The 215,849-nt window shown below is 52.3% G+C and overlaps 3 protein-coding genes across 6 annotated transcripts; all 3 read left to right on the top strand.

Annotated features, from left to right (window-relative positions):
- The first annotated feature begins 46,384 nt into the window (after positions 1 to 46,384).
- Positions 46,385 to 184,236, top strand: KIAA1671 (KIAA1671 ortholog). Of its 4 annotated transcripts, XM_006055582.4 has the most exons (12): positions 46,385 to 46,999; positions 48,774 to 50,372; positions 52,282 to 52,369; positions 55,199 to 57,946; positions 65,634 to 65,768; positions 165,207 to 165,325; positions 169,894 to 170,149; positions 171,568 to 171,742; positions 172,491 to 172,615; positions 173,497 to 173,633; positions 178,157 to 178,239; positions 179,198 to 184,236. In XM_006055582.4, the coding sequence occupies exons 2-11, from the start codon at positions 48,829 to 48,831 to the stop codon at positions 178,233 to 178,235; spliced, it is 5,406 nt and encodes a 1,801-aa protein (XP_006055644.3). In that variant the 5' UTR covers positions 46,385 to 46,999; positions 48,774 to 48,828; the 3' UTR covers positions 178,236 to 178,239; positions 179,198 to 184,236. The 4 variants fall into 4 exon arrangements, with proteins under 4 accessions (XP_006055644.3, XP_025123220.3, XP_045019137.1 ...); XM_025267435.3 differs by lacking the exon at positions 65,634 to 65,768 and having other exon boundaries at positions 46,819 to 46,999; XM_045163202.1 differs by lacking the exons at positions 46,385 to 46,999; positions 48,774 to 50,372; positions 52,282 to 52,369; positions 55,199 to 57,946; positions 65,634 to 65,768 and adding an exon at positions 84,215 to 84,527.
- A 150-nt stretch (positions 184,237 to 184,386) lies between these two features.
- On the top strand, positions 184,387 to 193,977 carry CRYBB3 (crystallin beta B3). The gene is made up of 5 exons (XM_006055581.4): positions 184,387 to 187,980; positions 189,323 to 189,441; positions 190,611 to 190,743; positions 191,512 to 191,654; positions 192,822 to 193,977. The coding sequence occupies exons 1-5, from the start codon at positions 187,906 to 187,908 to the stop codon at positions 192,985 to 192,987; spliced, it is 636 nt and encodes a 211-aa protein (XP_006055643.1). The 5' UTR covers positions 184,387 to 187,905; the 3' UTR covers positions 192,988 to 193,977.
- Positions 193,978 to 199,917: 5,940 nt separating this feature from the next.
- Positions 199,918 to 214,175, top strand: CRYBB2 (crystallin beta B2). The gene is made up of 6 exons (XM_006055579.4): positions 199,918 to 200,962; positions 205,041 to 205,120; positions 207,903 to 208,021; positions 210,533 to 210,665; positions 211,932 to 212,074; positions 213,921 to 214,175. Exons 2-6 carry the CDS (start codon positions 205,067 to 205,069, stop codon positions 214,087 to 214,089), a joined length of 618 nt encoding a protein of 205 aa, XP_006055641.1. The 5' UTR covers positions 199,918 to 200,962; positions 205,041 to 205,066; the 3' UTR covers positions 214,090 to 214,175.
- Positions 214,176 to 215,849: the final 1,674 nt, after the last annotated feature.

Raw genomic sequence — 215,849 nt, 5'->3', positions numbered from 1 at the left:
AGTGGGGCACTGTGGAAGTTTCTCTGGGGGAGAAGGATGGCATCAGATGTGTGTTTTGGGACGCTTGCCCATCTCTTGGGGAGGTTGGATGAGAGTGTGCCAGGAGGCTGGAGACTGCTCAGAAAATCCAGGTGAGGGGTGACGATGGTACTGAACTTGGATAGAGACAGTGGTCAGTGTCGTGTTTAGAGAGCTGCTCAGTTGAAGACCCTTTCTGGAGGCCAGGCAGTCAGTCTAGAGAAGGAAACCCCCAGGGGAAGTGGCCTAAATATTTTGAATGTCTGTGTTTCATCCCATTCAGCACACCTTCCTGTGTATCAGTTGTCCACCTGCCCTTGGGAGGGTCATGAAACTTCCAGGTCCTCCCGGGACTTCACCCTGGAAAGCTCACCACCTTCCTATGGAAGGACGTAGGGCTTGTTTTTCCCGATTTACAGATTCAGGACTCAGTGGTGTGGCAGCAAGGCCTTTGCCAGCCCCCAGTGGCAGAACAGGGATTTGAACCCACTGCCCACCTGCAACTTGTGCGTGTTTGGAGTCAGGGAGGTTGAGCAGAGAAACCATGAAGGTTGGTGAGGTTGGGTCAGGATGCAGCAGGGGTAAACCCAGAGAGGCTTCTAGGAAAAGGCAGGGACAGAAAGGAGGAAGCTGGCCAGGAAGAACTGGGGAGAGAACTTAGAGATAGCACATAACATATCAGAACAACCACTTTTTACCAGACCCTTTACAAGTGCTGGGCGCTGGCGAAGCTCTTTTGTTCTTTTCTAAACGCTTCACGACAGACCCAGGCGATGCTACTTCTGGGACCCTTGATTCTGCAGTTTATCAAACCGAGTCTTCAGGGAGTCCTTCTGCCCAAGCCCACTACAACTCCTGTCACTTACAAGGAAGCTCTAAACTTTGAATTGAGGGATAGACACACACACATTTTTTTCCCCTTCAATGTGATGGATATTTTATTGAGCATTTTCTGTGGGCAATTCAAAAGAGCCCCTGCCCTTAGGAATTCACTCTGCAGAAATCTGGTCCACCCAATGGGAGGAAGGGAGGGGGAAGTCAAAGTGCCACAAATATGGAAATGATTCTGGATTGACTTCTGGGAAGTAGTTATCACTACTGCATTTGCTGATTGCTCAGTTGAGTGACCTTTGAATCTTATCTCCACTGAGAATATACAATATGTCCCCAAAGCCTGCTCTTTGGATGTTTACATCACCGAGTCAGAAGAGATACACACACACACACACACACACACACACACACAGAGTATAATAATATATATAATGTTATATGTGATGACATATATCATGTTATTCCTATAATAATATATATAAAGACTTCCCTGGTTAAGACTCACTCCATAGAGTCCAGTGGTTCTACTGCAGGCGGCAAGGGTTGGATCCCTGGTCCAAGAACTAAGATCCTGTGTTCTGTGCAACACAACCAAAATAATAATAATAATAATATATGTGTATTATTGTGAAAATAACATGCAACACACCAAACACTTCAAAGATGGCAAAATGATTTTATGTAAAGTAAAATAAAATCCCACCCAAGACCCCCAGTCCCACTCCTCAGAGATAACGAAGTCAGCAGTTTCCCTTGACTGTCCAGAAACTTTCCACGTCCATATGCTCTGTTTACTTCCTTCCAAGCCCTTATCACACTCTTAACTATTTTAATTTTTTTTTTTTTTTTGGTCTATTCTGGAGCCAAATGGAAAGAGTTGCATCTTGGTTCTGCCGCTTATCAGCTCTGTGACCTTGGGCAGGTGACTTAATCTCTCTGAGCTGCAGTTTCCTCTTTGGTTTTGCTGTTATTTGGTCACCAAGCCATGTCCTGCTCTTTGCAACCCCATGGACTGTAGCTCGCTAGGTTCCTCCTTCCATGGGATGCTCCAGGCAAGGATACTGGAGCGTGTGCCATTTCCTTCTCCAGGGGATCTTCCTGACCCAGGGATTGAACCTGTGTCTCCTGCATTGGTGGGTGGGGTTTTTTTTAACCGCCAAGCCACCAGGGAAGCCCCTTGCTCATCGGTCAGTGGGATGACAGCGGGTCTCACCTCGGGGGGTTGCTGTGAGGAGGGAAGGAGAAGGCACATGGTCAGTGCTCAGTGTGTGTTGGTTGGTATCATTATTATTCCTTGCGGTGGTTGCAGTGGAGTTGGTATTGCTTCTTGTCCCTCTAGACAGCCCTCCAAGAAGGTGGAAAACCCTGTCTGTCTTCACTGCTATTTCCTTGGTGAATAGTTGTGGAATAAACAGATGAGCAACAGCAATCATAAGTCAAAGAATTTCACACAGAAGTTAAACGTATATCTGAACCCATATTAGACTGAGCTGACTTACTGTACTCTTTTGAAAACCTGAACAATACGCCAGGGCAGGAAGGTGCTGTTGGTTACTGAGCAGATGCCCTGCTGCTGGGCATTCTGAGTGGTCTGTTATCTTGCTGTGACACCCAGTGTCACAGCTAACATCCCTGGTCGTGTGTCTTTGCATACCTGTTGCACTCGATAAGAGGACAGATTCCAGGATGGGGAACAGTTGCAATAAAAGGTATTTAGGATGTCGGTCTTTCCTGTTTGTAAAATGGACACAAGGTGCTTGTGACCATTAGCAGTAAGGTCTGTGAAACACTTGGCAACAAGCAGATGACAAATAAATGATCCTGTGAGTGTGCAGCTGGGGTGGGGGTTCCCAACCGGGTTAGAGTGAGGAGTTCTGCAACACTTAAAGTTGGTTACAGAATTAGATATGAACTCCGGGAGTTGGTGATGGACAGGGAGGCCTGGCGTGCTACGATTCATGGGGTCACAAAGAGTCAGACACGACTGAGCGACTGATCTGATCTGATCTGATCTGAACATCTCTTCGGAGAAGGCAATGGCACCCCACTCCAGTACTCTTGCCTGGAAAATCCCATGGACGGAGGAGCCTGGTGGGCTGCAGTCCATGGGGTCGCTAGGAGTCGGACACGATTGAGCGACTTCACTTTCACTTTTCGCTTTCATGCATTGGAGAAGGAAATGGCAACCCACTCCAGTATTCTTGCCTGGAGAATTGCAGGGATGGGGGAGCCTGGTGGTCTGCCGTCTATGGGGTCGCACAGAGTCGGACACGACTGAAGCGACTTAGCAGCTGCAGCAGCAGCAACATCTCTTGGGAACATTGCAGAGAATCAAGATCCAGACTGCTTGCGTTCAGACCACAGCTTCGTTATTCTCCTGCTGTGTGACTTTGAGCAAAGTAGTTAACCTCCTGGTGCCTCAGTCTCCTCATCTGTAAAATGGGAGTAACAGTGGTGCCTGCCTCCTGAGATGGATGAGCATTAGATGAGTTAATACATAATGCCCTACCTAAAAAAAAGATAAAATGAACTTATGTATAAAACAGAAATACACCCGCAAACATAGAAAACAAATGTATGGTTACCAATGAGAAAAGAGATGGGGGAGGGATCAATTAGGAGTTTGAGATTCACAGATATACATGACTATATGTAAAATAGATAACTAATAAGGACCTACTGTACAGCACAGGGAACTATACTCAATATTTTGTAATAACCTATAAGGGAAAAGAATCTGAAATACAACTAAATCTATAAACTATATGTATATATAACTAAATCACTGTGCTGTACACTTGAAACCAAGCACATTATAAATCAACTATACATCAGTTTAAAAAAATATATGCAAAGTACATAGTGCCCTGTAATGAATGTTCGTGTGTTAGCTAATGTTGTCATTATTATTAGGATCATTATTATTTATGATATTGGTCTGGTTGAGGTTGCTTCTGATTCTTGGAGCTCCAGGGCCTTGGGGAAAGGAGTGACTCAAGACCCCCGCTTCAGTGTGTTTCCCCTTCTGCTCTAGCTGGAGGGTTGTCTGTTAATAGATCACTGTTTACAGGACTCTGTGTCCCCAGGGCGAGCCTTGACCAGCCCACTCTGGCCGTGGGGGGTCTCGAATGCTCTGTGCTTAAGCTGTATTCACACTGCTCCATTGGGAAGGCTATTAGCGGGTTTCAGGGAGCCCATGGTTACGAGGATCGGCCAGAGGCCACCGGAGCTAGATGCAGGGTTAGAAGTCACGTGTTCATTCAGTGAACATTTATCTCGTACCTGTCACTTGGCAAACCCTGTGCTGGCCGTGGGGAAAATGGGATCTGCTGGATGTTGGAGCTGGATTTCCAGAGGGAAAGTCTGGAGTGGGAGTGCTGTGTGGCCCTGCGTAGGTCGCTTCACCTCTCTGAGCATTTCCGCATCTGTGCAGTGAGTCTCAGATGGGCCACGGTGTCACTGAAGATGAGAGAGGACAGTCTTTGCCCAGTGTGTACCTGGCGGCCTCTGCCCTGGCCCCTGGACCCCTAGAGGTTTGGGGGAGATGCCTGAGCCTGCCGTTCCTCTGTCTGCGGAGACCTGGCTTTTGAGAACATTAAGTGTCACTTAGAGTAGAAGAAGGACAGGTAGAGACTGTTCATTCCGTCCCAGGCATGGTGCTCATGACTGTTTTATTTGATTCTCATGTCCCCACATTACAGGTGGGACCACTGAGGCTCGGAGAGGGAGTCCCATGCCCAAGGCCATTGCTGGGAAGAGGCGGTGCTGGTCCTTGGCAGCCTATCTCAGCCCCTGTGCCCTGGGTCCCTCCCCTGTGGCCGCCCTGGGGATCAAGCGGGCGATCCCAGTGTTCCGTCCCACCTCTGCTATGCCATTTCTGTGTGACTTTGGGCAAATGACTTTTCCTCTCTGATCCTCAGTCCTCTTCTACAGAAAGAAGATGCTAAGATTTCCCCCGTGGGGTGGTTGTGGGGTGAGGTGAGGTAACTGTACACATCAGATCAGATCAGATCAGTCGCTCAGTCATGTCCGACTCTTTGTGACCCATGAATCGCAGCACGCCAGGCCTCCCTGTCCATCACCAACTCCCGGAGTTCACTCAGACTCATGTCCATCGAGTCAGTGATGCCATCCAGCCATCTCATCCTCTGTCGTCCCCTTCTCCTCTTGCCCCCAATCCCTCCCAGCATCAGAGTCTTTTCCAATGAGTCAACTCTTCGCATGAGGTGGCCAAAGTACTGGAGTTTCAGCTTTAGCATCATTCCTTCCAAAGAAATCCCAGGGCTGATCTCCTTCAGAATGGACTGGTTGGATCTCCTTGCAGTCCCAACACCACAGTTCAAAAGCATCAATTCTTCAGCGCTCAACCTTCTTCACAGTCCAACTCTCACATCCATATGTGACCACTGGAAAAACCATAGCCTTGACTAGACGAACCTTTGTTGGCAAAGTAACGTCACTGCTTTTGAGTATGCTATCTAGGTTGGTCATAACTTTCCTTCCAAGGAGTAAGCATCTTTTAATTTCATGGCTGCAGTCACCATCTGTAGTGATTTTGGAGTCCAGAAAAATAAAGTCTGACACTGTTTCCACTGTTTCCCCATCTATTTCCCATGAAGTGATGGGACCGGATGCCATGATCTTCGTTTTCTGAATGTTGAGCTTTAAGCCAGCTTTTTCACTCTCCACTTTCACCTTCATCAAGAGGCTTTTTAGTTCCTCTTCACTTTCTGCTATAAGGGTGGTGTCATCTGCATATCTGAGGTTATTGATATTTCTCCCGGCAATCTTGATTCCAGCTTGTGCTTCTTCCAGCCCAGCGTTTCTCATGATGTACTCTGCATATAAGTTAAATAAACAGGGTGACAATATATAGCCTTGACGTACTCCTTTTCCTATTTGGAACCAGTCTGTTGTTCCATGTCCAGTTCTAACTGTTGCTTCCTGACCTGCATACAAATTTCTCAAGAGGCAGATCAGGTAGTCTGGTATTCCCATCTCTTTCAGAATTTTCCACAGTTTATTGTGATCCACACAGTCAAAGGCTTTGGCATAGTCAATAAAGCAGAAATAGATGTTTTTCTGGAACTCTCTTGCTTTTTCCATGATCCAGCGGATGTTGGCAATTTGATCTCTGGTTCCTCTGCCTTTTCTAAAACCAGCTTGAACATCCAGAAGTTCACAGTTCACATATTGCTGAAGCCTGGCTTGGAGAATTTTAAGCATTACTTTACTAGCATGTGAGATGAGTGCAATTGTGCGGTAGTTTGAGCATTCTTTGGCATTGCCTTTCTTTGGAATTGGAATGAAAACTGACCTTTTCCAGTCCTATGGCCACTGCTGAGTTTTCCAAATTTGCTGGCATATTGAGTGCAGCACTTTCATAGCATCATCTTTCAGGATTTGGAATAGCTCAACTGGAATTCCATCACCTCCACTAGCTTTGTTCGTAGTGATGCTTTCTAAGGCCCACTTGACTTCACATTCCAGGATGTCTGGCTCTAGGAGCCCCGCCCCATAAAAAGGTAAGAGTTTGTAAAAACTGTGTATAAGTTATGTCAAGGAATGAGTTTTTGAATCGCTATATAAATCTTCCCTGTTTGTAGTAGCAGAAATAGCAGTAGTAGCAGTAAGTCAACATAATTAGCACTGATGGATGGCTTCTTATACTCTAGTCCCTCGTGTGTTGTTTTATCTGGTCCGTTCTTGGTGCTGGTGTTCCTGTTTTACAGATGAGGAAACTGAGTCCCGGCAAGGTGAACCTCCTCACCCAGAGCTCCCGGCTAGTGAGAGCCCCTTCGCGTGTGTATCTCCTTGGCACTGCCACAGCCGTACTTTCAAAGGCTCCAGGTCAGGGCTGCAGCTCCCAGCCGGCTCTGTGTTGATGTTTCTTTTCTTTTTATTTTGCTTCCTTAGTGACCAGCCCTTTCTGGGGGCCGTCCTGTTTACCCACGGCGTGGTGAGGCACCGCTGGGGGAAGGAAACGCGGGGTGTGCAGGGCCCCCGGGGGTGGAGAGGCCAGTCGGTGCGTTGGGTACACCGAAGCCACTCCAGGAACTCTGCTGCCCCCCTGTCCGGACATGGAGCCTGGCCCTGGTGGGCGCAGTGCCCTGGACTGGGCCAGGGAGTGACTGGGTTGAGGAACTCCTAGGGCCCTTTGACCTGGGATGCTGCCCCAATTTGCCCTCTCCCTTTCGTTGTGGACCCCAGCCCTAGAAAGCTCCGGTCTTGTTTCTAGAATGGATTACCTGCTGGCCACGGGCCGCGTCTGGCACGAGAAGGGGTCCGGGGCTCTGGGAGAGAGCACAGAATATATTAGAGTGAGCTCTACGTCCTAGTCAGGCCCCCGGAGTGCTAGCACCCGCTTCCCTCCTGTATGTCCTTGGGTAAGCCCCTTCCCATCTCTGGGTCTTTTTCACAGGAGGAGGGAAGAACTGGATGAATAAATCCCAGAGCCTCTTATTCCTGCTGCACCTTGTGGGAAGAATCAAAACCAGACCTTTACCTGAAGCACACCAGGCTTTCCCGACCTTCACTATCTCCCTGAGTTTGCTCGGACTCATGTCCATTCAGTCAGTGATGCCATCCAACCATCTCATCCCCTGTTGCCCCCTTCTCCTCCTGCCCTCAATCGTTCCCAGCATCAGGGTCTTTTTCCAGTGAGTTGGCTGTTTGCATCAGGTGGCCAAAGTACTGGAGCTTCAACTGCAGCATCAGTCCTTCTAAAGAATACTCAGGGTTGATTTCCTTTCAGATTGACTGGTTTGACCTCCATGCTGTTCAAGGGACTCTCAAGAGTCTTCTCCAGCACCACAGTTTGAGAGCGTCAATTCTTCGGCACTCAGCCTTCTTTATGGGAAAAACCATAGCTTTGACAGACTTTTGTTGGCAAAGTGATGTCTTTGCTTTTTAATACACTGTCTAAGTTTGCCATAGCTGTTCTTCCAAGGAGCAAGCATCTTTTAATTTCATGGCTGCAGTCACTGTTCACATTGATTTTGGAGTCCAAGGAAATGAAATCTGACACTGTTCCCACATTTTCCCCTTCTATTTGCCGTGAAGTGATGGGACCAGTAGGACCCAGGAAAAAGCACCGTTGGTTGGAGAGTTACCATGTGCTATAACCTTTGCTAGGGAAGTGTTACATGTCTGTCTGCCTGTCAGTCCTCAGAATGACTTGCAGGTGGTATTACTAAACCCCTTGTACAGATAAGAAAACTGAGCCCCAGAGACCCAAAGCCTTCCTCAAGGTCATGTAGCTTGAGGCAAGAGGTGGCGGAGGCTGAATCTGAACTCAGGTCTGCCTCCTGGAAAGCCACCACCCCTTACTCAACACAGGGTCTTCCCACCTCCCCCCAAACTGTGTTGGAAACAGCATCTCTCCTTTCAGAACTTCCAGGCCAGAAGATCCCTGTCCTCCCTTGAGATAGCTGGTCATTTTCATCTTTGTTATTAAGCACCTACTGTGTACCAGGGCCTGGGCTGGTTCCTGGGCGTCAGAGCAGCCTGGGACACGGCTTCTGCCCTCCCGGAGGAGAGAGATTGCCAGGGGTTGGTGGGGAGCCTTGTGCCCAGGGCTGCGATGGGAGGCATGGGGCCCATGAGGACACCAGGGTGGGGATCTTGTTCTCCCGGCCCCACCTTCTGGCAGCCTTGAAGCAAAACCGTTTCCCTCGACACGCTCAGACTTGGATGAGACGGGAACTTTGGCAACCAGCAGACCACCTCCTTCCTGGAGAGGTGCCGCGTGCCTGGTCATTGTCAGATTTCACTGCAGGGAGGAGGCGATAAGACGTCCAAGCGTCGCCTCTCTCCGGATGCCTTCATCACAGTCCCTCTGCCTTCCTTCATTAAAAGGAGGGGATGGGGTGGGGGAAGGGGGGACAGCCAAAAGCTCTGGAGGAATCGTTGGAATGCCCAGAATGCTGGCTGACCCGGCAGAGCCAGTGTGAGCCATCTGCCCTGGCTTTAGTCGGTGCAGCTGGGCAACCTCGGGGGCTTTCAGGGTGTCGCCCAGTTCCCGTGCCGAGGCATCAGCCCACCAGGATGACACTGCTTGGTTGGGAGCCACGCTGCCCCAGGGTCACCTCCTGCCTCTGTTTTGTCCCATGGCATCCCCTCTCTGCCTTGGTGTCCACACCCATGGAGTGGGGTGCCAATGCCTGCCCTTCAGCCTGGCCAGGAGCTCCCAGCGAGGTCCTGTGGGTGACTTTTGGGGTGAACGGCCAGTTGGTGTTGGCGCCAGTCTGTTGGAGTGGGTGGTAATATTAGGTAAAGCCCCCACTGTGTGCATACATCTCTCTGGGGTTCTTTACCTTTACTATTTACCCTTGGCCGGCCCTTCTGCCTTAACATAAGCGCATGCCTGTGCAGTCGTGTCCGACTCTCTGCGACCCCATGGACTGTAGCCTATCAGGACAGGCCCCTCTGTTCATGGAATTGTCCAGGCAGAAATACTGGAGTGGGTTGCCATTTCCTCCTCCTGGGGACCTTCCCGACACAGGGATCAAACCTGAGCCTCTTGTACCTCCTGCGTTGGCAGGCAGATTCTTTACCAACTGTGCCGCCTTGAGGTGGTGGCAAGGTAACTGTTCAGTGCTCCACTGGGTAACTCTCAGTTCATTTTCCAAATTCATCATTTTTATTCTCTTTATCTTTACTACAATACATTTAGTAGTACTTATTGTAGTAGTGCTCAGCTGGGCTTAGTAGTACTCAGCAATAACACGTGCTCATCGTCAAATATTTGGAAATACAGATAAAAAAGAGGAGGTAAGCACTCATATAATCCCACATTCGAAAGATAACCAGGGCTTATCTTTTTCAGTGTGAGTTTTAGACTCTCGCATTTGAATGTGTGATGGAGAGACGTCAGCACCGCATGGTAGACTGCAGAATGTGGGCTTCCTTCTCCGGTGGCTTGGATTCAGATCTTGGCTCTGGAACCTCCTAGCTGTGTGACCTTGGGCAAGTCACTTTCCCTCTCTGAGCCCCAGTTTCTTTGTGAAATAAGATGGCTGTGAGGATCAAATGAGCCGCTGTCTGTGAACTGCTTAGAGACATGCCTGGGATACAGCAAATGTTTACGAGCTACTACTGTTTTATATGAATGGGTATTTATTCTCGTTTTGAGGGCTGAGGCCTTTTCTAACAATGCTGTCATCTGCAACTGGTGGGTTTGGACCTTAGGCTTGGGGGGACACCCTGATGACCTCCTCCAGGCAGGGCCTGTGGTGGGGGCTGGAGAGAAGGGGGGTTGGGCCAGCTGGTTTGGCCGACACAAAGCACCCGGGCAGGCTCACAAGCCGGTCCTGATCTTTATCGCTCAGGGATGCTTCCTGTCCCCACTGAGGCCTGGGCGTTTGTCCCGATTAAAGCCGCTGTCCGTTCCCATCAGGCTGGAGGCGGCCCCTGTAAATGAGCTCAGCGAGAACCCTTCTTCCTCTTCCCTTGGCAGCAGCAGGGATTTCAGAAGGATGGGCTCACCCACACCTGGGAAGAGGGACAGGGTCGGCCGGCCCCCTCTAAGCAGGCCTGAAACCACTGGGGACCCCCGGGAGAGGAAGGGGCTTGGAGAGCTGTCAGGCAGGACAGTTAACGGAGCCTGGCTTTCAGAGGTGAGTTGGGGTTGGTGATGGCCATGGGGGCAGCTCAGTGACCACAGGGGAGTTAAACAGCCTCATCTGCCTGCAGTCTCCTCTGTGCGTGTGTGCGTGCGCGCGCGCATGCGTGTGCGCATGCGTGCGCGCTCGGTCGTGTCGGACTCGGCGATCCCCTGGACCGTAGCCCGCCAGGCTTCTCTGTCCATGGGGTTCTCTAGGCAAGAATACTGGAGTGGGTTGCCATTTCCTCCTCCAGGGAATCTTCCTGACCCAGGAATCGAACCCGCTTCTACCTACTTGCCCAGCGGATTCTTTACCACTGAGCCACCTGGGAAGCCCCTCCTGCTCTGTAAACTGGGGCTGACAGTAGTCTCACCTGGTAGGCTGGTGGTTCTGTGATGAGTGGAGGTCCGAGCACAGCTGGGCCCGCAGCCAGTGCCGCCGCCGCCTCCTCTTTACCGTCATCTAGTATATTTAAGACGACAGTGAGCCAGACGCTATGCTGAGTATACTCGCCAGGATATGGACGCGATCTAAGTGTCTACTGATGAATGAATGCATAAAGATGTGTTGTGTGTGTGTGTGTGTGTGTGTATACATGCATTACTTCCCAGTCATGAATTGTCATTGCCGTGATCATCATCATTTTTTAAATTGTATGGATTTTGGTTGGGCTGTGCCGGGTCTTGGTTGCTGTGCGTGGGCTTTCTCTAGTTGGGGCGAGCGAGGGTTACTCTAGTTGTGTGCGGGCTTCTCGCTGCAGCGGCTTCTCTTGTTCTGGAACGTGGGATCTAGAGTGCTTGGGCTCAGTAGTTTGTGGCGCATGGGTTTAGTTGCCCCATGGCACTTGGGATCCTAATTCCTGGTCCAGGGACAGAACCCATGTTGCCCGCACTGGCAGGCAGATTCTTAACCATTGGGCCACCAGGGAAGTCCTTGTTATTGCTATTATTAATGCTGTCGTCTTGCTGTCTGATTCCACGCCGCTTGACAGTATGTTTAACATGGCTTCACACGTCTGAGCCTGTGATGAAACAGGCTCACTGAGTCAGTGATCAGTAATAGGCAGCCTCAGTGATTATTAGGATTAGTCTTGCTGGCACTACACGCAGCCATTGGACAAGAGGCCGCTCCCTCGCCAAGGTCTGTAATATGGAGCTTCTGCCCCGTTGAGTGTTCTTCTGGGGCTGATCTTGAAAACCAGGTTTTCCTCATCCGTTGTCCACTTCAGTGCCATGCCAAGTTGCCACGCCTGGTCCCCCTTCGGCGGTCCTCCAGGCTCTGTTTATCCACTTCAGCTGCTCTGAAGAGTGGCCTCCATGTCTTGGGGGTTCTGCTGGGATCCTCCGGACTGAATGTTGTACCCACAGTACGGTACATCCCAAATATCTCTCCCAAATTTGGAGGTAATCAATCTGGCTGTTGTTGTTGGGGGATGGTACGAATTTTGCCCCCAGAAACTGTATTTTTAGAGAGTGGATCATGGAGGCAAGGTGTCGGGAGGATCACTGGTCCTCTGGGCTGCTGGCTTGGGCTGTGGCTGGAATCTTCCTCCACAGCTGGTTTGGTTTGGGGATGGGGGTTTCCTGTAACAGTGATTGCAGAGGCAGAGCGGCCCTGGGGACTCTGCAGTTCTAATGTGTCTAGTGTGAGTGGAGGGGGTAGGGTGGGCGGCTGGAACAGGCCGGGACCCCAGCTGGGTTTCCCTTCTATCTGAAATCCAAGATCATACTACAGAAAGATGCTGCGTACTAAATATAATTCTTTGGGTGGTTCTCTCAGTACCAAAGCAAGACAGAATCATTGTAGAACACAAGCAAAAAATAAAAACCATCCAAAATATTACCACCCAGGCAGATAGCACAATGATTTAACAACCGTGAAAATAACAATGTTTATTGAGGACTTGCTAAATGCTTTACATGTTTTATCTCACTTCACCTACTCAGAAAATGGTACTCATGAGAGATCTGAATTTGGGACCCAGTGCTCATGATACTATGGTCAGAACCACCCAAAAGATCTGGTCCCTCATTGATTCTTCCATCAACCCGCTAGGATGTGCCAGACCCTGTGCTGACCCGTTGTATTCTCATGATGACTCAGAGAGGCAGGAATTCTTGTTTCCATTTTCCAGATGAGAAAACTGAGGTCTGGAGAGGTCAAGTCCCTCGCTGCTGGTCACTCAGGAGGTGGAATTTGAGCCCACATAGAGCCTCTGTTTTGACGATTTAATGCATCAGTTCTGTTCCCCAAACTCCAGTCATTCTTATATACCTTGAAAATTTTTCATATTTATGTACTACCTGGGACTGTTTCTCAGTTAATGTTTTTCTTAAACTTGACTCACTTTTTTAAAATAAGAGCTTTATTGAGATACAATCCACATACCATATGATTCATCCATTTAAAGTGTACAGTTCAAATTACAATTAAAAATGGATCCAGCAACTCCAGTTCTGAGTATTTATCCGAAGAAAATGAAAACACTATCTTGAAAAGGTATCTGCCCGTCATATTCATCACAGCATTATTCCTAATTCCAGTCATGGAAGCAGTCTAAGTGTCTACTGACGAATGAATGGATAAAGAAGTGGTATATATATATGTATATGCACACACATACATACAGTGGAATATTGTGTATGTGTGCGTGCTAAGTCGCTTCAGTCATTTCTGACTCTTTGCAACCCCATGGACTGCAGCCCACTAGGCTCCTCTGTCCATGTGATTCTTCAGGCAAGAATACTGGAGTGGGTTGCCATGCCCTCCTCCAGGGGATCTTCCCTTCCCGACCCTGGGATCAAACCTGTGTCTCTTTCATCTCCTGCACTGGCAGCTGGGTTCTTTCCCACTAGAGCCACCTGGGAAGCATACAATGGAATATTGCTCAGTCATAAAAAAGAGTGAAATCTTGCCATTTGTGACAACATGGATGGATCAAGGGCATTATGCTAGCTGCAGTTAGTCAGAGAAAGACAAATACCATATGCTCTCATTTATATGTATCATCTAAAACAACAACAATAAAAAAAGCCAAAACATAAACAACACCTCCAGTTCATAGATGCAAAGAGCAGGTTGGTGGTTGTCAACATGGGGTGGAGGCTGGGGTTGAAATGGCTATTTAAAAGGTACAAATTTCCATGTAAGAAATAAGTCCTGGGGATACAACGTACACCGTGGTGACCATAGTTAATGATAATACTGTATTGCATATTTGAAAGTTGCTGAGAGTCGATCTTAAAAAGTTCTCATCATAAGAAAAAGAAAACTTTATGTATGGTGACAGATGTTAATTCGATTTATCGTGGTGATCATTTTGCAATATATACGCTTAAAACTAATTATGTCAATTATACTTTAATAAAAACATTAAGTGAAATAAATTAAGAAAGTATACAGTCCAGTGGCTTTTAGTGTATTCACAGAGTTCTGCAACCTTCACCACGATCAATTTTAGTACATTTGTATGATCACTAAAAAGGAATTTTGTACCCATTATCAGTCATTCTCCATTTCCTTCCAATTACCCCAGTCCCTGGTAACCATTAATCTACTTTATGTTTCTGTGGATTTGCCTATTTTGAACATTTCATATAAATGGAATCATGCCGTATGTGGTGTTTGTGCTGACTTCCTTCGCTCAGTATTTTCAGGGTTCACTCATGTTGTCATGTATATCAGGACTCCATTCCTTTTTAGGGTCAAATAATATTCTATTGTATGGCCAGACCACATTTTGACTCATTATTTTTTTAAACTGAAAAATATTTTTAAAAAGTGTTCATCCTACTGGTTATATCTGATCTAAAGCACAGAAAAATACATCCCCTAAAGAATTTTTTTTTAAACTATAGCCAGAGATTTATTACATTCTAATGCAGAACATTTGTAAATGCAATCTCTTAATTAAAAAGCTTCCTCTCTTTTTCTTTGTATGATTTTGTTGTTTTTTTTTTTTGTCTCTTTTGTTTGTGTGTGATTTGCAAAACTGTTCTGAAACTGGAATATATGTGCACAAGTCTGCAAAGACTGCAAATTTAGGTTATGGTAAATGCTTTACAAATTTCAGAAAACTGCCTGCCACAATGGGCCTTTACAGTGCTTTTTTTTTCTTTTTTAATCAAAATATTTTGATGTCAGCCTTCCCTCCACTGCGTTATCACCATGGTACGTACACTCTGTGCTCTGATGTACTTGGGACTTTCCCTCATAAACTCTTAACAGGCCATCCCCACCCCAACCCCCCCACCCCGAGTGTGCTGTTTTGTCGTATTGTTGTTATACTGGGGGAGAGCGGGTGTGATGAGATATTTTCCATTATGTCCCATGAATGAGAAAAACACGTTCTTCTGCTGCAACTGAGGAGAGACTTAAATTTCAACATTAGTTGCTCCTGTGCTGAATACTGCTCTCATCCACATACTGGATGGAAACATATGAAAGTGTCATTTTTGTTGGCCAACTAGCGGTGCAATGTTGTGATTTCACACGGCACAACCTGAAGATGACCCCGCCAGGGCACAACCTGAAGATGACCCCGCCAGGTCAGCAATAATTTCGTCCCTTTTTTTTGCAGATGAGAAAACTGAGCCCTAAGAGGGAGGTGACTCTGCAGACACAGCCAGGACGGGCAGAACTGGGAGCCAAAGTCCCTACTCAGTTCTTCTGGCCTCCCTTGGCTCTTGGCTCCACCGCTGACTCACCCGCGGTGGATGGGGGCTTTGGCTTATTTTTTCAGCGGCAGGGGTGGGTTTCCGTCCTCACCAGCCTTGCTCCCCTCCGTTCGGAATGGGCCGGCCGTGTGACTAGCCTCGTGGCTATGGGCATGCCCTGCCGGAGGCCGCTGGCTGGAGCTCGAACAAGTTTATCCATCTCTGGTCTCCAGGGCCCCGCACCACCTGGTCCTTCGTGTCCTCATCCTGAGTCAGTGACTCAGGGCTCTCGGCCCCCGCTGCAGCCCGGAACGCTGAGCTGGGTGCATCTCTCCTGGGAGGATTGGTCCATATTCAGCAGCTCCCTGTCTGTGGAGGGGGATGGCAGCATCCCCAGAGGCAGGCATTGGATCTGGGCTCCAACTAGTCTGTCTGGGGTTTTGTGCCTTCCCGTTGGAAGCTTTTCTTTCCAGGGGAGGGAACAAAAGGCCTTGAGAGGATGCTGTTTTGCTCAAGGTCACGCAGCCAGCCAGGAGCTGCTGCTCTCGGGAGGAAATGTCAGGATTCCTGCTGCCTAATCCCTACTTCTTTCCGCCTAGTACCCTCCCCCAGCCCTGAACCCTTCTGTGGTTGGAGGCAACCGTCCTTGCTGCCTTCCCCGAAACCCAAGCCCACAGCAGATTCGTGAGCTGGCTTGGGGTACCACGGCTCCTGAGTGGTCTGGGTGGAGCTTCAGGACCCACTGGCCGCCGCCAGGTGACGTGCAGAGCCCACCGGGCAGGCCACGGCTTGAGGATGCTCCAGCACCCAGCACCCCAGCAGGTGGACGAACTGGTTTGGGCCCTTTCCCCACCCATCTCCCCACAGGCCTGGCCCCGACTCAGCCCACAGGCCACCTGGCTCTGGCTGGGCCCGAGTGTGCCGGGCTTTGCAGGAGAAACACTGCCTGTCTTCCCTGCCCTAGGAGGACAGAGCTTCCTGGGGACCCTGCCAGTGGGGAGGGGAAGGGGGACACATAGGCAGGATAAGTGGACCCCCAGAGTCACAGCCTAGTGAGGACGACCACAGTCCCACAAAGAGACAGACCCCAGTTCCAATCTTGCCCCTGGACAAGTCACATCAACGGAAGCCTCTGCTTCCATTTCCTCATCGGCAAAATGGGTGTGATAGTGAGGCCAACTTCAGAGGACTGGTAAGGCTGGGGTCTGTAGTAGCAGCTCAGAAAAATGGTCTTGGAATCAGAGACGGGCGGATGGAGCTGAGCAGGCAGGCTCTTGTGTCCAGAAAGCCTGGGCTCATTCTTTGGCTTTACCACTTGCTGCTTGTTGTTACTCCGGGCAAGTTCAGTCCTCAGCCTCAGTTTCGCTGTCTGTACAATGGGGATGAGAGGAGAGCCGATTTGCATGTGCTGTTAGGAGGATCGACTGAGATGCTGCCTGTGAAGTTCTTAGGAGCTGGGCATGTCTTTGGCAGCTGTTGTTACGATTATCATCAATATAATGGTAATAATAGTATTTCCACAGTATCAGATGCATCCCAGTGTGTTTATTGGATGAGCTTGGATGTGTTTCTTTGAAAAGGGGGAGACTAAAGGGTGATGGAGGCAGGGTGATGGATGAGGTGACTCCTCGGGGCACTTCCTTTCCAGATATTCTGGGTAAAATGTTTGTCCAAGGCCAGGGACTCTGTGTTCTGCCCGACTGGGCTCTTGACAAATGGGGTCGTTGGCCTTGGTGAGGCCGATGTGTGGATGGTAGGCGGGTTCCACCCCCCAACTTCCTGCTGCGATGAGTCAGAAGCAGAAAGGCCCGAGTGTGTCTGAGCCCCTCTGACCCTGTGGTCACTTGGGGGCATCTGGCTTTCCCTCCTCGTTTGGGGTTCCGGTGGGGCCCAGGTTGGTCCATGGGCTGGTTTCTCACCCTTGGATTCACAGCAGGGGTGGGCTGGGGGAGCTGGGGTTGCTGAAGCCCAGAGAAGGCAGGGCCTTGGCCTGTGTCACCCAGCAAGCCGAGGGCAGAGGGCTGTTGACCCCAGGCTCCAGGCAGGGACATGTTATTTATTGCCAGATTGGCCTCTGTCCTCAGTGAGTTTAATTTCTCCACTTTCTCACCTGCGGTATGTCTTTATTCCTCACTCATAAATGGCACCTGGCATTAACCAAACCACAAAGCCAAAAATAGACCCCCCTGGACGTACATATTTTTTGCGTGGGTGCTCAGAGCTCCCTCCGTCCAGCAGGGTGTGGACAGGGGATGGTGATAATAGCCACCACCGTCATACAACTGTTAACACACTGAAGACACACTGTGAACCAAGTGCTCTGCTCAGCACTTAGTTAACTCATCTCATGCTCCCAGTGGCGCCCCCTGAGGCAGGGATTCTTACTTTTATACCCATTTTTACAGATGAAGCAGCAACACAGAGACAAAGGAACTTGCCGAAGACCGGCAGGGTAGAATTGGGGTTTGAGCCCAGGCCCCAGCATCTGGCACCAGATTAAAAAATAAAAATTATTTTAAAATTGTGGTGACATGCACAAAATGTAAATTTAGCATCTTAGCCATTTTTAAGTATACAGTTTGGTGGCATTAAATACACTACCATCTCTACCATCCATCTCTAGAATTCTTTCCATCTTGCAAAACTGAAACTCTGCACCCATTAAACCTTAGCTCCCCATTCCCAGCTCCCTGCAGCCCCTGGTAACTATTATTCTACTTTCTGTCTCTATGAATTTCACTCCTCTGGGGACTTTAAATGGACTTGTGCAATATTTGCCCTTCGGTGGCTTATTTCACTGAGCATAGCATTCTCAAGGTTTATTTATGTTGTAGCATGTGTCAGAATTTCCTTCCTTTTTAAGGCTGTATAATAGTCCATTGTACATAAACACCATACTTTATTTATCCAGTCATCTGTCGCTGGACACTTGGGTTACTTCTACATTTTAGCTATTGTGAATAATGCTGCTATGAACACAGGTATACGGATATCTCTTTGAAATCCTGCTTTCAATTCTTTTAGGTAGATCCCCGGAAGCTAGAATTACTGGATGATATGATAATTGTATTTGTAATCATTTGGGCAGCCGCCACACTTTTTCACAGCCGCTGCACTGAATTACATCCCCACCAGCTATGCGCAGCCACATCCCACCAACACCCCTTGTTTTCTGGGTTTGTTTTTAAAACCAATCATCGTAATGGGTGTGGCTGGTACCTAATTTTTGTGGGAGACTCTTAGGATCTGTATTTGTGGGGACTGAGTTCCTGTGAAAATATCTGTTACATCATGGGATGTGTTTTCTGGAAATATCTCGACCCCCCCCCCCCCCCCAACTGTGAGCTTCCTCGGGACGCCGGCCTGGGTTAGATGCTCCCACAGGGAATTTCCCAGGCAAGAATACTGGAGAGGTTGCCATTTCCTTCTCCAGGGGATCTTCCCCACCCAGAGGTGGGGTGGGGTCCAGTGGTTAAGACCACGCTTCCAGTACAGCGGGCATGGGTTGGATCCCTGGGTGGGGGGAGGGGACTAAGATAAAAAAAGAATGCCCACCCCCATCCCGGGCAGCTCTAAGAAAATACAGGTGCTGGGACCACCATTTGGGTGATCTGGGGTCTAGTGTGGGGCCTGAACATCCGTATTAAAAAAGAAATCTCCCCTAAGTGATTGTTATGGGCACCTGGCCCAAGAGACACAGCCACGTAACATATCACTCTATTCTGGATAGAGCTGAGGAATTTATTACAAAACTGCTGGAAGTGTTATATTATATGTGTGTCTGCTAAAGTGAAAGAATGAGTGAACAGATGATGAATGGATGAGGGCAGAGGTCCCCAAGCCCTGTCATCCACACAACCATCTTCAGAATTTTTCCCTCAAAGACATTGCAAGTTTGGTTCTAGATCACCGCAATAAAGCCAATATGACAATAAAGCGGGTCACATGAATTTTTGGATTCCCAATGCACATATAAGTTATAAACATAAGTACTATACTGTAGTCTGTTGAGGGTGCAATAGCATGATGGCTAAAAAAAAAGAGAAAGTGTACACACTTTAATTTTAAAAGTACTTTAATGCTCAAAAACACCGCTCATCATCTGAACCTTCAGCGAATCATCACCTTTTTGCTGGTGGAGGGTTTGAAGTGTTGCAGGAGATACCAATATGTAACACCGAGATTGGAAGTCAGCGACAGCTGTTGGAAAATGGCCCTGGTAGACTTGGTCCACACAGGGTAGCCACAGTGAAAAACACAGTATCTTTGAAGGGCAATAAAATGAAGTAGGCCTGTACACCCTCTATGTTATTAGTCACTCGGTGCTTTAAAGTCACCCCGCCTAGTTCTGCTCAAATGAATTTGTGTATGCTTATTGTAAATTGGAAAAGCCAGTACCTCTGGCCATAAACAGATGTTTACTTTCAAGATACAAAGGTAACTGGGACTTCCTTGGCGGTCCAGTGGTTAAGACTCCATGCTTCAGCTGCAGGGGACGCAGGTTCCATCCCTGGTTGGGGAAATAGGATTCCACAAGCCTCAGCGGCCAATAAAATATGATACATGTGTATATAATAATATGTAATATGTGTATATATGTGTATATATATCGAGAGGATGGGAAGGAAAACAGACCATGTCAGCAAGTACAATCATCCCTTGGTATCTGTGGGGAATGGGTTCTGGGACCCACTCAGGGTGGGTACCCAAATCTACAGATGCTGTAAGTCCCATCTAGGATAGTCGGCCTTCCGTATACCGGGGTTTCCTTATTCTCCGACGCAACCACCTGCGAGTGCTAGACACAGTACTCGATGCACGGTTGGTGGAAGCCGTGCATGCAGCGGTGGAAGCTGCGGATGCAGACAGAGCAGATGCGGAACCACGGTGCAGAAGGCAGACGGGAAAGGCCGCATGCCGCCAGGGGATTTGAGCCCGCGGTCTTGCTGTCTCTGTTAAAAAGGGTGACGAACAAGTGATACATAAATGTTAAGGGCAGGCTAGCACCCAGTGGGCACGTTCTCCCGCCTGGAACTACTTTTCCTCCATGAGTCAGTGCCGTTTGCTGTGCGGCCCTTGGAGAGCTGCAGAGTCAGGCATTGAGGGTTTGAGGGAGAAGCCGGGGTGACTGGGAGGGTGATTCCCATGGGCGAGGCCCACCTTCTTGAGTGACCACCACGGGACTGCCCCCTGGGCATGGGAGTAACCCAACCCCAGGGTGACCCTTGCCCCCACGGGGTTCCTCTCGGAGGATTACAGAGGCTTTTATCTCTGTAATTGAGATAAAAGGTTCATTGAGTTGAGACGAATCCCTGCCAAGGAGGTCAGGCAGGCCCCTAATCGGGCGCAGAGCCCAGAGGGCACGGGCCTGGCAGCTGACAATCAAGAGGGAGAAGAGACCTGTCCTCCTGGGCTGGAGTCGGTGGGGGGCGGGCGGCAGCATCGCGCGGGGCTCATCTGATCCCAGGTATAGAGAGGCCAGCGGTCTGCCTCTCCCTGGAGTGTGGCCCTGGGTGAGTCCCTTGACTTTTCTGAGCTCCCCTTGATGCAAATGTCAAATTAATTCATTTGGAAACCACCTGTGGATGCCTGCTGGCGCAGGGCTCTGAGTTGATTGCTATAGGGAACCCCGGCAGTCAAGACCCCCCTCTCCCTGGGAGTTTATGGGCAGGTGTGGAGGCAGGACATCACAGGAGAGGGGAAGAGGAACAGGGGGCTTTGAAGATAGTCTGGGGAAGGTACTTTAGCTGAGGGGTGGGCTCAGGCTTTCCTGAGGCTGGTGTAACAAGTAAGCACCATCTGTGTTATTGAGAACAACAGAAATGTACTCTCATTGTCTGGAATCCAAAATCAAGGTGTCTGCAGGGCTGCACCCCCTCAGCAGCTCTAAGGGCAGCGTTGGTAGGGGGGGCTTCTTCCAGCTTCTGGTGGCCTCCAGCAACCCTTAGTTTTTCTTTAATTTTTTTTTATTTTTGGCAGCACGGCATGGCTTCTGGGATGTTAGCTCCCGGACCAGGGATTAAACTTCCGGCCCTCAGCAGTGAAAGCACAGAGTCTCAACCACTGGACCGCCAGGGAGTTCCCCCTTTAGTGTCTCTTGGCTTATGTCTGTGTATCTGCGTTTTCTTTTCTGATGAGCATGGCAGTCATCAGATCAGGGCCCACCGTAATCCAGGATGACTTCGTCACGGCATTATGATGTCTACCAAGACCAAATAAGGTCACATCCTGAGATTCCAGGTGGACTTGAATTTGTGGGGGGACACTGTTCAACCCACTGTGCTGAGGAAGGGCCATTAAAGCTGTGCGTGGTCAGGGTGGGGTGGGGGTGGAGGGGAGGTGGGTAGTGGGGTCCTTCCAGGCAGAGGGAACAGCATATGCGAAGGCTTTGCGGTCGGAGGGCAGCTGGAGCCGGTGTGACTGGGGTGGGGTAGGCAAGGGCATCAGTGAAAGCTGAGGGCGGAGAGATGGGGGCTGCAACACAGAGCCCCCAGAAGGGGATGAAGTTCATCCCAAGCGCCTCCGAGGAGTTTACATGGCACGTAACATGGCTAGATTCCCTTTTTGGGAAAAGGTCATTCTAGCTGATATACAGTATTGTGTTAATTTCTGTTGTATGGCAAAGGGACTCAGTTATATATACACATACATTTTTTAAAATATTCTTTTCCATTTACAGTTTATCACAGGATGTTGAATATGTGTTCAGTTGTGTGACTCTTGGCGACTCCATGGACTGTAGCCCACCAGGCTCCTCTGTCCATGGAATTTTCCAGGCAAGAATACTGGAATGGGTTGCGGTTTCTTACTCTAGGGGATCTCCCCAATACAGGGATCGAACCCACATCTCTTTCGTCTCCTGCGTTGGCAGGCGGATTCTTTACCACTGCACCACCTGGGAAGCCCACTGAACATAGTCCCCTGTAAGGAAAAAAAAAAAGGTCGTTCTAACTGTAGCCTGGGAAGTGACATGGTAGTGACAACAGTGTGTGTACTTTTTTTTTAAGGTTTCTTGATGTGGACCATTTGTAAAGTCCTTCCTGGGATTTGTCACAGCATTGCTTCTGCTGTATGTTTTGTGGTTTTGGCCCTGAGGCGTGTGGGATCTTAGTACCCCCACCAGGGGTCGAACCTGCACCCTCTGCATTGGAAGGCGGAGTCCTAATCTCTGGACCACCGGGGGCGTCCCTAGCGCGTGTGCTTTAAGGGTCACCCCAAGCACGTTTACTCCTGACAGGTGCGTTACTCCTCAGAGCCCGGGAAGGGAGGGCGGGCCGTGCTGCTCTACCTTGAGGAAATGAAGGCCAGAGAGGTCGAGCAGTTTTCCCAGGATCACACAGCTAGGATGAAGAGCACTCAGGACAATCACCAATGTCTTCTGGCCTGCGAATGCTCAATGCCCTTGGAGGTAAAGGTCCTTGGACCTTGAAGGTCCACTTTCAAAGACAGCTGGGATTCTGGGGCCGGGATCATGCCCTGTTTTTATACTCATTTCTGCCTGTGCCGCGTCCCTTGCCCAGCCCGGGGAAGCTTTAACTACACAGTGGGGATAAGGTAGCCTCAGCAACTTAGTGTGGAGTTAATTCCCTTATATCTGTGAGCTGCTCAGATCCTCAGATCCTGGAGCAGAGCTCCAGAGGAGGAAAAAGCAGGCCAAGGGCAGTACGTACTGCCCTGCTCACCAAAGAGCGTTTGGGAGGGCTGCGATAAAATCTTGGGCCGAAGCCCAAAGGAAACGGCCAGCTAGTTAAGACTGTTTCAGAACCTTTGGGCTGATGTTTCTGTGACATTTGGGGCATCTTTTCACATGGAAAAAGACCTCTCTTCTTGAGAAGTAAAAAAATAATGTTTATCTATTCAAATGAAACATTCCAAAGTGTGAACATACTCATTCACCCCCCCCCCCCACCCCCCCACCGGGGATTGAAAACATAAATTAAGTGCTGTCTCCCAGGTGCAGAGGACCTAATATCCTCCTAAGAGACAGGCTTATTTGCTGGATCTGAGATTCCCAGTGTGGCGCAAGGTCATTATTTCCTGCTCCGTGGGTCTCTTGTTTCTTTAGTTCTCTCTTTGTCTCGATGCTGAGAAAGAAAGAGAGAGAGAGAGGGATGGTAAGGGAGAGGGAGCGGGAGGGGTTACTCTGGAATGCCCTCCCCGCTTCTTGCTTTTATTTTTTAAAATTATTATTTTTTGGCCACATTGGCAGGATCTTAGTTCTCTGACCTGGGATGGAACCTGTGCCCCCTGCAGTGGAAGCCCTGGAGTCCTAACCACTGGACCACCAGGGCAGTCCCTGGAATGCCCCCCCCCCCCCCCCCCCCCACACACTGATGAGGATTTGTCTCCAACTGTGTTTTGAGGGAGCTGTGGGGTACACCTTGGGGAGAAAGCTGAGCTAGACTCTGCTGACTCCCGCCCCCAGCGTGGCTCCTGGGGTGGACTCCTGACCCAGCAAGGCTGAGAGATGCTGCGTGCATGCATGTGCGTGTGTGTGTGTGTACACGTGTTTTATGTGTGTGCGCGGGGGGTGGTGTGTGGCGGAGAGGAGTTAAATTTGGTTTGGGATCTGAGGGCTGGTTTCCTTCCTCTCCTGGTGAAAGGCCTGTAGAATGAATCACATCCTCTCTTTAGAGTTTAGAGGCCCACAGAATGTCAAGGCCAGCCTGGTGGTGTCGGAGGGACGCCCACCCCGAGGATGTCAGACTCTGGTTTAGGACTCCGTGGAGGGACTTTGGGCCACCCCAAGGGATGACCCCTCTAGCTTCTCTCTGGGGTGTTTTATTTCATCCATCCATCCATCGTCACCCACTCATTGCAAACCTGGGTGATGCTCGACCCCTTGCTGGAGACGGGTCCTCTCTGCTGAGATTGTCACGTGGCCTTTTCTCTTCTCCAGGCAAATCTCCCTCTGCCTCTCTTTAAAAATTAAAAAAAAAATTTATTTCATGGTTCTTTAAAAAAATATTTATTGGGCTGTGTCGTTGCAGCATGTGGGTTTAGCTGCTCCATGGCATGTGGGTCTTAGTTGCCTGACCAGGGTTTGAACCTTGTCTCCTGCAGTGGAGGGTGAAGTCTTAACCCCTGGACTGCCTCGCTCTTATGAGGACACAGGTGATTGCATTTAGGGCCCACTCAGGTCATCCAGGCTGATGTTCCCCTCTCAAGACCTTGAACTAAGGTACATCTACAGAGACCCTTTTTCCATGTATGGGAACAGGCATCCTGCTTCCAAGACTCAGGACCTGGATATTTTTTGAAGCCCTTCCCTCAGCATCATGCTCTTGGTCCTGAGAATGAATCTCCTGAGCCTCCAGCCCCGGCAGGTGCCTCCCCCGACAGCTAATCCTCTGGAGTCCTGCAAAGTTGGGCTCCTTATTTCTGCTGAACAACAAAGTGACCCCGTTTCACATGTGTGTGTATATGTGTGTACATGAACATGCATGCAAGAATATTTCATATTCTTTTCTATTATGATTTATCACAGGATATTGAATACAGTTCCCTGTGCCCTGCAGTAGGAACTTGTTTTTTATCCATCCTTAATATACTAGTTTGCCTCTGCTAGTCCCAAACTCCCAATCCTCCCCTCTCCACCCCTGTGGCAGCCCCGAGTCTCTTCTCTATGTCTGTGAGTCTGTTCCTGTTTCACAGATCTGTTTATTTGTGTCCTGCTTTAGAGTCCACATATATGTGCCATCATACGGCATTTGTCTTTCTCTTTCTGACTGTGCTCTGCTTACTCTGATAATCTCTGGGTCCATCCATGTTGCCACAACTGGTATTATTTCATTCTTTTTATGGCCAAGTAGTATTCCAGTGTATATATGGACCACATCTTGTTTATCCATTCATCGGCCACGGGCATTTAGGTTGCTTCCATGTTTTGGCTATTGTGAATAGAGTTGCTGTGAACGCTGGGGTGCATATAGCTTTTCCAGTTAAGGTTTTGTCAGGATATATGCCTAGGGGTGGGATTGCCGGATCAAATGGCAACTCTAGTTTTTTGAGGAACCTGCATACTGTTCTCCACAGTGGGCTGCACCAATCTGCATTCATGGTGGGAGTTCTGAAATTGCACTTTTTCTGCCTGGAGGGCAGTTCGCGCTTTCTCTCAGCCTCACGTTCAGTCCTTCAGCCAATCCTGTCATCTGTGTTTAAAGCCACACTGCCTCCTCTCTCCGACTCCACCATCACTGAACCGGCCCGTGCCGCCCCCTCTTCCACCTGGGAGGCGGCAGGGGCCTCTGACCTTGTCCTCGGCGATTTATCCTCCTCTGGGCACCTGGAGTGAGCTTCCAGGCGGCTCAGAGCCCTGGTTAAGCCCGCATAGGGGTGGGTCCCCCTGCCTTCCTGCAGAGGCTCCACCTGACAGGGGCTGGCCGCCTGCCCCTCCAGACAACCCTGTCCTCCCCCTTCACACCTGCCTGCCTCCGTCTTCCCTTTGAAAGGCTCTTTCCCAGGCTGTTTGCACGGCAGGCTCCTCCCCTTCCCATGGGTCTCAGCTCGGATGTCACCTCCTTGGAGAGTCCTCCCCATCCCCCCAGGGTTGAGTTGCTCCCCGCAACCCCGACTCTTATCACATAACCCTGGTCGGCTCTGAACCAACCTCATCGTTGCCTTTCGTTTACTGAGATTGACTCGGTTTGCTCTGAGGCTGCACCCCTGGTGCCCACAGTCAGTGCTTGATTGATGTATATTTGTTGAGTGAATGTCCGGGTGACGCCCCGGCTTCCTGGATGTCTTTGGGCAACTTTCTTCCCCGCCTCGGGGTCTCCTCGCCAGTGTAACCCGGGAGCTTGGGCTGCACGGTCTCCAAGATGGAAGGTTCTGGGCCTCCAGGCCCCAGGAATTCAGGGCTGGTCAGGGCTCTGGGGGGACGCGCTGGCCCGAGGGAAGATGTGGGAGGAAGGATGACCTTGAGCCTCAGGAAAGGGAGGGTCCCTGGGTGGGGAAGAAACTATTTGGGAGGAGTTGTCGGTTTAACCAGAGCTTACAGGCCCCCTCCCCAGGGGTCTCCCCCCCAGAAGACACTGGTTGTTGTCTTAGCTGCCGAGTTGGGGCTGGGAGGGTGTGCAGGGCAAGCGTCCACCCCACCAGGGACTTCTGCCAAGCAGGCTCTTGTTTATTTGAGATTTGAACAAAAAAGAAGGCTATCCTCTTGAAAACACAGCTTCAGAAACCTTGCCGGAGTTGGGGGATCTGGGTAGACAGCAGGGAGCTTTTCTCCCTCTTTGTTAAATTGAAAAAAAAAAAAATTAATGTAATATCACACACGCCAAACATCAGGAAGAAGAAATTTCATCCAGAAGCCCACTGCTGTTAGACAATCACCGTGAACTTTTGGCAGGGGGATTTGTGTATTTTTAAGGGTGCTTTTGTTTTTCCTGTAGATTATGTTGATTACGGGACTTCCCCAGTGGCCCAGTGGTCAATTAATCTGCCTGCAGTGCAGGAGCTTCAGGAAACTTGGGTTCTATCCCTGGGTCCAGAAGATCTCCTGGAGAAGGAAATGCTAACCCACTCCAGTATTCTTGCCTGGAGAATCCCATGGACAGAGGAGCCTGACAGGCTATCGTCCATGGGGTCACAGAAAGTCAGACTCAACTGAAGTGAGTGACTTAACAGGCACACATGTTGATTGCAGGGCTGAATACAGCTTCAAAGCTTTTTCCCCCCCCCCTTAAATCGTGCCATTAACTAGTTTCTCCCATCTCCCATGTTGATAAACTTCATCTGGGACAAGTACGTAAAATTGCCAAATACCGGGGTCTGGTTAACCAGGCCCCAGTTGAGATTGTTTACACATTCAGGTTGTTGCTCATTTCTTGGACCGTGTCTCGCCTACAGTACCTGGGTTCTCTCCGGCCCCGGGGTGCCTGCACTTTGAGCTCCCTGGAAGGGTCTCCCGCCTCGGGGCCTTCGCACACGCTATGCTGCTTCCTCTCCCTCGGTTATACTTTGTTGATGTGTTGCCTTGACTTCCATCACAGTTTGTATGGAGACCTATCTTGGATTTCTCTCTGAGTTCTGCCTGGCTCCCCTGACCCGTGACTGTGAGCCTCCTGAGGACAGGGGTGTTGCTATCTCTGGAGGAGTCGGGAGATTGTTAGTTCCATGCCCCCAAGATGTCCATTCTTTTTTTTTTTTAAGTCTGTTTATTTTTGGCTACACTGGGTCTTTGTTGGTGCACGCAGGTGTTCTCTAATTGTGCAGAGTGGAGGCTACTGTCGAGTTGCAGTGCTCAAGCTTGGCGCTGCAGCGGCTCCTCCTGCTGCAGAGCGCAGGCTCCAGAGCGCGGGCTCAGTAGTTGGGGCACGCGGGCTTTGTTGCCCCGAGGCATGTGGGGTCTTCCCGGACCAGGGATCGAACCCACATCCCCTGCACGGGCAGGCAGATTCTTAACCCCTGGGCCATCAGGGAAGTCCCTGATGTTCATTCTTGAGTTATAAAAATGGGGCCTCGGCTTCTTTTGTGTCTTAAGTAGTTGAGTAGGGGCGGTGGTGAATAAGTTTTATGGTGAGGGTGTATGTGTTAGTTGCTCAGCTGTGTCCAACTCTTTGCAACCCCATGGACTGTAGCCCGCCAGGTTCCTCTGTCCATGGGATCCTCCAGGTAAAAATACTGGAGTGGGCGGCCATTCCCTTTTTCAGGGATTTGTCCCGACTCAAGGATTGAACCCTGGTCTCCTGCATTGCAGACAGATTCTTTACCATCTGAGCCACCAGGGAAGCCTGTGGTGAGGGAACGGGATCCGTTTTTATTTTAGCCCCCCAAAGCATGAAGCAAAGATGAAAATGAGCCCCACAGATGTATGACACGCCATTGAGTTCCTCCATTGACATCCTCTATGTATGTGAACCCATATGACCATGGTGGTTACCATGGAGATCCACAGATGTCCTTGTCACCACGCTGAAAGTAGGAGCTGCTCTTTCTTGAACACATAATTTGTTTTATTCATTTACTTCTTACAGCCAGCCCCTGGGAGAGGCTCTCAACATCCCCATATTACAGAGGAGGAAACTGAGGCTTGGGGAGGTGGTGTAATTTTCCCGGATCCACACAGACTAGAAGCGGCTAAATTAGGCTATAAACCAAGGCAGGATGGTTCCAGGGTCAGAGCTCTTGATGACAGCCCTGCCCCACTGTGCGCGCGTGTGCGCCAGGTGTGAGCACACAACAGCAGCTGCCCTGGGCGCCAGGCCCCAGTGTGAACCGGTCGCCCCTGCGTGTCAACAGGCTGGCCCAGCAGGCACTGGCTCATGCCTTGGTCTTGCCCGTCCTTGAGGGGTAGAGTCACGGTGGCCCCGTGGTGACCTGGCCTTGCAGGTGGGCAGCCTCAAGAATGCTGGCCTTGGACTCCTGCCAGAGCCCACTGTGGGAAGGACCCAGGGTTTGATGGGTGTGCCTGGCCCTTTTTCCAAGCTGGGAAAACTGAGGCCTAGGACACACAGCCAAAGTCACAAGCCCCGACCATAGGCCTCCCCTTGATGACTCAACCCCTCCGTCCTGATGGGGGCCTGGCCCAGGCAGCGCCTGTCACTCGGGCCAGCTTTGGGGATCCTCCCTTCCATATTTGTAAGGTCGTCTCCTCTCTTGATTCCTGCCAACGCAGCAGAGGGGTTCAGCCTTTTGGGTCTGAAGTTTGACAAGATAAGTGGCCTTGCCCTAGGCTTTTAATTTCCTTAAGCTTCTGTTTCCTCCTTTAAGTGGGAGAAACGCTGACACCTGTAGTCACCGGGTATTTGTGAGGAAGCGAGGGGATCATCTGTATCCAGAGTGTATCTTAGGGCTGGGGACCCGCACAGCAAGCATGCAGAGAATGCCTGCTCCGTGGTCGGGGTTGTTTCCACTCGTGCGGGGAGGTCAGGCCCTGGGTTTGCCTCACAGTCCCCTCCTTCCTCGGTGGGGGCACACCGCCCGGACGTTTGCAGGCGTGGGTCTGGGGACCCCTCCCCCTCCTCTCCATGGCGGGCAGGACGTGATTCACGGCTGCACCGGCGGACACCGCCCTTGGCTTAACTGACCACGCCTGGCATAACTGACCACGCCCGGAACCATCCTCCTGAGAAGTTGTCTCTGGGGCTTAGGGATCTTGCCGGCGGGGACAGGGGTAGGGCCCAGGGCTTGGACCTTGCAGCAACTGAGACTGGCCCCGAAAGAGCTGGAGTCTTGAAGGATGCCCGTGCCTGGGTCTCTGCCAGGAGACGAGAGTCTTAAATTGCAGTGTTCATGTCGTGGCTGTAGGCTCTTGGCTTTCAGTAGAGGACAGGGTCTCAGATGGAGGGGACACATCAGTGGTGTGCTTGTAAAATCTTGTCTTTGTAATTACCAACTTGTGTGAACACTGTATAGCTCCCCTGTCTTCCCCGCCCCGGCCCCACCCAAGCTGGCCCTGTCTTGTTCACAGCTGCATCTTGGCTCCTGGTGCAGTGCCTGGCACATAGACTAGTATAAATGGCTTCAATAAATTAGCACCGCCAAGCACTTTTACATCCTTAGCAAGCCTTTCAGCTACTTTTGGAACTGGAAGGGGTTCTAAACCCATTCAACAGGTGAGGAAGCTGAGGCTAAGGAAGATAAGAAGGGTGCCCCAGCGCACAGAGGCAGGATGCGGGTTGGAATCTGAGTGCTGTGAGGCTGCAACCCGAACCTCTCTTCTGACTCGAAGCCCGCCTGCCAGGTGCCGATCTCCGAGCGGCCCTCTCGGCTTCTCCCTCTCCCTGCCTTGAAGCCAGCAGTTCTCACCTGGGCACACAGGATGGAGGATGTTGACACGTGAGACACCCTCCCCCGGGAGTGCGGGACCCAGTGAGGCTCCTGGCAGGCAGGCGGTAACTCCACCCTCTCCCACTCAGGAAAGCAGATCAGAATGCAGGGGACGGGGCAGGGAGCGAGGCAGGAGATGGTTCTGGGAGAGCCCCACTTGCACTCCCATAGGTATCCTCAGATGTGCCTCCTGTCCAGATTCAGCTCTTGCCACTTTTTGCCACTCCACCCCAGCCAGGTTATCAGAGATCTCTGTTTCGTCAATGACCTTAGGAGGTCTTCTCTAACCCTAGACCTCATGTTCCTTCCTTGGCTGGCTCCCTCTGATCCCTTTAGTCATGCAGCTGAAATGTCACCTCTTACAGGAAGCCTTCCTTGATCACCCAAATTCATGGGATTCAACCGTGATTCACACAGCAGACCTCACTCCCTTTACCTCCCTTGTCACATGCTGCTATCTTTGTCCTGGCGTATTGGCTTAATCCACTCCCCATCTTTCCCACTCCCAGCTCTAAGCTGAATATAAACAGGGACCTTGAGTTTCGAGTTCATCGGTATCTCCCCATCCCCAAACACAGGGTCTGGCACATAGTAGGGCAATAAATCTTTTGAATAAATTGGTAAAGGGGCAACTCCAAATTCAGCCAGCGCATACGTTGGCACCTCCCACCATCTCGGTCGTCAGAGGGTAGCAGACCGTTTCACAACGGGGTATGTCTCACCATCCTGTCACGATGCCCTTGGGGAGAATGGGTATTCCGAACAAGTCCATCTCTTGTGAGTCAGGGATTCTAGGAAAAAGGGGTGTCTTAGGCTGGGCTCCCTCAGGGGCACAGCCTGAGGCGAGTGTGCCAGGACAAGTGATGTTCTTGGGTGGTGGGACACTGTTAGGGTTTGCTGGCCATCAGTATACTTCTGGGGACAGCTGGGGTTGTAAAATGTGCCGGGAACCTTGAGGAGACTCCTTAACACGCCTTTAAACTGTCCCAGCACCAGTAGAAATCTGTCCACCCGTGCCAGGAGGATTTGGGTGGGGGTTCTGACAGTGTCTACTGCAGTGGGCAGGCTCTTCCCCCCGGTGGCTGGCATGCTCAGCGTGGTGAGCTCTGTCGGGGATCTGCCAGCTCCAGCAGACAGACAAAGATGGGGGCTCCAGTGAACCAGAGTAAGCCCAGAGGCTGTGACTAGGAAGAAGTTGGCTACTTGTCTTTGTTTCTGCCGGAAACCTGGGGCCGTTTGCAAAATAGTTGCCACTTTGGACATAAAAGGATCTCCAAGCCCAGAGAGGTCATTTCCTTGGGTTCACCTTCTGAGGAGGAATTTTATGATAAGCAGATTTCCTGCATACCGAGCGCCTGCTGTATACATTTCCTAAGCCTCTTTGGTTCCTTGTGTGGTTTGAGATGCTGGACAAAGCCCGTGCCTCCCCCAGCTCCCCACATCTATCCTGCCCTTGGTCTAACTGCACAGGCTCCTCCCCATCCCTCATTCTCTTAGTTCAGTCACTCAGTCGTGTCCATCCCATGGACTGCAGCACGCCAGGCTTCCCTGTCCATCACCAACTCCCGGAGCTTACTCAAACTCATGTCCATTAAGTTGGTGATTAATAATAATATTGTTGATAAGGACTGTAACTGATGCATATGGCAGCCACAGGCGGTGCCCTAACCATTTTGCATGTGTAATCTCTTTTAATCCTCACAAAAGCACGTGAAATACCTACTCATGATTCCATTTTATACTTGAGAAAGCCAAGGCTCAGAGAGGTGGAGTGACTTGCCCGAGGTCACACAGCTGGTGAGGTCAAGATGGGATTGGACACCAGCTGGTTGACTCTGGAGGCCCTCTTTCTGCATGGTCTTACAGAGGGACACAGACAGGGCACAGAGGACCGGGACTTCTGGTTGCCAGTCCTGCATATTGTCTCCCAAGCACATCATCCTCTGAGCTCTTAATAACTGCTGATTACATTGGGCAAAATTAGGGTCTGGAAGAACTGAGAGCAGGTAGTTTTTAATCTGAATTTAGGAAATCGTAGTGTTTTCTGTCACCAGATGGGGGGTAGCCTGCCTTCAGGGGAGGGGTCTGAAATGATTCTTCAGGGAACAGACCCCTGTCTGCCAAGGTGATTCTTCTCAGAGCTGGTGGCTGAGTGGGATGGCTCAGGGGAGGGCCCTCACTGCCCTCAGAGGGACTTTTCAGAGCTTTGTTGCTGGTGACCGAAAGCAAGAAGGTTTGAATGGGTCCTTCTCCATATCTTTTAGAGATGAAAGGATTTGGGAGCATAGGGTAGACCCTCTCCCAACACACGCGCACACACACGCACACCCGCTCTGTGGACGCTGCCTCTCCTTATAGCTGCACTCCTGGTCCATCCTGGGTCTGACCTTGTTGTTCACTTTAGACTTGCATGTGAGAGGCAGTAGGTCTGCCTGGAGTCCAGGTGCGTAGAGAGCCTGGAGTCTGTCTGGAAACAGGCCTACTGCGGAAGGGAGTGACCAGATAGGGGAGACAGTGCCCTCAGGAAGCACCATCAGGCGAGTGTGGAGGTGAGACAGGGAAGTTAAGGAGCTAACATAGACTGTGTCACCCTGACAGCACCTCGGGGATTACCCCAGAGAAGCAGGGAGCTGGCGCATTGATACACCAGTTGCCATCCGTCTAAGGTGGGAGGCTGCCCGTGGGGCACTTCTAGCCTGTGCTCCAGTGGCCAGAAAACAAGCCAGAGAATCACGGGCATCTACAGTAGGCAGCCTTCTGCATCTCAGAGCTGAGGGTGTAGAGCAGGGCACTCTAGGAATCAGCTACACCCTTCTGGAGAAAGGTCTGGGGTCTCTGACATGCATCTTATATTCAGAAATTTATTCTGTTTCACTTCATGCTTTCACACATTTAGCATTAAAAACACAATAATTGCAATTCCATTTTTTTTTTCTTGTCCTCATTCTTTTTATTTATTTATGTTTGGCCACACCACAGGGCATGCAGGACCTTAGTTCCCCGACCGGGGATAGAACCCATGCCCCCTGCAACCTCTGGACCACCAGGAATTCCCACATATCTAGCATTTTTAAAACGCTTCTTTTTTTCTTGTCACAAGCACATTCATTTGATCAGAAGTCAATGCAGCAAAGGAACCCAGGTGGTGGTCTTTGTGGTCTTTGGTGTCTCTGAGCCTCAGTTTCTATAAAATGGGAGTAAAGTACTACAAAATGAGTTTTTGCCTGTGAATTGTTTCTCCTGGAAACTGGCTACACTTTCAATAAATGGTTGTTATTAGTAGGATATAAAATTTAGATATTATAGGTAAGCAAAAAAAAAAAAAAAAGGGAATAAAATCTCCTGTGGTCTAGTTTCCCTCCACTTAGAGTCAGCCCCTCTGAACATTTCTTCGTTTGTTTGTTTATTTATCGGCTGCACTGGGGCTTTGCCGCTGCATGCGGGCTTCCTCGAGTTGTGGGGCTACTTTCGGTTGCAGTGTGCAGTCTTCTCATTGCGGTGGCTTGTCTTGTCGTGGAGCACAGGCTTCTGTGGGCACACGGGCTTCAGTAGTCACGGCCAGAGGGCTCTAGAGCCCAGGTTCGGTAGTTGTGGTGCATGGGCTTAGTTGCTCCGTGGCATGTGGGATCTCCCCAGACCACGTGGTATTTCTTATATATTCTTCTAACACTGTCTCTCAGTATCCACATGTTCATACTTGTATGCCCATCCATGTGCATCTATATAAAACGAGAATCTTCATGGTCCATATCATACCTAAATGTTTTAAAATTTAACTGTTACATATTCATTTGGCCAGGTTAATATACATTCATAAGGCTCAAAATGCAAAGTTACCAAAGTGAGAAATCTCCCTCTCTGGCCCTCAGTTCACCCCTTTCCCTGCCCACCACCCCAGGGAATGAATTTAAAGCTTATCTTTAATTGTATTTTTGCTCCCCCTTCCCCCGACCCCGAAACTCTTTGTAACTGCCTCTACCTGAAAGGGTAAAAGATTGAATGTGCTCATGATAACTCGTGTATCACGCAGAGAGGCATCTATATACTTGTAGGTGGCAAAGGTTACCTTGGAAAGTGAACCGTGTTGGCCTCCTGTGTCGATGGTATCATTCTGGCCCTGTAGACAGCGGCTTTCTTAGTACCGCCTGATAAAGACGATGGATGTGGGAGTCACAAGGCCCCTGGCTGACCCCTCGAACACGTGGCACCCTTCACTTTAAACCACAAGTGCTCTGTAATGAGCGGCTGCGTCCTCTGTTAACCAGAACCTTTCATTAACCGAGGCCTCTCCTCTGCCTCCCTCGCCTCTCACCCTGCGTTTAAGGCAGAGAGAGAAAGAGGTCAAAATAAACTATTCTCAGCCATGCTAAAGGTCATGACTCCTTACCGTGGGTGAATAAATTTGTGGTTCAGTTAAACAAGGTTGGGCCTGGGATCAGGGCAGTCAGCCTGGTGGCCCATTCCTTCAGCATGCTGAGGGGGCTAAAGGTGAAGTTAGACCATCCAGGGACTGAATGCCAGCTTGTCCCTTCCTGCCCCTGTGACTCGCTCTCTCTGACCCTCAGTTTACACATCTGTATTCGGGTATGTACAACCCAGTCCGATAGAATTTCCTGTTCTGTTCAGTAAGGTACCCAGCCTCCTGTGCTGGTTGAGTCCTTAAAATGGGACTGGTGTGACTGAGGCACTGAATTAAAAATTGCATTTAATTTAAATCAGTTGACATTTAAAGTTTAGTACTTATGTGGGAAAGTGCAGTGCAGGACCAACTTGTAGGATTTGAAACTCAGCCAATCACTTTGCTTTTTGTTCTTGTTTGTTTGTTTGTTTTTAATATTTATTTGGCCGCATCAGGTCTTAGTTGAGGCACGTGGGATCTTTGGTTGCAGCATGTGAACTCTTGGTTGCAGCATGTGGGATCTAGCTTTCTGACCAGGGATCGAATCCTGGCCCCCTGCAGTGGGTGCACAGAGTCTTAGCCACTGGACCACCAGGGAAGCCCCTCACTTTGCTTTTTGAAACCTCAGTTTACCTATCTGTAGAATGGGGAGAAAAATAGCATCAGCTCCAGAAGGTCACTGGAGAGATTAACAGCACCCAGCACTGCCAGGGGTGGGAGGGGTCCAGGGTGGGGGCAGGGAATGGCATCATTTAAGCCAACAGCTGTTGGCTGCTGTGAGGATGAACTTGGTGGGATTGGGAGTGAGGCTGTCAGAGTTCGAATCCCGACTGCATCTCTTAGGCAAACTGCTAAACTTTCCTTGAGGCCTCCACTGTCCTCATCCATCATGTGGGCCTAATCACTCAGCCCAGCTCAGAAGATGGATTAAGTGGGGAAATTCATTTAGTGTGTCATCTGGCGCAAAGTCAGTGCTCCATTCGTGTTAGTGATCTGACGATGATAATTATTAACACAGAGCTTGCCCAGGGCCCAACTTCATAGGTCTGAGGACAAAGCAACTGAAGAAACTCAGGACGGTTCATGGGGTTCTCTCACTGGTGGCTGGGCCAGGGGTATTTCTTCAGCTCCACGGAGGCCTCAGTTTCTGTGCCAGGAGCAGGGCCTGACTGTCGTGCCCCAAGGCTGGCAGAGCCGGGCCCTGACAGGTCCACAGGGGTGCTGGGAAGTTGGTCCCAGAGGAGGAGGAGGAGGAGTCGGCTGCCTGAAGGGCATGGGAGGTGCGGTTATCATCCTGGGAAAGTCAGGAGAGGGCGTGTCAGCTGGCACCGCAGGTTCATGGCCATGGGCAGTGCCCTGATGGTTATGGCTGGGGATGGGTGGGACGGGGTGGGTGCAACAGCCGGGGATGGACCTGGGGCTGTTTACATCCCTGGGTTCAGTCTTGATTCTTTCAGGATTTTCCTGTGCCTGGCTTCTCTTTGGGATCTACGTTCCTTGGCCCTGCCCTCTGATTTTAATCAAGGCTTGTGTAAATGACAGGCTCGTATTGGATCTTAGGCCAGCATTGCAAACAGTATCCACTTAGTCAGTCACTCTTCCTTCCCCTCTCCCCAGCTGGGCAACTGGGGTACAGTTTGAGAGTCCGGGTCGAGTTCCCTGAATCACTGTCTCTCTCAAATTCCTTCATCAGAGAGCTATCCCTTTAAGTCTAGGTTAAAAAAAAAAAAAAAAAAATCCACCAACCTACCAGTCCCTCCAACAGGCTTCATGTTCCGTTTGTTTATTTGCTCATTATTTACCATGCATTTGCAGAAACCTACTGTGTATGTGCCAAGTATACTGATGGTATTTTACATGCACCGTCTCCTTTAATCCTCAGAATCCTTTGAGGTAAGTATCACTGAACTTAATTCACCAGTGAAGAAACCGAGCTTTCAGGGGTGAAGTGGCTTGTCAAAAGCACAACTGCATTCACTACGTTTACTTAGAAGACATTTGTCTACTTAGCCGATTTGTACCAAATTCTCTGTGTCCGTTAGGAACGCTTTTGCCTTCGTGTAACAGAGACTTTAATGAACAATGGCTTAAACACTACATCATTACTTTTCACATAACAGTAACAACAACAAAAATCCAGAGGAGAATAGTTCAGTTAGTGCAGTGGCTCAGCTATGTCATCAAGGTCTTTTTCATGTCACTTAAAGTATCGCTTATGCACCCATGGTCCCAAAATGGTTGCCTTGGCTCCAGGCATCACATCTTTGTTCCAGGCAGGAAGATGGAGAGGAAGCACCAGAAGCTGCATTTGCCTGTTTTTGAATCCAATGCCATGTTCTTTCCACTTTCCCAGTGAATTCTAGCCTCAGGGGCCTTTTGCCATTTCCACATAACCCCTGTACCGTCATTTTGTGTTCAAACTTTTTACTTTTCTGAAAGTTAACATTTTAAAAGAAATGTTATGAAAATCTGTATTATAAATAGCAAACCAGTGTCCTGTCTTAAATTGATAAAAATAAATAGTTTAAAATAAAACAATTGTTTTAAATTGAAAACAACAGTAAAATTAAATATAGTGAAAATAAAATTATATTTCAAAGTCCACTGCTGCAGCTGATGGTCTAAGCTTGGGGCTGTTTTGTCTTTCTTAAACTGGGACATATACAGTCTGTCAGTATACTAACAGGATAGCAGGTAGAGTAGGTGTTAAAGTCATGGTGGCACCAAGCAGAGACAGCCTCAGGACTTCATGGGAAGGCACCCTTGAGAATCAGAAAGGAAACAGTTTTCACAGGATGTCACTCACAAAAGCTTCGTGCTATACCTGGATATCAAGGCATCGTGTGTGTGTGTGTGTGTGTGTGTGTGTGTGTAAGCACGTGCATGCTTGCTCGCGCGCTCAGCATGTCCAGCTCTTTGCCACCCCATGGACTATAGCCCGCCAGGCTCCTGTGCATGGGCATCGGCAGGCAGATTACCACCAAGCCTCCTGGAAAGCCCTTCAGAGCACCCTAAGTGTTACCAAAGATCACCATGTGTCCCTCATGGACTGCCTTCCACCTCTGGGGAGCCCCATGCTCGCCTATTCTGCCTTGCGTCTGCCAGGCATCAGGTAGGTTCTGGGAAGGGGAACCCAGAGCCAGAAGGGTCTATGTCCTGTGCCAGCTGGGGAGGGATCCTTAAATTTTGCCAGGGGAGACCCTCAGGCTTTGTCTCTGATGCAAGGCTTGATGATCAGGCAGATTGCCTAAGAAGGTCGGAAGACACTTTGGCTTAGGAAATCAGCATCGGCTTCCTGGAAGAGGTGTCCCTCCATCTGCCCTGAAATCAAGGGTGGGATTTGGGCAAATGGAAATTTTGCTGTGGGGTAAAGGGTTCTCCACGGAGAATAAATAAGTGAAAAAGATACTCAGGTCATGGGAGCTTTTTGGGAATCTGGAAGTGTAGGCAGGGCCTATAATATAGATAAAGTTGCTTAGTTTTGGCCTGTGTGGGTGGGTGGGTGCAGATGGTCTAGAATACCTTCCCCAAGGCAATGGACAGTGGGAACCATTTATTTTGGAGCTAGGGGGTGGGGGGCGGTGGGGGCTGATGCGCGAGATGATCAGACCTTCCCAGGGTTTGGGTCTGAACTTAAGGCAGCTCTTGGGCCAAAATAGGCTAAGTCCTCCAGGAATCTATCTGTGCTCGGAGAGAATTACTTATTTATTTTTCTGAAGGGCGATATGAACCTCTTAGACCCCCTAAAGAGAGCGCGCTTTATGCTCATATTCTTGCGCTGTGCATGTGTAGAGTTGAGCTCCGAGGTTCAATTGCCTTCGCTGTGAACGTCATTTCCGGGGTGGGGCTTCCTTCTCCCCACCTCTCCTAAGTACGTTCAGGCCTCACAGAGCTTTCCTGCCGGGCCTAGATTCATCTCTCCCTGTGACCCACCGGTTCTAATTGCGCTCGCAAATTTTACAGTCAAGTGTGTGATGGTCCGGCCGTAAATGAGAACCAGTAAAGATCCCAGTGATGGCACAGCCAGCGCCCCCAGGGCCCTGGTTTATTGCTCATTAGACATCTTCATTGGGTCTGCCCCAGGGCAGAGGTTAAGAACCCTGGCCTCCTAAGCTTTGAAGTGAGTCATCATGGAATGTTTTTTCCTTTGGTGTAAAGGTCCATTCTGCATATATCCAAAGCTCGGGAAAAAAAAAACAACGGTGTACACCCTTGGAACCAGCCAGCCCACTTCTGGGCAACATTTATCTTGGGAAAGTCATTGCATGTGAGTGTTCATTGCAGTGTTGGTTTCCAGCGATTGGAAACAGCCTAGGGATACAATAGTGGGGGATGGTTTCCATGTAATGATGAGATAGCCATGTAATGGAATACTACAAAGCATGAAAAACGGCTGTAGAGGTTACGCCGCTATTTGATGTGAAAGATGTTTATTACGTAATTTTGAAATTAAATGAAACAAGGCAAGCTCCTGACCAAATAGCACGGCATGCCCTGATTCCATTTTAGTTTTGAGAGTAAGTCCCCACTTCTATTGGAAATGGCCAGACTGATGGACATCAGATTGCTAATAATGGCTGTTGGCTCTGGGTGGTGGGATTTAGGATTATTAAAAACATTTTGCTCATCCATATTTTTGAGTTTTTCTGTAATTGTCACGTAGAGAGCCTGAAAAGATTTAATGAAGGCTTGGGTGTCTGCCAGAAGTGTGAGAGCTTTAGGTAATTTAAAGAGGGGGACATCATATCCTTGGGGAGTGCAATCGGTCTCTCAGAGGACTGAGTCCTCCACAGTCTAGAGCATTGATCACAAACTCTTTCTGTAAAGGGCCAGAGAGTAAATATTTAAGGCCTTGTGGACCGTATGGCCTCTGTGGCAACCACTCAGGTCCCTCCTAATACCTTGGAAGAAGCCATCGATTACATGTAAAAGAGTGGATGTGTCTGTATTCTAATAAAACTTTATTTACAAGAACAAGCAGTGGGCCCGGATGTGGCCTGCAGACTGTAGTTTGCCCATCCTGGACCCAGAGAAAAACAAACAAAGCAAAAAAAGCTGCTTGATTAATGGTTTGGGGTGAGTGCATAGCCAGTCCCAAAATAGCACAAATAGTAGGAAGGAACAGGCCAATGAAAGTTGAAAAGACGGATGTTTACATAGAGGCGTAAAGGTCACTTGTAACATTCTTTCTCCAAATCAGCAGTTGCACCTGGAGGAGGGGCACTGGGGTGAAGCTGCTTAGATTATGCTGTGGGGTGTATAGGACGCCAATTAGCTCACACCAAAGGCTCCGAAAAGTCTTGCTGGAAGGACGTGAGTTTACACACATCAGCATTTCCCAAGCGCTTTCTATAAACCACAGGATCCTCTGTGTGGGTCTGAATGTGTGCCACCCACATCTGGTGGTCTGGGGCCAGTTGGGGGATAACCCTTACCTCAACCTGTTCCTGTGGATTGGAGTCTCAGATGCCCCAGCTCTTAACTCATTACAACTTGAAATTGACACAGAAGCCAAGGCCTTACTGATGCAGGCAGTTCTTAACAAAAATCACACACATTCCAGTAAGACACTTAGCTCTCTACTTCTGTCAACACGGAATAAGAATTTTATTGAGTCCCCCAACAGTCCTTTATTCAGCACCACTTCAGAAGGAATCGTGGGGGACCAGGGGGTGGAACAGGCAGCTCAGAATCCAGAGAGCTGGGCTCCAGTGTTGGGGGGTAGAGGTGGGGCTGACGTGATGAACCATGGACAGAGAAAAGTTGCATAACGCAGACCTGATAAGTCCTGGCGTGGAGCCAAATGAGAATCGCAGAATCTGGCGGAGACTTGTCCAAGCCCTCATTGCGAGTTGGTGGAGGAACTGAGGCCAAAACTAGAGTGAGAGACATGTTGGATGATTCCATTTCTTTGAAATATCCAGAAATGGCAACTCTGTGGAGACAGAGAGCAGAGTAGTGCTTGCCAGAGAATGGGGGCGGCGGGAGTGGGGGCGGTGACGAGGAAGGGGGGGTGATGCTTAGCTTTTGGGTATGGGGTTTCCTTCGCAGTGATGAAAGCGTTTTGGAACTAGCCAGTGGCAGTGGTTGCACAATGCCGTGGATTTACTAAATGTCACTGCTTGCACACTTTGAAATGATGAATTTTATGTTATTATGTGGTTTCCACCATGGTATTCTTTAAAAAGTAGGATGACAGAATAATTCACTGTCCCAACATGGGCACTTTTGAGAATGATAATAGCTGCCCTTACGGGTGTTAAGTGTCCTTTACATTGTAACATCATAAAAAGCACCTATTCTGGTTAAGCCCAGTGGATTTTGGAAGAAACCCTCCAGGCAGGCAGCCTGGATCAGGGTAACTCCCACCTCCCACGGCAGATCCTTTTGGTATACCAGCTTCAGTTTGCTCACTGGTAACATGGGCTTCTGTTAGGGCCGCCTTTTTTTTTTTTTTTTTTTTTTTTTGGCTGCTCTGCAGGCAGGATCTTAGTTCCATCCCAGCCAGGGATGGAACCTGCTCTCCTTGCGGTAGAAGCGAAGTGCCTGAACTGCTGGACCACCAGGGAAGTCCCAGGACCTGCTTCTTTGTGTTGTTAAGGAGATGCATGAGGTCATCTTCCTAAAGCACTTAGCACAGTTCCTGGCACACAGTATGGTGCTTAATAAATAATATTTGTCTTTATCCTTGGCTTTTGAAAGCTCTGAAAGTGGGCAGGAAGGGAGCCTTGGTGCCTCTCCATCTTGAATCGATGGGGAGAACACAGCTCTGAGGGGGACTTCCGGTATTGAAGCCTAAAAAGAAATCTGCACAAACAACATGAATGAAAATAAGGAATCTCAAAATGAAAGGCAGTTTATAAATATAGCAATTCCTCTGCAGGTCCCTGACACATTTTTATTTTTCATCTGTGCCTTTTCTCTTCCAGACCTTGACTATTTGTTCAAACAATCTTTGCCATTGTCACAGCCTTGTATACAAAAAAATACCCCATCTGAGGACTTCCTGGAGTCCAGTGGCTAAGACTCTACATTCCCATTGCAGGGGGCCGGATTCGATCCCTGGTCAGGGAACCAGGTCCCGCATGCTGCAGCTAAGAGTTCATATGCCGCAACCAAGACCTGGCGTGGCCAAAATAAATAAATATTTTTAAAATGTTCCATCTGTCACCCTCTCTTCAATGGCATTCTCATAAGCTCTTCCCACTTTCCTACGCAGACTCCACCACCCCACCGCTCCAGCTCTCACTTTCAAGAGATGCAGAATAGCCCCTTACATGTGGCTGAGAGGCGTTCACCTTTTGGGGAGAATGTGGATTATTTCTGAGTTTTTGCCATGACTGCCATGGCAACCATCTTTTCTGATCATAAACTCAGGCCATGTAGTATGAAAGGATTTTTGTGCCATTGTGGGCAGGCTGGAAACCGGTGATCTGGTCTACCCGCTGACTTTGCAACTCTTTAGAGATTTCAAATGACTTTTGAGTCCTACTGCTGCTGCTGCTAAGTCGCTTCAGTCGTGTCCGACTCTGTGCGACCCCATGGACGGCAGCCCACCAGGCTCCCCTGTCCCTGGGATTCTCCAGGCAAGAACACTGGAGTGGGTTGCCATTTCCTTCTCCAATGCATGAAAGTGAAAAGTGAAGTTGCTCAGTCCTGTCTGACTCTTAGTGACCCCATGGACTGCAGCCTACCAGGCTCCTCCGCCCATGGGGTTTTCCAGGCAAGAGTACTGGAGTGGGGTGCCGTTGCCTTCTCCTTTGAGTCCTGAGTGTTTTCAAATAAGGTCTATCACCCTAAATCTGGGATGTGTTCTTACTGCATATTGCAGCGGGATGGATAACACTGCAGAGGGCATCTTTGTGTATGTGATTTTGTCTTTCTTTAGATTCCTTCCGGAGAGTGCTTCTCCTATGGCTCAGTGGTAAAGAATCCGCCCACAATGCAGGAGCCACAGAAGACGCAGGTTCGATCTCTGGATTGGAAAGATCCCTTGGGGGAGGAAATGGCAAATCACTCCAGTTTCTCGCCTGGGAAATCCCCTGGACAGAGACGCCTGGTGGGCTACAGCTCCCGGGGTCCCAGAGTTGGATACGATTGAGCGACTAAGCATGAGCGTGAGAGTCCTTCCGCAGCACACATTTTTAGATGCGGGACGACCAAGTTAAAAATAAATGAATGTTTTTGGGGTGAGGTATATGTGGGGAAAACACTTGATTCATAGTCAGAAGATTTCAGCCGTAACATTCCCCCTCACTAGCTTGAGATCTGACTCATTTTCCGCATCTGTAGAATGATGGTGATCCAGGGGAGAAGGCAGAAGGTGCAGAGTCACTGAGTCCTTGACTCTTGATGGGATCTCCAAAAATAATAGCGGGAAGTGAATATTGCCACACTGCTTCTGTCACTTGCATTGTCCCCAGGAGCAGGTGAGCACGTCAGCTTCTCACACCCACACCTGCCCTGGATACTATTATTTCCTTCTCTCAGGCATGCTCTCCCTGGAGGTATTTTTTGCACACTGACCTCATGTCTGGTGCGGTGCCAGACTCTGGGGATACAGCTGTGAACTGGACTCAGGACCCTCCTGGCCAGGAGCTCCCAGTCTGGAGGCGGTTGGCACATGCAGGATCAGCACTGGGCTAGGGAGGAGCTAGGAGAGTTGGATAGCAGAGCAGGGAGGCGGTACCTGAACCCACCCTGGGACATCAGGGAAGGCTTCCTGGAGGAGGTGGCTGGTGCTGAGGTTAGCCAGGCAGGAAATGGCAGTGTAGAAGCCTGAACGAAAGGAAAAGCATAGTGGGTCTCGTGACCCACCCAGGGTTCATATGCTGAAGAATGTGAGTGAGTGTGAGGGACAGACAAAGGAGGAGCCGTCCATCATGAGACTGAAGCTGGGAAGGGTCCAGACCCTGCCTTGGGCCCCAGGGGAGTTTGATCTTCCTTCAGAGGGCAGTAGGGAGACCCACCCATGTGGGCTTTGAGCAGGGGAGTGGCATGATGACCCCTGTGTACTAGAGAATCCCTCTGGTTGCTGCCAGAATAACAGATTGGAGGAGGTGCCAGCAGAGAAAGTCACTTACCTGATTGTCCATGTGTCTTGCTTGTCTATGTCATTTATGGTCTGTCCCCACCTTCATCATTCAGCTCCATGGGAACAGGACTTTCTATATGTTTTGTTCACTGCTGTATCCACAGAGCCTGACACATGGTGTGTGTGCATGCTAAGTCGCTTCAGCCACATATGACTCTTTGCGACCCTATGGACTGTAAACTGCCAGGGTCTTCTGTCCATGGGATTCTCTAGGCAAGAATAATGGAGTGGGTTGCCATTTCCTTCTCCAGGGGATGGAATTAAACTCGTGTCTTTTACACCTGCTGCGTTGGCAGGTGAGCTCTTTATACCGGCTGAGTAGGTGCTCAGTAATTGTGTATTGGAATGAATGAATGAATGAACTAGGGCCGCAGCCATGGGAGGGAGAGGAGGGTATGCATGCACTCCATTGACATTGCATGTTGGTCCCTCTCCTACTGGGGTCTGTGGGTGGACCAAGTACCGCGTTTATCATAGTCCTGCTCTCCTGGGGGCAACCCTTGCACGGGGTGCCACGCCGGATGGATTTGCTGATTTGGGAGGCCAGGTCACATTCCGGAAGATGCTGGGAGATGTCAGGACTGGCTCCCGGCCCTCAGCAGATGGTGGCATTCCCAGGAAAACGGCACCCAGAGCTGGCTGAGTGAATGACTGTGAGCTCTCGGATCAGATTTAGGGGTGTAATTATGAGAGATCGACAACAGCTGTTAGAATGAATCAACGCCTCCAAATCTGAGAGCGAAGCTGCCACACAGTCCGGTTCTGAATGGAAGGGCTTCTCCTGCTCTGTCCCTTCGAGCTTCTGTCGGATCCCCTGGGAGCCTATGCGCTCCACGGCCGCGCCCCCGGCGTCCGACGCAGAGCCCGACTTCTAGAAGGAAGGTCAGAAGGGTGGAGGGATGAATGCTCTTGACCGGGGGCGCCTGTCTCATTTCAGCCGCTGTTGGTGTCGGTGACTCAGCTCCCAGGAACATGGTTTTTCCCTGCGTAAAACTGCAGGAAATGGGAATCTCAAACCTTGCAGATCAATTCAGGGAGATCGAGCCTGTGGACTTGGCAGGTTCAGGGACGGCAGAGGTCCACCCTCCGCCCACAGATCCAACGTGTCCTGGTCCACCCTGGCTTCCTGACCTCCCAGAGCTGCCCGTCTGTCCCTCTCCGAGCCGACCTCCACATTGATTCGTAGAGAAAACCAGACACAGCTCATACCTCGTGTCCCTGCTTTCTCCAGGCTCTTGTTTACCTGACTCTGGCCACCGTGCTAATATATTTGAAAAGAGCGAGCCAGGCCACCCCAGGAAAAAAAAAATAGCATCTGTCTTCTGTGTGAGTGGGCTTCTGAAATGTTTTGGAAGAGACTAACATCTCTTAAATTAAGCATAACATATGTGATGCATTTAAAGCAAGATTTTAAAGCGTGCATTTCAGTCGGTCTCCTTGTATTTTACAACAGGTTAAAGGAAAACCTGAGACTCATGGGTTTCTAGGTTTGGGAAAGACATCAAAATATTATTTAGCCATCCACTACGGTGGTTTAAAAGCTCTTTCCCCACCCCACCCCCACTGTGTTCAGTGATTGATTCATTCATTGATTCGTTCCCGCAACCATATTTATAGATCAGGCATCTGCCTGGCATTTTAAATGGAAACTTGAGAGGGAGCCCAAGATAGAAAGGAAATTACGGATAACAGAGACACCCTTCTGGTTAAGAAGGAAGTGGACCAAGAATCTTTTATCTTGTTTTCCCCTGTTCCCTCCCCTGCAGTCTGGCCCCTGAAATGGGTTCAGGGATCCCAAAGTTTCAGGCGACATTTATGAGCCACGGACCCTGCTTCAGCAACGATGCTCTCGGTGGTCCTTCCCAGCAAAAGCCATACAGAGAAGCATCCGTTCATGCCACCTTCGGGCAGATGAGCGCGTGTGACAGTGTGGGGTTAATGCCATCACATCAGCAGTCTGATGGTGGCCAGTCCCCGTCAGTGGGACCTGTCGGTGGGGGCGGGCCGGGCTGCCCAGCGGAGCTCTTCACAGCTCTTTGGTTCTGTTACTCAGTAGCATTTGACCCACAGCCACACCAGAGCTTGCCAGAGGAACTTGCCTACCTTATGTTCTAGACTGCTCAGTGCCATGAAACTCAGGACTCCTGCCCTTACTCAGAATCTTAGCAGCACCTGGGCAGCAGGGCCAGGACGATAGCTCTTCATTTATTTATTCACTCAATAATGATGCGTTCAGTGCTCTTATCTGCCAGGCCACTGTGCTAGCTGCTGGGGTGTCCTCTGGGGACCTCCGTTGATATGAAGCGAGGGATCCTGCATTATGAAATATAACTGTGTATTTATGAGTCCTGCTGTGTGTCTGTGGGTCTCTGGACATGTAAGAGTACTGGATTGGGGGCGGGCAGTGGTGTCTGAACTGTGACCTTAGGGTTGGGCCAGTGTCTGTGTGTAGCAACAGGAGCGTCTCAGAGAGCAGAGACAGCATGTGCAAAGGCCCTAAGGAGGCGTGTGAGGACCTCCAAGTGCTGCTGAGCAGGACAACCAGGGGTACCGGCTCCCGAGTTGGCCAGCTCCCGAGTGCTCATGAGTTACCTCCTCTAGGCCTGGGGAGTCTCCTGGGACCAGCACTCCCAACTCTAGGCAATTAATCTTCCTTTTTCTGTGCTCCCATGTCCCCCTTCATTTGCATGCGTGCTCAGTCGCTCAGTATCTCAGTCATGTCTGACTCTTTGTGACCCCATGGACCATAGCCCGCCAGGCTCCACTGTCCTTGGGATTCTCCAGGCAAGAATACTGGAGTGGGTTGCCATTTCCTCCTCCAGGGTATCTTCCCCATCCAAGGATCGATCCCATGTATCTTGCAGCTCCTGCATTGGCTGGTGAATTCTTTACCATTGAGCCTCTTAGGAAGCCCTCTTTATTTATTTTAATTTTTTGGTTTATTTATTTTTGGCCACACTTTGCAGCACGCGGGATCTTAGTTCCCTGTCCAGGGATCAAACCTGTGTTCCCTTCTTTGGGAGCGTAGGATCTTAACCCCTGGACCACCAGGGAAGCACTCCCCCCATGTCCCTCTTTATAAGCCACGTTTATTGCCCAGCATAGTTGCTTGTGTGTGTGTGTTTCTCACACAAGACTCTTAATTCCCTGAACAAAGGAGATATTTCTTATTCATCCTTCTGCACACAGTAGGTGCTCAATAAAACACGTTTCAGAGGAACAGGGGCGGTTTTTATTGAGCGCCGACTGCGGACTCCGCACCCTTGATGCCCACATGTATCCACAAGGCAACAATACTGAAAAGCTGACAGGAGCGCTGAGTTTTACAAGCTGGCACAGATGCCAGCGGGATGCGATTGGAGCTCGAAAGCTTTCATGCTGTCTGTGCCCATATTTTTGCCAGAACCCCAGAACCGAGCCTGTCGCCCTGTGTCTCCCCAGAACTGCCCGAAACTCAGCCTGCCGGGACCAGCCTACCCCTGTTGCCCCCCGCCCCCCACCCCACCCCTTGCCGGCTTCTGCCAGGGGAGTGTGCAGACAGCCCCGTTCATCCGCGATGAGACACGATACTGCTCGCTTTCTCCGGCAGTCACACGTCCGCAGCCAGGACCTTCCAGCTCGGGTAAGTGGGGCTCTTGTGGGTTCTGCCAGGGAATCTTCTCTCTGTCCCCTGAATATCCTGTTCCTGTCCCATGTCTCACATCTGTGTCCCGGAGGTCACGGGAGCTGGCTCTAATGACGAGCAGTCCCGGTTTGGGGCAGGACTCTGCATGCCTGTGCACTCCGCCCCGGGTCACTGCCGACGGATTCCTCCCAGGTTGCTCTTGATTTTCTGGTTCTCTGTTTCCATCCCTCTCTTCCGCCTCTGACCCCATCTAGACGGTGTTCTCTGCATTGGGAAGAAGGAATCAGTTTAGCACCATCAAGCGTGTAGGGAAGAGAAAAGATAAAAATCTGTCCGCCTTTCTTTCCTGCAGGCTGTTGTGTGAGTCAGAGCCGGGGGCAGCAGTGTGGGGCCCCCAGAAGGGAAGCGGGAGGCTTGCGTTGAACTAAAACACCTTCTACTTTTAGCCCATCTAGACGAGGGGGCAGAATGGGGGCAGTTTTGTAGGGAAACAGCACTGGCATGAAGGTGGGGTTTTTAGGGTAGGGGACGCATCGAGAACAGCAAATCGTCCGGCAGTTTTTACAACCAGAAAGGAACAGGACGTTACTGTTAAAAGGGGAGAGTTGAACGGATCCAGGACTTGAGATCCAGTTTCAGCTGTGTGATGGTTGGCAAGTCGGACCACCTCTCTGGGCCCCACCCTTACAAAGGGAGATAAGGACAAGCCCTGCCTCTCAGGGTCGTTGGAGGATGGACGAGAGAGGTCTCCTGTCCTGAGAGAGCAGAGCTTATGGCTGGAGGAGCGAGGGGCTTGTGCCTGAGCCGTTGCAAAACAGGGGCCGATGATCACACACCCGTCTCGTAGGGTTGTAGGGAGGAGGATGTGATTCTTGAGACAGAGGGAGCCCTTGGCTTCCCTGAGGCCTGACTTGTGGTAACTCTCGTCCTTAGCTGATGATACTCTTCTTACTGAGACTCTGAAGGCAGTCAGCTTAAAATAGGTGTTCAGCTGAAAAGAACCCAAAGGCAAAAAAAAAAAAAAAAAGTAATAATAACAGCAGGTGGAGTGGAAAATGAAGATGGCTTTTTTCTTTTTTTTTAAGACTTCTGGAAAGACTGGGAAGGGGAAAGATAAGGGACGGTCTGGGGAGCTGGAGTTCTGAGGCCTTTTGCCAACTCTGTGACCTTGGGAACACCGGCTTTGGGTGTCTGTATGAGCTGGCGCTGGTCACCTGCCCTCTCTGTGCTTGGTCCTGAAGAGATTGAGGATCAGCCTGACGTGCGCAGGCTCTGAAATGGGAAACTACTGCGGGGGGCAGGGACAGGAATCTCACCAGGGCTTACCCTGGGAGCCTGCGGTGTGCGTCTGGAGTCCGACCCAGGTTCGAAACCCAACTTTGCCTCTTGTTCTCTGAGTGACTTCAGGTCAGTTACTCGGCCTCTCTCTACTGGTTTCCATATCTGTACAACTGAGAGCGTCGTTTGTTACCCTGAAAGCTGGCCTTGAGATTAAACGAGTTGGGAAAGTCCAAGTGAACACTGGCACGGTTCGGGCACCCTTTGAGCTGGAATGAACTTCAGAGTCAGGCCTTTTAGTCCACTGCCCTTGCCCAGAGCTGAGAGGTGGAGGCCACTGGCCCAGGCTTGCCTGGTGGTCAGTGGAGAGCTCTAGTCCAGACCAGGGGCTCTGGTCTCTTGATCTTCATCCATCTCCATCTCCCCCTCAAATCTCTCTGTTTCAACCCAGAAACTGACTGAATCTTAAATTTACTTTAAAAATTTTTTTTAGTGGTTGCCTCTCCGTTTCTGACGTGCTTCTTCCCCATGGATCCACAACCGTAACCATGGCGACGCGGGTGGAGGTCGGCTCCATAAGTTCCCTGACGGGGGTGCCAGGCCTGGGCGAGCTCTCCAAGGAGGAGGCCCTGACGCGGACCTACTTCCGCCAGGCTGGCGATGCCCCTGGGCCCCCCTCGGCACTGCTTTTGGAAGGAAAAAGCCCCCTCAGGAGCCCGGTCCGCCTGCTTCCTCTGCCAAGACTCGCCCCCAAACCCTTCTCCAAGGAGAAGGCCGCGGATGTGACACCCTTGTGGCCCAGCCCAGCCAGGCCGTCTCCCACCGGGGGGCTCTCCCAGGACGTGGCCTCAGGGCGTCTGAACGAGAAGATGCCGGGCCTGGCCGGGCAGGAGGCGGGGAGTGGGGACCGCCCGAGAAGCGTGTCTCTGTTTTCCAAGGCCGCCATATCACAGCCCACGCCAAACCCCGTGATCTTCTTCGAAAGCACCAAAGCTGGCCCCGCTCTGGGGAAGGGGGCTTGCGAGGCCAACGCAGGCATGTCTCAGGGACCCGCTTCCGCCCTCCGTCCTGAGGTGGCCGCTAAGCCTGCCCCGCCAGCCCGAAAGCCCGTGGGGAGCCTCCCCCGGCCAGCCTCCCTGCCTCAGGACTCCAGGCCGGTGGCTACCCCAGAGGATACCGGCCCAAAGGAGCCTCTGTCAAAGGCCAGCAGCGTGGAGGATGCAGCAGGCACTGCCCCGGAGCCACCCAGGCCTCGCCCAAAGAGAAGGCCTGTGTCGGCCATCTTCACCGAGTCCATTCAGACCCCGAAGCCAGGCCCTGGCGGGGCGGCCGCGGTGGGGAAGCTGCCCCCAACCCCTCCCGAGAAGACGTGGGTGAGGAGGCCCAGGCCTCTGTCTGTGGACCTCACGGCCCGGTTCGAGAGCAGAGAGGCCTTGGCGAGGAAGGTGGCAGATGAGGCCACAGCAGGGCCCGCCCAGCAGCGGGGACCCGAGAGGCCGGACCCAGAACCCAGGGTGGACAGGGAGTGTCTGGTCAAAGCAGAGGCACCTCCACATGACCCAGATTCCGATTTCCTGCAGGTGGCCCAGAAGATCCAGGAACGGAAAGAGAGGCTGCTGTTCAAGCAGGGGGAGATGGGCAGCCTCAGAACCACGGGGGGCCCGGCCAGGGTCACCCCTATCAGTGCCCAGGGTCTCGGGGAGGAGAAAGCCAAGCTGGACAGGGAGCCAGAGAAGGCAGCCAAGGACCCCCAGTCCCCTCTGCCCAGGCCTGGAAAAGGCCAAGACACGGCTGAGGTCAGGAGCAGAGAGGCTGATGGAGAGACCCGGGTCGGGGGAGAGCAGACCCCCCGGGGCGGCGTGAAGAATCGCATTGGCCTCTTTGGGGAGGAGGGCGCCTCGGCCTTGGCAGCGGGGTTTGAGTCCCCACCAGCCACCCCCGAGTCTCCAGCCGTCCCGCCGGAGCCAGAGAAAGCGGGCGTGAGCGTCCAGGAGCGGATCAAAGGCTGGGCCACCGAGAGCTCGGAAGCAAAGCTGGAGCTCAGGAGGAGGGCGGTCCAGACACGGCCACTGTCAGCGGACCTGACCAAACTGTAAGTGGGAACACCCCACGGGTTTCCCCCAGGCTCCGAGAGCCCCAGCCCCTCACCAGAGACCCCCCTCCACGAGGTGGAAGGAGACTGCAGGGCACCAGGCTCTGTACTGGGCACACTTGGTACCCCAGCCCTGAGAGGAAGTGGCAGTAGCCCCCATTTCTCAGATCAGGAGGCTGAAGTGTGGAGGATAGCACCGCTTCACTGTGCGTGCCAGCGGCAAGGCCAGTGACTTGAGCGGTTCACTTTCCCCACCTTGAGCCTCGGTTTCTTCATCTCGTAAAGGGAAATGATGTTAAGGCCTGCATTAAAGGATTAAGGCCAAGACTCAGATACCGCTGGAGATCGCTCAGCCCAAGGGAGCCCTTGACACATTGTATTTATTAATAGTCCCAAATGATAGGATGAATCCTGTTGGTTAATGATAATTTTCTAAGCAGGGCCTGGCCCCTGACATCTCTTCCTTCTTTGTTTTTCCGCAAGTGGCTTCTCGGCTAAGATAGGGAGATGCCACCGGGGTGTGTCGCCAGCTCATTAATGGCACGCACGCCACCAACTTAGTTTGTCAGCAATTGAGCTTCCAGGGGGCGGGAGCTCTGGGCAGACTGCCCTCCCGGCCCTGGGAACCAGGGCGACCAGCTCGGCCAAAGCTGAGACCACTGGCTGTCGGCATTTAGAATGACCTGGAAAAAAAAAAAAATTATCAATGCCTGACCCCCACCCCCAGAGACTCTGATTCAGCAGATCTGGGGAGGGCTTCTCATCTTGGTTTTTCAGAATCTCCAAAGTAATTTTCATGTGCAGCCAGGCTTGAGAACCCCTGAATTCAGGCAACAGAGAAAGAGGGGAGCTCCCTGGCCATTCAGTGGTTAGGACTCAGCGCTTTTGCCAGGTTCAGTCCCTAGTCAGGAAGCTAAAATCACGCAAACTACATGGTGTGACAAAATAATAAAACCAGGGAACAGGAAGGGGCACCATGTCAGGGCCTCATACACCTCCCGTCCCTGAGTCTCCCGCCCCCCAGTCCCTCAGGTTATTCCCATCTGACAGGTAGGGAAACCGAGGCTCTGGGTTTAGCAACAACTGCACAGCCTCACGCATCCCCGGAGCCAGCCCTTGGACTGCTGCCCATGGGTCAAGTTCAAGACGTTTGATTTGTCTCACCTCCCTCTTCTCTGCAGGCCCCCAACCCTGAGCTAATCTTTTAGCTTCCGCTCCAGAGAACTCGGCAGAGATGGGGAAAAGTCTAGCTCCAACTCCCCTTTCTCTCGTTTCCCCTTTACAGCTGGGAAACAGGCCCAGAGAGTGATCAAGACTGGACCAAGGTCACCCAGAGAGGCAGAGGCAAGCCTGTTCCCCGACGCATTCCCAAACCGCCCACTGCCCCCGAGTCCCGTGGTCGGTCTGCAGTGGGGCTGCTGGCTGTTGTGGGGTTGCAGCCATTAATTATCGCTCCTGGGGCATCTTCGCTCCTCTCTCTACACCCTCATGTAGCTATTAGGGCCTTGGGTAGCCTCTTATCTGACCCACAAAAGACAATAGGGAGGCGTTAATTATCCCCGTTTTATAGATGAAGAGACAGAGGCTCAGGTGAGGTCACGAGCCTGAGCCAAGCTCCCTCAGTGGGGAGGCAGGAAGGAGAGCTGGCACGAACACCCAGGCCCCTTCCCCCGAGCCCGGGGCTGCCGCCACCCCAGTGATGCTGTGCTTAAGGTAGGCTCTCTCCCTCCTGGGCCCGAGAGGTTTGGCGACTGGAAAGGACACGACCCATCTTGGAGGAAATGGGGCAGGGTTGCTCTGATGATCTCAGTGCTCTTCACCCCTGAGTTCCTGAACTAGTTACGGGGTGTGGGCTGGAGGGAGTCCCAGCTTCTGGCCACGCACAAGTAACTTGGGTCTCTTGCGCCAGGTTTTCCAGTGCAGCTTCAAGCAATGAAGTCAGATATGAAAAGTGTTTGGAGCTGAGCGGTGAGCTTCCCAGAGAACCAAGAGAAAAGGTAAGAAGCCACTTAGCACATCCTTTTTTTCCCCCAGTGGGTAGCGATACTTATTGGAAAAAGGGCTTTTACAATCTCGAAGATCCAGGAAAGACTCAGAAACCTCTCATGGACTATAAGACATTTTTTTTTTCCTTTCATGTTGGGACTTTTAAAGTCCCTTCCGGTATGATAGACTGTGATACTTTGCTGCGTGTTTGTGTGTGTCAGTCACTTAGTCGTGTCCAACTCTTTGTGACACCATGGACTGCAGTCTCACCAGGCTCCTCTGCCCATGGGATTCTCCAGGCAAGAATACTGGAGTGGGTTGCCATTTCCTTCTCCAGGGGATCTTCTTGACCCAGGGATCGAACTTGAGTCTGCTGCATTGAAGGCAGGTTCTTTACCATCTGAGCCATGAGGGATGCCCATGATTCGCTGTTCCTTGGTGTTGCATACTGTTTGCAAACATAATCGTCAGGCATTAATTTTTGTCTGTGCAAACAGGAGGAGGATATGGCTTTCCTGTGTAAGAATGTCTGCTTTTTTGAGAAATTAATGAAGATTTTGAAATGTTGGGACTTCCCTGGTGGTCCAATGGCTAAGACTCCCAGCTCCCAATGCAGAGGGCCCAAGTTTGATCCCTGGTCAGGGAACTAGATCCAACATGCTGCAGCTAAGACCTGGTGCAGGCAAATGAAATTTTTTTAAATGCTAATATAGGATTTCACTGGAGAAGGCAATGGCATCCCACTCCAGTACTCTTGCCTGGAGAATCCCGTGGACGGAGGAGCCTGGTAGGCTACAGTCCATGGGGTTGCTAAGACTCCGACACGACTGGGCGACTTCACTTTCACTTTTTACTTTCCTGCATTGGAGAGGGAAATAGCAACACACTCCAGTGTTCTTGCCTGGAGAATCCCAGGGACAGAGGAGCCTATTGGGCTGCTATCTATGGGGTTGCACAAAGTCGGACACGACTGACGTGACTTAGCAGCAGCAGCAGTAGCAGAGGCTTTCACTGGTGGCTCAGTGGTAAAGAATCCACCTGCCGATGCAGGAGACATTCGATCCGTGATCCAGGGAAATCCCACATGCCTTGGAGCAACTGGGACCATGCGCTGTGAGTATTAAGTCTGTGCTGTAAAGCTCATACTCCGAGACAAGAGAAGCCACCCCAGTGAGAAGCCCATGCACCACAGAGAGCAGCCCCCGCTCACCAAAACTAGAGAAAAGCCTGCATAGCAACGAAGACCCAGCGCAGCCAAAAATAAATAAATAAAAATCAAAAAGTGTTAATAGAAACCCCCTCAACTCCCCCCCCCCCATTATGGCCCCAGCTCCTTTCCTCACCCCCTCATTTGTCAGCTAGGAAAAGGAGAAAAAAATCACCAGCAATTAAATTGCTTAGAAAGTATTTTCTGTTAGTCTATTTAATTTTTTTAAAAAAAGCTCACAAAATAACTGCTGGGTTTCATGGGTTTGTGATTGATGCTTTCTGAAATTTCAAGTTTTTCTTTTATTTATTTACTTATTTTTAATTGGAGGATAATTGCTTTACAAGGTTGTGTTGGTTTCTGCCATACATCAGTATGAATCAGCCTTAAGTATATCCACAGGTCCCCTCCCTCTTGACCCTCCCTCCCGCCCGTCCTGCCCCTCTAGGTTGTCACAGAGCCCTGGTTTGAGCTCAGTTTTTTCTTGAACAGCTTTATTGAGGTATAACAGACATAGAGTGAACTGGACGTATTTAAAGTGTAAAAGCAGGTGAACTGTGACTTCTGTGTACATCTGTCGAGCCGTCATTACCATAAAGACAGAGGACATTTCCAGCACCTGCAAGTTTCTTTGTAATTCCCCCCCACCTGCCCCTTCCTCCCCCAAAGCAACTACCGATCTGCTTTTAGTCACTATAGATTCATTTGCATTTTCTAGATTTTTATATAAATGGAACCAATGCTCTTTTTTTTTGGTCAGATTGATTGATATCTCTTCTCCACTGTTTATCTACATGTATGTATGTATATACATGCACACACCCCTACAGTTTTTTTAATGGTATTTTATTATAAATACATAGTTCCTCCTTCTGCTTTTCTTTCATCAACACAACAGTGTTTTAAGTGTCCTTAGATATTAGGACATTGGGAGCCACCCCCTCTCTGTGGGTCCAAGTGCCTCTGTGGTAGTCAGCTGTTTGCATATATCAAAATGTATTTAGCCCTTCAGATGGGCATCTAGGCTCTTCTGTTTCACTGACAGTTCTGTATGACCTTTCTTGTTCAGGTAGGCTTGTGCACGTGGGCAAAGCAGGGATTCTGGGAGGAAACTGGCCGGATGAAAGGAAATGAGTATCTTAAAGTGACGTCAGACGCACTGAATGGCTCTAGAGCCGTGCCCGTTTGTCTGCTCGCCAGCAGGGCCGAGAGTGCCTGTTTTCCCTCACTGGCTGTGTTCAGTCTGTAAGACTGGATGGCTTCTCACTGCTGTGATTTCAGTCACCTCACCTCTTCCTTTCCATTTCAAATCCTTTGACCTATATTGGATTGTTTCGGTACTTCCCTGGCAGCCCAATGGGCAAGATTTCACCTCCCAGTGTAAGGGATGCTGGTTTGATCCCTGGCTGGGAGGGCTGAGATCCATACTCCAAATAACCTAAACCATAAAACAGAAGCAGCATAGTAACAAATTCAATAAAGACTTAAAAAATGGTCCACATCAAAAAAAAAAAAAACTTCATTGAATTTGTTATAATGTTGTAGCAAACCTTTACAAATAAATATAAAAAAATTTTTTTAATCTTTAAATAAATAAATTGGATCGTTTCTTTTTGTTTGTTTGTTTTCCCAGCCAAAGGACAGGCATGGTGTGGAGGGAACATCTGTCACAAGAAGCCCCTGGAAGCCTGGCCCCCCCAGGGAGAAACCCAGACAGACAGAGCGTAAAGACAGTTCTGACCGCGTCCCTGGCGGCGCTCGGGGTGAAAGCGTGGTGGGGGCCCGGAGCCCTTCCGAGGGCACCCCAGATGATGATGGAAGCTTCCAGACCGTATGGGCCACGGTGTTCGAGAATCACGTGGAGAAGCACACCGTGGCCGCCCCCTTGGGACGCAGTCCCTGGGCCACGACCCCCGGGGACCTGGCCGACGTCTCGGAGCCCAGATCCAGGCTCCTTGGACCCAGAAGCTCTTTCCCGCAAACCACAGCCCTGAAGCGAGAGTGGCTGGAAGATCCCGACCTGGAGCGAGGCGGAGGGACCGCCTTCTCCAGCGGTGAGCCCAGACAGCATCGCGCGTTCTCCCTGCTGGGAAGGCACCCTGGGGGCGAAAAGGGCAGCCATCACCCCTTCCTCAAGCTCCCGGAGAGCGCCCCCGCGCCCGAGAGGGTTGAGCCCAGGTACGACGTCGTGCACGCTGTCGGGGAGCGTGCGCACAGCGAGGCCGTCCCCACGGCGCCCGAGGAGAAGGCCCTGACTCTCCGCAGCGGCCGGTCTCGGCCCCCGCCATCCCAGGAGGTCACTCATGCCGTAACTCCCACCGACCCCAAGTGCAGGCCGGAGGGCCAGGTGGGGTCCGTCCAAAGGGCCAGTTTGATCTGGGAAGCCCGAGGGACCCGTGAGGTCAGCGGGCCAAAGCCCGAGTTCCACCGAGAGCCTAAGGACACGCATGGAGGCAGTTGCCCGTCACCCAGATGGACAGGCTCGGTGGCCGTGAGCTGGCACAAAGCCGCCGTGGGGCTCAGCGAAGGGAGAAGCTCAGAGCCGAGTCCCGAGGCTGCCTCTGCAAGGACTACCCTGGAGGCCCAGCACCCGGGGACCGAAGGGGCCGGAATCCAGCCGGGGGAGAGGGCTCCACCCCGGGGGGCACCTCCAGAGCCTCGTCCCAGGGCCAAGGATGAAGCCGATGACTCTCGGGTGCAGCTTCAGGCGGACATGCCGGGGCAGACGGGGCCCCTGGCCATGGCTGGCAGCCAAGAGCCCGAAGCCAGGAGGCGGAGGGCGAGCCCTGGCGACCAGAGGCTGGACAGATGGAGGCGGCGGACCCTACCCCATGACGTGAAGTTCGATGAGTTCAGCCTCCTGCCCCCAGAGCACTCGTTCAGGGCGGAGCCGAGAAGGGACCACCTGAGCCCCACGGCCCCGGGTGCCTTAGGAAAGCCCCAGCTACTACTCCCGGGTCGGGAGGGGACCCGGCAGGGGAGCCCAGGTACGTCACTGGACCGGGTTCTTCCCATATCAAAGCAGGGGTCGCCTGGGGAACCCAAGGCGACTTTTTTTGCTGTGACCTATCAGATCCCAGACACTCAGAAAGCCAAGAGCGTGGTTAGGCCGGGGCCTGAAAACTGGACAGAAGCTTCTAGAAAAGCAGCCCCACCCCTATCCTCTCTTTCTTACACCCCTACCTCGGTTCCTCTGAACCATGAAGAGCTGCTGGAGACCATGGGCGGTAAAAACCGGGCCCCGGGCAGAGAACGCGAGCACACAAGCTTTCCAAAGCCGACAGAGCATCCGGCGTCTCTCGGGGACAGGATTCTGGGTCCCCCCGGTGAGAGGATCTCCGACGCTGATGCCGTGTGGGTTCGTCGGGGCCCGGAAGGCGGCGGTGGTTTTCAGAACGGCTGGAAGGACAGCGGGAACAAGACGTCCCCTGGCGGTGCTCCCCAAACACCCCCGGCTTTCAGAAGTCCCCCGAAAGCCAGCGAGCTCCTGGTCCGAAGGACGACGGAAGCGGTCAGTGAGATGTTCCCAGGTAAAGCCAAGGCCGGCTACAGGTCCAGCGTCCTCGATATCGATGCGCTGATGGCCGAGTATCAGAGGCCGCCAGCCGGAAGCCCGCGGGAGGCTCAGGAGTGGATGCCGGGATCGCCTGCAGAGCTCAGGGGCTCGGACCCCGAGAGGCCCGGGCTGCAGGGTGAGGCGGATCAGAGACGGAGGAGCCTAAAGGAGCGCCCCGAAGCCGAGGCTCCCCAGAGACAGGCCAGTTTTGCTGAAACCAGCCCTGTTTCCACTCCTGGCTCCGGCAAGTACCTGGCAGAGACGCCGGGGGCAGCCACGCACAAGGTCAGCTCTCCCCTCTGGGGCCCGCCCCACTGGGCTCCTCCTGAAAAGAATACAGGGGCCTCCTCGGGTCCTGCCGCCGGCCCCCGGAAAAAAGGCCCGGGGATCCCTGAGGATGAGAAGAAGACCTTTGTTAGTAAACATCATAGCGCGAAGTGCCAGCATCCCCCGGCTGAATCAAAGCCTGCCACTGCCTGGGCGGATCCAGGCAGCGGGGCCAGCGTGCAGCCCAGGTTGTCCCCCACCGACCAGAGGAAAGGGACCCCGAGGAAACCCCCGGGGAGGGGCGAGGAGAGCAGTGTGGCCCCGTGGGCCGACCACCTGCGCGACTTGGGAAGGTCACCGCTGGATGTCAAGAGGGCCTATTCGGAGAAAGGCCCACCTCTCAAAATCCGAGAGGGCCTGTCCATCATGCAGGAAGCCAGAGAGAGGAGGCAGGAGCAGCCCAAAGGGAGGCCCAGTCTCCCCAGGGAGAGTGCGGAGGCTAGAGACACCAAGACGGGGCTCTGTCGGCAGGAGTCGGGGAATCGAGACAGTCAAAAGGTGAGTACGAAGGCTGTTGCAGTTTTCTCAAATGCCAGTGAAACACGCAGGCCAGAGGCCTCAAACCAGGACCTGCGCGGGCCTGGTGGGCCTGGGGATGAGTGGAGTCAGGCGGGGCGTGAGGCGCTAGGGAGTGGTAGGGCTTGTGGCAAATGGAGCACTCAAGCCGTCTCTGAAGGGGGCAACCTTGGCACAGTCCCAGCTGGCTCTCAACAAGTGGGGAGAGGGGTCCTGAGATGGCAGATCTGATTTATCAAGAGAATTTGAAAGATCCACATTTTGGCCAGTAGTCCCCTCCCCCGTCATGAAATGGGGACAACGTATTAAAAAAAAGAAATGCTGTTTTGTTCAAACAAAACTCGTCTGCCAGCTCTGTGTACAGCCCGTGGGGTTATCAGTTTGAAACCCCTGTCCTAGAATGACGACACTAGGTATCCTTGATTGAGCGCCTGTTGTTTTCCAGTATGCGGCACCAGCTCCATCACTGTATCCCCAGACTCCAGTACCACTCCTGACGTTTCGTGATCATTCACGGAGAAGTTGTTGAGTGACAATCTTACATGAGCCTCAGGACAATCCACGAAAGAGGGATTGTCGTGGTTTGGGTTTCTCCAGAAGCAGCCGCCTGCGGGATGTTTCAGGAGGTGATCCCAGAGGAACTGGGCGGGGGGACAGGGGGAGAAGTGAGGCAGGGAAGGGAAGGCAGGTGATAAAGCTGTGGGCACCTGAGGCTCGTTCTTGCTGGAGACCCGTGGGGACCGCACAGGTCGCCTCTGAGCGATCCTCTCCAGGGGTCAGGGGACCTGGGGCATTTGTTTCAACATTTCCCTCTGTCCTCGCCTGAGGCTGCGTCTGGGGCTGTTAACATTCAGATTCCTGGTGCCATGCCCAGAGGCGGAGAGGAAAATCCTCACGCGACATTGGTGCGTATTTGAGTGTTGGGCAGGGCACCCATAGCGTCTGCTGCAGGTGTGATCATCTTGTTCAGAAGAGGAAAAACAAACACAGGCTCAGAGAGGTTCAGTAACTCAGCCCGTATCACACAGCACCAGCGCAGCGCAGCTGGTGTTTGCACCCAGGTCTGACCTGATACTCGAGCCCTTGGGATCACGGAGGTGGGGAAGAAATCTGAGGCATGGAGTCTGCCCTCAGGAAGCTTTCGATCTCTGTGCAGAGGTCGGACATACATGGGAAGTGAGAGCATCCTCTATAGGAGCACAGTGTGGGCAGAGGTCCAGAGGTGAGAAAAAAAAGTCTGCTCTGCGGCCAGTGTGGAAACTGACTTAGGGCCCCTCCAGGTCACCCCCCCCATTCCAACCTAGAAAAGGGAGGTTGTGGAAATTAAGTGATAGGAGAATTCACCTGAGGTTCAGAGTGGCTTTGAACCCACGTATCTTCCAGGGACCACATTCGGGCTTGTGTTGGAATCTCCGCTCTGCCACTCACGGGCTCTGCTGCGTGCAGAGCAGGCGCTGGCTTCCCCCAGCCTCAGTTTCCCCCTCCGGAGTTAGGAGTCAACGGGGATTCCTTCCTTGAGGCACCGCAGCTAGGCGGGGAGGAGATAAGGCCCCCAGCATGGGCGGGTGGGCCGAGGGCCCCCCAGACGCGCTGAGGGTTTCACGCCCCGCCCCCTCCAGGCTGTTGTGGGAGCCGCAAGAGGGAGGAGGCCGTGGAGACGCGACACTTCATCTGTGTGCCAGCCCCGGCTCAGGGGCCTCACGGAGCGGCCCCCAGCCCAGCCTTGGACGCCCGCCCCGGGTGCCAGGGCCTCAGGAGCGCTTGTTGTCAGGGGATCCGTTTTCTCACCACGGGGACTGGGAAGCCTTGGAACGGCTCCCCGTTTCTCTTCTCTCCTGGGTTCTTGGGTTCTTGACATTTAAAACATAAATAAGGGTAATACTGAAGGGCAAAATATTGGCTGTTGAAGATTCAAACCCAAGTGGCTCAGTGGTAGAGAATCTGCCTGCAATGCAGGGGGCCCAGGTTTGATCCCTGGGTCAGGAAGATCCCTTAGAGAAGGCAATGGCAACCCACTCCGGTGTTCTTGCCTGGGAAATTCCACAGACAGAGAGGAGCCTGGCGGACTACAGCCCATGGGGTCACAAAGAGTCGGACACGACTGAGCACACACAAGCACACCAGCGTATAATGTGTGTAAAAGCATGTCCCCCCTCCAACCCCCCTTTCCTTTCCCGTTCCCCCAGATGCAGACATGGCTAGGATTCTTGATCTCCTTGGAGACTTTACGACGCTCCAGAGTGGCTTATAAATCAATATATGCATTGATTTTATAATTGTAGTTTTCTTCTTGCAAGGATAGTGAATGCTTGGGAAAGATTTTAAACGTCATGGAAACATAAGGTTTGGGATGGAAAGCTCCCCCAAGTGAGGAGTTTGGTGCTCTGGGACCCACCCCTCCAGCCCTGTTGGTAGTTCTCAGCCGTTTGGACAGCTTGGCTCCCAGGGCATGTTTGGCAAAGTTTCAGGCATTTTTTGTTGTCAAAACCAGAGGAGAGTTTGCTCCGGGCATCTCAGTGGGTAGAAACCAGGGAAGCTCCACCACCTCCTACAATGCACAGGATGGCTCCCAGCTCAGAGAATCCTGCCGCCCCGAGCGTTCGACGTAGTTTCCAGGCTGAGGGACCCTGGTCCCAGCACAGATTGGTCAGAGCAGCCTGTCGTACGGAAACAAGGCAGCATTCTACAGAAAGTCTCACAACTTGCTTTGTTCTTTCCCCGCGCATTTAAAACTTTTTAAAATGCTTTGTACAATTTTTTAAAGATAACTGTTGGCTTGCAGTTATAACAAAATATTGGCTGTGTTTCCCGTGTTGTCCAATACCCAGTTGAGTCTGTCCTATGCCCAACAGCTTGTGCCTCCCCTTCCCTACCCTCATGGCGCCCGCCCCCCCTGCCACTCCACCGGTAACCACCACTTTTCTCTGGATCTGTGAGTTTCCCTCTTTGGGGTTATACTCACTGGTTTGTTGTATTTCTTAGATTCCACATAGAAGTGACATTATAGGGTATGTGTCTTCTCTGTCGGACTTACTTCGCTAAGCATGATATCCTTCAGGTCCATCCTTGCTGCTATAAATGGCAAAATTCCATTCTTTTTAATGGCCGAGTAATAGTCCCTGTGTGTGTGTATGTGTGTGTGTGTGTGTGTGTGTGTATACACACATATATGTACCACATCTTCTTTACCCATCCATCTGTTGATGGGCACTTAGGTTGCTTCCATACCTTGTCAGTTATAAATGGTGCTGCTAGAAATATTGGGGTGCAGGTATCTTTTCGAGTTAGTGTTTTTTCATATATACTCAGGTAGCATGCTTTTAAAAATCCAACAGTGAGAAACAGTGCGTCCATCATCACCTTAATATTTTTAATGGCTGCAAAGCAGTTTGTTACATGACTGAGCCCAAGCTTTTTTTATCAAGGCTCTCGCAGATGTACATTTGGGTTGATTTGAGTTCTAGGGCCCCACCGAGCATCTTGAGGCACATGTTTGCTTCCTGGGATGAGGATTTCTTGATTGACAGCCAGTTCTGCTCATGGGCCCCTCCATGGGGTGTGATTGCGATTAAGGTGATTCTTCCTTTCCTCTCTTTCCCTCGCTCCCTCTTTCTTTCTTTTTTCACTTAACATTTATCAAAACTTTGTCCCAGGCCCAGTTATAGTATCTCCTTTCATCAAATGGTTTATTTTCGTTTCAAGAAAGACTAGTTTCAGGTATGTGTGTGCTGAGTCGCCTCTGGCTGTTCTGGGCACCAGGGAAGCCAGGAGGACCCAGTCCACTGATACAGCCTGTGCTGTCCGTCGGCAGGCACTAGCCGCGTGGGGTTCTCTCAGCGTAAGTCAGTTAAAACCAAGACCCAGACGCAGTTTCTCAGTCACACTGAGAAACGGTCATCACCCTGGGCAGCCCAGATGGAGAACGTCATCGCGGTCACAGAACGTTCCAGTGGACAGCGCCGGTCCAGACGGGCAAGCCGAGCGAGGGGGTGGGATCACTCAGAGAGTGGTAAGTCCTGGGGAGATGAAGTAACCTCCCCGGCACCCCTTTTCTAAGGGAGTGACCCGACAGGTGCTGTGGGAGTGATGGCGGAGCCCCAGGCAGGCCAGGGTCTGCAGCAAGGAGGCAGACGCGGCAAGTGGAGACACCCCAGCATGGGGATGAGGGGTCCTGTGGATGCTGGGGGCACCCCAGGGGGCCCCGGGGTGCTGGCCAGAGCAGAGCTGGAGAGGCGAGGAGGGGCCAGAGTGCAGGGGAGCCACCAAAGGGTTCTGAGTGCTGCCGCCACCGTCTGTGTCTCAGAGAGACCCCCGACTGCTCTCTGGGTGAGGCTGGAGGCAGGGAGGCCCGTGAGGAGGCTGCCACGGGCCTCAGACAGGTGACGGGGCTTGTACCAGGTGGTGGCCGTGGAGGGGTCAGCAGCTTCTTTTTGAGGGGATGGTAACAGCTTTGTTATTGTTGTCTAGTGGCTAAGTCCTGTCCGACTCTTTGTAACCCCGTGGACTGTAGCCTGCCAGGCTCCTCTGTCCATGGGGTTTCCCAGGCAGGAATACTGGAGTGGGTTGCCATTTCCTTCTCCTGGGTATCTTCCCATCCCAAGGATTGAGCCCAGGTCTCCTGCATTGACAGGTGGATTTTTTTTTTTTTTAACCATTGAGCCACCAAGGAAGCTGGGTAGCAGCTTTGAAAGTGAAAGTTTAGTCACTCAGTCCTGCCCGACTCTTTGCGACCCCCATGGACTGTAGCCTACCAGGCTCCTCTGTCCATGGGGTTTCCCAGGCAAGAGTACGGGAGTGGGTTGCCATTTCCTTCTCCAAGGTAGCTGCTTTACTGATGTAGAATTTTCATGGCCCATGCAAGAACTCATTTATTTATTTAACATTTATTATTTGCTTATCTGACTGTGCTGGATCTTAGTTTTGGCATGTGGGATCTAGTTCCCTGACCAGGGATCAGACCTAGGTCCCCTGCTTTAGGAGCTCAGTCTTAGCCACTGGACCACCAGGGCAGTCCCTGTTCACCCTTGTAAAGTGTACAGTTAATTTAATGGCTTTTAGTATATTCACAGAGCTCTGCAACCATCATCACATTCAGTTTTAAATGTCTTCATTACCCCTTAGAAAGCCCTGTACCCACTGACCAGTCACTGCCTGCTCTCCTAACACTCTCCAGTCCCGATAAGCCATTCACCTACCTTCTGTCTATAGATTTGCCTATTCTGGACAAATGACACAGAGTGGTCATTTATTACTCACCTCTTTCACTTGGCATAGAGTTTTCAAGGGCCATCCGTTTTGTGGCATATATCGGTACTTTTCATGGCTGAATAATATTCTGCAGTATAGATGCACCCCATTTTATCAATCCATTTATCATCATTAGGCATATCTGGGTTGTTCCAGCTCTTTGACTGTCATGGAGAAAGCTGCTATGAACGTTTATGGACGAGTTTTTGTGTGGACATATGCTTTCATATCTTTGGCTGTCTCCCTGGGAGAGGCATTGCTGGGTCACATGGTAATACCTCCAGTTTTTTCCTTTGAGGGGCTGCCAGACTGTTTTCCAAAGCTGCCGCACCGTTTTACATTCACACCAGCAGTGTGTGAGGGTTCTAATTTTTCTCCATCCCAACTGACATCTGTTATCATCCATCTTTTTGATTCTAGCCATCTTGGTGGGTATGAAGCGGTATCTCACGGTGGTTTTTTTCTTTTTTTTTAATTGAGATGTAATTGACTTGTAACATTATAGTAGTTTCAGGGGTACAATATAGTGATTCAGTATTTGTATATATTGCACAGTGATCATTGTGGGTTTGATTTGCATTTCCTGTTGGAGCATCCTTTAACGTACTTATTGGCCACTTGTGTACCTTGTCCAAGTCATGTCCATTCAGACCCCTTGTCTATTTTTAAGATCATTTGTCATTTTATTATCGAGTTGTAATTAATCTTTGTACTTTCTGGATACAGGTGCCTTATCAGACATAACGGTTTACAGGAATGTTCTCCCATTTTGTGGGTTGTCTTTTCACTTTAGTTCATTTTTTTCACTTTCTTAACAGTGCACTTTGAGGCACCAAAGAGCTTTTCATTTTGATGTAGTCCAATTTATTTTGCTTTCGGTGCTTGAGCTTCTGGTGTTCTATCTAAGAAACCCTTGCTTAATCCACGAAGGTGAAGAAGATACAAGTGTGTATTTTCTTCTAAGAGTTTCCTCTTTCTGGCTCTGACATTTAGGTCTTTGATCTATTTTAAGTCAACTTCGATGGTATGTGATGTGGGGCTGGCAGCATGTTTTGAAGGCAGAGTCAATCGGATGGAGGTGGGGGGGGAGATAGAGAACGGCCCGAGGGTCTTGGCCTGCCCAGCCGGTGACCGGCAAAGCGAAGACGCGCGATTGGAGGGGGGAATCTAGGGGCCTGTTTTGGACACATGAGGTCTCAGACCAGCGTGGGCAGTGAGTAGACATGGTCAGCGGGCTGTGGGATTTGCAAGCCCGGAGTCCCAGCACGGAGAGACAGAGTCCAGATGGGATTTATTGAAGCCACGGGTCGTGACGAGAAGTGGGTGAGCGGGCTGTGTGGCTGGCCTGGGTCATGTCTTGACACGTCCCTCTGAGATGCACGGAGGCGGGGAAGGAACAGCCCTTGAGGTCAGAGGAGAACCAGAGGGTCTCATAAGACATCACAAAAGAGGCTGTGAGGCAAGGGGTCAGCCTTGCCCTTCACTCATGCTGTGTGTTCTTAAGCAGATGCCTCCCCTGGGTCGGGAAGATCCCCTGGAGAAGGAAATGGCAACCCACTCCAGTACCCTTGCCTGGAAAATCTCATGGACGGAGGAGCCTGGTAGGCTACAGTCCGTGGGGTCGCAAAGAGTCGGACACGACAGAGCAACTTCACTTTCTTTTCACTTTCCCCTCTCTGGGCCTTTCTTTTCTTGTCGGTGCAGGGACGGTGTGAGGCCCGTAAGATGCACCCTCCAGGGTCCCATGTTTTCTGGCCTGTGACTGTATCCCCCTGTATATAAAAATAACAAGATTCACACCAGCGCACGCCCTCCATCCTATTCGTGTACTGGTTCTCTCTGTATCTGCGCACATGTGCACGCGCATTCGGGTACATGGAATGATGTCTGTAACGAGGCCACCAGAAGTTACCAATGGCTGACATTCACAGAAGGCTCCTCACACGCGGGGCGGGGGGATGGCAGGGACCGGGGAGGCTCCCAGGGGACCGGGGAGGCTCCCAGGTCTCACGCACGTCCGCCCCCTGGTGGCAGCTCCGAGTTCACACCCTTTCCCTGCGCTGGTCCTCTGTTGGTTCAGCCCTGAACCCAGAAGCTGAGGACTAGTGTTACGGATCTTTCCTCACATGGTCAAGGCTCAGAGGTGTTAAGGCACTCACCCGAGGTCACACAGTTATGAAGTGGCTGAGGCTGGGCTGAACCTAGACATGCTGATCCTATATGTGACCCCCCCCCCCACCGCCATCATTTGAGGTGGACCTCCCACCATGGATGTGGGGCAGGGGTGAGCAGAGGTGGGCATCGGGCACCCTTGCCCTTTGCCCTTTGAGGTGCAGCATGGCCCCTCTCAGTGTGACATATTCTTCCTGCCAAAGGGGAAGCCCCAGTCAAGTTTCCTCTTCTTGTGTCTCCTGCATCTCAGGTGTCACCAAGGGACCTGGGGAGGGAGCGTGCCCTCCCTGATAATGAGCCTCCGCTCCGGCAGGTGAGCCCCGCAACCGCGGGCCCCCAGAGGAGCCACAGCTTCTGCAAGGACAGGAGGAGCGGGCCCTTCATGGTGAGTGATTCCGGCGTGGCCGGAGCGGACGCTGCTGGGGATGTCCCAGGCTGGTCCCAGGGCCTGAGGGGGGCGAGGGCGGGCCGGTGACCGTCCGGGAGCCTGCTGTGGCCTGGCTGGGCTGTGGCTCGTGTCATGACATGAGACGGTGTTTGATGGCGCTGCCGGGGAAGCTTCCCCTCTGGTGGGTTTCTCCCCCACTGTGGAGGGGCAGCCCCTGGTATCTGGCTCCGTGAAGTTAGGAGAGCAGGCCCTGGAGTCTTGAGAGCCCTGGGTTCACATCCCGGCACCATCTCTGCTTCTTTGAACAACTCGCTTAATTCTTCTGCACCTCAGTTTGTTCACCGGGAAAACTGTGATTCCTGTCTCTTTTGCGCTGTTGGGAGGATGGAGTGAGATTGTGTAGGGCCCAGCACATGGTAATTCAGACAGTAACCGGTGGTGTGGTAACGACGGGGGGACGGCAGCATTGGGCTGGTTCTGCAGCTGGATTGCCTGGGTTCATTCACATCCTGGCTGTGCATGGAGCTGGGTGTCTGACCTCAGTTTCCTCATCTGTAAAATGGGTATAATAATAGCATCTACTTTACGGGCTGATGTGGGACTCAGATACCTCGAGAAGTGTTTGGCTTGGTCCTAGGTACACAGGAAACACTTCACTAACCTTACGTTACTATTATTATGATTATTGCTTTTGTGTGTCCTTTTGGCTGTCAGTGAGCTCCCTCCTTAGCCAGCCCTTCCTCCCTCTCATCCTGATTCCTCAGTTGTGAAAGGAGGCGGGTAAATGAGGCAGCAGGACCCCAGGGAAGCCCCCTTCTGCCCAAGCCTCAGTGTCCCCAGCTACGTTCCAGGGCTTCACCACTTGTGATTTTCTGTGATTTTCTTTTCTGGTTTTTTTTTTTTTTTTCACCTTTGTTCCATGATCCCTGCAGATGTGCTGAGCTCTTCCATTCCTCCTAAAGTCCCTCCCAGGCCCTGGGCCCTGCCTAGGGACATCTGAGATAAGTCTTTTTAAATGAACAACACCAGTTCCACGCCCAAGGTCATTCTGAGTTGCAGGACTCCGTACATTTCAGTGGTCATCTGTGCCTGGTCCCACGTCTCAGAGACGTGGGATCTGGCAGTATTGACATCTGAGGTCCGTTCCTTCTAGCTTTATGACCACCGGCAAGAAACTTCACTTCTTAGAACCTCTGTCTCCTCCTCTGTAAAATGGGGTGAAGATGCTGCCCCTGGCAGAATTCTTGCCAAGAGCTGACAGTGACGCTGGGGGTGACTGCCCGTGAAGGGACTCAGACCTTGGTTGAGAAGCCCCACAAGATTCACAAGTGTCCAGATCTCTGCTGCTGATTCCTTTTTCACCTTTGTCTCCACTCCCTCTCAGGCACTGACTCAACTTATCTGATTGTGTGTGTGTGTGTGTGTGAGAGAGAGAGAGAGAGAGAGAGAGAAGGCAAAGGTTATGGAAGGAACAGCATCCCGGTCCCAGGCTCTGCTTGCTGGCCCTTCTTCCTCCGTGGAGCCCTTGGGTGGCTCGCCTTGGCTCCCTCCCTCTGGCCCCAGAGACCTCTGCCGCACTGCAGTCTGTTTGATCACCTCTCCCTGGAGGCATCTGGGTCCGGGCACTGAGCCTGAACCAGACAGAGCTGGGGCCTCGGACCTGGGTTCCCGGCTTTTGGGACTGACGCCTGCAGTTCTGGGGAGTGATCACCAGTAGGCGGTGGTGGTGCCCTAGCTTTCTTATGCCTCCAAAATCCTGACTAGGGGGCCTTCAGCACTGGGGCGCTGGGGCTCTGGAGGCTGGAAGAAGTGGGTTCAAGTTCTGGCTTTGGCAATCTGTGACCTTGGGCAGGTGACTTGATGGATCCCAGTGAGCCTGTTTTTGCTTCTGTAAAATGAGGATGGCCCTAAGTGGCCTCAAGAGTAGTTTGTGGCAGGATGTGAAGTCGCTCCACGCTCAGAAGAGTAAACTCCCACTTCACGTCTTGGCGGCAGAGATGGCTGTTTCTTCTCCTCCACGGCCCTTGCCCTTCTTCCTCCTTCTCACTCTCCCTCCTCCCCTCCTCCCCCTCTTCCTCACCTGGGCCAACTCTCTCGTTATGAACAGGGAAGTTGAGGCCCCCAGAGGGGGGGCCAGGGCGACCCTGCAGATGACGCCTGGGGTCCCTGAGCCCCCCTTGGCCCGGATGGCCGCCCTGCCACTCTGGAGGTCGGAGATTGTCAGACCTGTGTTTTGCACCCCGTGGGGTATTTGGAGAGCCTCTCACTAGTGGATAAATGCCGTCTGCTGTTACTTCCATCACTCTTTTGATCGATGACTTTGTTCTGTTGGTTTCCAGTTGAGATTCAGGTCCATCTCCCTTTTTTGAGCCTGTGCCCCAAGTCTTGTCAATCCCCAGTCCCCCTCTCTTGTTAGGGAATATGAATCCCATTTTGCAGAGGAGGAAACTGAGGCTCAGAGAGGTTAAGCCACTTGGCCTCCGGCCACACAGTCAGAAAGCAGGGGAAGCTGGAATGGACACTGGGCCTGTTTCGCCTCCAGCCTTGGCCCCAGACCCTTTCTGCTTCGGCACTGTGCTTGTGGCCCAGGCCAGCCTGCCAGCCCCTCTCACCTCTTGAGCCTGCGGTGCTCGGGACATTCGCTCATGAGGAAACAAGACACCCGACCAAGCCCCTGGGCTGAGAATGTGACATTTGTCCTGTACAGGGTTGGCCACCATCCAAAGGGTGCCTGGTCACACCAGGGCTGATGCCCTGCTGATCTACAGAGCCCCACCCACCCCCGACTCGTCAGACCCTGAGCATGAGGTCAGACTGGTCCCAGCCAGCCGCTTCAGAGAATTTACCATTCCAAGGCTCTCTTTTCCTCTTCTGTAAAGTGGTGAATCACAGAAATGACAATACCCACCATGGTGCTTACTGTGGGGCTTAGACACTAGTTTATCCCCATTTTGCAGGTGGGAAAACTGAGGCTCAGAGCCCGTAAGTGCCTCTGCCAAGGTCTGAGTCTGGAGTCCAGGCTCCTAATCAGCTGTTGACCGTCTCAGTACTCTATGACATCGTGGTGGGAGGACAGGGCTGAAACGAGCTGGTGCTTATAAAGCGCTTAGCACAGCGCCTGGTGGAGAAGGAACTACCTGATAGATGTACCTGCTGTTGCTGTGTTGTTAGTTATCATTTGCTGCCAGCTGTTTTTATTCCCCTACATTCTCTTGAATGTCTACTGATAGAGCAGGAAGTTGTCTCCACTCTCAGGAGCTGTTGGCTGCTGAGGAAACGCGGCAGGGGAGGGGAAGGTGTCCGACCCAGGGTCCCGCAGCCTGGCTGGGCTGGGGCTGGAGCGCTGACTCTGCGACCAGGGTTCTCCCTGGTCCCCTGCTTCCCCCAGGAGCACCCTTAGGACCTCGGGTCTATGTGGCAGGTCTGAGTCCCGTGCCGTCTCCTCCTTCCCTCCTCTGGGGGTGGTGGTGGGTGGGCGTGCCCACGTTTCCTTGTAAAGTGAGCCTTTGGCCTGCACTTGCGGATCGTAAAACACGGTGACTCAGTCTCGGACCATGACCGTGAGTCTCAGTTCACCCAGGATGCCCCTCCCATGACCGTGAAGGCACAGATTCACCAGCTCTGGGGGTTCCCTGTGATGGGGCAGGCAGGCTGGCCCCTGGGAACCTCAAGAATGTTCTTTCCAGTCCCCAAACCTGTCGGTCTGCATTTGTTGGCTCATCTGATGATGAGTTCATCCCATCGTGGGCCTGCTGTGCGCGAGGGAAGGGAAGGGAGGCTGAGGTGAAGGAACTGGTCGGGTGGGAGCTGGCCCAGCAGAGTGACCCCTCTGCCTGGGTGATTCCGGACGATGGACTAGTTCTCAGGGCGTGAGGTGGAGCTGAGTGGTGAGGAACTGGCCGGCAAGCTGGACTCTCAGGAAGCCCAGGAGTCCTCTTGGCAGATGGCTAATTTCATTTGTTAATTGCGTCTTGTCTTTCACTGCTGAGAAGGGGCTGGAGAAGAACTGAGTAATTTATATCTCAGCCGATTAAAGTTTCTTTTCGGGATTAAAACCAGCCAGACCAGAAAGCCTTTGTTTCCTAGGTCTTAAAATGCAAATGACCAGTTGTGCCTGAGATTTTTGTGTTGGGGAGATTTTGTGTTTATCCAATTACCCAGCTATCTCTCCCCCACCCACCCGCCCACTCATCCACCCACCCACCTACCCTCCCACCCATGTATGTTCCCACCCACGCACCCACCCACCCATCCTCCACCCAGTTTTTAATACGTGCAGAGCTCTACAGGACAAGTTAACTTGTTCTCAAATTGCTCCCATTCGTAGACTATAAACCCAGGATGAAGCAAACTGGTCGTTTGTTGATTTTGTCGCTCACTGAATGTCTTGAGTGGTAGAAATGGGTTGAGTACCTACTGTGTGTGCCACATGCTTTTCCGTCCTTCAGGTGCAGCCGTGAACCAAGATGTAGTTCCTGCCCGCCTGAAGCTAATACTGTGGTGTGGGGATAGCGTGGGGGTTTCCAGGAGCTTCCAGGCGTTACCTAGGGAGTGATGGGCATGAGCATGTGGACAAGACCCAGCTGAGAAGCACCCTCAGGGTTAAAATAAGGGGCACTGGTGTTTTCCACCTTGGAGGAGCCAAGGAAAGTAATGACCAGGGTTGTAGAAGGTCAGAGATGCAGCTTGGGGCGCCTTCTAGTGGCCATTGCAGGGGGGCGGTTGGAGAGGGTAAGCTGGAAGCTGGGAGACCAGTTAGGAGGTGTTTGAATCATTTGGGTAAGACCATTTAAAAAAAAAAAAATAATAAATATATATATATAGTGGTTAAATATATTTAACAGAAAATTTGCCATTTTCACCACTTTTAAGCATACTGTACGGTATCATTAAATACATCCACAGTGTGTAAACCGTCACTACCATCGGCCTTTAGAGATTTTCTCATCATCCCAGACAGAAACTGTGCACCACTAAACACTAACTCCCTTTGCCCCTAGCCCCCAGCCCCTGGCAACCTCTGTTCTTTAATACTTTCTGTCTCTATGAATTCGGAGAAGGCAATGGCACACCCCACTCCAGAACTCTTGCCTGGAAAATCCCATGGACGGAGGAGCCTGGTGGGCTGCAGTCCATGGGGTCTCGAAGAGTCGGACATGACTGAGCCACTTCACTTTCACTTTTCACTTTCATGCTTTGGAGAAGGACATGGCAACCCACTCCAGTGTTCTTGCCTGGAGAATCCCAGGGACAGGGGGGCCTGGTGGGCTGCCGTCTATGGGGTGGGTCACACAGAGTCGGACACGACTGAAGCAGTCTATGAATTTGCCCTTTCTGAGTACTTCTTATAAATGGAGCCATTTAGTATTAACACGAATCCTTCTGTGTCTGGCATATTTTATTTAACATAATGTCTTCAGGGTTCTGTCAGTGGCGTAGCGCGTGTCAGTACTTCACTCTTTTTTTACCGCTGAGCCTTTTCCACGTGTGGACCCCATTCCTTGTCACTGCCGCCTTACACAGGGTGAGAAATCAGAGGGCCGGGAGGGCTGAAGGTGATCTGAGTTCTTTGTTTCACCTCCTCGAGAAGGTATGTTGTTGACGTGCCCTTGCGTGAGAATGATGCTCATACTGGAATAATCTTGACTTATTTATTTTTGGCGAGACCGTAAATGATTAACGAACATGCACTTTCAACTGCCAAGAGTCACAATTACTCGCTTCACCCTTATAGCCGACTGAGACGCACCAGGGGCCCCCACGCCCGGACAGGGTTGCTGGGTCCAGAGACGCACCAGGGGCCCCCTCGCCCAGGCAGGGTTGCTGGGTCCAGAGACGCACCAGGGGCCCCCACGCCCGGGCAGGGTTGCTGGGTCCAGAGACGCACCGGGGGCCCCCTCGCCCGGGCAGAGTTGCTGGGTCCACATGGTTTCCAGTTCCAGGGTGCCCCCCCAAGGGCATCTGTGTGTGTATGTGCACACACATATGCACACACGCACGCGCCCTCAGGAACCCGCAACGGGCCCCGCTTGGCCTGGAGTCTAGTCTCACCTCGTTAAGCTGCCGCCCCCGGCTGTGGTCACCTCGCTGAGCTTTACTTCCGCCAGCTGCAAAGTGGGGCGAAGCCCACTCGGTGCCCGCCACAGGCTGTGGTGAGTGTTGGAGGTGGTGAATTGCAGAGTCGGATTTAGTGGTCCAGGTCCCAGGCAGACTAAGGGCTTCATTCTAGAAGTGTCTGCTGAACACCTCCTGCGTGCTGGGGAGAAGCCAGGTTCACACCCCTTCCTACAGGATGAAGCCCCCTCGCACCGGTTCCAGTCCAGGGGCACTGAGTGTGCTGTGACCCCCGCCCGCCCACACGACTTCTGCTCACCCCCACGAGCCACACTGGCCGCCGGAATGTTCCCGACACACGTGGGCGTCTTCCTACCCCGGGGCCTTGGCTCGGCCTGTTTGTTCTCCGGATTCCCTCCTGGCTTCCCTCCTCTCGGGGCATCTGTCAGCTCTGTGTCACCCCTCAGCTGGGCCTCCCCTGATGGGAGAGCCAGACACCTATTGTCACATGCAGCGTCCACCTGTCCCCTCGTGTCTTCCTCCCCCAGCAGAGTGCAGGCTCTGAGAGGCAGGGAGCACCCAATGCGGTGCTTGGCACTTAGCAGGCCCTCAGCAGGCCCTCAGCGTGCGGGTTTTCGTGCACTTCTGGTATACTCACAGATGTGTGCATCCGCACAGCAGTCCCTTGTAGATTTTCATCACCCCTCCGGGAAGACCAGCGCCACCTAGCGATAAGTCCCCCAGCCCCTGTTTGATCCCACTTGTCAAACCTCATAGGATGTGCCGGGCATCGTGCTCAAGTTTGTTCTCACGGGGACCCTTGGAGGCTGGAACTATTCTCGTTCCCATTTGCCAGATGGCAAAGCTGAGGCCCACAGAGAGAGAGATGAAGAGAGAGATGAAGAGAGAGGGGGGAAGCCATTTGCCCACATCACGCAGCCGGGAGGGGGAGCAGCTGGAAGGATCTCAGGGATGAATTTGATGTTTCCCAAAGCACTAGTCATTCTCACAGAACCTGGAAATTTCTCATATTCGTTACCTACTTGAACTAATACGTAGTTAATGTTTTTGTTGAACTTGGATTACTTTAAAATAATAGCTTTCAGTTTAGTTCAGTTCAGTCGCTCAGTCGTGTCCGACTAATAACAGCTTTCAGTTCAGTTCAGTTCAGTTCAGTTGCTCAGTCGTGTCTGACTCTTTGGGACCCCATGAGTTGCAGCACACCAGGCCTCCCTGTCCATCACCAACTCCTGGAGTTCACTCAAACTCACGTCCATCGAGTCAGTGATGCCATCCAGCCATCTCATCCTCTGTCGTCCCCTTCTCCTCCTGCCCTCAATCCCTCCCAGCATCAGAGTCTTTTCCAATGAGTCAACTCTTCGCATGAGGTGGCCAAAGTACTGGAGTTTCAGCTTTAGCATCATTCTTTCCAAAGAACACCCAGGGCTGATCTCCTTTAGGATGGACTGGTTGGATGTCCTTGCAGTCCAAGGGACTCTCAAGAGTCTTCTCCAGCACCACAGTTCAAAAGCATCCATTCTTCGGCGCTCAGCCTTCTTCACGGTCCAGCTCTCGCATCCACACTTCACTGGGGTGCAGCTCATGACGTAGACTTCTGTCCTTTGGCGCTGCACTCGGTGGCTCTCGCACCTGCAGCTGTCGCCCCAGTCACCTCTAGACCGCGCTCCTCACCCCGACACAAAGCCCTGCCTGTCAGCCCCGCCGCCACCCGCCGCCCCAGCCCTGTGTTATGCTAAGTCACTTCAGTCGTGTCCGACTCTGTGCGACCCCGTGGATTGCAGCCTAACAGGCTCCTCCGTCCATGGGATTCTCCAAGCAAGAGTACTGGAGTGGGGTGCCATTGCCTTCTCCAATGCATGAAAGTGAAAAGTGAAAGTGAAGTCGCTCAGTCGTGTCCGACTCTGTGCGACCCTGTGGACTGCAGCCCACCAGGCTCCTCCGTCCATGGGATTTTCCAAGCAAGAGTACTGGAGTGGGGTGCCATTGCCTTCTCCCTAGGCAAGCACTTTTCTTTTTCCTGTCTCTAAAAATCGCCTAGGGACTTACATGGTGGTCCAGTGGATGAGACTCCGAGCTCCCAGTGCAGGGGCCGTGGGTTCAGTCCCTCGTTGGCTAGCTAGGATCCTGCATGCCACACAACATGGCCAAAAAAGTAAAAGTAAAAAAATTGCAAACTAAATAGCAGAGTTTGTCAGAGTGGATTTTTAAAAAGCAAGACCCAACTATATGTAAAAAAGAAAAAAAAAAGGGGTTGCCTATTCCAGGCATCTCAGATACATGCAGTCACACCCCATCTGTCCCTGGGACTTGGTGTTACCTCACTCAGCCTAGTGATTCCAAGGTCCGTCCAGGCCGTCACCTGCGTCCGTGCTGCATTCCCTTTTACGGCTGGGGAAGTGCCCAATATGCTACTGCAGATGAGTGGAGAAATAACTCCAGAAAGAATGAAGGGATGGAGCCAAAGCAAAAACAATACCCAGCTGTGGATGTGACTGGTGATAGAAGCTGTAAAGAGCAATATTGCATAGGAACCTGGAATGTTAGGTCTATGAATCAAGGCAAATTGGAAGTGGTCAAACAGGAGATGGCAAGAGTGAACGTCGACATTCTAGGAATCAGCGAACTAAAATGGACTGGAATGGGTGAATTTAACTCAGATGACCATTATATCTACTACTGCGGGCAGGAATCCCTTAGAAGAAATGGAGTAGCCATCATGGTCAACAAAAGAGTCTGAAATGCAGTACTTGGATGCAGTCTCAAAAACGACAGAATGATCTCTGTTCATTTCCAAGGCAAAGCATTCGATATCATGGTAATCCAAGCCTATAGCCCAACCAGTAAAGTAAAGAAGCTGAACGGTTCTATGAAGACCTACAAGACCTTTTAGAACTAACACCGAAAAAAGATGTCCTTTTCATTATAGGGGACTGGAATGCAAAAGTTAGGAAGTCAAGAAACACCTGGAGTAATAGGCAAATTTGGCCTTGGAGTACAGAATGAAGCAGGGCAAAGGCTAATAGAGTTTTGCCAAGAGAACGCACTGGTCATAGCAAACACCCTCTTCCAACAACACAGGAGAAGACTCTACACATGGACATCACCAGATGGGCAACACCAAAATCAGCTTGATTGTGTTCTTTGCAGCCAAAGATGGAGAAGCTGTATACAGTCAGCAAAAACAAGACTGGGAGCTGACTGTGGCTCAGATCATGAACTCCTTATTGCCAAATTCAGACTTAAATTCAAGAAAGTAGGGAAAACCACTAGACCATTCAGGTATGACCAAAATCAAATCCCTTATGATTATACAGTGGAAGTGAGAAATAGATTTAAGGGACTAGATTTGATAGACAGAGTGCCTGATGAACTATGGACAGAGGTTTGTGACATTGTACAGGAGACAGGGATCAAGACCATCCCCATGGAAAAGAAATGCAAAAAAAAGCAAAATGGCTGTCTGAGGAGGTCTTACATATAGCTGTGGAAAGAAGAGAAGCGAAAAGCAAGGGAGAAAAGGAAAGATATACCCATTTGAATGCAGAGTTCCAAAGAATAGCAAGGAGAGATAAGAAAGCCTTCCTCAGCGATCAATGCAAAGAAATAGAGGAAAACAACAGAATGGGAAAGACTAGAGATCTCTTCAAGAAAATTAGAGATACCAAGGGAACATTTCATGCAAAGATGGGCTCAATAAAGGACAGAAATGGTATCAACCTAACAGAAGCAGAAGATGTTAAGAACAGGTGGCAAGAATACACAAAAGAACTGTACGAAAAAGATTTTCACAACCCAGATAATCACGATGGTGTGATCACTGACCTAGAGCCAGACATCCTGGAATGTGAAGTCAAGTGGGCCTTAGGAAGCATCACTATGAACAAAGCTAGTGGAGGTGATGGAATCCCAGTTGAGCTATTTCAAATCCTAAAAGGTGATGCTGTGAAAGTGCTGCACTCAATATGCCAGCAAATTTGGAAAACTCAGCAGTGGCCACAGGACTGGAAAAGGTCAGTTTTGATTCCAATCCCAAAGAAAGGCAATGCCAAAGAATGCTCAAACTACTGCACAATTGCACTCATCTCACACACTAGCAAAGTAACGCTCAAAATTCTCCAAGCCAGGCTTCAGCAATATGTGAACCGTGAACTTCCAGATGTTCAAGCTGGTTTTAGAAAAGGCAGAGGAACCAGAGATCAAATTGCCAACATCCGCTGGATCATCAAAAAAGCAAGCGAGTTCCAGAAAAGCATCTATTTCTGCTTTATTGACTATGCCAAAGCCTTTGACTGTGTGGATCACAATAAACTATGGAAAATTCTGAAAGAGATGGGAATACCAGACCTACTGACCTGCCTCTTGAGAAACCTATATGCAGGTCAGAAAGCAACAGTTAGAAGTGGACATGGAACAACAGACCGGTTCCAAATAGGAAAAGGAGTACGTCAAGGCTGTATATTGTCACTCTGCTTATTTAACTTCTATGCAGAGTACATCATGAGAAACACTGGGCTGGAAGAAGCACAAGCTGGAATCAAGATTGCCAGGAGAAATACCAATAACCTCAGATATGCAGAAGACACACCACCCTTATGGCAGAAAGAGAAGAGGAACTAAAGAGCCTCTTGATGAAAGTGAAAGAGGAGAGTGAAAAAATTGGCTTAAAACTCAACATTCAGAAAACGAAGATCATGGCATCTGGTCCCATCACTTCATGGGAAATAGAAGGGGAAACAGTGGAAACAGTGTCAGACTTTATTTTTGGGGGCTCCAAAATCACTGCAGATGGTGACCGCAGCCATGAAATTAAAAGAGGCTTACTCCTTGGAAGGAAAGTTATGACCAACCTAGATAGCATATTAAAAAGCAGAGACATTACTTTGCCAACAAAGGTCTGTCTAGTCAAGGCTATGGTTTTTCCAGTGGTCATGTATGGATGTGAGAGTTGGACTGTGAAGAAAGCTGAGCATCGAATATGCTTTTGAATTGTGGTGTTGGAGAAGACTCTTGAGAGTCCCTTGGACTGCAAGGAGATCCAACCAGTCCATCCTAAAAGAGATCAGTCCTGGGTGTTCATTGGAAGGACTGATGCTGAAGCTGAAACTCCAGTACTTTGGCCACCTCATGTGAAGAGTTGACTCATTGGAAAAGACTCTGATGCTGGGAGGGATTGGGGGCAGGAGGAGAAGGGGACGACTGCCGGGGTCCAGCCCCAGCTGATCCAGGGTATTCGAAGGAGAGACGGCGTAGGCGAGGGTCAGGAAACAACTGCTTAATTAAATGTTTATTAAGGATATAAAGAGTAATAGAATGAGGATAGCTCATTGAGGAAATTCAGTGGAGAAAAGCGGCTGAAATAAGGATAGCTCAGTAGGAAAATTCAGTGAAGAAAAGAGGCTGAATAAAATTCCAAAGCAGGGAATTAACGTCACCTACGAAGGCCGCAGGCATCCTCCCATTCTCCCGAAGGAGAGGAGACACTAAGGCCTCCCCGGTCGGATCTTAGAAGCCCAGGCAAAATTAGTAGGCTTGACGAGCTTCCCCGCCTCAGAGGAAAAATTCAGCCAGAAGGTGAAAGAAAGAACGACATGGGGAGACCAAATTTCGGTGAACAAAAAAAAGGGGCGTACTTTATTTTCCAAAGTAGTTTTATACCTTAAGTTGTGCATAGAGGATAATGGGGGAAGGGGTGGAGTCATGCAAGGACAGCAGTTCCTGGTTCTAATTGAAGCCAGGCTTTCAAACTTATCATATGCAAAAGTTCAGGTGATTTACATTATCTTCTGGCCCGGAGGCCTGTTAACATTTTAAGAAACTTATTTTTCTCTAAAGGTGATTATTCCAAAGTCAGGCACCAGCCTCCAAAAAAGCACTGGGCAAAGCTGCATTTTACATTTCTATACATCCATTATATCAATCAATACACTGCCAAGGACACAGTAGGTAAGGAGTATGGAGACTTAGCAGCAAACATTGGCTCAACAAGTGAAAAACCCTTCACCAATACAATTTCTAATCAATCTTTTAACTACTCAAAAGAATCTGTGTTTAGACAGTTTAGAACATCTCCTGCCTCTCACAGTTGGGAGGCTCTGAACAATCACATGTGGCCGGAAAAACCTATTCAGGCAGGCTAGAGGATTTCCAGAGGAGTTTGTAGGTTGAAACACTGTCACACCCAGGAATTATTAACTGGAGCTGTAAGCTAACTCTCTTTTCAGAGAGAGGTAGTGGGGGACAGCCCCCCGTAAAGTCAGAGGTGTAGGTGAAAGCACAAAGCAGAAAGTAGGCAGACTCTGGTTTTGGGGGTAGATGCTCGAGAATTTCCAGGGGGACTCCTGAGGCTCGATCCTGCCTTTGCTGCCTTTGCGTATGCCGAGCCTCCTTCCTCATGACCTTTGCCACGGGCGGAGTGCCTCACGCTGGCCCCCGGCAGTGATAGAATTCTAGTTGAGCTATTCCAGATCCTCACTCAATATGCAATATGCCGGCTCCTGGCAGACGACAGAGGATGAGATGGCTGGATGGCATCACCAACTCGATGGACATGAGTTTAAGTAAACTCTGGGAGTTGGTGATGGACAGGGAGGCCTGGCGTGCTGGGATTCATGGGGTCACAAAGAGTCGGACACGACTGAGCGACTGAACTGAACTGAGTGAGCGTGCTCTCACGTCAGCACACCACACGTGGGTCATCTGCGCGTCCATCGGTGGACATCTGGTGCGATTCCACTCTTTGGCACGCCTCTCATTTGCGCAGTCCCCTGGTACCGGGTTCATTCCTCACTATTCTAGCCTCTGTCTGCACTTACTATTTATTTGTTTTCTGATCCCTCGTCTCCCTGGAGCAAACAGGAAGTGCAAGATTATTGGGCTTATGACTCATTTGTTCAACACCGTGTTGTCAGGACAGAGTTGGCCCTCTGCCAATGTTTGTTGAATGACTGAGTGAGTGAGTTGAGTGATTCAGTGAGTGGGTGAGTCAGCAGCCGGCAGGGGGGACAGGTAGGCGCGTGCACAGCTAACTAACCTGGTGAGGCAGAGGGTTCAGTCTCCCTCGACTTGGTTGTGGGGGAGGCAGAGGGTTCAGGGTCCCAGGTGAGGCTGGGTCTTGACAGGTGCATAGAAGTCAGGAGGTGGAGAGAGGTGGGAAGGGCCCCTCGGGCAGAGAGGGCTGAGCCTGAGCAGCGGCTGCAAGGCTTGACTGTGCTGCAGAAGAGGTTTGTGGTCCCCGGTGCCCTCCTCGGAGGGGACCCCTGTACTCACAGGGTGGCCGTGTCACTGGGCAGAGCAGAAGGCTCGTAAGAAAGGGGAGAGTTTAGTCAGGGGTCGGGCAGCACCCTGAGGACCCCATTCCTTCTACCTCAGAAGTCCCCTGACCTGGTGACCCCCAAGTGCCAGCCTCAGACAGTTGTATTCGGTGGCGTCCCTTGAGATCATGTATCAGGGGCTGCCCCCCGGGAGTCAGGTCAGGTAGGGATGAGAATTTAATGACAAACCAAGAGAGCATGGCGGGGTGTGGAGGTGAGCCTCCTGGAGTGGTCCTGCCTAGAGTGGCTGGATGATCCAGTGTTTCAGGCAAAAGTGATGATGGGGATTTGATCTCACTGTGAAATTTCGCCATTTTTATACACTGTGCTGTGCTTAGCCATGTCTGACTCTTTGCAACCCCATGGCCTGTAGCCTGCCAGGCTCCTCTGTGCATGGGGATTCTCCAGGCAAGAGTACTGGAGTGGGTTGCCATGCCCTCCTCCAGGGGATCTTCAGAACCCAGGGATCCAACCTGGGTCTCCCGCATTGCAGGCAGATTCTTTACCATCTGAGCCACCAGGGAATCCCATTTTATACAGTAGAGGGGAAAAAAAATGTTTTTAACTTAACCACACCCAGCCGCCTTCAGTTAACGCACAGGGTATTGGCAGTCTCGACTCACATGTTATCTTGCTGAGCCCTTGGGAAAGTGAGTGACTTGGCTTCGGCTCACCCAGTGGGCAGGTGCCACCTGCAGGCTCTGTCCAGGGATGTTGGACTCTTTGGAAACCTCCACCTTCACAGCGCATCAGAAATGCCCTGAGTGTCCACCAGGGGGAGATCTTGCTGCAATTTCTCTTCCCTTCCCCCATCGCCCCAATCCTTCCTGATTGAAGACACGAGCTTCCTGGTGCAGTGCTCACGAGTGACCACCAGAGGGCAGGGTGGAGGCGATCTATGTTCAGCATTTCGCTTCAAAGGCGATGGCACCCCACTCCAGTACTCGTGCCTGGCAAATCCCATGGATGGAGGAGCCTGGTGGGCTACAGTCCACGGGTCGCTAAGAGTTGGACACGACTGAGTGACTTCACTTTCACTTTTCACTTTCATGCATTGGAGAAGGACATGGCAACCCACTCCAGTGTTCTTGCCTGGAGAATCCCAGGGACGGGGGAGCCTGGTGGGCTGACGTCTATGGGGTTGCACAGAGTCGGACACGACTGAAGTGACTCAGCAGCAGCAGCAGTTTTTAGTGCCGGGGCTTCATTCTGTATCCCCCAAAATCAAGTTTTCCACGTCCACTTAGATTTTTACTTTAACGCCTGTCGTTGTCTCGGAGCACGTGTCACTCAGCTCGGTTCCCCGCCAGGTATCTGGTACGTTTCGATTTTGCCGGCCTTTGAGCTGCTGGGCTCAAGTTGGGACATTCTTGTGCAGCCCTCACTGCTCTGGCCACCCCAGTTGGTTTTTGCTGATGCTGCTTCTCTTTTGAAGAAACTATTTTTTTTTTTTTCCAGAAAAAAAGTTTTAATTTTATTTCTAAAAGAGGTGTGTGTGTGTGTGTGTGCACAAGAGAGTGAATGCATGTGTCTAGCGGATGGGCAGCCCACAATGACAGCCCTGTGAATATAGAAATGCCATTTCTGACTTAAGTAGATATATTTCCAGAGATGCTGCGTTTTCTATCTGAACACAGGGTCCCTCGAGAATAGGAGCATTCGGTCATATTTCAAGTCTCGGCTCCAGGCAGCCTTCTCTAAGAAGCCCTCCTGGGTTGCACCTTCTCGTGTGCACGCTATTCATTCAAATAAAATAAAATATTGCACCTGCCTTCTCCCCCCTTCCCCCCAAAAAAACCCCCGACTCTCAGAGAGTCACACCCAGGGACCACAGCTTTACATCCCTGTTTTCCTTCGTGAACATTCATGTTGACTTTAACAGCCTCCTTATCTTTTTAACGGAGGTTTCTGCTCCTGGCTAAGCCCTCTGAGTAGGTTGGCGGGGTTGCTTGTACAGTCATTTTTGGAAAATGAGTGACACTAACAAGGATCGCCAGGTATTTCCTGGGCAGCAGAGTGGTTAGGACTCACTGCTTTCACCCCCGAGGGCCTGGGTTCAGTCTCTTGTAGGGGAACTAAGATCCCACAAGCCATGTGTCTCAGCCAAAACCAAAACAGAACCAAAAAGGGGATTGCTGAGGACCTGCTGTGACCGGGTGTGGGGTTGGGGCCAGGGGAACCAGGCCGGCCAGGGTGGTGGCCCTCGGGGAACTGACCTTTGAGGAGGGATTGAGGAAGGAGTCACAGAGATGCAGAATGTTCTTCCAGAAGGGGTGCCGTGGGGCCCTATGTCTGGGGGCCGCCCTGAACCTGGGCTGGAGGCTGCAGATAAGGGGGGCGGGGACACAGAATGCTTAGATCTTAGGCCAGAGGCCCCGGCATTGATAGGAGTGAACCAGTGGAGCAGAGGGGCGTGTGTTTGTTTCCTGGTGCTGCTGGAAGGAATCACCACACGCTCAGCGGCTCAGAAACAGTAGACCCTTATTCCCTTTCTGTCCCTGAGGCCAGAGTCTGAAATCCAGGTGTCAGCAGGCCCCCTCTCTCCAGGGATTCTAGGGACAGATCTTTCGCTCCCTCTTCCAGCTTTGAGGGGTCCAGGCGTTCTTCGGCTTGTGGCCACAGCCTCCAGCCTCTGCCTCTGTCCTCTCTGGACATCCCTCCCTGAGGATGTGGCTTGTGGACACCCACTGAATTTAGCGTCCCAGGTGGCAGTGGCAGTAAAGAGCCCGCCTCCCAATGCAGGGGATGCAGGAGACGGGGGTTAGATCCCTGGGTCGGAAAGATCTCCTGGAGGAGGGCACAGCAGCTCACTCCAGTATTCCTGCCTGGAGAATCCCATGAACAGAGGAGCCCGGTGGGCTACAGTCCACAGGGTCACAAAGAATCGGACACGACTGACACAGCTGAGCCCTTAGCACACTTAGGGTGATCCAGAATAATCTCATTTCAAGATGCTTAATTGAACTACATCTGCAAAGACCTTTTCCAAAAAGTGGCATTTACAGGTTCTGGGCACACGGGTTCTGAGGGGCCACTGTCCCATCCACTACAGGGAGGGAGATTTTTTCTGACTGAGGAACAGCATGAGCAAAGGGCCTGAGGTCACCTGGCTCGCCCGATGGCGGTGGGGCAGGTGTGGGGTCAAATGGCACAGGTGGGAAGGGGCCTGGGGCGGGAGGGATGGGGAGCCAGGGAAGGCGTCCAGCGGTGTTTGGGGGTCGCGTCACCATCGTGCATGTGGGTGGTTCCCCTGGCCGGGTGAGGAGGGCCCCGCTGGGCAGGGTGTGACCAGCCCAGAGGACCAGAGTGAGGTAGGGGGTCACTTTTGGCTTGGGCTGGGGGTGCGGCATGGGCCCAGTGCTTCTGGGGGCCCCACCTGGTGACTGCAGCCCCCTCCAGGCTGAGAAGGCAGGACTTTGCTGAGGGAGAGGTCTGTGTCACTGGTGCCTGCCCACCCCACCCGCCTCGTTGGGCCTCAGCTCGGTTTCTCCACCGTGGACTCACCACGTCTGACTTTTTCACTTGTTTATCCTGAGCGACCCTGCCGTGTCTCCTGTCTGTCTGGCTCCACGCCCACCCGCTTCCCCGCTCACGCCCCACTGCTCCGCTCTCTCTGGTCCCGGATGCCCTTCTCCCATCTCTCTGTGTCCTTGCTGCCGCTGACTTTTCTGCAGGTTCATCTCTTCCTGTCTCTGTGTCTCTTCCCCGCGCCCTCAGGGACCCCCTCCTCCCCATCTCGGTCATCCTCTCTGCCCCTCCCAGCCCATTTGTCTCTGGCCGGTCCTCGTCAGGCCGGCAGGAGGCTGAGGAGTTGGCCGTCCGCACTCCCCAGGGGTGGTGGACTGTCCTCCGCACGCCAGTCAGAGTCAGCAGCGTCCCCTGCCGCACCGTCCTGTTAGCCCCTCGGCGAGCGGGAGCCCACTCTCCAACTGTGCCTTCAGTCGGCCAGCGAGCGGGGGCCCGGTGGTTTTCCAGCTGCGCCATCGTCCGGGACCTGGCCCTGCCCAGACCCCCCGCCTGCTGGATGCCGGGCACCGGGTCGGGTCAGAGCAGCCACGGGCCTGCTTCTGGAGGGCTCTGAGGCTCACGCCGTGGGTGGTGTCCTCTGCTGCGAGCTCAGCTCCCCACCAGCGTCCTCATGGGTTTCCTGTCAGCTGTGCATCCCCAAGTCACGTTGTGGGGCTGCGGGCAGCACAGGGGGTCCCCGGGGCCTGGCGGATGGGGGGCTGCCTCAGCCAAGGGCCTGCACCCCCTCCCTGCCTGGCCACTGCTGTGGGGTGCTCACCGCGTGCCGGTCCAGTTCCGGCTGTGATGGGGCTGGCCTGATGGAGTGCTGAGCTGGGGCTCTGGCCCGCACCCCAAGCCCGGTTCACCTGGGCAGCGCCCTTTGCAAGCTCCCACCTCCCCACGCGGCCGGTGGAGGTGATGACGATCACCCCAGGGAAGCCCCGTGGGGACTAAACGAGACGCTCTGGTGTTAACGTTATCCTGCCCTTTCCTGTGCAGGAGACCCTGAAACGCAGGGAAGCTCCTTCCCACTTTACAGGAGGAGTAACCGAGGCTCGGGGAGGCGGGGTGACGGGCACGGTCACACTCTCGGAAAGGAAACATCTGAGAGAGGTCGCTTCGGGCTGGCCTTCAGGTGTGCTTAGCTGGCAGTTCTAGCTTCTGAAAAGGGATGCTCCCCGCCTGCCCCCACTCCCTGGCCGGCAGGGGGTGGCCAAGGAGCCCACCCCCCACCCCCCACCCCCGGGCTGCCCACCCGCAGGAGCAGACAGAACCCAGGCCTGGGTGGGGTTTCCAGCTCACTGTGTGACCTCGACCAAGTCCCCTTCCCTCTATGGGCCCCCGTCTTCCCCCCACCCCGGAAAAGGGGGCTTCCAGGGCTGCTCAGAAGGAACTTGGCTGAAGCTGGGAGGGGCTGCGTGAGCCTGAGTTGATTTATGTCCATAATGTGGAAGGAGTCGGGATGGGGGGTGGGGGGCTCCCCCTCGGTGTGTGGTTTTGGGGAGGAACTTACACTCACATGACACACTCAGGCACACGCTCGGGTCTGGGGCTCCATCCTCACTCCTTCCCTCAGTGGAAAAACCCCCAGATTCAGAGCACCCGCAGGAGGGCCCTGAGTCCAGACCTGAGCAGCAGCTCCCAGTGCCCTGGACAGGGCCATCCTGCCAGCCCCCTGGCCGCCAGCCGGCCCCTGAATGATTCATGCCTCCTTGAACTTGACTCCTGCGTGACAAGCCGAGCGGGAAGAGCCGCCCCTCCAGAGGGAGGCTGGAAGCGTGCGATGCAGGCGGCATAGCCCCCGGCGCCAGAGATGGAGTATTACTACTGCCCCAGCTTGCTGAAGCTCCTGCGGTACCTCTGGGTGAGTGGCCGACCGGACTCGAGTCTTCGTCTCCTGCCAACTTTGCTTCCTGGCTCCGCCTGGCCGGCAGCGCCTCTGTGTTCTTTAGAAACGGTGGTTGTTTCAAGGAGGGAGGGGGTGGGGGTTCGGTTTGGAAGGCAGAGGGCCTCATCAAAGAGGAGAGGGTCCTGCCCGCCGTGATCGGTGGGCACATTGGCTGCCCCCCAGTCCACGGAAAAAAAAAAAAAACAGGAAAAACTAACGACCTTTCCAGAAAGCAACATTTCTTTGATTTACGAGATGGTTCTTTATTCTGAAATTACATCCTTCTTGCCTTTGTTGTGTGCATGTAAAATTGTCTCGTCTTTTATGAGGCAAAAAGAATAGTTTGTTTTTCTTTCAGTGATCTTACTAAGCAAAAGGAAAATGTAGGAACTCTCGCATTGCAGCCTCTTTTCTATCAAAATATAAAAGAGGAAAAAAAAACCCTCAAAACTTTTTGTGGCAGAATGACGAAAACAGGGAACCCGTGGGGAAGTGCTTTGTGGGGTATAAAGTGCTTCTCAGATCCTGCTTTGACTCTGAGACTGACCTGCTGTGTGTCTGCGGGCAAGCTGCTTCCCCTCTCTGGGCTTCTGTTTCCTCATCCCTCGCTGCCCTAAGGGGGCGGGCCGCGGGTGGCAGTGGGTCGTGTGACCTTCATCGGGGCTCCGTGAACAGAGGGGCTTGGCAGAGAACCGTCACAGGTGGTCTCGGGGGTTTTCGGAACATTCGCCAACCCAGTTGAGAACGCCCAAGAAAGAAAGACTTGGGAAATATTATTCTTTCCCCCTGCTGAATGTTTGCAAATACTTCAAATGCCTTCTCACCCAGGGAATTTTCCGGAGCTCCTAAAAATACAACTTTAGGAAACACTGTCCTCCAGCCGCCCCACCTCGCCCTGCCCTAGTTCCCTGCCGCAGTGGAGAAACCGGAGACCCTCCTAGTACTTCCCCCTTGATCACTGGCTTTTGCACATTGTCTAACTGTAAATGTAAAAGGACATTAGTTGATTTTTGTTTGTTTTGTTACAAAAATAACGGATGGACACGGTAGAAAACTTGGAAAGTTTTGAAATGCGCGAGAAAGAGAAGCAGCAGCCCATAATCATTCGTGCTTGGGGGACCTGCCACCCGCTGGGTCCTCACATCTTTGACGTGCTGGGCTCCGGCGTTAAGGAGGCTGTGACGCATGGGTTTACAGTAAGAAGTACACATTTGGCCTTTGTTCCTGTTTCTGCCACAGAGCCCCTAAAACCCTTGGAATTTCCAGACTGATAAAAGTGGTAAAAGTGTCTAGATATTCACACATGACCTGTTAATGAGGTGACTGATGGCCAGCACCTAAGGATGGGGGCTGGTTGCCAGGGAAACCAACCTCCTGAGTCCTTCCTGTTTCCCAGGAAGCCACATCAGACGGCAAGGGGTCAGCTAAGCACCGATTACTGTAAGGGTCCTGATGTGGGGAGGGGTGGCCTTCCCCCTCCCCACCATAGACTCACATGGTGCAGAATCACACACTCACTCCATGAGCCTGGGCCCCTGACTGCTCTCAGCTTTCTACTCTGTGTCACCTCTTCATAATTTTTGTAAATACTTTTAGGTTTATAGAAAAGTTGCAAAGATGGTGGGGGGAGTCCCCGTGTATCCTTCACCCAGTGTCTGCTCATGTTAGCATCCTACGGTAACAGCCGCAGTACAATTTGTCCAGTGGAAAAATTAACGTAGGTTCAGTGCTATTGGCTTCCCTGGTGGCTCAGCTGGTGAAGAATCCGCCTGCAATGCGGGAGACCTGGGTTCAATCCCTGGGTTGGGATGATCTCCTGGAGAAGGGAAAGGCTACCTACCCACTCCAGTATTCTGGCCTGGAGAATTCCATGGACTGTATAGTCCATGGGGTCGCAAAGAGTCGGACATGACTGATCGACTTTCACTTTACAATGATATTGGTATTAACTAAACTCCAGACTTCATTCCAGTGGTTCTCATCCAGGGGTGGCCTCCAGGGCACATTTGGCAATGTCTGGTGACATTCTTTGATTGTGACAGCTAGGGTGGGGGTGAGGGGCTGCTGGCATCTTGGGAATGGAGGTCAGGGCTGCTTATAAAGACCCTACAGTCAACAGGACAGTCCCACCCCCCGACCCCAAACACCACCGCCAAGGATGACCCGGCCCCAGCGTCAGTCACACCAAGGTTGAGAAGCCCCGCTGATTTCTCCAGATGGTCCACTGATGTCCTTGCTCTGTTCCACGATCCGATATGGGGTCCCATGTCATATTTTGCCTCTAAATTCCATCCATCGCAGTGAATGAATGAGTGTAGACCATGCTCATCTCAGTTTATGTGCCCACTGATAACGGGAACGTCTGCGCACGTTGAGGCACCCTCTGTAAACGTGATGTCTAATGCCGGATTAATACCCAGCACTTGCCACCAGCCTTGACTATTCAGTTGTTCTCCCTGGGCCGGACACTTGGGTTGCTCCCAGGCATTCAGTGCACACACAGCTTAGTGATCATCATTCTCAGCTTTAAGCCTTTACTCGCTTTTCAGGTTATTTTCTAAGTCAGCTTCTTAGAATTGGGGTCACGCGTGGGCGCAGCAGGTTTCTGCAGAGACTGTCCTTAGTCAGCAGGATGTCGGTGGTGGTTTCCTGTTGGTGGCCCGAGTCCCCCACGGGGCTACAGTTCTGTTCTGGGCTTGGGGGGAAGAGTCTGCCTCCTCTCAGACTGCCCAGCATCAGCTGGGAAGTGGGGGAGGGAGATTGAGTTTCTGCTTCAAATCATTAGTAACCGTAGCTGGTGGTTCCCCTGCCATGGCTGTTTTGAGTTACTTAATCGCCTTTGTTGACGAGATAACCCAGCCAGACGGTCCCAAAGGCCTCTGGCCTTGTTGGGCCATTGGTACCAAGCCGGTTGTTTGTGATTGTCGATGGCAGCAACAGGAATAATAGCAACAGTGGCCACCTGCACCACGGCCGTTCCTACTGAGCACTTGTAAAGTGTCTTTCATGGGCATCTCGTGAGAACCAAGAAGCCCAGCTGTAGGTCTCATTACCCCCATTTTGCAGCTAGTGAACCCGAGGCTCAGAGAGGTTAAGCAGCTTCCTGAAGGCCCCCCACCCCTCCCCGGCAAGGAGGTGTCAGAGCCTGTAACCGAGTGCAGTTCTCCTGCGACTACTTTGTCAAATCTGATCTTGCCATTTCTCAGATGGGAAAACTGAGGCCCACAGGTTGAGGCAACTTGCCAGTCTACAGGAAAGCTGTCTATTCGGATCAACTTTTGCCAGGTGGAGGATTGTAGAAGGATGTCGCCCTGGGTCAGGCTGGGCTCTGGAGCCCTGGCTTAGAATCCGAGCTCTGCCAACAGCAGGTCACATCGCCTCTCTGAGCCTCAGTTTCCCCATCTGCACATGGACTGTGCCAAGGATCAGCCAAGACAAGGGACATGAGTATGCTTGGCACAGGACTGGCCTCCGCGGAGGCCCTCACTGTCTAGATGTCCTTGTTTGGGGGGAGCTGGCGGGCTCTGATTGAATGGCAGACAGCAACCCCCCCCCAGACTTCCCCAGGCTCCCGAGAGGCTGCCTGTCCCACCTGGCTGCAGAGCCTGGGGGCTGACTCCTGGCCGGCCAGCCTCCTCGGCTCTGTGTCCCTACAGCTGAGGGGGTTGCCGGGTGTCACCCCTGACAGCTTCTTCAGGAAGATGCTGTGTGAGCCAAGGGCATGCCCCGTGCTGGTGGTGGCGGGTCCTTCTCCTGCCCCCTTTCAGATGCCTCCTTGCCAGGGTCTTAGTCCGGTGGCTCCATCCGCGTGCAGTGATGGGGATCCTGCTTTGTTTTCCAGGGTGCTTGGTGAGCTTCATCTCTCCACATTTAACCAGATTTTTTTTTTTTGATGGGAAAAATGTCCGAACGTCTAAATGTGGTTAGCCTGGCCGTTCTCTCCCCGGGGCCTCCTTGCTGCCTGATTACTCAGCCGTGTCCCTCACTCAGCCCGTCGTCACCTCCAGGAATAATAATACCAGTCACGAGACAGCGATCTGCGTTCCCCTCTCGCCTCCGAGCACTCATCCCTGTGGCCTTGCAGTTAATCCTTGAAGCAGCCTCTAGAGGCGAGTGTTTCCAATGAGAAGCCTGGAGGTCTGGGGCATGGTTGAGTGCCCACCTGATACAGACCAGCTGGCAACGGGTGGAGCCGGGCTTTGAACTTGGGAAGTCTGGCCTCAAAGTTGACGTGCTTGGTTACGCTCACGGCTGCCCTCGGGCAGGAAGGATGCCCATCTTCCCCCCACCCCCCGGCATGATGCCCGGCTCAGAGTTGGTGCTCAGTAGACAGTGTGTGGAAGCTGTGCTGAGGGCTGGACGGCTCTGGGGGGTCACTGGGGCGCCTGGACTCCGCACACGCCTGTCCTCTGTTACCATCACTCCCGCTGTTATTTTTACTACCAGCCCCTGCGTCTCAGATCTTGGTGGCCTCACTGTGTGCCCAGGGTTTGGCCTGGCTCTGCAGCATCTGTGACTGAAATAGGAGAACCAGCTATTTTTGTGCATCTGGAGTTGGAGGCTTGGACCCAACGTCATGAGACTCCAGCTGAGGGTGCCCTGTAAACCCAGTGGCAGGGCGGAGAACTGGGGTCAGGCCCTCCTGGCTTCCGGTCCCCATCGAGCTGCTTGCTAATTGGGTGTGGGGGAGCTTCGAGCAAGTCTCCTGACCTCTCAGAAAGCCAGTTTTGCCATCTGTAGACTGGGAATGAAAATGATGTCTCCCTTGCAGACCCAAGCAATTCAGGCATTGCTTGAGGCCATGCCAACAACCCTGGAGCATTGTTAGTCTTAAAGAAATGCTGGCAGCTGATGCCAGTGTGGACAGCTGATGGGTCCTCACTTCAGCTCAGTTAAATGCGCATGCTAGGCACGTTGTCAGTGTTCGGGACAGTCGGTGAATCAGGCAGACCTCTGCCGTGGGGACTAACGTTCTAGTAGGGCGTGGGACACAGGAACCCTGTATAGTAAGTCAGGAGGTGGGGTGGCTGGGAAAGAAGGAAGGAAGCACTCGGGGGGAGCTTGGATGTGACACTCAGGGGGCTTGGATGGGTGGGCGCACCCTCAGAAGGTGACTCTTGAACTGAGACTTCGGAAGAGGGGAGGGAGTAGACCCGGGGAGCTTGGGGGGAGAGATAGCAGCCAGTGCAAAGGCCCTGAGGTCTGTGTGTGCACAGGCCGTTCTGTGGAACTGGAAGGAGGCTGCAGCAGAGAATGAGTGAGGTGATAGGAGTTGTCAGGGTCACGCAGGGCCTGGCAGCCACTCGGAAATCTTCGCCTTGTGCTCTGAAGCTGGGGAAGGGAGTCACGTGGGGTGGGAGGGGCACAGGCTGACGTGGGTTTTGAACACACAAAGGCGGACTCGGGGAGACCAGCAAGGAGCCTCTGCAGCTGTCCAGGTGGGAGCTGACGGTGCCTCAGCCCAGGGCGGCGGAGGAGGTGGCGAGAAGCAGACAGGGTTGCCGCGGGATCTGCTGGTGGACTGAGCATGGGTGGGAGAGAGAGAGAGAGTCACACAGACACTGAGCATTTGGGGCCTAGCAGTCAGGAGGGGGTGGAAAACCGCAGGGAGAAGGGGTCTTGGGGGCAGATCAGGATTCAGCTTTGGACTTGCTGAGTTTGAAGCGTCTGTTAGACATTCCCCATTCTTTCCCCACCTCTCTTTGCCCGTGCGTACAATGGGAGGTAATTCCTGCCCTGCCTGTGTCGGAAGGTTGTTGAGATGCTTTGAAGGGAATTTGAAAAGGCCTCCAAGGAGGGTGATCACGCCAAGCCCACGTTGGGAAGTTCTTTAGCCCCTTAGGTGTTTCCCAGCACTTCTGAGACCCCCAGGGAGACCTACTCAGAGCTTTTTAAGCTCCAGGAGGCCCTGCTAATAACTTCCACAGTAGGGTTTATGAGAATTCAGCTGGACCACGGCCAGCTCCCCTTGGTACCTCTCTCACTGTGAAAACTTGCAGCACTTTTCTACCTGTTAATGGCCCCTCCTGGGCAGCACCACTCACCACCTCACCCCGCCTCCACTGTCCCATCTGCAGAATCCTTGACATAAAATGAAAAGAGAACCCTGCCCTAAGATGCTGGTCCCCAGGCTTGGAAGGCCACTCCCTGGTCCTCCGTGGGCCCCAGCCACTGACCCAGGCCACTGAGAACGTCCTGCTGAAGGGCCGAAGTGAACTGGGTTCCCTGCTCTCAGAAGGCTGGTCTCTCAGGCTGGCAGTCCTCGCTGTCTCAAAGGAGCCATTACCGGGTCTTAGACATTCCAGGGATTAGAGCCATCAGAAGGGACGTGGCAATCCTGTGACTGCTGGAAGGAATGATAAATGCAGGGTGGAAGTCTGGAGGGGTGGGCATGTGGGCAGAACCCTTCCGGGAGCCAGGAGCTGGGGCGTGGCGTCTGTGTGACCCTGGGGCAGTTGCCTGCCCTCTCTGTGCCTGTTTCTCTGTTGGTATACCAACAACACTCTGGCTTAGTTGGTAAAGAATCTGCCTGCAATGCAGGCGACAAAGGAGACGCAAGTCCCACCCCTGTGGTGGGAAAATAGCCTAGAGGAAGGCATGGCAGCCCACTGTATTCTTGCCCACTGTATTCCCCAGTGTTCTTGCCTGGAGAATCCCATGGACAGAGGAGCCTGGTGGGCTACAGTCCATTGGGTCACAAAGAGTCGGACACCGCTTAGCGACCAAACTGGAGTATTGGGCCAGATTCTCCTCAAGGGTTTTAGCTGTGCATGGCCTCCCAGTTCTAGGAATCCAGTAAAGAGTAGAGCGCTGGAATCAGACAGACAGACCTGGGTTGGAATCCAGCCTTCCCCACGGTGTGACCTTCAGAAGGTGTCTTCCTGTCTCTGAGCCTGTTTTCTCGTCTGGGGATGAGTAATCTCCCTTTCTCAAATGGGGATTATGTCAGCGTCTCATTGCGGAAATCAGTAAGGAGGGCAGCTGGCACATGGTATGCACTAAATAAAGAGGGCCGTATCTTCTTACATTCCTTCTCAACAGTATTATCCAAACTGACTTGGTACAAGATGTGGGCTGGGGGCCTCACCAGCAGAATGATTTCCAGATTAAGACACTAGAGGGCGCGCCTGTCCTAACATCACTTTGATTGGCTTTTTTTTTTTCTTTTTCTTTTCCATTATGGTTTATTACAGGATATTGAATGTAGTTCCTGTGCCGCACAGTAGGGCCTTGTTGTTTATCCATCCCATACCTAGTGCTCTACGTCTGCTAATCCCACGCGGCTGCCTTTTGAAAGCCAGCGCAGGGCTACCCACTTTCCACACCTGAGCACGTGTGACCTTGTCCAGAGAGGCAGGCGCCCTGGTTATCCCCCTTTCACAGATGGGGACATTGAGGAAACCTGACTTGTCCAAAGTCACGTAGAAGGGAGGCCTCAGAATTGGCTTTCTGGGGCCAGGTTTTTCCACACTGGAGCCCATGGTCTCTCTCTGCCCCTCAGGTCTCCTGCTTCCCCAGTTCTAAGGCCATTGGAGGCTAAGAAGCATGAAAATGGTGTTGCCACCAAGGTTAGTCTCCGTGGGATCAGCCAGGCCAGCCCCAGACCTCCAGTTATTTCAGCTGGAAAATCCAGTATCGAGAGTCGGGGTTATAGCATGGAGTGTCAGCCATGGAGCAGATTATGCTAAGTTTTGCTGAATCCTAGGATGTTGGTCCTTAGAAGCTGCACCTTTTTTTTTTCTTTGGTTGCAAGTCTGGTTTCAGCCCATCAGCAATGGCGGGATGAAAAGCTTGAAGCAGGCCAGCACCCGTTCTGCCACCCCACTTTTGTCCCTGGTGGGCAAAGGGATTTTCCTGAGCTGAAAAGGCACTTGGATTTGGGAGCTGCAAACTAAATGAGCACATGGTTCCCACGTCCAGGGCAGGATGGGTGAGTGGGAAGGCAGCCTGACTCAGCAGGGGAGCATCGCTGAGTCGGAGCCAGGACGCCGGAGTCTGGTCCCGGCTGTGAGGCCCTTTGCTGGTCCTTGCCCTTTCTTGGTCCGGCGTCTTCATCTGTGAGATGCAGTCATCGGCTGACCTCAGAGCTGACTTGCTGTGCCGTGCACGGATGTTGGGTGCCTTCTCTGGGCTGGGCCCTGAGCTGGGTCTTAAAGCCTGAGTAGGAGAAGAAGGGAAGGACATTCAGGTGGTGGGACTAGCATATATGGAGGCCTGGAAGTTCTGGAAGAGGTGGGAGGGGACTTGTCCCATGGTCCAGTGGTTAAGACTTCCAACTTCCAATGCAGGGGATGTGGGTTCGATCCCTGGTCAAGGAACTAAGATCCCACATGCCTCTGGGACGAAAAACCAAAACATAAAACAGAAGCAATATTGTAACGAATTCAATAAAGCCTTTAAAGTGATCCACTTAAAAAAAAAAAGTCTTAAAAAAAAAGAGGTTTGAGGTGTCTTTGATTGAAGCTAGAAGAACACAAAGTAAATATCTCCTCAAGGGTGAAGTAGGGCATGGATGAGAAGATTGTCAAGGAATTTGGTCCAAATTAAGAAAACTATTTGCTTTCTTTGTAATAAAACTTGGTATTTGGTGTAGAAATTCTGAGGTAGGAAGGGACAAGTGTTTGCAGATGTATCCTGTTTGTTGTCATATTAATATTTTGTGGTAAACCTACTTGTATTAAAATATAAGCTCATTCATGTTAACATCACATTATTTCATAGTTACAATATGTGGAACGGAATTAGTCACTCAGTCGTGTCTGATTCTTTTGCAACCCCACGGACCGTAGCCCGCCAGGCTCCTCTGTCCATGGGATTCTCCAGGCAGGAATACTGGAGTGGGTTGCCATTCCCTTCTCCAGGGGATCTTCCCGACCCAGGGATGGAACCCGTGTTTCCTGAGTTGGCAGGCAGATTGTTTACCGCTGAGCCACAATATAAATGTGATAATCTAGTAATAGATCTTCACGTAAGCCTCCCTGTGTGCCAGTGTATGTGTTTGCTGGGGATAACCTGTCAGAATACCACTGACTGGGTGGTGTAACAACAGAAATCTGTGTCCGTTTGGAGGCTGGATGACCAAGGGTGTCAGCAGGTTTGGTATCTCAGGAGGCCGCTCTCCTCGGCTGCAGAGGCTGCCTCCTGGCTTGTCTTCACGTGGCCTTGCCTCCATGTGTACCCGTGGAGTCTGTATGTCTGCATTTCCTCCCTATAAGGACAGCAGTCTCCTTTTTACTTAATTATCTCTTTAAGGCCCCGTCTCCCATATACAGTCTCATTCTGAGGTCCTGGGATGAGGTCCTGGGTTTCAACATGTAAGTTTGGGGGAAGCACAATGCAGCCCACAGCAGCCAGGCTCTCGGCAAAGCACTTTACGTTACTTCGTTTTCTCTGTCACAGCAGGGATGGTATCACCATCCCCATTTTACGGATGATGAAACCGAGGCTCAGGGAGGTTGTGTCACTTATAGAAAATCACACAGCTGGTTGGCAGTGAAACTGGGATTTGACCCCATTGTGTCTTGCCTTGGAGCCCACATTTTTTAGTTTTTATGATTTGACTTGAATCATAGGAAGGCCGTTTTGTTTTGCTTCTAAACCTGCCTCATTGTATTGAATGTACCCAACACTTCTCCTTGCCTCCCTGTACTCTGCCCTGTCCTTGTTTTAGATGTGATTGGAAAAGACCCCGAGGGGAAGGCCCTTGCCAGACCCCAGTGCTGCCCCGGCTTGCCCGGCCCTTGGCCCGCGCCGGCTTGCTGGCCACCTTCCCAGGAGGGGTGTGCCTGGGGCCGCCTGCCCCCTTCTCGGCTCCCCGCCGCCCGGGTTTGCCTGGAACAGCCTGAGTCCAGTGAAAGCAGCCTTTGTCCTCCGGTCTCTCCCTCCCAGAGGGATGACCTAAGTCCCAGCCCGGGAACAAAGCAGCAACCTGCCATGTGAGTTCAGGTCAGCCCCACTAACCCGCAGAGCCTCCCAGGCTCAGCCCAATGGGGGCCAGGGGACGTGGTAGCCTAGGCTACAGGGTTGCAGAGTTTGGTGGGATCCGGAAGGCAGCAGAGCCCTCCCCAGTCCTGAGTGGCGATGCCAGGGCCTCCTGAGTGCACGGGACTTTACAGTTTATAGAACTGCTCTGTGCTTTTCCAGGCTGGTGGAGCCCCCCAGACTCTCCGTACACATCACACAGGGCAGGGCCTGGGAGAGGCAGGTAGCAGTTGTCTCGAGGAACCACTTCACAACGTCGGGTGTGGAATGTGAGGGCAGTCTGGTTGTGACATCTGTCACCCCGCCGGTCACCTGGGTTGAATCGGCTGACCTGGCTGGCTAGGCGGGTGTCCCCTTCCTTCCTTCCTTCCTGCCTCATGTGTGTCCCTCCCCAAACTGCCTCCTCTGTTGAGGAGGACAACCCAGACAGAGGAGGACCGCTCTTTGGTCAAGGACACACTAGTAGCTGTGTTCCCTGCTAGGACCTCCAGGCAAGCTCTCAGAGCGTCAGGGTGCAACGTCAGGGTGTTTTGCTTTTTTTTTTTAATAAGTTAGTTTTATTTATTTATTTTGGGGTGCGCTGGGTCTTTGCTGCTTTGCTTGGGCTCTCTCCACTTGCCGTGTGCGGGCTTCTCACTGCGGTGGCCTCTCTTGTGGCAGAGCACGGGCTCTAGGGTGCTCAGGCCTCAGAAGTTGTGACACCCAGGCTTAGTTGCTCTACGGCACGTGGAATCTTCCCAGACGAGGGATCGAACCTGTGTCTCCTGCGTTGGCAGACGGATTCTTAATCACTGGACCACCAGAGAAGTCCCCCAGCCACTGTTGATGGTGCTCATATGACTTGGTGGGTCAGGAAATCAGGCAAGGCTCAGTCAGTGGGGACGGTAGCTCCGTGATATTTGAGAGTCCCTAGCAACTGGGGGCTGGAATCGCCCAGGGTCTTCACCCAGCTGTCTTGTGCCGGCAGTAACTTGAAGGCTGGGCTTCTCTGGACTGTTGTCCAGTCACCTGCTGTAGCTTGGGCTCCGGCTCAGGGCTCCCAGAGCACGTGTTGCAGCCAAGAGGGCAGACGCCGCATCGCCCTTTATGACGGATGCAGCCTCAGAAGTCACGTAGCATCCCTTTGTTCTCTGTTGATCAAAGCGGTCACAAGCCCCTCAAGACTCAAGGGAAGAGGACACAGACCCTGTACCTCTCAATGGGAGGAGTGTCAAAGAGCATGCACCCATGTTTCAAAGCTGCCACAGCAGGAAGTAGCGGCAAAATTACTGAGTACCGTTTATCGAGCACTAACTCTGTGCCGGGCACTGTGCTGAGGGCTTCCCATGGATGAACCCGCACAAGCCTCCCCGCAGTCCCGGGGATGCGGTATTCAGAGCTTGGTGTTCACAAGCCTCCCCGCAGTCCTGGGGATGCGGTATTCGGAGCTTGGTGTTCACAAGCCTCCCCGCAGTCCTGGGGATGCGGTATTCGGAGCTTGGTGTTCACAAGCCTCCCCGCAGTCCTGGGGATGCGGTATTCGGAGCTTGGTGTTTTCGCATCAGAGACGGTGGAGGAACCCAGGGGGATGGGCAGGGCTGCCCTCAGTTTGGCATTGAACGTGTCACACTGGGAAGTCGTGGGCCAGTGTTTTTTTTCCCCCTTCCTCCTCTAAACTTAGAATATTCCTTGAGTTCTTGAAAATTCTCGCTTAGCTGTCTGATTCATCTCCTCACTCACCGGCTCTTCCCTTTGGTGTTTATTTCGAGCCGTTTCCCTCTGCCTGTGTGCCCAGAGCCCTCCCCCCGCCCTGCCCCCGCCGTCACCCCTTCTCCACTCTACTGCTCGCGGGAAGGGCTGGTCGTGGGAAGGGCTGGTTGCAAACTTCCCCACTGCCCACCTCTCCTCAGGCTTTTGAGGAAGCAGCGGGTGGGCCGTGGGGCCCCGACAGAGGAAGCGAGCCATCACCACCCAGCCGTGTGCACACCACCTTTGCTGCTCCTCGGGGCCAGAGCTAGGGCTCATTCCCCTGCCTCCTGAGGGTCTGACACATGACAGACGCCCAGGGCATGTTTGGTGGACCGAATCCGTGAATGATGAGGGAAGGAAGAACGAGTGGCTGACTCTTCAAGCAAGGAGGCTCTCTCCCGTGCACCCCTGCGTCCCTGGCACCCAGTAGACCCTCGGTAAATGTTGGTTTCACCACGTGAATGGAGGAAGGAAGGTGTGGGTGAGACTGCAGGCAGCGACTGGGCCCTACGGCTGTGTCCTCGTCACATGACGCGGTGCTTGACCTGGATGAGTGAATGAGCGACTCCAGGGAGCCCTCCTCCAGGAGGGAAGGTGTCTGTCGCACAGCCGGGTGCACGGCAGGTGCTCAGCCCTGTCTGGTGTTGAATGAATAAAAGAGGGGATGAAAAGGAGGGCTAAGGGAAACTTCCCATCCTTGGGGGCCCGGCCGTGTTCAGTCTCCGTCTCTCCAGTTCCCAGCACAGAGTCTTGCTTACAGTAGGTGCTCATTCAATGTTGAATGAATGAATGAAAAGTGAAACTACTTGAGGATAGGGACACGTCTTGTTTGTTTCCCCAGGTCCTAGACTAGCACTCTATAAATGTCTGCTGAACTGAACGCATGGAGGAATGAAGAAGTGAGTACACGGGTCAGACTTTCAGAGGCTCCGGACTGTACCTTGTTCATTTCTTTCTTCAGGTTCTAATATAGGGCCAGGCATACAGCAGGTGCTTAGCAAATGCTTCCCTGCTGCCCCAACCTTTGCGGGCAGTGTCCATCCGTCCCTGAGAATGGACTGAGAGGGAAGGCCAACCCAGGGGGGCCTCGCCCGTCTCGATTGGCCCCCACCGGGCCCCGCGGCCAAGACTTCCTGTTGTTCCCGTCCTCACAGGTGGACAGGAAGTCCCCAGAGGCCTGCCTGAGACCTGCTTCCCATATTTTCTTCATGCCGGCTGCCCTCGGTGAGACCCAGGCGCCGCACCGCGCCCCAGCGCCGGCTGGTCGAGGAACAGTACCCTCCAGGGACCCCACTTCCTGACCATGTTAGCAGTTCTATTTTAGAGCCTGCTGAACAGATTTTTGCACAAAGCAAGTGATGCCTGGGAGAATGTTCCACTCAGAGCCAGCCCCTAAAATCACCTTGTCCTTGTGCCGGCCAGACCTTTTAACCCCGTCACAGCTGAGCAGCAGGAGCAGAGCAGAAAGTCAGGGCTTTGGGATCTGAGACGGCAGGGCTCAGATCTCCCTCTGTGGATTTCAGTTGAGCCTCAGTTTGCATATCTGTGAAATGGACATTAAAAATACCCCTCACCCCCCTTTCCTGTTTTCCGGTCTTGACCACAAGTCTGTTGCTCTTTTAAATTCCCTGTGCTGAGGCTGCCGTTCCCAGAGTTATGCTTTCAGTAGAGTCCTGTCCCGACTCTTTGTGACCCACGGACTGCACCACGCCAGGCTTCCCTGTCTTTCACTGTCTCCTGGAGTTCGCTCAAACTCATGTCCATTGAATCAGTGATGCCATCCAACCATCTCATCTCTGTTGCCTGCTTTTCCCCCTGCCCTCAGTCTTTCCCAGCATCAAGGTCTTTTCCAGTGAGTCAGCTCTTCGCATCAGGTGGCCAAAGTATTGAAGCTTCAGCTTCAACATCAGTCCTTCCAATGAACATTTAGGGTTGATTTCCCTTTGGATTGACTGGTTGGATCTCCTTGCAGTCCAAAGGACTCTCAAGAGTCTTCTGTAGCACCACAGTTTGAAAGCATCAATTCTCCAACTCTCATATCCATACATGGCAACTGTGTTCAAAGAACTGTCTGCTCCAGTTGATTCTGAGAGGCAGTGTCTCAGGCTGGGTCCCCCAGAAACAGAGCTTGAGTGGGGATCCACATGTCCACAGTTTAGTGACGGAGAACTCCAGTCAGCCCTATCCCTGGGGGAGTTCTAAAGAGTCCAGAGCACCACAAAATCAGTCCCCGTGGAGAAGCAAGGCAGCTCTTCCTCCACCGGCTGGGGCCCACCGTTGGAGAAGACGGGACTGTGAGCAGTGGCAGCCAGCACCCTGGAACCTGGAGGACGGGGCCCCAGCCAGTGCCAGGGGTCTGGGCGGGGTTCCGACAGCATGTACTGCTGTCAGGCACCCTGGGGAGCCATGGACCCAGAGCAGTGAGATGCTGGTGTGGGTTGGCTGCCATGGAGGAGTCGATGCTCGATACATAGTAACTTGGTAAACACAGAAAGCTGTGAAGAAGATGGAAGCAGGTACAGGGATGCCATGACGCTGTTTGTTCCTCTAAGGCATCCTGAGTGAGCGCGAGGGGCCAGGCTCTCAGTGGGTGCTCAGGTGTGGACCCCACACTCAGTGCCCCCGAGGAGGGTGGCTTTTGTAGGTTATTTAGTCGCTCAGTCGTGTCCGACTCCTTTGCAGCCCCGTGGACTGTAGCCCGCCAGGCTCCTCTGTCCATGGGATTTCCCAGGCAAGAATACTGGAGTGGGCTGTCATTTCCTCCTCTGGGGGCTCTCCCCAACCCAGGGATCAAACCCGCATCTCCTGCATTGCGGGCAGATTCTTTACTGCTGAGCCAGCACAGGAGGGGTGACAGCCATATAAATGGAGCTGAAGCTGGGATGTCTCCACACACTGCAGGTCCATCTCTAGGGGAGGAAATGTAACACAGGTGATGTCCAAACATCAGAACATAGTTTATTTTTCTTAGCTTTGAAAAAGTAGTACAGTCCCAGTAAACATTTCCGGTGGCACGAAATAGCGTTCTAAAGACAAGCGTCCCCTGCCACCTCCAGTCCGTAGGCCCCTGCCCAGAAATTGCTGACAGTTTCACACATCTCCTTTCAGAAATATTCACGGCATATATAAGACTATCTGTGCATGTATCTGTATTTCCTGTATATATACACATATTTTTTTAACACCAGTCTGTCCTTGCTGTTCGTCATGTTCTGTGTCCTGATTTCTCTTTTTCTCATAATGCTGAGACCTTTCCCTATCAGCACAGTAGGTCTATCTCATTCTTTCTGATGGCTTTATATTCCCCCCTCACTGTGTTTGTCGAACCAGTCCCCTCCCAACGGCCATGTAGCTGATTTCCAGTTTTGTGCGCCATGAACAACACTGCAAGGAGCATCTTGTGCAAAGGTCTTGGTGCCCTTGTGTGTTGCATCTGCAGGGGAAAGGCCTGGCCATGGACTTGCCAGGTCGTGTGAAGGTTGAATAGGGTTTTCCTGGGGGGGGTGGGGCTGGCAGGGGTGGGAGAGTGGGGGAAGGGGAGGTGTTTGTGTATGGAGAACAGCATAAGGACATATAGGAGCTGGCAGCCGAGGGCAAGGAGGCCTGCCTCTGACACAGACACGTCTGGGGTCCTGCCTGATGTTCAAATGCTGCGTCATCTGCCAGGGTGTCACTCCAGCTCTGAGAGTCCGAGGGGGCAGGCGGCTCCTTACGAGGGGTCTGACAGCATGCAGGGCACTTTTTCTGTCTTCTCCTTGGGTTCTTGTGGTACTTTGATCAAGCCGTGTTGTTATCACCATTTTATCATGGGCTCACAGAGATCCAGTGACTTGCCCAGGTCACACGGCCAGTGAATGATGGAGCCTACATCATCCCGCAGGTTAGTCCGTTGATCTCTACCATATAACTCCCTGCCCTTTGCTGGAAATTCCGTGCTGGGGATGCTCTTTCAGTGGCTGTCTGTCCTGTTGGACCACAGGCCCCATGGGGTCAGGGATCATGTCTCTCATCCCCTGCTGTTTCCCCAGGGTCCAGCGCAGGGCCTGGCATACAGTTGGCATTCAGTGGGCGTTTGTTGAATGACCAAGTGAAGGTTAAAGTACTGGTCCATTCCATTACAGCAGAACTTTTATTTGCTTATAGAAATAAATTCTTATTTTTTTTTTAATGAAACATCTTTCTTTGCAATTATCTCCTAGGAATCTGACATTTTGCTTTTTTTACCCCCCTCTGGGAGTGAAATGAGGATGTCTATTCTGTAGAATGTCACCAGAGGAAGGAATCTGAACATTTCCTTTTAGAAATTTCTGCGTATAAAGTTAAAGCAAGAGGGAACTGTACTTGAAGATTTCAGTTGCCATGGCTACCGGGTAATCCAGCGAATCGCTCCCTTACACATGGTCTCCACTAGACCTTCAACCACCATGTCTCAGTTACAGAATTTTGGCTTTAAAGTGAGTTTAATACAGCAAGACTTTGAGAGGAGACTCCTGCCGCGGGGTGAGCCTCTCCCGGGCCCCTGTCCATCAGGGCTCGCCATCACCACCATCCCATGGGTGCAGGGACTGCCTCCTCTGCCTCAGAGCCGAGCACACTGAGCCCCAGAGAGCTCTGTCTGGTGTGCACGCGTGTCCACTCGCTCTTTATTTGTTGGCTCCTTTATTCACTTGTTTATTCACTCAAGAACTATTTACTGAGCTGCCTCAGACACTGCTCTAGGCACCGAGTATCCGTGCGGGATAAGAAACACGCAGTCTTCACCCCAGCAGAGGGTGTATTCCAGCGGGAGAGGCAGCCGGTACTGTGAACAGTAAACGCCGACCCGTGTGTGAAGGCCGAAAGACAGGATGACAGGGAGAGAACGGTGTGGCGGGAAGGTCCCTAAGGGCACGTGGCTTTTGAGCAGAGATCCAAGAGGAAGGAGCCCACCCCTGGGTATCCGGGGAAATAGGGTTTCAGGCGGTGGGAACAGCACCCGCAAAGGCCCCGAGGCCAGCACCAGCTTGGAGAGGTTGAGACCGATAGTTGGGTCAATATGTTCCCGCCTGGTATCGAGCAGGGGATGGGGGGAGGTAGATGGGGACCTTGAGGGCCAAGGCAGAGCAATCCAATTTATTTATTTTTAAAGAGGTTTTTTTTTTTTTTTTAATGTGGACCATATTTAAAGTGACTTAGCATAGCATAGCATAGCATATTTAAAGTCTTTATTGAATTTGTTAACAATATTGCTTCTGTATTTATGTTTTGGTATTTTGGCCCTGAGGCATGTGGGTGGGATCCCAGCTCCCTGAGCGGGGAGTTGAACCTGCAGCCCCCGCGTTGGAAGGCGAGGTCCTAACCAGTGGCCCACCGGGGAGGTCCCGGCGCAGAGTGTTTGGCACTTGGGGTTCACTCTGGTCGTAGCAGAGAGCTGAGGGTGCACTTTGAGTGGAGGCTGGCGTGATAGGGTGGAAATGGGGGCTGAAACCTGCAGCTGAGGAGGGATGTCGAGGGTGGGTGGGGGGAGACGTGATCTGGTTTGGGTTATATTTTGGGGAGAGGGACTGAGGCGGGTTTCCAGGCTCCAGGCCAGCGGGGTGGAGGAAGCAGACTTGAGACCAGGAACCAAGAGTTCTGTCCTGGGATGTTTCATTTGAGGCGCCATCAGATTTATAAGCAGAGAGGGAGATGGAATTGAAGGAGGTTTCCCTTTGGCTTTTCTTTAAAAAAAAAAAAAAAAAAAAAATTTTTTTTTGGTTCTGCCACGTGGCATGTGGGATCTTAGTTCCCCTACCGGGGTTGGAACCCACACCCCTTACCCTGGAAGCAAGCAGTCTTAACCCCTGGACCACAAGGGAAGTCCACTTGGTTTAAAAGTTTGGCTTTTAAACATGAGGGATGTTGAAGCTTTCTCAATGGGGCTGGCCCATCGGAGGGGGCACGCTGGTGCTGCAGGGAACAGGAGGACGGGCAGCTGCAGGGTGACGCCCTGGAGTTGGTGAGAGGGGATGGGAGGTGGGGGTGGCCTGGGCTGCAAGTGAGGCCCCCTCTTGTGCAGCAGCCAGAGGGAGGCAGGGCGGGCTCCTGGATGCCAGGGCCAGGAGCGGGTTGGCTCACTCTCCTCTGATTCTCTTGGTTTCTTTCAGTGAAGTGAGAGGGACTTGGCGACTAGGGGAAAGAGAGAATTGATTATGCTTTGAAGGCAGGCAGGTTCCCAGGTTCGCATCCAGCCATTCGACCCGCAGCAAGCTGCTAAACTTGGACATCCACTGAGCGCTTCCTCCAGGCCAAGCATTCCCTCTAGAGCAGTCACGATCATTACCCCCATTTACAGATGGATAGGGTGACAGAGGCTCAGAGAGGTGCAGCAGCTTTGCCCAAAGTCACACAGCTCGTTGGTATGGCAGGTTTTGATGCTGGGCAGCCCGGGAACCAAGCCTGAGGCCCAGACTTCTCATCTTTCAAGAGGAGATGAGACCACCCGGGCCTGTTAGCAGAGCATCAGGGACATAAGAGACGCGGTGGCACCTGCTGTGTTCTGAACGCTGTGCCCAGCCCCCCTGCAGGTGCATAAGTGACGGCCGCCTGGCCCTGCCCCAGTTCTGTTCCCTGGGTCCCTGGTAAGTGCCACTTGCTACTGGCATCTTGAGGCTGCACAGCGTTTTCATTGCTTCCAGAAGTCCTTCCGCCAAGGGATCTCATTAAGTCCATTTTGCAATGAGAACATTTGGCAGGAGGAAGGGAAGGTAGTTCTCATAGTTATATTTTTCAAATCTGAAATAACTTGTCTGGTGAGAATGGAGAGGCACCGGGTTCTGGCCTGACACCCAGCCCTCCACCCTGCCTGCCCGCCCTCCACCCCGCCCTCCACGCTGCCTGCCCCCCCTCCTCCCCCAACACACACACTCACTGTCCCCACATCTTTCCACTTTGGACAGAGAAGCTCATTGGCAGGCACTTTACTGCCCCCTCTGCCCCACCCCCAGAAGTTCTCACATGGAACCACCTTGAGGACCCCCTTGGGGGCTTTGGCATCCAAACACATTGCTATAACCTCGGTCCTATTTTCGAGGAAAGCACACCATCAAGTCAGACCTTCTTGAGAAAGGGTTTGTGCTCTCACAACAGCTAGGATGTGTTCTGTTGCTCCAGTGCTCGGTTGCTTTTGTTGTTCAGTCGCTTAGTCTTATCTGACTCTTTGTGACCCCATGGACTGCAGCACGCCAGGCTTCCCTGTCTGTCACCAACTCCCAGAGCTTGCTCAAACTCATGTCCATCAAGTCGGTGTTGCCATCCAGCCATCTCGTCCTCTGTCGTCCCCTTCTCCTTCCGCCTTCAACCTTTGCCAGCATCAGGGTCTTTTTCAGTGAGTCAGCTCTTCACATCAGGTGGCCAAAGTATTGAAGCTTCAGCGTCAGTCCTTCAGGTGACTATTCAGGACTGGTTTCCTTTAGGATGGACTGGTTTGATCTCCTTGCAGTCTAAGGGACTCTCAAGAGTCTTCTCCAGCACCACAGTTCTAAAACATCAATTCTTGGGTGCTCAGCCTTCTTTATGGTCCAACTCTCACATCCGTACGTGACTACTGGAAAAACCAGAGCTTTGACTATATGGACCTTTTTTGCAAAGTGATGCCTCTGCTTTTTAACGTGCTATCTAGTAGAGCTAAGGATGGTTAAACAGGAGCCTAAGTACCCACTGCTGAGACCCAGGGGCAGGTGATTTTGTGTAGAGCCCCGAGCTCTCCGGAGGGTGCAGAGCCTGAGGGAGGAAGGCAAGGTTTCTGTCGGGCCTGCTGGCGACCAGCCTGTCCCTGGGATCTGATCAGGTGCGGGCAGAGGCTCTGAAGCTGCCAAGCCAGACTTGTTCCCAGTCTACTGCAGATGGCGGTTGGAGGGCTGAGCTGGGAGTTCTTCCTGTTCTTTCTGGGATGAGTGAAAAAACAAAGTCTGGGGCTTTCAGGGAATTCCACCTGCTGTGTGCCCTAGGTCTCATCAGACGGGAAGAGACCCAGTACCCATACACCAGCCCTGGCACCCGGGAATTCCAAAAAGAACTGAGGGCACTCGGCATGGCCCACAGAGTCCACGAGCTATCCCCAAGGGCTGCCACTGGGGCGCCTCGTTTGCCAAATCAGAAACATCTCAGGTTCATTTGTCCTCAGTTGAATTATGGAGCAGGCAGAGCTGAACATCAGCCTTCACTCATGGCACACGAGGTCTGGTGGGGGCCTCTGGCTTCTTGGGCTCCCGCGTCCCCTCTTCCCCTGCATTTCTGCTGGCCCCATTTGGGCTTCCCAGGGAGCGCTGGCTGGTGGTAAAGAACCCGCCTGCCAGTGCAGGAGATGAATGAGACATGGGTTTGTTTCCTGGGTCAGAAAGATCCCCTGGAGGAGGGCATGGCAACCCACTTTTGGAGAATCCCATGGACAGCAGATCCTGGTGGGCTACAGTCCATAGGGTGGCAAAGAGTTGGACACAACTGAAGCAACTTAGCATGCATTCAGCCAAGACTCACCCACCCCCTGTCCCTCAGTACCCTCAGGGCTCTGCTTGTTGTAAGAACCACCACTGTCCTTCAGCGTGTGACGGCTTTGTGGAGACATAACTGACGTACCACATACGTATCTTGATGAGTTTTCACACATTCCCGAGGACCCGCCACGACGATGAAAATACTGAACGTGTCACTCACCCCCACCAGTTCCCTCCTGCCTTCTGCAGTCCGTCCCTCCCTCCCTACCCTCAAGCAGCCACTGCTCTGCTCTTTGTCACTGTAGATTAGTCTGCGTTTTCTAGACTTTTCTATGAATGGAATGGGACACCCCGTACTCTTCTGCGTCTGGTTTCTTTCACTCCGCCTAATCATGTGAGGTTCATCCATGGCCTAGTGGGTATCAGCGGCCCATTCCTTTTTATCGCTCAGAACTGTTCTGCTGCGTGGAGGCACCAGTGTGTGTAGACCTTCATCTGTTGACAGACATTTGGGATGACTCCGCCTTCTGGCTCGTATGAATACAGCTGCCGTGAGCGTTCTTGTTCAAGTTTCTGTGTGGACACGTGATTTTGCTCCTCTTGGGTAAACACCGAGAAGTGGAGTGGCTGGATCATGTGGTAGGCGTATGTTAGATTTTTTTAGAAGCTGCCATGCTGTCTTCCAGTACCATTTGATCCCATTTTGCGTCTCGTCCCCTGAGGGTTTCGCTTGCCCACGTCCTCACCGTCATTACTTGGTCCAACACTGCCATTTTGTCGGGGAAGATGGTTTTGAAGATGCTGAAAGTAGCCAAAGACCCCTCATGAAGATGGGCCAGACCCAAAGGATGAGTGATGCTTCCCATGATGCACCTGATGGCACAGGGGATGTAGTGCGGGGTTCATCAGACCACGGCCTGTGAGCTAACGAAGGGTCTTACATGTTCAAAAGATTTAAAAAGAAACCAAAAAACCCCCAAAGCAAAAAAGCATGTCACAGAAACCAGATGTGGCTAGCAAGACCTAAAATCCTTACTATCTGGCCCTTTCAAAAGTTTGCTGCAGGACTTCCCTGGTGGCCCAGTGGTTAAGAGTCCCACTCTCAAAGCTAGGGGCGCAGGTTTGATCCCTGGTCAGGGAAGTTCTGCATGCTCTGTGGCACAGCCAATAATTAAATAATTTTAAAAGCTTACCACATCCTGAATTAGTGGATTAACCCTAGTTCTTTCCATCTTCTTACCAGCCCTTCAGTGTCTTATCCCCTCATGGTCCCAAAATCGCTGCCACAGTTCCAGCCATTTCTGGAAGACTTGAAGACATCCAGCTAAGGGAGAGGGGGTGCCTTGGGAGGAAGACTTCTTCTCCCTGAGCCCAGCCAGCAGACTCCCGCCCCCTCCCCCCTGCACCCCAGATCCCATTGGCCGGGATTTTGGTTCCGTCCACATGCTTTTGCTGCAAGAGAGGGTGGGAAGTGAGTAGTCAGCGTTTTCAAGACTTGCCCAGGAAGGAGGAACATTGCTCACAGCTATATTCTTCTGTGAGGGTTCTTTGATTACTTTCCTGGTGCCCTATTGTCTTGAGTGAGTTTGAGCTGAGTGTGAGGACCCTGTGTGTCCCTGGCCTTGGTTCCTTTGTCTGAGGTTTGGGAGAGTGAATGTCTCCTTTAAGGGCCTATGAGAACTGATGAGATTTATATAAAGTGCCCAATGCATTGCACATAGTTCTGGAGCATAGGGCAGTGTGATGGTGGGACCGTGGCCGAGGAGCTCGACTTTTCTCAGCCTTACTTCTCTTGTCTGTAAAATGGGTATAAGATGGTCTCCCTGCTCACAAGGTGATAGAATCCGTGCATTCTCTGATTTCACAACATCAGCCTAGGCCTGGTGTCTGGTTAGACCTTGAGAAGCGTTAGCTGAGTGCTAGGCCTCAGGTTGGGCTCTGGAGATGCAAAAGGGAATTGAAAACAGCCCTGACCTTCTAGTGCCTGCAGCCGGTGGGCAGAGGGGTGTGGATATTGGCCCTGATATTTTCTGTCTGTTGTTTCTTTTTGGCTGTGCTGTGTCTCTGTTGCTGTGTAGGCTCTCTCTAGCTGAGGCAAGTGGGGCCACTGTCTGGTGGAGGTGTGCGGGCTTCTCCTGTTGCAGGGCACAGGCTCTAGGTGCAAGGGCCTTAGTAGCTGTGGCTCGAGGCGCTTAGAGCTTGGGCTCAGTGCCACTGGCACGCAGGCTTAGTTGCTCCACGGCATGTGGGATCTTAGTTCCCTGACCAGGGATCGAACCCACGTCTCCTGCATTGGCAGGTGGATTCTCATGCACTGCACCACCAGGGAAGTCCCATCGCCCTTATATTAATGATGTGATGGGGAAGCCCAGGGGTTGGGGAACCCAGAGGAGGCACTGAACTGAGTGGGAGAGAGTAGCAGGGAAGGCTTCCTCGAAGTGGGGCATCATTGTGAAGTCTTTAAGGGTGAATAGGAATCGGCCAGGGAAAGAGGAGAGGATGAGACTGCAGGACAAATGTTATCATGCTTGGACTTCCCTAGTGATCTAATGGTTAAGACTCTGTGCTTCCAGTTCAGGGGGCACAGATTTGACCCCTGGTCAGGGAACTAAGATTCTGCATGCCACATGGTGAAAAAATAAATAAATAATTTTAAAAAGTTATCGTGCATCTCTCCTTTTCTCCCCTCCTTCTCTTGCTTACCCTCTTTCTCCTTCCTGCCTCACCCCTTCTTTCCCTTCTTCACTGGTTCATTTACCTATTCATTCAATGAACATTTACTGAGACTGCCCAGTGTGCCAGGCAGGGGGGGCAACAGCAGAGAATAAGACATTCCAGGTTTATGCTCTCACGAGGCTTGATCAGAGAGATCACATTAAATCAATACCAGGTAGTGAATAGGAACGTGTAAAGGAAAGATTGAGGGCAAGAGGAGAAGGGGACGGCAGAGGATGACATGGTTGGGTGGCATCACCGACTCGGTGGATGTGAGTTTGAGCAAGCTCTGAGAGTTGGTGATGGACAGGGAAGCCTGGTGTGCTGCAGTCCACGGGGTCGCAAAGTCAGGCACGACTGAGTGACTGAACTGAAAGGAAAGAGTGCTAAGACTGAGAATGGCTGGCAGCGCCTTTATGTTGGGTGATCGGGGCAGGGACTAGGGGAGAAGACTCAGAAATACAAAGGCTGTCTGGTGTGGGGCTGCAGACTGTTGGTGGCTGCTGGGAGGTACCTTTCCGCGGCAGGAAGCAGCCAGGTTGAGGGAGCTGGGGTGGGGGTGGGGTCTCACCTTCATTGCCCCGGCGAGGTGGGGGGCTCTGGAGGGCATTGGGCCCAGGCTGGCTCGAGGTCCCGGACTCCGAGGCTGCCAGAATACAGCCTCATGCCGCCCGGGTGAGCTGTTGTGGGGGCCTGTGGGGAGACACACTTTTGTCAAGATGCCAAGGCCGCCTGGCCGCCCCCTTCCTGCCGTCCCTCCCTCCCAGCCGGGCACAGCCTGGCTCCTGGAACAGCGTGGGCGGCGCAGAGGAGGGCCCCTGCCTGCGATCCGGTGAACAAGGCGCCAGATAATAGACTTCTAGCCGGGTCGGGCTGGAAGAAAGCGTGCAGCGAGCGGGACCGAGTGGGGACCGTTACAGCAGCTCTGAGATGAGAGGAGGGCGAACTTGGTGATGGGAACAGTGGGGGTGTGCCTGGGGGCTCCCCGGCGCCCAGGGGCCCGCTGAGCCACGGCTGCTGAGAGAGCACAGGCCTCCCGGCCAGCCTTCACCCCTAAGTGGCTGACTGTGCAGCCTTCGGCCTCCGCTCTCGCCGTCTCAGTGTCCTCATCTGTACAATGGGGGTGGTTCTGCTCTTGCAGGGTAGAATACACACCATGTAGCCTTCGGCACCACCTGGGAAGCGGAGCACCATTTTTATCCCTTTTTAAAGACAAGGAAGGAGGGGCTCAGAGAGGGTGACTCACTTGCCCTGGGTCACACAGCGCACAATCAGCCCTGGGAGGCCTGCCTTTAACCACGTGTGGGGGGATGACATGAGATGGCATAGTAGTGCCTGGCACGTTGCTGGTGCTGAGAAAGCGTCCACCGCGTCCTAGCAGCGTTTAAATAGATGTGGATTTGGTGTTTGGGAGTGCGTTCCCTTGTGGCTCAGATGGTAAAGCGTCTGCCTACAACGCGGAAGAGCTGGGTTCGATCCCTGGGTCGGGAAGATCCCCTGGAGAAGGAAATGGCAACCCACTCCAGTTCTCTTGCCCGGAAAATCCCATGGACGGAGGAGCCTGATAGACTACAGTCCATGGGGTTGAAAAGAGTCAGACACGACTGAGCGACTTCACTTTTTCTTTCTTTCACTTTTCCTTCCTAAGTTTGTTCTCAGAAAAGTGAACGCTCCAGCGTGCACATCCCCGTCTGAGGCCTGCCGCCTGCCTTTGCCAGGGCCCGCTTTGTGCACCTTGACCCGGGAGGCAGGTGTCCTGGTTTCCTTTTGTGAGATGAGGCACCTCGAGGGGAGGAGGCCACGTGAGTGTGCATGGCTGCACAGTATCTGAGCCCGGCAGGGACGGGGACCTTAGAGACGACGCAGCTGGGGTTTGAGTTGGGCTCCCCCCACTTCCCAGAGATGGGGGAGCACCGCCCTGGGACCCTCAGTGGTTGGGGGCAGAGCCTGGTGAGCCTCAAGCTTGGGTCAGTGGGCCCAGGACCCACCTTCTCGCCTGCCTTCATCCCGGGCAGGAGGCTACAGTCCCCTTCACGGCCGCCTGGGTCGGGGGCCCCTGGCGCTGCCGTGGCGGCTGAGGCCGAGAGGGGGTCTCTGGGGCCGTCTCGGGAAACCCTGTGCTGTCACGGTCAGGCTTCACTTGGGGTTCACTTGGGGCCGCCCGAGTCTGAGGAAGAAAGAACAGGGGTCGTCGGGACCCTGCTCCTGAGACCACCTCTTCTGCACCCCACAAGCCAGCCCCGTTCTGCCATGAACCGGGGCACTCCCAGGGGCAGCATAGCCAGGTGGTTTCAGGAGCCCCAGCTCTGCCCAGCCAGCCCCGGGCTCGAGCCTTGCTCCGTGCGTGGCTCCCGCGTGACTTGGGCTCCGGTCCCCCTTCATTCGGCGTTTCAGTTTCCTCGTCTGCACAGCGCGGGTTACAGCCCCTCTGGCTTCCTCAAGTCAGGGAGGTGGCAGCTCAGCGACTGAGCATGCCGAGGTTCCTTATCATCCAGCGGCTGGGGCTGGGGCCTCCCTCACGGGACACGGCGCCTGCACCTAGTAGGTCCCCGCTCAAATGCTTGTTGGAGTCAGAAGGCGTGGGGGAGGGAGGGCAGGAGCAGGGAAAGGGAGGCCTTTTCTTCCCCTTCTTCCAGCCTTTCGTTATCCTCGGGAGAGTCTTCAGATCTTGGGGTGCGACTTAGGGGCACTTAGCCCAGGATAGCAGGCTCGGTGCTTGGGGATAAATCTCCTGGGGGACATTGTGACTCCTTCATCCCAGTTGTAATTTCTTGTTCCCCAAGAACATCTTGCTCTCTTTCACTAACCAATCCAAACGTGTGGGATTTCAGAGGCTCCTGTGGAAAAGGGAGCCTAAAGGATCTTCTAAAGGAGATCAGTCTTGAGTATTCATCGGAAGGTCTAATGTTTAAGCTGAAACTCCAGTACTTTGGCCACCTGATGCAAAGAGCTGACTCATTGGAAAAGACCCTGATGCTGGGAAAGATTGAAGGCGGGAGGAGAAGGGGACAACAGAGGATGAGATGGTTGGATGGCATCACCAACTCAATGGACATGAGTTTGGGTGAACTCCAGGAGTTGGTGATGGACAGGGAGGCCTGGCGTGCTGCTGTCCATGGGGTCGCAAAGAGTTGGACACAACTGAGCGACTGAACTGAACTGTGGAAAGGAGCGTGTTGACCAGATCCCTGAGGTCTGGCAAGGGGACCAGACCTTAGTGGGGCCCCTTCTCCTTCCCAAGAAGCCCAAGGAGGGATGGCAGCGCTCCAGAAACACTGTCCCAGAGCCCCAGGGCAGCACTGTGGCTTGTGTGAACTGGGCGGGGCCCTCTGCCCACCCCGTTTCCATTTTAGAAGGCAGACCCCACAGCTTTATTAGACGCCCAGCTCTTCAAAGAGGGGCTGTAATTACAGACCGGCCTTGCCACATGGGGTGGGGCCACACAGCGGGCTATCCCCAGCGTGGAAAATGCTCCTTTTTCCACTTGCATTTGGGGTGGGGCCTGATAAAGCAGAGAGACGAGTTCCTGGCTGTGTCTACAAAGATTTCCTTTCCAGATGGTTTTTTTCCTCCCCCAAACTCCCCTTCCAAGGTTAATTAGGGGCATCTTGGGTCATTAAAATGACTACTTGAATAAGAATGTGATAAATGAACACAAGGAAATAGTCGTGGGCTTGGTTTATAAATAATCTGGGATTGACTTGTCAGGTCAAGTCATTTCTGTTTTCTTTTTTCCCCTATATCAGAATTCTTTTCCCTGTTGCCTTGGAAACAAGCCTAGGCAGAGGGATGCTGGGAGTTGTGTGACTCGGGTTCAAGCCTCAGTGATTCCCTATTTCACACGGTAGGCACATCAAGTGCTGGATGCTGAGAATCAAGGTTGAACAGAACACGTACCTGCTGCCCCTGGTCTCAGAGTCCAGTGGGGAGACTGACCGGTCAGTTGAGCTACAGCTCAGATTGTTAATGATGCTGTGGGGGGTCATTCGGCAAAGTGGGAGCCCAGAGGTGGCCCCCTGGGGGTCATGAATCAGGGGAGGCTTCTTGGAGGAGGGAGTACCTAAGCTGAGCTGTGAAGGACAGTAGATGCTGACCAGGTGAGGAACAGGTGGAACAGCTCCCTAGCCAGAGGGAACAGCATGTGCAAAGGGCAGCCTGGCACATCCTGGGATGGCAGTTGGTCCAGTCGGGCTGGGGTGGAGAGACCCTGGGGGTGTAGGTCAGACATGAGGCCAGAGACCCTGTCAAATGCAGATTGTGAGCGACCCCTGTGGAAGATCAGGGCCTCTGTCACAGGTTTACTCTGGAGTCTGGGACAGCCGTCTACCTGGGCCTGCTTTTTCAATGAAAGGAGAAGTTTGGCCATCAACCGGCCCTTCGAAAGCTTTGCTCCATCCCACGGGGAGAGAAAACAGGTTGTTTTTTTAAAATATGTTTGTTTATTTGGCCACCTTGGGTCTTCGTTGAATCACGGGATCTTTTGTTGCGATGCATGGAGTCTCTAGCTGCGGCATGCGAGCTTACTTGCTCCGACGCGTGTGGGATCTTAGTCCCCTGACCAAAGATCGAACCCATGTCCCCTGGATTGCAAGGCAGAGTTTTCATTACTGGACTGCCAGGAAAGTCCCTGAGAAAAGAGATTTAAGGTGGGTCCACAAATCAGCCCTTCCCACACATGGTCCCCGGAATTAGTCTCCAGGCCAGTTGTCGAGAAAGGAAACTGATTTGCACCCAGACAAGTCCTTCTGCAGAAATTTCCCGACCAGAGGAGGTTTGAGGACACCCCGAGACGGGTGTAGAATAGTCACCACACTCATGCGTGGGGCTTGGGGGCAGAACTGGATGTTTTAAGGAGTCTTAGAGGTGTGGATAGCGTCTGGCTTCTGCCCTAGAAGGAGGAGGGCTTTGCAATCATACAGGTCTGGTTTCAAGTCCCAGAGCCCCACTTGCCAGCTCAGTGACCTTGAACAAATACCTTCAGCTCTTGAAAACCTCACTGCCCTTCTCTGTGAACTGGGGATAATTAATAACAGGGCTCATCCTTTCGGGTTGTTGCCAGGATTATGTGAGGTGAGGTGTCTGGGTAACCAGTTTCCAGCATAGAGCAGATCCTCAATTCATCGTCACTGTCATTTCCAGTACACCACCTTCCTTATCAACATAATATCAATACATATTATATATAATACAAGTACGTATGTATAAAATATATAATATTATTTTAATATATTTTGAGCACCTGCATGCCTACTCCTGGAATGTCCAGTTTTTTGGGAAGCAGGATCATGTAATTGAGACCTCCTGTGGGAGATTTGGAAAAGACTGGGGTTGTTGAAGGTGGTCTTGAGGTGGGGGGACATCTGATAGAGATGGAAAACGGGGGAAAGCAGCTCTTGGCAGGGGTACAGGGGATACAGCATGTGCAAAAGCCCAGGGGGAGGGTGGAATATGGCCATGCCCAGTGGTCTTTGCAAATGCCATTCAGCTTTCTTGGAGCACTCCTATTCATCCTTCAAAACCCTACCTAGATTTCCTTTTTCCAGTTACAATAAATGATCATCTTCCCTTTGTTCATCTTTCCTCAACTTCCTGCTGTCTTAGTTGGGTTTCACCTCCACCTCTTAACACTCCCATCATAGTGAGTTATTCACTAGTCTTTCCTAACTCTTGGTGCTTGTATTGCAGATTTTTTTTTTTTTTTTTTCTTGGCTTTTTCTTCCACTGAAAGATCCTCTAGAGTGTTCACATTTGTATCAGATATGGGGGAGAAAATTAGAGTCTGGGGTTTGATATGGTCCATTGGGATACCCTCTCCTCTGAATGGCTGGGAATCAGAGAGCTACCCCAAGCTCTTCAGGGACTGCAGTCCCTTCGGGATCAGTACGGAGCTCACACGAAGTAGCTGCACAGGCAGGCTTGTCGAATGAATGACTGAGTGACATGCTGATTTCTGTAATGGCAAACTCATGTCTGGAAGTGGTGACCTCTGGTCTCTACCTCCTACTCTGGTGGTAAAATCCTCCTCTATTTCCTGGATCGCGGTGGCTTCTCCAGAGTCCTTTGGATTAATTATGTAAGGAGATGACTTTCTTTCCTTTTTGATGCCCAGCAACCTCCCAAGAGTTTCCTGGAGAGAACAGAAGAGTTTGCAGAAAAAGTCCTCTGGTGGGGAAAGCGTTCAGGCTGTGCCCCAGTTTTCAGAAAGTGACGCTTTTTATAGTCAGACTTTTAGACCACATTGTACCTAAAGGAGCCGGGAGCTGGGAGCAGGCAGGCAATCTGGCTTTCCAGCTCCCTTCTGCACCCCTCTCCCCTGGTGTGGAAGGAGGCGGACCGTGTGATCCGGCCCACCACTTGGTCCCCTCTGCTCTTCCCAACACTTGTCTTCTATCTAGACTGATTTGGCAAAGGCTGGTCTTCCTCTGCCTTGGTTAAGGTGCGAGGCTGGGGATTGTGCACTCCACCACTGCATAGCTGTGTGACCTCAGGCCAGTCACGGAGTCGCTCTGCCTCAGTCTCTTCCGTCTGTAAACGGGGGTAGTGGTCCTAGTACAGACCTCATTTCACTGCTGGGAGGAGCAGACAATGTATCACTAATACGATGCCTGGCACTCACGGTCCGTGGTACCAACAGCATCAGTGACAGTGACAACCTCTGATGATTTCATCTCTGAAAATCAGAGAGGCTCAGTAGCTTTCTCAGGGCCACATGGTATAATAAGAGCTACAGTTGTTCAGTCCCTCCGTCCTGTCCGACTCTTTGCAACCCCATGGAGTGCAGTCCACTATATCCCAGAGTTTGCTCAAATTCTTGTCCTTTGAGTCAGTGATGCTATCTAACCACTTCATCCTCTGCCGCCCCCTTCTCCGTTTGCCTGCTTCAATCTTTCCCGGCATCGGGGTCTTTTCCAATGAGTCGGCAACAGGTCTACAAACCTTTAACCATGATGCTGTATTGATTTAGCAAATCCAGGGCTGCATCGAGGGTGAGGTGACTAAGGCACACACGTAAGGTCCACAGTTTAAGAGAGCACCAAAAAAAATAGGTTATCAAGATAAGTAATTTTTAATACAGCATTCATTAAAAGTCAAAGTTCATTTACAAGCCCTACTGCCGACATGACACATCAAGGTGGGATCAGTATTATTAGCACAGCGCTGAACAAGTCTCTTTTTTGTTGGATGATAAGGTTTTTACGACTTTTTCACAAATGTAACTATCACATATGACTGTGATAAACACCCCTGTGGCAAAAATGTTTTGTATAGATGATGCTCCTTTCTGGACCAAGTGCTGGCTGGGTGTGGATCAAGAAACTCGGGGTCAAAAGGCAGACTCATCCTTCCACTCTAGCCTTTTATTATGAAAAATTTCAAACATATGGAAAAATTATACATACCCACCAGGTATGTTCTGAAATTGGTCACATTTTACTGCATTTGCCTAAGAAAAATTTAGCCACCCACCCATTCCTTAGGGGTTTTTCTTCCCCTGCGTTTCAAAGTGAACTACAGATGTCAGGACATGTCAGCATGTGCCGCTAACTGGCAGGGCATTGTTTTTAAGAATTTTGATCTTGAATGTTAAATTCCCTTCAGAAAATGCATACCCATCTCCATTTCTGTCTATGAGTAAGTATGTCTCTTTTACCATGGCCTGGCCAACACTGGATATTATAATTTTAATTTTAAGTTAATTTATCTATTTGGCTGTGTTGGATCTTCGTTGCATCATGCAGGATCATTTCGTTGCAGCGTATGGATTCCCTAGTTGTGGCTCCCAGGCTCAGTAGTTGTGGTTCAGGCTCGGTCGTTCCACGGCGTGTGGGATCTTAGTTCCCCTACCAGGGATCAAACCCACATCCCCCACATCGCAAGGTGGATTCTCAACTGCCAGACTGCCAGGGAAGTCTCCGGATATTATAATTTTAAAGGTGCTGCTTTGATGTAACATTTTTGCTCCTGGAGGTGCTCAGTAAATTTTCCCCACCTCTGTGTCCAGATGGTCTGTTACAAAGTTGCATCCCTTTCCAGCTCTTCAGGCATTTCTGGTGCAGCTTTTCTGGGGTTAGGTGGGGAGGACTGCTTCCATCCTGGAGTCCCCGGCCAGCTGGGGGCCACCAGCTGCAGGAGGCTGGCTGTGGACACTGTGTGAGGAAAGCGGGCCAGCCTTGGTGACCAGAGCCCTGGGACCCTGGAGGCTGCATGGGGTGGTGGGCGGGGCCAGATGCGTGCCTGGAGGGAGGATCTGGGGCCGTGTGTGTGCGGGGCGGGGGCGGGGGGGGGGGGGGGGGGGTGGGAGGGGGGCAGGCTACTGCCAGAGCCCCTCTTCCCCTCCCCTCTCTCTCCTCCTCTTGCTCCAGCCTGTGCTTCCTGATGGCCCAGGTGCTATCTTGCCTCTGGGCATCTGATCCTCCTGTGGTTCCCGTGGATCAGGAATTGGGAGTGCAGCTTGGCCGGGTAGCTCTGGCTCAGGGTCTCCCATGAAGTTGCGATCAAGGGCTGGGTCATCCAAGGGTCTGCCTGGCGATCTGGGACCTTCTTCCAAAGCAGCTCACTCACATGGCTGGAAGTTGGTGATGGCGGTTGGTCTGGGGCAGTTGGCCTCCCTGCACATGGGTTGCTTGAGTGCCCTCATAGCATGGTGGCCGGCAGGCCCTGGCTTTGAAAGTCACTCACTGTCACTTCTGCCTCATCTCTTGAGCACACAGACCAATTCTCTCATGGTGGGAGGGGACCACACTAGGGTATGACTCACAGCGGGCAGGGATATCTGGAGGCCATCTTGAGGGCTGCCTACCATCCTGGAAGACCTTGGCAGGTAACTGTCACCTCTCTGGGCCTCAGTCTTCCACTCTGTCAAATGGGTTCATGTGAGGATTCCTGAGTTAATTCTTGCAAGCACTTAGAAGAGCATTGGAGACTGAGTCACACTCTTCAGTAAATATCAGCACCATTACAGGGTCCTGCTGGGCTGTGAGCCCTCGAGGGCAGGGACCATCCTCAGGCTCTGTGTCCAGCGCCCACCCCAGAGAGGGCAGTTTCCAGATGTTTACATGAATGAGTGGAAGAATGAGTGAGCAAACAAACATCCATCAGGACTGGGAATCCAGAGAAGCAGAGCTGCGTCAGCTGCATTGTCAGAGATACCTCCATGAAAAACTTTCTCAAGTGAGGCCCTTTGATCAGTGTCTTAGGGAGCAAATATTTATTCAGAACTGAAGGTGACGTGGGTGGGGAAAAGCTCTTGGGATGCAGTCAAACCAATCAAAGTTTCACTCTTGGACTTGGCGTTTGAACAATAAATATTTACTGAGCTCTAACTCTGGACCACGCGCCGCATCAGACCCCGAAAAGGGCGAAAAGGGGCGGAGAGTGGGGAGGAAACAGCCCCGGGCCACAGCCTGGTAGTATAGCCTTGCTGTGTGACCTTGGGCCGGTGAATCTACGTCTCTGAGTCTGCGCCTGCTCATCTGTACAGCAGAGGGTCCATCCCTGCTGGAAGGAGAAAGCTCCTCCAACACGCATGCCTCCCTTCAGGATCCGGCTGCTGCTCCCCCTTGCCGACAAGCACCCACTCCAGTCTCAGATGCTTCTGCCTCCCATCCCCAGCCCTCCTTCCCCCACCCCCAGTCCCAACCACTCCAGCTCCACAAGGGTTAAAGCCTGGGAACTCATGTGACCCAGTATAAACCATGAATCATTCCTGTTGCTCCTGTGCGGAGACTGCCTGCCCAGGATGGGGCAGGTGCTGTGCCCTGGGTTGCCATGGCAACTCCACCAGCACTGAAACACAGCCCAGCCCAGTTCCTTCCTTGGGGGGCCTCGGGGGCTGTTTCACCTGGCTGGGTGTTGCCTTTTAGGGAGGAGGGAGAGAAGGCTGGAGAGAGAGAGAGAGAGAGAGAAGGAGCTTAGGGAGGAACAAGTGGAAATTGAGACAGGGCGGGGGAGGAACGAGAGGCTGGGAACCTGACAGAGAAATGGACCGCCAGAGGGAGACAGACTGACTGCCGGCCACAGGTCCGTCACCCTGGAGGCAGTTTCCCAACTGTTCAGCCTTCCCGGGGCCACCGGGTCTTCCGACGCACACGCTCACACGCGCCCGCGTGCACGCACGTGCAGCCCCGCCTCCCCCGCTGAGCTGGCGGTCAGCGCTGCAGGGCGGGTGGGCTGCCTGTCGAGCACGTGCAGGCATTGACAGCCCCGCGGGACGGTGAGCCAGCGAGCTGGGACTTGGGGGTGGGGGGGAGAACAAATGGGGGCGGACGTCAGCTCCCTGGGCGGCCGCCTCCCCGAGGCCCCTCCTGCATTCCCGGGCGGCGAAGCCCCTCGCTGAGAATGGGGGCTGATGTCATCCCGGGCTGCCGAGCCAGGGAGGGCCCTGGGGCCCCGGTGTGGCTGCCTCCGGAAATGAGCTAGCTGCCCGCCGGCCCACAGGTTCGGAAACCTCCCCCTCCCCCTGGACGGAGAAAGGGAAACCTGCATGGGCCAGGTGAGCCGGGGGGGCCCCCCCGCCGCGGGCAGCCACCTGCCTGGGGGCGAGTGAGGACCTCAGCGAGGGTTCCCCGGGGGCCGCCGCCTCTTCCTCCCCCACCTCGCGGAGGGACTGTCACACCCCGAAGCCAGCCAGTGCAGCAGCCCAGTTCCTCAAAGCTTGTCGTCACTCGAGCCAGCCAGCCAGCCGGCCAGGCCGGTGAGCACTGGGAACTGGATCTTGGAGCCGCAGGCGTGTTTACTCACAGCCCCAGGGGGTTGGGCTCTCGGCCTGATCCCAGCGGCCCCGTGGATGCCCCTGGCCGCCGGCTTGGCGGGTGTTGATCTGCTCCCCGTCCAGCTACTGAAGAGGTGGCTACCTTTCCTCTCCAGCGAGAGCCCAGAACTTCCCCGAGCAAGCGTGCAGCAGGGGGACCCGAGAGGACTGACCCTGGCACCTCACTGCCTTCCTCCCTGCCTCGCCCCACCGGCCCCATGGATTACCTGGGCGACAAACTCACGGTGGCCCAGAGCCACGTGACCCAGTGGATGGGGACCGTCCGGCGGTCCTTCCAGGAGGCCCTCAACCTGGTGACCAGCACAGTGGGCCCCGAGCGGGCGGGCGGGGAGCCCTCCGGACGGACCCCCTTCAAGCGCACTTCATCCTTCCGACACCTGGCTTCCCGGAGCCGAGAGTCTTTCCGCCGCTTCTCGGCGCGAAGCCAACAGAGATTTTCTTCCCTGAGGAAAAGGCAGCCGGATTCGGAGCGCCCAGACCTTGTAAGCTTGTTATTATTTTTTTGTTTGTTTGTTTTAAGTATTAAAACAACAGTGAGAACTCCTCCCTGCCAGTGCTCCCCCTCCCCCACCCCAGGGAAGTTGGCTGGCGGGGGTGGGGCATCCCATCAATCCAGCCAGGGAAGTTGCTTCTTCCGGGATAGTTGTCCATCCAGCCAGACCGTTTCCTGCTCCCGTGCCTGGGAGAGAGGCGTGCAGTGGTGGTGATTCCCCTTGACGGTAGGCGCGTGTGCTCGCCCGAAGCCATCAGGACGTTTATACCAGGTTCAGCGTCTCTGTATACGGGGCTGGCTTTGCCAGTTGATTTATCCTTAAGTGTTTGACACTCCAGCCCGACGCAAATGCTTCCTATTTTTAGGGAGGCTTAGTTGGCACCTGCTCCGTCTCCTCAAACACTCTCCTGGGGTGGCCGAGCGTCCATGTCACGTGCGTATAGAGTCGTAGCTTTTGTGGTCTTCGAGCCGAGCAAAACCACGAGGTCTCATCTGATTACCCGAGGTGTCGGGCAGGACTGCCCGCTGGACAGAGCGGCTGGGAGTGAATGGGCCAGGATGGGCCAGAGGAGGGTAATCGGGGTCCTGAGATTCAGCAGCTCCCACTCTGGCAAGCTTGATGGAGCTCGGGGATCAGGGTGGAATGACATCTAATGATTGAGAACTCAATCTGTATCCAGGTTGCTGTTTTTTTTTTTTTTTCCTCAAGGACCTTGCTAATGATTTGAAGAGGTGGAGCTGAGCCCAGAGAGGGAAAGACACCTGCCTGGGGTAGTGCAGGGAGTGAGTGGCAAAGCACGTGCTGGAACCCCCAGCTTTGAACCCCACTCAGGGCTCTTTCCAGCCAAGCTTCTATAAAAAGATTTCTCCAGACTTTCCTGATAACTTCAAGGAAGCCCCTATCACGGGCCTTCAAAGAGAGAGGGTCTCCTGACGGTGTGACCCAGTTCACAGGAGACCAAAGCTGGATGAAGTGCTGAGCCACCTCCTCCCCTGGGTTCAGCCTTGTGATAAGTCCCGGTTGTCATTTCAGACCCAGGGTTGAGGGAGCCATGGGGTGCACCAGGCTCTGAGCCAGCCCTCTGTGCATTTGAGGTTGCAGGCGTCCCCTCAGCTGGCCCAGAGAAGTGTGGTGATTCTCCTGGGGTCACACAGCAACCAGAGCAGTCAGGTGCTAACATACGCCTCGTGAAGATGACATCTCCTTTCCTCCTGGGTCTGTGCTGCTTTGTGGCTCGGGATAAATCAGTGGGGCCAGAATTTAGAAGACAGATTCCCCCAACCCAACCTCTGGGACAGGTGACTTGGTCTCTCGGTCATTCCTTCTGTCCCTCTGTCTCCGTGTCAGTTTCCGTCTCTGTGTCTCTCTTCTCTTTCACTCTTGTTCCCTCTCTGGCAATTCAGTTAAGGGCCTGGGGCTTTGGTAACATTCAGCTCCCCACTGTTTGGCCCTGGGCATGGGCCGGAGTCCCCCAGGCCTCATTGCCCTGCTCCCCAGCTTGGTGAATGAATGAATGAGTGAACGAAGAGAGGGGCCTGGCAGGGCCTTTGCCACCTCTGTTCACTGTTGCCTGGCAGTGCCTCCCTCAGCACTGATGCATGCTTGATAAATCTGGGCTGAATTAACTTGGTTCCTTCCCATTTAACTTTCGGCATCTACCAGCTGGCGCAGGGGTTGGAAGCTTGAATCAAACCCGGCCACATCCTGGCAAAGGGGCCCTGACTCGTTCTCAAGCCTCAGTTTCCTCCTCTGTCAACCAGGGAGAACTGGGGGTCATCAGGTTGACATGGGTCCCCATCGCAGGCCCGGGCACATAGTGGGTGAGCACCAGGAGACGCTTCCTGTCAGGTGCCCCAGTGTCCTGCCTCCCGGGGATGACGGCAGAGTTGAGGTGGAGATGCAGGCTCTTTTGCAGAAGAGACTCCTGGCTGTGACTCGTGGCTCTGCTCCTTCCCAGCCGTGTAGCCTTGGGTACACTGTTCCCCGCTCTGGACCTCAGTTTCCTCATCTGTGAAATGGGGATGTCCTCATCCTTTACATTTCCCATTGCAGCCACTTACGGGCTGTGACCTGCCGCCAGGAGACACATGATGCCTGTGTAGCCCTGCTTAGCACTCAGTACGTGGCCTGTCACCCAGTACGCGACAGCCGAAACTTTTTCTCTCAAACCATTCCTCCAAAGATTCCCAGTGAATTGGAAAATCCACACGCACCCCTCTCCCCTGGGGACTTCGCTTCAGTATTTGTTTTACGGGAGGAAACTTTTCAAAGCCACAGACAATTAAGAGTTAGGAGACACCTGCAGCAGCCTGAGCTGGGGCTGGGAAGGGGGCCGGATTTCAGTCTTTGGACTCAAACTGATACGTGATTTATCTAAATAATCCTTTCTGTTCCAAGTCCTGCCTCAGGCTTCTATTTACTCAGAGCCCAGCAGAAAAATCTCTGGCAGGCAGAAAGCAACCCTGAAAGGCGTGCCCCGAAATGCATTTCCAAAGGCAGCCTTGAAATAATCTGCTAATGGCCTGCCTGGGCGTCTGCCGAATAAAAGGGGGGAAGAGGGTAAATAATCGCATTGTCTCGGAGTGACAAAGGCAGGAAGAGGCTCGTCTGTGCCGCAGCCCAGGGCGAGCCTGAGAACAAGCCCTGCCAGAGAGGTGGACGGCTAGCGGAGTCCAGGCAGAAGGTGCCAGAACCCAGGCGCAGCGGCAGCGCCACGAGGCCAACACCCTGAGTCAGTGGGAAGCCGGGGGGTGCGGTGGGGTCTCCAGGGCTGAGGGGCGTCGGCAGAGAGGGCTTAGGAAGGGGACAGAATTGGGGTCGAGGCCCAGCTCCTCCACGAGCTGGCCGAATGACCCTGGGCAAGTTAAGCCATCTCTTGCAGTCTCAGCGTCGTCATCCGTAAGGCGGGGGTTCACCTGGGACTTGTCTGGCAGGTGGTTCAGTGGGACTGGTACCTGTTAAGCGCCTGGCATACAGGAGGGGCTTAATGAGTGTGCGCTTCACGGGGAGATGCATTGCTGGAGCCGTAATGTGAGTCCCTCCTGCCCAGATGGCCAGACTGGCGCCCCTCGCAAAGGAGAGGAAGAACCTGGCTGACCTTCCGTGGGCATGTCCTGAGTGCCAGGCCTCCACAAGCATGAGGTGTGTATTTGTACCCTGTCGTTCACTCACTCACATTTTCATCCCACCAGTATTCATCGAGCACCTACTAGGGTGCTGACGCTGGGGAAACAGCTGTGAATGAAACAGGACAGAGCTCTGGCCTTTACAGAGTCGCCTTTGAGGGGACAGCATAAAACACGTGAGCATAAATATGTCATATTGGTGTGGTTCAGTCGTTAAGTCATGTCCAGCTCTCTGCGACCCCATGGACTGCAGCACAGCAGGCTTTCCTGTCCTCCATTATCTCCCAGAGTTTGCTCAAACTTATGTCCATTGAGTCTGTGATATTAATGCTGTCTAACCATCTCATCCTCTGCCGCCCCCTCCTCCTCCTGCCCTCAGTCTTGCCCAGCATCAGGGTCTTTTCCAGTGAGTCAGTTCTTCGCATCAGGTGGCCAAAGTATTGGAGCTTCAGCTTCAGCATCAGTCCTTCCAAAGAATATTCAGGCTTGGTTTCCTTTGGGATGGACTGGTTTGATCTCCTTGCAGTCCAATAGACCCTCAAGAGTCTTCTCCAACACCACAGTTCAAAAGCATCAATTCTTCGTCTCTCAGCCTCCTCTGTGGTCCAACTCTCACATCTGTACATGACTACTGGCAACACCATAGCTTTGACTATACAGGCTTTTGTCAGCAAAGTGGTGCCTCCGCTTTCTGATACACTGTAGGTTTGAAAATTCAGGAACCGTCTTCAAGGATGAAGGGCTTGCCTCTAACACTCACCCCATGCCATGTGTTGGCGTCCCAGTCGTTACCGTTGACACCTTGGGCCTGATCACTCCTTGGGGTACGGAGAGCTGTCCTGTGGATGCATGAAAGATCATCCCGGCCTCTGCCCACCAGATGCCAGGAGCACCCCAAGCTTGACAACCAAAACTGTCCCCAGACGTTGCCAAGTGTCTCTGGGGGACAAAACCACCACCCTTCCCCCAGTTAAGAACCACTGCTGGGTGCACCTTGGTTTGGGGGACTCTGCATCTGGGGTATCCTCCCAGTGACCTGAGCTGGGGAAGAAGGGCAGGCCCCTCTTTCTTGCCCGGAGTTGGTCTCATCGAATCCGCACAGCTCCCCTCCTTGAAGGATATGTGGGGTAGCCCCATATTTCACGGATGAGAGATTGGAAGCACGGAGAGGTGAAGGGAAGGAGTCTTCAAAGGGTTTGGAGGAAGAACATCCCAGCAGCAGGAAAAGCAAGTGTGAAGGCCCGGAGGCAGGTCTGTGCTCAGCATGTTTGAGGAACATCAGGGAGGCCAGTGTGGCCGTAGCACAGCGAGTAAGTGGGCGAAGGTAGAAGACTGGGGGGAGTGGGGCCAGGGCATGCAGGGCCTGGGGGCCGCGGTGAGGACAGCGTGAACTTTTAGAACCGCAGGGTGATAAGTACGAGAGTGGTGAGGAGAACAGAGTAACAATTGTGGTCGCCAATTACCGTGTGCCTACTGTGTGCCCTGCCCAGGTTGTCAACTTTTCTTCCAGAGACCTGGGCTTCAGGGGAGTAGGGTCCAGCTGTCACAGCCCCCCTGCATCTCCTATTACCTGTGCCAATGCTGCCCACCACCGCCGGTCCAGAGCCCGGACAGGTGCCCTGGTCTCAGGACACCCCTTGGGGCGTGGAGCTGGGGTGCTGGACCTCAGTGCACCACCACCCCCGCCCGGCAACCTGGAGCCCGTCTTGCAGTGACCACACCTCTGCTCCGGTGTGGATGGTCAGGCAGGACGGGCCACCTTCTCCCGGGCTGACCGCACCCAATTCCAGGTCACTCTTCACCCTCCTGGCAGCAGAATGATGTCACCCTGGAGAACAATGCTCTTTTCATGGTCCAGTAGAGGTGGGGGGCGGGGTGGGCAAAGGCTGGGCCCAGAGTCAGTGCCTCTGCGTGAGACCTGGAGAGCAGGGCAGGACCAAGGCGTGGCTGCCCCCACAGGGCTCTGCTTGTGTGAAATTACGTTGAGTTCCTCGCCCCCTCCCTCCCCTAAAAAAAGCAGGGTATGCTCACAATCTGTGGAAAGTACAGAACGCCTGAAAAAAAACAAAATCCACTTGTGATTTTTAACGTCCATGGAAACCACTCTTGGCATTCGAGTGCCTTTCCTGTCTGTCTTTTCTCCTCCCTTTCTCAAGCAAAGTCCCCCACCTTCTGTCTCTTTCTGTCCTTAAAAACGTGCTGGTTTTGTACGTCTCTCATAGAGACCTGTGTTAACGCCTGGGTCACACTCAGCCGTGCACAGGCTCCTGTGTGTATTCACCCCTCTGCCTGCACCCTCGGGGCGCTCCCCATTTGGGGTGATCAGGAAGGACACTGTGAGGGCGGCCCTGGGTGGGTGTGTCTTTGTCCAGGTTTCTGAGGGGTGGGTAAGGTGAAAACAAGCCCCCTTTGGGTCTCTGCGACCTGAGGGCCCCTCTGTTACTCTCACTTTCCCTCTTTCAGCGTTTTCAAATCTCAGATGTTTTGTTCAGACAAAGTGCCTCTGGCTCTCCTCATCAGGAAGTTGGAAATTTCAGGAAGGAAATCTGGATCGCTGCATATCACAGGGAATGGTGTATTTTTGGATTTCAGAAAGAATGGGGTCTCTGGCAAGGAGTCACTGAGATCACGCCTTGCGAACAGGAAGGGTGTATCGGGTCACTTACAGTGAGCCACTGGTGAACGTTTAATGTTAGCCGGGTCTTTGGGGGAAAAGCCCCAATTTGTATGTACCGTTTGCCTATTCCCGTGGTGTAAATACTCCCACCAGGGCCCACTGCAGGGTACCAAATAGCTGTCCTTATACACGGAGCTGGAAAGAGATGTGCAGTACATCATCATTATACACAGCAGTCTTCTGTATGTCCAGGGGGCTGCGTTCCAAACCGCCACTTAGATGCCTGAAACCATGGACAGTTGTTCAGTCGCTCAGTCGTGTCTCACTCTTTGCAACCCCATGGACTGCAGCACACCAGGCTTCCCTGTCCTTCACTAGTTCCCAGAGGTTGCTCAAAGTCATGCCCATTGAGTCATTGATGCCATCCAGCCATCTCATCCTCTGTCGTCCCCTTCTCTTCCTGCCCTCAGTCTTTCCCAGCATCAGGGCCTTTTCCAAAGAGTCGGCTCTTTGCATCACATGGCCAGAGTCTTGGAACTTCAGCCTAAGTCCTTCCAATGAATGTTCAGGATATACTCAAAGAATACATCCAGTATATTGAATGAATATATCCAGTCAATATATACTATGCTTTTCCTATGCATATGTGTACCTGTGATAAAGTTTAATTTGTAAATCAGGCATTGTAGGAGAGGAACAATAGCTAACAACAAAACAGGACACAGCGCACCACCATCGTGTGGCGACAGTTGTGTGAATGTGGTCTGTCTCTCAAAACCTCGCATTGTGCTGTACTCATCGCTGCTCTTCTGGTGACGATGTCGGATGATGAGATGCCTCCGTAACGAGATGCAATAAGCAGGATGACGGAGGCAGTGCTCCGGACTGTGGGGCTGCCGTTGACCTGACCATATGTCAGGAAGAGGGTCGTGCACTTTGGGTGATCCTGGATCACAGAGCCATGACGACGATGGTGGTGGGTGGGTGTCAGGCGCAGACGAGGGACGGAGTGAGATTTCATCACGCTACTCAGGAAGGCGCACAACTGAAAACTTGTGAATTGCTTATTTCTGGCACTTTCCATTTAACATTTTTGGGCCGAGGTGGACCGTGGGTAACTGAAACCACGGAAAGTGAAACTGCAGAGGATGGTGTGGTGCCGAGGGGGTACTGTGTTCACCGAACAGATTTCAGTGGATAGAAATGATCTAAAGACTGCAGATCGTAGTAAAATGCAGTAGTTAGGAAGTGTTGAGGTTTGACTACTCCTTGCCTTGGCTTTTACTAGGATTTATTTAATTATAAGTTTATATCATTAATGTTTAGTAATGGCTGTGCTTGGCAGCTGACTCAGAACTGACCCCTGAAAAGTTCGCGGTTGTGACTATACCTCTGTGATTGTGTCTACACCACTGTGGGTGAGGACAGTGAGCTGTGGGTTCCCGGAGCTGCGGGTTTGAATCCTGATTCTGCCTCTGGCTTTGCTGTGGGACTTGGGGGAGGTGACTTAGTCTCTTTCCGCCTCTGTTTTCTCTTCTGTAGAATCGGGCCTGTGATACCATGCGAGTCCACAAACGTGCCGGAGACTACACTGACGTAAGGCACACGCAACACTTAGCGCAGGTCGAGGCAAGTAGCAGGGTCTCAGTTAATGTTTCCTATTACTTTGCCAACAAAGGTCCGTCTAGTCAAGGCTATGGTTTTTCCTGTGGCCATGTATGGATGTGAGAGTTGGACTGTGAAGAAGGCTGAGCGCCCAAGAATTGATGCTTTTGACCTGTGGTGTTGGAGAAGACTCTTGAGAGTCCCTTGGATTGCAAGGAGATCCAACCAGTCCATTCTGAAGGAGATCAGCCCTGGGATTTCTTTGGAAGGAATGATGCTGAAGCTGAAACTCCAGTACTTTGGCCACCTCATGCGAAGAGTTGACTCACTGGAAAAGACTCTGATGCTGGGAGGGATTGGGGGCAGGAGGAAAAGGGGACGACAGAGGATGAGATGGCTGGATGGCATCACTGACTCGATGCACGTGAGTCTCAGTGAACTCCAGGAGTTGGTGATGGACAGGGAGGCCTGGCGTGCTGCGATTCACGGGGTCTCGAAGAGTTGGACACGACTGAGCGACTGAACTGAACTGAATGTCATCATCATTTGTTTAGTGCTTGATAATTGGAAAAAGCACATTCAGTTGACTGCAGCCATGAAATTAAAAGACACTTGCTCCTTGCAAGGAAAGCTATGACAAACCTAGACAGCGTATTAAAAAGCAGAGACATCAGTTTGTCGACAAAAGTCTGTCTAGTCAAAGCTATGTGGTCAAAGCTATGGTTTTCTCCAGCAGTCATGTACAGATGTGAGAGTTGGACCATAAAGAAGGCTGAGCACCAAAGAATTGATGATTTCAAATTGTGGTGCTAGAGAAGACTCTTGGGACTTCAAGGAGATCAAACCAGTCAATCCTAAAGGAAATTAACCCTGAATATTCACTGAAAGGACTGATGCTGAAGCTGAAGCTCCAATACTATGGCCACCTGATGTGACTCATTGTTAAAGACCCTAATCCTGGGAAAGATGAAGCCAAGAGGAGAAGGGGGTGACAGAGGATGAGAGGGTTAGATAGCATCACCGACTCAGTGGACATGAATGTGAACAAACTCTGGGAAATAGTAGAGGACAGTGGAGCCTGGTGTGCTGCAGTCTGTGGAGTGTGTGTGTATATATATATATATATATTTTATGTGATACTATTTTTTGTTTTTGTTGGCTGTGCTGGGTCTTCACTGTGATGTGTGGGCTTAGTTGCTTGTTGCCATCTGTGATCTTAGTTTCCTGACCAGGTATCGAACCCTTGTCCCCTGCATTGGAAGGTGGATTCTTAACCACTGGACCACTTTAAGAAGTCCCTCTGGCATTTCTGTATTCACAGCATGTATTTCTGTATTCTCCAACCTGCAGAGGAGACTACATCTCTGGCCAGGAGCTTGACTCCACTCTCCTGAGACATGTTGAGCCAGAGCCCCTGGGCCAAGTGCCTTTGGACCCCTGGCTCCCAGAAACTGAGAGAGGCAATGTTAGTTGTTTCAGCCACTAAGCTATTTGTTATGCAGCAATAACCAATACACATTCCTTCTCATTCATACCTACCACGACAGACAGTCCAGGGGTGGCCAGGGAGTATTACTTAATCCTCATCTCATAGACGAGTGAGTTGAGGTGGGAAGAACTCGAGGGACCCATCTGAGATCTGTGACTTGGTAGCCCTCAGAGTTCCCAACAGACACTTTTCTTGTCTCCGGGGTTCTGGCACGTAAGTGAGGCTGCTCAGCTGGTCTGGGCTCAGGGTCCTAGGGGCTTCTGAGCAACACATCCTTTGAGGAGTTGGCGTGATTCCCCTGGCATGGAAGGGAGTCCGCTTCTTGGATGCTGAGTGCTCCTCACTCCGTTAATTCATCAAACTTTCATCATAAAGGCTGGGCCATAAACAGCAGTGAACCCCCCACGTGGATTTGAGAGCAAGGTGAACAAGAGCGGTTTTTCCCTCCTGCGTTGATTTCTAGGCCAGAGGAGCGAGCCCCCACCAGCTGTCCCCTGCCTTGAAAGGCAGCTCCTGAAACATAAATTATCGCCAAGAGTTCAAAAAACTGCAAAGTGTGTGGGTTTTTACTTTTGCTTTTTTAAACATAGATTGGGCATCCTTGTCTGTCCTTTCTTGATTGAGGGACAAAAACGTCTGGAGATGCAGGTAGAATTAGGTCAGTGCAGTTAAAAGCTTGGCTTCTGAGACTTCCCCTGCGGTCTGGTGGTTAAGACTTCGCTTTACGACACAGGAGGTGAGAGTTCAATTTCTGGTCGAGGGGCTAAGATCCCACATCCTTGGGGTCAAAAAACCAAGACACAAAATAGAAGCGAAATGGTGACAAATTCATTAAAGACTTTAGAAATGGTCCATATCAAAAAAAAAAAAAAGCTTGTCTCCTTTGGACAAATCCTAGTTTGAATCCCAGCCTCGCCGCTAATTGGCCGTGGGGCCTTTGGACAGGAAGCTTTCCTTTCATGATACTCACTTTCCCTGTGAAGTTCTTTCTTAGCACAGCGCCTGGAACCTAAGATGTGTGTAATAAATCTTAGCTGCTATCATTCTCTTTACAACCTTGATGTATTAGTCAGATTAGGGTATGCTATATTTGCAGCAACAGACTGGCAACTCTCGACTCTTTTTAAAAATTAATTTTTATTGACGTCTAGTTGATTTACAATATTGTGTTAGTTTCTGGTGTACAACAAAGTGACTCGGTTTTATATATATATGTGTATATGTGTATGTATGTTCTTTTTAAGGTTCTTCTCCATATAGGTTATTGCAAGATGTTGAATATAGTCCCCTGTGCTATGCAGTAGTTCCCAACTCTTTTTTTATTTTTTATTTTTGGCCATGGAGCATGTGGGATCTTAGTTATCTGACCAGGGTTTGAACCTGCACACCCTGCATTGGAAGTGTGGCATCTTAACCGTTGTACCACCAGGGAAGTCCGTCAACTCTCAACACAAAATTTTTCTTTTTTTTTCAATCTGAATTTTTTTTTGAAGTATTGTTTCTTTTCCCCAGTTTTACTGAGATGTAATTGACATATAATACATAGCTGTATTAGAGTTTAACATGATGCTTTGCATGTGTATAAACTACGATGGTGTGATCACTCACCTAGAGCCAGACATCCTGGAACGTGAAGTCAAGTGGGCCTTAGGAAGCATCACTACGAACAAAGCTAGTGGAGGTGATGGAATACCAGTTGAGCTATTTCAGATCCTGAAAGATGACGCTGTGAAAGTGCTGCACTCAATATGCCAGCAAATTTGGAAAACTCAGCAGTGGCCACAGGACTGGAAAAGGTCAGTTTTCATTCCAATCCCAAAGAAAGGCAATGCCAAAGAATGCTCAAACTGCCGCACAATTGCACTCATCTCACACACTAGTAAAGTAATGCTCAAAACTCTCCAAGCCAGGCTTCAGCAATACGTGAACTGTGAACTTCCAGATGTTCAAGCTGATTTTAGAAAAGGCAGAGGAACCAGAGATCAAATTGCCAACATCCGCTGGACCATCGAAAAAGCAAGAGGGTTCCAGAAAAACATCTATTTCTGTTTTATTAACTATGTCAAAGCCTTTGACTGTGTGGATCACAATAAACTGGAAAATTCTGAAAGAAATGGGAATACCAGACCACCTGACCTGCCTCTTGAGAAATCTGTATGCAGGTCAGGAAGCAAGAGTTAGAACTGGACATGGAACAACAGACTGGTTCCAAATAGGAAAAGGAGTACGTCAAGGCTGATATTGTTACCCTGCTTATTTAACTTATATGCAGAGTACATCATGAGAAATGCTGGGCTGGAAGAAGCACCAGCTGGAATCAAGATTGTTGGGAGAAATATCAATAACCTCAGATAGGCAGATGCCACCACCCTTATGGCAAAAAGTGAAGAAGAACTAAAGAGCCTCTTGATGAAAGTGAAAGAGGAGAGTGAAAAAGTTGGCTTAAAGCTCAACATTCAGAAAACGAAGATCATGGCATCTGGTCCCATCACTTCATGGCAAGTAGATGGGGAAACAGTAGAAACAGTGGCTGACTTTATTTTTCTGGGTTCCAAAATCACTGCAGATGGTGATTGCAGCCATGAAATTAAAAGACGCTTACTCCTTGGAAGAAAAGTTATGACCAACCTAGACAGCATATTAAAAAGCAGAGACTTTACTTTGCCAACAAAGGTTTGTCTAGTCAGAGCTATAGTTTTTCCAATAGTCATGTATGGATGCGAGAGTTGGGCTATAAAGAAAGCTGAGCACCTAAGAATTGATGCTTTTGAACTGTGGTGTTGGAGAAGACTCTTGAGAGTCCGTTGGACTGCAAGGAGATCCAACCAGTCCATCCTAAAGGAGATCAGTCCTGGGTGTTCATTGGAAGGACTGACGTTGAAGCTGAAACGCCAATACTTGGGCCACGTGATGCGAAGAGCTGACTCATTTGAAAAGACCCTGATGCTGGGAAAGATTGAGGACAGGAGGAGAAGGGGACGACAGAGGATGGGATGGTTGGATGGCATCACTGACTCGATGGACATGGGTTTGGGTGAACTCCGGGAGTTGGTGATGGACAGGGAGGCCTGGCGTGCTGCAGTTCATGGGGTCACAAAGAGTCGGATGCGAGTGAGCGACTGAACTGAACTGAACTGAAACTGCGAATTGATTACCACAACAAGTTTAGTTAACACCCTTCCCTGGTGGCTCAGATTGTAAAGAATCCGCCTACCAATTCAGGAGACGTAGGTTCGATCCCTGAGTTGAGAAGATCCCCTGGAGAAGAACATGGCGAGCCACTCCAGTATTCTTGTCTGGGAAACCCCCTGGACAGAGGAGCCTGGCGGGCTACAGCCCATGGGGTCTCAAAAGAGCTGGACACGACTTAGTGACTGAACAGCAAACCTCACAGAGTTAACACGGTTTTTCCCCTTGTGATGAGGACTTCTAGGATCTGCTGTCTCCGTGACTTTCACGCAGCCCAGTATCGTTTAATGTCATCACCACGCTGTACGTTACGTCCCCAGGGTTTGTTCATCTCATAACTGGAATTTGTACCTTTTCACCCCCTTTATTCATCCCCCCAACTTCCACCCCCCTGAAGTGTTTATTTCTTGCTCACACAAAGTCCACTCCTGGCTCTGTCTGTAGCCACAGCGTCTCCGGGCCGTGTGTGAATCTTGTATCAAGCCCATGTTGGAAAACGGGACTTCTTTGTAGCGGCGTCAGAGGGAAGAGGCTTTGGGTCACACCAGGGCGGGGGCTGTATCCTCCCATTTCCCAGGTGGGGCTATCAAGGCACAAGGGGGACGCAGCTTGGGCACTTAGCCTGTGCCAGCCTCTGAGCAAAGCAGATGCCTTGTCACAGCCCGGCAGAATCGTCTGATTTTTGATACCCCCGATTCACAAAGGATAAAACCAAGACCCAGGGGGAGGACCTGACCTCGCTCACAGCCTGGACGGCCAAAGCCTCTTTTCTCATCCCTCAGTGGCCGGCAGAGCCCGAGTGCCTCTGTTAGGAGACGCCCGGTGCTGACCCGGCGTCAGGCCTCAGTGACACTGGCCCTCGGGGCTGGATCCTTCTTTGGCGGGTGGGGGAAGCTGTCCTGCCCTTTGTGGGATGTTGAGCAGCATCTGTGGTCTTGAACTAGTCCTTCCAGACTTTGCTAAGTGTTCCTTGGAGGCAGAATCGCCTGCGGTTGAGAACCACTGATGCGGATGGTGAGCATCACAAGCTATGAGCTGGGGTCCCTGCCAGGCCCTGGGTAACCACACGGCCTTAACCAGCGGACTCCAAGTGAAGCCAGGACCTCAGTAGCAGGACTTTGGAATTTACTGACTTTTAGGTAATATAACCTTTGATGCCTGCTGTCATTTTGGGCAAGTCTTTCCACACTGATAAAGCATTTTCCTTCAGCTACGAAATGGAGTGGACGATGTCTGCTGCTGGCGTTGTCAGGGAGACACGGGGTGCTTGTCAGGTGCTGTGGCTCAGCACATAGTCAGCGCTTTATTGACCTTCCAGTTACAGCCTGTCACTTGGTGTGTGTAGGGGCAGGGGATGCACATTTCCTAACAATCGAACATAACCTTTCACGGTCTGTTGAATTTCTAATCCTATGTCTTCAGGCTCTACATCCAAATATTTGCTTCCTGCCAAAGCCAGAAATTATCCAGCAGCCCACGCTCCCGTCACTCACCAGCCTGATTTCTAGAAACGGCCCTTCCCCGGGCACACCTATAATTTAACATCTGTAATTCCTCAATTAGTAGTTAGCAGTCCATTCTTTTCTTCTTGGTAATTGCCCTCTGCTCTGGGGAGGGTGAAGGGGGGATGTGGGGGCTGTGCAGAGGTGGTTGCTACCTCCTCTCCCCCGCCTTCACCTACAGACATCTTGGCAGGAAGTGCCTGGAAGGTTCTGGAACCCATGGTTCTGGGTTTGAAGATTGCATAAAGGTAGCCACCCTGGTGCATCACGGAAAACTGAGTTTTGTTATCCGTAAAAATTTTTACGTGCGCTTTGGGAGCAGAAGGGTCGGGGTTGCTGATGTAGAGTCTGTCTTCCTGGAGGAGCTCCCGAGCCTCGGTTGCCAGAACGTCTAGGTTGTTGCAGCGCATGCCTTTCACGTTACAGCTGGGGAAGCCAGGGCCCAGAGAGGGAAAGAAACATACGCCAAGTCACACAGCAAGTCGGTGACAGACCCAGGGCCGGAGCGTGGGGTTTCTAAATCCAGAGTTGGGGCAGCTAAGGATATGATACAGTCCTCAAATCCCTGGTATCCATCAGAGTGGAGCAGCAGACATTTATTGAGCTCCTGCTGTTTGCAAAACTCTGCAGTCAGCTGTGTGAGGCTCCAAAGGTAATGAGATGCCATTCGCACCTCAGGGACGTTTTCGGAAAAGTGACCGAGGTACATATATCCCAGCTATACAGCCTCGAACCAGCCGTCTCTCTGCAGCCTGGTGGTGGGCCTCAGTTTCCCTCTCTGTCCACGGAGGCTCTGGCGTGACCTTCTCGGGCCTCACCCGTGGAGCCAGCCTGGATTCAAATCCCAGCTCCTCCGTCTGCTGGTGTGAGACTTTCAGCCAGACTTTGAGAAAGCCTTGGTTTCCTCATCTGCTAGAAGGGAGTTCATAACCCTTAGCTTCCGGTGAGAGTTCCTTACAGTGACGAGTGTAAGACGCTGAGCAGGGAGCCTGGCCCTCAGTGAGCCCTCGTCACCTGCGGTCAATAATTGCAGTGCCTTCACTCTACCTGGCCTCCCTCTCCAACCACGAGGCGCTGCTCCGGGCTCTGCGAGGACCTTCCCCCCATGTGTGCACCAGCTGTTCCCTCTTCCTTCGAGGAGAGAGCGGGGGCACCGGCTCCCCTCTCTGTTGGGGGTTGGAAAAGGTTAAGCCTGTCCTTAAAAAGGCGCTGTTTTCAGAAAGGTCCTCCGCCTGCAGGTGTTCTGGGGGTCAGGAGAAGGATGGAGCCCAGCAGGTGGGCCTGGCGGCTCCCAGACTCCTTTGCGTCCACTTGGCCTGCGCACCCGCCTCGAGGGAGACCCCCCACCTGGAGCCCTCCCTGCCTCCACCTCCGAGGTGCTTCCTGCTGATGCAAGCATACTGGGGTCACTCAAAAGCACAGCTCATTAGGAAGGAAGCGGCAGCTCCAAGGTAGAGAGGGGGCGTTCTGAAATGTGGCTGAGAGCAGAATACTCAGAGATTCTTCAGATCCCACGTTGGGTACATTTTTCCTTTTCTCATGCATAATTACAAGCCCTTTGGGAGGAGGGACTAGGAAAAACAAAAAAAAACAAACAAAAAACCCCGAGGCTGTCAGAGCTCTGCTCAGTGAGTTTCCTGATCTTTGCCTGTAACGTGGGGCCCCGTGGATTTTCAGCAGCTCAGTGCCGCCGGTGGAAGCATAATCCTTCCAGGTTTCTGAGCCGAACTGTGCAGCTTCAGCGGCGTCTGGCCTCCCAAAGCAGGAGAGTGGCGGAACCCGCACAGGGTGGTGACATCAGGCAGGTCTGGGTTCGAATCCTGCTGCTGCCACTTCCTCTGGGTGGGCCCTCGGCCAAGGGCCTTGACCTCTTAGAGCAGTGGTGACTCAGGTGGTAAAGAATCCGCCTGCAATGCGGGAGACCTGGGTTTGATCCCTGGGTTGGGAAGATCCCCTGGAGGAGGGCATGACAGCCCACTCCAGTATTCTTGCCTGGAGATTCCCCATGGACAGAGGAGCCTGGCAGGCTATAGTGTGTGGGGTCACAAAGAGTCGGACATGACTGAGCGACTGAGCACAGCACAGTCTTTGAGTGCAAAAGGGGGCTAACCCTGTGAGGACAGAGCTCAAACTTTGGTGGGCCCCTTGGATACTGGTTTAGTAAGTAGAGTCCTAGGTGGAGGTCTTCTGGGTCTCAGGTGAGCCCCAGAATCTGCCTGTGTTTCAAGAGCCCTGGGTGGTCACATAAGCACCATCCTTGGAGAAGCAGTTTCTCAAAGCTATTCGCTCAGTCTGCAGATGTGTATTGAGTACCTACTGTGTGCCAAGCACAGTCAGAGGCCCTAGAGGTCCATCAGAGAATAAGACAGAGGTGGTCCTAGCCCTCAAAGAGAACCCTGTCTGCACGGCACTTCTGTCCTGAGGGGAGAGACTTAACAAAGCATCTTGGCAGCTCCTCTCACAGGACGAGAAGTGCACAGAAGTATGTCATATACTGAACATATGCTGTGTATTTGCTCCAGAGATCACCTTGTGGTTGGAGGAACGAATGAGTGGCTGCATGAATTGTTAATATTGCTCTGATCATAGATGTGCCTTTGCGGCTTCTTCCAAATTCTTTCTAGCTGCCTTGTTAGACCACAAGCCATCAGTTCAGTTCAGTCACTGTCATGTCCGACTCTTTGCCACTCCATGGACTGCAGCACACCAGGCTTCCCTGTTCGTCATCAACTCCTGGAGCCTACTCAACTCAGGTCCATCGAGTCAGTGATACCATCCAACCATCTCACCCTCTGTCGTCCCCTTCTCCTCCTGCTTTCAATCTTTCCCAGTGTCAGGGTCTTTTCCAATGAGTCAGTTCTTTGCATCAGGTGGCCAAAGTATTGGAGTTTCAGCTTCAGCATCAGTCCTTCCAATGAATATTCGGGACTGATCTCCTTCAGAATGGACCGGTTGGATCTCCCTGCAGTCCAAGGGACCCTCAAGAGTCTTCTCCAACACCACAGTTCAAAAGCATCAATTCTTCGGCACTCAGCTTTCTTTATAGTTCAACTCTCACTTCCGTACATGACTACTGGAAAAACCATAGCTTTGACTAGACGGACCTTTGTTGGCAAAGCCATACTGGGGTGTGTTTACCCTTTCACATGCTCAGAGTCCAGCAGAACACCTGCCACATCCGGGACACTCAGCAAATGTCTGATGGAGGGATGAATGAATGAATGGATACATGCACGAATGGACTCTAAGCTCCTTGATGCCCACCAGCTGATTAGTCGGGTGGATGACTCGGGCCCAAACGAGCTGTGCTTGCTTGCTAGGACAGTGGTCTGGAGAGGCTCCAGGTTGTAAATGGGAGTTCCACATTCAAGGCGTTTGCTCCGGGTCAGGGCCCTTCTTTCTGGAGACCACAGAAGCCCCGGGGCCTGTTTCAGTCATGTCTGTAAGAACTTGAGGTCAGTCCTTGTCTTAGCCAGCCAAAGAAAAGTCCAACTCTAGTCTCAGTCCGTTAATTGGTACCCTGCATCACTACGCCCACCCCCATCAGATGTCTCTCTGGATCCCAAGGTTCTCAGTGCCCCGCTGCCCTCACAGATCTTTGTTTACGCAACAGAGCGAGGCTGGGGTCAGGCAGCCTTCCAGAGAGTGAATCCCGAGCCCTTTGTGAACCAACAGGCTGTGTTGCCAGAGGCAGGCTCCTGAAGCCTCCTCAGCAGCTAGTTGGGACTCCATCATCCACTCACTGATTCAGCCAACCTGTATTAAGGACCAGCTGTGCACCGAGCACAGTGCCGGGTGCATTCACAGACCTGACTTGACTTCACCCTCAGGATTGCTCAAAGGTTTAAGTCAGAAGGGAGGCACTCACTTGGAGGCCCAGGCCCTTGCACGCCGAGGCGGGGGCTTCTCCCTGATACGTCTGTGCACTTTTTGTCCCGTGAACTGAGCCACCAAGGTGTTATATTAAGTCTCCCCCCAAGAATTGAAGTGCCGTGAGGACAGGGGCCACGCTCAGTTTTGCTGAGAGTCAGAAAGAGCTAGTTAGTGACAAAAGGCAGACTCTGGAGCCAGACATGTCTGTTGGAACCCCAGCTTGGGAATCCACTGGAGGCGTGCAGGCAAGTTATTCTGTGCCTCGGTTTCCTTGTCTCTCCAAAGGGGATAATAATAGCACTTCTAGGGTTGTTGTGACGAGTCCATCCGTTGACACATGCAGAGCACCTCGACACCTGGTATGTAGTTGGCTCTAAAAAATTCTTATTACAGATGTTAACATTATTATATTCATTGCTGTATTATAAAATGCAGAGGGTGAGATGGTTAGATCGCATCACCAACTCAATGGACGTGAATCTGGGCAAACTCCGGGGGACAGTGCAGGACAGGGGAGTGGTCCATGGGGACACAACTTAGCAACCAAACAACAACATATTGTAAAAGACCTATAAAATATCATAAATATTTTGAGGGATGATTTCCATACGGCAGAATGCACATATCTTAAGCATACCTCTTGACGAGTTTTGACAAATGCACACACCCATGTAACCCACAACTCTGTCACGTTCTGGAACATTCTCACTCCCCCTCAAAAATTCCTTCATGCCCCTTCCAATCGCTCCTCTTTACCTGGCACTTCAATAATGCTTCTTGAATAAATGAATCGAGATCCATTGAGTTTGGTCCCACACCTCTTACGACAGTTCCACTTGTAACCAAGCTGCATAACCTGCTTAGCTGTTAGGTAAATGTAGAAATAGAAGTGCAAAAAGAGAGTTGTCTTCATACAATGAAAACTTACATTGAAAAGAGTCCATAAAGGCAGAATGACTGGCCCTTGGGGGTGGAGGAGACTCTGAAAGGTTGGGGTGAGAAATCCTGGCGTCCAGGTGGGGTCACAGAACGCCCCAGCGCCTGGGCCTGCACTCAGAGCCCAGGCACCTCCCTGGCCCTGTGGCACCAGAGACCTACCCCCTGGGCTGAAAACCTCTCTCCCTGCTGCCCCCCCAAACCCGTCCCTCCTGGGGCAACTGAGACACTCAGCATCCCAAACCTGTGATTATGCGAGGCAGAGGAGCTTCCAGACTGTATTCTGCTAGATATCTTCATGGGGGTGGAGGAACCAGGAGGAGAGAGATGTCTTCCTGGGCTCCAGCCCCCTCCCCACACCTTACCCACCGCATCCCAGACCTGGTTGCTCCTCGATCTTTGTAGGGCATCTGTGATTTTGCTTAGAGAGATTTCTCTAAAGCTAATAAACGAAAGTGGAAAGAGTGCTGTGGTGCTAGCCACTGCCCTCGATCAGAGGCGAGGGGACATTCGAACAGCCTAGAGCTTTGCTGATGTCGCACAGCAGCCGGTGGCGGGGGCTGTCCTGGGTCTGGCTTCCGTGGTCCCGGCTGGATGTCGTCCAGCCCGAGAAAGCGAAGTCCAAGGGGCCTGTCTGCAGCCCACATGATGCCCTTTTAGGGGTCTTAGATACACAGGCGCTCAGCCTGTGAGGGTACCTGGGACCCTGTCAGCCCGCATGCAGCGGGTGCCTGGTCCCCAGGCCTGCTTCTAAGCGAGAGGCTGTCGTCTGGGTCTTTGGTTCAGCTTTCTCCCGCCAGGGCCTGGCAGGCAGCATGGGTCTGCTCCAGGGCGGGAGGTGGGGTGGGTGAAGTCACCTCCAGGCCCCTGAGTGGCGTGGCAGGTCAGGTGAAGGAGCCATTCGCATCTGCTAAGGCTGATGTCACCCTGGCGAGCCATTCAGTGCCGGGGGCCGCCTCCAGCCCTGGCCGCCTGCCCGGTGTCCCGTGTCCTGTTTGGTCTGTTCTGTGGGGCAGGCTCTGGGAGGTCCCGGGGTTCAGGGACACTCATTCTTCTCCCTGCCCTCTGAGGCCAGGCTGGAGCCACCCCTTTTATTTCGGAGTCTCCCCAGGTATGGGGCAGACAGGTCTCAGGTTCAAGTCCCGACTCTGCCACCTCCAGGCCGGATGGGCAGGTTGTCTGCGCCTTGTGTTCTCCGAGTCTTCCTCTCCGGAAATGGGTGACGGGCATCCCCTCAGGGTTGATCGGAGGATGACCGAGGACACGTGTGACTCCGCTCCACGCAGTGCCTGCCGTCAGGAGATGCCTGTGAGCCCCTGTTCCGATGACGGGGCTGCTGAGGGCTGCTGTTCTTGTCGTGTGGGACGTGGTTAGGAATGCTGTTTGCATGATTCCCAGAACTGATTTAAGTCAGGCTTTAAAAAACAAAACACAGGACATACTTGCTCCCTCTTAGACAGCCCTGCTTGTTCTAATCAGGGCGACTTAGCAAGACACAGATCATCTGCAAGCAGGATTTGGGTCGTCTCCAAAAACCTTCCTTTCCCCTAGCAAAAAGCTCTCAGCCTCCCAGTTTGCAAGCCATTGTTAGAGAAGCAAGGTTCTCAGAAATTGCAGCTTCCCCAGGCCCTCACCTCTCAGAGTCTGACACAGTCGGTCTGGGATGCTGTCCCAGAAGCTGGAGCTTTCACAGCTCCCTAGGTGATCCCAAGGTGCCGGTAGGGCGGGGAACCACAAGGTCAGGAGCGTAAGAAAGAAGGCCAGCTGCAGAGTAAGAGTGACCGAAATCAAAGCTGAGACCAGCCATTTAGCTTCTGGCAACTGTGGGCCACTGCCCACACCTCCAGGAGCCTTGCTTTCCTTGTCTGTAAGATGCATCTGCCTGTGCATATGCTCCGTCGCGTCCAGCTCTGTGCAACCCCGTGGACTGCAGCCGCCAAGCTCTTCTGCCCATGGGATCTTCCAGGCAAGAACACAGGAGTGGGTTGCCATTTATACTCTGGCCACCTGATGCAAAGAGCCAACTCATTGGAAAAGCCCCTGATGCTGGGAAAGATTGAAGGCAAAAGAAGGGGGGAGGCAGAGGATGAGACGGTGAGATGGTTAGATAGCATCATCAACTCAGTGGACATGAGTTTGAGCAAACTCCAGGAGATAGTGGAGAACAGAGGAGCCTGGGGTGCTGCAGTCCATGGGGTCACAGTCAGACGTGACTTAGTGACTGAACGACAGCAGGATGTTTCTAGAGGCTGCTGGGAGGAACTTAAGATGGATGTGAATGGTACCTCTTACGCAACGGATGAGTCAAAGGATGGATATTACATAGATGTGTTCCCCAGAAATCAGACCAGGGAAGGGATCCTAGACACTTGTCCAGTTGACCATCCCCATCTTGTCAACACCGGGGACCCCCGTTACTGGCTTCCAGCCTTCGCTTTTCCAATCTGGAGTTTCCCAGAATTTCTTTTTTCCACACTTGAGTTGTTGATCCCTGTTCCACACATAGAGATTACCAGAGACAATTCATTTAAGAATCGCTTGGTTAAATAATGCTTCTAATGCAGGACTTTTCAGAGCCTTTAATTATGCAAATATACATTAGGAACCTCCAGAGATGGTCGTTGGCATCCTGTCTGTCTGAGCTCTCTCCAGCGAGAGGAGAGCTGTAGGTCCATTCTTTGACTCGAGGTGGAGAAGGTCACAGCAGGGAATAGACACCCCAATGGTCAGCTGTCCACTTTCAGAAATGCTAACTCCAGAATTGGGGAAGCATCCCTTCAGATGAGAGGACTGGATGGCCTGAGTCGAGTATGAAGTTCACCAAGGGTTTCACTGGGTTCAGTTCAGTTCATTTCAGTCGCTCAGTCGTGTCCGGCTCTTTGCAACCCCATGAATCGCAGCACGCCAGGCCTCCCTATCCATCACCAACTCCTGGAGTTCACTCAAACTCATGTTCATCGAGTCCGTGATGCCATCCAGCCATTTCATCCTCTGTCGTCCCCTTTTCCTCCTGCCCCCAATCCCTCCCAGCATCAAAGTCTTTTCCAATGAGTCAGCTTTTCACATGAGGTGGCCAAAGTACGGGAGTTTCAGCTTTAGCATTTCATCCTCCCAATGAACACCCAGGACTGATCTCCTTTAGAATGGACTGGTTGGATCTCCTTGCAGTCCATGGGACTCACAAGAGTTCTCCAACACCACAGTTCAAAAGCATCAATTCTTCAGCGCTCAGCTTTCTTCACAGTCCAACTCTCACATCCATACATGACTACTGGAAAAACCATAGCTTTGACTAGACAGACCTTTGTTGGCAAAGTAATGTCTCTGCTTTTTAATATGCCATCTAGATTGGTCATAACTTTTCTTCCAAGGAGTAAGCGTCTTTTAATTTCATGGCTGCAATCACCATCTGCCGTGATTCTGGAGCCCAAAAAAATAAATTCTGACACTGTTTCTCCACTGTTTCCCCATCTATTTCCCATGAAGTGATGGGACCAGATGCCATGATCTTAGTTTTCTGAATGTTGAGCTTCAAGCCAACTTTTTCACTCTCCTCTTTCACTTTTATCAAAAGGCTTTTTAGTTCCTCTTCACTTTCTGCCATAAGGGTGGTGTCAACTGCATATCTGAGGTTATTGCTATTTCTCCCAGCAGTCTTGATTGCAGCTTGTGCTTCCTCCAGCCCAGCGTTTCTCATGATGTACTCTGCATATACGTTAAATAACCAGGGTGACAATATACAGCCTCGATGTACTCCTTTTCCTGTTTGGAACCAGTCTGTTGTTCCCTGTCCATGTTCACTGGGTTGGTATCTTACTTAACACACTTTGGGAAACCTGCCCAGTGCTTTTTTTGCCCCCCTCTGGAATTGCATACGTTAGCTTCCATTAAAAGACTCTGCCTTTATAGAGTCAACATGAATTCATTCCCTCCTCTGTTTTTATTGGGCAGAGAGGGAGGTCCGTGCATGGAGGTGGCCATCACTGATGTCCGGGCATTGATGGGACAGGCCTGGGCCGCCCTGAGAGGCCAGAAGAGGAGCTCTGTCCACTCAGGGCCCTTTGCTCTGAAAAGGGGGCTGAGGCCCGGAGGTTCTGGATGTGGCCAGTCCAGAACCGCACCCCAGGCCCCCCAGTTTCTTATAGTGTGCCGTCGGGCTGAGTACCTCGCATGCCGTTCTTATAGCATGAGCTTGGTTGGCCTCCAGTTATTACTGACAGGAGTGGACGTTTCTGGGAACAGGGCAAATCCATAGAGTTTAATTAATGAATGTGCCAGAGGGCTTGAAGGCTGGATTCCTGTGTTTACCACAGGCTTGGCTGGCATGCAGTTCCTGCTGCGAGGGGAGGGTGGGGCGCAGTTCCCTACCCACCCCTGCCCTCCTGATGGAGCCTGAGCGAGAGGGAGGGAGGGAGGGAGGGAGGGAAGCTGCAATCTGATTCCCCCACCCGCTTCCCAGCCCTGCTTCTGCAGAAGCTCTTCCCTCCTGTTTTCAGAAGCTCTGGCATTTTGTTTTTAGCCATTCTCCATCGGTTTGCCAAAACAAAATCGTCCCTCAGAGACCCTGGAAATAGAGCGAGGCGTCTCTGACGCCGGCAGCCCTGAGCACAGGTTGTGCTGCTCGTTCTGCCAGCCAGCACCTTAAACCTGACCCGGGTCCTGCGGTGACCAGTCACGCCGAGATGACCTCTGCGTCCTGAGCTCAGAGCAGGGAGCCCGCCGGGCCCGCAGGGGGTCCCACAGCCCTGACTCTAGACCCCATGTCTGCCCCTTGTCAGCGCTGCAGCCTGGGGCCAACTCCATAATGTCTCTGAACCTCAGTGTCTTCTTAGGTAAGATGGGGATAACGTTACTTATTATTTTGTGTATATAAATAATATATGTATACTCACATATGCACATTTAATGTAAAGATTGAATGAGCTGGGACTTCCCTGGTGGTCCAGTGGTTAAAACTTCACCTTCCAGTGCAGGAGGTGTGGGTTCACTCCCTCGTGGAGGAGCTAGGATCCCACAAGTCTGTCAGCTAAAAAGAAAAAAGACAAACATAAACAACACAGGTGATGGTAAGAATTCAATAAAGACTTAAAATGAATGAAAGCGAAAAAGAGGAAAACGATCCAGGACTTCGCTGGCGGTCCAGTGGCTAAGACTCTGCCCTTTCCCTACCAGGGGGCTCGGGTTCCATTCCTGGTCGGAGAACTAAGACCCCACATGCCGCAAGGAACAGCCAAAAAATAAAGTAAAATAAAGTGAAAATTAAAACAAAAACCATGAATGAGCTAACACAGACAGAGCGCTCAGCACAGTGTCTCTTAGCAAACACGATAGCTGTTAGCAGTTATTGTAGCCGCCATCGCATACATTCCATTTTGGAGTGTGACAGCCGCGTCCTGGAGAGGTCCATCGACTTGCCGGAAGCTTGGCCTCACATGTCGATGCGACGTGTGTCTGTGACAGGCCCCGCCCGCCCCGCCACAAAGATATGAGGGCCTCCGGACACTTGGCCGCCCCCTCGCAGGTCCTGTCACCTGGGCCCTGTGTGCCACTTCTCACAGCAGGAGCCTCCCACTTTCTCCTCTGCCTTCACACCCTGGAGATTCCCTTCCCGCTCTCAAAGTCTAGCGCATCAGAGCCAGATGTGTGATTAATTAACACCTCCTAATGGGGAAAGGCTATGGTTTTTCCTGTGGTCATGTATGGATGTGAGAGTTGGACTGTGAAGAAGGCTGAGCACCGAAGAATGGATGCTTTTGAACTGTGGTGTTGGAGAAGACTCTTGAGAGTCCCTTGGACTGTAAGGAGATCCAACCAGTCCATTCTGAAGGAGATCAGCCCTGGGATTTCTCTGGAAGGAATGATGCTGAAGCTGAAACTCCAGCACTTTGGCCACCTCATGTGAAGAGTTGACTCATTGGAAAAGACTCTGATGCTGGGAGGGATTGGGGGCAGGAGGAAAAGGGGACGACAGAGGATGAGATGGCTGGATGGCATCGTCGACTCGATGGACGTGAGTCTGAGTGAACTCCGGGAGTTGATGATGGACAGGGAGGCCTGGCGTGCTGCGATTCACGGGGTCGCAAAGAGTCGGACACGACTGAGCGACTGATCTGATCTGATCTGAATGGGGAAAGAGGACCTTTTAGATGCTATTACAATGGCAGCCATGAGACAAGGTGCTGCTTCTGCCCCTCTCACAGGTGGTGACTCCGGAAATAGACGGAGAGAGCGTTTTCCTCTGTGCCGTCTCCCCTGGGCCTGGCCTCTCCCAGCTCCCGGGAGAGATACAGAAAACCCTGTGCATTCCCCGAGTGCTCCGTGCCGGGCACCCTTCCAACAGCTACACGTGCTTTGATGCTTCTGATCCTCGCAGACATCCCACGAGGCAGGTGGTGTCATCCCACCATACATTTTGGGGAACTGAGGTCCAGGGAGATGAAATGACCTGTTCAGGTTCACACAGGTGAGAGGACATGGAGTCAGCACCGAGCACCAGCCTTCTCCGTGCCGCCACCCAGAGTGTAAACTCTGCACTTAACCTGAGCTCTGAGTTGGAAACTGCCCTGGTCCTGTTTTGACGAGGATGAGGGGTGGGAACTGATATTCCTTATGCAGCTACTCTGGACTTTATGTGCTTATGGTTTGAGTCCTGTACATACACCTCCCGTTTCATGTTATATATACACATCCTCCTCTAGGCCGAAAGCTAGGATAACCTCCCCAGTACCCTTCTGCTCTGTAATCCGTGACTGATAAAAGATAACCTAGAGCAGGGTACCAAATAGGTCTCCGCCCACCTGCTAGCTCTGAATGACGCAGTGGCTGCCTGGGGTGCTGTGTTGGGGTTTCTCAGGGCTTGTCATCAGTTCTGTAATTGATTATTGATGTCTGGCATGGGCAAGCAAGAGAGTGTCACTGATTTTCTCATCTTAGTTCTTTCTTTTTTCTCTCCTTTAAAAATATTTATTTATTTGGCCGTGCTGGATCTGAGTTGCCGCATGTGGGCTCTTTAGTCTTTGTGGTATCATACGGGATCTTTAGCTGTGGCGTGAGAACTCCTAGTTTCGGCACGTGAACTCTTTGTTGCATCAGGCAGATGTAGTTCCCTGACCTGACGTGGAACCCAGGCCCCCTGTATTGGGATCGCAGAGTTTTAGCCACTGGACCACCTCATTTTTGCTCTTTTTTAAAAAAAAAAGATTATTTATTTATTTATTTATTTTTGGCTGCACTGGGTCTCTGTTGCTGCGAGGGCTTTTCTCTAGTTGCGGTGAGCGGGGGCTACTCTGGGTTCATTGTTGGGTGCGCGGGCTTCTCACCGCAGTGGCTTCTCTTGATGTGGAGCACAGGCCCTAGGGCGCAGGCTCAGCAGGTGGGGCCCGTGGGCTCAGCGTTTGTGGTGAATGGGCTTGGTTGCTCCGCGGTTTTGGGGGATCTTCCCAACCCAGGGAGGGAACCCGTGTCCCCTGCATTGGCAGGCGGATTCTTTAGCACTGAGCCACCAGGGAAGCCCTCATTTTTTCTCTTATTTTAAAGGGTAATGCTTTCCATTTGTAGCATGAAATTGTTACTTTATTTTTGAAAATCTGGGCACAGGAGGACACGGTTGTCAGCAGCCATCCACTCCCACGCCCAGAGTTGTCTGTTCAATGTTACCAGGCCCGTGGGGTCTGACTACAAAGGTCAAAGGCTTTAGGAAAGCGTCATGGACTCGTGGAACGGTCACTCTTCACCTGTTTTCCTTCAGATTGGGGAACTTAGCAATAGGCAGCAAGCGAGGTTAACAAACAAGATAACAAACGAGAACACTTGAGATTAATGTCTTCTGTTTCTTGGGAGGGCACCATTGTATACCCGCCTCATTTTCAGAGCTCATTCCTGAGTCATCAGTGGATTGGACTTGTGCTGGGGGATCAGAACAGGCATAGCCTCTTTTCCTGTAAGTCTCCTTCTCTTTCTGCTCAATTACAGTTATTAGCCATTATGTCCTAATCAAGTGATTTCCTTTCAAAACAAAAATTGCTCATCCCTCCCTGAGAGAGTTTGTCCTCCTGCCAGGACCTGCGTATATTTGGGAAAGTTTCCAGCAAGTAAACAATTTACGGTGGGGGACAGAGATCCAGGGAGGTTAAGCCGCTCCTGCTGAAGGTCACACAGGCAGAGAGCAGCAGAGCCAGGCCAGTGGGCCTCAAAGGCGCCTGCTCGTAAATATGTCAAGTGAGTGGCTGTCCTTCAGTCAGTGTTCAGTACGTAGTGGTTCATTTTTCTTGTCTTTGTCTCAAAAATTGCTTGCCTCTGCATCTGTCAGGATGGGTTAGGTTATGCTGCAGTAACAAACAGCCCCCACAACTTCAGTGGCTTCTCACAGAAAGACAGCTTTCTTCCCTGAGTGCTCCACATGTCCACTGACGTTGGCTGTGTTTATGTTTCACGTCTTTGTCACTCCGAGGCCCCCGTTAGTGGAGCCGCTTGCCAGGGACGTGACCAACCACAGGGCTGAAGTGGAGCCAGGGCTGATGGAGAAAGAGGCATCCATCACTGGCTCTTAAAAGTTCAGCCTGGAAATAGATGACATCTCTCCTGCTCGCACGTAATTGGCTAGGGCTAAACCACATGACCACACCTGTGCTCAAGAAGGGAGTATAATTTTCCTATAGGGGGAAGCAGTAAATATGTATGCCTCGTAATACAGTCTGCTTGCCACAGTCTCTGCATGATCTCTGTGGGTTCATTTGTAGAAATGAGTTTGCACAGGCTCTTTTTTTCCTTCCCTATAGCATGAGCCACCCTTTTGAATTAACTCCGTCCTGGTTTCTTGGATTCATTAAGAAGCCCCAAGTTGAAGATACCCCCATTGTCCAGTACAGCACCATTCCTGATTCTGGCATTTCCATGTACGTTTTCATTTTTTGGTTCCTCTTAGAGGTGGACTGCCAGCTTGCAGTGATTAAAAAAAAAAACAAAAAAACTTCAAATAATCTTTCATGGGAATTCAGAGTTCTTTAAAGAAATGCAGGACTGTATCTCTGCAACCCACGGGAAGTATTGCCAAGCTGACCTTACGGCCTGGGTTACCCAAAATGGGCATCGTTTATCACATGCCAGACGCTTGTATGCCTGTCAGAGTGGTCTGTGGCTACCAGCTGCCTCCGGAGGTTTCCAGGGAGTTCAGGGAGGTGGCCTGTCTTTGGGGCTTTGGGAATCCCAATCCCTACCTGTTCTTCACTTTGAAAGAAAGGGGTGCCAGCTTCAGTACTTAAGCAGAGAGAAGCCCAGGCCAGTTGCACACCGCGCCCCCCCCCCTCCCTCAACAAGCTCCCAACTGAGCAGCAGTGGAGGAAGAATTAATATGGGATCTAGGCAGTCTTAAGGGGTCCCCTGAGCATCTGTGTTCATCTCTTCTCTGTTGGGAATTCTGGGGATGCTGCTTTGAAGATATTTATAAAAGGAACACTCATTGCCTGCGGTGCTCAGAGAGGCAATTACCTAGTAAGAAGCAGGGAGCCGAGGTAATGCGGCTTACTTGGGAGGGCCGCGGGGAGACGGGGACTGGGCAGGCTGCAGCCACCAGCCTTGCTCCTGCGAGGAGGGACCTGTTCAGAATTAGCAGATCGAGGCTGTACACCTCCCCACAGTTATTGTATTTAAAGAGATGGTCTGTTGAAGTGGATTCCTATTTTCCAGCCTCTCGAAGCTGAGTTCCAGTGGTTCTGATTTAGACCCCGAGTTCATGGGTCTGCCTGGCAATTTCCAAGGTCTGGAGGTCAGTAGACATAAATTTGAACCCTGGCTCCACTGTGTCCTAGCTCTGTGACCTGGAGCAAGCCCCTTTCTCTGGCCAAGCCTTGGCCACCCCTCCCCAACACACACACAACCACACACACATACCCAGCTTTAAATGGGGCTGTGGATAGTCCTTGCCCCTTAGGGGCTGAAGAAGGGAAAAATGCAATGAGGGTGAGTCACGTGGTAGCACCCCCAAGCCAGGAAACACCACAAACATGGTGGGTATTTGTTCAAGATTAAGAATTAAGGAGCTGCAAATTTCTCTTATCAAGTATTGCTGTGGCCAGACCTTTAACATCCGTAGTACCCCGTTATTCCACACTCAAGTCCTGGGCGGGGGTAACTAGGGGACGGGATGTGCACCGTAGCAACGGCCTCTGGTTGCCTAGCAATGGGAAACCCATCCCAGTCGATATTCTAATTTGTCAGAATGTGTTTTTTTTTCACCTCTACAATGGAACCTATATCCAGTTACGCGAGAAGGAGAAAAATCAGCAGTGTGCACAAGTCTGTCCACAAGTTATAGAATCCAGCCCCTTCCCGGGGGCTTCTGAAACCCAAAGCGGGACTTGGAATCACAAACTGGTCCTTTCCCCTCAAGGAGCGTGTGAGCCCCATGTTTACAGCTCCGTCCCCCTGACCCCGCACCGCTGCTATCTTGGACTGTGGGTCCGGCTTTCCAGTGGTTCCGGGGGCTGCGGCCAGGTGGATATTGTCCGTGGCTCTCAGTCCACCTGGGCTCCCTTTAAACCAGGCGGGTGAAGCCCAGGGAGCTCCAGGGAGCCTTCCGGGATTGGACTCCCGCCTGACGGTCTAAGCCCCACTCACCGTGGGTCACTTTCATTCCAGGGATTCACACTCTGATGACACTCCTTTGGAGGGGCCATGTCCTCCCTGGTTAACTTCACAACAGCACCTGGCTCTGGCTCTCCACCTGGCGCAGTTCAACAAATGACACTCCCCCGACACCTCCCCTCTCCCGCTGGCCACTGGACAAACTCCTAGAGCAGTTCTGAGATTTGGCAAAACACGGTGCAGACTTTGAGCCGGGGCGGTTTTCAGAGTCACGTGGCCTCCAGTACAAGGAGACCCAGACTCGCCAAACCTAAAACAAATAATTTGTTTGGTCTCCAACAACAACTGAATGAAGTATGATGATTGTTCCTGTCATACAGATGGGGTAACTGAGGCCCAGTGAGACCTCCCCGCCCAGGGCCCTAACGCCAGGCGGGGGCAAAGCGGGTCTTGGAACCCAGGCCTGTCTGCACCAGAGATTCCCACTCAGAGCCTCCTTCTTTCTCTGGGGAGCCCCGTACAAGCCCCATCACTCTTAGTTAACCCAGACCTTGCCAGGATCCATGTGTGGGTGATGTTAGAATTTGGCAATGTTTCAGGGCAAGAAAGGAAAAGGAATAGGAGGCGTGTCCCCCACGGGAGGCCTGTGGCCCTTTAGCTCTCATAATGCTCGACTAACCTGCTTTTTTAAAAAAAAGTATTTTTGGCTTTGCTGGGTCTTCACTGCTGCACAGGCTTTTCTCTAGATGCAGTGAGCGGGGGCTACTCTCTGCTGTGTGTGGGCTTCTCATTCTAGTGGCTTCTCTTATTGCAGAGCACAGGCTGTAGGGCGCATGGGCTTCAGTAGTTGCGGCTCCCGGGCCCTAGAGCACAGGCTCAATAGATGTGGTCCACGGGCTTAGTTGCTCCGTCGCATGTGGGATCTTCCCAACCCAGGGATTGAACCTGTGTTTCCTGCATTGGCAGGCGGATTCTTTACCACTGAGCCACCAGGGAAGACCTAACCTTCTTTCAATCCCCCTCGGCCATGTGCACCTGGGAATCCCGTCTCTTTGGGATGGTGAGTGGGTCCCAGTGGCCCCCAGAGCCACCTGAGAGCCGCGGGGCCCACCTGAGGCCTGGGTCCCGGGTGTGGGTTCCCCAGTTATCGCTGGAAGCCATCCCTCACCTGTCAACATGCTATAATTAGGGAGCAGGGGGAAGATCTGAAAAAAAATGCCATTGGCTTTTTTTCCCCAGCGTGGGTGGGTTGAATTAAAAAACCGTCAGGCCGCAGGCATCACAGTACTGGAAAGCCCGAGGGGGTGGAGGGCGGCGGCTGAGACTCCGAGGCGGACTCGGCCGCCTCCTCTTCTGTTTTCATTCTCTCTGGTGGCATAGGCCTCAGAGCTGGATTCTGACGTGGAGAGCCCTCCAAGGACCTCCCCTTGGGCAGTGACAATGACCGTGCTTCCCCCAGGGGCCACAGAGTGACCCTGCTGGCATGTTCCAGCAGGACGGGGAGGGATGCGTCCTGGCGACCCCCCTGACCTGTGCTTCCTCCAGGAGGGAGGCAGCAGAAACAGCATCCGGCGTCTCTTTTGAACATGACCTCCTCCCCTCGTGCCCAATCCCTTCCTGGGGATTTGGTTTCTTGCACCCAAAGTGAGGTCCCAGCCAGCTCCAGTCCACTGAGTGAAAAAACCCAGGCAAAAGAGCAGAGTCACTCTGTGCCAGTGGTGTACACGAGTGTGCACAGTGGACATGCAAGTCTGTTTGTAAACTGCATATTAAAAAAAAAAAAAAAAAAAAAAAAAACCCCAGTGACACCCTGGGAAGGTTATCTGTACAGAAAGTGAACTTCACACTGGTCAGGAGGTGCTTCGATGGTAGGACCATCTCAGCAGTATTCAATAGAATCTAAGACTAGCACTTCCCTGGTGGCTCAGACAGTAAAGAATGCCTGCAATGCAGGAGACTAGGGTTCGATCCCTGGGTTGGGAAGATCCCCTGGAGAAGGGAAAGGCAACCCACTCCAGTATTCTTGCCTGGGACATCCCATGAACTGAGGAGCCTGATGGGGTACAGTCCATGGGGTCACGAAGAGTTGGATATGACTGAGCGACTAACACTGACTTTTGAAGACTAGTACAGTATAGATAATAATAAAGGATCTAGCAGTCACAACCAGGTGTGGGCTCAGAGAGGTGGAGCGAGTTGCCCAAGGTCACGCAGCTGGCATGAGGCACAGCCAGGACTGGAACCCAGGTCTGTCTGACCTCAGACCCCCCATGACAGTTGGACTCTCCCACAGCACGCAGCCTTTCCCAGATGAGTTGCTTAAACATACCCTTTGCCTGCACTTTTTTTGGGGTGGGGGCAGAAAAAAAATCCCTGTGTCTTTCCCAGATTTCCTCCAGGCCTCAGCAACAGATTCCTGAAATGTTATTTATCATGAAAACATTTGGAAACTATAGCAATTTAATTCTTTAAATGAATTATTTAAATGCTGTTAAAGAATTAAAGTGGAGGCAAGGGACTTCCCTGGCGGCCCAGTGTTAAGACTCTGTGCTCCCACTGCAGGGGGCATGGGTTTGATCCTTGGTCAGGGAACTAAGACCCCACATGCTACACAGCAAAGCCAAATAAAGTTTTTTAAAAAATTTTTAAATAAATAAAGTGGAGGTGAGGGAGGTAACCTAGGAGGCCGGGTTGACACTGGGCTGCCAGGATTTGACTCCAGTGTGTCCGTGGGCAGTTCAGGTCCCTTTGAACCTGTTTCCCCATCTGGAAAATGGGATCCTGACCAAGGATAACATGCTCCCCTTCAGTGGGAGCCGAATACCAGAAGCCCCTCTGGTTTTCACATTTGGAAATGACACTTAGGAATGCCCCTAGCATGGGTCTCCACGTTGACAGTTAGTACCCAGTCAGTGTTTAAAAGTAAAATAGGGATTTCCCTGGCAGTCTAGTGGTCAAGACTTTACCTTCCAGTGCAAGGGAGGTGTGGGTTCAATCCCTGGTTGGGGAGTTAGGATCCCACATGCCTTGAGGCCAAAAAAACCAGAACATAAACAACAGAAGCAATATTGTAACAAATGCAATACAGACTTTAAAAATGGTCCACATAGAAAAAAATCTTTTAGTAAAATAAAAGAGAACATTGTGTAGCGGTGTCTGCTGGGGAACAGAGGAGCTAGATGGGCAGGGCCTCATCTCAGCCCTGGCTGCCTGCCCCCTTCCTCTCACCTGGAGAGTCCAGACCGGCCCTGGCCGAGGAGTGTCTTGGCTGTGCTGCCCCGTGGGGGTGGAGGAAGCACCTTACACTCTGCATGCTTAATTAATGTTTTTATTTGGGAAGCTCAGTGTTTAAGAGTGGGCAGAGAGAATGCTAGGCTTAGAATGCAGTCTGGGGACATGGGAGAGGGAGAGTGGGATGCTTCAACCCTAAATCTTTTAAGATTTTTTTGTATATATATGAGGGCTTCCCTCATAGTTCAGTTGGTAAAGGATCCGCCTGCAATGCAGGAGCCCCAGTTCGATTCCTGGGTCAGGAAGATCCCCTGGAGAAGGGATAGGCTACCCACTCCAGTATTCTTGGGCTTCCCTTGTGGCTCGGCTGGTAAAGAATCCGCCTTCCATGCGGGAGACCTGGGTTCTATCCCTGGGTTGGGAAGATCCCCGGGAGAAGGGAAAGGCTACCGACTCCAGTATTCTGGCGTGGAGAATTCCATGGACTGTAGAGTCCATGGGGTCGCAAAGAGTTGGACACGACTGACTTTCACTTTCACGCAAAATATATACATCGATATTAATATATGATATATATACACATGTATATATAAATACATTCATATTTTGCATATGTGTAATATATATGCAAAATGTATGCATAGACATGCGCAAAATATATGTGCATATATAATACATGCACATACATATATTAATAGCGTCCCAGGTAGCTTTAGTGGTAAAGAACCCCACCTGCCAATGCAGGAGATTTAAGAGACAGGGATTCAATCCCCGTGTCGGGAAGATCCCCTGGAGGAGGAAATGGCAACACACTCCAGTATTCTTGCCTGGAGAATCCCCATGGACAGAGAGGATCCTAGCAGGTTACGGTCCATGGAATGGCAAGAGTTGGACACAACTGAAGCAACTTAGCACATAGCACTTGTATATAAATAATCCCTTTGCATATATTTGCATATGGATGCTATATACGCATATCCATATATCCGTGCAAAACTATATATGCAGTATATATACATAGTTTTGCAGATAGATCAACCAAATGGAATTATACTGCAAGAGCGCTTTTGTGCCTAGTTCTCTTTCGTTTTTCTCTTCTGTGACTGGCCTCTCGTGCCATGACCACGGACCTGCAGACCGCAGTATAGTCCATGTCGCAGGTTGTGCCCACTTTATTCAGTCAGGCCCAGGTGGATTTGGGGCACACAGGTTGTTTCCAGTCTTTTTGCCTCATAAAGAACGCGACAGTAAACATGGCCTGCATAACCAGAGTGACCTTTCGAAGTGGGGCGACAGGGATGCAGGCGAAGAGCCCGTGCAGCACAGGATTCGATTAAATCCCTCTGGTGTCAGCCGAACCTTGGCATGAGCACATATGCACCCACGCGGGCAAGTCTCTTATTTTCTCTGAGCCTCCGGTTCTCCCTTGTGTAAAAGGTATGCAACCCTCATCCACCATTCCGAAATCCACAAAGCCCTCCCTCATTTGTGGCAAAACTACCCTCTTCCAGTGTGCTGACAGGAGGTTATTAACAATATGGTATGACTGTTCATGCACTTTGCTGCAGAAATGGTAATACATTTGTGGTTGCCTTTCAACAGTACTTACCCAGGTTTGGGAGGATTTTTTCAAAGTTATCATCCCCCAAAGGGCCTTTTTCACTCTCTCTTTGTGGGTTTTTTTTTTTTTTTTTTTTCCCCGGCTACACTGTGCGGCTTGTGTGATCTTATCTCCCTCCCAACCAGGGATCGAACCCGTGCCCCCTGCAGTGGAAGCCCGGAGTCCTAACCACTGGACCGTCAGGGAATTCCCCTGAAGGACGCTTTTGTAACATTTTTTCTTACTTGCCTTTCCATGAAATTTTAATATCATAGATACTATTGTATATCTGTATGTGTGCATGAGTGCATGCTCAGTTGCGTCCCACTCTTTGCGATCCCATGGACTATAGCCCTCCAGGCTCCTCTCTGTCCATGGGATTCTCCAGGCAAGAATACTGGAGTGGGTTGCCACTTCCTTCTCCAGGGGATCTTCCGGACCCAGGGGTTGAACCCACGTCTCCTGCATTGGCAAGCGGACTTTTTTACCACTGAGCCACCTGGGAAGCCTATCTGTACATGTACTATATGCATATCTGTGCTTTATACCTTATATTTATAAGGTCCCCACCAAGAACCAGTCTCTCTGTAGAGAATGCATGGACCTAGACCAGTGATTCTCAACCAGGGATGACTTTGCTCCCCAGGGACACTTGCCAATGTCTGGAAACAGCTTGGGTTGTCTCGGCTGTGGGGAAGGGGTTATAGGTAGCATCGGTGAGTACAGACCAGGAATGCTGCTGGCTTCCTCCAGGGCACAGCGAAGCCCCTCCTCCTACAATGTGCCGAACTTGCTAGATTGGGAAACCCTCCTCTAGATTCTACTGGGGCTTCCTCCCAATATACAGTATGTCTGCTTGTTGCCTTGCTAAAAATCTTAGTTGTCCCGAGTTTGGAATGCATCTGGTCCCTGGTTTAGGAGTTGGGATGCCAAAACCCACCTCCCAGATTGGTGAGAGGACCGTTTGGGGGCTGATGTGGTAAAGTGTGTTTCTTGCCACCTGGTTGCGGTCCATGCTCACCCAGGATGAGCCAAAGTGCCCGGGTGCTCAGGGTCCCATGCCTGGATGCTGTCTGCACCTTGAGCAGGTCCTGTGAACTGGGTCCTGCCCCAAGGGTGCTCAGGGCTTTATCCAGCATGCCCAAAAGCTTGCATCAGCACCAGCTCCTTCCAAATGGGCCTGTTGTTTCGTTTGTAGGCTTTGACCAAGGTGCGCTGTCTGTCTGAACACGTCTCTGGGCTCGGCCAGCTGCCCGTGGTAAACTGGCCCAGAGCCGTGCGTGGGCCCGGCTCCTGTGTCCTGGAGCTCACGACAGAGGCTTCCAAGCTCTCTCACGCACTTGTGGCCCAGTGAGTCAGGTGATGTGCGGACGGGACCCTGCAGCAGGCAGCTGCCCCGACCTGGGTGCTGCCGCTACGAGTTGGCCAAAGAGACACCATCCACCAAGCGTTTTCCAGGGCCTCTGGCTTCCCAAGGGCTGGACTAGGAGGCAGGGGTGGATGGAGCTGAGCTGTGAGTTAGAACAGGCAGCACCCTGGACCCTGGGCAGGGCCTTTGAACAAAACCACAGACTGGGCTGGGCACCAGGAGGAAACGGAGCCCTTGGCTCTGTGAACGATGCAACCGCAGCCCAACTGGTTTTCCTCCTGCACCAGGGCAGGCGCTTATCAACAAGGGAGCCGCCAGGCCCAGCGATGGCAGAGAGCTCCCAGCTCAGCCCCTGCCTCACCCCACTCCGGGGGGGTCGCAAGCCTCCCCTGCAGGGCCGCTCTGCAGGGTGGACGGCAGGCGCAGGGCTGTCCTGTCCGCAGCGTAGCCCACTCTTCGTAAAGGCAGCATCCGCTTCTCCCTCAGGCTGTCCCAGCGTCTGCGCTGTCTCCCTTTTCCCCACCTGTTCAGTTGGATCCACTTTTCAAGGCCCGGGCCAGGTCACGTGCCCTCTGTCAGCCGCCCCCCCGACCCCCTGTGCCCGCTCTCTTCCCCCTCTGTCAGGAGCCCCTTGGTACTTCAGGTACCTGGGACAGGAAATCATTTTCATTTCACTTATTTCTTTATTCATTGTTGGCCACACCGGGTCTTCGTTGCAGTTTGCAGGCTTCTCGTTGCCGTGGCTTCTCTTGTTGTGGAGCACAGGCTCCAGGTCACGCGGGCTCCGGGGTGTGCAGGCTCCGGGGAACGTGGGCTCCGGGTCACACAGGCTCTTGGTCACACAGGCTCCGGGGCGTGTGGGCTCCAGGGCACGCGGGCTCCGGGGCGTGTGGGCTCCGGGTCACACGGGCTCCGGGGTGTGTGGGCTCCGGGTCACGTGGGCTCTGTAGTACACGGGCTCCAGGGCACGCGGGCTCCGGGGTGTGTGGGCTCCGGGTCACGCGGGCTCCGGGGCGTGTGGGCTCCGGGTCACGTGGGCTCCGGGTCACACGGACTCTGGGGTGTGTGGGCTCCGGGTCACACGGGCTCTGGGGTGTGTGGGCTCCGAGTCACACAGGCTCCGGGGTATGCGGGCTCCGGGTCACACAGGCTCCGGGGCCTGTGGGCTCCGGGTCACGTGGGCTCTGGGTAACACAGGCTCCAGGGCGTGTGGGCTCTGGGTCACGCGGGCTCCGGGGCGTGCGGGCTCCGGGTCACACAGGCTCTTGGTCACACAGGCTCCGGGGCGTGTGGGCTCCAGGGCACGCAGGCTCCGGGGCGTGTGGGCTCCGGGTCACACGGGCTCCGGGGTGTGTGGGCTCCGGGTCACGCGGGCTCCGGGTCACACAGGCTCCGGGTCACGCGGGCTCCGGGGTGTGCGGGCTTCAGTAGTTGCGGCACACGGGTTTAGCTGCCCCACAGCATGTGGGATCTTCCTGGACCAGTGATCCAACCCATGTCCCATGCATTGGCAGGCGGATTCTTAACCACTGGACCACCAGAGAAGTCCCCAGGGAAATTATTAATCATGGGGCCCAGGATGATCAAGGAGCTTCCCTGATAGCTCAGTGGTAAAGAACCCGCCTGCAGTGCAGGAGCCGAAGGAGATGCGAGTTCCATCCCCAGGTCAGGAAGATCCTCTGGAGGAGGAAGTGGGAACCCACTCCAGTACTCTTGCCTGGAGAATCCCATGGACAGAGGAGCCTGGCGGGCTGCAGTCCACGGGGTCACAGAGTCAGACACGACTAGGAACGAGCACACGGGTGACCAAGGGGATGTTCTAAGGTAGGACTGTCTGCCCCTCATTCCTAGTAAACCTTTCCATCAAAGAGAGCTTTGACATCATTCCACATCAGCACTTAGAATTCTGCTTCATTGTTCTTAATGGCAGGACAGGTGCCCTTGCAGGGATAAACCTGTTTACAGGTGCCCTTACGGAAAAACACCTGGGCTGTGCTTGCTGTTAACTGAAATCAATGATGTCGCTATGAGCATCCTAGGGTTTGTGAGTTGATGCGTGTGTTGAGTTTGTGAGTTGATGTTGTGAGTTGATGTATTTGTGTGTGTGTGTTATGTTATCTGTGTTTTGTGCATTTTGTGTGTGTGTGTGTTTTCTGTGTATATGTGTGTGTTTGCGTTTGTGTGTGTGTATTTATGTATTTTTTTGTGTACATGGTAAAGAATCTGCCTGCCAGTGCAAGAGCCACAGGAGACGCGGGTTCGATCCCTGGGTCGGGAAGATCCCCTGGAGAATGGAATGGCAACCCAGTCCACTATTCTTGCCTGGCAAATCCCATAGACAGAGGAGCTTTGGTGGGCTACGGTCCATATGGTCACGAGAGTCTGACATGATGGAGCAACGGAGCACGTGTTTGTGTATATGTTTGCATGTGTGTTTATTTGTGTTGTATGCATCTGGGTGTGCATGTGTGTGTGCACGCATGTGTGTGTGCCCGCTAGGTGATCACCAAAACCAGGGGTGGTGGAGCAATGTTGTGACCCCACAGTGTGCCCACAGCCTCAGATGGGGCGGAGGTGGTGGCTGAGGCCTGCCAGGGAGAGATCCTGCAGGATCTGGGGTCCTGGGGCCGCAGAGAGACACACCAGCTCCCTGCTTCCTCCCCGGTTCACACTGACACATCAAGGCTGCAGTTCTGTCGCTAGACAAGCTGAGCCCTCGCCTGAAATAAACATGAGAGAGATGTTTTGACATGTGATGTTTCAAAAAAAAAAAAAAGAGTCAAATTTGCCTGAGAGACTGTTTTAAGATCTTTCCAAGAGGAGCCGAGTCAGGGTGGGTGGGACAGATCCCCAGGAGATGCTCGGAAACATGAATTCTATATTCACATGGAATTGTACATTTTAACGTTTATTTTTAAAAGCTACCAACCGCAAGTGTTACAAAATACAAAAAGAAGTGGAATTTTAAAACCGTGTCCCCCTCTCTCCCCCACCCCCTGTCACTCGGTTCCCCTCCCAGAGGCAAGTGTGATGACAGGTTTGCTGTGCCTCCTCACAGACTCTGTGCATTTCCAAATATTTACATATATACCCTTCCCCTCTCCACCTGTTGTTTCCAGCCTTGCCTTATTCACTTGACAGTGTGTCTTGGAAGTCACTCCATATCAGGACACATATATCTTCCTGATTCTTTTCAACAGTTGAAAAGTATTCCACGCTATGGTTGGTCCTGTTGTTTTAAAACATAAAGATACATTTGGGAAAAAACCACATTCCTTTTTCTCTCGACTCCTCTTTAACCTTAGAACTGTAGGCCTTTTATTAATAGAACTTTAGGCTGAAAAGGAATTTGAATTGGTCTGTGTAAAAGCATCTCAGGACTTCTAGAATGCTCTAAGCGCTTTCCTCTCCCCCTGCAGGAAGGTTCCTGGTTATCTAGGGCGGGTGGGGGTTGGTTGTCCTCCATTCCTGGGCCAGTCTCTTTCATTTGCACCTTAAAAAAATATCATCGTCACCAGACTGCTTTCAGTGTTTGTCAGCACACTGAACGGGGTGTCTTAGAAGAAAGATTTGTTTTTAAAAAGTTAACAAATTAAAATTTAATAGCATATATAAGAACAGTCCTGGGATGTACCAAGAAGCTTTGAATAGATCACAGTACTGTTCATAGCATGAGAAAGGGGACCAGGGATCATCTGTGGATTGTTCATTCACTGACTTGTTCATTCATTCACGCAACTCATTCATTCATTCTAGACCATTCACTCATTCTAGACCGTTCATTCACAGACCGCCATCGGGGCTGTGTCCTGCCTTGATGCCAGGGTCTGAGGGTGAACAGACCGCGTTGCCTGCCCTCAGGGAGCTCACAGTCTGACAGTGAGCACAGGTGCCCCGTGGGGTCCCAGGAGAGACCCAGGCCTGCTCGAGTGGAGGCCTCTGGGAGGAGCTGATGCCTGTGCCGTGCTTCAGGGCCTCATTCTAAGCAGGCCTGGAGTGGATGTTCCGGGGTGCAGTCACAGCGGGACTTAGTGGGATGGGGCATCACCGGCCATAGACTTGGAGCCACCTGGGTTTGAATCGGGCTCCTTCACCCAGTCCTGAGACCCTGGGCAAGTGGCTTCACCTCCCTGGGCCTCAGTCTTCCCATCTGCAAAGTGGGGCTACCTCTTAGAAACCCTGCCTCTTAGGGTTGTTGGGAGGATGAGTCGCGGCAGCTGGGCACGCAGAGCTGGCAGTATCAGCGTCCTTTCCCATTGTCCCTGTCCACCTGTGAAACGGGCATGTTAAAGCATCGACTCGGGGCTTTAACTGGACGGCGCACTTAAGAAACCTGACTTGGTGCCAGGCGCGCAGTGGGTGCTCCTTACGTGTGTTCCCAGTTATCACTTCTTGCATCGTCTCCTTACTCACTTCCGACACCCAGAGCCCAGGGTGCCCATCAGGCTTCCAGAGTCTGGGAGCCCCCACCCCCAAGGCCAGCAGGAGCCCAGGCCCCCCAGCTCAGCTGTCCTTTCTGTTTATAGACTCGGAGGTGGATGCGGTGGGGGGCGCCAGGAAGCACCCCAACTCCCTGGCGGCCGGCAGGACCCTCCGTGCCGTAACCAGGCACGCCTTCCCGCACTTCCGGTGACACACTTGTCCTGTGGAGACAGCGTGTCTCTGCCAGACCTGTCGTTCTGCAGCCTGCCCGCCCAGCTCGGCCCTGGGGAGGGCAGGTGTGCTGGAAGAGCCCGCACCTGGCTTACTGCGGGACGCAGGAGAGCAGCTGGCTCGTGTCGGGGTCAGGGGAGACAGTGAGGGAGCCGGGGAAGACAACCCCTTTGCTCTCAGCTGCGTGATGGAGCAGTCAGGCCTCCTTAGGGTGTCGAAGCACCTCGTTAGACTGCTAACCTGACGCTTTGGGGAACTCAACAGTGGGTGTTATTTATTGTTGTCCTCTCCATCATCTCAACTGGAATCTGTTTGGTCCTTCTCACATGCCTGGCGTGTGCAGCTCTCACCGGACATTTTACAAGGTTCTCCCAACACCCCCACCCCCATTTTACAGACGGGAAAATCGAGGTTTGAGAGATTTGCTCACAGCTACCAAAAGGCAGAGTTTGCCTCCCACCTGCCAGTCTCAGAGCCTGCGCCACCTCCAACTCGTCAGAGCCTCCCTCTCTGTCTGTGCCCGTGTCCACGTGTTTCATGGTCCCGGTTGTGTTCTCTCGGTTTCTGTCTTGCTCTCTCTCCATCTTGGCTGTAACCCCCATCCAGGCCACCACAGTGTGCCACACCTGGCCACACCTAGCCACACCTGGCCAGACTGCGTAACTGTTCCCAGAGCACACTGAGGGGGGTCAGACACCGACACTCTCCCGGGAAGCACCGTCTCCAGCCGCTGGGGGTGGGGCCACTGTGGGCTCCCAGAAGCCATCGGTTGTGCCGGCACCTCCTGGCTGGGACCCAAGTCCCCAGGGAGGGACGCCATGCGGGGTTTGCTGCCAGCATCAGGAGTTCTGAGGGCTCTGTGCTGCCCCCTTCCTGCCCGTTTCCTTCTGACCCGACTGCCTTACCTTGCTCTCCTTCTCCTCGTTTTTCCCCATTCCTCCCCACCCTCCTTCCTTCCTTCCCCTTCAGTGAGCACGTGCTCTGTGCCAGGTCCTATGACTAAGCACCGAGAAGTCAATGTGGCAAGACGCAGCTCTCCTCTTGGAGGTCGTATGCATTGGGAGGAACAGGCACCCGAGGACCCGTCCAAGTGCTGAGAACCCCCGGCCAAGGCCCGGGCTCAGCGGGACCAGGACAGGACCTAGGTTCGGCCGGGGAAGCTGCTCCCAGGGGCTGCCACTTGCTGCCCTTGGCCAGGCGAAGAGCGGGGCAGCAGGCCTGGGCTGTGATGGTGCCCGAGTGTGGCTGCAGCACAAAGGAGGGGAGAGGAGGTGGACACCGGGCCCCGCAGCCACAGTGGGGCAGCCAGGGTTTTAAGATAAGAGCTCGGGCGGCTTCCCTGCTGGTCCAGTGGTTAAAACTCTGCACTTCCAATGCATCGGGTATGGATTCGATCCTTGGTCAGGGGGCTAAGACCCCACATGCCTCGTGGTGAGACAAGAAAAAAAGTAGATAAGAGCCTGGAGTTGGGGGTCCAGGTAGATAGGAGACCCCTGGGGGACTCGGCCCAACCTCAGCCTGCCGCCCGCCTCCTTCTCCCCTCCCTGGGCCTGAGACCCCACCTGGGTGCAGCTTGGACTGCCCTGCGGTGACCAGGCACAGGCCAGGGACTCAGGACACCTGGATTCTCGGCCTAGCCTGGCATCCTTTGCCCCCAGTTTTCCCATCTGTGAAATGATCACTGAAGGCCCCACGGAGCTCTCCATGTCGAGCCAGAGCTGGGAGAATGCAGCAGTTTGGGGAGCACTTTAGGGCCTGAGTGTCAGGCAGACCCGAACCCCAGCTCCACCCACCTTCTGTGTGGCCTGGGGCGTGTCAGGTCCCCTCTCTGGGCCTCAGTCCCCTCCGCTGTGAAATGACAGTTCCCGCAAGTCCCTAGGCTTCCTGTTGAGGAGCCTTCGACGGCAGAGTGAAAGGCCGGGGTATTCAGCCGTGCTGACCGTAGTGTCAGCCCTCGATGTTGTTGCTGTTACCGCTCAGCCGTGGCGCAGGTGTGATCCGGGCACAAGGCAGGGAGGTGCCGCCAGGCCCTGGGGGCACTGGGCCAGTGTCACCCTCGACAGCGTGGCCCCGGGGCCCCGGGGCGCCCTGCACAGCTGGCGGTGTCCAGTTGCAGAGGGGGAGGGGAATTGCTCGGATTTGCCCGGTCAGCTGCGGGCCACCCGGCACCTCCCTGACTCAGGCTCCTTTCCTAGACGGATGTGTCAGACACCCCCAAATACATGCAGGGGTCATGTTTTCCCTTACCGTCACCCCCTCCCTAACGACACGGCCTTTTCTGCTTAAGGAGCTCACACCTGTTGCGTGCGAAAAAAGTTATTTTCAGATACATATTCTTCCAGCAAATATTTAGTCAACAAGTACTCCAGGCCTGGTGTTATTCTAAGCGCTGGGTGCAGCAGTGGGTGAAAGAGTCCCCGTTTTCATGCAGCCGACAGTCTAAAGGCTATCAGGGAGCAGTCAGCCACCTGGGTTTTTTTTTTTTTTAATATTTATTTATTTGACTGGGCCGGGTCTTAGTTGCGGCATGTGGGATCTAGTTCCCAGACCAGAGATGGAAACCTGGCCCCCTGCATTGGGAGCTTGCAGTATTAGCCACGAGACCAGCGGGGAAGTCCCCAGCCACCTGTTTTGTAAATAAAGTTTTATTGGAACACAGACATCATCTGTGCTGCTGACATGGTAACAACAGCAAAGCTGAAGCTGAGACAGAGACCCTGTGGCCCACAAAGCGCCAAATATTTATTATCTGGCCCTTGATAAGAAGAGTTTGCTGGGCTCTGGTAGAGATGAACAAATGAAGAGCCCTCTTCCGATATGTTCTTAAATGGGGATGCGTACCATATGATAGAGTTGCAGGAATGGTTTAATGGATTTTATTGAATTTTATCATCTGCTGATATTGGGATCCAGAATCACAAGTGTGGATCCTAAATAAAGTCATCATCAATAATAGAGAGACAGGGACTTCCCTGGTGATTAAGACTCCATGCTTCCACTGTGGCCGGGTTGGGCGCGGGTTCAGTCCCTGAATGGAGAGCTAAGATCCCACACGCTGCACGATGGTGTGGCAAAAAAAAAAAAGCCCGTTTCCTCACTATAGGTAGTGTCACTGGTAACAGTTTTCTCTGAAAACTTCCAGAGATCTCCTTGCCTATTCTCATACACATTTATACATCTGTCTTCACAAAGGTGGTATCACAACACGTGCGCTGTTTTTTCACTTACATGTAGTAAGGGGATCTGACTTTGGGGGAAAAAAAATACGATTGTTTGCTCGGATAAGACAGACAGCTTTCTGTGATACTCAGTAGTCTTTCTGAGCATCCTTCTCCTTGGCTGTGTTTATTCCGCCACATGGATATTTCATCCTTGTATTTCACTGATGAACTTCTCAGGTGGGTAGGTGCCCAGTATGCTACTGGAGAGGAGTGGACAAATGACTCCAGAAAGAATGAAGAGATCACCAAAGAGACCCTGATGCTGGGAAAGATTGAAGGTGGAAGGAGAAGGGAACGACAGAGGATGAGATGGTCAGATGGCATCACCAGCTCGCTGGACATGAGTCTGAGCAAGCTCTGGGAGTTGGTCATGGACAGGGAAGCCTGGCGTGCTGTAGTCCATGGGGTCGCAAAGAGTCAGACACGACTGAGCGACTGAGCTGAACTGACATTTCACTGATCCCCGTCTTGTTGGATGTTTAGGACGATTCCAGTATTTGCAATATTTTGTAATCTTTGTGCTCCCGTGGGGGAGCATCCATGTTCACAGATCTTGGCGAGCGTGTCTGATGATTCTCTTGAGATAAATTTCTGGAACTAAACTGGCTGAGTCAAGGGTGTGCACGTTTTAAATTTCAGGACATGTGTTACCGCTTGTTTAAACACAGCCCTCAAAGGCGTCTGTTAGGCTGGTCTCCCCAGCCTGGGTGTTAGAAAGCTGTCCATCATCTGTCCTGGGCTGGGGCAGTTGTGTTTGTCCGTAAGACAAGGGCCCAGAATTTTCACCCACCACCAGCTTGGGGGCTTGGCGACCTAGTCCGAGTGAGTGGTTTTTATCTTATTAATTATCATTATTATCATTTTGCCGTGCCTCACTGCATGTGGGATTTCAGTTCCCTGATTAAGGATCGAACCCACACTCCCTGCAGCGGAAGGTGCAGAATCTTGACCACTGGACCACCAGGGAAGTCCCCATGCAGGTGGTTTTTAAATTTGCCAAGTTCTCGTTTTAAATCTCGCCAAGTTCGCCTTCTTAGAGCATTTTAACATGCATTTCCTCATGTGAGCCTCTTGAAGGAAAAGGCTGGGGGGGTTGTGTGTGTGTGCGGAAGAAGCCCAAACCTGGATTCCAGGCTCACCGCAAGCATCCTATGCCTCTGACTTTATCATCTGAAAAAGTTTCTCATCTGAAAAGGCCAACCAGATGGACTCAGAGGAGTCCTTGGAGATCTAAATGTTACGTTGTGATGACCTCATGTGGCAGATGGCAGCTAAAATTTGGATTGTGGCTGTTCGTTATCCATCAGGAGTACATGCCGAATGGGGCTGGGGGAGCTAATTTGGACACATGGGTTCCTCAGACAACTCTTCTCTTTAGCCATCCTGTATTTTCAGACCGCCTTGTAGATACGTACTCCCCTGCAGGCAGTGGGGGTTTTTATGGCAGCCTGTGAGGCAAAGCTGATTTGGAAAAACACTCTACCTTAAAGCTAATTTTAAAAACCTGACTTTCAGCAAGTTCCAGAGAGTTTTGGACCCTTTCTGTGGTCTTGTTGAGGCCTTGTGGCCCTGAGAGTGAAGATCAAGGCTTACTGACTTGAAGGACTGCCAGGGTCTGTTACAGTGAGACACGAATACTGTGCACAAGCTGACCAGCAGGACAGAAGGAAGTGCTGACAGACAGGCTGCCTGCTTACATCTCACTGACAAGATGAATTCCCTTAGATGACCCCAGCCCCTGGAGTACTCCAGATTTGGGGGTTCAGTGTTAAGACGTAGTGAACGAGATGGCATTCAACCAGATACTTAACATCTGCTTTGTCCAGACAGTAAGGCCGAGAAAGGTTAAGTAACCTGCCCAAGGTCACACAGCCACCATGCGATGGAGCCTGGCTTCAAATCCAGGCATCCTGGCTCCAGAGATAGTACTTGTCCAAGGGAGAATGAAGAGAAACAGGTCAATTATAATGAACATATTGTGGGACGTTCTACAGCCATGCTCTTCACTGGAAACTTTCTGCTCTGATGGACATGTACTCTATCCATGCTGCTCCATATTGTAGCCACATGTGGCTATGGAGCCCTTGAAATGTAGTTAGAGCCACTGAAGAACTGGATTCTTTGTAGTTTTCAAATTTTAATGAATGTAATTAACCACGTGTGGCTCTTGTGTTGGACAACATACGTGTAGAGACCTGAAGTCTAGGGAATGGGAGCTGGGGGCTCCTGAGCCAGCCTTGGGTGAGGGGGAGTTCAGGGAAGGCTTCCTGGAGGAAGAGCCAATGAAGCTGAAGCTGAAATCTGAATGAGAGCCAAGAGGTGGTGGCTGCTTCAGCAGGTCCGGAGGTGAAGGAGGGCTGGAGCAGCCAGGAAGAGGGGTTGGGAGGATCTGGGGGTGGGAGAGGGACAGCAGACAGTGGAGAAAGAGCCCCACCAGTGAAGGTCCCGCAAGCCATCCTTCTGGTGTTTGGACTTGACTCTGGGGAGCTATTGAAGGGTTTTGAGTAAGGACCCTGCAGGCTTTGAGTTCAGCTTTGGGAATTGTTACAGGAAAAGAATGTCTGAGAGGGGACCAGCGGTGAAGGAGGCAGGGGAGCCCCAGAGCTGGCCGAGGTTGGATGGAATGTTCCCAAGGGAGACTTTGAAGGGCTTGGAGGTTGACCCGACACGGGGGTGAGAGTGGCGGGGGAGTCGGGACGCTGCCTTCCAGAATCCCGAGTCTGGCTTTAGCAGTGCGGGCAGCAGACCTCCCTCCCTGCCTTCAGGGATTCCACATCCCTGAGCATGAATCTTAAAGCTCTGCAGGAGGGCCCACAAATGGGGACACGCGGAAGCCCATGTGTTTTTTGCTGAGCACATATTCTCCTCCACCCCCAGCCTGCCTCCCAGAGCCTTCCAAAGGAGGTCAGGAAGTGTTCCCCTGCCTCCTGCCCTGATTCCACGCTCAGCAGCCTTGGAAGCTTGCCGTTCCGATTTCCAGGGGCCCTTGCTCCCTCACTCATCATTCAGAGATCCCCGTCTCTTGGGGTTTTTTTGTTTGTTTGTTTAGCTGCCCTGGGTCTTAGTTACAGTATGCAGGATCTTTAGTTATGGCGTGCAAACACTTGGTTGTAGTATTCAGGATCTAGTTCCCTGACCAAGGATCGAACCCAGGCCCCCCTGCACCGGGAGTGCAGCTGATAAGTCCTGGGAGCATTGAAGATGGAGAGAAGTTTGGCCAGGGGCAGGGTGGCACCCACACAGGACCCAGGAGAGTGACCCCCCTTCACCCCAGTTTGCCTGGCTTCAGCTCCAACAGCTTTGCCTTCTGCGACATCTTGGGCAGACCTGGACGGTTGGTCACTCTAGTTCTCAGCGCAGACGTTTGGAACCGTCTCTGAGAGCAGTAGGGAGCCCGGGTGGGTTTGAGCAGGGGGCGATGCAGCATGATTTATCAGCTGGATAGGCTGATAAATAGGTTTATCAACTGGACCAGGTTCTGAGCATTTGCCCCTGATAAAAACCTCTGGCTTGTCCTTGCAGGATCAGCTGAAGCAGTGTTTCTCCAGGCGGACCCCCGAGGCCAAGGACACCGACACCCTCGTGCAGGAAGCCGACAGTCAGTATGGGACGTGGCCGGACCAGCGCCAGAGCGGGGAGAGGTGAGCGGTGTGGGGCAGGACCTCTCAGGGGGAGTCAGGGCCCCCCATCTGCCTCCTGATTTCTCCGTTACTAGGGAGAACCTGTTTTGTCTGTAACAGGTTGTTGTGTAATAAGAGCAACCCATTCTTTTTATAAAACAGAAGTTTAGAAAGTACAAAAAAAAAAGATTTTAAAATGATACAGGAAATATCCAGAATAGGCAAATCCACAGGGACAGAGGAGACCAGATTTCCTCCCGGGCGGATGAAGATGTTCTTAAACCAGAGTGGTGATGATCACAGAGCATTAAGAAGGAAAGTGAAAGTCGCTCAGTCATGTCTGACTCTTTGCAACCTCATGGACTATACAGTCTGTGGAATTCTCCAGGCCATAATACTGGGCCTGGGGTGAGTAGCCTTTCCTTTCTCCATGGAATTTTCCCAACCCAGGGATCAAACCCAGGTCACCCGCATTGCAGGCAGATTCTTTACCAGCTGAGCTTCAAGAGAAGCCCACAGCATTATGAATGCACTAAATGCCCCTACTGGCAAATTTCATATTACGTGTTTCACCACCATAAAAAAAAAAAAAATTGCAAAGAAAATGAAAACCAACTGTAATGTCAGGACACAGGTATCACTTTCATTAGTGTTTTGGGTGTCTTTCTAGACTTTTCTTCTATGTATATATATTGTGTGTTTATAAACAGAGGAGCATATTATACATACTGCTTCATAAGCTATGTCAGCATTTAGGATCATCATTATTAGTGGCGTGGAGGGCCCCTCAGGTGTCAGCCCGGCTGGGAGGGAATGCTGTTATGACTGTGCAGAAGCCTGAAGGTTACCCAGCATCACCTGGATTCAGGAGGCAGGCAGGCCTGAACTCCAGCTCCGTTCTGGCTGGCTGTGGGGGCCTGGGTCATTTAGTTTTATTTGCAGATTTCACAAACTCCTCTTCTGTAGAAAGGGTGCATGTGTGCGTGCTTAGTCACTCAGTTGCGTCCTGCTCTGTGTGACCCCATGGAACTGTAGCCCGCCAGGCTTCTCTGTCCATGGGATTCTCCAGGCAAGAACACTGGAGTGCGTTGCCTTGGCCTCTTCAGGGGATCTTCCCTATCTGGGAAGGTGTATTGCAGGTGAATCCTTAACCCACTGAGCCACCTGGGAAGGCCCTGTAGAAAGGGAATGCTTATAAAAACAGCCAAGATGTATTAAGCGGACAGGCCGAGCACTGTTGTAAGCTCTGAAGCATAACGTTTAATTCTATGGTCCCACCTTGCAGAGACGAAGACTGAGACTTGGGGTGGGCAGGAGGGTAACTTGTGTTCACAGTTGGTGTCTTTCCCGGCACTTAGTCGTAGGAGTTTGATGCTTTGCATTTGTTCATCGTACCTGTTCATTGTTTTAAACATGCAGTTTTTCTTCTTACCCTTGGGCGGGATCAAACGCAGTAGCAGCTTTGTGGACCCCAAGGGTGGGCTTGCCGTGTTCTCAGTTCACCTTCCCCACCCGAGGGCTGCAGGATCGCATGGCATCGTAAAGCCAGGGAGATCTGGGTCAACCCCAGTGTGGCCACCTACTGGCTGTGTCACTGTGTGTCTCAGTTTCCTCACCTGTGGGTATCGTGCCCAGGAATATGGCATGTCCATGGCTAAGATGGACTCAGACCCGGATATGGTGTGTCCATGGCTGAGCTGGGCTCAGACGCAGGTCTCCCAGCTCCTTCGCCTGGTCCCTCCCCCGGTCAGGAGTGGCCACACCCCTCTCCCAGCTCCTTCCCCTGGTCCCTCCCCCGGTCAGGAGTGGCCACACCCCTCTCCCAGCTCCTTCCCCTGGTCCCTCCCCCGGTCAGGAGTGGCCACACCCCTCTCCCAGCTCCTTCCCCTGGTCCCTCCCCCGGTCAGGAGTGGCCACACCCCTCTCCCAGCTCCTTCCCCTGGTCCCTCCCCCGGTCAGGAGTGGCCACACCCCTCTCCCAGCTCCTTCCCCTGGTCCCTCCCCCGGTCAGGAGTGGCCACACCCCTTCACTGACTTATGCCCCATAGCTGTCATCGGTACCCAAGTTGAGGGGAGGTCAGTGAAATTAGAAATGGGTGGGCTTCTCTGGTAGCTCAGCCGGTAAAGAATCTGCCGCAACACAGGAGATCATGGTTTGATTCCTGCTTCAGGAAGTTTGTCTGGAGAAGGGATAGGCTACTCACTCCAGTATTCATGGGGTTCCCTGGTGGCTCAGAGAGTAAAGAATCTGCCTGCAATGCAGGAGACCTGGGTTCGATCCCTGGCTTGGGAAGATCCCCTGGAGGAGGGCATGGCAACCCACTCCAGTATCCTTGCCTGGAGAATCCCCAAGGACAGAGGAGCCCGGCGGGCTACAGTCCACTGGGTCACAGAGAGTCGGACACGACTGAGCGAGTAAACACACAAGAAAAGAAAAAGGGAAGCACAGGTTTCTAATAGTACACATGAAGGGCGTTTCGTTTTCTTTCCTAAGCTGTGATATACGGTTAGTTAATGAGCTTACTTAAATTTCACTAGAATGTTCCTGCAGGAGCACAGAACTGCGAGTCTGGAAGCCTGGGTCCTGGTTTTGCTGTCACTGTCTGACCCTGGGAGGCCCCTCTCCTCTGGGCCTCTATCTTCCCAGCTCTTATAGGGAGAAGGGGAAACCCGGCCACTGGCATCTCCACATGCCCCCGTCCCCGCCCCCGTGTCCTGGTATCGCTCGCCCCCGCGTGTCTCTCGGAGGTACTGCAGCGCCTCCTCCCAGAAAGGGCCCAGGCGCGGCTTTACTCCCAGCCCTGAGCAGCAGCGCCACCTGCTGCCCCGTCGGTGGTATTTCCCTCATTTTTCGTGGATCTGCCTCAATCCTACCCGACGCCCCAACATCCTGCTTATTCCAAGTAACGAAATCTGTTCATAGCTGACAAAAAGCAGGCTGTGCTCCCTGAGAGAGACACCAGCACACCTGGGTTGACAGCTCTGCCCAAGGGTGAAGTTCGGGGGTCTTTTGGCACCGACCCTCCGATCAGGGACGTATTGTCTGGTGTGCTGGTCCCCTCCTTCCTTAGGATAAGGCTTTCCTCTGCTCTTGACTTTGGGGTCTTTTTAAGAGAGGAGCAGGGAGCCCATTTAATTTTAATGGCTTGATTTATTTATAAATCTTCTATCTTTTGTGGTTCCAATTATCCAAGTGGTACTCGGAATACTTTATCGTGGGCAGAAATTCCAGGAGGGGAGGGGGGGTCATGGACCTGGATTCTAGGGTCAGGTCTGCCCCTTTGGGCAAGCCTCTTCACGTCTTTCTGCCTCGGCTTCCTCATCTTCCGCAAGGTTAATATTTAATTTCATGAGTTAATCCTATCCTGTGGGGAGGATGAAAAGATACAGCTTTCAGCACAGGGCCTGGCGCCTAGTAGGCGCTCAGTAGATCTTTGTCAAGGAGTGAATGAGTGAATGAATGAAGCAGTGTAGGCTATGCCCCACCTCTGCCCCACGGCGGGTGATGGCCAGTGACGGTCTGATCGCCATCAGCGCTGCCCGACAAACGCAGCACAAGCGCACACCCAGACCTGCGCGCAGCTGCGGTGTTCTAGGGGCCGCATCAAGACAGCAAAAGGCAAACAGGCGAAAGTAAGTGCTTTAAGATTTTTACCCCCTTTTTTTTAAGTCTTTCTTTTTCCTTTTTTTTAAAGGCCATTTTTTATAAAGTCTTGATTGAATTTGTCTCAATATCACTTCTTTGGGGTTTTTTTTTTTTTTGGCCATGCAGCATGCAGGATCTTAGCTCCCCAACCAGGGGTCAAACCTTCTTCACCCCTTGTACTGGAAGGCGAAGTCTTAACCACTGGACCGCCAGGGAAATCCTGGCAAAATTAATTTTAACAGTATATTCTATTGAACCCAATACCCAGTGTGTGTGCTAAATCGCTTCAGTTGTATCTGATTCTGTGCAGCCTTATAGACCACAGCCTGCCAGGCTCCTCTATCCATGGGATTCTCTGGACAAGAATACTGGAGTGGGTTGCTGTGCCCTTCTCCAAGGGATCTTTCCCACCCAGGGAACCAACCCATGTCTCTCATGTCTCCTGCACTGGCAGTCAGATTAGCACCACCTGGGAAGCCCCACTGAACCCAATAGACCCTTTATAAATACTGTCCTTGTAACATGTAATCACTATAAAGTTATTAATGTGGTATTTTATTTTTTAATTTTTTTCACTCCAAGTGTTAGGAATCGGTGTGTACTCTGTACTCTTGGCCCAGCTCAGCCCTCACTCACCTCATTGCAAGGCCCCGGCAGCCACAGGTGACCCGCGGCTCCCCTACTGGGAAGCACAGAGTTAGAGGGTCTCGAGTGGGGGAGTGGCTCTCCTCCCATTCCGCACCTGTCCAGGTCTTCCAGAGGCACCGAGGCAGCACCTGGCCGGGCCCAGGATGGTTCTCCTCACCGGGATGTCCTGTCTCTTGTTTCCTGGCATACACAGCACACCCCACATCCTGCCTTCTGGCGTGTCCCTTCCTTGACATTCAGGTTTCAGAAGCAACCTGCCTGACCATGCCTCCCGCACTGCCTTCCATTCTCGTAGCTTGGCGCCCGAGCCCCCGTCCCCAGACAGCAGTGCCACCTCGGCGTGGAAGCAGCCCCCCAGCAGCCGCCTCTCCTCGCTGTCCTCCCAGACGGAGGTCACCTCGGCCGGGGACCAGCACGACTGTTCCAGGGAGCAGCGGAGCACCAGCGTGGACCAGTCCAGCACGGACCTGGAATCCACTGACGGGATGGAGGGGCTGCCCCTGCCGGACGCCTGCCCCGCAAAGAAAGTGGACGACTTCCCCTTTATCGATGTGAGTTGGTAGCTGGGAGCAGTGCTGAAGACAGTCCTCTATCTCCTTTTTTTTTTTTTTAATGACTCAGGATGTTCTGCACCAGTCTGAGGCTGCAAGGGGGGCCCCAGGGAAATGGAACCAGGTCCCCCTCAAGCCAGCCCCTGCGTTGCTGTGGCTCCCTCCCACTTCCTCTGAGTCTGAGAAATGGGCTGTGTTTGGTGACCACCGGAGGTGCATGCTCTCCTCTTAGGGAGGGCAGATCCTTTATGATTTTCATCTCTCCCTAGCTACCGCCACCCCCGACCAGCCCCCGCACCGGACACCCTCGTGGCTGGTTTGGGAAACAGCTCTGCAGACATCAACACCCTCTTCCCACCCCCGCTGGGGTGTCTGTCACTTACCAGTTCTGGGAAATGAGTCACTGAAATTAGCTCATCATTGCTAACTTAAAAGGCCCCAGGTGACAGAATTTCTCCCAAGTGGACCTGAGAGGAAGAATCCAACTTTCACACCAGGACCTGCGCTGGCCGGGCAAAGGGACGCCCCCTGTAGGAGCAGCTCTCGGCCGTGAGCCTGGCTCAGACGCTGCTGGAACCAGGGCTGTCCGTGCCTGGGCTCCCTGAAGTCTTGCAGCCTCTCTAGGAAGGGGATACTAGTATCATTCCATTTTTACAAATAGGGACACCTCAGCTCAGAGAGGGTAAGTCCCCTGCCTGAGGTCACACAGCTAGGAATTGAACTGACCAGGAGATGAACCCCAAGCTGCCATCTCTCACTATTGTCTCCTGGGGCATCACTGAGCCACAGGTGCCCCACCTCCTTGCTGGGCTCACCAGGGTGGTCTTCTGCACCCCCCCTGCCCCAGCCCTTCCAGCAGGAAAGGGGGTGATCTTGGAAACCATCACTGACCCTCCCCCTGCTTCTGCTCAGAGCATGCTGCTTGAAAACAAATGCCTGGTGCTTAGAAGGTTGCTCCACCAGCTCCCACCTGCCCCCTGAATTACTGTGGGTAGAGGAAGGACCACGTTGAGAATCTCAGCTCATGGACCCTGTGTGGAGTAAGATCTCTGTAAGGATTTAGTTAAGAGTATGTGTTCAGTTATTCATTCAACAAACAAACAAAGGTGTATTGAGCTCCCGTTAATGTCCTGCTCTAGCTCACCTGCTCGGATGATGTCACCAGGGGTGGGGGGCAGTGTTGGCATAATGTGCTAGGCACTGCGTGGGGCACGCCGGGTTCATTTGATTCTTAGAATCAGCCTACGTGGTATCCTTCATCAGGTTCCTAGGAGAATGCGGAAATGCTGGTCCACGTGCCCCCTTAAATGGCATCTTGCGCCTATCAGCGCAGCCACACACCCCTCCCGGGGGTGGTGTCTTCCCTTTATGTGTCCGGAGCTTCATCTTTTCCCTCTTCTTCCCCGCCACCCCCACAGCAAACCTCAGTGCTCGACTCAAGTGCCCTCAAGACCCGGGTGCAGCTCAGCAAGAGGAGCCGCCGCCGGGCTCCCACCGCCCACTCGCTCCGGCGCAGCCGCACCAGCGAGCCGGACGGCAGGTCCGCCTGGGAGGAGGAGGCCGACAGCGCGTGGATGTTCCGGGACTCCACAGGTACGCCCCGTCTCCTCCTCCGCGGGCCGTGCACTGGCTAGCAGGAACGAGTTAGAGTAAACCCTGGGGACAGCCTTCTGACTTTGAAGACTGCAGGACACCAGAACACAGTAACACCGGAAACCGTGATTTCTCATTACACCCGGCTGGTTAGGAACTAAGTAGGAACACTTCCTGCGGATGCTCTATTAACTGGGGTCCACAGGTTGCAAGGGACTGAGACACAACCTTAGGATTTCAGTGTTTCTGCTTTGATCATCATTGGAGTCACCCTTATCCTCTCTGCGGGTTTCTTGGCTGGCCTTTTCGTCTAGATTCTTGAGTTGAAAGACCAGTTCATTTATTACCAGTCTTTTGGGGTTTCTGATCCATTATTCACGGCTATAGGTTTTCCTCTAAGGGCTTCCTTGTCTGCATTCCATGTCAAAACATAAGCTGGATCTTAAAGAACAGATAAGAATTAGCTAGGGAAAGGTATTCCGGATGAAAATAGCAATGAGATCAAGGGGTCAGAGATGTGGAAAGAACATTCTGTGGGTGTGGCAGGGCTGGGGGATGTCAAGGAGTCTCTCTAAGCAGTTCAGCCTTGCCCAAGCCAGGACTAGCAGGAATCTTTCTGGAAAGGCAGGGCCAGTTCACGGAGAACAGTGTGATTCCTGGCTAGGGAGTTGGACTTGCTCTGTAGACAGACAACTGGAATCTGAGAGCGGTGGCTGCCGTTGACTTCGGTACCCTTTCTTTGCAACAGAGGAGAAATCCCCGAGGAAGGAAGAATCAGACGAGGAGGAGAGGACCCCCAGGGCTGAGAGGACGCCCGTCAGCAGACCTCAGAGGATGCCTGTGTTTCCCGGCGTGGACCCGGCTGCACTGAAGGTACTGGACCTCGCGCCCAGAGCTGCGCGCGCCACAGGCCCGGCTTCTCACCCGCCTCCCTCCCTCCTCGCCTCTCTCCCTCCTCGCCTTGCCGGAGGCAGGGACAGGAACAGGCCCTGCTTACAGGAGGGGGCATAGGCCCTGCTTACAGGAGGGGGCATAGGCCCTGCAGAGGCTGTTGGGCTTTTTCTCAAATGAATTCCGGAGTTGGCACTAGGCAGACCTCAGGCAGATCCCACTTTGGAAAGCCGTGTGACTCTGGGCAAGCTCTTCGACCCTTGACCTTTAGGCTACTCCTCTATAAAATACAAAAAGCCAGCCTCCACCTCAGAAACGCGCGTCCTGGAGCTTAAGCCCGGTAGAGTCCAGAGCCCAGTGCACAGGCTGGTGGTGGTGGTGGCGGCCACTTGGCTGGGGCTGTGCCAGTGTTGCCCTTTGGGACAAACGCCATCTGCCACCACCATATCCCCGGTCCCCAAAGGAATTCTGTCTGGGCCCACCCTTCCAAGCCACCCCGTTCCCTCCATGTCCTCCAAAAATGATGGCCTTTTTCTCCCACACATCTGATGGTCAGAAACCCCACTGGTTCACATTCACATGAGCGAGGAGCTTAGAAGTCCTGGTCCTTGGCCATAGATGAACTCTTGTCTCCATCGCAGGGTTCTCGGGAAACTAGAGGGGTTGGAGGGGCCTGTGATGAGGACACCACTCGTAGTGGTGATGTGAGTTTCTGAAGGTGGTTTGACCCCGATGGTCACAGGTGGCCTCTTGGACTACAGACCCGGCCTCTGGTTTTTCTTGGCCTCCACGGTCAGGTAGGATGGGGCCCTTCCCCAGGCCAAAGGCAGCTTACAGACTTCACCCCTGTCTTCTCTCCCCAGGCTCAGCTGCACAAGAGGCCAGACAGTCCCAACGAGACCCCTGGCTGGGCCCCTCAGCCCAAGACCCCCAAGTCTCCCTTCCAGCCTGGGGTGCTGGGCAGTCGCGTGCTGCCCTCCAGCATGGAGAAGGATGAGAGGTGAGAGTGTGGCTGACACATAAAAGTTAGGGCTTATTCATGGTACTGTTATTGTCATACAAGAGCCATGATAGAGCAGGGGTTGGCCAGCTGTAGCCCACAGGTCAAATTCAGCCCACCGTCTGTGTTTGTTAATAAAGTTTTATTGGCGCACAGCCATCGTGGAAGGGTTGTGTTTGTTAATAAAGTTTTATTGGCACACAGCCATCATGGAAGGGTTGTCCACAGTTGCCTTCCTGATGCAACTGCCGGCTTGACGCATTGACACAGATGACCTGTAACCTGCAAAGTCAGAGTTACTTACTGTCTACCTTTGTATCTGCCCTTGGTGATAGAGGAAGGCAGAAGAAGGGTTCAGAACCCAGACTTGAGGAAGGGTGTGGGAAAGGCTTCTAAGAGAAGGGATGCCCGAGCTGGGTCATAAGAGACAAAAGAGGTAGCCAAAGTCACTTGCAAAGGCCCAGAGGCCCGGTAGAACTGGGTGCTGTGGGCAGTGCAAGATATTGGAGCACGGAGCGGGCTGTGGGAAGCAGAGGTCAAGAGGGTGAGAGAGGGCAACAAGGCAGAGACAGAGACGGTGCCTCTCTCTCTTTTTTGAAAAGTATTTATTTACTTGGCTACTCCAGGTCTAGTTGTGGCACACGGGATCTCTAGTCCCGGCTTGTGAGCTCTAATTTGTGGCACGTGGGATCTTAGTTCTCCGACCAAGGATCAGACCCTGGCCCCTTGTGTTGGGAGCGCAGAGTCTTAACCACTGGACCACCAGGGAAGTCCCGAGATGGTGCCTCTCTTTTGCTCTGGGGATGCCAGAATCACCCTGGAGTCAGCTAAGGGTGCCAGTGTTTCTCGAGGGCTGGAGAGGCCCCCAGAATAGGGGCCCCCTGGTCCTGAGCCTCCACCAGGAGGCTTGCTTGGGGGGTACTCAGACCCCTTTCTGCCCAGGGGACCTCTTCTTCCTCACAGACCCCCACGCCACCCCCAGCCAAATCACCAATGTCCCCAAGCCCTCCAGGACCGTGGGGTTGGGAGCTCTCTCTCAGACCAACAGAAGTCAGGTCTTGTGTGCACATGTGTTTGATTATAAAAGTCATACACGCTCACTGTAGGAACTGTAGAAAATATAAAATGAATATAAAGCAGGAAAGAAAACCAGCCAAGATCTGACACCACCACCGCCCACCTTCACCACCCACTCAAAGACGACCATGTGAAATCTGGGCTTTTCTCCCTCCGTGGTTTTTAAATGTAGTCAGGATTACAGTGTACACTACACACAGCTTCTTTTCCGGTTACATGTTTCACACGATGGTTCTCCCTTGGCCATCAAAGTCTTCATAAGTGTGATCTGTCTTTCCTTTAAAAACTTTCAAGAGTTTTTGTTTGACTTCATCGTTTTTGTTCAGATGATGTGTTCTCATGACAAGCCATGCTGAGGACAAAGAAAGATACGTAAAGAAGAAAGTAAAAAATAAAACACTCAAAAGTGTTGTCATTCAGACGGTGATGACTCAAGTGTATTCACTTGGGGAAAATGAACTTGTGACCTGAGAGCTTTCTGGATGTGTATTCTTCAATTTTAGAAAAAGCTGTAACAGATTGTACCTCCCCCAAACAATTATTGTTAATTATTCGGTAAACATAAGGCCTATCTAATCTATGTATATCTTATAGGCATTGTACTAGTCAGGGTTCTCCATAGAAACATAGCCCATTAAGATGTATACACTGGAAAAGAGAGAGAAAGAGACAGAAGGATGTATTTTAAGGAACGGGCTTTCATGATTACGGAGGCTGACAAGTTCTGAAATCTGCAGGCCAGGTGGGCGGGCTGGAGACCTGGGGAGGACCCGGTGTCGCAGTTCAAGTCCCAAAGACAGTATCTTTTCTGAGTCCCCCCTTCTTTTGGGGAGGTCCGTCTTCTTCAGTTAAAGCCTTCGGCTGATAGGATGGGGCCCACCCTTGTTATGGAAAGTAATCTGCTTTATTCAGAGACTACTGGTTTAAATACTAACCTCACTAGACCATTCAGGTATGACCTAAATCAAATCCCTTATGATTATACAGTGGAAGTGAGAAATAGATTTAAGGGCCTAGATCTGATAGATAGAGTGCCTGATGAACTATGGAATGAGGTTCGTGACATTGTACAGCAGACAGGGATCAAGACCATCCCCATGGAAAAGAAATGCAGAAAAGCAAAATGGCTGTCTGGGGAGCCTTACAAATCGCTGTGAAAAGAAGAGAAGCGAAAAGCAAAGGAGAAAAGGAAAGATATAAACATCTGAATGCAGAGTTCCAAAGAATAGCAAGAAGAGATAAGAAAGCCTTCTTCAGCGATCAGTGCAAAGAAATAGAGGAAAACAACAGAATGGGAAAGACTAGAGATCTCGTCAAGAAAATCAGAGATACCAAAGGAACATTTCATGCAAAGATGGGCTCGATAAAGGACAGAAATGGTATGGACCTAACAGAAGCAGAAGATACTAAGAAGAGGTGGCAAGAATACACAGAAGAACTGTACAAAAAAGATCTTCACGACCCAGATAATCATGATGGTGTGATCACTGACCTAGAGCCAGACATCCTGGAATGTGAAGTCAAGTGGGCCTTAGAAAGCATCACTACGAACAAAGCTAGTGGAGGTGATGGAATTCCAGTTGAGCTATTCTAAATCCTGAAAGATGATGCTGTGAAAGTGCTGCACTCAGTATGCCAGCAAATTTGGAAAACTCAGCAGTGGCCACAGGACTGGAAAAGGTCAGTTTTCATTCCAATCCCAAAGAAAGGCAATGCCAAAGAATGCTCAAACTACCGCACAATTGCACTCATCTCACACGCTAGTAAAGTAATGCTCAAAATTCTCCAAGCCAGGCTTCAGCAATACGTGAACTGTGAACTTCCAGATGTTCAAGCTGGTTTTAGAAAAGGCAGAGGAACCAGAGATCAAATTGCCAACATCCGCTGGATCATGGAAAAAGCAAGAGAGTTCCAGAAAAACATCTATTTCTGCTTTATTGACTATGCCAAAGCATTTGACTGTGTGAATCACAATAAACTGTGGAAAATTCTTCAAGAGATGGGAATACCAGACCACCTGATCTGCCTCTTGAGAAATTTGTATGCAGGTCAGGAAGCAACAGTTAGAAGTGGACATGGAACAACAGACTGGTTCCAAATAGGAAAAGGAGTATGTCAAGGCTGTATATTGTCACCCTGCTTATTTAACTTATATGCAGAGTACATCATGAGAAACGCTGGGCTAGAAGAAACACAGGCTGGAGTCAGGATTGCCGGGAGAAATATCAATAACCTCAGATATGCAGATGACACCACCCTTATGGCAGAAAGTGAAGAGGAACTAAAGAACCTCTTGATGAAAGTGAAAGTGGAGAGTGAAAAAGTTGGCTTAAAGCTCAACATTCAGAAAATGAAGATCATGGCATCTGGTCCCATCACTTCATGGGAAATAGATGGGGAAACAGTGGAAACAGTGTCAGACTTTATTTTTCTGGGCTCCAAAATCACTGCAGATGGTGACTGCAGCCATGAAATTAAAAGACGCTTAATCCTTGGAAGGAAAGTTATGACCAACCTAGATAGCATATTAAAAAGCAGAGACATTACTTTGCCAACAAAGGTCTGTCTAGTCAAAGCTATGGTTTTTCCAGTAGTCATGTATGGATGTGAGAGTTGGACTGTGAAGAAGGCTGAGCACCGAAGACTTGATGCTTTTGAACTGTGGTGTTGGAGAAGACTCTTGAGAGTCCCTTGGACTGCAAGGAGATCCAACCAGTCCATTCTGAAGGAGATCAGTCCTGGGTGTTCTTTGGAAGGAATGATGCTAAAGCTGAAACTCCAGTACTTTGGCCACCTCATGCGAAGAGTAGACTCATTGGAAAAGACTGATGCTGGGAGGGATTGGGGGCAAGAGGAGAAGGGGACGACAGAGGATGAGATGGCTGGATGGCATCACTGACTTCGATGGACATGAGTCTGAGTGAACTCCGGGAATTGGTGATGGACAGGGAGGCCTGGCATGCTGCGATTCATGGGGTCGCAAAGAGTCAGATACGACTGAACGACTAATCTGATCTGATCATCTTAAAAAAAAAAAAAATACCTTCACAGAAGCATCTAGTTGACCGAGCAGATGGGTACTGTGCCCTAGCCTAGAATTTTAACCCTCATGAGCATTTGCATGGGTAGAGATGGACGGATGGATGGGTATTTGGGTGACAGATGGATGGAAATAATTTGTGTGAGCATGAGTTTCTGCTGCAGGTGGTTTCATAGAATGGACATACCATGATGTATTGAACGTTCCCCATTTGGGAACTTGGGGGCGCCTTGGTTAGTTCCTGTCTCAATCACACAGACCTGGGCATCTTTGCCTCCCGCCTATGTGGCTCAGCTCCCCCCGACCCTTGCACAGCAGCGGGAGGCCTGGGTCCCACACAGCCCTGCCCACAGGCCCAGCCCTCACTCAGGCTGGCACCTGACTCCCACCGGCTTTGTGGTTTCAGATCGGAGGAGCCCTCTCCCCAGTGGCTGAAGGAGCTGAAATCCAAGAAGAGACAAAGCCTGTATGAGAATCAAGCTTGAGCAGGTATGGGGGGCCCCGGAGTGGGTACTCGGGCAGAGCCTGCAACCCGAGGAGCAGGGAACTTGGGCCGGGAAGCAAAGGCTCGGATGCTTGGAGTGCTGTACCTTGGAAGGAGAAGGGAAGACGTGGATGAGGGTGTCCTGGGTTCCTGGAAAAATGAGGGCGGTGGTCTGCTGCCGCTTGGGGAAAAGCACAGCGCTGGGCGGCCTAGGATGGAAGGGACGGGCGGGACTCGGGTCTCGTGCCGTCGGCCAGCCCTCCTCGCCGGATCTCAGCCCCACTTCATAAAATGACTTCAAAGAGCAGCTTTTTCCACGCTGCCCCCAATTTCTACATTCCTGTACGGTCTGCACGAGGCTTCCCAGGTGTTACCAGTGGTAAAGAACCTGCCTTCCCGTGCAGGGCACTTAAGAGATGCAGATTCAATCCCTGGGTCTGGAAGATCCCCTGGGGGAGAGCACGGCAACCTACTCCAGTATTCTTGCCTGGAGAACCCCATGGACAGAGGAGCTTGGCGGGCTATAGTCCATGGGGTCACTAGAGAGTCAGATACGAAGGAAGCCACTGAACACACACACACGCATGCACATAATAAACTCCAAAAGTGTCTCTGAAGCCGCCTATAAACCCGCGCTCCAGGCTTTGGAGAGGGGGTCAGGGCCTGTGTTCGGTGTTCAGCACTGTGCCCGTGGTATCTCAGTCAAGCCTGCAGCGATCCATTTGAGGGCATCAAAGCTGGCACCCTGACCTGATCCTAAACTGCAGGCTCATTCCATCATATCGGGCTGCCTGCCGCCTTCTTCATCCCACTCCTCAAAAAAAAAACACCAAAGTCGTCTTTCCTGGCCCATGGCAGGTTGGGGTGGCATCTTGGGGAGCACCAGGAAAGCTTTGCAGGCTCGATGCTGGGGAGAAGTGGGGTCTCACGTCCCCCCTGCTGACACCTGTCCTCTCCGAACAGGGGACACCGCCACGTCTAACGAACAAGCCTTAACTGTCCGAACCCGAAGACGAGGTCCCGCTGCTGCCGTCGCTGCCTGCACATGCCTGGTCCCTCTGGCTGGCCGGTCGGTTGTCTGTCGGTCGGGTAGAGAAGGCATCTAAGTGCCCGCCCCCCGCAAGCTCCCCCGATGGATCAGGGAGGAAGGCTCACCCTTCACAAGCCTGTGCACCATCTCCGCAGACAGCGCCTCAGGCTGGGGAAGAGACCGAACGGTCCAGAAATGTCCATGCTGGTGTTTTTGGTTTTGGGGGATTTTTTTTTTTAACGTAAACATGTGCATTTCTACACATTTTTAGACCCCTGCGAAGCTCCAGGAACATGGATATAAAGGCTGGACCGTCTCCCCTGGGTTCTGAATCATGAAAACGCCTCTTGCCCCCCTCACCCCAGGACTGATCTTTTTCAAAAGGACATTTCCAAGGAAGATGAAACCATTCATTTCCTGCTGTAACCAGTGGTCCAGGGCAGTGCCACCGGGTTGAGGGGGGCAGGGTGGTCTCGATTGCTCCTTTGGCGAATTCCTTCTCCCTCTCAAAGCAGTCAGCAGTCCCACCTTTAAGCACCCCCGCCGTGGTTCCTTCAAGTGTGTTTGTCCCCGCAGTGGGGCTGTGTGCAGGGCTGGCCTGTGGCCTCGTTCCTCACGCTCTGTGTGCTTCGGAAGGCGATAAAGCAATAATCTCACCAACTTGCTCTGCAATTCAGTACGTATGTGTGTTTCACGCTGCGGAGCAGGAGGAGAGGCGTGCGAGTATCGGATCATCTCAGGTGCTCTTCTCCCCGCCCCCGTCACTGTCACCCTTGTGCACATTTCCCGGTTCCTTCCTGGAGAGCTCTGAGCTCCTGTGGGTGACCTTCGATCCCAAGGCTTCCCAAACCGGCGGCCCCAACGGCAGTGCCTTTCCCTCCCGAGCGTCAGACCTGCCCCTGGAGTCTTTTTCTGCAAAGGCCTTTTCTGACCACGACCTGAGCTGCTGGCGTGGGAGGAGCTGCTCCCCGTTGGCCTCTGGGCGCCGGCGAACGCGGGGTCCTTGTTGTCTGCCCTCACCTCTCCTTTGTACCCACCCTCCCCGCCAGCCCCCCAGTTCTCGCTGACCAGGTGCTTTTTCTAGGTCCCAGTGCAGGAAGGGAGAGTCTTGCCGAAAGCCCGTCTCTGGAGGGGAGTCCCTCCACTCCCCCCAGCCCCCAGTCCAGGGACTCCGGACGGACCTGCTGGATGCTGGGCGACCAAGTATAGCCTTGCTGGCCTCTTCTTGCTTGCCAACTCTAAGCTCGTTCCCAGGGATCTCCAAGACCTCTGGGGTCTCCAGCCACTGTCTACTCTGTCCTCTTTGTGTGTGTGTGTGGAGATTCTCCACACCAGCTTCCTGCACCTCTCAGGCCCAAGGCTCCAGCATACAGCCCAGAGGTGGCCGGCCCACCCGCCACGGCTGGAGTCGCCATAAGCTTTGTGCCGACCTTGCCCGGGAGCCGCCCACCTGAGAGAAGGATGCCTGGGCAGTTCATAGTGCAGCCCGTGATTGCTGAGGGCCGCTGGGCTCAGCTTGCTGAGTCTCTCTTGGAGAAATCCATTCTTCGCAGATGGTCTCAAAACACGCCTCCCTCCCCCCGGCCACCCCCTCCCTCCTTCAGTCTCTGCCGTCTCCCCAGCTCTCCTTGCTCTCTTATCTCCCTTCACCGCCTCTTCCCTCTCTTGGAGGATGGAGATCAATCCTGTTGCTCTGGGTTAAGACCAACACTTGGGCCAGAGAGGGGTTATGGCTCAGCACAGTGGACGGTGACCGAGGTGGGGTGGGGGGCCTTCCCCCCCCGAGTCCTGTTGGTCAGGCTCCGGCCACTGCACGGGCAGCGGTTGCAGCCTGCCGCCCGGCAGCCTTGTGCATCTGTGTCCGGAGGCTTGCTCCTGCTTGACCGTCGTCTGTATTCTCTTCGTCCCTCCAGTTTGCAGTCAGTCCATTCTCTCTGGCCATTTGGGGATTTAATCCTTTCAGGATCCGCGTCAGTTGATTTTTGTATCTTATTTTTTTAAAGACCCAGTTCACCTTTTATTTCAGTTTGGATGTTGTGACTTTCCAGGTCAACAGGTCCCCTTTAAAAGCCACTCCTGTGTGCTTTGACCCTGACCCCTTTTCTTGGCAACAGTCTTTCCGTCTTTCTCAAGGTGGGGAGGCACCTTGGTTCCATCTTAGGCAGCAGGAAGTGACCTGCTGTGTTTGGTCAGCACCCACCAGGCAAAAACGCTGAGTTCTCAGTCAGTCGTGTTTCAGCCCAAGTTTACCCTAGAGGAAAGAAAAAAACCCTTGAAAACGAGACTGACCTGGTTAGACTACCTAACCTCCCACTCCCAGACTGGAAATAAAACTCCATTTAATTCCTTGGTGACGAGGATGGGCAAAGTCCACCCCTTGAAGCTGACTGCAGCAGCCGCATCCCTCCCCCACAGAGTGGACAGTCTCGGTGGGTCAGGAGTCACCAGCTCAACGCAGGACCCCGGGACCTCCGGCTCCGGCCTCAATCCCTACGATGACGTCTCCAGCAACCAATTCTCTGCTGGGAGCCTCTGCGGACAGCCAGCTGGGCCAGTGGGTTCTTTTCCTCCTCCTCTTTCTAAGCGGGGTGAGCCCTTGGCCACGCAGGGCGTTGTATGTATGCTGGTTTCTTGAGTTCTCCTGGAGCCGCCTTTGGAAACCCATCTCCTTTTCAACGGACTGAATAATGCCTTAACCATTCGTCTGCAGTCAAGTCACCCGCCCTCATCGAGCCCTCCTCACCTGGGCCTTTGGTGTTCTTTCAATGACAGTTTTATACCGAATGCATCCAAAATAAGGTGGCTAGATAGGTGATTTTTTAAAGTATAATCTCGCTCTCTCTCCCGGCTTCCCTCTCCCCACCCGCTTTGCACATCAGCATTTTGACAGCTGCTCTTTTGAGAAGTCCATATCACGTTCCCCTCTAGTCCATGCCCCTCTTCACGCTCTCTTGCCTAAGGTAACAGATGCCTTTGACCTGTAAAATTCCACGGCGAGGCCTCAAGAGTCAGTGTGGTGGAAAACCCCTCAGTGCCACCTGAGAAACTCCGGAAGAGTTGTGCCCCACCTCCCCAGTGTTTAGGATGTTGCGGGCTTTGAGCGACGCAGCCCCGACAACCTCCAGTTGCCTGGGATTCGGGGAAAGGACAGTCAGATGGGGAGGTATTGCAGGGGACCAGCCAGGCCGCATGCATTCAGCGCTTCTTCCGTGCTTCCCAGGAAGAAGTGAGGCCAGCTCTGGGTATTGGAATAGACGTGGGCCCGAGGCCCTAGGCCCTCAGCCTCAGAGGCTGTGCAGGTGATTTGGAAAACCCCGGGGCATGGTTTCCCCGAAGGAGAGCTCAGCTGCCCTCGCCCGGTGCTGCTAACTGCCTTGTCCATTTATGTTTCGCTTCGTGATGCCCACAGACTGCCCAGGAGCCAGGCATGATTACAGTGTTAAAGCCCCACAGACGTGTGGTCGGATCTTCTCCAAAGTGAAACGCTGGCGTCCAGGTGACTCCTGCGTGGAAGACGGCATCCCACCCAAGGAGAGGGCTCTCCAGGCATCCTCCCTCCTCCTCCTCCCCCACGCCTGTGGTCCTTCCCACACCCCGCTGCCCCTTAGGACAGGAAGCCGGACGACGGCGGCCTCTGTGCGAACCAGCATTGCAGGGTGAGGTCTGTGGGGAAGGGGGAGGAAGGCTCTTTCTGCTGGGAATTGCCCCTCCCTCCTGTTTCAGCTGTGGCGTTGCTACAGTCAGACTGTGCCTTTCCTCTTTTGACCTGTGTTGAAACAGGAAAGTGAGAGAAAAAGAAATCATCATGATGCCATGATGGAGGGACCCACTCCACATCTGGATGGGGGTCCACCCCGGGCTCGCCCCCTTAGGGAGTGGTGGATCTGAGTCCCGTGCTGAGAGCCGCCAGGTGCCACAGTGTTGGGATTCTGGGCAAGGCGAGGGTCCCGAAACGCAGAACCACGTAGAAAGCCAGTAGGCACACACGTGCTGCGTCTCGGCCAGTCTCTGTCTCCTTTGCCCCCCGCCCCCATCACCCCTCTAGAGATCTCTTTCTTTGTCTGGGTTGGCTTCTGCAGGGAGGGGAGGGCCAGAAAGGTTCTTGGAAAGTCAGCCTTAGATTTCTGGCAAGGTCACGCCTCAGCCCCTCCCCATCGTCCTCTCCGAATCCCCTTGTCACCCTCACGCCTGGCACCACACCGTCTCATGAATCAGCCTGGCACTTTCTTAACCATCTCTGGTGGCGTCGTGCCTGCTTAAGAAAAATATATGTATAGTGCCAGTTGTGTGAAAGAATGATCTCGTTCCACACCGCCTTATAGATCCTGTAAATACGGGGCTCGTAAAAGTCATCTATTGTGTTCGGGAAGATATTTTGTACTGCGTTGTTTCTTAAGTCATATCAGTATGCTCCAAGCCCATACTTCTCCTGTGACTACGATCCCTAGAATGCTCTGTAAGATGGGGGGCAGTGGAGATATATATATACCTACACCATTGTATTTTCCTGACCTTTCTCCTGGGTCCCTTCCTCCAATATCTGAGTCATGATCAAAAAGGAACCCGAGTCCTGCATGCGGGGAAGTTGGAGTGTCCTGCCAGCTGGTGTCCTCGTGGTTGCCTTACAAATTCATGGGCTTCAGGAGGTTTGGACAGAAGGCGGTCGACCGGCACTTTATTCAATCCCAGAAAGGACCTCTCTAATCATGTGACTGAGAATTCATCCAGAAAAAAAAATAAAAAAAACTATATTTTTAACGTCAAAACCAACGGGGCTTCCCGGACCTCTCAGAGTATCGGATGTCTACAAGTGCTTTTCTATTTTGTAACTGTAAAGAGATTTCATACGCACAGCAGAGCAGTTGGGAGTCTGGTCGACTGCCCTAAAACACAATGACCTTTTGCATGTACAAAGATGTCACATTCAGACTCTGGAAACAGCAAATAAAGCTTTGACGCGAGCTGCCCTGGAGACCTCAGCGTGTCGGTGTGTGAATGAATGGACTCCCCCACGCATGCATGCCTGTCCCCAGCTGAGTCAGTCCCTCCACCGTGCTGAGGGGGGCCAGTCTGGGGGGCCCGGCTGCGGGAGAGCGCAGCAGGGGTCCTGGGAACGGGGGCCCGATGGAGACAGAGCCAGATCTCCACTCAGCGTGGGCTTGAATCCCCAACTCTGCTTCCTCCTGGCTGTGGGGTATCTCTGGACCCCCACGCTCCTCCAGAATAGAGGTGGTGAGAGTGACATGAGCTGGCAGAAGTTAAAGGCAGTGGCCCCGGGTGGACTCAGCCCGTCTGCACAACATCTGGCAAGATGACAGGGGGTGTCTTTTAAATCATCGCAAGGAGGGAAGGGCGTGCTCCTGGCATGTAGCGAGAGGAGGCCAGGGATGCTGATCAACATCCCCCACTGCGCAGGACAGCCCTCCTGCCCCGTCATAAAGAATAATCCAGCCCCGCTTGGCAACAGCGCCAAGACCGAGAACTCGAGGTTAAAGACGTGTGGCGTGCGAGATCTGGGCATCTGGGTCTTCAGGACCCTAAAGGAGCTGATGGCAGGGGGGTGGTCAGGGGGAATCAGGCCTGCTGGGCCGTCCCCACCTCTTGTCCCCTGATGTCCCCGGCGGGTGCCGGCTGCATCTCAGGTTAAGAGGCTGAGACCAGCTCTGCTCTCTACGAGCGCCAGAAGGAAGCAGCCCCTTGGGCTGAACTGTCAGCAGTGGGCAGGATCCTCAGTGATTAAGAAAGTGAGGCTGCCCTGTTTTGCTCCCGTGGCTCGAGGAGAGAGAAGCTTCTCCACTGGCAGATGAGGAGAGTGTGGCTGTGACCTTCATTCACTCCCCCAAGGTCACACAGATCCACCGGGTTCCAGACACCCGGGTCCCCGCTGTCACCCACCTCTCCGGGGATGCTGGGGTTTATGCTGACTGGAGGGTTTTGGCCAAAAACAAGCAACAGCTAAAGAAAACCCTCAGCTTAACAATTCACTCCTTTGCCCGTCATTTATTGCTTCAGTAACCACTGAATACAAGTTCCTCTCTTCTAAGAGTAGAGCGCTCCTCTGAAATCTTTGTTAAGCTGCAGTGGCATACATTGAAACAGTGGTTACCCGTGGACACAGCCTACTCACAGATGCACAAAAGAAATGGAGATAAAGAGCAGACACTCGCAGACAGGGGTCAAAGCCATGGCGGCCTGACGCTGTGATGCTGCGTGTAATTCCCACGGAAGGCACTTGGTGGCGCCAGTCGCTGCTTGGGGCTCACCCTGCTTCTATAACGGCTTGTTATAAAATAAAGGCTGAATGCAGCTGTTGCTTTTCGCCTTTTTTCATACAAGCAAAAGTCCTCTAGATTTCTTTCTGTTAGAGAAAACGGGTACTAATGTAGGTCTTTCATAAAAGCAAAGTGGCTTGAGGCAAACTTTTGAAAACAGGAAATTCTGTGGCTGTCACAGGTGAAATTATACTTTGTTAGACACGCACACAAAATGCATGGATCTAATTTTTTGGTCATAAATAAAGTGACTGTCATGATCGTCTTTATCCCTATTGAGGCTGAGAGCTGGACCCTGGAGCAGGCCAGCCCCTCCGCCTCCTGTCTGCTGTGTGACCCTGGGTAAGTGACTTCACCTCTCTGAACTGTCTTCCCCTCTATAGAGTGGCGATCACAATTCCTCCCCTCCAGGGAGCTGCATGAGGACTGAACACGCTCACGAAGCTGGCCCAGTGCCTTGCACATAGTAGGTCTCCTGTACGTGATCACTGTCGTCCATAGATGCCTTCTCTATGAAGAAAAGGCATCTTTGTTGGGTCTGTTACCATGTCTTGTGGAAATGTGTGGATGGATTTACACCCACCTTGGAGGGGATGTTCAGGGTGATCGGACTTAAATTTTAGGCCCCATGGCACAGGGGAAAATTGAGAAATTCTAGGGCTTGGCGCTTTAAGAACTGGAGCCATTCTGAGGGTGTCACACACCCCAAAAAGAAGATGCTGGCACTGAGAAGCCAGAGCAAGGAAGTTGGGGGCACTAACAGCTTGGTGCTGCGGGTCTCCCTGGGAGGCTGACACGGTCCACCTGCCCCCAGGAAGTCATCAGAGACCACGGCTGAGGATACAGGCACGGGGGCCTCCCCGGGCCTGCTATTGAGGTGAAGTGGCGCGCACGGAATTGGATGGACAGGGCGCTGCCTCAGCAAGCCGGGATGTGCTGGGCTGTCAGAAAGCACCCATAAATAGGGCAGTCCCAGTGGCAGCGGACTGAGTCTGCAGACGGCGCCGGCCCCCTCCTCACGGCAACGGCAACAGGTGCACTCCGGGGGTGCGGGGACAGGGAGGCCGGCCCAGACCTGGGCAGCATCCAGGGGAGGAGGCGTGCATGGCTGGCCCCCCGCACCAGCCGGGGATCCACGTGAGGGCTGGAGCTGGAGGGAGGACTCAGGACGGCCCCCGAGCCAGCCGGTGTCTGACGGGGTGGGCAGGGTTGAGCCCTGGGGTGTGAGCTTAGGGCACGGGCCTGCAGAGACTGAGCACCACTGAGGAAGGGGAGTGGATAAAGTGGGGGGCTGGCACCTCTGCTGAGAGACCTCTCTGACCTGGCCCCATTTCCAGGGCCTGCTTTTTGATGAGGCTGGACACAGGGAGGCAGACAGCATCGCTGGGCCTGTGTCCTGAGTATAAGGGCCATGCAGCCCGCCCGCTCCCAGGAATGTAGCATGTGGCTGTGGTGCCTTCCGGGCCTTGGCGGGGGGCATCTGAAATGGGCATGTGTGTGTCCCAGAGAGAGAAGCTGGAGGCTGTTTTTGTGCACCAGGTGGAAATTGACCATGTACAGTAACCATGGGAGCGTGTGTGTGTGTGTGTGTGTGTACTCATGGGTGTGTTTATAAACAGGAGAACAGTCCTGACATTAGGCAGACCCTTCCACATAAGAATTCAGGTCCAGCGGGGTGTGGCACCATCCCTAGGGATGAAGGGGTGCCGTCTGTCTGTCTGTGTCTCTTTAAGTGGCTGCTATACGGTGAGTGCTCTGTAAACGCACGTGGGATGAAAACAAGCTGACCGGGTGTCCCAGGGCCTGCTCTCCAGCATCTTGCTTTCTCTAGACATCTGTCCATCTGTTTCCCACTAGTCCCTGGTCTCCTGTTCCTCTCAATCACCCAGCCCAGGGCAAAGGACCGACTCGGTTCTCTTGGACTCTTTGGCAAACGAAGGAATCGGTGAATGGAAGCCTACTGCCTGGGGGCGGAGGTGGGAGTGATCCTAGCAGAGGAGGCTCCCCGAGGCCCGTCCCCCACCCCTGAGCAGAGTCTGGGGGTGTAGTGTTCCCCCAAAGCTCCGGGGGAGGGGGAAGGGCACGGGCTTTGGAGCCCCATCCCAGCCCCGCCTCCCTGGCCGTAGGGATTTCCGCCTGTAAAATGGGTATCCGCCTCCCCCTGACTGTCCCAGGCCCTGTGGGCCACAGCAGATCCTTGGTGGGATGTTTGCTAAATGACCGAAGGTTGGTTGTGAGCACTGACCACATCCCACGTCTCAGAGGCGGCCGAGTTCTGGAGCTTATCCTTGACTCCAGGCACGTGGGTTCCCCCCAAGCACACCTGGTGACTGTTTGTTTTGATCGAAGCCACAGGGGTTCCCGCGGAGATGGCAGAGCAGCACAGCACACCAGAGCAGGCTGCGGCCGGCAAGAGCCATGGCGGCCTCGGGGGCGGCTACAAGGTACGGGCGTCAGGGGAGGGGTCCCGGGGGGCCCTGGACCCAGGGCTGCCTGTGGTCCTCGGGGCCAGCCTCCCGGCCAGGCAGCCTCTCTCCAGAAAGCAGCAGCAGCCCTTCCTGCCAGCCAGGAGCAAGAGGGCATCTCCCTTCTCTGCCTACTCTTGCCTCTTCTGTGTCCTCGTCTGCACGGGGGACCTGGTCACACCCACGCTGCCAGTGTCTACAGGGCTTTCAGGAGACACGGCGCTGATCCTCCTGCCTTAGCTCAATCCAGTCCCTGGGCCTCCCTGGACCTCAGCAGCTCCACCTTTAACCTGGGGACGGCACCCACGCTTCTCAGGGAGGTCAAACTCCGGTGCCATTACCACGGCTGGCAAACGGAGAAATCTGAGAGCTGGCGTTTGTGGGCTCTCTCTGCCCTTTCTAAGCTATCCCGGGGCTTTAAGGTGGGGTCCCAGGATGGATTGACTAAGGAAATAAGTGGGGTCTTTGACCAGACGGGGGGTACCGGGAGGGCAAGAGCAGCACAGAGGCTTGCCTGGCTCTGCACCTGATTCGTGGTGAATCAGCCTTGCCCTGTGGGCCCCCAGCTATCCCCCCACCAGAGAAGGGGGCATCACTGCCAGTCCTTCCTGGCTCCTTTTGGCATCTGTGGGCTTTCCTCCGGCCGCAGCAGTGCTTATGAGAGAAGCGCCAGCGGGCTTACTGAATCCAGTACCCCCACTTAACCTGCTGTGCAGCCCAGGACCCTTTCTGAGCGCCCCCTTGACCCTATGTAAAAGGACCGGAGCCGATGTTCCCCAGGGACCTGCTACAGAGACAGTTAGTGCTTCTAAGAGGGTGAAGGAGGCAAAACCCACCTCTGCCTTGGCAGCCCCTTGCTTGTGGGCACAGGGCCAGGTGAAGTTTAGCTAGTGCAAACTGTAGTTTTATTTGTGCTGCCCAGGGCTTTCAAAACAGAGACATCTCACATTAAGGCAATGACAGATTTCGGCTTCTCTGGAAAAGCGTAGAAGGGGGCCCAGAGCCCCTCCTGACCACAGCAGCTTCGTTTCCCTAGAGTCCTCCCTCCAGTCATTTCGGACATTTCGCTTTACCAAGCGCTGCCCTGTTTATGGCCAGACACCCAGTTTGCAGGCCCCTGGATTAACGGGGTTCCTGAAGGCGTTGCCCTCTGTGGCCACCAGGGGGCAGGGCAAGCCCGCGGCGCCGCTGGCTTCAGGCCGGTTCCAGGCAGAGCTGATGGAGCAGGAGTGGTACCTGCCTCCAAGGCCCTCCGGGGCAGGACACGGGCTGGGCTTGGGAACCCGGCCCCGATGCGATGCTGAGGAGGCTGCGCTTCTAGGTGATCGTGTACGAAATGGAGAACTTCCAGGGCAAGCGGTGCGAGCTCACAGCCGAGTGCCCCAACCTGACTGAAAGCCTGCTGGAGAAGGTGGGCTCCATCCAGGTGGAGTCCGGCCCGTGAGTACCGGACCCCCAGCCCTCCTCCCAACCCTGAGCCCCCTGGGAGTCGGGAGGGCCAGGAGCAAGCTCTCAGTCTGCTGTGGGGCCTTAGGCAACTCCCTCCCCATATCTGGCCTCAGTCTTCCCACCTGTAAATGGGAGCATTGAACAGTGATTCTCTTGGACTCCTTCCAGCTCTCCATCTCTGGGGTCAATAGCAGAGCACTGTGCAGAGAGAACAGAGGAAGACACGCACCTGGCTCAGTGCCCAGCTAGTGGGGTCTAATACTTATGACTTTAATAACAATGATAACATCTAAATTCTAATGTGCTTGATATCCTGGAATGGCTCAGTGATAAAGACTCTGCCTGCCAATGCAGGAGACTCAGGTTCGATCCCTGGGTTGGGAAGATCCCCTGGAGAAGGAAATGGCAACTATTATTCTTCCTGGGAAATCCCATGGACAGAGGAGCCTGGCAGGCTACAGTCTTTAGGGTTGCAAAGAGTCAGGCACAACTTAGTGACTAAACAACAGCAACAATACCCCTAAATCCTCACGATTGCCCACTTGACAGATAAGGAAACTGAGGCCAAAGTGGTTGACTGTTCTGTCCACATCCACCCAGTAAGCAGGAGTCCCCAGCTGGACCCCGAATTATTCAGATGGAAAGTCCAGGCTGTAGTACTAACCACTTGGGTGAGGTGCTTCACCCTTTGGGCCTCTGTTTTCTCATCTGTCAAATGGGGATAATCAGCGTATGCAGTTCAGAGTTTTTGTGAAAATGGACAGAGAGATGTACTAAATGACAATGTAATTGTAAATAAGAATAACAATCTAATGGAATTAGAGGAGGAGGGGGGGGGAATAAGCAAAGGAGAAAGAGGAGGAGTTGTCGATGGAACCCTTACTGTGTGCCAGCCCTTGTGCTGAAAACGTTTCTGAGCAGCCTACACAGAGGCTGCACCTAAAACTGATTTCCATACTCTTTCCCAGGCTGGTTTTCTGGCTCAGAGTCTCAGCTCCTGGTAAGTTCTAGTAAGTCCCTCAATACTAGGACTATGGTCGGAGGAAAGGGGCAGCGTCAAAGGTCAGCAGCTGTCGGGCACGATCCCCCTCCCTAGACGTGGGTCCTCCCCACCCCCAGGGCAGCAGAGATGAGTGACCCAGCCCTCCTTCCTCCTGCAGGTGGCTGGCGTTTGAGCGCAGGGCCTTCCGTGGGGAGCAGTACGTCCTGGAGAAGGGGGACTACCCTCGCTGGGACGCCTGGTCCAACAGTCACCACAGCGACAGCCTCCTGTCCCTCCGGCCCCTGCACATTGTGAGTCCAGCCCCTGGAAGCCGGACATGCCGGGCGCTCCTGGCAGGCTCCTTTCACGAGCTCAGCCAAGGGCTCGGCTGGCATGGACCTGGCCCGGGGAGAGCCCTCGTTATTTCTGATCTGAGTGGTTTTGGGGGGACAAGACATGGGCTACCGAATGGGCGTTGGGCTGCAGGTCAGGAGGCCGGATTCATATCTCGCATTAGCCAGCAGGTCACTGGCATGTCCCTCTGTGGCCTTATTAAAATCGGGAGCCACGTGGTCCAGTGGAACCCATACAGCCCGGTAAATAGCTTCAGAAAGTAACTGCAAATCAGCTCAAGTTCTTCCTGTGTTTCTCCAACACCTGAAAGAGACCCGGCACCTAGTGGCTCTTCCCTCCCACCTGCTAACTCAGGCCAGTGGCTAGTCTTGCCCTTCCTCCTTCTCACAATGACTGATGCTCCTTGGAGGGGGGATGGGAGGAGAAAGGCCAGGTAGACCGACTCCAAATCTGCGTTCATAAGTCGGGAATGTTTCTACATGACTGATTCTGGTCTCCTGCCACCTTCTTTGTGCCTCAGTGTCCCTATCTGCTAAATAACAAGGTGTAACCAGACCTGAAAGCCCCCGCTCTCGGTTTCATGGCTCTCTGGCTCTGGAAGTCCTAAGGAGACCAGCTCTGGGGGTGGGCGTTACTCTGTGGTGCCTTGAGCCTTTGCCGGAGCCTCCTGGGCCCTCTGTCCTGGGCATAGGAGCAGCCGGTTCATCCCGTGGTCTTGCCCCCAGGATGGCCCGGATCACAAACTGCATCTCTTTGAGAACCCAGCTTTCGGCGGCCGCAAGATGGAGATAGTGGACGATGATGTGCCCAGCCTCTGGGCTCACGGCTTCCAGGACCGTGTGGCGAGCGTCCGGGCCATCAACGGGACGTAAGGGACCCGGCCCCACCCTTGCCCTACCCTGTCCTCTAGTTCCCATGCCTCGGGCTCCAAACAGAATCTCTGTTCACAGTTTCCTACATAGCTGGCGTTTCTGGCTCCCCCCAGGTCTGGAGGCGCTTCATTCGAGTCAGGGCCCCTACACCAGCCTTGCTCAAAGTCCCCATGATTTGAATGTCCACCTGCTTGCATTCCTGTACCATTGGATTTCCAGGAAGCCTCGACTTAGAGACAGTTTGTTTTTTTTTAACCAAGTGAAATCTGCACCCCTTAACTTGTCTGCATCAGTCTTCACTCCTTTTCTGAGCTCCCCTAGACCTTGGAGTTCAGATTTGTTTTTCCCCTTTCCACAGTCTTTGTCCTTCTCACCAGGAGACCCAGCATGTGTGTAGGGGTGGCCCGAGTGGTACATAGGAGAACAGGCTCTTCTCCTCCCTCCTTCGAGGCTTAATATCTCTGTTAATGCAATCTTAGGGTCGCTCTCCCTTTGTCTAGGCAACTACACCTCACTTGTGGGCTTGTAACCTGGGGTTGGGCCTTGAGAGCTGCCACCTCTACCTGATAATACTGTATTCAACAACTTTTCACTGAGCATCTGCTGTGTGTAGGGTACGGGGGCAATAAGAACTACACAACTCCCATAATTCATCCCTTGGTAATTTCACAGTTTAATAGGGAAACAGACAAGGAAACAGCTATTCACAATTCATAGTGATCAGAACTGTGATGGGGGACATGCAGGGGCTCTGGGGACCCTGATGAGGTACTTGGTTTAGCCTGGGGCAATCAGGAAGGGCTTTCTTGAGGAGATGTCCAAATTGATATGTAAATGTTGCTATGAAAGAGGGGATGAAATGAGGATGAGGCAAGAAACAGCATTCCAGGCAGAAGGAACAGCAGGTGTAAAGGCTCAGAGATATGCGGGTTCAGAGAGAGGCTGAGACAGGCTGGAGTGTGGGGTATGAAGGAGGAATGAGAGGTAAGGCTAGAGTCTCTTGTGAGCAGGGCTAGGAGTTTGAATTCATCTCCAGGGCACTGGGAAGCCAAGGAAGGATTCGGGCAGGTGAAGAGCAGGCTCAGGGGCTGGTTTTCAAAGACTAGGTCTGGCTGGGAGGCTAGAGCCCAGAGGCTTCTCACGCTGACCTCGCCTCCCTGCAGGTGGGTTGGCTACGAGTTCCCGGGCTACCGCGGGCGCCAGTACGTGTTCGAGCGGGGCGAGTACCGCCACTGGAACGAGTGGGACGCGAACCAGCCGCAGCTGCAGTCCGTGCGCCGCATCCGCGACCAGAAGTGGCACAAGCGAGGCGTGTTCCTCAGCAGCTGAAGGGCGCCCAGGCCCCAGTGGCCCAGGCCCGCCCCGGGGGGCAGCAAAGGCAAGAAGAGGAGGCTCCAGGGCCGGGGTGAGGGCCTGCCAGGCCACCCTTCCCCCCAATCTGCTCAATAAAGCCTGGGGCCGGCCCCCCACCTGCCATGCTCCTACGCGTCACTGCTTGAGGGGCGGGCCCCGGGGTGGAGCCGGGGAGGGGCAGGGCGAGGGAGGCTGCGGCGGGAAGGTTCTGAGAGCCCTAAGGGGGCACTCCATGCCCCCGGTTCTCATCAGGCGAGCCCTGATCATGTGTCTGTCCGCCTGTGTCTCCATCTGGCAGTCTGTCCATCCATCCATCCTTCTAGTCTTCCTTCCGTATTTCTATGTTTTCTTCTGTCCATTGGTTTATCCATCCTTCCTTCTACCCACTCATCTTTCTTTCCGTTCCTGCAGTTCTTCTTCCCTCCGTCCTTCCATCCGCTATTCATTCATCCATCCACCCCTCCCTCCATTCATCTATCCATGCATCCACCCTTGCGGCCACCCTCTCACCCATTAATCCATCCATCCTTCTTGCCCATCCACCTGTCCATCATCCCCCCTCCATCTCTCTGTCTGTCTCTGTTTTCTTTAACATATTCGACAAGTGCCAGGCCCTGTTCAAGGCCTGAGGTCACAGCAGAGAACTGAACAAAAGTCCCGCCCTCATGGAGCTCCTCTTCTATGAGAAAGCTCGAACATAAGTGTACAAGTTTGACCATAACATCAGGAGGTGGGCAAGGTTAAGGACAAGAAAGCAGGATTCAAGGATGCAGGGTGATGGGGTGGGTGGTCAGAGAACTCCACTCTGAGGAGGTGACATTTGAGCTCAGACCTAAGTGAGCTGGGGGAACATTCCAGGTGGAAGGAGAACAGGCTTTGCAGCTGAGTGTTGGAGACACAGCAATGGGAGGCCAGTGGGTCTGGAATGTGTTACCTGAGAGATTGGGGGCGGGTGGTCAGAGAGGGAGTTAAGGTCGCATGTAGGGCTTTACCGACCCTGGCAAACTCTGACTCTTCTCCAGGAGGTGGGAGCCACGGAGAGTTTGAATGAGGCGAGTTTGAACGGTCTGCCTTTAGGTTTCACAGGACCACTCTGGCTGGGGCCCAGAACACAGACAGTGGGGTCAAGGGGGAGGCAGGGGGATGGGTCAGGAGGCTCCTGCAGAGATCGGTGTGAGCTGAGATGACGTGGTGCCCCAACCATCTCTCTTCCATGCTCAGTGGCCACCCCCTGCCCTTCTGCAGCCTCAGTTTGACAGCTGAGCCCCATCCCACCTCCAACTCCCGACCATCACTGTTCTGAGCCTCAGTGGCTTCATCCAGCCAAAGGGGGATGCCAGGCAGAGCCCGGTACACAAATGAGTCTCCTCTGACCTCCCCCCCTCTATGGGAAGAGGAGGGACTGTCTGGTCGGACAGGTGCCAGCTGGCTTCCCGGGGACCAGTCCCCACCCCTCCCACCTCCAGAAGTCCCCCAGACTTTGCTCCCCTGTGGCACCCAGAGCCCCTCCCTGCCACCCCCAGCCTCCCCATGGCCGAGGCAGCTGGTGCGGGGGAGGCCCGTGGGGCTCAGGAAGACATGTAAAATGGCAATTTGTTCAGTTCCTCCAGCCTGCCTGTTGAAAAGAAACGCACAGCAGAGAAGTCACCTAGAATTATTTTTTAAAAAGATAAATAAAATAAATTTTATTGATTTATTTTTGGCTGTGCTGGGTCTTCGCTGCCACGTGGGCTTCTCTCTAGCTGTCGGCAGTGGGGGTTGTCTCGTGCTGCAGCGCGTGGGCTTCTCGTCGTGTGGCTCCTCGTGTTGCAGAGCGCAGGCTCTAGGGCGCTCGGGCGTCAGCAGCAGTGGCGTGTGGCCTCAGTCATTTGGGCACACGGGCTTAGTTGCTCTGGGGCATGGGGGATCTTCCCGAACCAGGGATTGAACCCAGGTCTTCTGCATTGGCAGGCTGATTCTTTACCACCGAGCAACCAGGGAAGCCCCCTCAAATGGACTTTTTACTTTGGTTCAAGCCTCTTAAAGGCCCAGGAAGCACAGAGAGGGACAACCGACTGCTGAGGTCACACAGCCCAGCGAGCTGCAGTGCTGGGATTTGACCCCAGGCTGCATAACCCCAAAAGGCTGCTCTCAATTCCAACCTAGACTCAAATTCCAGTCGGTGCAGGGGCCAGGCCTGAACAGGACAGCAAAACAAGAGCATCCCTCAGTGAGGAAAGGTCAAGGTTCAGAACCAGGAAATCATTTAGCTTAATTGAGAGACCTCGTAGACTAGTGGTTAGAGGCACGGTGACCTACATGGGCCCTGGATCCACATTACTTAGTTCCTTCTGAGGCTCCATCATCTACTGTGTGCCTGTGGGCAAGTCACTTAACCTCTCCGTCACCTCCGTCACTTCGTCTGTAACATGCAGTTAATAACACTATCTATCTAGGTTGCTTTGAGTACGTGCATAAGTTTAATCTGCAGAGAGGGATGAGAATAGTAGATAAACTATGGGCTCCAAAAGTATTCACCCTCCTCCTTCGCATCTTTAAAAATGATGAGCGTAGAGATGGGCTCTGTGGTTGTACGATCCAGAGAGGCGTCTCGGTGACTCAGTGACGGGTTCATCCTAAGGACGGCAGCGCAAGCAAGAGAATAAGGCAACAAGGCTCCGCGGCCAAGCTCGGGGAATCCAAGCTGTGGCAAGACTTCATGGGGAGAAGGGGACCTGGGAGTGAGCAGGACTTATGGAGACAGGACTGGACTGTAGCCCAAGGATTCCCGGGAGCTGGGCAGCAGACTGTGCAGGCATCCTTCTTCTGCAGGTCCACCAGGAGCGAGCCTCAACGAAGGCACTCCCCAAGCCAGGTTCTCTAGGATCCTCCTGCCACTTCCTGCTGCCAGTTTTTACCCTGGATGTCATTTATCTGCCCCTGGATGGTGTGTGGATCTCCATACCCCCTAGAACTTGCAGTGGTGGTGTGTGAGGGCCACTTCCAGCTGCCAGCCTATGCATGCCTGTGTGCCCAGGGGCAGCTGGAATTCTGGGGAATTAACACCTACTCGGAGCAGCCCTCATCCAACAGCTAACAGGAACTGGTGTGTAAATACCCCAGTGGGAACCTGACCAAGTGTTCCTCCCCATTTTGGAAAAATCACGGGGCCCACAGTGATGTTGCCTGCACTGTTGGCATTACCAATAAATCACCACTGGGCCAATTTGCATGTCTGGCTGTATTATGTTCAAAAAGATTCTTCCTGGGCATATGAAATTGTCAAACACACATTCAGTTTACTATTACATTCCTATCCAAACTTGTCCATTGTAAGCAGCACAAATACCTAACTCTTTGTTTATATCATTCTTGTATAGCTGTGTCCAAATCTATTTCTATTGAAGTACGTATTATTACATTTCCTTTTATTTATTCCTTTATAGTTAGGGCATCTTATTATTAATTCATTCTGAAAGTTATGTACATATGTGAGTTATAGTTTCAATTTTATTTAAAGAGATGAATGGACTGGCACAAAATAATTGTCATGAGAAGGGAGTGTTGGTGCTGAAAGAGGGGACGAGTTCTCTTGACGTAGGTGGCATCTGAGGCTCCTTCTGGCTTTGGTTCCTTTTATATGTAAGGATCAAACTGTGTTTGGGGACACCAGTTCCTCTCCCCTTTGTAGCAACAAAAAGGTGATTTAACTAAAAATAGAGTTGTCATATGATCCAGCAATCCCACTCCTGGGCATAAATCCAGACAAAACTGTAATTCAGAAAGATGCACGCACCCCAGTGCCCACAGCAGCACTATGAACGGTCAAGGCACGGAACCAACCTAAATGTCCATCGACAGATGAATGGATAAGAGGAGGAGGTGCGTATGTGCAACGGAATGCTCGGATCAGATCAGATCAGGCACTCAGTCGTGTCCGACTCTCTGCGACCCCATGAATCACAGCACACCAGGCCTCCCTGTCCATCACCAACTCCCGGAGTTCACTGAGACTCACGTCCATCGAGTCGGTGATGCCATCCAGCCATCTCATCCTCTGTCGTCCCCTTCTCCTCTTGCCCCCAATCCCTCCCAGCATCAGAGTCTTTTCCAACGAGTCGACTCTTCGCATGAGGTGGCCAAAGTACTGGAGTTTCAGCTTCAGCATCATTCCTTCCAAAGAAATCCCAGGGCTGATCTCCTTCAGAATGGACTGGTTGGATCTCCTTGCAGTCCAAGGGACTCTCAAGAGTCTTCTCCAACACCACAGTTCAAAAGCATCAAGTCTTCAGCACTCAGCTTTCTTCACAGTCCAACTCTCACATCCATACATGACCACAGGAAAAACCATAGCCTTGACTAGACGGACCTTTGTTGGCAAAGTAATGTCTCTGCTTTTGAATATGCTATCTAGGTTGGTCATAACTTTCCTTCCAAGGAGTAAGCGTCTTTTAATTTCATGGCTGCAATCACCATCTTCAGTGATTTTGGAGCCCAGAAAAATAAAGTCTGACACTGTTTCCACTGTTTCTCCATCTATTTCCCATGAAGTGATGGGACCGGATGCCATGATCTTCGTTTTCTGAATGTTGAGCTTTAAGCCAACTTTTTCACTCTCCACTTTCACCTTCATCAAGAGGCTCTTTAGTTCCTCTTCACTTTCTGCCATAAGGGTGGTGTCATCTGCATATCTGAGGTTATTGATATTTCTCCCGGCAATCTTGATTCCAGCTTGTGCTTCTTCCAGCCCACTTAGCCATAAAAAGAATGAGATAGTGCTATTTGCAGCAGCATGAGTGCAACTGGAACTAACTGGAGTTCTTCAGAAAGAAGACAGACAAATACTATATGATATCACATACACGTGGACTCTATGAATGACACAAGTGACTCTGTCTACGAAACAGACTCGTGGACACACAAAACAGCCTTGTAGTTTCCGAGGGGGCAGGGGTTGAGGGAGGGCTGGAATGGGAGGTTGGGGTTAGCAGATGTATGCTTTTATCTGTTGGAGAAGGCGATGGCACCCCACTCCAGTACTCCTGCCTGGAAAATCCCATGGATGGAGGAGCCTGGTGGGCTGCAGTCCATGGGGTCGCTGAGGGTCGGACACAACTAAGTGACTTCGCTTTCACTTTTCACTTTCATGCATTGGAGAAGGAAATGGCAACCACTCCAGTGTTCTTGCCTGGAGAATCCCAGGGATGGGGGAGCCCGGTGGGCTGCCGTCTATGGGGTCGCACAGAGTCGGACACGACTGAAGCGACTTAGCAGCAGCAGCTTTTATCTGTAGAACAGATAAACAAGGCCCTGCTGTTAGCACAGAGCTGTAATCCATGGCCTGTGTTAACCATAATGGAAAACAATATTTAAAAATATATATATATAACATGTATAACTGAATCACTTTACAGCGGAAATTAACACAACCTGTAAATCAACTGTACTTCAATTTAAAAAATCTTAAAAAGAAGGTGATTTAAGACTTTCAGCTTCCAGAACTATGAGACAATACATTTCTGGAAGTCTTTATGTAACATTATTTTTATTTTGATAAAACAGTCATAAGATTAAATTTACCACTTTAGCCACTTTTAAGTATTCGTTTTAGTGGCATTAAATACATTCACGTTCTCTTGCGATCATCGTTACCATCCATCTCCAGAGGTGTTTTTCATCTGGCAGAACTGAAACTCTGCACTCATGAAACCATAATTCCCCTGTCACCCCTCCCTCCAGACCCTGGCATCCACGATCCTGCTTTCAGTCTTTAAATTTAACTGCACTAATAATCTCATCTGAGTGGAACCATACTCTATGTGTACCTGGCTTCTGTCAGTTAGCATAATGTCTTCAAGTTTCATCTGGGTTGTAGTCTGTGTCAGAATCTTCTTCCTTTTCAAGGCTGAGTGACATTCCATTGTAAGGCTAGAGCTCATTTTGTTGATCCATTCAACTGTCAGTGAGCATTTGGGCTGTTTCCACCTTTTCGGCATTGTGAATGATGCTGTCATGAACAAGGGTGCATTATACAAATACCTGCTGGCGTCTCCGGTTTACTTCTCGTGGGTTCACTCCCAGAAGTAGAATTGCTGGATCACATGGGAATCCTATGAGGAGGGCATGGCAACCCACTCCAGTATTCCTGCCTGGAGAATCCCATGTTCAGAGGAGCCTGGCGGGCTACAGTCCATGGGGTCGCAGAGTCGGACACAACTGAAGTGGCTTAGTGCGCACATGCATGGAACCCTACGCTTAATTCTTCAGGAACTGCTGTGCTGTTTTCACAGAGGCTGCACCATTTTACATCCCCAATTCTGCCCACTAGTTTTGGGCCCTTGGTTTTGGTAGTCCAGGGAGCCAAAACAAGTCCCTACTATGTGTTGCACTGGGCTTTGGGGATATGATGGTGTGTGGCCAGGCCATTCAAGGTGGCGGTTCTCTTGGGACTTCTCTGACAGTCCAGTGGTTAGGACTTTGCCTTCCAACACAGGGGGGTGCAAGTTCAATCCCTGGTTGGGGAGCGAAGATCCTACACATGCTTCTCAGTAAAAAAACCAAAACATAAAACAGAAGCAATATTGTAACAAATTCAATAAAGACTTTAAAAATGGTCCACAACAAAAGAGTCTTAAAAAACCAAGATGGCTGTTCTCTTGTTCTCTGTACCCTTCTACCTTGCTCCACCAGCCCCCGCTTCAGCTGCACCTACACAGGAGACCGTGCACGTGCCTACCCTCTGCCCCAGCCAGGGATGGTTCTAATCCTGAGGCCAGAACAGCTCCAGGGGCTAGTTTATTAAACGGAAACACCTGGATGATTATTAACCCGAGGGGTTGTGGGGGGCGTGCCCAAGGGGCTGGTTTCCCTGGTAACCAATGAGCCCACGTGACATTGATTCCTCCAATCAAGGGAAGCCCCTCTCCTTCCTCCCCCAATGATGAGGAGCGCTGCCATGTTGCGCTGGCGTCTTGTCGCAGCAATTGGGGCTGCTGCCTGAGGACCCTTTCCTCCTGCCGTGTGAGGTCCCCTGTCCCATAATCGTTGACGTCTCTCTGTCTCCAGGTTCAAGGCTGGGCAACTGCAAGGCTCACTAACGGCTGTAAGAGGCTGAGGAAACTCATGAGTGTGTAGGCATCGGGAAGCAAGGACGGGGACGGAAAGGGGGTGACCTGAGGTGGCGCCCACTAGCACGAGGGGCCCTGAGTAGCTGACCACCACGAGAGGCGTCTTTCTCTTCCGTGAGATTGAGTGTGTCCTGTTCAACTCAGAGTCTCTTTCCAGTTTAAAGGTGGCAGCTCTGTGCTCGGGGTTCCTCTGACTGTCCGGGGTTGGCTGGTGAATACAGACGAAAGGGGAGAATTATCTGTCACATACTTGGGGGTTACCTGGTCGGGTAAGACAAGCCTACTCCCCAAACCACGCCCCCCGCCCCCCAGTCCTGGCCGCAGGAGAGGGCAGAGCAGCGATGTAGGGGCCCGGACCATGGCTACACGCCGGCTACGAGGCGTTACAACAGGTGGGAGATGTTACAAAATGTTACCAGAGTCTTCGAGCACCACAACCCCTGTTCGGGGTCTAGAACAGCCATGTGTGACCTACGGGACCCCCCTTGGACATGGATTGCGACTAAGGCCCATGAAGTCCAGGAATGGGCCATTAAAAATACCAAACACTGGCTTTTCCACCTGCTCTGCAAACTCAGCCGCTGCCAGACTGTGAAAAGACCCCTTAAACGTTGAGAAGGGAGCTTGCTCTCAGCATGTGGACCAGGAGGCTGACTCCAGCCTGTGAACTGTCACTGAGCAGCCCAGGATCATCGTCCCAGTGCCGTGCCATGATAACCCAGGACTATAGTCAACACAATCTGAGCTCAACTGTTGACACCAAAGGATCATTGTCAACCAAGAACTCCCTTTTGCCTTTTGCCCATGACACAGAATCTGCCCCCTGTTGAGCCTGAGACTGGCAGGTAAGTCCCTCTGGTTTGTCTTTGTTGCCTCCCGAGGAATGGGATTAGAAAGGGGTTTACAGATTTCACTTTTCCTCTCCGTGGCCCCACCTAAGGCTGCAACAGTAATTAACCTGGATGCCTACTGGAGAAAATGGGCTTCCCTGGTGGTTCAGTGGTAAAGAACCTGCCTGCCAATGCCAGAGTCGCGCGTTCGATCCCTGGGTTGGGAAGATCCCCTGGAAAAGGAAATGGCAACCCAGCCCAGTATTCCTGCCTGGGAAATCCCATGGACAGAGGAGCCTGGGGGGCTACAGACCACGGGCTGCAAAAGAGTTGGACGTGACTGAGCGACTAAACAGCAGCACCTCCGGTGGTCTGTTGTTAAACCAGTGTTCAGCGCTGCCGTGGGGACCGAGGGTGCACAGGCGGCGTGGTCCTGCAGGCAGGACAGAGACTCGGGCAGGTGAGGCTACCTCAGCGCTGCAGCTGCTTGGCGCTGTATGTCGCTTCATGGCTGTCCCTGTGTTGTGCCTGTTGAACACCTTACGTTTCTTCCTTGGTCTGAGTGGAGGGAATCTGTTCACAGACTGGGCGAAAATGGTGGCCTCATTGCTGGGTCCACAGCCAGATGCTGTTGTGGCTGTCTGCTGGACTTCAAAGAAAAATTGACCCAATGAGCACCTGGATTACTGGTGATGCTCCCTAGCTGCTGGTATCTGGATTGCATTTGTGCTGTTTGACTGCGGTGCCCTTTACCTGACCCCAGGGATATCGGGGAGGAGGGGCAGACCAGCGTTGTAAGGGTTGTACGGAGGATGTAGGGGAGACATGTATGGTGAGGCCACTCAAGATGGCTGTTCTCTTGCTTCCTGTCCATCTCCTGCTTGGCCAGTCCCTGCTTTACTCATGTGACCACCCAATCCTTCAATTACAGGGCTTCACTGGTCCCTAGTAACTGGTGAGCCCAGCTACGTCTCTTCCCTCTACAAAGGGCAGCCGCGTCCTTCTCCGAGTAGCTGGAGATTTCTGCCGTGTCCTGCTCCCTGTTGGACACACATGGCTCCAGGACGGGTTGGGTAAGATCATCTGTCCAGTAAACCACTGATGTCTCTGCCGCTGTCTCTGACTCTTTCTTTGGCCTTAAGGCTGAGTAATGACAAGGCTCACAGACCTTTGGGGTGCATCCCGATAGGTGGTCAGCCTGGCAGACCACGGCCTTGCCCTCATGATGCTTATCTGCCAATTGTAAAAACAGCAGGTGAATGAGTAACGTAACGTCAGGTGGTGAGGAGTGCTACACAGAGAGACAGCACGGGGAGGCTGGGGGGTGTGTGTGTACCGGGGGCATGGAAGTTGTGGCAAACAAGTCCCCTCACTCCAACCCAGTCTCCAAGCCCCACTGGTATCCCCTCTCTCCTGCCTGACCTTGGATTCGGTCAGCACAGACGGTCTACAAAGAGGGTGTGCATGCCAGTTAAGGCCAAGTGCCCATGGGGCAGTGACGGGGCTGGTAGAGGGGATCGAGAGCCCTCTCTAAACCATGGGGGTTGAGGATCCTGAGGGCACCCCACTGAGGAACAGCGGGTGCGGGAAAGTCAAGGGCCTCAGGGTGGCATTCCCTCTCAGCCTGGCTTGGCCAGCCCTCTGCTCACCCAGGCTGCCCAGCCCAGGCCCTGCCCATCTCAGGCCACCCTGGAGATGCATTAACCTGTTTGCAAGTCTTCTTGAAATACCACGACAGTGCGTTGTGCCCAGTCCCCTTCTGCTTCGAGCTGTCCTCCTAACCCGGCTTCCCAGGCTCATTTCCCCCCATCTCTGAGGACTTCGACTCTCCCCCAGAGCCTTTCTGGATGGTCCAGGCCCGGATAGGTCCCCTCCCTGACTCTGCCCCCTCAGACAGAGCTTTGCACCAAATCCATGCCTGATAAATATTTGTTGAATGGATGGATGGATGGGTGCTGGACCCTGCCAAACTACCTTCCTGTCCTTGGTTTTTTGTTGTGTTTTTTTTTTTTTCCTACCAGGGTCACTGAGATTTGCCTCTGTCTGCCTCCCCCAGGGCTCAACTGACCACACCAGTGAACCCAGCATGCCCCTGGGCCTGGCAGCTGGATGGCTGATGCATGCAAAGCGGGCATGTTCTTGCTCGACCGCCTGACCACCCTGGCGCGGCCGAATCTGAAAGCTAATGACATTATTGTGCAGAGACACAATGTCTGTGGGCATTTGCTGACCCGGCCTTTGGTGTGGGCTTAATCCTGCATTCTCCCCGCGCTTTCCACAGGGACGCAGCGGTCACCCGTCTTGGCACGGGCACTTCTAGGGAAGGTATAAATGTCACCTCCCGCCGGCAGGCTCCACGGGCACTCTCAGGGGCTGGTGTCACTGGTAAGAATGGCTCTCTTGCTCGTCTTGCCTTTTGCTCTCATCCTGCTCCCGGATGGAAAAGGTGGGAGACCTGGGTTCAAATCCAGAGGCTATCGCTTTCTGACCAGGTGACTTTGGGGCCAAGACCTCAAGGTGCTGAGCCTCAGTTTTCTTTTCTGTTCAATGGGGAGAGAGGCCAGGGTCCTAAAACCTCCTTTGCCGTGGGGCTCGGATACAGTGTAGGTGAGTGGTCCAGCACGGTGCCTGGCATGGAGCGTGTACTTTGGCGATGCTCTTTACTGATACTAAACGGTCTGTCAGCATCTTCATTTTGCCAGCAGAGAAGAATATGACTGAGGGTTTGTGAGTGGAAGGAATAAACCCATGGAAGGTTCAGCTTCACGTCTAGGGCGGTGAGTCAGTTCTCTCCACACCCACAAACATCCAAGGGACACCTGCTTTGTGTCCTGCCGTGGGGCAGGAAGCAGCCGCACATCTCAGGAAGCTCCCACCACAGGTGACTGAAGCTGGCTGGAAGGGACTCTAGTAAAGCTGTACTTGCCGCTGTGTACTGAGCGCTGAGCGGGTTCCAGGCGCTGCCGAGTGCTTATGGTTTTCTCTGTTCTGTACTTGGATCGTCCCAAGCTGTCCGTAGACGTGACCAGGCGCCATCCCGTCCCCATTTTACAGAGTAGGAAACTGAGGCACAGAGGGGACACCCTTCTCAGGGGTTGATGCTGATAAGTGGCAGAGGCAGCTCCTGAGCCGAACCGACTGAGCTTAACCTTTAGTCTGAGGGCGCCAATGGTGGGGGGCAGTAATGTGGGGCCTTGGGCGCAGGGACAGACCCAGAGGGCTGGCTTCCTAGGGGAGAAGGGCTGTTTGGCTCTCAAGCCGTTTAGCTGAATGTCCTCTTTTGGGAGAACATCTTGGCCTGGGCTGTGGTGTGGAAGGAGCTTCTGGAAGCCAGGTGTTACCTCTGGAGAAGGAACAGTCTCCCCTCCTCACTGGGAAGATGCAGGCTGGGTTCTCTGCCCCTCCTGCGGGAAGGGAGGAGAGACTTGACCGCTGTTCATACTTTTCTGATGTTCTCAGTCATTAAGAAATTCTGCTGCTGCTGATACATGTCTGAAGTTGTGTGATACTCATGTCTTTGCTTTCTTGTAGCCTGAGCTCCGTAATAGACGTGTGTACTAGTTGTAGGGGGCGGAACAGTGGTGGAGAGGAGCTTTCTGGATTCCGGGTGGTGGGGAGGGAGTCAAGGAGGAAGCTGAGGGTGAGGGACAGGGAGTCTGGGAACTTTGTGAGATTGCAGATTGGGAACTACAACCTGGCCAAGCATGGCCAGGGCATGAGTTTCCTCTGCCCATGGTGTTTTCTTTTACTCAAGAATTTCTGCATAATATTGATTGATAGATAAGAAATTGAGGTGTAGTAGCATCAATTGTCTGGGGCCACGCGGGTCCCCAGTCACGTTCTAGTTTCTCGCTTTATTTTTTAGTAGACCTCATTTCTTTGTCCCCCTTCGGAGCCGGCCTGGACACAGAGAAGCAGAGCTAGTGACGAACATTCAGGCAGACGCTGGCCGTCCCCTCTGCCCTCGGAGAACCTGAAACCAGGCGGGAGGCACAGAATAGGATGTGGGGCTGGAGTGACGGGGCTCGGGCCCCCCAGTGAGGGAGCCGAGGGCCTGAGGGGTCCTCACTGCTGCGTCCCCCGTGCCTTCCAGGTTACTCCTGCACGAGACAGCCCGCCATGGCCTCAGATCACCAGACCCAAGCGGGCAAGCCGCAGCCCCTCAACCCCAAGGTGGGTACCACGTCAGGGCACAGGGTGGCAAACACAGTCTCTTAAGACTCAGTTTCCCTTCTATAAATTGGGTTTGGTGGCTCCTTTTCTGGGGTCCCTCTCTCCGGGCCACATTCTCCCCAGCTTGCACAGTGGAGGAGGGTGCTGATTCAGAAGGCCCCTTCCCAGCCCATAGCTAGCGTATTTCTGACTCTGGAGACTCAATTTTCTCCGACTTACCCTGAACCCCATTGCCCAAGGGGGTCCCCAAAGCTGGGGTGAACCCTCAGCCCAGTCTAAGAGGGGGCTTGTGAATGGGTGGAGGGGTGGGCTTCCAGACTCCACACCTGCTCTGTGACCTGGACCAGTCACTTGACCTCTCTGAGCCTCAGGTTCCTCCTAAAAATGGGGAGAGTTGGACTCGGGCCTAAGATATCTGTGAAGAGGCAAAGAAACAGGCTCAGCCCCCTCTGCTTCGGGGGCCCTGGGCATGGAGTCCATCCTGGAACTGCTTTTTTGTCTGACTTGGGACCCAGCTTGCTCCATTCTGCCCCCGAAGTAAAGTAAAGGGGCTTACTTTCTAGAAGACAGATAAGTAAATAAACGAGTAAATACATAACTTCAAGTAATGAGAAGTGTTAGGAAGAAACAAAAAAAGTAGGGTTCTTCAGAGTCAGGGTGAACAAGGAACATATTAGCTAAGGTCAGGGAGGCCTCCTCAGAGGAGGTGACATTGGAGCAAAAGCCCAGGTCAGGTGAGGAAGTATTGAAAATCGGGGAATGGGGTAGGGGAGAGTGTTCCAGGCAGAGAGCATGGGGAGTGCAGAGGGCCAGGAGTTGGAGCGGGCTGGATGAGCTTGAGCAGCAAGAAGGCCGGGGGGTTGAAGCTTGGAGCAGCCATCCAGTCAATTTCAAATGGGAGCCACTGACGGAGTTTAATACTTCCTGGTAGCCATGTTGGGCTTCCCAGGTGGCTCAGTGGTAAAGAATCCGCCAGACAGTGATGGAGGCTCAGGTTTGATCCCTGGGTTGGGAAGAGCCCCTGGAGAAGGAAATGGCAACCCACTCTGGTATTCTTGCCTGGAGAATCCCACGGACGGAGGAGCCTAGCCTGGCAGACTACAGTCCATGGGGTTGCAAAAGAGTCAGACACAACTTAGTGACTGAACAACAAGTAGCCATGTTAACAAAGTAAAAAGAAACAAGGGAAATTAACTTTCATATATTTTACTAAACCCAATATATCCTAATGTATAGTCAGTAGAGAAATTATTAGAAGACTGTTTTACATTCTTTTTTTCATACTAAATCTTCAACATTTGATGTGTATTTGAAACTAACAGCACATTTTAATTCAGACTCGTTGCGTATGTTCAATATACATCTAGTGGTTGCTGAACTGGACAGTGCAAGTTGAAAGGATTAGGTAATACATAAAATTTTAGCATCCATCTGTGCATAAATAGCAACAACAATAATAATACTGAGCTCCTGGGCTCTCTGAGGCCTTTCAGATCCATGGGGAGGCTGTCCTTCTTCACCCTCCTTAGCCTGTAACCCTTGTCTCCCAGGCCAGGGTGGTCATAACACACTAGTCCTTGACTCTCATGTTCTGGATTCTTCTCAGCCTACAAAGTCAGCATGATTCCCCATTTCACAGTCGGGGCAGCTGAGGCTCAGAGCGATCGTGTGGCTTCCTCGGGTTGCACAGCTAGATGCAGCAGAGGAGATACTGGAGCTCAGATCTCCTGACCCATCCGTGGTCGAGTCAGTGAGCATCAACCCTGAATTGAGCCCATGGAATCTGAGCCCTGCTGGGCCTCCCTCCCTTGGCTTTGTCTGCTTTGTGTGGCTAATCCCTGGCCTGGGAGAGAGGGGCATGTTGACCCAGCCAGTGCTGAGCACATAGATTCTCCAGCTGCCCTTCCTGGGATCCTGCTGCCCTGAGCCCAGCTCTTCAGCCAGAGGCAGCTCCCAGGGGAAGTACATCTGACCCTGAGTTCTCTTTGCAATCATAAAAGGTGGCAGCTGCCCCCTATCCCCACCTGCTTCCCAGTTAGCACTGGCTATGAAGCTGCGGGCAGTCTTATCATTTTGCCGAGCTTCATTTTTCCTGATGGGGATTCTGCCAGCCTGTCCGTGAGCTGATGAGAGGACCAGATGAGGCAAGCGGGGTAAAGTCTTCTTAAGAGGTATCCCGAGGGAGAGGAAAGCTCAGAACCTATGAGGGCTTAAGAAAAAGGCATGGGTGTGCATAGTTTTATGGGTGAAGTGTGGGTGCAGGGTGGTACTGACAAGGGCAGGAGAAGCTTGAGCAGCATGGCTTACCTAGCATCTTGCTATTCCTACTCTGGCCCACAGACCAGTGGCACCAGAACAGTGCTCTGATGGAGACAGCATCAGACAGGCCTGGGCTGCAAGTTCAGCTCTGCCACCCACCCACTTGGGATCCTTACAGCATGTCCCTTAATTAATATGATTACCCCTCCCACACGCAGAGCAAATATGGTATACTAACCACTGTGCTCCTCTGAATCCTTCCAACAACCCCACGAGGTAGGTTCTGTCTTTATTTCCCATTTTACAGACGGGGAAATTGAGGCTCAGAGAGGTGAAATGCTGCCTCAAGGCCTCACGGCCGTCACTGGAGCTGGGACTATTGGACTCTGTGTTTGGTTTGTGATTTCCAAGCACAGAACCCTTCAGCATCCTTTGAGGCTCTCTGAGTCCTCTCCCCACCCCACTGCCCTGTCTTCCCTCTTCCCCGTCATGATGAGGGTCTGACTCTCTCCTCCTGTTGCAGATCATCATCTTTGAGCAGGAGAACTTCCAGGGTCACTCGCATGAGCTCAATGGGCCCTGCCCCAACCTGAAAGAGACTGGCGTGGAGAAGGCGGGCTCCGTCCTGGTGCAAGCTGGACCGTATGTACCTGGGCAGGGGGAGGGCCTCATCGGTCAGGGGCTGCCGGGTGAGGCAGCCGCACTGTGGAGCTGGAGGGATCTGTCCTGAGCTTCTAGACTGTGCGATCAGGGGACCAGGATTTGGGGTCTTGGCAGCCTTCGGAGAGAGCTTGAGTTTTGAAGTCAGACAGAGAGCTCGGTTTCAAACCCTGGTTCCACCACTTCTGTGCTGTTGGACCAGGAACTTCCCTCTCTGGGTCTCAGTTTCCTCCTCTGTAGGACAAGTCTAACTGTGTCCTCCTGGGGATGATGGGACGGAGCCCGTGTGAAAAGCCTGACACCCAGGTCAGCCACTTCGTTGAGGCAGGGAGATGGACACGGTGACTCCCATGGACTTCGGCAGAGCTGCCCGTCTCTGACCCTGGGACTGTCCTCACTCTGCTGGGAGGTCTAAAGCTGGATGTCCCAGCTCTGCGTCCATCCCTCCCTTCCCTGTTCCTGATGATAACTTGGTCTTAGTAGACTTGCTGACACATTTGGGGGCCAGCAGGCTTGGAACCCCATACCCAAGAAAGAAGGGGAGGTGACTGGTCTGGTCGGACAGAGCCATGCTCAGGTCACATAGTTGAGCACAGCCTTCAGGGTCCTGTCTTTGTGGTTCCCCAATGGTTCCTTCTTTGCAAGAGCCTCCGGAATCAGGTGGCCACCAGTGACACCCAACCAGCGGGTCAGTGAGTCTGGTGTGGGTCCTGAGTGACCTGCCCCACACCTCAGGGTTCACAGGGCATTCTGCAGAGAGTGAAGACCCTGCTTGAATCAGAGTCTGCTGGTGGACGACACAGCCAAAGGAACGGCCCCACCCAGCCCCACTAACCTGACGCACTCAGGACACCAGCCTGCCTAGGACCGTGTCTTCATGGACGGCCGAGGTTTAGACCATTGAAGAACAACATCTGATTTTCTTTTTTAGTATTTGGATGGCAGAATTTCTCAAATAGACTTTACACTTCTCTGCTTTCTTTTTAAAAATTTATCTTTGATACTTTTATTGTTCATTGTTTAACATTAAGGAGAAATGGCTTAGTGCAAAAAACCCCATATGACTCTAATCTTACTACTCAGAAGTAACCATGAAGATTTTGACTTTTGTTTGTATATACTTAGATTTTTCTCTGTATGTATTTCACCAAATACATATTAGAAATACATTTAATCAGAAGTCAGATCATGCTTTACAAACTGTTTTATAACTCATTTTGAAAACTTTGCAAGATATCTCAAATTCTTTCTGTGTCATTAAGGAGCATTTTATGTCGATGTTTTTGAAAGAGCTGTTTGCCTCAGTCACAGAAGAGGGAGGCTTCGAAGTGCATGTTCTTGGGCCCCCTCCCTGCCCCATTGAATCAGACTCTTGGGTCTGGAGCCCAGGAATCTGTATTGCACAAACCCGCCTAGTGATGTTTCTATCCGGTTAAGTTTGAGTCCCTGTGTTCTAGCTCATTATTTTTCATGCCTTTTTAACATCACATTACAGAATATTACCCAGTTTCCTCGACCAGGCCCTGCCAATTGGCTGTGTAAGTTGTTTCTGTTATTTGATATTATAAACAACAACATGATGAACATTCTTACCCATATGTCTGCAAGTTCTTGACAAATGTTTTCTAAGGACACGTGACCTAAAAGCAGAATTGCCAGATCAAGAGGGCAGGCATCCTCTTCTAAAAGCAGCAAGAAACACCATCTCCCTTTCTCGTAAGGACTTAGATCGCTGTCCCGAACATCGGTTACTGTGCCAGGCTTGATTGTTAGCCTCTGCGATGAACCGCCCCCAAACACCAGGCATCATGAAACCATGCCGCCTTTTTCTGACTATGCCCTTTCCTCTATTAGCCATGCCCTGTTGGCAGGCAGTCCTTCCCTTTAAGGTACTATTTCTCTCCTAGTGGATCTAAGACTGTTGGTGTTCTGTCTGTACAAAATGAGTCCAGAGACCACCATCAACAACAAAAGAGGAAACAGACCCAGAGAGAATGGGTATGAACAAGGTGTGTGAGCTTGAGAAGCAGTGATGTTCTGGAGTCTGTTCTCAGTGGTGAAAGCCAACCAGGCACATTTGTTCCCAACTCCGTGTGCAGTGATGTCACATGGAGGGCTTGAAATTGGCCACGTCCATGGAAACTGGCAAGCTGGATTTGTTTTGTTTTTGAGAGCTCCTTGTTAATTCACCAGTATACCACTGGCCCCAGGACATGGATTCTGAACATCTGTGCTTGTTGCTGGGTCATCTTTTAGGCTTCCTTTGTATTTCTTGATTGTGTTCCAGGTGATTGAAGCCAGCATGGTGCTGGGTTTTGAATAACTGAGGTGACACTGCCCTTGGATTCACTGTGCTTCGGTTTAGATAAGGCTGCTGCTCATTGTGATGAGCTGGGAAACTGTGAACTCTGGAGCCCAAGGGAGGAGCCAGGGTCCCACCAGAGGAAGTCTGGAGTGAGCCTGACCTGCTGTCTCTCTGTGTCTCTACTGCAGCTGGGTGGGCTATGAGCAGGCCAACTGCAAAGGGGAGCAGTTCGTGTTTGAGAAGGGTGAGTACCCCCGCTGGGACTCGTGGACCAGCAGTCGGAGGACGGACTCGCTCAGCTCCCTGAGGCCCATCAAAGTGGTGAGCCCCCGTCCCTCATCGTCTTCCTCTCTTTGCCCTGCTTAGAGCCAGAGGTCTAGGGACTAGGAAGGAGCCTTCCTGTCTGGCATCATGCCCCCGGCCGTGACCTTGCATAAGTCACTTCACCTCCCTGAGCCTCAGTTTCTGCATCTGCAAAGTGGGGATATTAGTATCTACGGCGTAGCCTGAGCGTGGCCACAGTGCACAACTTCAGGGGCTTCAGGCTTCATTCAAAGTGCTCCATGGGGTGCCATTCACATTCTAGTCTACGTGGACAGTGCTCTTCCGGTCTGTGCAACTCCTGTCACAGAGCAATTGCTCCCTAATGATTGCTGCTGTAAATACTCAGAGAAATTCTGGGTTTGGGGGTGGAGGAGAAGATAGCTTATTCTTGTTCATAGCTCATGCCCTTGTGACCTTTCAGAGCTTCTCGGATCCTGATTCTTCCTGGTGTGTGGTCTGCGAGGGCTAAGGGACCAGTGTTGCTCAGTTACACTCCCAAACCTCCCAGCCCAGCCTACTTCCCCGCTGCTTGATGCCAAATCAAACAACATTGGACTTAGCATTCTACAGACCTGAGTTCCTCTCCTGACGCTAGTCCTTCTGGCTGTGTGTGTGACCTTGGCCAAGTCACTTTCTCTGAGTCTCAGTTTTTTCATCTGCCAAATAGCGCTCAGTTGTGTCTGACTCTTTGGGATCCCCATGGACTGTGGCCCACCAGGCTCCTCTGTCCATGGAATTCTCCGGGCAAGCATACTGGAGTGGGTAGCCATTCCCTTCTCCAGGGGATTGACCCGACCCAGGGATCGACCCTGGGTCTCCTGCATTGCGGGCAGATTCTTTACTGTCTGAGCCAAGAGTAGCTTAAAGAAAGAATGCTAGATGGAGAGGAAGAATGTCAGAGGAACAGGAGAATGGGAAGATATGTGGAGGTGAAGGAAAGCCAAAATATTGTGTCTACTAGAGGCACGATATGCCTATGCATATGTATGTATCATGGTTACCATTTATTTTTAAAAAGGGGAGTTGAGGCTGTGGGAGGGAAAAATGCCATTTCAGAGTCAAGTACTCCCCAAAGTGTAGAAGCTGAGTGACTGCTACATGAAGGTAGCCCAGTAGAATGACCACTGTGGCTGGCCAATGTCATCGACACTCGAGTGGTAGGGGTCTCGGGCAGACGGCTGCAGGCGGAGCGTGCTGGTCCCAACTCCAGGGCACCCTGGGTGCCCTCGCCCACATTCCCACCCCCCTGCTCCCCATCCACAGGACAGCCAGGAACACAAGATCACCCTGTATGAGAACCCCAACTTCACGGGGAAGAAGATGGAGGTGATAGACGATGACGTGCCCAGCTTCCACGCCCATGGCTACCAGGAGAAGGTGTCTTCCGTGCGGGTGCAGAGCGGCACGTGAGTACACACTCAGCCCTGGCTCGCCCTGCCCCAGGAGCCCAGACTCTGAGCTGCTGAGCCCTGCTCTGCCCCGAGCTCTGGGGGTCTTGTACATTCCCGACCCCTGCCTTCCCATTGGAAAATGGGCATTGAAATCATCAGACGCCTGCACGTGGCTTTCAGTCCCTGTTTCATCCTGACCTGCCTTTTGGGCAACACCTTGCTTTTGAAAGAGAGAAATCGTGGCCTTAACCTCAACTCCGAAGAGCAGGATAGTAAATGTTGGGTGGGGGCAGGGTAAGGCAGAGGAGGGGGGTGGGGGGAGATCAGAAGGCTAGGAATGAATCGAGGGGTCTTTACAGAGCTGAGAGAGACAGGAAGCGCAGCACATGCTGGCCTTTCTCTGCATGCATTCCTGAGGTTGGAAATAGGAGGGGTCGTTCTCCACCATATTATATTTCTTCGGCACACAAACCTCAGTCACCATCATTGGGGAATTTCTCACTGTGAAAAACGTGGATTCTGTGGAGAATCTGAAGATGGACTTTGGGCAGTGGTTTGCCTGAGCCAACTTGTACCAGCTTGCAAAAGCTGACTTAACTTTTCAGAATTTAATGTGAGCCAGTTGTTTAATCATTGGTAACTTGAAATAAGCCATTGTAGACCTATGTACACCACAGAGATTGGAAAGTGTTACAAACAAAACTTTTTTTTCCCCCGAAGAGCACTAGTTTCCCAGTATATACTGGCTTTCTGGGGCTTGTCAAACTCTTAGAGTGTGCACAGTTCTGTATTCCTGAGCCCGGTCACTTACTCATCCATTGGTTCAATTTGTCAAGTGATGTCATATGCCAGGCACCATGATAGGTGATCAGTAATTCAAGGTAGGTTAAAGAGACCTGGCCTCGGTCTTGTGTAGCTAAAGGTCTGGTTGGAGGCAACTGTTCATAATTAGGAATCCATGCAAACCTAGTCTCCTTCCTTAAAGAAGGGGCTCTTGAGCTGAGGTCTCAAGAAAGTAGGAACTGTAGAGGTAAAGAGAAGGAAGGATGCTCCAGCCAGAATGGCATGTGCAAGCGTCCTGTGGTGGGAGGAGCCTGGTGAGTCCCCTGGGATCTGCAAGGGACAGAGTGGCTGGGCTGCAGAGATACAGTGGCTGGAGTGAGTGTGAGAGGCAGAGCTGGAGGTGTCCACAGGGGCTGGCCAGGCAGGTTCGTGGGGGCCAGGCCTGTGTGATGCCTCCTGGGGAGAAGACTGGAACAGTTTTCAGGTGCCCAGTGAGTGACCCCCTAAATGGTGATGGCTTCAAATGGTGGCAGGATCACGGAGGGGTCCTGGGACCTTTGCTCCTGCCCTTTGTCCTTGCTGGGGATTGGGTAAGAGGCCTGTCTTACTCTAAGCTTAAGTGAGCTTGAGATCACCGCTTCCTCTGATCCCAGTGCCAGGCCTGCATCTGGGAATTTCCCTGGTGGTCCAGTGGTTAAGACTTAGTCTTCCAATGCTGGGGGTGTAGGTTTGATGTGTGATCAGGGAGCTAAGATACCATATGCCTCAGGGCCAAAAAACAGAAACATAAAACAGAAGCAGTAGTATAACAAATTCAGTAAAGACTTTAAAAAAATGGTCCACTTAAAAAAAATCTTAAAAAAATAGTTGCTTCTGGAGGTAGTGAGCTCCGCATCAAGGGGAGGAAGAAAGCAGAGGCTGGACCCGGGAAGGGTGGTGGTGCTCTGCTCAACACCCAGGTAGTGTGGGATGATTGGGAGGCCCACCCTTCCTAGTGGCTGAGCCATCCCCCTCGTCTCTCTCTCCATCTGCGTCTCCTGTTTCCCCACGTGCCCTCCCCCAACCTCTGGCCCTGCAGGTGGGTCGGCTACCAGTACCCCGGCTACCGCGGGCTGCAGTACCTGCTGGAGAAGGGCGATTACAAGGACAGCGGTGACTTCGGGGCCCCCCAGCCCCAGGTGCAGTCCGTGCGCCGCATCCGGGACATGCAGTGGCACCAGCGGGGCGCCTTCCACCCCTCCAGCTAGTGCTCCTCCCTCGCCTCCTTCCCAGGGGCTGGCCTCTGCCCAGCATCCCACCAGACATCCTGGAGAGTGAATAAAGTGTGACTTGCAACTTACCTGAGGCAGCGTCTTTTTATCGCCTGTGGAAGCCAGGGTGCTGCGTGCGTGCATGCGTGTGTGTGTAAGGCAGACACAGAATGACGAGAGATCCAGAAAGTGACTTGGTGAGGGGTGGGACAACCTCACTGAGACTTCTCAGCTCTGCAGCTGCTTAGCTCTGTGACCTGGGGCACCCTATCCAGCCTCTCTGAGCCTCTGCTTCTTCACCTGACTTACGGCCCCCTTTGCCCCCCCAGTGACTGGCTTGGCTGACCTCTGAGTCCTTGTGTGGTTGCCAAGCACAGTCATACAGGGCACGTGATAGTTTCCAGACCCTAAAAAGGTACCCACTGCCTGCCGTTCCCAGAGTTGCCTTATCACCTTGAACCTGGGAGTTTATTTAAATCTGCCCAGAGGAGCCCCAAACCCTGTAACGCCCACCCCCATCCGGGAGAGAGGTCACGAAGACCCGTCTGTGTGTGTGTGTGTGTGTGTGTGTGTGTGTGTGTTCTGGGGTCCCTTTGTTCATGCCTTGGTTGGGGTGGTCACTTAGTGTTGCAGCTGAGGGCTGGGTTCCTGCATCTTATGAGTCTGGATTCACTTGGCTGTTCTGGAGCCCTGCCCAGTCATGGGACCTCAGAGCCTTCCTACTTGGAAAAATGGGGAAAAAATAGTGTCTCCCTAACAGGGTTATAGCAAGAATGACGAGATAATCCAGGCATTGTCTATATAAATGTTAAACACTGGTTGGTCTTCTGTAGTACAAATACCCACTCCCAGAGAGCAGCTTCTTTTTCCTTTGTCTTTGCTGTCTTTTGATGTAGTAGTTTTAAATTTTGATGTGATTTAACATCAGTCTGCGCGTTTATGGTTTGTATCTGCCATGCCTGCCGTGTCTTCTTTAAGAAATTCTTGCCCCATTTGTCATGAATATATTCTCCAAACTTTTTCCCTACAGGTTTTAAAGTTTTCCCATTTAAGCTCTCAGTTGTCCTGGAGTTGATTTTTGTGTATAGTCTGTGGCAGGGACCTAATTGTTCATTTTTGATTTCTCTTTCCCCCGCTTTGGATCACTGTTGTCCTGGAGTAATTTATTGAGAAGTCCATTTTCCCCTCACTGTGGCACAAAGTTGCCTCTTTGTCCCGTAGTAAATCGTCACATATTCAGGGGGTCTGTTTGGGGGGTCTTTTTATCCTGTTCCTATTCTATTTGTGCATCTCTGTTCTTACGATATTATGTTAATAGCCATTGCTATGTAATAAATCTTGCAGTGTGCATGTGCCTATGTGTGCGTGCCTGCTCAGTCCTGTCCTACCCTTTGCCCTAAATCATCCTTCTTCTTCAAGGACATTTTAGATAAGCTTGCCCCTTTATATCTCCATATAAAATCATTTCCTCAAATCTAGAAAAATGGGAAACCCTATTGAATGAGCTAAAGAGATTAATTACCATGAAGGTGGGAACTAATAAATGTTGCCAGCTTCGATTTGTTCATTCAGTCTTCACCCAGCAGTCACCGAGTACCTGTTTTGTTCCCGGAATGGGCAGAGTAGGGGCTACGAAGGAAGGCAGACACAGCCCCTGCCGCAGGCAGGTGCCTCTCCCGGGAGATGGAAGTAGCTGGTGGTGGTGGTTATGGTGTGAATCGTGGTGATTTTGAGTTGAATTGTTTTCCTCCCTCAAA

This window comes from Bubalus bubalis, chromosome 17, assembly GCF_019923935.1.
Source record: "Bubalus bubalis isolate 160015118507 breed Murrah chromosome 17, NDDB_SH_1, whole genome shotgun sequence".
Lineage (NCBI taxonomy): Eukaryota > Metazoa > Chordata > Mammalia > Artiodactyla > Bovidae > Bubalus > Bubalus bubalis.
This window is presented reverse-complemented; position numbering and strand designations above follow the sequence as displayed.

Bases quoted from the DNA above. Each gene is read 5' to 3' on its own strand.
- CRYBB2 (XM_006055579.4), top strand. From the start codon at position 205,067: ATGGCCTCAGATCACCAGACCCAAGCGGGCAAGCCGCAGCCCCTCAAC. The intron at 205,121-207,902 runs GTGGGTACCACG...CTCCTGTTGCAG, and splicing joins CGCAGCCCCTCAACCCCAAG to ATCATCATCTTTGAGCAGGA. The intron at 210,666-211,931 runs GTGAGCCCCCGT...CCCCATCCACAG, and splicing joins CCCTGAGGCCCATCAAAGTG to GACAGCCAGGAACACAAGAT.
- CRYBB3 (XM_006055581.4), top strand. From the start codon at position 187,906: ATGGCAGAGCAGCACAGCACACCAGAGCAGGCTGCGGCCGGCAAGAGC. The intron at 189,442-190,610 runs GTGAGTACCGGA...TTCCTCCTGCAG, and splicing joins ATCCAGGTGGAGTCCGGCCC to GTGGCTGGCGTTTGAGCGCA. The intron at 190,744-191,511 runs GTGAGTCCAGCC...TCTTGCCCCCAG, and splicing joins CCCTCCGGCCCCTGCACATT to GATGGCCCGGATCACAAACT.
- KIAA1671 (XM_006055582.4), top strand. From the start codon at position 48,829: ATGGCGACGCGGGTGGAGGTCGGCTCCATAAGTTCCCTGACGGGGGTG. The intron at 65,769-165,206 runs GTGAGTGATTCC...TTGTCCTTGCAG, and splicing joins GGAGGAGCGGGCCCTTCATG to GATCAGCTGAAGCAGTGTTT. The intron at 173,634-178,156 runs GTGAGAGTGTGG...TTGTGGTTTCAG, and splicing joins AGCATGGAGAAGGATGAGAG to ATCGGAGGAGCCCTCTCCCC.